At 38.9% G+C, this 230,458-nt stretch overlaps 5 protein-coding genes across 7 annotated transcripts; all 5 read right to left on the reverse strand.

Moving 5' to 3' along the window:
- Window positions 1–887: 887 nt before the first annotated feature.
- On the reverse strand, window positions 888–187,985 carry LOC108924242 (titin-like). The gene is made up of 256 exons (XM_029247485.1): window positions 187,778–187,985; window positions 185,212–185,315; window positions 184,816–185,019; window positions 183,383–183,670; window positions 182,682–182,770; window positions 182,381–182,601; window positions 181,924–182,185; window positions 177,573–177,821; window positions 177,368–177,481; window positions 176,403–176,660; window positions 176,029–176,094; window positions 175,668–175,926; window positions 175,492–175,567; window positions 175,193–175,390; window positions 174,958–175,100; window positions 174,410–174,597; window positions 173,398–173,628; window positions 173,044–173,288; window positions 172,626–172,846; window positions 170,918–171,082; window positions 170,608–170,776; window positions 166,735–168,437; window positions 166,357–166,638; window positions 165,446–165,712; window positions 164,984–165,256; window positions 164,619–164,882; window positions 164,270–164,530; window positions 162,861–163,121; window positions 160,832–161,095; window positions 160,487–160,747; window positions 160,123–160,383; window positions 159,778–160,038; window positions 159,547–159,688; window positions 158,994–159,162; window positions 158,671–158,902; window positions 158,093–158,377; window positions 157,828–157,953; window positions 157,384–157,572; window positions 156,450–156,500; window positions 140,701–140,979; window positions 139,904–140,467; window positions 139,375–139,656; window positions 138,987–139,265; window positions 138,624–138,908; window positions 138,244–138,522; window positions 137,852–138,139; window positions 137,224–137,502; window positions 136,820–137,101; window positions 136,443–136,721; window positions 136,049–136,327; window positions 135,634–135,912; window positions 135,267–135,554; window positions 134,872–135,150; window positions 134,499–134,780; window positions 134,118–134,396; window positions 133,742–134,020; window positions 133,380–133,658; window positions 132,978–133,265; window positions 132,596–132,874; window positions 132,071–132,352; window positions 131,563–131,841; window positions 131,182–131,463; window positions 130,795–131,073; window positions 130,420–130,707; window positions 130,025–130,303; window positions 129,644–129,922; window positions 129,276–129,554; window positions 128,899–129,186; window positions 128,514–128,801; window positions 128,009–128,299; window positions 127,459–127,746; window positions 127,162–127,278; window positions 126,729–127,014; window positions 126,430–126,613; window positions 126,125–126,208; window positions 125,597–125,864; window positions 125,438–125,473; window positions 124,641–124,850; window positions 124,470–124,547; window positions 124,348–124,374; window positions 124,178–124,234; window positions 124,024–124,068; window positions 123,648–123,707; window positions 123,217–123,285; window positions 122,831–122,899; window positions 122,579–122,659; window positions 122,226–122,309; window positions 121,774–121,917; window positions 121,487–121,588; window positions 120,473–120,589; window positions 119,645–119,873; window positions 119,237–119,280; window positions 117,969–118,272; window positions 117,850–117,854; window positions 117,424–117,753; window positions 114,802–114,966; window positions 114,287–114,508; window positions 113,717–114,043; window positions 113,260–113,586; window positions 112,800–113,126; window positions 112,340–112,666; window positions 111,880–112,206; window positions 111,420–111,746; window positions 110,960–111,286; window positions 110,500–110,826; window positions 110,043–110,369; window positions 109,583–109,909; window positions 109,123–109,449; window positions 108,663–108,989; window positions 108,206–108,532; window positions 107,746–108,072; window positions 107,286–107,612; window positions 106,755–106,958; window positions 102,834–102,896; window positions 101,415–101,489; window positions 100,154–100,219; window positions 99,371–99,415; window positions 97,427–99,073; window positions 96,983–97,027; window positions 96,227–96,625; window positions 95,773–96,042; window positions 95,400–95,675; window positions 95,178–95,317; window positions 94,909–95,035; window positions 94,554–94,820; window positions 94,009–94,275; window positions 93,521–93,784; window positions 93,296–93,435; window positions 93,026–93,152; window positions 92,648–92,914; window positions 92,221–92,487; window positions 91,729–91,995; window positions 91,469–91,608; window positions 91,105–91,231; window positions 89,978–90,120; window positions 89,142–89,265; window positions 88,512–88,778; window positions 88,336–88,433; window positions 88,076–88,244; window positions 87,448–87,714; window positions 86,754–87,020; window positions 85,989–86,267; window positions 85,485–85,893; window positions 85,158–85,282; window positions 84,796–85,062; window positions 84,441–84,710; window positions 83,806–84,105; window positions 83,388–83,690; window positions 83,102–83,289; window positions 82,769–82,883; window positions 82,400–82,684; window positions 82,153–82,304; window positions 81,686–81,833; window positions 80,682–80,859; window positions 80,453–80,574; window positions 80,086–80,373; window positions 79,692–79,988; window positions 79,393–79,579; window positions 79,169–79,284; window positions 78,756–79,055; window positions 78,172–78,471; window positions 77,984–78,089; window positions 77,691–77,887; window positions 76,524–76,829; window positions 76,123–76,401; window positions 75,691–75,990; window positions 75,281–75,583; window positions 75,056–75,170; window positions 74,787–74,908; window positions 74,162–74,464; window positions 73,766–74,065; window positions 73,367–73,663; window positions 72,992–73,276; window positions 72,582–72,875; window positions 72,183–72,482; window positions 71,765–72,073; window positions 71,483–71,673; window positions 70,960–71,389; window positions 70,476–70,784; window positions 70,211–70,392; window positions 69,690–69,819; window positions 69,307–69,606; window positions 68,872–69,189; window positions 68,470–68,766; window positions 68,073–68,372; window positions 67,647–67,961; window positions 67,411–67,559; window positions 67,185–67,335; window positions 66,805–67,086; window positions 66,414–66,716; window positions 65,605–65,907; window positions 65,224–65,505; window positions 64,809–65,108; window positions 64,416–64,718; window positions 63,999–64,307; window positions 63,598–63,879; window positions 63,197–63,496; window positions 62,766–63,059; window positions 59,702–62,662; window positions 59,292–59,612; window positions 58,912–59,196; window positions 58,437–58,736; window positions 58,047–58,349; window positions 57,667–57,942; window positions 57,049–57,348; window positions 54,801–55,103; window positions 54,381–54,680; window positions 53,971–54,258; window positions 53,549–53,851; window positions 53,148–53,450; window positions 52,757–53,062; window positions 52,355–52,642; window positions 51,969–52,259; window positions 51,501–51,788; window positions 49,293–49,883; window positions 49,085–49,189; window positions 48,729–48,926; window positions 48,342–48,638; window positions 47,663–48,250; window positions 47,262–47,564; window positions 29,992–47,100; window positions 29,576–29,872; window positions 28,865–29,452; window positions 28,451–28,753; window positions 28,070–28,366; window positions 27,702–27,989; window positions 27,255–27,554; window positions 26,874–27,176; window positions 26,479–26,784; window positions 24,607–26,373; window positions 24,199–24,492; window positions 23,832–24,113; window positions 23,437–23,736; window positions 21,282–23,348; window positions 20,879–21,181; window positions 20,487–20,792; window positions 20,084–20,374; window positions 19,685–19,984; window positions 16,858–17,163; window positions 16,257–16,559; window positions 15,866–16,147; window positions 15,175–15,768; window positions 14,794–15,081; window positions 14,408–14,707; window positions 14,023–14,325; window positions 13,601–13,903; window positions 12,873–13,457; window positions 12,466–12,771; window positions 12,066–12,365; window positions 11,397–11,972; window positions 10,939–11,244; window positions 10,233–10,826; window positions 3,714–9,631; window positions 3,462–3,615; window positions 2,377–2,667; window positions 888–2,265 (listed from the first exon to the last, which is right to left on the reverse strand). Exons 2-256 carry the CDS (start codon window positions 185,300–185,302, stop codon window positions 1,967–1,969), a joined length of 95,427 nt encoding a protein of 31,808 aa, XP_029103318.1. The 5' UTR covers window positions 185,303–185,315; window positions 187,778–187,985; the 3' UTR covers window positions 888–1,966.
- LOC108924253 (uncharacterized) lies at window positions 103,332–116,875 on the reverse strand. Its single transcript, XM_018735503.1, has 2 exons — window positions 116,145–116,875; window positions 103,332–103,591 (listed from the first exon to the last, which is right to left on the reverse strand). Exons 1-2 carry the CDS (start codon window positions 116,839–116,841, stop codon window positions 103,488–103,490), a joined length of 801 nt encoding a protein of 266 aa, XP_018591019.1. The 5' UTR covers window positions 116,842–116,875; the 3' UTR covers window positions 103,332–103,487.
- LOC108924255 (titin-like) lies at window positions 109,414–115,050 on the reverse strand. 3 transcript variants are annotated; one of them, XM_029247254.1, is made up of 11 exons: window positions 114,643–115,050; window positions 114,182–114,508; window positions 113,717–114,043; window positions 113,260–113,586; window positions 112,800–113,126; window positions 112,340–112,666; window positions 111,880–112,206; window positions 111,420–111,746; window positions 110,500–110,826; window positions 110,043–110,369; window positions 109,414–109,909 (listed from the first exon to the last, which is right to left on the reverse strand). In XM_029247254.1, the coding sequence occupies exons 1-11, from the start codon at window positions 114,932–114,934 to the stop codon at window positions 109,497–109,499; spliced, it is 3,648 nt and encodes a 1,215-aa protein (XP_029103087.1). In that variant the 5' UTR covers window positions 114,935–115,050; the 3' UTR covers window positions 109,414–109,496. The 3 variants fall into 3 exon arrangements, with proteins under 3 accessions (XP_029103087.1, XP_029103089.1, XP_029103088.1); XM_029247256.1 differs by lacking the exon at window positions 112,340–112,666; XM_029247255.1 differs by lacking the exon at window positions 111,420–111,746.
- Window positions 148,463–155,670, reverse strand: LOC114909274 (muscle M-line assembly protein unc-89-like). The gene is made up of 2 exons (XM_029247253.1): window positions 155,592–155,670; window positions 148,463–155,443 (listed from the first exon to the last, which is right to left on the reverse strand). Exon 2 carries the CDS (start codon window positions 155,439–155,441, stop codon window positions 148,560–148,562), a length of 6,882 nt encoding a protein of 2,293 aa, XP_029103086.1. The 5' UTR covers window positions 155,442–155,443; window positions 155,592–155,670; the 3' UTR covers window positions 148,463–148,559.
- Window positions 187,986–202,289: 14,304 nt separating the features above from the next.
- sestd1 (SEC14 and spectrin domains 1) lies at window positions 202,290–225,803 on the reverse strand. Its single transcript, XM_029247453.1, has 19 exons — window positions 225,562–225,803; window positions 223,020–223,115; window positions 222,532–222,617; window positions 220,764–220,872; window positions 219,835–219,925; window positions 217,521–217,634; window positions 213,302–213,415; window positions 212,976–213,070; window positions 212,541–212,596; window positions 210,633–210,844; window positions 208,541–208,663; window positions 207,706–207,900; window positions 207,500–207,614; window positions 207,084–207,243; window positions 206,885–206,966; window positions 206,458–206,580; window positions 206,121–206,312; window positions 205,486–205,607; window positions 202,290–203,326 (listed from the first exon to the last, which is right to left on the reverse strand). The coding sequence occupies exons 3-19, from the start codon at window positions 222,584–222,586 to the stop codon at window positions 203,158–203,160; spliced, it is 2,127 nt and encodes a 708-aa protein (XP_029103286.1). The 5' UTR covers window positions 222,587–222,617; window positions 223,020–223,115; window positions 225,562–225,803; the 3' UTR covers window positions 202,290–203,157.
- Between the last annotated feature and the right edge of the window lie 4,655 nt (window positions 225,804–230,458).

The following is a 230,458-nucleotide window of genomic DNA, read 5'->3' on the forward strand; positions in this document are numbered from 1 at the left end:
ATCGGTAATGGCCTTTGTTCGGACCCTCGACCTTGATCTGGATTTTGGCTCTTTCCTGTGCTCACGTTCCTGACTGCGGCTCTGACCCAGACCTTCGCGTAGCTCTGCGACCATCTTGCTGACCATCAGCTCCGACCTTAAGCACGGCATTGATCACGTCTCCACTTCCAAACACAAAAGGCGCCAACCCCTACTTCATCCTCCTCGGCAGCCCACCATCGCCGCACATCATCCTGCATCAGGCTTCTTCACAACCCACTGCAACTCATGGTTCACCTCAATAAACTCTGCACTTGTCTTCAAACATCACCTTACCTGGGTCTCCTGTGTGACAGCCAGCAACAGCATCCCTAAACTAGTACATTTACATTTATTAATTTATCTGATGCTTTTCTCCAAAGTGACTTACAATGTTAAGCTGCTTACAGTTATTTACCCATTTATTCAGTAGGGTAATTTTACTGTCAAATACTACCTTTATCATAAACTTAATACACTGTTTTTTGATAGACTAAATGTTCAACTGAACCATGCCAAAAGAGCTACTGATCATAAACAATACAGCAGCTAGAGTAAGAGTTCTGGTTAAAGAGTTTTTGAGAACAGACTGGGAGTTCAGTTCAGTTAACTATAGGATTTTACTTCCTCTAATGGCTTTTTGTATTATCTCTGTATTTGCCACTTTGAGTTTGGATTAATTTCAATGAATGCCTCACTGTGTTTGGAAAACCTGCTGTCCAATGTTTGCCCTGCTCATGTGACCACCTCAAACTCACAACATCAACATAATAACTGGTAGTTAATATGCAACATTTTTGGTGAGAGTACTGTGACAGTTTTGCAAAATGTTTACTAAAAATCTCAAATATCAGTATGAATACAACAAATTCAAGGTGCTGAAATCATGCTTTATTTAATTAATAGGTAATACATCTCAAGGAGGTTGCATATATAGGTTTTACTACACTGAAATTTTCAATAAATCCAAAGTGGAGGGCATAAAATGACTGCATTTGTTTTCTTTGAGCACAGCAGGTAACCTTGCTGTGGTGCACTTTCTTTGTGATTGCCCTGACTACTGACAAAGTGAATTTCTAAATCTAAAACACAGACACACACAAACACACACATACACATAAACAATGCACCCAAGCAATCCTCCAAGAGTTAGCTCTGCTTCTGCAAAGAAGTTCTTGAATTACTTTACATGAAAATGGCCAGGTGGTGTTATTGAAAGCTTATTCAAGAAGTCCTTTGCTAGAAACAGCGCTCATTAAAAAAGTGGCTCAAAAAGTGCAGGCCGCTCGCACTTTGAGCATGCCATTAAAATGGTGATATGACATATTCAGTCTGAGCACAAGACCTAGTTGTGCAATTTACATGAGGGTATAATGCAAACAGCACTCAGGGTCTTATGGTCATGTAACAATTCATACGAGAATGGTAATATGATACTGCACGTATAGTCATACGCTGCATAAATTTGTCTCCTGGATTTAGTAAAACTTCAGCAGGGAGCCTCTCTACCTGCTGAGGCAATCTTAAAACTTCAACTTTTTGTTGAGGCACATAGTTTAGTTTCAGATTTTCCAGGGTATTCGTTTCATGTGAAACTTTCTCCTGTGAAACGTTTCGTTCCATTTGTTGCAGTTAACATTGTCATAAATAACATTGAATACATTCTCCATAACCGGTATACTCGGCTATATACATTATGTACATGTCACAGAAAAATGGTTTAAAAATCCTAGTTAATAAGATCCAATGTGCACATTTTATAACAATTTTAGACTTCAGTCTAGTCTGGTACAAGTTATTGTCAAGTTTGGTTTAAAAAAAAAAGACAGAAAAATAATCCTATTTACAAGAACAGAAATTCATATCTTTAGCATTGAGTGACTGTATTTTTTCATTTAAAACATAAAAAGGCATTGAAGGAGTGAAAGGGGAAGTAGAAATTATTTTTTTACAGGGAGCGAATGCTGATATTTACTGTTGCAGTGTCAGATCCTAATTCATTGGAGAGTTTGAGGGTGTAAGCTCCAGCATCCTTTTCCTTCACATTAGTGATGATAAGAGTTGTGAGGTCTTCTGCGGTCTCAACATGGAACCTGCCACTGTCCTCTGCACTGGGCAGTGTCCTCCCTGAACGAGTCCACTCAATCTCAGGCACAGGATCTCCAGAGAAAGCACAAGATATAGTAAGGACCTTTCCTTTCTCAATACTGATGTCTTCAGGAAGAGCTTCAATTTTAGGTGGTGAACCTGTTGAGAAAATACAGCATGATTTGAACCCTATAGAGAAAAATAGCTCTTGTTTCTGTCATCACAACATATGTGGATTTTTTTTAATGCTGTGAAGGTTCTCAGTCTCACCTTGATGACTGTGTTTAATGGTTCTCAGAGAAGACCCCTCTATGTGCGAATGACTTGACATTTCCATTCTACTGCTGGAGCTCATAGCTACCATTGACTCAGATGTCATTGAGGACATGCTAGTTGCAGACATGCTTTCAATTTTAACCTCAGCCATGCTGGAGCTTCTGAAGGAGGCCTCCTGCATAGAGGTGGCCATATGGACTGCCTTGGTAGAGAAACCCTCGTGCACACTGGCAGCTGTAGCACTTTTCTCCAAAACTATCATTTTTGTGGGTTCTTCAACCAGAGCTGTGAGAATACAGCAAATAAAAAGGAACATAACAAAACCAGTACATGATGGAGAAATAGTCCATCTGTGATTGTTTTTTGAAAATATAGACACAAAATACACAGTAATACATTTTGATCTTGAGGATTTTTTGATTGTAAAATTAATCGCATTATTCTTTGGGTCTATATTTCCAAACACATACTTAAATCATGCAAAATTTATGAAAATGAAAAACGTATCATTAAATACTATTGACAATCTACATTTCAGTATGAAATCACTTAATGGACTGTGAAAGACAGAACTAACTCACATTAGAATTAATTACAGCATGTGTCTCTTTAGATATTGCTAATATTTAATTGAAAATTATTATTTGTTAGTTTGAAGGAATTGTAACGAACACAATGTTCCAAAAATAATGAAAAATAGATTAAATGGGGTTTAAGGAGTTCTACAATTAATATTTCATTAAAATTTAGTAGTATTTAAACTACAGTTTAAACTAACTATATGTAAATTAGAAAATAAGCAATATTATATGCAACTGACTAAATTTAGTTTTTGTTAATATGATTATAAATGTTCACAGATTATTACAATAGATATTTAACACTAAAAATATTGTGACTTCTCCTGTGAATTACATTAAATATTAAATTTTGTTAAGATTTTTTAAATATATATATATATATATATTCATGCAAATAATTGCCAAAACAAATGTCATGCTGAAAACATGCAAACATGAAATGATTCCAAAATCATAATGCATGATGCATGAAGAGAAAATGATGACATAACACCTTACCAAGAACATTTAATGATGCAGTGGCAGAACACTGTCCATACATATTCTTTGCTTTTACTGTGTATTTCCCACTGTCTGAAATTGAAGCTTCTTTAATCTCCAGGGTGTAAACATTTTTAGAACGGCTCAGTTTCAGCTTGGATGACAAGCAAACCTGAAAGGTCGTGAATTGTTAGCTATTTGTGATAAAAAGGATTCACTTTAAGAATATGAAGCATAATGAAAAATTAAGTCTGAAACTATTGTACTTACCAGAACATTATTCTTAAGCCACTCAATTTCAGGAGTGGGATCTCCTGTTATTTCACATGTGAAAATCACATTTTGTCCTTCATTGACATTCTGTGACTTTGGTTGTACTAGAAATGAAGGGGCATTTGCACGTTTCGAAGTGACAGTGGTGTCAAACTGACATTTTACAATGCCCTCTTCAGTTTTAGCTTCGCATGTTATGATTCCTTCCTCACGCTGACTGACATTTTTGATAGTCAAAGTGTGGTCATTCCCAGATACACCATATCTGTACTCCCCTGAATTAATCAGCTCTTCTCCATTCAGGATCCATCTTACAGTAGATGCTCCAGGGATGTTTGCTTTTAAAGTAAGAGACTGACCCTCTTGCATTGTCACCTCAGTGTGAGATGCTTTTACTTCCGTGTAAGACTGAACTTCTTCATAAAAAATCTCCTTTTTTACAATTTGTTCTTTGACCTCTGTTTTCTTATGAGATGCTGAAACAGCTTCTTTCTGAGCTTCTGTTTGAAGTGCTTTGGCATATTTTAGACTTGTTATTGCAGAGGAATCCACTTCCTTTTTCTGAAAAGATTTTTTAGTCTCCATGAAAGTTGTGATTTTTGTGTATATAGTGTGAAATACTTGACCAACAAATGAAAATGATGTTCTTGAGACCCCTCCTTCAGCAATGATTTCACATGCATATTCCCCTTGATCACTCTCATTAATGTCATGGACACTAAGACTGCAAGTGCCATCGGCAGAGTTATGGAAGTGATAGTGACTGCCTTGCGTCAGTTTCTTCCCATCTTTGTACCATACAACTTCATTTATACTGCTTTCAGCAACACAAGACATCTTCACTTTGTCCTCATATGCTTCTGCCTTAAGTTGCTGCATAATTTTTGGAGGAATTTTACCCTTTTGAGATATGAGTGTAGAAGGGGATCTAATCTTCTGTGGTGAGGTATCTGGTTCTGGAGATGTTATTCTCTTGGGAGATTTAAAGGGTTCAGGTGACTTGATTTGACATTCTATACCCTTAGTGGCTGTGGGTTCTGGAGACTTTAGCCTGGACTCAGGTGACTTAACCTTAGATAATTTTATAAGTTCAGGTGACTTAACATGAGGTTCTGGGGACCTGGCAGCTGCAGGTTCTGGAGATTTCACTCTAGGCTCTGGTGACTTTACCTTATGTGATGATGCTATCTTTTCTTTTTGTACTGCCCGGCGAATGCTTAGATTGAATTGTGCACTTTGTTTGCCTTCAGAGTTCTGGACCGTCACTGTGTAAGAGCCTTCATCAGATAACTCAACAGAAGAAATCTCAAAAGTAGACTTATATTGTGTTGTAGTAACATGGTAACGATGAGATGAAACAATTGTTCTCCCTTCATGCATCCAAGTGACAAAAGCTGCTGGTTCCCCATCAATGTCGCATGTAAACCTAGCAGTCTCGCCCTCTGACACAGTCAGAGATTGTGGTTTTGTAAGTATTCTGGCTGGCATTGTGGCTTTCCCCTTCATGTGAAAAGTTATTTCTTCTTCTTTCTTGGCTTCCATAATTTTTTCCTTCTTTTCTGAAGATGCATATGCATGAACTGCATGTGTTTCTGTGAGCTTTGACTTAGTTTCTTTCACTTCTATGTGTGTTTCAGATGTGGAAGCTGTCTTTAAGGAAGAGACATGGTAAAAATCGGTCTTGGTCATTTCTGGAAAAAAGGTTGCAGGTGGTTCTTCATCTTTTCGACGAGAAGAATATGTCGAATATTCTCCGGCTGAAACATCAAGAGTGGCGTAATCTGAAGCCTCTCCCTTTGAGTTTGTGCAAACAACACGGTAAGTACCACTGTCTTCAGCCTGGCAATCAAACACCTGGAGAGTCAAAACTCCACTCATGTTGGTAAAATGATATTTGCTGCTCTCTTGAATCTGTTGTCCATTGTGGAACCATTTAATTTCAGCTTCTGGTTTAGCCTGAACATTCAAAGTAAATTTGGTATTCTGACCAGAAGGAACCCGATGAGAACGCATTCTTACAGTTATGCGTGGGGAATGGTCAAGACTGAAAGGTTGCTGAATCACAACTTCATACTTTCTTTCTGATTTGAGAGCTGCTTTTCTTGCCTCATACCTGGACATGATGTCAAATCTTGCAGATCTTTCAAATCTGGAAGATGATCTTGATGATCTCTCGGTGGAAACTGGACTTGGGGAGCGAGGGCGTGTTCTTTCAGGAGTAGGGGATCTTCTCTCAGAAGCTTCATCCTCAGTCTCTAGTGCTAGATGTGCACGTGAAGGCCTAATAAGTTCAGACACAGGACGCATTAGTTCAATGTATGTAGGAGACAATGATCTCCGCCTCCTCAGAAAGTGTGAAACTGATGGAGTAGTATGAACTTGTTCAACTGCTTTCAAAGTCTCCTTTGTTACTGAAGAAACATGTGCTTCCCTCTCTTTGTAAGATGCATGTCTTTTTCCTGTGGCTTTCTGTTTAGTGTGCAGACGGTGCAATTCAGCCTCTTCTTCTTCCACTTCTTCATATGTTTTTTGCCTTGGTGATAAACGCCGAAGTGAAGACAACTCAAAGCGTACAGGACTGTGACTAGGTGGAGATGCAGAAAAGCCAAGCTCAAGTTCATCCTCAAGCCGAAGTCGTTCCTCTTCAGTCCTCTTCAATGATAAGTAATCCTCAACAGGAAGAAGAAGCTCTTCATCAGAGAGGTCACCAAGGGATCTTCTTCTCAGTCGATACAAAGACTCAGACTCAGGAGATGGTGTACGAAGCCTAGAAGGTCTTACAGTTTCCAGATCATCTCTTGAAATTGTTGGAATACGCCATCTAGGCTTGTACTGGTCTGTTACTCTTGGTAGTGGAACAACATAAAATTGCTCCCATCTTGAGAGACGAATACGTTTTTGTCGCTTCTGCACATATCTTTCCATTCGCTCAGGTATTTGATATTGGTCGCTCAGTTTTTTGTACCATTTCATTTCAGACAGAGGTACAAAGTGTTTAATTCTCTTGTCTTCAAGGGCAGATGGAGCATGGACACGACGATCTGGAACTTCATATGGCATACGAATTCTCTTTTCTTCTATCTGGATTTTCCTTTCTTCTTGCTCCTCTTCAATATCAAATTCACCTTGTACATGTTTGGTACTCACTGCTGGTTTATACAGATGTGCAGCTTCTTTCAATGCCTCTTGTGCAACAGGATTAAGTGGAGTTACTTCAGTGCTTGAGAGGTACTGAGCTAATTTCAGGGTCTTTCCAATTTGTCTCTGAACATATTTCTCTCTCTCCTCCTCATTTCTGTACTCTCTCTTTGCATATGTGACACGATCCACTTTTAGTGTAGCTTGGCAGCTTGCAGATCCAGCAGAGTTTGAAGCAGTGACTCTGTAGGTGCCAGAATCTTCAGGAAGTGTTTCTCGTATGTGCAGTACATAATATTCCAAGTCCTCCTGAATAACTTCAATTTTGGGGCCAAATGCCAATGTCAAATTATCTTTCTCCCATTTTAAGGCAGGTGTTGGACTTCCTGTCACTCTCAGTTCAAAGCGGACACTTTCACCCTCGGTGCACTCTACATTTGCCAAGAGACGTTTGAAAAGTGGCTTCATTGTGTCTGCAATAATCGGATGAGGTGTAACAGTCAACCGTGCTGTACAACTGTCATCACCAAATCTGTTTTGAGCAACAACTGTATATTCAGCATCATCCTCAGTCTGAACATTGTGAATCACAAGTTGATACAGACCCTTGTCACTTGTAATGGTATACTTCTTGTCATCATCTCCTGGAACAATCTTCTGTCCAGACTTCAACCATGTAACTTGGGGCTCTGGGTGCACTGTTATGGTTACACCAAAGCGTACATTTTCACCAGTGTAAGCAGTTCGGTTATATAAGGGTAAGGTGAACTCTGGTGGTCTTTGAATTAGTCTTGTTGTGTCTATTCTTCTTTTCACTTTTTTCACAGTGCGTTCCATGAAGTACTCACGATATGATCTTACACCTTCAACAAAGAGCTCTGCATAAGCACTGTCTTCTCCATGCTCATTAACAACTTTGCATCTGTAGGTACCATCATCGGCTGCAGCAATGTCTTTGACATAGATTACAGCAACTCCATTTGAGTAGCTGATTTCATACTTGTGACTTGCCTCTAGTTGTCTAGCTCCAAAATACCATGTTACTTCTGTAGTCGTGTCATAGTTCTCAATATGGCAGACAAATCTGACATGTCCTCCTTCTTCAGCAACACCATGCATGATTTGACCAGCTTTCACACCTTGTTCATACGGTGCTATCTTTACTCTGCCAACTGAGACGCCTCGCTGACTTCTAATAGCACCACCATAGGCAATTCGAGCTGCTGAAACAACAAAGTTATATTCTTTCTTCACTAAAGTATGATAGTATCTTCTGTGCCTCAGAGTCTTTATTACTTTGGTGCTAAGTTGTTCTGTCTTCATTTTCAGCCAGGGGTGTTCCAAGGCTTCAGCTGCAGTCATGCGGTGTTTGCGATCTTTAGTTAGAAGCCGGTCAACAAAGTCCATTGCATTAAGACTTGTATCCTTAAAGGCCTCAGCATCAAAACTGTACTCAACATTATAAATTTTCTCAATCATTTTCTCAGCATTTTCAGCTGTAAATGGATTGAGTCCACTTAGAAGAACATAGGTTAGAACACCTACTGACCACATGTCAGTAACAGTACTAACCATGTCATGTTGGTGAACTTCAGGTGCACAGTATTCAGGGGCAGTGAACTGAATTCTGATATTCTCTCCAGGTATTAGGAGTCTAGCTTGACCCATCTCAATTATTTTAATATTACTGCTTTTTCTTGTAGTGTATATAATGTTTTCTGGTTTAATGTCAAAATGAGCATATTTGTGACTGTGTAGGAACTGAAGAGCTTCACACACCTGTCTAATGTACCTCACAATTTCTTGTTCTGTGAGATCAAAGTTAGCTGTGCCAAGACGTTCAAATATGTCCACTCCTGAGATGAACTCATAGATCATTACTAATTCTTGGAGACTTTCAAAAGTCTCGTGGAGATATAAGATGTTCTTGTGGCGAGCCATGTTGAATGTTTCAATTTCTTTTTCCACTAACGCTTGGTCCAGACCTTTTGCTTTGACAAATTTAGCCATAAATGTTTTCTTGGAGCTTGTTTCAACACAACGATGAACAATGCCAAACTGTCCACGCCCAAGCTCTTCAGCAATCGAATACATAGCAGATAGTGTCTTCATACTTGAACTTGGGGCTTCCTCTTTAGTAATTTCTCTGGTTTCATCAACTTCTTCATCATAATTTCGAATTATTGACTTGTCTTCCTTTGTTACCACAGGTTCAGTTGGTTGAGATGGTTTGCTCTGACCAAACTTGTTTTCAGCAATAACACGGAATTGATACTGTGTTTTACCAATTACACTGACTGTGTAATGAGTGTCCTGGGTCTGGGCTACACGGATCCATCTATCTCCTGAAGTAGGACACTTCTCTAGAATATAGCTGATAATCTGACTTCCACCATCACTGGCAGGTGCAGACCAGGTCAGAGTGACAGAATCCCTGGAAAGGTCACTGATCATTATATTCTTTGGTGCATCAGGTACATCTGCAACATCAAGTTCAACTGTCTGCTGATCAGCACCAAATCTATTTTTGGCAGAAATAATGTAATACCCAGCATCTTTTCTTTGAACTCCATTGGGGAAAACAAGTGATGTGAATGATCTTGTAATAATGACTTGATGGTGTCCGCTGTTATCAATAATTTCTTGTCCTTTTTGCCATGTTATGACAGGATCAGGCTTGCCACTAAATGGAATCTTAATGGTTACAACATCTCCACGGAGAGCATGGACTGCTCCCATTCCTTGCAGATGCTTTGGCAAGTGAATCTTTGCAGGAACTACAAAAATAGAATTAAATTTGGAATTACTTGATTATCTTTTAAACATTAAAAAATACACACACACACACACACACATTTTCAGAACCGCTTGCCCCATACGGGGTCACGGGGAACCGGAGCCAACCCGGTAACACAGGGCGTAAGGCCGGAGGGGGAGGGGACACACCCAGGACGGGACGCCAGTCCGTCACAAGGCACCCCAAGCGGGACTCGAACCCCAGACCCACCGGAGAGCAGGACTGTGGTCCAACCCACTGCGCCACTGCGCCACCGCACCCCCCCCCCCCCATTAAAAAATAGTTTATGATTTTTTTTTATGAGGGCATTTACCTTAGCATTTAAATTTATCCAAGGCAATTTAAGATGTTATATTTGTATACAAAGCTACTTACAATTATTTATCCATTTATAGAGCTAGGTGTTTTACTGGAGAAATTTGGATTAAGTACCTTTCTCAAGAGCAGTTTATCTATAGTAGTATTCAAAACCAGATACTTCAACTGCAAGTTCATTTCTTTAACTACTACGCTACTTGTTACCCTGAAATAACTATATTAGGCTTTGTGTGTAATGCAACATGTTTGCGTAACCAACTTACCTTCAACCTCCAGGGTGACAGTAGTTGAAATAGATCCTTCCTGGTTTGTAGCTCTGATCTGATAGGTGGTGGCATCTTCTTCATCAGCAGCAGAAATAACCAGTTGGTGATAGCCACCTTTGAATTCCTGCACAATGATTTTCTTTCCATCAGGCAGAATTTCTTTTCCACTTTTGTACCACTTAACTACAGGGCTAGGATGCCCAGTGACCTTACATACAAATGTTGCATTACTCTTATATTTGACACTCATATCTCTCAGTTCTTCTTTAAATCCAGGAGCACGCACAGCTGTATCTGATCTTGGAACAACAGGTGCTGACACTTCACTCCATTCACTTTCACCTCCAATGTTTTCACACTTCACACGAAATTCATATTCAAAGCCTTCAATGAGACCTTTGACATTGTACATTGTTTCATGAATTTCCTCAGTTGTTACAGCAATCCATTTGTTTTGTTTCTTCTCACGTTTTTCAAGGTAGTAATTTTTAATCTTGGCACCTCCGTCACTTGTAGGTGGTTTCCACGTGACAACACAAGAGTCCTTTGTCACTCCAGTAACAACTGGCTGTTGAGGAATTCCAGGCTTTTCTGAAAGACATAAATAAACAGGCTATTGCTGAAATTCTGTTCTGTTGATAATTATTCATCTTTTTATCCAGAAGTTATATTAATTACTTCATATTAATAACTTGCTACATACCAAATGGACTCTTAATGATGACCACAGATGGAATCTCAAGAGGATCACTGATTCCAAACTGATTCTGTGCAGAAACACGGAAGTAATACCCAGCACTTTCAAGAAGGTTTGGAACTCGGCAAGATGTTCCAGAGATTGACGAAGATACGAGGTGATACTTCTCGCCTTCTTTGGCCTCACGCTTTTCCACAACATAGTTTGTAATCATTGCTCCACCATCATCTGCTGGTGGTTTCCAGCTAATTATCACAGAGTTCTTCAACAGTGCATCAACAACAACTGGTCCTTCTGGCATAGCTGGTTTGTCTGAAATCAAAGCAAGAATGTATGCAATTTCTTTTCTAGTACAAAATCATTATTTTGGAAAGCATTTTTTGTATATATATATATATGGGAAATTTAAACTTAATTTCAGACAACATTAATACATTCAATGCACAGTTTCTTTAAAGTGATACCTTGGATTTCAACACGAAGTACCGTGTCCACTGATCCAAAGATGTTGCTCATCTGGACCTTGTATTTTCCTGCATTGGTTTTGCGCTGCACATTTCTAACTACCAAGTGGGAATAATTTTCAGTGTTTTCAATGATGATATTATCAGAAGGCTTTAAAGGTTTCTTGCCATAGAACCACATGATCTGTGGCACAGGGCGTCCAATATATACAACATGTAAACGTAGGCTCGTACCACATCCTGCATAATATATTTCTTTCAGTGGGAATCCAGAATGAAATTGAGGGGCTGCCTGCAAGAAGAGCTTGCCACTGGTTTCTATTTCACCTGCATCATTTATAGCTCTGCAAGTGTAGAGACCCTCATCCTCCTGCTCATCTGTAACAACAGTGAGTGAATGATTCCGACCATCTGAACTCATCTTGTATTTTCGGCTCTGAATCAGTTCTTTTCCAAATCTATACCACTTGATTTCAGGAAGAGGTCTACCAATGATTTGACATTTCAGTGTGCCTGATTGTCCAAGTTTTGTGGTGACATCTTCCATTTCTTCTTTGAGACTTGGTGCTTCTCCAACTATGAAAAGTAAAGGAAAAATATCATCAGTCTAGGTAAGCTTTCTTATTTTATAGAATACAATCTTATTATTAAGACTACAAAATTACATACCACTCAGTTTAGTTTTAATGCCCATAGCTGTTCTGTGTGGTCTGCTTAAGCCGCTTTCATTTTCAGCAAGAACCCGGAATTCATATTCTGTTGCCTCCATGAGACCACCCATGGTGAATTGTCTATCCTTCGAGCGTTCTTTGTTACATTTCTTCCAGGCACTTTCACCAGACTGTCTGTACTCAATCCAGTACCCTAAGATCTCTTTTCCACCATCACACTCAGGACGTTGCCAGTGAATGGTGATGGAGTCTTTTGTGACAGAGATTATATCTATTTCACCGGGTTGACTTGGTTTGTCTTTAAAAAAGGAAAAAAGTACATATAAAATTACATAAAAACATACACATACAAATAAGTCTTAATATATTATATTCTTTCTTGGCAAGAATTAATTTACCAAATGGATCTTTGCATACGACTGACTCTGAGGAGGGTCCAGGCTCACTCTGACCAACGTCATTTTGGGCAATGATGCGGAACTGATATTCTGCATCAGGTATGAGTCCAGTAAGAGTGTACATAGTCGTAGTAATTTGAGTTTTGTTGTGTCGCACCCACTTTTCTGTGGACATCTCTCTTCTGTCAACATAATAGCCAGTAATGCGAGAACCACCATCATCTTTAGGTCTGGACCAAGATAGGGCAACAGTGCTCTTTGTGACATCCATAATTTCTGGTGGGTTGCTGGGAGGTTCTGGTGGACCTGGTAATTAAGAGAATAATCATTTTTTTTTTTTTTTTTCTGATAAACTGGATTCTTAATAATTATAAATCAGTATTGTTAAAACAGAAATATATACTTACATAACGGTGTCTTTGGTGTGACTGACTGTTCAGATTTCAGTGATCTACTGACACCAAACTGATTCTCAGCTGACACCTTGAAGTGGTACTCAACATTTTCTTTTAGTCCTTTCACAACCAGAGAAGTTTCTCCCACCCTTGAGTCCACAGTGTACCAAGCTGCTTTGGGAACCTCTCGTCTTTCAACAATGTAACCAAGAATATCAGAGCCACCATCATCTGAAGGAGCTCTCCAACTCACTCTGACAGAGCGAGCCTGGATGTCATCAAATTCCAGTGGACCTTCAGGTGCATCTGGCCATCCTATAACTTTGACTTTTATGTACACTGCCTTTTTGCCACACTTATTTTCTAACACAAGGTCATAAGTACCAGTGTCATCCCTGTGAGATTCCTTAATTACAAGTTCTGTGAGCTCATCGCTGGTAGCAATCATAGCTCTATGAGAAATGTCACGGCCATCTTTTGTCCACTTGCATATTGGGATTGGCTTTCCTTTAATAGGAACAGAGAGCCTAATGACTCCTCCCTGTCTGACCACAACTCCTTCCGAGTACTTGGGATCCAACTCATAATCAGGATATTCTGAAATAAAAGAATGAATAAGATAATCATAACAACATAAGTCATATCCTTATTCAGAATATTTTTATATACATGTATCTTATTTCTGATATACATGCACTTACAAACACAATGTATTGACTATACTGTATTTCGTGACTCACCAAGCATCTCTGTAACTTTAACAGCTCCTGGGACTTCTGCTGGTTCGCCAGGGCCTCCAGCATTGCATGCCATAACACGGAATCTGTATTCAGCTCCCTGGGGCATGTGCGTCAGAGTGTATTCACAAATCTTTACTGGAGTAGTGTTGCATTTGGTCCATTCAATCTGATCAATCTTCTGCATTTCAATCAAGTAGCCAATAATACTTGATCCACCCTCTTCTTCAGGAGGACTCCAAGCCAAAGAGACAGATGTCCGAGTGGTATCTATAACTCTTGGATTCAGTGGTACCCCAGGTGGAGCTGTTTAGATGCAAAAATGAAAGCAATTTACATTACATGAGATTACTTAAAATGTCTTTCAACATAATAAAAAAAGTCTATAATAAAAGAAATAAAATGCTTCTAAAAATGTTACATACCAATGGGATCCATTGCCACAGCAGGTTTAGAGGTAGGGCTGGGTTTTCCATGGCCTCTGGAGTTTATAGCAGTGACTCTGTGCTCATATTCAAGGCCTTCAATCAGACCCGTAGATCTGTATCTTGTCATTGTTACTGGATTCTTATTAATACGCACCCATCTGTCAGATCTGACCTCTTTGCGTTCAATGATATATCCAGACACCTGGGAACCACCATCTACCTCTGGTGGTAGCCATGTAATAGTCATTCCATCATGAGATACATCAAACACCTCAGGTCTACTAGGAGCTCCTGGTACAGCTGCAAAGAGGACAGAGAATGTGATATTGTACAGTATTTTCCAATAGTGAGTTCAAATATATTATTATGGGGTGAAACTTACTCTTGCCACTTCTGCACTCCACAATTTCTGACTGCAAGAATGATCCAATGCCAAAGCGATTTGTTGCAGCTACACGGAACACATATTCAGTTCCTTCTGTAAGTCTAGTGAACTTGAATGTTGGCCGGGTAACAGATTCAGATACAGGGAGCCATCCAGGACGGTGAGCATCACGCTGTTCAACCACATAGCCACTGATATTCGCACCTCCATCTTTCTCTGGTGGTGCCCAACTAACAGTGACAGATGTAGCATCAACTTCATCAATTCTCAAAGGTCCTACTGGCACTCCAGGTTTGTCTATGTAGAAAAATATATAAATTCATTTGTGCACATAAGCATTTTCATGAAAAAAAAAACTGCATTTATTTGGATTTGATGCTTACCAAGAATGATGACTTTGATGATCTCTGTGGCGATTCCTGTGACATTTTTTACCTCAAGTGTGTATTCACCTGTATCATCAATTGTGGTTTCACGAACTTCTAGTTTAGTATATTTTCCAGTAGTTTCAATCTTTACACGATCAACTTCCTTTATTTTAGCGCCACCAAAGAACCATGAACAAACTGGTGGTGGTCTCCCAGAGATGGGAATGTGGAGCTCAATTGGTTTGCCAGCTGGTACATTAACAGTCTTCTGTGGAATACCGGCTAGATCAATCTTTGGCATAACTGAAAAATAAAATACAATTTCATTTAGAAATTAATTTATAAATTAGAAAATATAAAAACAGTTCCTTAAAAGCATCAAGTTTTGGCCATTACCTCTCTGTTCTTGAATGGTTATAGGTGATACAATCTCTCTGGGCTCGCTGATTCCCCTGCTGTTACTAGCTTTGACTCTGAAGAGATATTGCTCAGATTCATTCAGAGAAACAATAGTGTGCTCAAACACCGTTGTCTTTAATGTAGCAACAGTCATCCATCTGTCTGTTCCAAATTTACAAGCTTCAATAATATATCCAGTAAGTTTGCTGCCACCATCATGAAGTGGTTTCTCCCATGCCAGTGTTACTGTAGACTTTGTTACATCTAAAACTTCCAATTTTTGAGGAATCATTGGAACATCACATACTAACACCGCATCACTTATTTCACAAGGCTCACCAACACCATATATGTTCTCAGGTAAAACTCTGAAAAAGTACAGAGTTCCCTCAGTCAGTCCGGTGATTCTATACAAGGTTTTATTACATTTGGATGTAACTGTTTTGTAAGATTTCATGGATGCTTCACGTTTCTCTATGATGTAATTATTTACAGGTGCTCCCCCGTCAATACTTGGGACATCCCATGTAATAACCACAGAGTCTCTTGTATAGTCTTTAACCTTAACACAACCTGGTGGTCCAGGAGTATCTGTAAACAATAATAAAAAAAAATATCAGGAGAACTGTAAATTTCACAACAGATTACACTAAAGTTCTAAAGCATAGACATTTTTATTGCTTCTTACCATAAATCTTAACAAGAATGGTTGCTGACTTCTTGCCAGAAGGATTCTCAGCTTCAATGGTGTATTTTCCAGCATCATATCGATGTACTTTCTCAATTGTTAGGGTTGTGTAGCTATCAGTAACATCAATAAACCCTCGACTCTGGAGATCTACACCTGGCTTTCTCCAGGTTACTACAGGTGTTGGTCTGCCAGATACAGCAACAAATAGTCGAAGAGATCCTCCCGCTCTTATGCAGACAGTCTTCTTCAAATCATCAGCAAGTTCAAGATCAGGTATTTCTAAACGAAAAAAAAGTAATTTGTTTTAAAAGGTTTATTTTGAAATACAAGTACTGATACTGACATTTGTGTCACACCATCATGCATTTTCTGGAAGAATATGGCTTACCAATTCTTTCCAGAGGCTCTGTTTCTATAGAAGGTTCACTGAATTCACCAATACCACTGGCATTAACAGCAGCAACCCTGAAGCTATACTTTTTGTTGCTTGCAAGACCACCAGCAGTGTATTCTGTGGTTTTCACAATCTTTTGTTGTGCCCTGTACCACTGCTCTGTACCTTCCTCCAGCATCTCAACAATATATCCAGTTACATCTGAACCACCATCATACATTGGCCTTGTCCATGACAGATTAATACTGTGTTTGGTGGTGTCAGTAACACGAGGAACTGATGGAGGAGCTGGAGTATCTGGAATCAGAAAAAAAAATTAAAATCTTGCTGTCATCTATAGGTATACACTGTAATAATAATAATAATAATAATAATGCATTATTATTCTTATATATATAATATAATAACGCTGAGATGTACGTTGCTTTGGACAAAAGCATCTGCTTATTATTATTATTATTATTATTATTATTATTATTATTATTATTATTATTTCATAGAGTACATATAATATCAGTGATACATAGACTACATGGATAAATTCCAACATTTAAAGAAACAAAATTAAGTATACTATTTAAGCATCTGGTCTTACATGTTGGCTCCCTGCATAGAGCATATTCTGATGCTTCGCTTGGCTGACTGTTTCCAGCTGCATTCATGGCTGTCACACGGAACTGATAATCACTGGCCTCCAGAAGTCCAGTAATTTTAAGTCTCGTATCATAAACTGTGTACTCTTTGTTAACTCTGGTCCACCTAACACTCTTCTTTTCACGTTTGTCAACCAGATAGTTTTTAATTTCACTGCCACCATCACTCTCAGGCTTCATCCATTCAATAATGACATGTTCCTTTCCTACAGCAACAATATTTGGTACACCAGGAGGCGATGGGATTGCTATAACAGAAAAGAGAAGAAATACATTAATAATCTATCTTTAGCAGAAATGAGCCAAATACCAGTATGTATATATACTTTCATATTTTCAATCGCTTAAATTATCCTTGAATAGATTTAAAATTATAGTTGCACTTGGAATATAATTTATACATTTGAACAGTACAAAACCAGCACAAGAATGCATTTTTGCATAAAATTCACAGTCTATAATTCTGGACAAAAAAGATTTCTTTTCTTAAGAGAATGATTTGAACTGACTACACTTAAGCTGAAATGAATTCGAAACGCTCATACAGCTGGCTAATTTTTACTTTGTCAATTCAGGTTAAGTATTGTGCTCAAGAGGGGGCGCGGTGGCGCAGTGGGTTGGACCGGGTCCTGCTCTCCAGTGGGTCTGGGGTTTGAGTCCCACTTGGGGTGCCTTGCGATGGACTGGCGTCCCGTCCTGGGTGTGTCCCCTCCCCCTCCGGCCTTACGCCCTGTGTTGCCGGGTAGGCTCCGGTTCCCCGCGACCCCGCATGGGACAAGCGGTTCAAAAAATGTGTGTGTGTGTGTGTGTGTGTGTGTGTGTGTGAATTATGAACCTCACCATGATGTATTAACATACAAACAGCCATTTACATCTATAGATAACTTCATAACTTAAGTGAAAAGGTTGATATTTGGTTAACGGGCTTCCTAAATTAATGTGAAAATTGTTGTTCCTAGGCCTTTAACCATATGAGTATTTCAGAAAGTGGCATTTTACAAAATAACCAGATAACTATAGTATACATGTTGATAAAAGATATAATTATCCAAAAGAAATAATCCTATTATTTAGTTAAATAATAATTAAATAATAATTACATCGTAACTTCGAAAAATCGTAAGTTGAACCATCGTAAGTAGAGAAGCATCTGTATTTACTGGAAAGGGGCTATTCTAAGCAAAGAGCTTGCAAATTTTCACAAACAACATACTACTGTGGAAAGGTCTGGAAAATCTCTAAATGGTAAGGTCTGTCAGTCCAGCTGCTGTTGTACCATCCTTAAATTTATTGACATCAGTGGCATTAATTCCCAAGTCTTGTACTGACCAGGTTTTCTATTTTACTGTCACTTTATCTTAGTCTTTTTATGCCATAGAATTTTCATTGGTTTAACTAGAGGCAAACTATGGTCTTGTTTTTACACTCTGTTGGACTATTCTTCTATCCTAAATTTGACAGGTAAATAAACCTAAAACATGCAATCATAACACCATCTTTTTGATACAAATTCCAGGGAAAACTGATAATAAAGTTTAATTGTATTGTGTCATATACTGTAAATGTATTTGGGGATTACATCAAAACACTCGGTGACTTCCTATTGTACAATATTCTGTGTTACACTTTCACTGAATCAATAAAGTGTTTCCCTTATTGGATGCAAGAGTTTTTCTTCCAAATGATTTGAGGCCATTACGTTTTTATTATTTTTGTGTGGCAATACAATCAAGTATAGAGGATGTGGTGGCACAGTGGGTTAAGTTGGTGCCTCTGAGCTCACTTGGTGTCTAGTTCCAGTCCTGTTGAGGGTTTGAGGAATTTGCATGTTTCGCCCTGTGTTCGCACCCCAAAGACACACACAGAAGAAAGCACTGGCAAGCCACTTGTGTGGCTGCTACTAACCCAGGGCCGACTCCCTGACTCTGTCATCATAATACATAATACTTATATTACAAATTGCATCAGAAATGTGTTTATGTTGTGCTGAGTATACACTGGTGTTCAAATAAGCCTACATTTCCAAATCTACAGAAAAGGTGAAATTACAATACTTAGAAAAAAAAGAATATTTTCAAATACAGTTCATTATAGACTTTAAGATCGTACTCCTTACTTGCAAGGCTCTGGAGGGCTTTGGTTATTTTTAATAACTGATTAATAAATTCAAACCAGAACATTATTTTCAAGAACAGGTTCTCTTGTAATATGTAGAAGAAATAAAAAGTCTTTATTTATAAGGCTCCATAACAGTGGAGTAGTCTTCAAGCCAATGACAGAGATATTCATTCAATTAGTACATTTAAACCAGGATTTATGGCCTGGTTTATGGCCACCACTAAGGAAAGCAATCATTAAACTTACATATGTTCCACAGCCTATCCTAGAGTCACTGGACAAAAAGGCTGAGGGGGGACACCCTGGACAGGATGCCAGTCCATTACAGGGTAACCGCATATACAGAAACTCATTCACCCATTCACACACTATGAGTATTTTAGCACAACTAATCTGCCTGAACTGCGTGTCTTTGAAAACCAGACCACCCAACAGAAATCCAGTCAGACACAGGGAGAATACGCAAATTCCACATGGACTGAGCCAAACTCATGCCCAAACAACTCAGGCACTGTGAGGCAGCAGCTGTACTCGCAGTATGACCATGCCACCGTAAAAGCATTTAAGCAGTAGGAAAAAAAAAATTGACACAGGTGTAATCTGTATCTTCATGACTGAAGTTAACGCTTTTGCTAATTGATCTTTACTTACTGTATGCATTTCTGGCAATAACAGGCTCAGATTCAAGTGGTACACCAGGTCCATATTTGTTTACACCTCTGACACGGAAGATGTACTCATTATTCTTGATCAACCTTGTAATAACGCAAGAAAGGGTCTTGCACTCAGCTTCCATGAGTACCCAGTTGAGTCTACTGGTTTCACGTCGCTCAACAATGTAGTGGGAGACGGAGTCGCCACCATCCTCTAGTGGCATTTTCCAAGAAAGAGTGCACTTCTCTTCTGTTACTCTGCTAACTGTAATCATACCCTCACAAGGCCCAGGTGTATCTGAAAAATGAAAAAGCAAATTATTTATAACTAATACCTTTAACTCACAATTTATCTCTAGATCAAAGAGTCCTACTGTTCTTGTTTTCACGTACTTACCAAGAACTTTTACAATGACTGCAGCTGTCTTGATTCCACTAGCATTTTGGACAGTTAGAATGTATTTTCCAGAATCATTTCTGTCACAGGACTTGATGATAGCCATAGCACGTGTACTGGTGTATTGCAGTGAGTACTTTTCACCATGCTCCAGTTCTTTTTCACCCTTAGCCCAGAAGACCTTTGGCTCAGGTTTGCCACCAACTGCAGCATCAAGAACAAGGTCAGACCCAGCTCTGATTGTGACCGTCTCGCCAACAAGTTTGTCATCAAGCTCTGCCCTCGGAGGAGCTATGGGATGAAAATGGGAAGCAATTTTCAGTAATCATATTATGTTTAAATACAACATCTGTAACATCAATTGTAATGTAACATCAGTTTCAAAAATCGTAAACGATCTTACTGTATTCATCCTTGCATGTGACTGGTCCTGTTGATTCTGAGGGCATACTGTGTACTCCAGCTCCATTCTTTGCAATGACACGAAACTCGTAGATATCTCCATCCCCTAGTGATGCTACAGTGAAGTAAGTTTCTGTGATGGTTGTATAGTTGCACTTTAGCCAACGACCTTCTCCTTCATCACTGAAAAGCTTGCGTTCAACTATGTATCCTACAATCTTGCTGCCACCATCATTTAATGGTTCTGTCCATTTGATTGATACAGTGGATTTGGTAACGTCCGTAACTTCTGGTTTACCAGGTGGATCTAAGGGCATAAGATTAAACATTTGAAACATGTTCAGCCATTAGAAATTTAATGACTTGCTATAAAAATTGCATTTTAAAACTCACCAACAGGATTCAAAGCTACTACTGGTCTTGAGGCTTCACTAGCTTTGCTCAAGCCAGCAATGTTCATTGCATAAACCCTGAACTGATATTCAAGGCCTTCAATGAGTGAGGACACTTTGAAGTGGCGCTCCAAGCATGGAATCTTATTCTCCCTGACCCAAAGGATGGTGTTGCGCTCTTTCTTCTCAATCCAGTATCCAGTCACTTTACTGCCGCCATCATGATATGGCTCCTCCCAGCAAATAGTCATAGCATTTGCAGTAACGGATATTATTTCTGGTCGAGACGGTGGACTTGGAGGAACTGTAATTACAGGAATGTCAGTAAGTAATATAATCTTATTACATTTCATTCTTTACAGAACCAAAAACAGAGTTCTTTCGAAAAACAAATTTAAACTCACCAAAAGGATGCTCAGCCACAATGGCCTGAGATTCAATTGGTTTGCTCACACCAAATCTGTTCTCAGCACAGACACGGAAAGTGTACTCCATGTATTTGGTAAGATGAGTGACTTTAATAGTTGTGCGTTTCACGCTGGAGTTCACAAGTTGCCATGTGGCTGAACCAGATTCACGTTTTTCCACAATGTAGTTGGTGACATCAGTACCACCATCATCTTCAGGTTCTGCCCATGTCAGCACACAAGACTCAGAAGAAACTGATGAAACTTCAACAGGCCCAGTGGGAGGACCAGGTCTTCCAACAACATTGACAGTGACAGTAAAGGTCTTAGCGCCTGCGACATTTTCAAGAATAAGGTAATATTTTCCACTATCACCTCTTATACAATCTTTCACTGACAGTGTGGTCCTTTCCTTGGTGGTCTTCACTGATATCCTATCAGTTTCTTTCAGTCTCATTTCTTCAAGTTTCCAAGTTACCTTAGGAGCTGGTCTCCCACTGATTGGAACATCAATGGTAAAAGTGCTTCCAGTTTTGCATGTAATGAGCTGATTAGTGATACCACTAAGATCAGCAGTTGGCTCAATGCGAGGCTCTTTGATGATTACAGAGGCAAAAGCTTCCCGCGGGTCACTGAAGCCAGCATCATTCTTAGCCTTGACACGAAATTCATACTCTGTATTCTCAACAAGGCCTTCGATAACCAAGTGCAAAGATTTTGTTTGACCTCCAAAAACCCAATGATCTGAGCCTTTAGCTCTTGTTTCAACAACATAGCCTGTGATATGACTTCCACCATCATGCTCAGGTTTTAACCAGGCTAAAGTGGCTGTGGAATTTGTTGTATCAATGATATCCAGTCTTTTTGGTGGAGCAGGTTCTTCAGTGGCAATGACAGGATCTGACATTTCATATGGTTCACCCTGGCCATACTGATTTTCTGCTATAACTCTAAATAAGTATGGAATGCCTGCTGCAAGATTGGTAACTCTCAGTATTTGACGAGAGCATTTGGTACTTACTTCCTGCCAACTAAGGCGGCTAGCCTCACGTTTCTCAACAATATAATGCTGAATACGGGCTCCTCCATCATTCGTTGGGGCATCCCACATCAGTGTCAGAGCTCCTCTTGTTACATCCTTGAATGTGATAGGTCCTGGTGGCCCTGGCGTATCTAGCACCTTTACAGTAAATGTAATAGATTTGCGGCCACTGTTGTTTTCAAGACTGAGTGTATATTTTCCAGCATCATATCTTGTGCAGTTCTCAATGGTCAGGGTACTATAGGTCTCTGTAGTATTGATATCAACCATCACCCCAAGCTCTCCATCTACCTTTGCCCATGTTGCAAGGGGAGCTGGTTTTCCTCTGAAGGCAATATGAAGACAAACAGTCCCTCCATTCTTCACAATATGTGTTTGTTTGAATTTTGCATCAATGTCAATTTCTGGGGAAGTAAGCCTGTCCACAGTTTTCACTGAATTAGGAATCTCAGATGTTTCTCCTTTTCCAGCTCCATTAACAGCACACACACGGAATTTATATTCTTCACCAGCTTCCAGATCAGTAACTGTGTAATTCGTGTTGATGCATGTTGATGAGTTAACTCTGTGCCATTCTTCTAAGCTGGCCTTGCACATCTCAATGATATAGCCTATGATCTCCATACCCCCATCAAATACAGGTTTTGTCCATTCCAAGCTGACAGAAGTTTTTGTTGAATCTGTGACCTTCACTACAGTTGGAGCACTGGGAGGACTTGTTGGCTCTCTGCATTTAAAAAGTCTTGATGTGCTGCTTGCTGGTCCTATTCCAGCACTATTTTCAGCCATTACACGGAATTCGTACTCATTGCTTTCAGTAAGGTTTGTTACCCTGTATCTAAGCTCAGTGATGGGCCTCTTAGATGAAACCTTCACCCATCTTAGGCTCTTCTTCTCACGTCTTTCCAGAATATAATGCTTAATTTCATTTCCCCCATCTGATCTTGGTCTTGTCCATGTAAGTGTAATGCTATCGCCAGTCACATGGGTTGCATCAGGGGTACCAGGAGCTTCCGGTACAGCTGTGTAAAAAAACAAACAGGTTATAATATATATTTACAAACAGATGATCCTGAAGAAATATAAGTAAAACATTTAAAAGGGACTTACTGAATTGCATTTGTGCAATAATGGCATCAGAATCCAGTGGTCTACCAACACCAAATTTGTTGACTGCAGAAACACGGAACTGGTACTCATTGCCTTGGATCAGTTTTGTGGCATTGAAAGAGCAGGCGTCACACTTGTCTGTCACGAGGGCCCAGGAAATTCTTGATGTTTCACGCTTTTCAATAACGTAATGAGTAATGGCAGCACAGCCATCATTGTCAGGAGGACTCCACCATATTGTTGCTTTCTCAGCTGAGATATTTGTGAATCGTATTGGTCCGTGAGGTGGCCCAGGTGTATCTAAAGGGGATGGAAAATAAATGTTCACAATAAATCAATAGTCTTTTTAGGTTTTTATTACAAAAAATAATAGTAAAGATAATCTAAATTTGAACCTTGGACTCTGACAAGAATATCCTCCTTCTTGGTTCCAGAGCTATTTTTAGCTTCAACAGTATATATTCCACGGTGATCACGGTCAGAATCTCTGATGAAGAGAGTGCTTGATCCAATGGTTGTTGTGATGTCAATCATCATCTTTTTGTCAATTTCTTTTCCATCCTTGTACCATGTTACTTGTGGTACAGGTCGCCCAGTGATATTGACATTAATTGTGATATTTTCTCCTGCTTTAACTGTAAGACATTTCTCTGCACTGAACTCGATGCTTGGAGAAACTAAAACAAAGGACAATAAAATAATTAAATTGCGATATAAAAAATATTGACCAACATTAAAACATGTTAATGTAAATGTACTTACTGCTTTCATCTTTGGTCATTATATACCCAGAGGACTGTGACGGTGGACTAACAGTGCCTACAGCATTTCTTGCAATTACTCTGAACTCATATCGATCTCCAGCTGCAAGACCTGTCACTGTGAACTGGCATTCACTAATATCAATAAAGTTGCATCTTAACCAACGGCCCCTTCCTTGGCGTCTCTCAACGCTGTAGGCAACAATTCTACTGCCTCCATCACGTTCCGGAGCACTCCATTTCAGCGTAACAGATTCTCTTGTCACATCAATGCAATTTGGTGTGCCTGGGGGATCTGCAGCAGGAAGAAAGTAGACAATTAGTAGCAATACTTCAGCAGCTGTATGCTGAACTCTAAGATGATGATAGATTTTGAAAGACAGGACTTAAAAGTCTGATGCAGACTTACCGACTGGAGATATTGCTAGAGTGTGCTTACTTGTTTCACTGGCAATACTCAAACCAGCATTATTCTGTGCATATACTCGGAACTGATATTCCAGACCTTCAATAAGACCAATGATTCTGTAATCTCTTCCAGAGATCACAGAAGAATTTACTTTTGTCCAGAGGAGGCTGTTCCTGTCCTTCTTCTCCACATGATAGCCAGTAATTGGTGAACCACCATCATATGCAGGTGCATCCCACTGAACTGTCATTCCATCACTTGTGACATTATAAACAACAGGCTTTCCTGGAGGTCCTGGTGGTTTGTACTGATGTTGTGCAATGACATCTTGCGAAGTCAGAGCTTCACTTACTCCGTATTTATTTTCTGCACGTACTCTGAATTGGTATTCTGTTCCTTTAACCAAGTTTGGTATTTTAAATGTTGTCCTAACTACACTTGAGCAAACCATTTTCCAAGCTGCATGAGAAGTTTCTCTTTTCTCCACACTGTAGCATGTTATTTCTCCTCCACCATCATCAATTGGTTGATCCCAGGATATAATAATGCTTTGTGCTTTGATTTCATCAAACCGTATGGGTCCAATAGGGGGAGATGGTGGACCGAGAGTGACAACTTGAATGTGGAATGATTCTTTACTAATTTTGTTATCAAGTGTCAGTGTGTATTTCCCCGCATTATCTTTTCTTACATTCCTAATTGTAAAAGCAGCTTTGTTCTCAGTCAACTTGAAGCGTACCTGCTCACTCTCTTTTAGTGGAATATCATCTTTAAACCACCGAATGGCTGGTTTTGGTTTACCCATGTATGGGAGTTCAATATTTACATTTTGTCCAATACGTACACTGACTTCACCTCCTGGATAGTCTGCAAGGTTTGCTTTCAGCGGGATAATTAAGTCTTGCACTGTGATAGGCCCAATTTGTGAAAAGTCACTTTGCCCCTTCTCATTCCTGGAAAAGACTCGGAAATCCATGACTGTAAATTCATTAAGATTTGTTACCTCATAGAGACACCGTTTAGAGGTGCCAGCTACTGTCCACTGTTTTTCATCCCTTGCTTTTTTCTCAATTACATAATCAGTTATGTGACTTCCACCATCATGATCAGGTTTTGTCCAATGTAGTATTACAGATGATTTGGTGGTATCTTTCATGACGAGATCTTTTACAGGACCAGGTGTTTCTGTGGCCCTTACAGGCTCTGCTGTCTCACATGGATCACCGACTCCATTTTCATTCTCAGCAGAAACACGGAAGAAGTAGCATATTTCATCAGAGAGGTCTTCAATTTTATATGTTGTGTTCGAGCACTCAGTAGTCACGCTGGAGTAAGCTCTTTTTGTTGCATCTCTCTTCTCAATGATATAATTTGTGATTTGAGATCCACCATCTATAAGAGGTGGCTCCCAGCTCAATGTGGCCTTGCCACGAGTAACATTTTTCACTACTAGTTTCTGGCAAGCTGATGGAGTGTCGAGTACTTTAACAGATACAGTAATTGACTTGGGTTCACCTACACCATTTTCAATCTCTAGAAGATATTTGCCTGAGTCATCTCGGGTGACCTTTGGAATCACAAGAGCAGTTGATGATTCAGTATTATGAATGTTGTACTTTGGATCACTGCTAATGTTCTTGTCTGCCTTTCTCCAAGTGACATTTGGTGCAGGTCTTCCCTTCAGTGGAATAATGATTTCAAGATCTCTTCCTGCCTTGATCGTATACTGAGTTGTCATTGTAACATCGAGATCAATGTCAGCTTCCTCTGTAGAATGAAAAAAATGGAAACTTTGTGAGCAACAATATTTCTTAACAATAACAATATTTTATAACAAAAGTTAAATGTTATATATTTTAAAGAAATACACACCAAGAATATCTTTAGCTTGTACAGGTTGGCCCATCTCTATTGGTTGTCCAGCTCCAACACAGTTAACAGCAGAGACACGGAAGAAATAGTAGATCCCAGGTTTAAGATGAGACACAACATACTCTGTGGTTCTCACTTCATCTCGGGAGCTAATAACAACCCAGTCTTGCTCATCAGACACTCTCTGCTCAACAATGTAGCTAGTAATCTCACTGCCTCCATCATACACAGGCTTCACCCATCCAAGCGTAATGGATGTCTTGGTTGAATCAACAACTTTAAGTTTAGTGGGTTCACTTGGAGGGTCTAGAATGAGATAAAATTAAGAAAATTCAGAATTTTTAATGGGATCCCTCATATATAAGTGACCATAACAGTAAAGTGAAAATACTTACCAACTGGGTCATTTGCTTTGTAGAAGTCAGACACATTTGAGTAAGGTCCTGCTCCAGCTTTATTGATAGCACAAACACGATACTGATACTCATTTCCCTCTGTCAGATTTTGAACTTTCTGTCTTGTATCACGAATGGGATCTTTGATGACTTTAAACCAGCTTAGGCTCTTCTTTTCACGTTTTTCTAAGTAATATCCATCAATATCACTGCCACCATCTTCACCTGGTCTCTCCCATATCACTGTCATTGTTGACCTGGTAATCATTGTTACTGAAGGCTTAGTGGGTTTTCCAGGGGTCACTGAAATGAAAAATACAAATGTTAATAAAATAACCAAATGTGTTTTCTTAGCTAACTGGATAACTGTACTTTACTTACCAAATGAATTCTTTGCAACAACAGGTTCAGACTCCAAAGGATCTCCAACTCCATACTTGTTTACACCCCTTACACGGAAAATGTACTCATTTCCTTTAATCAGCCTTTGTACAGATACAATGCATTCTTCCAGTTTTTCTGATATGATAGACCACATTACTCTGCTTGTTTCTCGTTTTTCCACAATGTAGTGGGTGACCACTGCACCTCCTTCATCTACTGGAGGATCCCACATTATGGTAATCTTGTCTGCAGTGATGGTCTTGAATTGTATAGATCCAACAGGAGGTCCTGGTTTGTCTGAAAACAACAATGTAGAAAACAATAAATGAATTTCACATTTCAACTCCATCATGCTTTTCTGTTATTTTTTAAATATATGGGGTAATGAGCATTCTGTCTAATGAATTTTTGAACATGTAAAACAATTACAAAAGAAATACAAACCTAATATCTGAACTCTGATTGCTGCAGATGTGGATCCCAAAGAATTCTTGATTTTCATTTCATATGTTCCACTGTTTAGCCGACTAACATCCTTGATGAAAATGCTAGAGTCATCTTTAGTGCTCACAATTGACAGCTGTGCATTAGATTTCAGTTCCTTCCCATCTTTATACCATTCAATAGTTGGTCGTGGCTTTGCAATAATTCCAAGCTTCAGATGAACATCAGTTCCTGCCTTATATTTGACAACATCCAAGTACTCTGGTGGTATGTCAATCTCAGGGGCACCTGGAATACATAAAAGGCAACATTGTTTATAGAAACAGAGAAGAATTTAATTCTTTATTCAGAGAAACAATTAAACTCACCATATGTATCAACACATGTGACTGGACCAGCAGTAAGAGATGGGTTGCTGACAGAGCCAACTGCATTCCTTGCAAAGACTCTGAATTCATAGGACTCATCCTGGTTCAAACCTGACACTGTGAATTTTGTGTCAGCAATATTGGTTAAGTTGGCCTTTGACCATCTCCCCTTTGGTGACTCTCTGCTCTCAATAATGTACCCAGTAATCTTGCTACCACCATCATATGGTGGCTTTTCCCAGACAAGGCTGATGGAATTCTTTGTAATGTCAGAAATACGTACATTCACTGGAGGTTCTGAAAGGAAAATATATTTTGTTACAAATAAATTTAAAATAAATTATTTTAAAAATGCATATATGAAAAAATTAAAATATTTACCACATGCATCAATAGCAAGTACTGCATCAGATGCTTTGCTGATTTCACCAATGCCAGCTGCATTTTCTGCTGCAACTTTGAATTCATAGATCAGACCAGGGCTGACGTTTGTTACTTTGAAATGTGTAGCTCGGATAACAGTTTTGTTAACCTTCTGCCATAAGATGCTATTTCTGTCTTTCATCTGTAAGTGATATCCAAACACATGGTTTCCTCCATCTGACACAGGTTCCTTCCAGTTTACGGTGATACTTTCCCTTGTTACTGATGTCACCCATGGTGTTGATGGAGGTCCAGGGATTGCTAAAATTAAAAAAAAAATAAAAATTAACAAGAATTTACACAGATGCAATATAAAAATATATACATACATACACCCAAAATTAATTTAAAACATTCAAGGAAATTACATACTATATGGCAGTTCCACTCTGACAGCTGGAGAATCCAGATGATCACTGATGCCAAAGCGATTCTCAGCCTTGATTCTAAACTGATACTCCTCCCCTGTTGTCAACTTCATGATCTTTATTGTTCCTCTTGCTACTGCAGATGATACTTCTGTCCAATTAGCAGTGGTTGTCTCACGTTTGAGTACAATAAAGTTAGTAACTGGGCTGCCACCATCATACATAGGAGGAAGCCACTTGAGACTCACACTGTCTTCAGTGATGTCGCTAATTTCAACTGGACCAAGAGGAGGACTTGGTCTATCCAGTACTACAATGTTAACAAAGGACTTTGTTGTTCCACTTGAATTAGAGGCAGTAATGTCATACCTGCCTGCATCATGAGCAATGCTTTCCCGAAGAGTGACAATGAGGCCTTCAGGAGTTACTTCAGAGTTGAATCTAATTGTAGATTTCACAACAACATTGTCCTTTGATAGTGAAACTTTTGGAAGTGGTTTACCAGTAACAGGAATTTCAAACTTTAAGTTCGACCCTGCTTTGACATATACAGTATTGTGTGGGAAGTCCTTCATGTTAATCTCTGGTGATTCTGTAGGAAGAATATAGTACATAGAAATGTCAACAAACAAATACCAAGAAGATGACACCGAAAAAAATCTGAAATAAAAACTAATAAAGTAAACCTAAAAACTGATTCACAAAAACAACTTACCAAGCTGTTCTTTTACAACTACTGGAAGAATCATTTCTTTGGGTTCACTGAGGCCAGCATGGTTTTCAGCACGGACTCTGAAGAAATATTCTACGTTTTCTCTCAGGCCATAGACTGCAAAGTGTGTAGCTTTGGTCACACCACATTTCACCCACTTATCCTGGCCTTTTTCAAGAGCTTCAATCAAGTAGCTGGTTATTCTGCTCCCTCCATCATGTTCTGGTTTACACCATGCTAGTGAGACACTATCCTTTGTGACATCAGTAACTCCAAGTTTAGGAGGAGGACTTGGTTTTTCTGAAATGAAACAATTTGATTATCTGTTACTCCAAGCTGCATGGAAAGTTATATAATTCAGTTTATGCATCCAAGCTGAATTAATAATTGCTCACAAATGCAAATACTTTTTGGCTTACCTGTAATCTTTGTTCCTTCTTTGGTTTCAGAGGGCACACCAAGTCCATATTCATTTTCACCAGTAACTCTGAAATAGTATACCCCTCCCTCTTGCAATTCCGTAACTTTATAAGTCAAGCGGTGACAGCTGTCAGTGATTTTTGTCCATCCCATTTTATTTGCCTCTCGTATATCAACATGGTAGTTTTTAACAGGAGCACCCCCTTCATTTTCTGGTGCATCCCATGTCACTGTCGCTGAGTTTTTAGTGACTTCCTTGATCTCAACATGTGAAGGTGGCCCAGGAGAGTCAAGTACCTTAACAACCAGTGTCAAAGTGGATGTCCCAGCAACATTCTGTAATGTCACAGTATACTTTCCAGAATCATTTCTTGTTGCTTTTTCTACCGTAATACATGTGCAGGTATCACTTGTGTCAATTGAAGCTCTTACTCTAAGATCAACATCAGCTTTATTCCACATCACATTGGGCACTGGCTTTCCCCTAAATGGCACAGTCAAGGTAAAGGAGCTACCATCCTTGACAATCAAAGTCTTGCGCATCTCGTTGCTAACCTCAAAAACTGGCTCTTCTTCTCTCTCCTTTGCAACTTGAGGGTCAGATGCAGGGCTTGGATCACTAAGTCCAATCTTGTTAATAGATTTTACAACGAACACATATTCTGCTCCAGATGTCAGTCCAACAACAGTATATTCTGTATTCCTTGTATTTTGAACAGCAACCGTCCAGTCTTCATCTTCAGTTTTCTTGTATTCCACACTGTATCCAGTGATTGGTGCTCCTCCATCAAACAATGGTTTACACCATCCAATTGTGATAGAGCTCTTGGTTGAATCAATTATTTTTGGCTTAGTAGGTGGGGATGGAAAGAACTGTGGGTCTTCAGCTTTAGTTAGAGATGAGGGTTGACTTGGAAGACTTAAACCAGCAGCATTTTCTGCATAAACACGGAACTCATATTCACATCCTTCCCGTAAATTGGAAGCTTTAACTCTTAGGTCATACACAGGTTTTTTGTTTACACGAACCCAACGCAGACCTGACTTCTCACACTTTTCAATTACATAACCAAGAATTTCACTACCTCCATCAGAAGCAGGTCTTTCCCAGCATATTGTCATTGCCTCACTTGTTACACTTGTAACTTCAACATTTGTGGGTGCAGGTGGGACTGTAAATGGATCCACAGCTTTAACAGGATCACTTTCAAGAGGTTCACCAACTCCAAATTTGTTCACACCCAAAACCCTAAATATGTACTCATTGCCCCTGAGAAGTTTGGTAACTTTGCATGTTGTAGCTTTCATATCGCCATATACTAATGTCCATGTAAGACGACTTGTTTCACGCTTCTCCACAATGTAGTGGGAAACTTCTGCACCACCATTTTCTTGAGGTGGGCCCCAGGACAAAGTGCATTTTTCGGCAGTTAGGCCAGTTACCTGAAGTGGTCCAGCTGAAGGTCCTGGCCGATCAAGCACTTTACAGTTTACTGCTACTGATCTTGTTCCAGCAACATTTTGTAAAGTTAAAACATATTGCCCAGAATCTCTTCTGATGCAATCCTTGACAATTATAGTAGTGCAGAAGTTTGAAGAGGAGATCTCAACTCTAGCTTTAGCTTCAATTTCTTTTCCATCTTTAGCCCATAAAACTACTGGATGTGGCCGGCCTGCAATATCTGCATTGATTTTGAGGACATCTCCAGCTTTCACAACTACTAACTGTCTGAACCTGTCATCCATCATGATGGTTGGTGGATCAACATCATCCTTCACAGTGACAGGGCCTGTGCTATCAGATGGCTCACTGAACAGCCCAGCAGCATTCTTTGCAATGACTCGGAAATCATATCGCTGATCCTCTGTAAGGCCTGTAACATCAAAATATGTTTCTTGGACATTAGTGAAATTGCATTTCAGCCATCTGCCATCTGGAAGCTCCTTGCATTCAATTATGTAACCTGTGACCTTAGCCCCACCATCATACTCAGGCCTTGTCCAAGACAATGAAACTGATGTTCTAGTGATGTTTGTGACTGTAGGTTGACCAGGAGGATCACATGGATCTCTTGCTGCCACAGGTTCAGATGCATTACTGCATTTCCCAATACCTGCAATGTTTTCTGCATAAACACGGTATTCATAGAACAAGCCCTCTTCAATGCCAGATACTTTAAACTGTGTATCTGTAATAAGACCTCGGTTAATCTTTGTCCAGAGAATGCTGCTTGGTTCTTTACATTCCAAGTGGTATCCAAGGATTGCACTTCCACCATCACTAGCTGGTCTATTCCATGTAACAAGCATGTGCGTCTTGGTTGCCTCAGCAACACGTACATTTACAGGTGGACCAGGCAACATGAATGGATACTGGGCAATAACTGGTGATGAATCTACAAAGTGGCTCCTTCCATAACGGTTCTCTGAGCAAACACGGAACTGATATTCAGAACCTTGGATCAAACGGGAAACTTTAATTGAAGTTCTGGCAACAGTGGCTGAAACAATTTGCCATGTTGTTGTAGTAGTGTCTCTTTTCTCTACCACATAGTTATTGATTTGGCAACCACCATCATAATCTGGTGGATCCCAGGATAATGATATACTGTCAGCACTAACTTCATCTACTCTGATTGCACCTGGTGGACCAGGTTTGTCAAGGACAACAATATTTATTTCAGCTGATTTAGTGCCAATTGTGTTGGTTAAAGTAATTTCATATTTTCCAGCATCTTCCCTTGTAGCATCTTTAATTACAATTTTGCTTGAGGTCTTAGATGATAGAACATTCACTCTAGTTGTTTGTTTCAAAGAATGACCATCTTTTTTCCATGATACCTCTGGTAGTGGTCTACCTCTAAATGGAACATCAATTTTGAGGTCATCTCCAGCCCTCACACTGTAAGTGTTGAATAACAAATCAATGACAGGCTCAATCTGAATATCTTTTGCAATCACAGATACTCCAAGTGGCTTGGGATCACTTTTTCCCTTGTCATTCACAGCAATGATTCTGAAAGAATATTCTTCACCTGATGTTAGACCATCAATGGTTGTCTCTAGTCCTTTAACTGTGGCACATACAGTCCATTTATCGCTGCCTTTAGTTTGCATCTCTATTATGTAGCTTGTGATTTTGCTGCCACCATCATGATCTGGTTTTTCCCAAGAAAGAGTAACACTTTTTCGAGTTACATCCACAAGCGTAACTTTGCCTGGTGCCAAAGGTGCCTCGCATACTTTGACTGGATCTTTTGTTTCTGTTGGCAAACCTACACCATGTTCATTGACAGCCAGAACACGGAAGTAGTAGATATGTCCTTCTTGTAACTCATCAACTTTAAATGAATTCCTGATGCAATTGTTTGTAACAGTGGTGTATGCCATTCTTGAAGATTCACGTTTCTCCACAATGTAATTGGTTATCTTTGCTCCACCATCAATTAGAGGAGGCTCCCAAGAAAGTGTTACTGAATCTCTCTTGACATCTTTGACTTCAAAATTAAGAGGTTCACTTGGTGAGTCTAGCACTCTAACATTGACAAATGCTGATTTTGTACCACTGTTATTTTCAAGGGTCAAAACATATTTTCCACTATCAAATCTGTTGACATTGTCAATAACAAGCATAGTGTATGAACTTGTTACTTCAATTTGCGCACGCTCAGCCATGGCACTGTCCACCTTTGCCCATTTAACCTCAGGTTCGGGTCTTCCTTTGATCGTGACAAACAAGCGAAGGGTTCCACTTGCTCGTACGGAGACAACTTTCCGGAGCTCTGCATCTAAATCAATCTCTGGTGCTTCAAGTTTTTCAGCTGCAACCACAGACCCAGGAACATCAACATGTTCTCCAACTCCTTCAACATTTAGAGCACAGATGCGGAAGTTGTACTCAGCATTTTCTTTTAATTGTTTTATTGTGTATTGAGTTGTTTCTACACCAGTAGGAGGTGTGCATGTAGTCCACTCATCTTCAGCAACTTCTTTCATCTCAACAATGTATCCCTTTATTGGTGCACCACCATCGTAAATAGGTTTGCTCCAAGCAAGAGAGACAGAGGTACTTGAGTAGTCAGTTACTTTAGGATTGTTTGGAGGTCCAGGTGGGTATATAGCATCGCAAGCTTTGTAGAGTTCTGACGGTTTGCTAGGCTCTCCCACACCAGCAGCATTTTCAGCAGAAACACGAAACTCATAGTAATGACCATCAGTAAGTCCAGTTACTCTAAATCGTAAGTCATTCAATCTCTTCTTATTGCATTTTGTCCATCGGATGCCTTCTTTGTCTCGCTTCTCTAGGATATAGCCCTCAATTTCAGACCCTCCATTATATTCAGGCCGTTCCCATGTAAGAACCATAGAATCTCTAGTTATAGCACTAGCTTCAGGTACTGATGGTGCACTTGGTGGTTTGAATGGATTGCATGCTAACACTGGCTCAGATTCAAGTGCTTCACCTACTCCATATTTGTTAACTGCCATAATTCTGAAGATATACTCATTTCCAGGTAATAGTTTGGTCACTTTGTAACTTACAGCTTGAATTTTAGGTTGAACTACAGTCCATGACAACCTACTAGTTTCTCTCTTCTCAATAATATAATGAGAAACACTAGCGCCTCCATCATGTGAAGGATGGTTCCAGGAAAGATAACATTTCTCTGCAGTGATACCAGTGACTTTAAGAGGGCCATCAGGTGGACCAGGTCTATCTAAAACTTTTACATTTACAGGTATAGTTTTTGTTCCACCAACATTGTTAAGGCTAAGAACATAGTGTCCACCATCAACTCTAATGCAATCCTTCACTGTCAGCACTGTTCGCTGTAGGGTCGTTTTAACTTCCATTCTTGGAGTTGCCTTATCAATTTCTTTTCCATCTTTTAGCCATATAATATCAGGCACTGGCTTTCCAAAAATGTCAGCATCAATTGTAAAAGTTTCTCCTGCATTAACCACAATAACATCCTTAAACTTTGAATCCATTGAAGCTGTGGGAGCTTCAATTTCATCTTTAGCAGTAATTGGTCCAGTACTTTCAGAGGGTTCACTGAAAATGCCTGCTGCATTCTTTGCAATGGCTCTGAACTCATACCGTTGCTCTTCTGTTAACCCTGTGATAGTAAATTCTGTGTCAATAATGTTAGTAAAGCTAGCTTTCATCCAGCGACCATCAGGTAGCTTCTTCCTTTCAACAATGTATCCTGTGATTTTACTACCACCATCATACTGAGGCTTTGTCCATTTAAGTGTGACATAGTTTCTTGTGATAACTATAGCTTCAGGGGTTCCAGGTGGATCACAGGGGTCACGGGCAACATAGCATTCAGAAACCTTACTTGGAACACTAATGCCAACAATGTTTTCAGCGTACACTCTGTATTCATATTCAATACCTTCTTCAAGGTCATTTGTCTTAAATCGATTGTCAGCAATGAGAATCTTGTTCAATTTAGTCCACAAAATGCTATTTTTTTCTTTCCGTTCAAGATGGTAACCAATAATATCAGTTCCACCATTGCTAATTGGTGGTTTCCATTCAATAAGCATGTGGTCCTTTGTTACTGATGAAACAAATGGGGTACCTGGTGGACCCGGTACTTTGTAAGGATACTGCACCATAACTGGTACTGAGTCCAGTGAAGAACTTTTTCCATATCTGTTTTCAGCAAAAACCCGGAACTGATATTCTGAACCTGTTTTCAGCTTTAAAATTTTGATAGTTGTCCTTGCAATAGTTGCAGAGACAGTCTGCCAGTTTGTGGTTGTTGTCTCTCGTTTTTCGACAATATAGTTGTTTATTTGACAACCTCCTGTATAAATTGGTGGTTCCCATGAGATTGTTACAAAGTCAGCACTTACTTCATCAATTTTCACAGGTCCAGCTGGTGGGCCAGGCTTATCAAGAACAATAATAACTATTTCCTCTGTTACTGTCCCAGTGCTGTTCACAGCAGTTACTGCATACTTTCCAGAATCATCTCTGTTTGCTTCTTTTATACAAAGGCCTGTTGCATTTGGTATGGTAGAAATATTAACCCTTGTAGTCTCCTTCAGTGGTTGCCCATCTTTATTCCAAGTGATCTTGGGCTTTGGACGTCCAATTACTGGGATTTCAATTTTGAGATCATTACCAGATAGAACACTGTATGTGTTGAATGTCAGTTTAAATTTTGGTTCAATGGTTATGTCTTTGGCAACAACGGGAGTAGCTAAAGGCCTTGGATCACTCTTTCCTTTATCATTATAAGCAACAACACGGAAAAGGTACTCCTGGCCAGAACTCAGCCCTGTAACAGTGCCTTCACATGTCTTTGATGTTGTTGCAACCACCCATTCTTCTGTTCCTTTTGGCTGCATTTCAATTAAGTAGCCAATAATTCTGCTACCACCATCATAGTCTGGCTTTTCCCATGCCAACGACGCACTTGATTTAGTCACATCAATCAAAGTGACCTTTCCTACAGACAAGGGAGCTTCAGATACTTTCACTGCATCCTGAGTTTCTACAGGTAGGCCAACTCCAAATTCATTTTCAGCCATAACTCTGAAGTAATAAATGCCTCCCTCAGTGAGATTCCCTACTCTGAAGCTTGTCTTGGTGCATTTGGTAGTAACATTTGAGTATGCAGGTCTGTTTGACTCACGTTTGTCAATCACATAATTTTTAATCTTTGCTCCTCCATCAATAAGTGGTGGCTCCCATACAAGAGTAACACAATCCCTAGTAATATCCTTCACTTCAAGATTCAGGGGTGCTCCTGGTGTATCCAATACCTTGACAGACACAAATGCAGACTTGGATCCACTGCTATTTTCTAAATTTAGGGTGTATTTTCCAGCATCATTTCTGTCACAGATATCAATTGAAAGCTGAGTGAAATCTGGACCTTTCTCAATCTGTGCTCTAGTCGGTATTTCCCCTTCATCTTTGGACCAGCTAATCTCTGGAACTGGTCTCCCTTTGAAAGGTATATTGATCCTCATGGACCCTCCAGCACGGACCACAATACCTTTTCGTAGTTCAGAATCAAGTTCAATTTCTGGAGCCTCCATTTTATCTTCGGGCTTTGCAGTGCCAGGTAGAGATGCTGGTTCACCAACTCCTACTTTGTTGATGGCACATATTTGAATCTTATATTCTTGATGTTCAACAAGTTTAGTAATTTCAAATATACTGACAGTCAGGCCAGTTGGTGGTGTGCACATTGTCCATTCCTCTTCATCCACTTTGCAGATCTCCACAATATATCCCTGAATATCACAACCACCATCATAAATTGGCTTGCTCCAAGCAATCAAAACTGAATTTTTGGTGGTATCAAGTAGATGCACATTAGTTGGAGGACCAGGCTTGAACACTGGATCACAGGCTTTATAATATAGAGTTGGTGGACTCTGTTGTCCAACTCCTGCTGCATTTTCTGCAGATAACCGAAACTCATATTCATGATCTTCTGTCAGACCTGTTACTCTGAAGCGTAGATCTGTGACTCTGCGTTTATTGCATTTTGTCCATCTGACTCCAGCTCTATCTCTTTTCTCTATAATGTAACCAACAATTTCACTCCCTCCATCAGACAGAGGTCTGATCCAGCAAACAGTCATTGAGTCTCTTGTAATGTTCGTTACTTCAAGTTCCTGTGGTGGACCAGGTGGAACAAATGGATTTTTCATTATCACAGGTGCTGATTCAAGTGGTTCACCAACACCATACTTGTTCACAGCCATTACACGGAAAATGTATTCATTTCCCTTTAAAAGTTTTGTTACTTTAAACATAGTAGCTCTACAGTCATTAGCAACTACAGTCCAAGCAAGACGGCTAGTTTCTCTCTTCTCAATGATATAGTGAGAAACAGCATTGCCTCCATCATGTCGAGGAGGAAGCCATGATAGCGTGCACTTCTCACAAGTTACTCCAGTTATAGTAAGTGGTCCTTCAGATGGTCCTGGTCTATCCAGGACCTTAACATTGAATGGCACAGTTTTAGTCCCAGCAACATTGATTAGCTGCAAGTTATATTGGCCACCATCAATTCTTATTGCATCCTTAATGATAATTATTGCTTTGAAGTCAGTATTCTTGATCTCACATCTTGCTGTGTTTTCCATTTCTTTATCACCTTTGAACCACAGAGCTGTTGGTACAGGCTTTCCTTGTACATCAGCGTGAAGTTTAAATGTGTCCCCTGCATTTACAACAACAACCTGGCTGAACTCAGGGTCAATTTCAAATCTTGGAGGCTCAACTTCATCCTTTGCAGTTATTGATCCTGTACTGTTAGATGGCTTGCTAACAGTCCCAGCTGCATTCTTTGCAATAACTCTGAAATCATATTTGGAGTCTTCGGTTAGACCAGTAACAGTGAACTGAGTTTCAATAATGTTTGCAAAACTGGCTTTCATCCACCGTCCATCTGGAAGGTCTCGTTTCTCGACAATGTAACCGGTAATCATACTGCCTCCATCGTATTCTGGTTTTGTCCACTGGAGTGTGACTGAGTGTCTATTAACGATGATAGCTTCTGGTTTACCAGGTGGATCACATGGATCACATGCCACATAGCCTTCAGAGACTTTGCTGCAGGCTCCAATTCCAACAATATTCTCAGCATACACTCTGAACTCATATTCAATACCCTCTTCTAAAGGAGTTGTTTTGAAACGGGTATCCTGAATAAGTGTTTTATTAATCTTTGTCCAAAGAATACTGTTTTTCTCTTTTCTCTCCAGATGATACCCAATAATACTACTGCCTCCATCTGAAATTGGCTTGTGCCACTCAACAACCATGTGATCCTTTGACAGTGAAGAGACAAATGGAGTGCCAGGTGGGCCTGGTTCCTTGTACGGGTACTGTGCAATAACAGGCTCAGAGTCAATAGCATAACTTCTGCCATATCGGTTTTCTGCAAATATTCTAAACTGATATTCTGCCCCTGTTTTCAAATTAGTTACTTTTAGTGTAGTTCTTGCTACTGTGGCAGAAATCACCATCCAATTAGTAGTGGTTGTGTCCCTCTTTTCCACAATGTAGTTTGAAATCTGGCAACCACCGGTGTACTTTGGTGGATCCCATGAAACAGTGATACTTTCTGCACTAATGTCTTCCAACCTTACTGGGCCACTTGGTGGCCCAGGTTTATCAAGTGTGATAATTTCAAAAGTTGCCTCCTTTTGCCCAAGAACACTGGACACAGAAACAGTATATAAACCACTATCATCTTTTGTTGCTTCTTTAATATTAAGAGTTGTGTGATGTTCACTGTCAACAACATTAACTCTTGTTGTCTGTTTAAGAGGTGAGCCATCTTTTGTCCAAATAATATTAGGTTTAGGACGCCCAGCAATGTAGATTTCTACTTTCAGATCATGTCCAACCTGTACACTGTAATTGCTGAATGCAGGCTTTACATCTGGAGGAATAACAAGGTCCTTTGCTTGAACTGGAGTAGCAAGCAGTCTTGGGTCACTCATTCCTTTGTCATTAACTGCCATAACTCGGAAGATATATTCTTCTCCCTGAGCTAAATTGCTGACAACAGTGTCAAGTGTTTTAACCTGAGCACAAACAGACCATTTCTCAGCATCTTTAGCTTGCATTTCGACTACATAGTAAAGAATTCTGCTGCCTCCATCATGTTCAGGTTTTTCCCAGGCAAGAGTAACACTTTTACGTGTCACATCAATGACAGTAATTTTTCCAGGAGGCTGGGGAACCTCTGACACTTTCAGAGGTTCAGCTGTTTCTGCAGGCAGCCCAATTCCATGTTCATTTTCTGCAAGAACTCTAAAGAAATAGTTGCAGCCCTCTTGAAGGGGTTCAACCTTCCATGACATTTTATGGCAGTTTGTGACAACAGCCGAATATGCCTTTCTTGTGCTCTCACGTTTCTCAACAATATAATTTTTAATTTTGGCTCCACCATCCAATGCAGGAGGTTCCCATGTAAGTGTTACAGAATTCTTTGTGATCTCTTTCACTCTAAAGTTTATGGGTTCACTTGGTGTGTCAAGTACTCGGACACTGATGAAAGCAGATTTTACTCCACTGGCATTTTCTGCAGTTACAGTATATTTCCCACTGTCAAATCTGTCAACATGTTCGATCACAAGAGATGTATAACTACTTGTGGTGTCAATCTGAGCTGTATCTTTGATTTCACCGTCAGCTTTTCCCCATTTAATTTCAGGGGCAGGTCGTCCTCGGAGTGGAATGAATAATCTTAGTGATCCTCCAGCTCTTACAGTGATCATCTTCCTGAGTTCAGGATCAAGGTCAAGGTCCGGTGATTCCATCTTTTCTTCTACAATGACTGTTCCTGAGACATCGGCATGCTCACCAACACCAGCCTTGTTGACAGCACAGACTCTGAATTTATATTCATGTTTTTCTTGTAATTTCTTCACTTCAAATCTTGTCTGTGCAATGCCTGTTGGTGGAGTACACATTGTCCATTCTTCAGATGTTGCCTCACACACCTCAACAATATATCCTTGAATCTCACAACCACCATCATAAATAGGTTTACCCCATGTAAGGAAAACAGAGGTCCGAGAAACATCGGTCACTTTAACATTATTTGGAGGGCCTGGTTTGAAAATTGGGTCTAAGGCCTTGTAGTAAATAGATGAAGCACTTGGTACTCCAATTCCTGCAGCATTTTCTGCTGAAACTCTAAATTCATAGCTGCGGCTTTCAAGAAGTCCAGTGACTCTAAAGCGCAATTCACTTACTGTACGCTTATTGCACCTGGTCCACCTCACGCCTTCTTTATCTCGTTTTTCAATAATATATCCAATAATTGGACTACCACCATCCTTAATAGGTCTTTCCCAAGTAACAACCATAGAATCTTTTGTGACATTTGAAACTTCAACTGCTGTAGGTGAATCAGGGGCTACAAATGGATTTCTTGCAATCACTGGCTCGGATTCAAGTGGTTCACCTATCCCATATTTATTCACAGGAATCACACGGAAAATGTACTCATTTCCCTCCAAAAGTTTTGTGATTTTTAAATTTAGAGTCTGTACTTTAGAATCAACAACAGTCCAAACTAATCTGCTTGTTTCTCTCCTTTCAACAATGTAGTGAGATACATCACTGCCACCATCTTGCTGGGGTGGTTTCCAAGCAATGGAGCATTTATCACTTGTCACTCCATAAACAGAAACTGGGCCTTCAGGTGGACCTGGTCTGTCTAAGACTTTAACATTAACATGGACTGATTTCTGTCCACCAACATTCTTCAGCAGTAGTGTGTACTGGCCTCCATCAATGCGAATAGCTTCTTTAACACTCAGAGTTGTAGTAAAGTCTGTGTTCTTGATTTCCAGACGAGCTGTATTTACTAGTTCTTCATCTCCTTTCATCCAGTGAATTGTAGGTATAGGTTTTCCAGAAATGTCAGCATCAATCTTGAAGTTTTCCCCTGCTTTTATAACAACTGTTTGAGTATATCGAGAATCTATGTTGATGTGAGGGGGATCTACTTCATCCTTTGCAGTTATAGCCCCAGTACTTGCAGATGGATTACTGAAAACACCTGCTGCATTTCTTGCTATGACACGGAATTCATATCTCTGCTCCTCAACCAAACCCGTTACCACAAATTCCGTTTCTATTATATTTGTGAAACTAGCCTTCATCCAGCGACCTCCAGGAAGCTCTTTCTTCTCAACAATGTACCCAGTAATTTTGCTTCCTCCGTCATACTCTGGCTTTGTCCATCTAAGTGTAACAGAATTTCGTGTGATGATAACAGCTTCAGGGGTGCCTGGAGAGTCACATGGATCTCTTGCAACACAGACTTCTGATAATTTGCTGGCTTTACCTATACCCACAATATTTTCAGCATAAACTCGATACTCATATTCAATACCTTCTTCAAGGCCAGTAACCTTAAACCTTGTGTCCTGAATAAGCGTTTTGTTTTGCTTAATCCAAAGAATACTGTTTCGTTCCTTACTTTCTAAGTGATATCCCAATATTTTGCTTCCTCCATCATCAGAAGGCTTGTTCCACACAACTAGCATACTGTCCTTAGAAGAAGTTTGTACAGAGGGTTCGCCAGGAGGGCCAGGAAGTTTAAATGGATATTGAGCAATCACTGACTCAGAGACAAGAACAGAACTCTTTCCATATCTGTTTTCAGCTGCAATCCTGAATTGATATTCGGTGCCAGTCTTCAGTCTTGCTGCTTTAATTGTCGTTCTGGCTACAGTCGCTGACACAATCTGCCAGTTTGTAGTTGATGTGTCTCTCTTTTCAACAATGTAGTTATTGATGGAACAGCCACCATCATATTCTGGAGGCTGCCATGATAAAATCATACTGTCAGCAGTCACTTCATCTATCTTAATTGGGCCAGTTGGTGGACCTGGTTTATCGAGAACAACAATGCCAATGTCTGCTGTATTTTCTCCAGCACTGTTTGAAATTTTGATAGTGTATTGCCCAACATCTTCTCTGCAGGCCTCTTTGATAACAAGATACAAATGCATGTCTGTTGTCTCAGCATTAACTCTAGTGGTTTCCTTCAGAGGGACACCATCTTTGTGCCATGATACAACAGCTTTTGGATGAGCAACATAGGGAATATCTACCTTCAAGTCATCTCCAGCCAAAACACTGAACGTAGAGAACAAGAGTTTGAATGCCGGAGCAACCACAAGATCTTTGGCAATGACAGGTACATTAAGTTGCCGAGGATCACTAGTTCCTTTTTCATTTACTGCTGATATACGGAACAAGTACTCTTCGCCTTGTGTTAAACCTACAACAACTGCTTCATTGCCTTTTACAGTCATGCACTGAGTCCATTTTTCACTGCCTTTGCTCTGCATTTCAACAATATACCCTGTAATTCTGCTGCCTCCATCATGATCTGGTCTCTCCCATGTCAGAGTAACACTGTTGCTTGTAACATCTTGAACAGTGACTTTGCCAGGGGGAAGTGGCTTTTCAGAAACTTTGATTGACTCACTAGTTTCAACTGGAAGCCCAACTCCATACTCATTTTCAGCCAAAACTCTAAAAAAGTACATGCTTCCTTCCTGCAGCTGGCTGATTTTCCAGCTTGTTTTATGGCAACTAGTAGTAACTGTTGAGTAAGCCTTTCTAGCTGACTCACGTTTTTCTACAATGTAATTTCTTATTCGAGAACCACCATCAATGAGAGGTGGGTCCCAGATGATTGATACCGACTCTTTGGTAACTTCTTTGACCTTCAGATTTTGTGGTGCTCCAGGAGTGTCCAATACCCTAACATTAACAAAGGCTGTCTTACTTCCCGAGCTATTTTCTACTGTTAACATGTATTTTCCACTATCAAACCTGCTTACATTATCTACTTGAAGTGATGTAAATGATGATGTGCTTTCAATAGTTGCTCTGTCAAGTGGTTCTCCATTTTCTCTGGACCATTTCACTTCAGGAACAGGCCTTCCCTTTATGGGTACGAATAGTCTTAATGTGCCACAAGCTCTGATGTTAACAACTTTACGAAGATCTGCATCAAGTTCAATGTCTGGTGCAATCTGTCTATCTTCTGATTTTGGTGATCCAGGAACACAGGCAGGTTCTCCAACTCCCTCACAGTTAAGAGCTGAAATATTTATTTTATATTCTTGATTTTCCTTCAAGTTAGTGATAGTAAATGATGTAGCTGTTAATCCTTCTTTAGGAGTAACGATTGTCCATTCATCCTCCTCTGGAAGGCAGGTCTCAACAATATAACCTGTAATATCAGAACCACCATCATATACTGGCTTGTTCCATGCGACAGTGATAGAAGATTTAGTTGTGTCTAATACCCTTGGATTTCCAGGTGGGCCAGGCTGGAAGATAGTATCACAGGCTTTGTAAAATGGGCTTGAGGGACTTTGTTTACTTAAGCCTGCAGCATTTTCAGCAATAATTCTGAATTCATATTCATGTCCTGGTGTAAGTCCAGATACCTTGTACCTCAAATCAGTAACTGTTCTTTTGTTGCATTTAACCCAACGAAGACCAGTTTTGTCTCTTCTTTCAATGATGTAGTTGGAAATATTGCTTCCACCATTATTCTCAGGATGTCCCCAACAAACAACCATTGAATCCTTAGTGATTGTTGTTACTTCAGGAGTTTGTGGAGGATCAGAAGGCACATATGGGTTAGTTGCAATAACTGGTTCAGACTCAAGGGGTTCACCAACACCATACTTATTAACTGCCATGACTCTAAAGATGTACTCATTTCCTTTGAGCAACTTAGTTACTTTGAATCGGCTAACCTGCAAGTCTGATGCTACATTAGTCCATGCAAGTCTGCTTGTTTCACGCTTTTCAATTATGTAATATTCAATCTTCGCACCACCGTCATGTGAAGGTGGCAACCAGGACAGAATACATTTCTCTGAAGTGACATCTGTAACAGCAAGTGGACCATCAGGTGGGCCTGGCCTATCAAGAACTTTCACATTGAAGACATACTTAGCAAAGCCACCAGGGTTACTGGCAGTTAGTGTGAAAGCACCTCCATCTGTTCTTGAAGAGTCTTTATTAATCAAAGCTGTACTGAAGTCTGTTGTTTTGATTTCTAATTTTGCAGTATCTTCAAGTTCTTTTCCTTCTTTTGTCCAAACCATTGTAGGTAATGGTCGGCCCAAAACATCAGCTTCAAGTTTAAAGACTTCCCCTGCTTTTAGCACTACAACATTACTGAACTTGGCATCAACATTAATTCTTGGCTCTTCAATGTCATCTCTGCATGTAATTGCTTCAGATGGTTTAGATGGTTTACTAATAGCACCAGCTGAATTTCGGGCAATAACACGGAATTCATATGAGGCATCTTCTTTGAGTCCAGTTACAGTGTAGGTTGTCTCAAGAATATTGCCAAAGTTTGCCTTAAGCCAGCGTCCATTTGGTAAGTCTTTCTTTTCCACTGTGTACCCAGTAATAGGGAACCCACCATCACCTTCAGGCTTTGTCCAGTGAAGTGTCACCTCATGCCTAGTAATATTAATAGCTACTGGCTGACCTGGTGGATCTACTGGATCAAGAGCGAATGCTGGCTCTGATGATTTGCTCGGTTTACCCACACCAGCCATATTTTCAGCTGAAACTCGGAATTCATAAGCAATTCCATCTGTAAGTCCTGCAGATTTGAAAATGTTTCCTACAACCAGGGCTTTGCTGATTTTTTGCCACAATATACTATTTTTCTCTTTCCTGTCAATGTGATATCCTAAAATATGGCTACCACCATCAGAGTTTGGCTCATTCCAAGTAATTGTCATGGAGTCCTTAGTGAAGGCTATGACTTGTGGAGTATCTGGTGGTCCTGGCACTGTGAATGGATATGCTGCAACTACTGGTTCAGATATAATTGATGGTCCAACTCCATATCTGTTTTGCGCTTTAACACGGAATTGATACTCAACTCCTGTGGTAAGACGAGCAGCTTTAAAAGTTGTACGGATTACCGTAGCAGCTAATTCAACCCATGATGTTCCTGTGGTTTCCCGCATTTCAACAATGTAATTGTTAATTGGCACCCCTCCATCATTTTCAGGGGAATCCCAGGACAATATGATGTAGTCACAAGAAATCTCATCAAACTTAATCGGTCCTTTAGGAGGGCCAGGAATATCATGTACTTGAACTGTAATAATCTCTGTCACTGTTCCAAGAATATTCTTTCCTGTCATTGAGTACTGTCCACCATCTTTCCTTTTGCATTCACTTATATTTAATATAGTTGAAGTGGGAGTATTTTCAATATTTATTCTTTGTGTTTGCTTAAGGTCTTGATCTTCTTTCTTCCAAGAGACAACTGGTTTTGGTCGACCCAGAACAGGGATTTCAACTTTCACATTATCACCTGCTCTGGCAATTACTACTTTTTGGTATACTCCCCGTAGGTCAAAATAAGGTGCAGTGGTTTGTTCCTTAATAACTACAGGTCTGCTTTCACGAGGGTCACTTCGTCCTGAGCTGTTAACAGCCATGACACGGAAAACATACTCTTCATTTTCTGTTAAATGCATTGCTGTATAATCAAGAGCTTTCACAACTGTCAGGTGTGACCATTGTTCAGCACCTTTCCTTTGAGCTTCTAGTACATATCCAGTAATTCTGCTACCTCCATCATGTTTTGGTTTTGTCCATGCAAGTGTTGCAGAATCCTTTCCAATGTCTGTAACATTAAGGCTTTCGGGAGCAGTGGGTGCTTGAGATGCTCTAACTGGTTCAGAGGTTTCTGCAGGCTCACCAATTCCATATTCATTTTCAGCTGTTACTCTGAAGTAATATTCTGAGCCCTCTGTGAGATTCGGAACTTTAAAGGAACATTTCTGACAATTTGTAATGATGGTTGAATATGCCTTTCGAGTGGAATCACGTTTCTCAACAATGTAATTAGTAATTTTTGAACCTCCATCAATAACAGGGATTTCCCACTGAAGAGTAATACTGTCTTTGGTTATTTCTCTTGGCTTCAGGTTAATAGGTGGTCCTGGAGAGTCCAAAATTCTAACATTTACGAATCCAGATTTTTTCCCAGCAACATTTTCTAATGTCAGGATGTATTTTCCAGCATCATTTCTTGTACATTCGGGGATAACTAAGAGAGTGTATGATTCTGTGGTATCAATGTGGGCACGACCCTTAAGAGGTATTTCCTCTTTCATCCAGGTGACATCAGGTGTTGGCCGACCTTTTATTGGCACAAAGATACGTATTGAACCACCAGCCCTGACAACAAGGGTTCTCCTTAGTTCTGCATCGAGTTCAAAGTCAGGAGTTTTTTCTCGATCCACAACTTCAACAAGTTGTTCAACTTGAGCTGGTTCTCCAGTACCTTCTGCATTTACTGCACTAACTCTAAAACTGTATTTTCCTCCAGGCTGAAGGTTTGCAATAACAAATTCAGTAATTCTCAGCAGAGTCCCTGTTGTGTCTTTAATCCAATCATCATCGCCTTCCTTTTTGTGCTCAACAATATATCCTGTAATTTCCAGTCCACCATCATAGTGAGGTTTTCCCCACTTGAATGTTGCAGTAGTTTTAGTTGTGTCAGTAATTCGTGGGTTAGATGGAGGTCCAGGCCGATCTGAAAGATGGAGCAAATCTCAGTGGATTCACAATAACACAAATAAATGAATAAATAAAGAAATTCATACAAAATCTATTCACATGTTATGTTTTATATATGACTCAATGTATACTTTAGGAATACATATGTATAAATATAATTTAGGTGCATTTACTCACATGATACATCCTTAGTCATCACATGCTGTGATGGTTCGCTGGGTTCTCCAAACCCAGCTTTGTTTTCCGCCGTGACTCTAAATTCATATTCAACTCCTTCATTAAGGCCTTGTACTTTATAACGGAGATCAGATATTGACTTTTTTGATGCTCTGACCCATCTCAGACCTCTTCTTTCTTTTCTTTCAACAGTATAGCCCTGAATATCACTCCCTCCATCATGAACTGGTCTCTTCCATGAAATTGTGACAGAGCACTTGCTCACATTGTCAATTTCTGGTTTTGAAGGAGGACCTGGTGGACCTGAAATTAAAAGTACATTTAAAGTAAAATTTCTAATGATTCCTTTTCATATGTGGAGAAATTAATAAAATGCCGGTCAGAAGTACTTTTAAACTTACCAAAGCTATCCACCATTTTCACAGGTAGTGACTGCGTTGCATCACCAATACCATACTGGTTTACAGCTGAGACACGGAAAATGTACTCATTGCCTTGGATTAATTTACTAGCAATAAAGCGGCAATCCATAATATTTTCTGCTAACATAGTCCAAAGAAGTCGACTGGTTTCCCTCTTCTCTAGAGTGTAGGATTTGATTGGAGAGCCTCCATCCTCATCTGGTGGTAACCATGTCAAGGTGACTTTCTCAGCAGACACATTACTGGCTGCAATGGGTCCTGGAGGTCCAGGAACATCCAGAACTTTTACTTTCACATGTTCTTCTTTAATTCCAAATGGGTTGCTAGCTGTAATTGTATATTCTCCAGTGTTCTTTCTGCTTGCATACTTGATTGATAAAGTAGATGATGTTGGTGTGCTTGTAATCTGGCAAATATCTGAAGGCTTAAAGTCTCTTCCTCCTTTAGACCACACAGCAGTTGGTGGAGGCTTTCCGATGATACTTGATGCTCTTATCACAATAGTTTCACCAGCTCTAACTGTAAGACCATCCTTCATTTCTGGGTCAATAGTTATAGCTGGTGGCTCTGAAAACAATATATACATAAATTTTCAGAGGATTTTCATATTTTATTACTGATTTTTAAATATTATTTTCAAAAATATAGAAATTCTTACCATATTCATCCTTGCATACAAGGGTATCTGTTTGCTCTGATGGAGGACTAATTGCCCCAGCTGCATTTCTTGCTCTTATTCTGAATTCACACTTGCTGCCTTCTTGCAAGTCTGTTACTGTAAATGCGCAAGACTGAATATTTACATGGTTAGCCTTCATCCAAACCTTCCCAGGTAGCTCCCGTTTCTCAACAATGTAACCTGTTAGTCTGTGACCACCATCATACTTTGGTGCAGTCCATATCAGTGTAACTGTACTTCGTGTAATGCTAATCACATCAGGTTTACCAGGAGGATCTACAATACAAAATGAGATGCATGTTACTAGATATGAATGAATCATTGTACAACTTTAAATACAAACTTTAAAATACTACTTCAACTAACCAATTGGATCCAGCGCAACCTGAGGCTCTGTGGGTCGGCTTGGTTTTCCAATTCCTGCCACATTAATAGCCATGACCCTGAATTCATACTCAAGGCCTTCAGTTAAACCAGTTACTCTGCACTCCTTCATTCTCAGAGGTGTCTTGCTTGCTCTCTTCCACAGTAGACTGTTTCTGTCCTTGAATTCAACATGGTAACCTGAAGAGCACAAAAGGGACCAATACTATATTTAATACCCCTTGTGGAAAAAAATTGATTTTTTTTTTTTTTTTTTGGTCAGGTGTCAAAAAACCTGAAAATTTGGAGAGAGAGAATATAATAAAATATAGATTGGCCAAAAATAAACATTTAGTTACCAGTTATAGGGGAGCCTCCAGTGTTTCTTGGATCAGACCATACCAGCATTGCTGACTCTTGATGTATGCATGTAATTTCTGGAGGAAGTGGCGCATCAGGTACATCTAGGGACAAACATAAATCAAGAAATTTCAAAAACTATATTCTTTAAGTGCAGGAAAATAAATTAATATATTTGAAAAATTAAAACAATCAAAAAAAAAATACCAAATGGATGTCTAGCCACAACAGGATCAGATTTGAGGCATTCACCAACTCCATATTTGTTTTCTGCATAGACTCTGAAGATATACTCCATTCCATCATGGAGTCTTGTAACTCTCATACTGGTCTTCTGTATTGCCGAGGCACAAGTAACCCATTTATTAGCAGTGGAATGCCTTTTTTCCAAAATGTAGTTGGATATTTCTGCCCCTCCATCATCCTTTGGAGGACCCCACTCCAGTGTGATTCCATCTGCTGTGATTTCATCAAACTTGATTGGCCCAGTGGGTATTCCTGGCTTTCCAACCACTTTGACATTTATTGTGGACTCTTTGGTTCCAGCACTGTTCTTCAGAATAATTGTGTACTTTTCAGCATCAGTTCTCTGGCAGTCACGAATTAGCAAGGTGGTGTTTACAGCAGTTGACTCAACAGAGACTCTGCCACTGTCAGTCAAGGTAAGATCTTCACCTTTCTTCCATGTAACAGTAGGGACAGGTTTGCCAGTAATGGGAATACTTAGTCGGACAGTACTTCCTTCTTTTGCAATATAGCACATATCTGGCAAGCCTCTCAAGTCACATTCAGGTTGAACTAAAATGAAACAGAGAAATTACATAGTTGTAGTTCTACACATCTGGATTGTTTGATAGTTATCCCCCGAAATATGTCCAGTCGCGTTATGAGGATCCAACTTTAGAAGGGGTTTTATTGGATACCCTTCAGCTTATTAGGCATTTCTTTGCATTTATCACACACACAAACACACTCACACATATTGACTGAAACCGCTTGGCCCAAGTAGGGTCACGGCATAACACAGGGTGTTAGGGTGGAGGGGAAGGGAGCACACCCAGAATGGAACGCTAGTCCATCACAAGGCACCCCAAACTGGGCTTGAACCCCAGACCCGCCAGAGAGCAGGACCTAGTCAAACCCACTGTGCCACAGCATGTCATCTTTGTGTTTATGAGGACCCTATTTAGATTTTGTGCACCTTCCGACCACTGAGCTTTGCAAGACATTTACTTTTATTCATTTAGCAAGTGCCAAACAATGAATATTATACAGTAATTTGCTGACACCTTTATCAAAGCTGACTTACAATGCTAGACATACTACATTCCCTAGAATCATTCAAAGATTTACACAGTACAGCAGTGTAACACACACATACAAACAAACATACAAATACATAAATGTGCATTATAGGTAATTTAAAGTTGCCAGTTGAAACACGTCTTTGGATTGTGGGAGGCAATGAGAGCATCTGGAAAAAAATGTGTAATGTGAGGTATTTAAAGACTATGAATGATCTGTACTAGCACAGCTGGGCAGCTATACAAGATAAAAAAGAAAATACATAACAAAAACTGCTTTGTTTTGTTGTGTTACAACAATTAATGTTAACTTTTGAAGTAACTGTTCATTTTAATGGGATTTGGTGGTATTTTAGCATGAATGTGTGTAACTTTTGGTACTCAGGAGCACATAAAAAATTTTATCACTGAAACTCATGGTAAATATAATAATTCACCTTACAAAGAGTTTTCAGGAATGCAGTACCTTTGTAAGGCAGGGCAAGATTACTAATAATTATGTACTGATGATGAAAATGGTTAACATAAACCTATTCTTAATTTATGAGGCAGATCCTGCGGACACTGGAACACAACATCAGTGATGTGACCTGGGGTCATTGGGTGTTTCGGATCGTTCAACATCAGACACCCTCACCCAGGTGACCCAGTCAGGGTTCATCAAGCCCCAACTTGCGTCCCAACACCAACAGGCCACAGATCTGCTCTCCTAATACAGAGGAACCTCGTAGCTCTCTCTGCAACTTAAAATTACCTCTTAAAGTAATACTATTAATTTATAAAAGGTCACTGCCAAAAATTATTTGTATAATTATTATTTTAGAGACATTCAGAAATATGAAAATATTTTAAAAATCAGAATTCAATGTTCAATATAAACATTAACAGTATAAAACTGAAATGTAGAATAGATGCTTTGATTAGTTCACTCACTCACTCACTAAAGTACACAGTGACAATGGATTCACCCCTTTCAACCATAAGGATAGAATATTCTGAAGGTAATATGTGGTCACCAAGAGTCAACATTACTAAACTTAACATCAACTCACTAAAGTATCCTATATTTGGTAAGGAAGTTCAAAAAATCTTCAGATTAACAAATACTCACCAATTTGGTCTTTAGCCATTATACTTAGCTCTATAGCTGGACCCTCCCCAGCTTCATTCACTGCTTTCACTCTGTATGAGTATTCCTTTCCATCTTCTAAATCCTTGGCATTATATTGCATATTCTTAGCTTTCATCAGCATTTTCCACTTATCCTCGCCTTCCATTACTTCCACTACATATGCAATAATGTGACTTCCGCCATCACTGATTGGTTTTTTCCAACCAAGGGTACATGAATCCTTTGTAATCAATAAAGCTTTGAAGTCCACCACTGGTCCCGGTTTTTCTGAAACAAGTTGAGTGAACATTATAATCCATTATTCTGCTAAATGCAAAACTGTCAAAATAAAACATGTGACTGCATTTCCTGTTTTAGCTTTGAGAACCATTAGTATAAGTGAAACAAGTAAGTTAACTTGTAGTGCATTCAGAAATACAGAATCATCTGACATTTTTTTTCACTTACCCGATGCTCTAACAGCACCTGGGGTCTCACATGGCTCCCCAATACCAAATTCATTCTCGGCCAAAACTCTGAAGCAGTATGCCTTGCCTGCTTCCAAATTAGTAATTCTGAAAGATGTTTTAGGACAGTCAGTTGAAACTGTGGACCATGCTTTTCTCTCTGCAGCACGCTTTTCAACAATGTAACTTTTTATTGGACTACCACCATCTATTTGAGGAGGGTCCCAAGTTATTGATGCATGGTTCTTGGAGGTCTCCTTGACAATAAGATTAAGTGGTGGTCCAGGGGTATCTAAATAAAATAGATGTGCAATATTTCTTTACAATACAGCTAAATTAACACTGGAATAATATTCATGTACTTAGTGACAATGAAGATAAACTTACCAAGAACTTTCACAACAATCGTGTAGGTCTTTGTTCCACTACTGTTCTCCAGTGTCAATGTATATTTGCCTGCATCATATCTATTCATATCCTCAATATACAACATTGTGTCCCACTCAGACGTTTTGATCAAGATTCCTTGTCTCTCCTTTAAGTTTGCATTTATCTTAGCCCATGTGACCTTTGGAGCAGGTCTGCCCCTCAGAGGAACATAAAGCCTCATAGTGGTTCCAGCACGCAGCACCAATGCCTTTCTAAGATCTGCATCAAGTTCTGCTTCAGGAGCAACTACAAATAAGAACAGTAACAGTATGCTTTAAATGAATATATCAACGGAACTACAAATAAATGTATAAACAGACATGAAATACTATTTCTAAAAAGCAATCACACTTAACATACTTAAAATGTCCTTAGCAAGGTGTTTTCCAGGAACTTCACTTGGCTCACTGTACCCAATCTTGTTCACAGCAGTGACACGGAACTGGTACTCTGTATTATCAATAAGTCCAGTGAGAAGGAATTTAGTCTGTTTGAGATTCTTGGGGATATTACATTTTATCCAATCCTCAGCATCTGCTCTCTTGCACTCAACTAGGTAACCCAAGATTTCGCAGCCACCATCATAGGCTGGCTTTGTCCAGGACAGACTAACTGAGCTGTGTGTTGTGTCAACTACTTTTGGGAAAGCTGGTGGGGCAGGAGGGTCTGTAAAAGAGGATATGGAAATTAGGCAATGTTTCAAGGGTTACTTGCATTTAAAAAGTGAGCGCAACTTGTGTTTAATACTTACACAGAGGATCAAGTGCATAAGCAGCACTAGATGGATCACTTGGCTTGCCCAAACCAGCTTTGTTGAAGGCAATAACTCTAAATTCATACTCAGCTCCCTCATTAAGACCTCCAGCTTTAATAGTTCTGTCTATCACTGGTTTTCTGTTGACTTTAACCCAGTTAACATCTTGGGTTTCACGTTTTTCAACCATGTATCCGAGGATGGTGGATTGTCCATCATCAGCAGGTGCCTTCCAGCTAACTGTCATATGATCTTTAGTAATATTGGTAATAACAGGAGGATCACAAGGCCCAGGAACATCTGCAATTAAAGTCAATTAAATGAATATGGAAACTTCAGAAAAAAATCCAATAATATATATATGAAAAGATATGAAAAGGGAGTAAATAATCCATTACCGTAAGGATTCTTAGCAAAAATGGGATCAGTCAGGATGGGATCTCCAATTCCGTACTTGTTTTCAGCGCTGACACGGAACTGATACTCATGGCCTTCAATTAGTCTCTCTACAGAGCAGTCAGTGAGCTGGCCACTTATATTAGCGGTCACCTGAGCCCAGTTTGCTCTACTTGTTTCACGTTTATCTACAATGTAGTTGGTGATTTCTGAACCTCCATCTGCAAGAGGTGGTTCCCACCTCATCTTGACACAATCTGCATACACACTGACAATCTTTATAGATGCTGGAGGCCCAGGTTTATCTAAAAAAATAAAGTGCATCTATTAGTTAGAGTTTTACATAAAATACTGTGTTACACAATGCAGCTTCAGGTAGTACTACCTGAACTTAAACATAGTACTGCTTGTTGTAAGAACTCACCCAGAACCTTCAGCTTAATGTTCCCAGATTTGGAGCCACTTGCATTTTCTGCCAGAATAGTGTATTCTCCCGTTTCCTTTCTTGTCACGGAGAACAATTCCAAGAGGAAAAGATGTCTCTTCTGTGAAAATTTCATCCCCTCAGCAAGTTTCAGTGGTTGACCATCCCTCTTCCATGTAACCTTTGGCATTGGTTTTCCAAACACTTCTGCCTCAAGACAAACATTTGCTCCAGCCTTAACTATTATGAGGTTCTTCATATGAAGTCCAATCTCTATTCTTGGTGGGACTAAAATAGCAAAAAATTCACATTATGATTATATACATCTCTTCAAAGAATACATAAAGAAAATACTTTTCAACAAAAAAAGGCCAAAAAAAAAATCATCTCATGAAAACAAGAGTTCTTACCATTTTCTGCAATCACAGTGACCGGGTCAGAAAGTTCAGATGGTAAACTGAGGTTTATTGCAGTCTTAGCAATGACTCTGAACTGATACTGGGCATGTTCTTCCAGTCCCGTTGCAATATATTCTTCTCTGGGTACGCTTTGGCTGCTTGTGTTGCAGCGTACCCATTTATCTCCAGGAAGCTTTAGAGCTTCAACATAATATCCTATAATCCGACTGCCACCATCATGCTTTGGTTGGCTCCACACCAGAGAAACAGAATTTTTGGTAACATCAATGACTTCTGGTTTCCCTGGTGGATCTAGAAAAAACAAAAGATAAGACATTAATTAAGCCTAAATTAAATGCAAATTAAATCTAAGTAAGAATTTCAAGTAAATCATTAAAATGTTACATTAATAATATGAGTTTAATAACATACCAACTGGTGTTCTTGCTGTGAAAAATTCTGTCTGTTTGCTTGGTTTTCCCTGTCCAGCACGGTTAAAAGCAGATACTCTGAAAGTATATTCTAGACCTTCAATGAGGCCAGAACATGAGTATTCTGTGTTACGCACAATTGATTCATTGGCCTTAACCCAAAGAATGCTGTTTCTCTCTTTGCGCTCAATACAGTATCCAGTGATTGGACTTCCACCATCAGTTACTGGTCTTTCCCAGGCTACCAACATGCTGTCCTTGAAGACTTTGGAGACATGACAATTCCTTGGTTCACCAGGCACATCTGAAAATTTAAACATTCAAAATTCACATATTAAAGCTTCTTTTATGATAAACTTAATGTCCATAAAATCAGTACAAAAACTTAACACGTTTCATTATTCTCATTCATCATGGAATCCACTCTGGCACATGCACAAAATGTCTTTTAGATCCCTCTTCCTTGTTATCAGTCCAAGGAGTAAGTACAATCATTTCTACAGAGGTGCTGGTCTTCAACCCAGGTTGCTAAGTGACCCTCCTGTATGTGGCTGTCTACTTTGCTGGAGTTTATTTCAGCTAAGACATGATTTAGCTTACTGATTCACTAAGTGAACCACACAATGAAAACCACATTAAAACATCTTGAAAGAGTGAGTCAATATACTTATACAGTTTAAAAAAATGAAAATTGAAGTGCTTTTGTTCTTAATGCAATGAACTGCTGAGGCAGTTAATACATATTCCCTGTAACAACTGCTTATTTGAAATAATGGGTACTGCATTCACTTAAATAGTGAAAATAAAGAAATATTCTTTGTTGAAATTGCTGATGTATTCCTCAAATAAAAACATTTGAGAAATATTTTACTGAGAAATACTTTTCACTTATAACTTATAAATAGCCCAGGAGGGATGGGCAACCAGGTTTTTTTCTCCCTCAAACTTCAGTTGGGAATTTTTGTTCCTTTCCCTGGTGGCCAATAGGCATACTTACAGCTCTATAAAAAGTACTTCATTATGGTAGCCGTTAGTCGACTGTCTTCCTTGTTTGTATCTGTTTTTCTTGCCTTATGCCTGTGTTAAAGCGATCTGTATCACTGCGTGAGAAGAGCGCTCTATAAAAATAAACTGAATTGAACTGAATTGAAATAGTAAATGTATTCATACAAAAGGTCATTGAACCACATGTGTTTTAAAGATAAGGTGGACAAAAAAACCAAGGTCCCCCAGGATCACCATTGTGGACCAAGATTCTTTTGGGATGATGGTAAATGACATTCAGCCTATGGAATGTTTCCTGGTGAAACCTGGACAAACATTGTATTTCGATTTACCTTGTACTGGAAGCAGCAATTGGGCAATGCTTTTTTTTCTGTCAGGAATTATACTTGAATGTAGTTTTTTTCTTTACATTAAAAAGTTTAATCAGGACTTGTTTTCAGAAAATTAAAAAGGACTGTGATTATTAATGATAAATATTATTATTGTAACAATTGTTACAATAATAATACATAGTTACATAAATTTATGCATAAAATTATCTCTTAAAAACAAACTTCGAAGAGCATCAATTAACATTTTTACTCCTACATTGTGCTTTTTCAAAAGGACTTTTAATTACAACTACTTAATTACAACGACCTTCCAGAATAATTGAATTCCATACTGGTATTATGCATACTTTATACTGTAATATAGTAAGGTACAATATCTTACTTTCTCCTTATTTGTGCTCATCTAAATAAAATACGCTTACACTGCAGATACCTCATCTCATCCACAGAAACATGCGTTTTAACTCAAAACTGAAAGTTACAACTTCATAAACTTTTTTCTTGATTATTGTCTTAAAGACTTTATGTTTGATTATATGACAGGTGTTGTGAAGAAAATACTGATTAAGTTAATTTATAAAATACAATACTATATGTGTTTTCTACTACTATTAGAAGTTGCACATTTTTTTGAATGTAAATACATCTAAAATGCTGAAAAATAACTTTTTTGATTTAAGTATTTAAATTTTTTGTAAACCAGACATTTAGCACCAGACCACGAAAAGTTTTTGATACTCAAGCCAGTTAAATGATGTTTTTCACTGTTGGGGGAAAAACTGCCACACTTTAATGTATGTATTTTCATTAAGACATGTTTTTCAGTCTGTATTTCAGGGTACCCCTTGCATTTTGTCTATGCAGTGGAATTTGATGTAATAACATATGACATGGGTGTATAACAAAACTCACCAAATGGGTATCTTGCAGTCATCTTCCCAGACACAGTTGGTTCTGAGATTCCAAAGCGGTTCTCAGCACGGACACGGAAGTAATACTCTTTTCCAGGTGTTAGTTTCCCCACTCTACAGTTAGTGCTGGTGCAGGAGGTAACAGCAGTGACCCAATCTCCATGGCTCACATCACATTTCTCAACCACATAGTTAGTTATGTTGCTTCCACCATCTTCACGTGGTGTGTGCCAACTGAGCGTGCAGCCATCAATGTCTGCCTCAGTAATTTCAAATGGTGGCTCTGGTGGGCCAGGGATGTCTGTAGAAGGCCATTGAATATTATTGTTATTAACACACACACACACACACATTTTCAGAACCGCTTGTCCCATACGGGGTCACGGGGAACCGGAGCCTACCCGGCAACACAGGGCGTAAGGCCAGAGGGGGAGGGGACACACCCAGGACGGGACGCCAGTCCGTCGCAAGGCACCCCAAGCAGGACTCGAACCCCAGACCCACGGGAGAGCAGGACTGCGGTCCAACCCACTGCGCCACCGCACCCCTCTCTTGTTATTAACACAATAGAACAATTAATTTCCATAGTTTCTATTATCCAGTACATTTTTTGACTCACCCATAACAATAACCCGCAATATTTGATCCACTTTTGCTGTACTGTTTTCAGCTGAAAGACTGTAATAACCACTGTCCTTTCTTGAGACATCTTTGATCATAAGAGCACAACAATTCAAAGATTTTTCCACAAAAATGCGATTAGATGTCACAACATCCTCGCTTCCTCGTTTCCATTTACAAGATGGAGCTGGCTTTCCAGACACAACAGCTTCCACTCTCAGTTTTGATCCAGCTTTTACTGTCACAACATCAGTCATAAGGATCTTTGGTGCCACTAAAAATAATTAAAAAAATATATTTTAGTAAAAGAATACCTATATCAAATATCTAATAATAATCTAATATTTAAGAATATAGACACTTGTAGTATACACTTACACAGCTGCTCTTTGATCTCAAACATTCCCTCAGCTTCTCTTGGCAGACTGGAACCTACTGGATTTCTTGCAGCCACTCTGAATTTATATTTCTTGCCTTCCTTTAGCCCAACAACAACAATGCTTAAATCTTTGACAACAGAGTATGGTGTCCATTTGTCCTCAGGTTGACCCTCCTCCTGGTAATCAACCACATATCCATTGATTTTAGCTCCACCATCTCTCAGAGGTTTTACCCACCCAAGCACTGCACTATTTTTTGTAATCTCTAGAATGTCCACCTTCTTTGGTGGATCCGGTTCAGCTGGAAAGTAAGGAAAAACCATAAGGTTTAAAATATGAAATATTTAAGAAATTAGAAATATTTTCTTTTGTGAGTGTTTGCACTTACTGATGGGATCAGTTGCCAGATATGATTTCGGAGAGTCTTTTGGAACACCAGTACCATACTTGTTGACTGCTGTGACTCTAAAATAGTATTCAGTAACAGGTGCAAGATTAGTGATTTTAAAACTTGTCTTCTTCAAATCGTTGATCACATTTGCCCAAGTCTTTCTGTCAACTTCACGTTTTTCAACTATATAGTTTAATATTGGACTACCCCCATCATTCTCAGGAGGAGACCACGAAAGCTGACAGGAGGTCTTAGTGATATTCGAAGCTTCAAGCCCTCCCACAGGTCCAGGAGTATCTATAAAAAAATAACACAATGTTTAGAAGAAAAAAAAAAAAAAACATCTATTTTTGTTTTGGAATTTCTGAAATTAACTAATCAAATCAACACAATGCTCTGCAACAGACAACATTTCTTTGTTAAAATAAAAAGAAATGTCCAATTACTTCTTTCCTGGACAATATTAACTTACCTAGTACTTTAACATGTACAAATACAGCCTTTTCCCCAGCAGGGCTGGAAAGTGTCAGAGAATACTTTCCAGAGTCTTCTCGTGTGCTTTCAGGGATGACGAGAAATGTCATAGTGTCAATTTGATCTACATGACCCTTTCTTACAACGTTATCAACACCAGTTCTTTTCCATGTTACTTTGGGTGAAGGTCTTCCTCTGATTGTAGCACAGAGTCTGATAGGGCAACCTGCTCTAACAGTGAGACCCTTTCTGAGACTGGCATCCAAATCAATCTCTGGTGCTTCTGTTAGTGACAGAAGATGGAAATAGAACAGCATGATCACATGTTAAAATGAAACAAAATCTATAATAGAAAAGCACAACAAATGAATGTCTCACCAAGTATTTCTTTAGGTGACACAGCATCCTTAAGATTTGCAGGACGACCCATCCCAACCTGATTTTGTGCAGAAACTCGGAATTCATATTCCTGCTTCTCATCCAAGTCAGTAATGGTAAATTCGGTCAGTACGAGCTGTGTGCTGATATTGCATTTCTTCCAGGTTTCTTCTTGTTTATCACCTTCTACCTTCAGTCTCATTTCCACCAAATATCCAATTATGGGAGCACCTCCATCGTACACTGGCTTTGTCCAGCCAAGTGTGACTGAGGTCTTGGTGCTGTCAACCACCTTCAAACTTCCAGGAGGACCAGGAGGTTCTGAAAGATTATTTAAGAATGATTATCCATTGTGCTGATGGGGCTTATAATTTCACTCTAAATGTCACTCATTCAAAATATAAACATACCTATTGGATCTTTTGCAACAATGGGTTTTGAAGGTTTGCTAGGTTCTCCCAATCCAACTTCATTTTCAGCTTTGACACGGAATTGATACTCATGATTAGGAATTAAGTTAGTAACTTTCATCCGCCTTTCTGGGATAGGACTCTTAGTAACTGCAACCCATCTGACAGCACGTTTCTCTTTCCTTTCAAGAATATACCCAGTAATGGATTTTCCTCCATCATGTTTAGGAGGTGCCCATACAACAGTCATTTCCTCCTTGCCAATTTTAGTGACCTCTGGTGGATCAGGTGGACCAGGTCTGTTGAACTGAGTTCTGGCAATGATAGGCTTACTTTCCATTGCAGGACCTGTTCCCATCTTGTTTTCTGCTCGTACTCTGAAGACGTATTCATTTCCCTCCACAAGACGAGTCACATTGGCATAACTATTGATGACAGATGAAGAGTAAGTAGACCACACCATTCTTCTTGTCTCACACTTTTCCAAAATGTAGCTCTGAACTTCACAACCACCATCATCTTCTGGGGGATCCCACACCACTCTACACCTGTCCACTGAAATTCCAGATACTTTCAGGTCTCTAACAGGACCTGGCACATCAAGCACATTCACTGTGGCATATGCGGTAAAGGTTCCTGCTGAGTTTGTTGCAGTTATTACATACTTTCCAGAGTCTTCTCGTTTGGACTTAGTCAAGAGGAACTTAGAGTAATCAGAACCAGTTTCAATGTGAAGTCTTGGGCTTTTGTTGAAATCCCCTGTATCTTTGTCTTTCACCCATTTAACCTCAGGCTGTGGTTTTCCTCTGAGGCCAGCTTCAATTCTGATTGATTCACCAGCTTTTACTACAAGCACACCAGCTAACTTGATATCAAGTACTGGTTTTTGTACTTCTTCCTTGACAAGAATTTCCCCTGTCTTCACCCAGTTACTTTCTCCTCCCTCATTCACTGTTTGTACTCTAAACTGATATATTTGGTTTTCAGCACATTTGTCAGCCATAAAGTATGTTTCTTTAATAGCACCCTTATGAAGCCTCTCCCACTCCTGAGCATCTTTTGCTTTCCTTTCTACATGATAGGCAAGATTTGGGCTGCCACCATCATAATCTGGTTTTCTCCATCTGAGAGAGACAAAATTCTTGCCAATATCAGTTACATGGAAATTCTCTGGTTCACCAGGTTTCGCAACTGGATCAATAGCAAGGATTGGTGTTTTAGTTTCAGTTGTGGGTCCAGGACCACATTTGTTCTCTGCACAAACACGGAAGAAATATTCATGATGTTCCATGAGTTTTGCTTTGACAACACGATTGGTACAATCAGAGGAAATCATTGACCAAGCCCTTTGGCTAGGTTCACGGCACTCAATGATATAATTTGTAATTTCAGTGCCTCCATTGTCTTCTGGATTTTCCCAAGATATCATACAAGAATCTTTTGTCACATAAGTCACCTTCAGACCCTGACAGTGTCCAGGCCTATCAAGTACATTCACTGTAATAGTGGCTTGCGCCTCACCACTGTCATTTGTTGCTTTAATGATATACTTTCCATGATCTGCTCTTGTTGCTTCTTTGATGAACATATGGACAAGCGGAAAATTGAGATTTATTGCTGTACGTTTGTCTTTTTCTATAACCTTTTGATCCTTGATCCAAGTAATCTCGGGATCAGGTCTTGCTTTAACATAAGCAACAAGATTAATATTATGCCCTACTCTGACAGTTAATCGGTCATGTGAAGTAATATCAATCTCTGGAGGGACAAGAATATCTTTAGCAACAACTGATTCTGGAAGCTCTCTTGGCTCACCATCTCCAATCATATTTGAAGCTCTAATTCGGAATCTGTATTCTGAGCCTTCAGTCAGTCCTGGTACTCTAAATGCACACTGTTTGATAAGATCATCCTTATTTATTCTTTCCCATTCAGTACTACCTGACTTTTGATATTCAACAATGTATCCTAAAATTGGGCTGCCTCCATCTCTTGTAGGCTTAGTCCACACTAAGTCTGCGTAGGACTTGCTCCAGTCCTTTAGCTTGGGGTTCACTGGGGGTCCAGGAACAGTGACTGGACGAGAAGGTTTAACTGGGTCTGACACTGGAGAAGGTCCACTGAAGCCAGCAATGTTTTCTGCAAAAACTCTAAATTCATAATTGTTTCCTTCAAAAAGCCCAAGAACTCTGTATCTGAGATCCTGTACTGGTGTCTTGTTCACACGAATCCATTTGCCAGCCTGGTGTCTCCGTTCAATAATGTATCCACTAATAGGACTTCCACCGTCAAACAATGGCATAGTCCAACCAACTGTTACAGCATTTTCTGTAACTTCAGAAACATTTGGTTTGCCTGGATGTCCAGGAGGCTCAAACATATGCTGAGCAACTGTTGGGGCACTTTCAAGTGGAGCACCAATACCAATCTTGTTCTCTGCGCGAATACGTATAATGTATTCGGAGCCCTTTTGCAGACGTGGAATCTTAACTTTTGTACTAGTGCTACCAGAACTCACTCCTCCCCATGTTTCTTTGCTAGATTCTCTTTTTTCAACAATGTAATTCATTACTGGACTTCCACCATCATCTTTAGGGGGGCGCCATTCAATGATCATGTACTCAGGAGCAACTTCAAGTATCTTGACTGGGCCAATGGGGGGTGCTGGGACATCAAGAACTGTTACATTCAAAGCAACCGTCTTGCTTCCAGCAGCATTTGAGACTGTAAGAAGGTAAACTCCACTGTCATTTCTGGTGCAATCATTGATGCTTAATACAGTTGAATAGTTGTCAGTGTCAATCTTCACTTTGCCTTCACTTTTTATCTCTGTACCATCAATGACCCATTTAGCAGTTGGTATGGGAATTCCTCTCATTATTGCAGGCAGCCTGATTGTGCTCCCAGCTTTCACAATGATACCTTCAATTAGCTTCACATCGACTTCAACAATCGGTGGCACTAAAAAAATACAAAACGTATGTTAGCTATGAAGTAATTCATATCATTTTAATTTCTCGGCATTACTTACTTGACTTTATTTTTAGCAACATTAAAAACTCACCAAGTTTCTCTTGGCAAAGAACTGGTACAGTGGTATCCGGACGACTCAGACCAACGGCATTCTCTGCCTTGACACGGAATCTGTATGTTTTTCCCTCCTGAAGTCCAGTCACGTGGCTTTCAGGAATGCTAACAGTCTTGAAGGTAATCCAGTCTTTTTCACCCTCTTCTTGGTATTCAACTAAGAAACCAGTAATATCGCTACCTCCTGTGCGATCTGGCCAGTTCCACTGAAGCCAAACTTCAGTTTTGTCAGCATCGACATGATGTAAATTTTTTGGTGGCCCAGGGGGGACTGAAAAAAATACAACAGAACAGAGCATAACTTACAGTTTTTAAATAAGAAATCAAAATTATTCAAATAAGATACCTTTGGATATATAAAGTTCCCAAGGTACCAAAATATTAATCTGAAAAGTGTTTAATACTCACACAAAGGATTCATAGCCTTAATAGGTTTTGTTGTTCCCACATATTCACTTCTGCCAAACTGGTTTTCGGCAGCAACACGGAACATATACTGAGTTCCCTCCATTAAATGCTTAACTGTAATGCTACGCTTTTTAGATGAAGAGCAGACAGGCACCCACTGTGCAGATGCAATATCTTTCTTTTCAACAACAAAGTTGGTAATTCGAGCTCCTCCATTATCTTCTGGGTCCTTCCATGACAGATAAGCTGAATCACTTCTAACATCAGAAATTTTCAGACTGTGGGGTGGACCAGGTTTATCTAAGAGTGTCAAAAAGGCACAATGCTTTTACAACCACATAATCATAAAGAGTGAGCTAACAATACAAACATTACAAATTTGCAAGTACATAAAACGGTACCTAAGACCAGCACTGTGCACGTGGCTGTCTTTGACCCAGCTGGATTTTCCACAGTTAGTGTGTAATCACCACTGTCAGAACGGACACAATAGCGCATTTCCAGTTTAGTTCCCACACCCGTGACCTTAATATCAGCTCTGGGAGGAACATCTGCGTCATTCTTCTTCCATGTAACCTTAGGGAAAGGCATTCCCTTTATTCCAGCACGAAGGACGATATGGGTTCCGGCCATGGCACGGACTTCACGAGTCATATTAGCATCAAGCAAGAGTTCTGGAGGTTCTGTTAAAAAATTTTTTTTTAAAAAAATTAAAAATTAAACTAATTTTGTCAAAAAACTTTGTGACAGAATGTTTTTCGTATATTTACTTTTTAGATATTACTTAAAAAAATGCAATTACCAAGTCTGTCCTGTGCTCTCACTGGCTCCGGGACATATGCGGGTTCAGATACACCAGCAGAATTCACTGCCATAACCCTGAATCTGTACAATTCACCATCTGCTAGGCTGATGACTTTGAACTTTGTCTCCTGACATGAGTCAGGTGTTTGATTGGCCTTTATCCATTCCTCCTGACCAGCTTTCTGATACTCAATAAGATAGCCAAGTATTTTTCCCCTTCCATCATAATGTGGCGGCTGCCAGGACAATGTCACTGAATTCTTTGTTTTGTCAACAGCTTCTAGTAGGACTGGAGGACCTGGTATCACTGTTGAACATAGAAGCAACAATTAACCTTTAAAAGTTTTAACATCCATAATTGGTGACATAATTGATTACATTTCAAAGAAACAAATCAAAGTATTCTATGACATACCAACAGGATCTCTGGCAAAAACAGGTTTGGATGGAGGACTAGGGTCACCAACACCAATTTCATTTTCTGCCATGACACGGAATTCGTATTCACATCCTTTCAGAAGGTCTGGTACCCAGTACTCAGTCTCAGGGTATATACGATCTTTTACTGCACGTGACCACCTATTTGACATGGTCTCCTTCTTTTCCACAATGTAGTTAGTAATGGGCTTGCCACCATCACGAGGTTGTTCCCAGGTCAAAAGAGCAGAATCTTTGTATACCTCCTTCACAACAGGTTGTTTAGGGGCTTCTGGCACTTCTGTTGATGGTAATAATTTCAAAGTTTTATGTTTTGCAGTGAACAATTGCGTGAAAAAGAAGCTATTTCAAAAATAACTTTTATACTTACTGTATATATCTTTAGCTTTCATTTCCTGAGAAAGCAGTGGGTCACTAATGCCATACATATTTTGAGCACAAATTCTAATGATGTACTCCCTTCCTTCAATTAGTTTGGGAACTTTGCATGTTGTCCTTGTACAAGTAGAGGTCACTGGCATCCAAAGATCCCTGTTACTGTCCCTCTTCTCAACAATGTAGTTAGAAATGGCAGAGCCACCATCATCAAGAGGAGGCTTCCAAGAAATTACCATATAATTTCTGAAAACTTCCTCAAAGACAACTGGACCCACTGGAGGCTGTGGCCGGTCTAAGGAAAATAACACAACACGTTATTTAGACAATAAGACTGCTTATATCATTCTTATATTATGCAATAAAATATGAATTAAAAATATAGAAATACCAAAAACATTCAGCCTTACCAACAACAATAACATTGCAAATGCCTTTACAAGAACCATTGCTGTTCTCCACAACCACAGAGTATCTTCCACTGTATTCACGTTTAGCATTGATTATGTTCAGGCATAATGTTGAACTTGTATTTCTGAATAAGATATGGTCATCTTCTTTTAGCTCTTCATCATCTTTACACCATACAACGGTTGGTGTTGGTTTCCCTGTATAGCGACCTTGGAGAGTGCAAGTCTCTCCAACACGAACAAGTACCTTGTCACGGAAATCCAAATCAATGGTTGGAGGTTCTGATAAATAACACACAACATGTTAAATAATTAACAGCCATTTCACACACTGTAGAGAAAAAAAATGTGTAATTCCAAAACAAACACACGGGACCTTACCAAGTTCAGCCTTGCAAGTAACTGGTTTAGTGCAGAAAGAGGGCTTGCCTTGACCAATTTCATTTACTGCACTAACTCGAAATTCATAGCTGTCACCCTCTTTAAGACCTTCATAGGTGTATTTCCTATCCATCAGCTTCTCATTTGAGAGGCGGGTAAAACTGTCCTTTCCCATAAGACGAGCCTCAAGAATGTACATGGTAATCTCAGAGCCTCCATCATACTTAGGTGGTCTCCAAGTTACGCTGATTGAGTCCTTCTTTACTGATGTGACTTTGAGATCTTCAGGTCGTTCAGGTACAGCTGGTTTAGAGGCATTACAACACAATGTACTGTCATTACTACTGGCTTCACGTCTATAAAATGTTTAAAAACATGCACATGCCAAATAAAACAGATGTATAAAATCATCAATAACTTGAGCTAGCAGGAGGTAGGAGTATGAAACAGGGTGGAACTATACATCAACAATTCTCCAGTTCCAATACTCCTGCCTTTATTTATGGAGACAATTAAGACTGTCACATAAGGCAGCAGGACTGAGACTAAAAGAAAGACAACACTGTGATTATTGGAAATGTAGGAAAACAGGTTCATATCCAGTCAAATATTTTTGTGGGTAAGTTTGTGTCATTTTTTATTTGAAGTTTAAAGAGACCTTTTTTCTTGTTTATGTCTTTTTTCTCTAATAAACTTAGTTTGAAAAACCTGCTGTCCAGTTTGTATTTCCCATAAAACCACTTCCACCTCACAAATAGCCAAATGTTGACAAAATGTTAACAACCAGTAAGAGCACATTTGTGACTTACAAATAGGATCCTTGATCAATACTTGTGCAGTCGTCTCAATAAATGGACCCATTCCAATGATATTTTCAGCAGCAATTCTGAAGAAATAGGCTTTTCCCTCATGTAGACCCTGCACAACAGCACTGTGTCTTGTAACAGTGTAAGATACAGCAGTCCAACCCCTTCGATCTGCTTCACGTTTCTCAATAATATAGTTAGTGATGGCTGAGCCACCATCATCTTCAGGTGAGTACCATGTTAATTTGCAGGAGTCATTGGTAAGATTTTCCCCAACAAATGGTGTACGAACTGGACCAGGGACATCTATAAAATAAAGCGAAAATCCATTTTAAAAGCACCATTTCTGTTTACCTGTAGTCCTAACCTAGTTCAAGAATTTAAAACCACCTACCTAGTACTTCCACAATAATGGCTTTTCTTCGTTCACCTCCTTCATTCTTAACAATCAGAGTATAAATCCCTTGATGTTTTCTTTTACAGTTCTTGATTACTAAAGCAGAACTAATGGCAGTCGTCTCAATTACAGCTTCCTCTGGTAATGCACTATCGTCTCTATTCCATGTGATCTGTGGTGGTGGTTTGCCTGACACATATGCTATGATGCGAATTACACCACCAGCATGAACAACAATCTTCTCTTTCACAGTAGCATCCAGGTCTATCTCTGGAGCAACTGTAAATTAAAATAATAATAAGAAGGAAATGAGTTCAGTGAAATTCTTGCACAACAGAAAAGAACAGCATTAAAATATGCCATCCTTTTTTGCTTACTTGTCCTATCTTTGACTTCAATGACTTCTGAGACAACACCAGGTTCACCAACACCTGCAGCATTTATTGCTCTTACTCTAAATCTGTAAAGGCCAAGTTCTTTCAATCCAGAAACTACAAATTTTGTTCCTCTTACTTCCTTGTCTTTAGCCTGAAAAGAAAATAAAAATGTTTTGTTTTCAACAGATAAAAAGGACTGTAATTGCACATTTCATTTTACACTTACCTTTTTCCATTCTTCTTTCCCCTCTTCTTTATACTCAATAATGTATCCAGTAATCTTTGATCCACCATCATTCAGTGGAGGAATCCACTCCACATCCACTGTTGACTTTGACCAGTCAGTGACCTTGGGGGTTGGAGGTCCAGGAGGAGCTAAAATAAAAACAATAAATGTTAAGCAACATTAAAGGCACTGATTATCTATTAAAAAAAAAAAAAAATTAAGGACTAAGTACTTACTGATAGGGTCTCTGGCACAGACAGGATCTGATGGTAAACTTGGTAGCCCGCATCCTGCTGCATTTATGGCAATCACTCTGAACTGGTACAGAGATCCTTCAATGAGACCAGTTGCAGTATATGAAACCCCAAGGGGCATGATTTTGATGGGGTCTCGATTCACTCTGGTCCAGCGCTTAGATGTTGTTTCTTTGCGTTCTAGCCAATATCCAGTGACCATAGACCCACCATCATATTCTGGTTCTTCCCAATTGACTGTCATGGAGTCAGAGGTTACATCTGTGATGGTTGGCTTATCACACTGACCAGGAACAGCTTCAGAGAATTAACAGAAAAGTAGAAAACAGCAATCAGTAATTCATTAGCAACAGAGTAAAATGTACTTCGTTTCAAAGCATATGAAAGAAAAACCTGTACAGTACTCACTGAAAAGATTTCTGGCTTTCTCATGTTCACTGTTAAGAGGGGGTCCAACTCCATATTTGTTTTGCGCCATGATACGAAATTCATATTCATGACCTTCTGTCAGTCTTTGTACTGTGTATACACATTCTTTTGGGTCACTTGAGACATGCACCCAGGTCTTCCGGTTGTCCTCACGTTTCTCAATTACATAATTAGTAATCTTCGAGCCACCATCATCTTTAGGAGGAAGCCAGGACAAAGTAACTCTCTCCGCAAAGATTTCCTCAAATTTAACAGGTCCAACAGGTGGTCCAGGACATCCTGTAAAATTTATTGTAAACATTCACTTTTTATTCACTACATTGTAGTATATTATCTGAGTGTTAAATAAATGCATTAATTACTAATAATAGTTTACCTAGAACACTGAGTCTTATTTCCTTGGATGCCTTGCCAAAGGTGTTGGAAGCTGTAATTTTATACAGGCCAGTATCGTCTCTCTTGGACTGCTTTATTAATAGAGTGCAGCGATCATCAGATACAAGCTTATTGACATGCTGATCATACTGAACTTCTGCCTTGTCATCAGGCTTATTAATTGGGGCCTTCTGCCAAGTAAGGGTGGGGAATGGACAACCTTTAATTTTAGCAACAATGCTGATATCAGTTCCCTCTTCACCTTCCATCAGCTCTTTGAGGTCAATGGTAGGGGCACCTAAACATAGAAATTAATGTTTTATCGACAATACAAACATACTGAAAAATGAAAAGCATTTCAAGCACACCTTTAATAGTGTCAAAATTTCTCCTAGTTACATACATGTCTGGTCTTTCACGACAATTGGTCCAGCAGTAGCAGAGGGTCTGCTTGCACCAGCCTCATTCACAGCCTTAACACGGAACTCATACTCTCCACCTTCTTTGAGGTCTTCAACCTGGAACGTGGTCTCTTCAACATCACGCTTATTGCACTGTTTCCAGGTCTCCTTTTCTGCTCCACTTGTGTCCCAGCTCAGACGCTCAATGATGTAGTGTTTCACTGGAGCACCACCATTATTCTTTGGGGGGGCCCATGTCAAAGTTACTGTGTTCTTGGTCACCAAGTTAATCTTGACTCTTGTAGGAGGATCAGGAGGATCTGACAATTGAGAGGAATTAACATAACTCAGAATTTTAGAAATATTTCAGTGACAAGTATTGGTACCCTGACATATTTGCAACTGAAAACTTAAAAGAAATTTTGTTAGAGACTTACAAATGGGATCTCTGGCCTTTACAGGTTCAGTGGTCTCAGCATGTGGCCCCATGCCAAAGCGATTCTCTGCCCGGACACGGAACAAATACTCCTCACCCTCAAGAAGGTCAGGGACCACAAAAGCCTGACTGGCACAAGCTGGGTTAACTTTTGTCCAAGCGTGGCTTCCAACAGCTTTCTTTTCAATAAAGTAACTCTTGATCCTCTCACCACCATCATTATCAGGTAGCTTCCATGTAAGTCTACATGTGTTTCGTGTAATGTCTGCGACTTTAAGCTCTTTTGGAGGTCCTGGTACATCTGAAAATACAGACAGAAGTTTAATGTAACAGAGAATAATAAAAACATAATTCCACTTCAGTTGAAACTGTCATTGCACTTACCAAGTACATTTACTCTGACATTAACAACTTTCTGTCCAGCTTTGTTTTTGGCTGTGATAGTGTATCTGCCTGAATGGTTTCGTTTGCAGTCATTGATTGTGATGGTTGAAGTTGTGTCAGTTGACTGAATCTAGGAAAAAATAATACATTTCATTTAAGTAAGTAAAAGAATTTGAAAAAATTTAAAGATACATAGGAATCAGCATTACAAAAAAGAAAAGACATTCATTCATGTAGCCAGTTCATGCATTTACCAAATAAGTGTATAGAAATTTCACGTTAAAAATTACTCTGAATTATTCCCTATACTTTTATGAATGTTTATGCCTCCTGGCTTATCCTATCTGTGTTTTTTGATCACAGTAAATTCTGTCTTCTTTTAAAAACAGCTCCATGAAGGTGTAATAATCAACATACTTACCTGTGAGGTTTAATCAGACTTTGAAAAACTTTAATGATCACAACACTGTTTTCTTAAATACATGTTAACAAAAATGTGATTCATGTTAAATAATCTTTACCTCTGAGTCCACAGGAAGTACATGAAGTCGATCTTTCGTTTCTGTTTTTGCCCCCCCTTCAAATTCCCAAGTAACCTTTGGAGTAGGGCGCCCCTCAATTACTGCAGGTATTCTAATAGTAGTACCAGCCCGACAGGACAATAACTCAAGAGAATTGACGTCAACAAAGATTTTAGGCTCCACTGTAAAGTAAAAAATTAAATATGATCAACACAAAGAGGACACAGCTGTTTCTGAATAATGCATCAAATGTTAAGGGTGTTACCTTGAAGCTCCTTGACAAGAACTTCTGCGGTTGACGGGCTTGGCTCAGACTCCCCAACAGCATTGACTGCAATAACTCTGAAGCGGTACCTCTTCAACTCAGGAAGATTCGGAACAGTGAACTCAGTGGTTGGATGCAGTGCATCTGGCTCATTCACTCTGGTCCACTCAGATGTGCCCTCACCTTGAAGCTCAATAATGTACCCCTTGATTGGGCTACCACCATCTTTTTCTGGTGGATTCCAGGAAAGAGTAACACTATTCTTTGTTTTCCCTGTAACTTCTGGGGTAGACGGCATACCAGGAGGATCTGTAATAGAGTAAATAAGTCAGAAAATTAATTTATATTAATGGATTTATATATATATTAATCTATTATATATAGATGAGTTTATTCAAAACATATCAAGTGATTTTATACATTTCTTAAAAACAGGGAATGTGAATAATGTTACCCTAAAAAATTACACAAAGATTGTACTTACAAAGAGGTTCAATGGCAAGTGCAGGATCAGAGGGATCACTTGGGGGACCAACGCCAGCAGCATTGCAAGCCATCACACGGAACTGGTACTCAGCACCCTCAATAAGACGAGGAACACTGAATTCCCAACCCTTCAAACCACGTTTTGTGACAGCAGCTCTGCTCACACGAGCCCAGTAAGATGCTCCTTTTTCTCTCTTTTCAATCCAGTAGCCTGTAATTGTGGATCCCCCATTGTCCAAGGGAGGTTCCCAAGTAACTAGCATGGCGTCCTTGTTGTGGTCGACAATAACTGGCTTTCCTGGTGGCCCAGGGAGTCCAAAAGGATCCTTAATGACGACTTCTTCTGATTCACAGCTATCACTAATACCATATCTATTCTGAGCTTTGATTCTGAACTTGTAAGTGCCATTGGTTTCCAGATTCCACACCTTCAAGAGAAAATATTTGCAAATATTATAACATTCAAAATGATTTAATGACAATGACACTTACACGATGATATAGTTCATTATCATACTAACCCCATATCTCCTGTCAATTACAGCATTATTAACTTCTTCCCACTCTGCCTTTTCACTGCGTGTGTCTTTCTTCTCAACAATGTAGTTTGTAAGCTCACTCCCTCCATCATCTTCTGGAGCATTCCAATTAAGATAGCAAGACTCAGCTTTGATATTAGATATCACAATATTTCGAGGTGGTAATGGACGGTCTGTGAAATTAATGGGGAAAAATAAAAATGTGTTAAATTTTTTAAAGGAAATTTTAAAACTTGGAAATTTACAAAAATACGAACCACCTACCAAGCACTTCAACCGTGATAGAATGACTAGCTGATCCAAGACGGTTTGAAGCAGTCAGTGTGTAACAGCCTTTGTCCTGCCTGATTGTTTCAGGGATGGTAAGCTTGGTATCTGATTTGGTTCTGTGTACCTCCGCCGTTTCAATTATAAGGGTTTTAGTTGATTTTGAAATAACAATTTCATTCTTCAACCACTCTATCTTTGGCATTGGAAGACCTGTCACCTCAGCAGGAATTTCAATGGCCTCTCCTTTCTTCACAATGATTTCATCCCCTTTGAAGTGCTTGAGTAAGGTCACAATTGGGGCCACTAAGTAAAAATAAATTTAAAATTTTGTTATATATGAATATCATCATGCTCCTTGGGCAAATGCATTGCTTTAAAATAAAATAGGAATATGGAGCAAAATAAAACAAACCTTCATCATCTTGAATTACTACAGTCAATGGAATGGAAGGATCGCTTTCCCCAATTTCATTGACCGCCTTCACGCGGAATTCATACATGTGAAGCTCTGAGAGATTCTCCACAGTCAATGTGTGATCCGTGCAAATATCTTTGTTGGCAACCACAAACGCAGCTTCATTTTGCCTCTTTTTTTCAACAAAGTATCCAAGAATTGGACTGCCTCCATCATTACGGGGTGGTCTCCAGGTAAGAGTAATAGAGGATTTGGTCCGTTCAATATAATGGAATCTCTCTGGGGAAGTTGGAGGACCTAAGATTCGCCAGTTAAACAGTTAGTATCACAAACTTAAAATTCCAGTCTTTCTCCAGGTATTTCAAACTGAAGTACTTCTAAAGGGTATAAAGTTACCTTTCGGATCCACTGCAAGGATTGGGCCCAATTCGACTGCAGGGCCACAGCCATACTTGTTCTTCGCCACAATACGGAAGGTGTATTCCTGGCCTTCAAGGATACCTACAATCTCACATTTAGATGGTATTGTCTCTATAGGTTGTCTCCATGTGTGCATCTTTGAATCTTTTCTTTCTACAATGAAGCCAGTGAGATCACTTCCACCATCATCTTCAGGGTCTGACCAGTTTAGCATCATCAGCTTTCTTGTGACAACAACAGGTTTCAAATCAAGCACAGGGCCAGGAACATCTGATGAAAATTAAGACATTTTTAATGGAAAAAGAAGAAATTAATTGAGAAAATATTTTAATACAGTATACTATGTAGAGCAATTGAATAAATATCCGAAAAATTTTCATTTTTACCAAAAACTTCCACTCTTGTCCAAGCCGATTTGGTTCCACTGCTGTTTGAGGCAATAATCTGGTACTTGCCCTCATCCTTTCTCGTTATATTTTTTACAGTAAGAACATGATCATTCCCCACACTTTCAGTAACAACACGCTCTTTGTTAGGTGCACTGTCATCTTTTGTCCATTTCACATATGGTGGAGGTCTACCAGTTACATGTGCAGGCACGGTCAGTGTCTCCCCAGCTCTTATGGTAACACCATTCTTTACTGAAAGATCAAGCTCAACAACTGGAAGCTCTGTGAAGATAAAACAATAATAAAATATTAGCTGCTTTGTAGAGTATAGTGTTTAATGTTATGTTGTAACAATTTTTTTTAATTGGTTACCTTGTGGATCCTTCACTGTAACAGGTTCAGTAATGCCAGGGGGTCCTTCACCTGCAGCATTGACAGCTATGACACGGACAGCATATTTTGCACCTTCTCGAACTCCATATACTGTGAACTCGCAGCTTTTCCATGGCCTCTCTGTGCAGCGGGACCAGTCATTTGTTCCTGCTAGGACTTTGTCAACATGGTACCCTAGGATGTCTCCACCTCCGTTGTACTTAGGAGGATCCCAGGCCACTCCAATAGAACAACTGCTGGTGTCAACAATTCTTGGGATTGGTGGTCCAGGAGGCACTTAAAAACAGCAGTTCAACATTATTATTATTATTATTATTATTATTATTGCAATGGTTAAAAAAATCTAAATAATTTTACACTTACAAAAGTGTTACTTACAGATAGGTTCTTGTGCTGTTTTAGGATCAGATGGAATGCTGAACTTTCCAGGTCCAGCTGCATTTTCAGCACATACTCTGAAGATGTATGTTAAACCTTCCAGCAGACCTTCAACATTTACTTCAAGGGCATTGATCAAGTTGCGGTTTACTCTGGCCCAGTGCGTACTGTTAATTTCACGCCTTTCAACCCAGTAGCCTACAATGGGACTGCCGTTATCTTTTGGCTCAGTCCAAGTAACAAGCATACTGTTAGCAGTGATGTCCTCAATTTCAGGCTTTTCTGGGGCTTCAGGTGGGTCTTAAACAGACAATTACAACAAAATTTAACAGATCATTTTTCAATCTTGCTTTAAAGTAGGGTTGTAATTTTATAGTAAAACATTATGTTTCTTACCAAATGGATTCTTTGCAACAACTGGTGTAGACACACATGGGGCTCCAGGACCAAACCTGTTCTCAGCAGTGATACGGAATAGATACTGCTTTCCTTCAATCAGTTTGGTTACATGATATGTACATCGTCTGAGAGTTGATGTCACAGTAATCCATCCAATTTCAGCCTTTGAATTATCTTTTATCTCCAAGATGTAGTTCAGGATTTCACTGCCACCATCATCTACTGGTGGGTCCCACTTGCAGATGACTGAGGTGTTTCTTATTTCTTCAAAAACCAAATTAACCGGAGGTCCAGGTACATCTAAAATTTTAAAATACCAACATAGATGTTAAGTACTGAAAATTTCTTCAGAGCATATTCATTGAATCTGCATTATGGAGGGGGGCGCGGGGGCACAGTGGCTTTGGCTGTGGCCTGCTCTGTAGTGGGTCTGGGGTTCGAGTCCTGCTTGGGATGCTTTGCGGCGGATCGGCGTCCCATCGTAGGTGTGCGCCCTATGTTGCCAGGTTAGGCTACAGTTCACCATGACCCCGCTCAGGACAAGTGGTTGTAGATGTTGTGTGTGTGTGTGTGTGTGTTATCGAGTAAAAAAAAATCATAGTAAGACACAGTAATAACTTACCAAGCACATTAACTTCGCAAGTTGCAGATGCAATGCCGTGATCATTCTCCACCCTAATCATGAAGACTCCATGATCACTTCTGATAGAATCACGTACAACAGCACGGGATTCACCCTTCCTACTTGTGTCGATTGAAAGACGTTCAGGGAGGGATGGGTAGGAAGGTTCCTCGGGCTCAGCAGGGGTGTCAGTGTCTTCTTTCTTCCTCTTGGCTTTCTCTGGCCGTTTCTTCATTGTCTCTGGCCGAATAGTTATTTTATCCTTAAGCCATGTTACAGTTGGATATGGAGATCCAGATATGTAGGCATCTAACCTGATTTCTTCACCTCTCTTGACAGTTAGACCAGACTGTAGATTTCCGCTCAGAAAAACTTTAGGTGGATCTGAAAACAATGGCATTATTCAGCAGTGTTTATAATTTATGAGACATTTAGTATGGCTACCTAATATTGCTTCAAAGGCTGGTAAAAGACATAAATATGTAGATACCTACCAACAGCATCTGCAGCCTTTATCAATGGTGTGCTGCGAGAAGGATCACTAACTCCAGCAGCATTCTCAGCACGAACGCGGAACTGATATTCTTTGCCTTCTTTCAGGCCCTTTACAGTGTAGGAAAGTACAGGTACAAGGAAGTCGTTGCATCTCTCAAACTTCTCTTCACCCTTAATTGCCTTCTCTAGAATGTAGCCCATGATTTTGCAACCACCATCATACATTGGAGGTTTCCATGTTAGTGTTAGAGAATTTGAAGTAGGATTGTGGGTTTCAACATCAACTGGTGGATCCGGTCGTTCTGAAAGGTTAAATGTAAAAAAAATATATAATATAAACAACTGATGAAATGGCTGCATTGAACTACATTAGAACTGCTTAGCACAGCTTAATGTATATTTCACTTACGCTTTTGATCTTCCGCAATCACAGGGTTTCGGATCTCCACATACTCTCCACCTCCAATTTTATTTACAGCCTTAACACGGAAATAGTACTCTCCATTAGGAATAAGGTCTTTGACTGGCCAGCTTAGTTTATTCTCTCCTGACATAACTGCAACATAGGTGCGCCTGCCAGCTTCTCTACGCTGCAGAACATAATGGAGAATAGGACTGCCACCATCGCTGTCTGGAGGTTCCCAAGAAACTTTGCATGAATTCTTTGTGACATCACTGGCAACAATATCCTTGCATGGTCCAGGAAGACCTAGTCCACACACAAAAATGAATATATTGCATCGACAAAGTATCTTTAAAAAAATGGCATTAATAATGCTTTTTAATAATGCTAAACTGATCTTTTCAAGGCAAAAACAGCTTTTTTTTTACTATATCTTACCAATAACTTTCAGATGAATTGTTCCAGTTGTTGATCCAAGCTTGTTTTCTAGTGTAATAGTGTATACACCAGCATCATTATGCAAACAGCTTGTAATTTCTAAGTTGGCAAAAGTGTATTCAGATGAGAAAGTAAGCCTTTCATCAGCCTTAAGTTCCTTTCCATCTTTGTGCCAAGACACTTTTGGCTGTGGTACTGCTCTGAATGGAATGGGTAGTTGCAGTTTCTCTCCTTCCACCACGACAATGTCTTGAGTCTGTACCTCTAGTGTAGGGTTGCCTTCATAAAACAAGAAAAACAAAAATAATATTTTAAATAGAAAAAAATAGTTCTGTTTGTTTATTTCTTTAATCAGTCAATTCTGGCAAAGCACTAATAAATTAAAAAACAAAGATACATACAGTCAGAATCCTTTGCAAAGACATTCTCGGATATATCAGAAGGTTCGCTGACTCCAACGGAATTGACTGCACGAACTCTAAAGATGTACTCTTTCTCTGGGATGGTGCCTTCTTCTGCCTTGTATTTAAGCTCTTTAACAGGACGAGAGTTGACTCTCATCCACTTCTCAGTTCCAGCTTCACAGAGTTCAATGTGATAACCAATTATAGGACTTCCCCCATTGTTCTCTGGTGGCTTCCAAGCTATAGAAATTTGATCTCTACTGGCATCAGTGATATGCAGTTCCAGGGGTGGTGATGGTGGACCTGTAAAAAAAAAAAAGGCCTCTAACATCAAATAAATACAGTGGGACCGCTGCCTATGAATTTTGATTTACACACACACATTTTCCAAACCACTTGTCCCATACAGGGTCGCAGGGAATCGGAGCCTAACCTAGCAACTCAGGGCGTAAGGGACACACCCAGGACGGGACACCAGTCCGTCACAAGGCACCCCAAGTGGGATTCGAACCCCAGACCCACTCCAACCTACTGCGCCACCGTGCCCCTTAAATGATTCATTATTCAAAAAATCTGGAAGTCAAATGTGACAAGCAGTGGGCCAGGGGCTTCCCATCAGTTCTACAATTATATTCTAATTCTATATGCAATTACCAGTGTAATGTGCTCTACCAAAAATAGTGGTATTGGACTAAGGAATCGCACTTTGAAAATCATGTATTTGTATTCATGTGTTTTCCTCTGCTGGAAAAATGCACTTTTGTTTACTCTGGGTTGTGTATTGCTTTACACAGAAGCCCCTGTTAAATGTCAGCAGAATGACACCTCTATGCTTTAAAGCAGAGAATGTTCACTCTTCCACTATGCAGCTTGAATTGGGAATGCAGATAAATTACTTACATTTTTAGTTAAGATTTTCAGAATTTGTAAGGGTTCTGCTAACAGATTTTTTTCATGACCCCTTTACATTCAGGAGGTATGAGTCAAAGATAAGAGTGAATAGTAAGTGATCTGCCAAGTCATGATTTGTACATGCCAAGTATTTTACGTTGCATTTTTTCCTGCACATAATGGTTTTTTCATCATTCCTGCAAACCTATTCCATTGCTCCCAGGAACACATATACATCAATTTATACATATAAAAATATTTCCATTGACATACTTGTTGGATCTTCAATTGTAATAATATCTGTAGGTTCACTTGGATGTCCAACACCAGCTTCATTTTCAGCCCGAACTTGGAACTGCACCTCAGTTCCTTCAATTACATCTGTGACTCTATACTGACAGTCAGGTCCTGATGTCTTTGCAGACTTCACCCATCGAGTTCCAAGCTTCTCTTTCTTCTCTATTACATATCTACAAGAGACAAGATTTTTATTATGACAAAAGATCACAAAGAACACAACAGACTGGACTGGAATTAGACATTTAAATCTCTCAACAACAACAAACCTTGTGATAGGTCTACCGCCATCATTCTTAGGAGCTTCCCATTTCAGATCAACATGTGTCTTTGTAATTTCCACCACATTCAAAGCATAAGGTGGTCCAGGAGTAGCTAAAAAAGAATTATGTGTTTTGGGTCACAATCATCTACTTTAAAAGAGCAGTGATATTACATTAAGAGAAACAGATCTTACTGAATGTGTCCTTGGCCAAGACAGAGTCCTCTAGTTCACAGAAATCACTCTGGCCAACAGCATTCTCAGCTGCCACACGGAATACATACAGAGAGCCTTCATTCAGAGGAGTAACAGTATATTTAGTTTCCTTCACTGTAGTGTCCACAGCCTGCCAACCCTTGCGCCTCACATCTCTTTTCTCTACAATGTAGTTAGTGATGGGGGAGCCACCATCTCTCTCTGGTGCTGTCCACTTAAGCTCAGCATTAGACTTAGTGACACTGACCACACTGAGCCAACGTGGGGGTGATGGAGGATCTGTTAAGTAAAGAAAAAAGTTAATAAACACCTTGTTTATAATAAAACTATTTTCCATACAAATCCAATTGCATTTTACAATATTTTTCTTAATAATTATATAAATTAAAATTACATACAGTATATTACTGCATAGCATGAAATTTCACAATTTTTTTAAAAAGCTAGTTCATTGCAGAAGGTAGTAAGGTCAGTGAACTTGGTTAAGAGTACAGCAGCTCCTTGAACTTTTATGATAAACATTTATACATTACACAAAGACTTAACAAAGCTGGATTGCTTACTGAGTCTCTCTTTGCAGAGGACTGGATCACTGGGGTCACTTGGTTCACTTTCTCCAGCACTGTTTACAGCTCTGACTCTGAAGGAATATTCCTGCTTCTCCATCAGACCCTTCAGGAAGTGCTCAAGCATGGGCACACCATCAGCCACACGCACCCAGTCTTCAGTTCCACTTTTCAGCAGCTCAATGCTATAAGACTCAATTTTAGCCCCACCATCATGCTCAGGCTTGGTCCATTGCAGGAACGCAGATGTTTTTGCCACATCCTTAACCTTAGGTTTGCCAGGTGGCCAAGGAGGGTCTGTAATGAACCAGATTTTGATTTCAGTTCTGTTTCTCAAGACTGTGCAAGTCATTCTAATGGCTACATACTACAAATACAATAAATATGTAATAATATTTTTACAATTTTACCAATTGGATCTTTAACCAAAACTGGGTCAGTTTCCTTGCTTGGTTTTCCAGGTCCAGCAAGATTCTCAGCTATGACACGGAATTTGTACTTCTTCTTAGTTGGCAATCCTTTCACTCTGGAAAAAAACATATTTAGAATAGTCTCATATCATGAGAACATAAAATCATTAAGATCTAATGTACTAATGTAACCAATCTTAGCAACAGATTTTAAAACTTGATACCTGAATGTAGTATCTGTAATTGGCAGCTTGTTGCATCTGATCCATCTATCATTGTCTGGATCATGTCTTTCAATCCAGTATCCACTAATGGGGCTACCACCATCTTCTTCAGGTTCATTCCATGTCAGTGTTAAAGAGTCCTTTGCAATATCAGAAGCTTGCAATTTAGTTGGTGCACCAGGAGGGTCTGAAAAACAAATGTGCTGTTACAAGAGAATGCACAATAAAAAAGAGATTGTACAAAATAAATAAATATGCAAATATATATATATATATATATAAAATATAAATTATATTACCAAAAGAGTACTTGGCAACAATGGGTACATGTTCTGCTGGGGGGCCAATTCCATACTGGTTCTCTGCAAACACTCTGAAGACATATTCCTTCAGAGCCACGAGATTGGTGGCCTTGAAAGTGGTTTGCTTCACTGTGGATGAAAGCTTATGCCAGACTTGGCTGTCTGTGGCTTTTCTTTCAACAATGTAGTTGGTAACTTTTGAGCCACCATCATCTCTGGGAAGGTTCCAGGCCAGGAAACAGGACTCATTGGTGATATCAGAGATATCAAAAGCAGCTGGAGGGCCTGGTTTGTCTGTTGAATTTTTTTCAAAAAACATGGTTATGTTTTTGAATCTTCAAACAGTTAGTACCAAAACTGTTATATAAGAAATGAAGAAAGAATGCTGTACCAAGAATATTAACGTCAACAGTTGCAGTAGCTCGGCCGCTGCTGTTAACAGCCTCAATGATGTAAGTGCCTGTGTCGTCTCTTTTCGTTTTCGCTATAGACACTGTGGAATGACCAGGCTTAGTCTCAATTGACACTCTATCATCGGCTTTTAAAACAAGGTCAGCCTTGGTCCAGGTGACTTTTGGTTCTGGTTTTCCGAGAACATCTGCAGGAAGCTCAATTTTGGTTCCAGCCTTGGCAGTCAAGCCTGCGAGCAGCTTTACATCTAGCATAATCTCTGGGGGTTCTGTGGATAAGTAGAAGTTTTTGTAAAACAAGAAAACATTACAAAAATATGAAACAGAAAGCTTAAGATACAATCATACCTTTAGGATCTACAGCCAGTATTTCATCTGTAGCCCTGCAAGGTTTGCTAGCACCAAGTCTGTTCAATGCTCTGACACGATATGCATACCACTGTCCCTCAGTGAGGCCAGTCACTTGTAATCTAAGTGGAAAGAAGAATTTTCAATTAATAATGATAGTTTTCATCCCAACATTCAATAAAAATTCTGATGCAACTCTAAATGAAAATACAAGAACACTTCCACATACTTTAGTTCTGGCACAGGATCTCCACAGGGCTCCCATTTGTCAGTGCCACGCTGGCACTTGTCAACAATGTAACCCTTGATTACAGAGCCACCATCATACTTTGGGGGCTCCCATGAGAGGAAGATTCCATTTGCAGATTTGTCTCTCCATTTCAGATTCTCTGGTGGGTCCGGCACAGCTGGAATTTATATAGTTTAAAACTTTAAATTTGTAAAAATATTTTTCTGTATTCTATTTTAATTTAAAGTAAAAAAATAACACATGCTCTATTTTTTTCAAATTTAATTCCAAACTAAATTTAATTTTTGTTCTGCCTTGGTTTAAAAGAAAAAAGAAAAAAGTGTTTTTCCTGCGTATTGTGTTTCCTTACTGTCCTGTGTTTTTTCAATAGATCTGTCCAAATTTACTGAAGGCAATTTTCCTTGTTGTCCTTTTGCTTTCTAAGTTATTTTCTAGTCCTGTATTTTAGAAAATTGACTGTATCTTATATACAGGTTCTGCTGTTATTCCCACAGTGGATCCTGCCAGTTCTCAGCCCTGGTCCTGATGGGGTGGAATGAGCTGCGTCTCTCCCTTGAAGTGCACAATTTTTTATTGATTTTAAGAAGGGTCGCAAAACTCATGTCTTTCAGCCCATTTTTCTCATAACTTTTTGACAGCTTCATAAATTAATCACCACATATTACTTTTATTTATGTATTTCCCATTCATTTCACTTCTATAGTCACCTACTTGAGCTATGTGTGCTAACAAATAGCTTTATGAAATGATAATCACGTGGTTGTGTCTAAAGCTCTTTGTCTGTGGAATCCACTTTAGTATATACTTTGGCCGTAACATTGACAAATACATTTTCCAAATATGTAAATGTAACAAAAATGGAAATATAAAGGTAAAAGTCAAATGTATTATGAGAATAAAACCAAAAATGGCTTAGGATCCAGAAGGTTCATGATGAAAATAAATGAAACTTAGCTGTTATTCATACTGCTTCAGTAACTTACTTGCTGGGGAGGACACATTGACTGGTTCCTCGATGTATGCTGGCTCTCCTGGGCCACACTTATTGCAGGCAATAACTCTAAACAGATACTCCTTGCCTTCAATGACATCTGTGATGGTATACTCTTGGTCCTGTATGCCACTGATAACCTTATAATAAAACATTGATAAAATAGGTCTTTTGCTTGAGTCATAAAATCTGTGGTAGTGATTTTTTTTATATACACACACACATCTTCAGAACCGCTTGTCCCATACGGGGTCGTGGGGAACCGGAGCCTACCTGGCAACACAGGGCGTAAGGCCAGAGGGGGAGGGGACACACCCAGGACAGGACGCCAGTCCGTCGCAAGGCACCCCAAGCGGGACTCGAACCCCAGACCCACCAGAGAGAAGGACTGCGGTCCAACCCACTGTACCAGCGCACCCCCACTTTTTTTTTTATATATTGTTTTAAAAATACTTTTACCTTAACCCATGTTTTGCGAGATGCTTCACGCTTTTCAATCTGGTAGCCAGTAAGTGGGCTTCCTCCATCATGTTCTGGCGCTTCCCACATAAGATGTACATGGTGCCTTGTCACCTCTGCAACCTTGAAGTCTCTGGGTGCACTTGGACATGCTAAAAAAAAAAAAAAACAACATAAAAGACTGCACCATATGGGACTGCATTCGAGATTATTTAGGGAAGTACTATAAAATTTAGAAAAAACATACCAATGATGTTGACATCAATCTCTCCTGAGACAGTGGATACATCATTCTCAAGGTGTATAGTGTAGATACCCTTGTCTGGGCGGACACTGGGAGTAATGACTAACTCGGTGAAGGTGTTTTTAGTAACCATGGAGACCCTATCTCCAGCAACCAAATCCTTGTCTGCAACACTCCAGTGTGCAGTAGGCAGGGGGTATCCGGTGATTGGTATGCGGATAGTGAGAGGGTGAGGAACGATCACCTCCAGCCCATCCCTGAATGCACTGAGGTCCATAGTAGGGGCAACTGCAGAACAGCAAGGATGATGTTATTCACTACATTTCTAGTAAATATTGTCTCTCTTGATTCAGGGTGTAAATTTTTACATACCATGTAGATCATCTGCTGTGAGAGGTCCAATCTGTTCGGCTGGGTCTGAAACACCAGCTGCATTTTCAGCTGATACTCTGTAGTGATATTTCTGCTCATGTTTTAGGCCGGTCACCTAATCAAAGAGAACAAAAAAAACCATCCATATTATACCTTTAAATATGTAGTCATCCTCCCTCACTCACTACCCCCACCATGCAAGGATAAAAAGGGTAAACCCTGGATGGGACATCAGTCCATTGCAATTAAATATTGAGTTTTATCCATAATAGCAGTAAAGTCATTTGAAAAAGACCATCTGATTTGTACAGAATAAAATAGTAGCACAGAAACCTTGTAGCACAAGTCCTGGCAAAGCCTGGCGTTACATCTGAGCCACTTGTCGGTTCCATCCTCACACTTTTCAATAATGTAGCCAGTGATTGGGCTACCTCCATTGCTCAAGGGTGTGTCCCATGTCAGCAGGACAGAGATCTTTGTCTGATCAGAGTAGTCAAAGTTCAGTGGTGGACTTGGTCTTTCTGTAAGTTTAAAAAAAAAATTGTAACGTCAAACAGTAAATATGCATTTTATTGTAATATAACACGCAACTGTCAGTTTTTTTTTTATTTTGACTAACCAATGGGATCCATGATCTTCACTGGATCAGTAGCAACACTTGGCTTGCCAATTCCAGCCTTATTTTCAGCTCTTACGCGGAAGATATACTCCTTGTCCTCTACAACATCATTGATTACAACTGTCCGGTCCTCTGGTTTGGTGACAAGAGCTGGTTCCCATCTAACAGAGGTTCTGTCACGGAGTTCAATAATGTAAGCTGTAATTTCTGATCCTCCATCATACTCAGGGGGTTCCCAGGATAGAGTGGCACCAAATTTGTTCACGTTTCCAACCATGACATTCTGTGGTGCCTCAGGAACATCTGAATCACAAAAGCAAAATAGATTAGTCAACTCATATTAATTTCTTTTTTTTTGGATCTTCATATATACCTTTCATTTGAACTTAATTTCAATAAAAACAAAATCAATGCTTACCAAACTTGTTCTTGGCCTGGACAGGTTTGTCTGTCTCCACATTAGGGCCACTTCCTACTCTGTTGCGAGCACAAACACGGAAGAAGTACATAGAGTCCCTGTGCAGCCCAGTTACACAATACTCTGTGCCTTCTGCATGGTCTGTAGCCATGGTCCAAGTCTTGCGCTTGACATCACGCCTCTCCACAACATAGGCTATGATTTTGCTACCACCATCAATCTCAGGCTCATCCCAGGCAAGGCTGACCTCACCATCAGCAGTGTCCACCACACTGAGATTTTTCACAGGTCCAGGAACATCTACGAAAGTTTTTTTTTTTTTTTAAATTTTATTTAAAAGACAGATTTTAATTTCCATAGTACTCTAATAACAATGTAATTGTAATTGTAATTGTTAATAATGCACGTAGGACCTATAATATAAGGAGCAATGATAATGTTCTGAACAGACATAAATCATTATTAATAATATCAGAAGTCATTTCCAAAGCTAATATTTAAGATAACCTTATCAATTTACACAATTTTGACTCCTAATAGCCTAATTCTAATAAAATGATTTTACAGTTTTGTTAGTTTGACCAAAAATAAATAAATATATGGTGACAGCAAGCCCTCCCTTCATTTGATCTTACCAATGACTTCCAGGTTAATAAAAGCTTCTGCTTTTCCATGTTTGTTCTGAATGACAATTTTGTATCGACCTTGGTCAGACTTCTTTGGATCCTTCAATCTGTACTCTGTCTGGTCAGCTGAAGTGTCAAAATTTTTCCTTGGTAGGCTAACATCATTAAAAAACCACTCAGCCTCAGCATGGGGATAGGCATCATAAGGAACTGTCATGACAAAAGGCTTTCCAGCATCAGTCACAAGGTTCTGATCTGTTGTCTTGAACTTTGGTACAGCTGTAGAAAGACAGAAATAAAATAATGAACACAAAAATGAATACATAAAAACATGGGAGAAATAACTGTACACACTTCAACATACCTGCTAATTCCAGCTTGGCTGTGGCATCCTTATCTTTGGCAATGATTCTATATTCACCCTGATCACGAGGCCTGATCTCACAAACCTGGAGTCTGTGAACCTTGCCCTCACTCATCATCTGGTATTTATCACCCTGGACAACGGTCATGTTGTTTCTTAACCATTTCACCTCAACTCTGTCCTTGTTGAGCTCAGCCTCGAACACAACATCTGAACCAGGAGGATCAAATATATCTCTGGGGGGTTTGATTATTTCAACTGGGATTTCTGTTAAAAAAAAAAAAAAGAGATTTAATATATAAATTAGAACAAATGCAAAAAATACGAAATTTGATAAATATCCTTAAATAATAATTGCTTGCCTTCAACAAAGAGCCTAGCCCTTGAACGTCTGTCATCAACACCACAGGCGTATTCACATTCATCATCCGGTCTACACTCCTTAATGTGCAATCTGCAGGTATTGCCCTCTTTCTCAAAGCGGTACCTTGAAATAAACAAAGAAATTATACACACACACACACACACACACACACACACACACACACACACACACACACACACACACACACACACAGAGTATGAAACCACAAGGGGGGTCACGGCGAACTGGAGCCTAACCCGGCAACATATAATAAAAAGTTTTTTGTATGCTAATATAAATTAACCTATACATCAGAAATACCTACCTGGGTCCTTCTCTGATCTCACGACCATTTTTGTACCATTTGACTTCTGATCTTTCCTTAGAGATCTGGCAGGAGAACTCAGCATCCTCAAACTCAGTGATGGTCTGGTCCATTAGCTGGGTTAAGAAGTCAGTTGGGGCCTCGCTGATGATGAGTTCAGCTGTAGATTTGTCAGAACCAGCAACAACCGAATACTCTGCCTCATCTGCCAGACTGCAGTCCTTAATAGTCAATGTGTGTTTGTTTTTGTCCACTTTGTACAAAATTCGTTTGTCAAAAGTAATCTCTTGTCCTCCTTTCATCCATTTTACTGTCACATTGGGTTTGTTAACTTTGCAAGAGAAGGTCACAGTCCTTTTCTCCAAGGTCTCACAGTCCTCAAGGGGCTCAATGATCCTAAGGTCTTCCTCTACAGATACATTTACAGATATAGATTAATTATAACACCAAAATTATGGAATTGTATATCTAATTAGATAATAAAAATGTAATAAAAGTATTTACCTTGTATACTGAGTGTAGCAGAGCTTTTGGCATGTTCTCCACGGTGATTTGTTAGAGTGACTGTGTAATTAGCTTCATCTGACATCTGAGCATCTTTGATTCTCAGAGAAAACACATTATCTTTCTGGGTCATAACAAATCTGCCAGTCTCAAACATTGTCTCATCATTTTTCAGCCACTTAGCTTTAGCACCCTCAGTATTCACCTCACAGTTGAAGACAATTTCTTGACCCTCCTTTGCTTGGGTGTCTTTGATAGGTGTAATAATCCTTAGCTTTTCTGCAGAGAGGACATACTTGTGAGCACTATAGTTCAACAGGCTCTGCACATTGTGTTACTAGAGATTTTGTACATCAACATAATTTTATTATATTTATGTAACTGTAAACTCACACACATTTTCAGAACCGGTTGTCCCATACAGGGTCACGGGGAACCGGAGCCTACCCGGTAACACAGGGCGTAAGGCCGGAGGGGGAGGGGACACACCCAGGACGGGACGCCAGTCTGTCGCAAGGCACCCCAAGCGGGACTCGAACCCCAGACCCACCGGAGAGCAGGACCCGGTCCAACCCACTGCGCCACCGCGCCACCGCACCCCCTTTGTAACTGTAAACTCTTAAAACTTAACTGCTACAAAATATATGTTGAGTAGTCAATAACATTATCCACTGATGGCTTGCAACCTCAGCAGTGTTACAAAATGACAAGTCATATAACTTACTGACTGCACCATGTAAAACAGTCTATTTTGAAAGCACCTACCAATCACAAAAAGATCTGCAGTAGCTCTTGAAGAGCCAATGAGGGCAACATAGGGACCCTCATCTTTTAGCAAACAATCCTTAACAATAAGTGCTCTTCTCTTGCCATCACAAACAATATCATATTTGTCTCCGATTTCGAGTTCCTTGTCGTCCTTAATCCATTTAACTTCGTAAGTGTCCTTGGAAACTGAGCAAACAAACTCTGCCTTTTCACCTTCGACCACTTCTTGGCTCTGAGGCCTGGTAATGAATTCGGCTGCCTTTTCTGAAAGAAAAAAAAACAGTTAAATAAACTGAGATGCTTCAGATGTTTTCTAATATTTTGTGCATGCATGAAACATAGTTAACCTAATGTATAGTGGTTAGAACTACTGTCTTTGAATCCAAAGGTTGCAGGTTCAATCCCCACCTCTGGCTGTAGTACCCCTGAGCAAGATACTTACCCTAAAATTGTTTGAGTAAAATTACCCAGCTATATAAATGGGTAAGTAATTGCAAGCTTGTAATAACTGTAACCTTAACATTATAACTCGCTTTGGAGAAAAGCGTCAGCTAAATGAACAAATGTATAATTATTTTTCGAGTTTGTGAAAATCCTCTAAACATATCTGAGCACTGCAGTACTCACGTATTACTTGTACATAAATACTATTGATTTGTGTAGCATTGTTTTGAGCAGCATTTCATCTTACCATTAATCCTCAGTGTCGCTGAGGTTTGTGAACTTGGTAATCGGCAATTGTACTCTCCAACGTCATCCATACGAAGGTCCCGGATAATAAGTATCCTCTTTCTGCCATCTTGAATCTGTTCAAATCTGCCCCCCTCAGGCAGCTCTTGGTCACCTTTGAACCATCTCACTTCTGCACTGGGCTTTGACACCTCACAGATCATCTTAATACTGTCAGTTTCGGTACCCTCAACATTGGACAGATTCTTTGTAAACACAGCCTCTTCCTCTGCAAAAACAAATATTTTTAATTTAGTCAAGTGATTAAAAATTTTAATTCAGTAATTAAACTGTGTTCTTGTCTCTGGTACTCCAACTCCAACAATGCATCAACATATTAATTTTTTTTGTCCTTTGATTCACACCATTAACAGATTTTCTTTTCACTTTTTTACTAATTATGCTGATGCAAGACAGATGTTGATGTTAGTGACCAGCAGGTTACGGGCCACAGAAATGTCTATATCCAGTCAAGATAACATGGAACTTGAAGATGAACTACTGCAGCTACTGCACTTCAGAACATAAATTTGACTGGTTGAATCAGTCAGGGGTCTCAAAGTATCGGTGAATAGTTAAATTAGACTCACCAATAACAGTAAGCATTCCAGAGGTTTTTGCAGTCCTGGCATCACATTCATATTCAGCTTCGTCTTCAAAGACTGATTTGTTGATAATAAGAATGCGCTGAACCCCCTTGGCAATAATGTCATATTTTTTGCCTTTTCTAATTTCACTGCCATCTTTGAACCATTGAACCTGTTAGTAAAGATTAAAACTATGGTCAGGACAGTGACTTGAATTATTCCACTCTATATGCTTGTTGCCACGTCATGTTTCTGTAGAGTACCTTTGCATTCTCACGAGAAACTTCACATTCAAATCTGGCCGAATCCTTCTCTTTGACTTCAACATCATGGAGTGGCTTGGTGAATTCAACACGCAGCGCTACCAACACAAACACACCTTATTAATATGGCCTAATATCAAACAGTCAGTCCACCTATCTACACATACATTACTTACGCTCAACGTTCAGGAAGGCAGACGTCTTGAAATCTTTGGCATCGCAGGTGTAAGTTTTAGAATCATCAAGAGTACAGCCTTGAATTATGAGCTTTCTCTTCCGTCCATCAGCAACAATATCATACTTCTTAGTTTTGCGGATTTCTTGTCCATCTCTGAACCATTTCACCTCAGCTTTTTCCCTAGACACTTCACATTCCAAGGTGGCAGTAGCCTCCTCCTCAACAGTTTGATCTTCCAGAGGCTTTGTGAATTCAACTGGTGGTTCTGTAGCAAAAAAATGCTCATTAAAATGACATTATATTTGACATTATATTTTTGTCATTTAGCTGAGACCTTTTTTTCCAAAAGCATCTTACCATCTTAGGTATACTGCACTAAACTACTCAAAATTATTTACCTAATTATAGAGATGGGTAATTTATTTTTATATTCAAGGTAAATACTTCGCTCAAGGGCACTACAAAAGTTCAAAGCACAGATTCTAACTCTTGATTAAAACCCAGTGAAGTAATGACTATAAGCAGTATACTACATGTTGCCTCCTTTAAATGAAACAAAAAGAAACAAATAAATGGCAAAATAAAATATTAATGAAGGTATTCAATGAATTAAGGAGACTGTACATACCATTAACAATGAGCCTGGCCTGAGTAAGGAAGTCCTTAGCTGTTAGTTTGACTTCTCCAGCCTCATTAAGCTTTACATCTCTAACGGTCAGGGTGTGAACTCTGCCTTCAGCACGTGTGACAATCTATATAAATTCAAAAGAAAGTTAAACGACAGGAAAATAATCCAAAAGGACATTTTGTCATAAAATCAGCACAATTTTCTTAAAAGTTATTTAAATGTATCAACCTTAACCTTGAACAACTTTTCTAATCTTGTTTATTATTTTGAATGTGTTATTGTACATTTTTTTATTTCTTGTCAAAAATTAAGTTGTATTATATAGCCACTTTATCCAAGGAATTGGCGAAAATAAGGAATGTTTAGCAAATTGTTTATCATGTTTTAACTTTGAGATAACTATAAAGTTGGCATATTTCCAATCTGAATATTTCCTTATAGTATCATATAATGCAGAATTTACATTTTATTATTTTACATAATATTATGAATACATACAACCCACCAAAATAAACATTTTCTATTTTTTATTACAATATTTACATCAAAGTAAAGAAATTTTAAGAATTTGAGGCTTGAAGAAATCCGTGCTATAGCTCTCTGTTAGGTTAATAGTTAAGCAGTAAGAAAAATTCAGGGCTAAGCACTTCCTTCTGTACTCCCAGCACCCAACACCAATAATAATGCAAATTCACAAATTACTGCAAGAAACATTATTATTACAGGGTACTATGTAGCATTCAAGAAAAAAAAAAACTGCTCAAACAATTGACAGACAGACAGACAGACAGATAGATAGATAGATAGATAGATAGATAGATAGATGCAAAACTTACTCTATCACTTGGTTCCAGCTTTGTATTTCCTAAGTACCAGTCTACAACGATTCCTTCATAAGACAGTTCACACTCAAATGTGGCAGTCTCCCCAGCAGTAACTGTAACATCTTTGAGTGGTCGCAGCAGACCAATGACCCGAGCTTTACAGAAAACAGAAGACATTATTAGTCTTCAACAAGTCCAGATCCAGAATAGCACGCCCAAAGTTTAAGCTGTAACTCCACAGCAAAAGTTTATCATTTTGCTACCCTTTGAGATGCATGGCTCTGCTCTGGATTTTAGCATAGACTGATGATAACAGCACATAGCAAAGGAGTGGGATGGAATTTGCTTATTAAGTTTCTTCAGCATGTATATGGTCAGCAGAAAACCTGGAATGGCAGCATGCCAAGTTCTAACTGCCAGCTATAGATAGGGCATGCCACTTCAAAAATAGACACAACACCTAATAAACCAGTAGCCATGTAAACCTCTACACTCTGTTACTGTCAATCATGTTTCTAGATTTTTTCCAAGAAAATGACAATGTTGGTGTCTGTTTCCCAACAAAGATAAATCGCAATCCTATGCAAGATCCAAATATCCATACAAAACAGATTTTGCAGTGTAGACCATTTTTAGGAAAGCATACTATGGTTTCATAGCCATCACTTTCCTAATAAACAGCCTGTTATTTTTGCCATTATGTTTCATAAATTAAGAAAATATTTTAGTATGATAGCTTCATGTGTTTAGTCTTTCCTGTGTATACACATCTATACATACCTGAAAAGCAATCAAATGATTGACCTACAAATATTTTACTTAGCTTGGTAGGGATGTAAAACACAGAAAACTGTACATTTAACTGAAAGCTGTCAGAATGTTTAGTTGATAATAATGCAGGACTATTAAAGTGAATGCTTGAAACGTATTTGAAACCAGTGTTTAGTGCATGACAATATTCACAGACACAATAAAACATTTCCAGAGCAATGATTCATGCACAGCTTTGTTAACTTCTTACTCTTATACAATAAATATGAATTACAAATACAGCATAAACTCTGAGCAGTTCAGTAGTGCTTTTTTTGGTGAAGTTTAACTACAATGAATATACAGTGTGACGGAGAACAGGTGTTTACCTTTAACTCTGAGCTGAGCACTGGATTTAGCATTGGCTGCCTGGAAATCTACACCACCAGCCTGGCTCATGAGCACGTTGTACAGGATAAGAATGTGCTTGGTGCCCTCTTCTTTAATCTCACAGTCCTTAAAAGGTCATGTAGAAATAAAGAGTTAAATTAAAGACAGATGAAGAAATCTGGAAATGTTAATTAAAATGTGTTATTTCAATACTGATTTTTTTTACTGTAGCATAACAATTACTTAATGTCACAGCCTACTTTTTACACAGCAAAAGAAAAAGGGAGCAAAACCTCAGCTTTATCTACATAAATCAAACATTCAGTTTTACACCACTAAAGATTTAAAAATAAATTTCATTACAGGAGACTGGTGAAGTGCATCTCCTTTAAGTTTCCAGTGACCATGGACATCCTCTTCAGAGATCTCTGTCTCAAAGCGAGCAGACTCTGTCTCTGTCACCTCCACACTATACAGAGGGCGGATGATTTTAATATCACGTTCTAGGGGAGAACAAAAATAACAAGGGCTGGAATTTAATAGACTGCAGCACATAGCAATAGTAATAGTAGTTTCTAAAATAAAATATATATTATATCTATATAATATATAACACAACGCACCCTCAATATTTAATTTAGCAGCAGTCTTATCAGAACCACAGTCACATGTATATTCCCCAATGTTGCCCTTCTCTGCCTTCTTCACAGTTAAAATGCGCTTCTTTCCATCTGATTTCATGAACACATTTTTGGAGGGAGTGATCTCCTTGCCATCCTTGAACCATTTCACTTCGGCAGAAGGCTTGCTCAGTTCACACATCAGGACAACTTCATCCTTTTCTACTGCAGTGTAGTCTTGCAATTTTCTGACGAAGTACGGTTCTCCCTCTGGGAAACAGATGTTTCATTATTAATGCGAGGCCTCTAACATCTTTATTGAGCTATCATAATTTGTCTTTAAAAGACCTGGAACTTAAATATTCCCCTTCACAAAAACCTGTTTATACTTACCATTCGCTCAGCACTAAAGTTCAAACCAACTTTCACAGGTTGCAGTTTTCATAAAAAATCAACATTGCTACATACATGCTGAAATGAATACCATTTTCTTACCAAGAACAGTAAGCATAGCCTCAGAACTTTTCCCCAGTGCTTCAGCTTTAATGAGAGATGTGTCGTCAATGGAAACTTCTTTAAAGGCCAAAGTATGAACCTTCCCATCCTCTGACATATGAACAACTTTGCTTGGGTGCAAGCGAACATCATTCTTGTACCAAGTGACTGGTACCTTGTCATGAGACAGTTCAACACTGAACTCTGCCGTTTCCCTTTCTTTTACTGTTACATCTTTGATAGGTTTGATGAACTCAAGTCGAATTCCTAAGAAGTTTGGAAGTTAGAAGTAAAGAAAAAAGCTTATTTATTTAATGATTCAAGTTTTAATAGGTCTAACAAGTTACTGATATTTTTTTTCATATTCAGAACTTTGAACCATTGAGATAAGAAAAATTTTACTTGACTGAAGTTTTCTGTATCATACCTTGAATTACAAGTTTCCCAGATGTTCTTTTGTCTTCTGCTTCAAACATGTATTTGGCCTCATCCTCATAGGCAGCAGATTTGACCACAAGAATATGACGACTGCCCTCTTGAAGTATTTCAAATTTCTCATCAGTTTTCAAATCCTGAGATCCTTTTAGCCACCGGAAGGTCTTAGCTTCCCTAGAAACTTCACATTCAAACCTTGCTTCATCCTTCTCATACACGTGTACATCACTCAAGGGAGTGATAAAGGTAAGTGGAAGCTCTGCAATGTATAGACAACATGTGAGTGTTTAGCTCTTTCTTTTACAAGGAAGGTTACAAAAGTGTTTAGGAAATGATTTGCTCTATTTCTGAAAAAGAAAGATAGCTATACCTTTCACTTTCAAATTAGCTGCACACTTGGCATTAGCAGCCTGGAATGCCACTTCTCCTGACTGAGGGATTTTACAGTTGTACAATGTCAAGATGTGCTTGGCACCATCCTGAATAATTTCAACATCCTGCAAACAATACCACAGCATATACTGTTAAAAGAAGCATACTGTAAATTGTATAAATGAGGAATACCTAGAGAGGCAAGAACATTTCAGAAACACAGTCAAATAAAAGGCATTTGTTGAAAACATTCAGGAAGTTATCATACAGGAGATGGCGTTAGAACTTCTCCTTTCAATTTCCACTGGCCATGTACATCATCTTCAGAGATTTCCACCTCAAAACGTGCAGTCTCTCCATCAAAGAGCTCCACACCATACAAGGGGCGGATGACCTTGATGTCACGAGCTGTAATACAAAAATCAATGTATTAAGATGAATGAAAACAAGTACAATAAAAAAAGCTGTTCGTCTTGAAAATATTAGTGTTTACCTTCAATGTTAATCTCTGCAACTGTCTTGTCTGTTCCACAATCACAAACATAAGTTCCCTTATCTTTGTTATCCACTCTCTTGATTGAAAGGATCCTCCGTTTGCCATCAGCCTTCATACTGACCATCTTAGAGGCTTTGACTTCTGCCTCATTATGGTACCATTTCACAGGAACATCTTTGCTTAGCTCACAGTCAAGGATAACCTCATCTTTCTCAACTGCAGTATAATCTTGTAATTTAACTGTAAAGTATGGGTCAGCCTCTGGAAAAATTGGTTAGAGGAGATAACCAACAAATAAAAATAGGAAGAAAAAACATTTTTGTAAAATACAGATGAAAAGAATATTTCTGAAAGAATTCTTAGCAGTGATGTTTCCATATATCTCAACATATCTCAATAATAGTTATATTTACTAGTTCTTAGTCACCAAAACTATCGTGACATCTACAGAGTCAAGAGAGAAGTAAAGTAGAAATAAGATTTACCTATAACTGTAAGGTTAGCCATCGTGGGAATTCCTTTGGCCTCTGCCTTAATCTGGCAGGTGTCATCTAGAGTCACTTCTTTGATTTCTAATATATGTTTTTTTCCATCAACATGGGTAAGTACAGTTCTGCTGGGATGCAATTTTGTTTCATTTTTGTACCATGTCACCGGTACATTTTCATGACTGAGCTCAAGCTCAAACCGAGCTGTTTTACCTTCCTTCACTATTTGGTCATTTAACGGTGTGGTGACCTTGAGCCGTATACCTACAATATAGTAATGGCGCACGTTGTGGATTTAGCTTTGTTAAAGTACAGCCTTACTTTAGTTGCTATAGAAAAGAATGAATCATTGCATGTTTGCTACATAAAGTGTGAATAATAATAACATTATTATACATATTATATATACACACATATATGAAAAACAAAGTATTATAACTGAAAAAAATTACATGAACAAATCAGTGAGTTTTAAAAGGAATTAACACTCTCTTATTTCTTAAACATTTAAGAACAGCAGACACTGTTCTTTACACAGTTACCTTCCACAGTGAGTTTGGCTGTTGATCTTTTGCCTTGGACTTCAATGGTGTATTGGTCCTCATCATCAAATTCACATTCGTTGATGACTAGTATGTGCTTCTTTCCATCATCAATAATGTCATATTTTCTACCTTTTGTGATTATGTCAGTCCCTTTCATCCACATCACTTTGGGGACATCCCTTGTGATAGTACACTCAAATTGCGCTTGTTTCTTTTCAGGTACAGACACATCCTTCAGAGGAACAGTGAAGTCCATTTCAATTTCTGGAAAACAAAGGTTACAGGATCATTACAAATGGATGGTTTTGTTGTTTACACTCCAGAAAAACCAGAAATATGCTATTGCCCATACCTTTGACTGTCAGCATTGCAGTTGTAATGGCATTGAGAGCTTGATAAGAGATTTCACCAGACTGCTCAACTTCCAAGTTTTTTAGAGTGAGAAATCTCTTTGGTCCCTCTGCTTTGATATCACAAGTCTAAAGTGGAGAACAAACTGACTAAGCAAAATAATCACATCTGACAATTCCAGTATTCATTAATGGGTAAAATCACAATTCCTAACTACTTTAGTAAGAAGTGGCAAATATACAGTATTTTAAAAGAAAATACAGTTCTTACAGGTGATCTTGTTAAAATCTGGCCTTTAAGTTTCCATTCTCCTGGAATGTCCTCCTCAGAAATTTCAGTTTCAAAGTTAGCAGTCTCTTTTTCATAGACTTCCACACTTGAGAGAGGCTTCAAGATCTGAGCTTCCCGCTCTGAAAATGTCAAAAAAGAGATAGTTTAGCTAGAGCTTCACTTGAGATTTCACAAGAAATTGCACGTACAAACCAGTCATACCTCCAAGAGTTAGCTTAGCTGAGTATCGTTGTCCTTCAACCTCCATGGAATATTCCCCAACATCATCAGGAGTTGCATTCTTAATGACTAGAGTGAGAATGTTTCCATCCTTTTTTACTTCAGTCTTATCAGTGGGCTCAATAGGAATCTCTTCATCTCCTTTGAACCATTTCCAATTTGGAGTGTCCTTAAAAAGCTCCCCTTTGAATGTAGCAGTGGCCTTGGGTTTTACATGCTGATCTCTCAGTGGCTTTACCAACCAGTCTCTGATAATTTCTGTGAAGAGGTTTTTGAGTAAATGGAGAGCAGAAGCACAGAATTTATAAAGAAAACCACAGGTAATTGTTAATGTCAGGGATCTGTCGGCACATACCAACGATTTTCACATTTCCTTGAGTCTTGATGTTTTCACACTCGCATGAGTAAACACCAGCATCATCATCTTCTGAGTTCTGAATTGTCACAGCATGCTGTAGTCCAATGACATTAATAGCCAGCTTGCCAGGTATTGGCTGAATAGGTATGCCATTTTTCTTCCAGACAACATCTCTTTCTTTGCTCAGCTCACAGGTCAAATACATTGGCTGTCCCTTAATGACAGAAATTTCCTCCTCCAAGTTCTTTGTAAATCTGACAGGCAGTTCTATGAGAAAAACAAGCAAATAGGTTTTGATTTCTCGACAGCACTTGCACACATTACACACACACACACACACACACACGGACACACACACACACGTATACTACTATATAAATCTACACATAGCCTATATAACAGACAGTTTTCATATTTGTTGTAAACAATTTAATCATTGGATGTAATTTACCTTCAACAATGAGTTTTGCAGTTGAAGTCTTTTCTTTGTTGCCAAGCTTGGCAACACAAGTATACTCCCCAGTGTCAGACAGCTGCACATCAATAATTGCTAGTTTACGATCCTTTCCATCTGAAGTAAATTTGTATTTCGGACTCTCCCTCAAGTTGCTTCCATCCTTCATCCATGAGGTGATAGCGGTGGAAGGAGAAATCTGACACTCAAAGACTGCTGAAGAGCCAATAGACTCAGCTTCTTGTAGCACAATGTCTTTCAACTCCTTTACAAATTTCAAAGGGACAGCTTTAAGCTGGAATCCAAATGGTGCATCCCCTGGTGGTTTTTCACCTCCAGTACCCGGTTTTAAGCCTTTTCTCTTATCACTGTCTGCAGGTGAAGGGGTTTGTTTTGCTGAAATTCAATGAAAACATAAGTAGTTTAAATGAAGAGTTCTTACCTTGCATGCTTTCAAAATATCTGCATTAACATGTTTGTTGTGTTTTGTAATTTAACTGCACTAAATAAAATTCAGAATGTGGAATATTCTTCTTGGGCCATCACAAAATTACATAAATTACGTTTATATTCACCTTCCATACTTTACCATAACTTATGTGAATAAAATATGTACTGGTAAGTGCAGACAAAAAAAATTACATTATCTCAACACATACTATTTATTTTTAATGTTGTATTTTAATAGAAATATTACATAATAAAGTAAATAAACAAAACAAACTCTTCAAACATTTAATCGATATCACTCACCTCTAATGCCCCTGCCTTTGCCTGGTTCCTCTTTGGGTTTTCCTTCTGTATTACAATGAAAAATGATTACCACCTTTGTATTATAAAAGCAATCTCAAGATATCCCCAAAATCAAGTAGGAACAACAGCAATTAAACCACAAATATAAAAAACAATGTAAAGCCAATCATGCAACAATTTAGATTAATGTAAGTAATAAATGAATGTATGACTGCAATGAATTGGTTATGGAAGTCTTGTTATAGATTGTAAGAATGAAATTGTCTTGAACAATGAAACAATCACAATGTTGTCACACACAACACTGGTGAAGACAGACAAACATTTGAATAAATCGAAAAATAAAATGGACACAAATGGACATTATTCAGGGTAAGAATGGTGGCTTTTTCTGCAAAGCAGATAAAGAAACTCAGCGATGATGACCTGTCATCACCCTCTCACCTCGTCTGTCACCCTTCATTCCTGGAGTCTCAAGTGCACCCTCCTCTGAAGCAGTTTCTTCCCAGTCTTCTGAAGACCCATAACTCTCACGAGGAGTGAGTTCCCATTCCAAAGAACTCTCCTCACCTTCCACTTCTCTCTCTGGTCCTTCTTTGTAAATTTCTTCCTCTTGTTGAGTAGGAATCTTCTTAAGCTGCACAGTTTCAGGTGACATTTCTTTCATAACGGGTACTTTTCCTTTCCCAATTTTCAGTGGAGCTCCTTCAACAGTTTTTTCTTCAGGAGGAGATGGTTTCTTTGGTACTTTTTTTAAGGTAATTGATTCAATGGAGTCTTTTGGAGAGATTTTTGGAGGTAACTTTTTTATGGCATCAAGGCTGGGCTTCCTTTCCACAGGACTCAATTCAGGTTCTTTCAGTTTTGATAAAGTGACCTTTGGAGAAGGAGTCTTTTTCAGTTGTACATCTTGTTTAGGTTTCTCAACATGTTTTAGTAATATTTCTTTTTCATCAGGTTCCTTTGGCAAAATCTCTTTTTTTAGTGGTACTGGTTTCCTATCTTCTTTTGGACTCAGCTTCTCTCTTAAAGGAATTTCTTTAGGAGTGACAGGCTTCATTTCTTGTTCATGGGGACTTTCTGTTTTTGTAAACTTTTGTGGCTCCTTATCCAGTGTTGCTGGCAATTCAGCTTTCTTTGGTGCAGTAATCATATCGACTGGTTTTTCATCCTTTGCAGCTTTTACTGGCTTCATGACTGAGGTATCTTCCTTTTCTTTTGACACTGAAGGGATTTTTTGTACAGGTAATTCAGGTTTAGGAACTTTTGAAAATGGTTTCAGCTCCACTTTTTCCCCTTCCTGTTCATGCGTGGGAACTCTTTTTACTCTTGTTAACTGTTTACTTGGTTCCTGGGGTTTTTTATCCTTGGGTGTTTTATCAGCTGCTTGTCTGACACTGGGCTCCTCTTCTTTTTCATCCAAGGAAATTTCCACCTTCTCACGAGGAACAGCAGGTTCTTTAACTGCTTCATCTTTTTGTGGTCTCTCAATTTTTTTGAAAGCCAAGGGTTCCCTTTCTACCTCTTTTTTAACTTCTTTCATCAACACTTCTTCTGGCTTAGCAGGTCTTTCAATTGGTTTTAGCACCACTTTTTCTTGTTCTTTCTCTTTTGTTGGTATTCTTAACACTTTTTTAAGTGTCAAACTAGTTTCTTTGGGTGATTCTTCTTTGGGTATTATGACAGCTTCTTTTAAACCTACCTCTTTTTCATCAGTAAAAACAGCCTCTGTGGGAAATTTCTTAGGTTTCATCAACTGTACCTGTTCAATTACTTCCTTTTCCCCACCTCTGAAAACTTCATGACTTTCTGTAAATGTAGCTTCTGTAATGGCTTCAGAATGGATCAACTCCTCTTTTTCATAACTTAACACTTCCTGAAGAGTGATTTCTGGCTCCCCTGGCATTTCATCAGTTGGGGCCTTAGGTATCTTTTTTAGTTTAACAGTTTCTTTCTCTTCGTCCTTTCCTTTTAGCCTCCTGCTCATTTTCTTCAAAACTGGCATTTCAAAAGTTTCCTCTTCTACAGGAATTTTGCTTTTTTGTTTAAGAATGGGTCGTGTTTCACGTTCTTTGTCTGATGCAATAAAAGCTGCACATTTAGACAAGATCACACAACGTAATTCACAAAACATACAAAACATACACTTTCACAAAACTCACAGCAGATTTTGACATATCCACAGGATCAAGAGTACCAATAACACAAATATTTACCAGTAACAGACATATAAAGTAACAAACTTCACCACAGAACACAGAAAATGAAGCTAGTAATTTAAGTTAACAAGTAAATACTGATTTTTCTCCTTTGACTTCATTTTTAGTAGCCAATATGAAAATCTATCATCAAACAACATCTCGATAAGGCCACAAGACTATTTTATACCTTTTTTGGCTGCTCCAGGTGCTGTAACAGGTTCCATGGCATCACCTGGAGAGAAAAAAAATTTCAGATGAATTATTTACATTAAACAAACAATATTTCACCAAGATTCCTACAGTTCTCTATCATACAGAAAACCTTGTACATCATACATAATTATTACACTGTAAATAATTCAAAATAATATAATAAACATCTGTCGAAGAAAACATTAAAATCAGTGTGTAAAATCAATTGCATATATCTATTTGCCAAGGATTTTTAAAACTCCACTTTCATTGAATGAAGCCCTAATGAAAAAAGCACCAGTTTAAATATAAGTTAACATTACTAACTGATATTCTTTGGAAAAATTCATAGATGTCTTATTTTGTAACACATTTCTACCTTGTGCAAACCTTTTCTGTCTGTATCTTAAAATTAGCAAAATAAATAAATCTATTAAAAAAATTATCTATATTATATTAAACTAACCATAATATATTAACACTCAAAAAACATTTTGGAGCATACATATAGAGATATATAGCTTTAAGCTATAGATAATGGGAGAAATGGCAATATTAGATGATTTATTTGCTATTGATGCTGTGCATGACGTATACCTATCTGGCTTTAAGAAAAACCATGCCAATCCATGAACACAATATGGCACAAACACAGGGGTGAAACACAGTACAAGTACAGGAAAACATACTGTGTAAATGCACAAAAGCATAGAAGACACAAAAAGAGAATTTAAGAAATGTTCTGCTTCAGCACAGTATTAATAGTGTAGTTCTGTACCTTCTGGGGGAACTATTTCTTTGACTGAAAGAGGGATGACATCAGGTGTAGTCTTCTTTTCTGGCTCTGATACATTCAAGAACATTATGTGACATTTAGACAGATTAAGAAAGATTTTTAACTGCAAAAGGTTTTCATAACTCCAGGTTATAGCAACATTAATGATATATCCACAAACAAAAAAGATTTATCAAACATACAAAAACAAACACAGGTGTATTACCAAGAATAAACAAAAAATAAATAAGACTTTGATTATTGGCCAGATTTAAATGAATAAATGTAAGACAGTAAGTATTTTATCACCATACATAAGTGAATGTATGTACTTAAACACAACCAGGATACATTGACACTGAGTAGAAATAATTGTGTCTGAATGAGTAATACCATATATATTTGTGGAACAAAAGGCATGTGTGAATTGTTATTTAAGAACCTATATTGTTTTTAAACTTTATATGAATATTCTTCAGTGGTAAAAATATAAGAAGGAGGAAACTGCATTCACTAAAAAAAACCCCAGAAAATATTCCCTGAGTAATACATTGTATTCTAAGTCTCATTTTAGATACCTTTAGCAGCTTTGATTTTCTCAGCTTCTTTCTTGGAATCCACCATAACTTCTGCAGGTTTCTGTACTCCAGTTTTAACTTTAATAAGAGTATTGTATTTGTTTAAATCACAGAATATTTTAGAAGTTTACAGAAAATACTGACTTGAAAATAAGCATGTAAACTTAAAGACGTAAGGCACCTCTAACGAGGCAGAAACATATATTTAAGACATTACTCTGTACTTGCAGTAATTCTATAATTCTGTTACTGTCAGAATTACAGATATTACTCCCTTTTAAGAAAAGACTGGTAGATGATCCATTGTGTAAATTTTAGGATTTTTGCAAGTGATTAATGTTGAACTGTATCACAACATATTAACAGGTTTAAAGAACTAATTATTGTAAATACAATATGACAAATACCTGCAGTTGCAGATAATCCTGGTAGGGTTGCTGGTTTAGCTTTTTCTAGAATCTTTTTCACTTCTTCTAAAACATTAAAAAGATGCTGATGTGATACGACCGTTTTGTATTTACTTTAATTTTCTCAGTTTGAACAATTCATATATTATACAAGCTGACATAGGACATTCACACTCCTCAAAAAAGGTCCTTAAATGTAAACACTTCTAAAATTAAAGCAATATAAGTCTGCATGAACAAGAGACTTAAAATACATAAACACACATTAAGACAAAGTACCTTCTGGTTGGGGCACTTTTTCTGGAGGTTGAGCAGGTGCAGGTTTTGGTCCCTCAGGTACAACTTTCTTCTCAGCTGTTGGCATTTCAAATAAAATCATGATTTAGAGTCATAAAATTATTTAGGATGGATGAAAGTTTAATTGCTGAAAGATGATTCATATAAACACAAAAGAGCTGAAAAACAATACATGTAAACTTGATCATACAACCTGCTGATGCAGTAGACACAAACTTGGAGAAAACACATAACATAAGAAGAGTATGGGAAATTTTTGTATTGTCTAATTTAATAGACATCAATATTGTTGGTGGAAAATCTCTAATTCTGCAATGATTTAGAGGATTTCAAGTTATATATACTTCAGACAAGAATATCAGAAAATATTTACTGCTAAGAACTATGGCAGATTCATACGCTACATAAAGTCATGACAATTGTTATAACAAACATACACGTTTAGTTTGAAGAGATTTGATGTATTAGTAAAGTCCATGCCATACAGTTTGGAACATACGTTATGTTTGAGTGCTATTTAATTACAATTTATTACTCCAGCATTAGTAAACAAATTGTAAAAGAGACTGAAAGATGGACTTTTTAGATTAAAAAAGATTTGTGATCTCATGAATCTAAGATGAATTTGTTGAATGGATGATGATATTCAAGAGCTTAGAAAATTAAAAAATACCTTTCACAGATGAGTTTTCGGTTAATTCACTAAGTCTTTTTTGCTTTGAAATTAATATTTTGCTTGGTATATTTTCATCTGTCTTTTCAAACATTTCTTCCATTTTCTGTACACTTCGTTCCTTCATTTCTGTTTTGGCCATACTTGGAATTTCTTCTTTTTTATCTTTATGTGCAGTAAAGTCCTCATAAGTTTTTTCAGCAGTTTGCACTTTTCTGGGCAGAGTTTCTGTTGTAATAGGAACCGCATGAAGGACTTCATCGTGGAAAATTACATCCTTTTGTATTTTCATCTCTGGCCTGTCTTTGCTCAAAAGCATTTCTCCTGAAACAGGTGAAAGGTCTTTACTAAATGTTGTCTCTTTATCTTTATCCAGCATTTTTTCTTGTATACAAATGTCTTCTACTGAGGGAATCTTCTCTGGAGGAGAGAGATCTTCACTCTTTTGAGTCACACTTTGTATGGCTTGTTCAGTCTTCTTAAGAACTTTAAGACAAAAAATGTATTTGAGGAAGAACACAGAACATGTCGTGGTGATGAATCAACAGAAGACATTCCCAAAGAATAAGAGAATAAACACAAGTATCACAAAGAACTTACACAAACAAATACAAAAATGTATTTGACATACAGCTGCAACACATGCTGCAGTACAATACATAAAAACCCAGGATTAAGAAGATTTTAGGAAATTTTCAGGAAATTATTTCTTCACCAACTTTCCGTACCTTCTGGAGGAAACACTTCTGCGAATGGAGTAGGGGTTACAGTCTTCTTTTCTGGTTTAGTCCCTTTTGAGAATACAATTTGACATTTAGAATTTGACAACATGAAAAAGATAAAGAAAGCAAACAAGACCCATCACAAGAATTTAAGAAGTATATTTTCAAACTATTAGCTGAACAAATGTTATTTCCCCTTTACATTTTAAATAACAAACAATAAAAGATTATAACACACTGGATGGTAAACACCTTCTTGTCCATAGCAGTCCTGATGTGAAAGATGTCAAATAGTTCCTTCTTATTCTAGTAAAATTACTAGTAAAAAAGCTGGTATTTTTTTCTAAATAAACCACATCTTTGTTTAACATAATTTAAATGTAAAAAGATTTTTTTAAAAAAACCTAAAAGACTAATCTTTTTAAATAGTTTACATTTTAACAACATTCTATGTAACAGAGCAGACTTTCTGAAATTACCATGAAATACTTTTGAAAAAAATGACTATTTGGAATTAAGAGGCTTTGGCTTTATGGTCCTTCTTTAATGCTTTTAACTTACAAAAGAAAGGCATGTTTAACTAGGTGAACACAAAGTCCTTGGTGCATACAATAATACTTGCAAAAAGAGGTACACCGAAAAAAGCATGAGATTTATATTTTAAAAGAACATCTTTGTGTTTCTTCTGGTACCTTTCTGTGGAGCAGTTTCTTTAACTGACACAGTAGCCCTCTCAAGAATAGTCTTCTTGGGTTCCCCAGGACCTTTTAGGAAGAATTTTTTACATTTAGTAATAAAGAACATGACATACAACACAAAGAAGGTTTAATGAACAGCAAGCATTCAATGACTTCGAGATGAGGAATGGTTGAAGATTCATATATTATGTAAGATGATATGTCCAGTACTTATAAATGAACCATGAAAACAAAATCACGCACAAAAAGCACTGTAAGGGTTAAAACAATGAGTACACAGATACAACACAGAATTTTTGAGAATACCTTCTAAAGTTTTTCGCTCTGAAAATATTTTTGACAGGGAAATTTCAGGTTCTAAACATATTTTTTTCACTGCAAATGTATCTTCTTCTTTCAGAGAAATTTCAGTTTTAAGCGGAAATATTTCCGATTCCCTAGGAGTAAAGTCGGAAGAAAAAAGATCCTTAAAAAAACCATCATCCTTGGGCTCCTTTACTTCAGAAGAATAGTCTTTTCCCTTAACTGCTGCATCTCTATTTTCAGAGAGTGGACAAACTCCCTGCAGATTTTCCGTAGTCCCTAGTTTTTCAGAACATGATATTTTCTGTTGAGTGAGTTTTTGTTTTGGTCCTTCTTCCATTTTGTTTTTTGTATTTACAGCCACAGTAGCATCAGATGGAATACTTTTGTTTTTCTTATGATACATTTCTTCTACTTCAGAAGGAAACTGAAATCCCAAGTGAGATTCAGATGTTTTTGAATAAACACCTTTTTCACAAGGATAACTTTCTTTTTCTTCAACATTAAAGGAACTATATAGTTTCCTGGCTGAAGATTCTTCAACTTTCATAGCTATTCCTTCTGTTTTAGAGATGTCGTTTTCATTCTGTTTTGGAGGTAAAGCCCTGTTCACAATTATCTCCATAACAGATATCTCATCTTCTTGGAAAGTTTTATCATGCTTTTGTGAAAATACTGTCCTCAAAGGAACATTTTTCAGAATCATCTCCTCTCTTGGGATGGAGAAAACATCTTTCCTAGATAGTCCTTTGTCCTCGCATGGTAGGTCCGTACTCACATACATTTCTGTTTCACCAGAAACTGCTTCAGTAGGAAAAGCCTCCCCCATGAGAGAAGGCATTTCCTGACTCTTTTTAAAGTCGGAAGATAAAGCTTCTTTAAGTTTCTTGGAAACTTTCACCTCTTAAAAATACAAGAGATATAACACTGAGATTTCAAAGTACACAATTAGAAATTATTATTTAAACAATATTATTAATGAACAACATGATGCAGAAATATATATTGTGTGGCATGTGTCTTAAAAAAGAAAATGAAAATAGTGGGGAATGGAGATCATAACATGCAGTACCTCCAAGTGGTGCAGCTTCTGACATGAAAAGTATTTCCTGATTATCTGTAATTTCCTTCTGATCAGAAAGTAAACTTTTCTTCACTGGTATTTCATAATCCCCTACAACAGGTTCTTGTATTTTACATTTAAATTTTGTTTCTGCAGCAGTTTCAGCTTCAGATGGAACTTCTTCTTTCTGAGAAGGAGTTTCAAATTCTAGATATGGAATTTCTTGCTTTACAGCTATTTCCACATTTTTTGGTAAAATTTCTGTAAAGCCACCTTCGGATCCTTTGCTCTGAAGAATATATTTAGACATCTTTTCTCGCGAAAGATAAGAACACTCTGCCTTGAGGAACTCTTTGCCTTCATATGCATGCTCAGGGCCCTCTTCTAAAAGAGACAGGGGATCTGCATGAGAAGCCTCTTCCCTCACAGATGTCACTTCCAACTTTTGAGTCTCAGAAGATAAAGCCTTTCTGTCCTTCTTGGGTAAATCAATCACTTCAAAATATGCAACAGATAAGATTAAAAGGTCAAAAGAATCTTGCCAGAAAATAAGATTAATTTTAGGCAGAACAGAATGCATTTTTAAAACAAATGAAATTAAGTTTTTTTTGTTCAAAAACTGGATACATTTGGATAAAAGCCTTTAGCACATATAACACACAACACACAACAGAAAATATGTAGTAACAAAAGATGATTAGTTTTGAAAGAATTTTTGCAATTCCAAAGAGAAATGTATAATACCTTTAAAAGATGTAACTTCTGGAGTTGGACTAAATGTCATTTGGACTTCCCTACTGTCTATAGCTTCTTGAATGGCTTCATCCATGTTACCTGTGTTTCCTACAGTACTGTCAACACCACACCAAAGAGCGTTGTCTTCTATACGAAATATGTCTTGAGATGGAATTTCAGATACCTCAAATGGAATTTTTTCAAAATCAATATTTTCATGCCCCTTTAGTAAAGTCTCACTGTTACAATGAATATCTCTATTAACGCCTATTTCAGCAGAACTCTCTGGTTTCCAGAAATCAGCCTCCTCCATGACAGAAGGGATACTCTCTCTCTTTTGAATATTAGAAGGTGAAGCTTCTTCAGTCTTCTCAGGAACTTCTGCAACTTCAAAGTATATCATATGTTTGAGATACAAAAAGGGGCCCATTTGAAAGTATTTTGGAAAAAATACAGAAGAAAAATAACTATGTAATAAATGCTTGGCTTAACAATTTAACCACAAAATTATAACATAATACCTTTGAGGAGGCAAACTTTGGCTTTTGAACTGACTATTTCTTGATTCATAGAATGCAGCAGTTTCTTTGTAGCTATTTTGTCAGTTTTTTCCAGGGGTGCTTTATGTGGATGGATTTCCTCACTCATGAAGGAAATATGCCCTACAGAGACAGAAAAGGGCTGTATATTTTTTAACAATATGTCTTCATCATTCAGGTCTGTCCTGTCAACTACATCGTTTTGGAAGGAAATGGCATCTCCAACAGAAGGTTCATCTTCAACAAATGAAATTTCATCCTTCTTTTGAGTCTCAGACACTAGAGCATGTTTTGCCTTGTTTGGAACATGTATTGCTTTAAAGAAAAAAAATCAAAAAATTACAGACAAAAAGATTTAAAAAAAAATAAAAGAATTTAGAAAAAAAACACAGTAAAACCAGAAACACTACATTATAATAGAGCCTAACACAAACCAGTTCAGAAAATTCTATTTTAATACCTTGTACATGTGCAACATCAACAGTCACTTTTGGACTGACTCGTTCCTCTATTTTAGAAGGCAACAACTTTTTTCCAACTAACTCCTTAGGTATTTTAAGGTATGCAGTACTTTGAATAATATTGTTACTCTCCAAAGTCCTCTCCCTCGAAGCAGCAAATTCCTCTCCACTTCTTTGCTTTTTGCCTTTAGAAGACAACTCTGTGCACTCATACACATCCTGTTGGAAAGAAATGGCCTCTCCAAAAGTCTCCTTTTTCACCAATGAGACCTCCTGCATTGTTTGAACGTCAAACAGTGAAGCTCGTTCAGCTTTCTTTGGAATGTCCACTGCTTAAAAAAAAACAATATTTCAAAGGACACAGTCACTAAGTAGCACTTCTGTAAAAAACAAATGAGCAAACAACAAAAACACCATACTATAAGAGAGGGTGAAATAGATCTGTTCAGATATATTGTACTACCATGCAGAGGTAAAACATCAGTGTTTTGAGGAACTCTTTCTTCCTCTTTAAAATGCAAAAGCCTATTTCTATGTATTTTATCAATTTCTTGACACGTTGCTGCAATTTGAAAAATCTCATCATTCTTCAAAGACCTCTCTTGAGAAAATGTAATCAAGCCAAACACGAATCAATTGAGAAAATTCTACCGTAATACCTTGAAAACGTGCAATGCCAGCTTTCAAACTGACTACTTCCTCATCCTCAGAAGGCAACATTTTTCGGACTACTTTATCAATTTCTTGGTAGGGTGCCAAGCTTTCAGGGATGTCTTCAATCTTCAAAGAACTCTCTCGTAAATCTGTGTAATCATCCCTACTTTTCACCTCTTTCTCTTTATAAGACAATTCTGTGCTGTCAAGAATATCTTTTGCAAGAGGAACTGTTGCTACGGGAGAAGCCTGCTCTTTATCAAAGGAGACCTCCCGCCTTTCTTCAGTCTCAGACACTGGAGTTTGCTTAAATTTCTTTGAAACTTTCATTGCTTAAAAATACAAAAAAATTCAGAGGCAACAAAGTCAACTGTAGTACTTAGAAAAATAAATCAGCAAACAACAGAATCGCTATGATGCAATCAAGCCAAACATTAATCAACTGAGAAAATTCTATATTAATACCTTGAAAAGGTGCAGTGCCAGCTTTCAAACTGACTACTTCCTCATCCTCAGAAGGCAACATTTTTCGGACTACTTTATCGGCCATTTCGGGGGTTGCCATGCTTTCAGGGATGTCTTCAATCTTCAAAGAACTCTCTCGTAAATCTGTGTAATCATCCCTACTTTTCACCTCTTTCTCTTTATAAGACAATTCTGTGCTGTCAAGAATATCTTTTGCAAGAGGAACTGTTGCTACGGGAGAAGCCTGCACTTTGTCAAAGGAGACTGCCTGCCTTTCTTGAATCTCAGACACTGGAGCTTGCTTAGGCTTCTTTGAAACTTTCATTGCTTAAAAATACAAAAAAATTCAGAGGCAACAAAGTCAACTGTAGTACTTAGAAAAATAAATCAGCAAACAACAGAATCGCTACGATGCAATCAAGCCAAACATTAATCAATTGAAAAAATTCTACTGTAATACCTTGAAAAGGTGTAATGCCAGCTTTCAAACTGACTACTTCCTCATCCTCAGAAGGCAACTTCTTTCGAACTACTTTATCGGCCATTTCGGGGGTTGCCATGCTTTCAGGGATGTCTTCAATCTTCAAAGAACTCTCTCGTAAATCTGTGTAATCATCCCTACTTTTCATCTCTTTCTCTTTATAAGACAATTCTGTGCTGTCAAGAATATCTTTTGCAAGAGGAACTGTTGCTACGGGAGAAGCCTGCTCTTTGTCAAAGGAGACTGCCTGCCTTTCTTGAATCTCAGACACTGGAGCTTGCTTAGGCTTCTTTGAAACTTTCATTGCTTAAAAATACAAAAAAATTCAGAGGCAACAAAGTCAACTGTAGTACTTAGAAAAATAAATCAGCAAACAGAATCGCTACGATGCAATCAAGCCAAACATTAATCAACTGAGAAAATTCTATATTAATACCTTGAAAAGGTGCAGTGCCAGCTTTCAAACTGACTACTTCCTCATCCTCAGAAGGCAACATTTTTCGGACTACTTTATCGGCCATGTCGGGGGTTGCCATGCTTTCAGGGATGTCTTCAATCTTCAAAGAACTCTCTCGTAAATCTGTGTAATCATCCCTACTTTTCACCTCTTTCTCTTTATAAGACAATTCTGTGCTGTCAAGAATATCTTTTGCAAGAGGAACTGTTGCTACGGGAGAAGCCTGCTCTTTATCAAAGGAGACCTCCCGCCTTTCTTCAGTCTCAGACACTGGAGTTTGCTTAAATTTCTTTGAAACTTTCATTGCTTAAAAATACAAAAAAATTCAGAGGCAACAAAGTCAACTGTAGTACTTAGAAAAATAAATCAGCAAACAACAGAATCGCTACGATGCAATCAAGCCAAACATTAATCAACTGAGAAAATTCTATATTAATACCTTGAAAAGGTGCAGTGCCAGCTTTCAAACTGACTACTTCCTCATCCTCAGAAGGCAACATTTTTCGGACTACTTTATCGGCCATTTCAGGGGTTGCCATGCTTTCAGGGATGTCTTCAATCTTCAAAGAACTCTCTCGTAAATCTGTGTAATCATCCCTACTTTTCACCTCTTTCTCTTTATAAGACAATTCTGTGCTCTCACAAACATCTGTTTTGAGTGGAACTGTTGCTACGGGAGAAGCCTGCTCTTTATCAAAGGAGACTGCCCGCCTTTCTTCAGTCTCAGACACTGGAGTTTGCTTAAATTTCTTTGAAACTTTCATTGCTTAAAAATACAAAAAAATTCAGAGGCAACAAAGTCAACTGTAGTACTTAGAAAAATAAATCAGCAAACAACAGAATCGCTACGATGCAATCAAGCCAAACATTAATCAACTGAGAAAATTCTATATTAATACCTTGAAAAGGTGCAGTGCCAGCTTTCAAACTGACTACTTCCTCATCCTCAGAAGGCAACATTTTTCGGACTACTTTATCGGCCATTTCGGGGGTTGCCATGCTTTCAGGGATGTCTTCAATCTTCAAAGAACTCTCTCGTAAATCTGTGTAATCATCCCTACTTTTCACCTCTTTCTCTTTATAAGACAATTCTGTGCTGTCAAGAATATCTTTTGCAAGAGGAACTGTTGCTACGGGAGAAGCCTGCACTTTGTCAAAGGAGACTGCCTGCCTTTCTTGAATCTCAGACACTGGAGCTTGCTTAGGCTTCTTTGAAACTTTCATTGCTTAAAAATACAAAAAAATTCAGAGGCAACAAAGTCAACTGTAGTACTTAGAAAAATAAATCAGCAAACAACAGAATCGCTACGATGCAATCAAGCCAAACATTAATCAATTGAAAAAATTCTACTGTAATACCTTGAAAAGGTGTAATGCCAGCTTTCAAACTGACTACTTCCTCATCCTCAGAAGGCAACTTCTTTCGAACTACTTTATCGGCCATTTCGGGGGTTGCCATGCTTTCAGGGATGTCTTCAATCTTCAAAGAACTCTCTCGTAAATCTGTGTAATCATCCCTACTTTTCATCTCTTTCTCTTTATAAGACAATTCTGTGCTGTCAAGAATATCTTTTGCAAGAGGAACTGTTGCTACGGGAGAAGCCTGCTCTTTGTCAAAGGAGACTGCCTGCCTTTCTTGAATCTCAGACACTGGAGCTTGCTTAGGCTTCTTTGAAACTTTCATTGCTTAAAAATACAAAAAAATTCAGAGGCAACAAAGTCAACTGTAGTACTTAGAAAAATAAATCAGCAAACAGAATCGCTACGATGCAATCAAGCCAAACATTAATCAACTGAGAAAATTCTATATTAATACCTTGAAAAGGTGCAGTGCCAGCTTTCAAACTGACTACTTCCTCATCCTCAGAAGGCAACATTTTTCGGACTACTTTATCGGCCATGTCGGGGGTTGCCATGCTTTCAGGGATGTCTTCAATCTTCAAAGAACTCTCTCGTAAATCTGTGTAATCATCCCTACTTTTCACCTCTTTCTCTTTATAAGACAATTCTGTGCTCTCACAAACATCTGTTTTGAGTGGAACTGTTGCTACGGGAGAAGCCTGCTCTTTATCAAAGGAGACCTCCCGCCTTTCTTCAGTCTCAGACACTGGAGTTTGCTTAAATTTCTTTGAAACTTTCATTGCTTAAAAATACAAAAAAATTCAGAGGCAACAAAGTCAACTGTAGTACTTAGAAAAATAAATCAGCAAACAACAGAATCGCTACGATGCAATCAAGCCAAACATTAATCAACTGAGAAAATTCTATATTAATACCTTGAAAAGGTGCAGTGCCAGCTTTCAAACTGACTACTTCCTCATCCTCAGAAGGCAACTTCTTTCGAACTACTTTATCAATTTTTTGGTAGGGTGCCATGCTTTCAGGGATGTCTTCAATCTTCAAAGAACTCTCTCGTAAATCTGTGTAATCATCCCTACTTTTCATCTCTTTCTCTTTATAAGACAATTCTGTGCTGTCAAGAATATCTTTTGCAAGAGGAACTGTTGCTACGGGAGAAGCCTGCTCTTTGTCAAAGGAGACTGCCTGCCTTTCTTGAATCTCAGACACTGGAGCTTGCTTAGGCTTCTTTGAAACTTTCGTTGCTTAAAAATACAAAAAAATTCAGAGGCAACAAAGTCAACTGTAGTACTTAGAAAAATAAATCAGCAAACAACAGAATCGCTACGATGCAATCAAGCCAAACATTAATCAACTGAGAAAATTCTATATTAATACCTTGAAAAGGTGCAGTGCCAGCTTTCAAACTGACTACTTCCTCATCCTCAGAAGGCAACATTTTTCGGACTACTTTATCGGCCATTTCGGGGGTTGCCATGCTTTCAGGGATGTCTTCAATCTTCAAAGAACTCTCTCGTAAATCTGTGTAATCATCCCTACTTTTCACCTCTTTCTCTTTATAAGACAATTCTGTGCTGTCAAGAATATCTTTTGCAAGAGGAACTGTTGCTACGGGAGAAGCCTGCACTTTGTCAAAGGAGACTGCCTGCCTTTCTTGAATCTCAGACACTGGAGCTTGCTTAGGCTTCTTTGAAACTTTCATTGCTTAAAAATACAAAAAAATTCAGAGGCAACAAAGTCAACTGTAGTACTTAGAAAAATAAATCAGCAAACAACAGAATCGCTACGATGCAATCAAGCCAAACATTAATCAATTGAAAAAATTCTATATTAATACCTTGAAAAGGTGTAATGCCAGCTTTCAAACTGACTACTTCCTCATCCTCAGAAGGCAACTTCTTTCGAACTACTTTATCGGCCATTTCGGGGGTTGCCATGCTTTCAGGGATGTCTTCAATCTTCAAAGAACTCTCTCGTAAATCTGTGTAATCATCCCTACTTTTCATCTCTTTCTCTTTATAAGACAATTCTGTGCTGTCAAGAATATCTTTTGCAAGAGGAACTGTTGCTACGGGAGAAGCCTGCTCTTTGTCAAAGGAGACTGCCTGCCTTTCTTGAATCTCAGACACTGGAGCTTGCTTAGGCTTCTTTGAAACTTTCATTGCTTAAAAATACAAAAAAATTCAGAGGCAACAAAGTCAACTGTAGTACTTAGAAAAATAAATCAGCAAACAACAGAATCGCTACGATGCAATCAAGCCAAACATTAATCAACTGAGAAAATTCTATATTAATACCTTGAAAAGGTGCAGTGCCAGCTTTCAAACTGACTACTTCCTCATCCTCAGAAGGCAACATTTTTCGGACTACTTTATCGGCCATGTCGGGGGTTGCCATGCTTTCAGGGATGTCTTCAATCTTCAAAGAACTCTCTCGTAAATCTGTGTAATCATCCCTACTTTTCACCTCTTTCTCTTTATAAGACAATTCTGTGCTCTCACAAACATCTGTTTTGAGTGGAACTGTTGCTACGGGAGAAGCCTGCTCTTTATCAAAGGAGACCTCCCGCCTTTCTTCAGTCTCAGACACTGGAGTTTGCTTAAATTTCTTTGAAACTTTCATTGCTTAAAAATACAAAAAAATTCAGAGGCAACAAAGTCAACTGTAGTACTTAGAAAAATAAATCAGCAAACAACAGAATCGCTACGATGCAATCAAGCCAAACATTAATCAATTGAAAAAATTCTACTGTAATACCTTGAAAAGGTGTAATGCCAGCTTTCAAACTGACTACTTCCTCATCCTCAGAAGGCAACTTCTTTCGAACTACTTTATCGGCCATTTCGGGGGTTGCCATGCTTTCAGGGATGTCTTCAATCTTCAAAGAACTCTCTCGTAAATCTGTGTAATCATCCCTACTTTTCATCTCTTTCTCTTTATAAGACAATTCTGTGCTGTCAAGAATATCTTTTGCAAGAGGAACTGTTGCTACGGGAGAAGCCTGCTCTTTGTCAAAGGAGACTGCCTGCCTTTCTTGAATCTCAGACACTGGAGCTTGCTTAGGCTTCTTTGAAACTTTCATTGCTTAAAAATACAAAAAAATTCAGAGGCAACAAAGTCAACTGTAGTACTTAGAAAAATAAATCAGCAAACAACAGAATCGCTACGATGCAATCAAGCCAAACATTAATCAATTGAAAAAATTCTACTGTAATACCTTGAAAAGGTGTAATGCCAGCTTTCAAACTGACTACTTCCTCATCCTCAGAAGGCAACTTCTTTCGAACTACTTTATCGGCCATTTCGGGGGTTGCCATGCTTTCAGGGATGTCTTCAATCTTCAAAGAACTCTCTCGTAAATCTGTGTAATCATCCCTACTTTTCATCTCTTTCTCTTTATAAGACAATTCTGTGCTGTCAAGAATATCTTTTGCAAGAGGAACTGTTGCTACGGGAGAAGCCTGCTCTTTGTCAAAGGAGACTGCCTGCCTTTCTTGAATCTCAGACACTGGAGCTTGCTTAGGCTTCTTTGAAACTTTCATTGCTTAAAAATACAAAAAAATTCAGAGGCAACAAAGTCAACTGTAGTACTTAGAAAAATAAATCAGCAAACAGAATCGCTACGATGCAATCAAGCCAAACATTAATCAACTGAGAAAATTCTATATTAATACCTTGAAAAGGTGCAGTGCCAGCTTTCAAACTGACTACTTCCTCATCCTCAGAAGGCAACATTTTTCGGACTACTTTATCGGCCATTTCGGGGGTTGCCATGCTTTCAGGGATGTCTTCAATCTTCAAAGAACTCTCTCGTAAATCTGTGTAATCATCCCTACTTTTCACCTCTTTCTCTTTATAAGACAATTCTGTGCTCTCACAAACATCTGTTTTGAGTGGAACTGTTGCTACGGGAGAAGCCTGCTCTTTATCAAAGGAGACCTCCCGCCTTTCTTCAGTCTCAGACACTGGAGTTTGCTTAAATTTCTTTGAAACTTTCATTGCTTAAAAATACAAAAAAATTCAGAGGCAACAAAGTCAACTGTAGTACTTAGAAAAATAAATCAGCAAACAACAGAGTGGCTACCATGCAATCAAGACTAACATACTGTAAATCAATTTAGAAAATTCTATTGTAATACCTTGCAGAGATGCAACGTCAGCCGTTGGACTAATTAATTCTTTCTTTTTAGAAAGCAAAAGTGTTTTTCTATCTACTTCACTGGATTTTTCGAATGATGCCATACTTCGAGCTTTATCACTCTTCAAATACCTCTCTCCTGAATCAGCAACAGAGGCTGTACTTTTCAGCTCTTTTTCCTCACAAGAGAATTTTGTGGTCTCATAGACCTCTTTTTTGACAGCAATTCCTACTTCAGGTGAAGGTTCGTCTTTGAGAAATAGGGCTTTGTGCATTTTTTGATATTCAAAAAATGGAGCTTGCTGGACCTTCTGTGAATCATCCATTGCTTAAATACAGAAAAGTTCAAACGGAAACAAGTTAAAAGGTAATATTTTGTGAAAAATAAATGAGCAAAGGCAAGAAACACAAGGCAGTAATAAAGGGTAAAATTAATCCTTTCAAAAAATTCAGTGGGAATACCTTGAGGTAACACATCGACTTTTCGACTAGCTAATTCTTCCTTATAACATAGCAACAAATTTTTTCCAACTATTTCATTTGTTTTTTGGAGGGGTGCTGTAGTTTGAGGAATGACATCACTCTTCCTGGACTTTTCCTTGGAAACAGTAATATCCTCACTGCTTTTTAGCTCTTGGTCTTTATAATTCAACTCTGTGCTCTCATACATCTCTTTTTGGAAAGAAATGGCATCTTCAAAAGAAGCCTCTTCTTTGACAAATGAGACCTCCTGCATCTTTCGAATCTCAGACATTGCAGCTTGTTTGTCCTTTGGAACGTCCAATGCTTAAAAATACAGAAATATTTCACAAGCAGCACAGTAAAAAGTTGTGTTCATGGAAAAAGGAAACCAGCAATCAATAGAAACACCACTTTGTAATGGAAGCCATGAATCAGTTCAGAATAATCTCTCCTAATACATTGTATAGGTGTAGCATCAGGCTTTGAACTGATTAGTTCCTTCTTCATAGAAGGCAGGACCTTTTTTCTAACTTTTCCATTGATGGTTTGAAGGAGTACCATACTTTGAGGAAAATCATCACTCTTAAAATACATTTCTTTTGAATCGGTAAAATGTTCTCTCTTTTCGAGCTCTTGGTCTTTATGAGGCAAGTCAGTGCTCTCATACACACCTTTACAAAGAGAAGTGGGTTCTATGGGAGAAGTCACCTCTTTCAGAAATGAGACTTCCTGTATCTTTTGAATATCCGGTGTTGGAGCTTCTGTTACATTGTTTGTAAGTTCCATTGCTTAAAAATACAAATAGTATTTCAGAGGCTAAAAGGTCAAATAGTTTAATTTAGGGGAAAAAAAAACACTGCACTTTAATGGCAGCTAACATTTTTCAGTTCAGAAAATACTATTGTAATACCTTGCAGAAGTGGAACACTGGGCTTGGGGCTGACTAGTTCCTCCTTCTTAGAAAGCAATGATGGTTTTCTAACTATTTTATCAGTTTTCTTAAGAGGTGCCATGGTTTGAGCAGCATCACTTTTCAAATACCTCTCCTTTGAAACTGAAAAATCATTTGTACTTTTGAGCTCTTTGTCTTTACAAAACAGCTCTGTGCTCTCATAAACATCTTCCTGAACAGAAATTGCAACTCCAGGAGTAGTATTCTCTTTGACAGATGAGCCCTCATGACTCTTTCGAAACTTAGGCTGTGGAATTTGTTTAGACTTCGGAAAATCCATTGCTTAAAAATATATACATAGGATATAAAGTCAAGAAGTAGGATTTAGGGGAAAGATTTGAGCGATAACCACTTTTTTGAAATTTGAAATAAGAAATGCCAGAACGAGACATAAACACAACTTTATAACAAATGATGTTAAGAAACAGACATTACACAGTGTAACATAAATATGACTCAACAGCACAGAAAATACAGACAGAAACACCACACATATCTAATACTCTTCAGAGGCAAAAGAGGTCTGGCACGTGAAAAACATTTATTATACCTTTCAAATGCGTAACTTCCAATCCTTGAAACTGTCTATCTTGCTTTTCTTCAGTTTTTTCTTGATCCTTGGGAATTATGCGAGTTTCTTGAAAGGTGCTTTCAATTTTCAATCTGTGTTCCTTATTTAAAGCAATCTGAACTTCATGTGGAGTAACTTTATATTCCTTTACAGTTAATTCCTTATCTTCAAGGGGAACTTCAATTTTCAGGTGAGGAATTCTTTCTTTTATAGTTGGATCCTCTTTTACTTGTACAATTTCTTGTTTAAGCTGAATCTTTCTAAAGATGTCTTCATCAGCAGAGACTATAGTTTCTTCGGGACTAAAATCCAATTGACTTTTAGAAACTCCATTTTTCTCCTTTACCGTTGTCCGAAAACTATGTACTGCTGTTTTAAGAGAAGCTCCCGCAACAGAGAACTTATCTTCTTCATATGACGTGTCATATTTTTGTAAGGATATTTCCCTCTTATCAGCACCCTTTAAGGAGAGTTCTTTATGGGTTACCTCATTTTCTTCACATGGCAAATCTGTACTTTTGTATACATCTTTCAGAAGAGAAATGGCACCCCTGGGAGAAGCCTCCATCATGACAAATGACACTTCCTTTGACTTTTGAGGCACAGTGGAAGTAACTTGTTTAGCCTTCTTCAGAACTGCCACCAAAACACAATACAAATTTAGAAAGCTGTACATTTTCAAGAAGCAAAAAATAAAGAATGTTCATGGAATTCCATGTACTATATGTGAAGAGAAAATATTCAGCAAACACGGTCCCCTGATACAACTGAAACAATTAAAAAGAGCTAAAGGAGTTGACAGGAGACACAACAGACAGGAGACAAACATTAATGCCAGAATTAAGAAGAATTCTGCTTCAGAAGTGTTCTGTTGCATTTACTTTTTTACTGAGAAAGACAAATTAAAATTATTAGTTTTGTTTTCTGGATCAGACACTTCTACCCCTACTGTGATATTTATAAAATGCAGATAGACAGAAGTAGGCAATATAAATGTGGAATGTGTGCAAAAACAAAAAAATGCTTAATGACTACAAATATGCACAATATGATCATATAAATGTATTATATGATGAATTTTTTAAATGTTATAAAAGCTTCTTTCATGAGAATTCATTTTGAAGAATAGATTAGTATTTAAAGAATACTGCACAACTAACTGAACTAGGACAGTTACAATACTATAACATATTACTATAAAACTGAAGGAGTGAATAAACTAGTTCTTTACTAACTTCAGAAAATTGAACTGTAATACCTTGCTGAGGTGTAACAGCCTCTGCACTGATTGTGTCACCTTTCTTTGAAGGCAGCACTTCCTTTGGTGCTTCTTCAGTTTTTTGGAGGAATACTTTGGGTTTAGGGATTTCCTCTCTCTTCAAAGCAATCTCATCTCTTGAAACATGTGAAACATCTTCAAAACTGAGTTTCTCTTTTTCCTTAGAGAATCCCTCCATACTCTCATAAACTTCTTCTTGAAGATGAAATTCTTCTGTTTGGGAGGTCACTTCTATGCCATAAGAGACCTCCTCCAATTTCTCAATCACAGCAGATGGAACTTGTTCAGGTTTCTTGGAAATTGCTACTACTTGAAGATATAAAAAGAACCACGTGTACCAGCGAAACAAACATTACATATAAAACACAAGTTTTTGTTTGTAGCACAAGACACTAGTGTAAGAACATGTACTAGCGTACATTATGTTTTTTAAAGAGATCAGCTGAAATCAAACATGCATGATACCTCAATAACTTAACAGGTTTTAAGTTAGGTTGCTGGATTAGGTTAGGTTGCTTTCTTACCCTGGCTTTAATAGGTATTTTTGAAATGAAAGACTATTAAAATAGCTCACATTTAGCTCAAAAAGGAAAAATGGCCTGCTTAAAATCTGCAGTTTTAGACACAAAACACACATAACTGGAAATATTAAAACAATGAACAAAAGACACAAGTAATGAAAACCGAAGATATCACTGAGGTGTATGTTCCAGGCTGGAAAAGCAGATATGGCCTCAGGCCTACCTCTCGTAAGAGTCACCTCCAGCTCCTTTTTAGGGACCACAGGAAGAACTTTCTCAGCAGGTGCTTCCTTCTCTTTAACAGCCACTTCAGAAATACAGATTTAAATCAGAAGAAGACTCCTTTAACTGAATATTTGACATAAGTTAGTTGTAAAGGTTCAGTGCATGGTTCCGAAAAAATTTAACTTATCATGAATTAAATGCTTAGTACCTTTCATATATACCTGTTCTCTAAACACTGTAAAATTACTTAAAATGACAATTATTACGCATTCACTACATATACAGAGGTGCTTGAAAGTTTGAACTGATCTATTTTATCTTTTATCTATTTTATTTGAAATTTTATCTATTTATGCATGAAAAAGATTTTTACACAATTCCTAAAACTATATAAAATGAACCCAGTTAAGCAAATGGGACAAAAACATTATACTTGTTCATTTATTTATTGAGGAAAACAATCTTATCTTTGTGTGGCAAAGCATGTGAACCCTTGCTTTCAATAACTGGTGTGACACCCTTGTGGAGCAATAACTGCATCTAAACACACACACACACACACATTTTCAGAACCGCTTGTCCCATACGGGGTCGCAGGGGAACCGGAGCCTACCCGGCAACACAGGGCGTAAGGCCAGAGGGGGAGGGGACACACCCAGGACGGGACGCCAGTCCGTCAAAAGCACCCCAAGCGGGACTCGAACCCTAGAGCCACCGGAAAGCAGGACTGCAGTCCAACAGACTGCGCCACCGCACCCCCCACTGCATCTAAACATTTCTGGTAAATGTTCATCAGTCCTACACATTTATTTGGAGGAATTCCAGCCCATTCTGCCTTACAGAACAGCTTTAACCTAGGGATTTTGGTTGACTTCCTCACATGAACCCCTCACTTCAGGTCCCACACACATACACACACTGAAGCTGCTTGTCCTGAGCGGGGTCACGGCCAAGACCTTTGCACCATTGCATCCCCCCCCCCCCCCCCCCCCCGAAAACATTTTTGTGGAATTAAGGTCACTTTGACTCGGCCATTCCAAAATTACCCTGAACACTGAAAATAGGGTTCTCTTTAGGACAGGTGTGAAATCTGATCACATTTAGGTCACATTTATGCAGAACTAGAGAAAATTCTAAATGGTTCACAAACTTTCAAGCACCACTGTATGGTGTTTCTGAAAAAATGCCATAGTAGTATTTTAAAAAACACATCATCATGAAGCTTTTGTTGTACACTTATCATTAATTGGATTTTAAGAAGTAAGTTTTTTTTCAGTAACCAATAACTATTTGAAATGATAAAATAATGATGATGCCATGCTACTTGTGAACACTGACATGACTTTTGGAATCACTTATGTGTATGTGCAGGATTAATATGCCCGTAACACCTGTCAATGCTGGTTAAGAAATATTTGTTAAATAAATCCTTGACTAAATATAGAATATATTACAATGAATGAAGGAGAGAAGATACAAGGCAAATCTTTATGAAAAACTGAAGAAAAAAGGCACACATGAAGAAATTTAGATACTGACAGTCTATAAAATAACTGTTTTTCCATAGGGGACCAGAATCCATACCTTCCAGTGGAATGATCCCCTTTGGTGGACAAGTCTCTAAGTCTGGTTTTCTAGCTGCCTCTTCTTTTGGTATCTCTGGTGTTTTTGCTTTAACAGGGACTTTTAAGAAGATTTGAAGGTTCAAAGAGAAAAACAGTCGCTAAAGAATTGGCATTATATAAGTGACACTCTGTCGAGTGCAAAGAGCCCTTTGGTTTTATTGCAGAAACAAATGACTGATGGACGAAAGAATATTAGAAAAGCACACATAGCAATAACTCACTTCAAAAGACAGAACAGTTTCAAAATACACATCCCACACACACAATCTGAACCGCTCGTCCCATACAGGGTCACGGGGAACCGGAGCCTAATATGGCAACACAGGGCGTAAGGCTGGAGGGGACACACCCAAGATGGGACACCAGTCCGCTGCAAGGCACCCCAAGCGGGACTTGAACCCCAGACCCACCAGAGAGCAGGACACGGTCCAACCCACTGTGCCACTGCGCCACCACACCCCCCGTTTCAAAATACATTAAACATTAAAAGCAGTAACCCATTGTGAATACTACACAACAGAATTATGACAAGTGAAACAACAAGATTCAATAGCAACAAACACTGTACAGGAATATAAAATGTTGATAAGTGCAAGACCAGTAGTAGAGCAAGAACTGGTAAATGCTGAAGCTTTCAAAATGACTCATTTCAAATACCTTTTTCTGGAGTGACCTCTTTCTTTTGAGGAGGTACATCCTTGGGCTCTTCCTCTTTTTTAGGAATACTTATTGGTGTTATTGCAGCTGCTTCTGGTTTCTTGGGAGCTTCTGGTACTTTAAAGAACATTTAAATAAGGGCACTGTGCTAAAAATGCAATAGTGAGCCTTTACAGACATCAACAGGCAGTGGAAAGACAAGCAAATTCACAGAGTGTAACAGAAGACATGAACAACACGAATGCATAATAGTCATTAGTATGGCGTTTTAGTTGGATGGAGACCTATAGCAGTTTTATTGTGAAGAGAAGTAAATTTTTAATAATGTGATAAGTATATACAAGATAGGTGAAAGCATTATGCTTCGTATGTATTTGTCAAAAGTTGCTGTCAAAGAGCAAAAAGAATTTAGCCTTTCTTACACTGTAAGAATCTCCCTTTTCACTGTGGCAATGGGCTACAGTGGCTCTGATCCACTAGGGGTTACCTTTTGTCAAGTTTTAACTGCAAACGCTGAATGTTTTAGATACAAAATATTTTTAATTTGACTATTTTGTTGCGTTTATAGAAAATAAGTCATTTGTGTGAGCATGCAGCGTGTAATTTTTAAAATGTGGAGTGTTCAGTAGGAATATGGCACTGTATATGTAGTATTATTTAGGGGTTTGGATGCTTAGGGGCCAAAAGTAAGACCAAACTTAAGAAAAGCATAAGAAGCATGAAATTAAAGTACAAGAAATCTTGTATACAGGCTAATTAACCAGACTGAAGACATGTACAGTATATAGTAAGTACTTCTAATGAGAAAATTGTTACATTAAGGAATTTCTTAAGGCATTTTCATGAGAAGGTGTTGTAACAGAAAAGGACAAAGATGAAAAGGAACATCTAAAAATATTGTTGTCGGCAAAGAATATATAAGTGGTTAATTTCTGCAGGAAAATGTTAGTATTAATAAACTGTAAAAATTATCAAAGACTGAGTTTCTTTGTTTTCAGAAGGTATATTTTCTACCTTTCTCTGGAGCAGCCTCCTTTGAAACAATAGTTGTTGGCTCTGGTTTGGGTTTTAGCTGCTCTGGTTTCCCAGGTTCTGGTCTCTTAACCTCATCAGGAACTTTAAAGAACATTAGTTTTGTTGTTTAGTACTTACAAAGGATACAAAAAATCACAAAAACATATAAATAAAATGTAGGATTCTTTACTGGAAGCCATATTGGCTTAGTAAAACAGATATCAATGACCGGACACATTGACACAAAAAATATTCAACGGGAACTACATGCAAAAGACAAAAAATACCTCTAGAGGGAGGTTCCTCGGCTTTCTTTGCAGGTGGAGGCTTTGGTTCAGGTTCAACTTTAGCTGCAGCTACAGCTGCAGCTTCAGATTCACGTGTTACATGAAGTTTTGGCTCAGGAGCTACAAAGGCTGGTTCAGGTATATCTTCAGACAATAAATTAATATTTATTAGCTCAAAGTAAGATAGCAGTCTTTTGTCCAGTAGTTGAAATTATATCAGCCACAACACTTATTTGCTTCAAATCAACAAGCATTGTTGAGTGATAAGGAAATAAAGTAGTCTAACTGCAACATAGTAAAAGAATCGAGAGGACATTCTTAAGAAGTGAAAAAATTTCTAATTAACAGGTGAAAATAAAGGTCACAGAAAAATATATATTCACACAAAGAAGAAGATAAAGACAAATATTTGTAGGGGTTAAAGCAGAAGTGGTGCTAAAATAGTTATATACCTTTTTTAGATGTAATCTGATCTTTGTCTATCTTGGAAGGAATAGGAGCAGCCTCAGGAACAGGCTTCTTGACCTCTTCATATTCTTTTACATAAGCAAATATATACATAAATATACTGTTTAATCATCAAGAATTCTAGTTTTAGGAATGTCCATGAAACAACAGATATAAGCATCCCTAGAGAAAATGTTAATGCCAGTATCACTGTTTAATGTTTAATTAGGTTAATGTTTAATCGGGTGAACACAAATTTTAGAATGTGAAAAAACCAAATAAAATCCACAGAAGACAGCCAAAACTTCAATGAATAAAAAGGATGATTATAAGATGGAAATAAATTATTACAATATACCTTTAGGCATTGGATGGTATCTTTGCTCAGGAATAACTACTGCTGGGATGTCTTCTTGAACAGGAATCCTGGCCTCAGGTACTTCAAAATATAAACATAAGGAAATACTTTAAACTACAAGCATTCTACACAAGCACTACTTTCTGTGACAAAACAAAAAATTGTTACGAAAAATTGTAAGGGTCTAAATAAGCCACTTCATACTGGAAATGCTGGAAAGTGGAGAAGAGAAAGACATATACACAGAAATACCTTGAGTGGGTGTTGGGGCCTCTGTCACAGTTGGAGCACCAAGGTCAGGTTTTATGTAGGGCTCAGGAACTTTAACAACATGTACTTAGTTTAGAGCAAAAAAAAACTACAACAAAGTAGGCTTATTTAAGTATCTACACATAAGCATGCATATGTATTTTTGAAGCATAGTGGCATACAATGCATATCTAAAATAAAAAGCAGAAAAACTGTAAAAAATCATACATTTTAACTAAATACAATTAAAGAATATTTTTAGCAAAGCATTCAGTCAACACAAACAATAAAACTCCAGATTACAAAGGGATTACAACAAAACAAAAGCACTGAAAATTGGAAGCAGTTTGTGCCAATTACTGCTAAAAGCCATTTGTTTGGATAAGTACCTTTTACTGGCTCTTTGTCTCTCATTCCAATTTCAGCCCTTGGAACTGTTTCATCAACAGGCATCTTAGCTGTAAATTAGACAAAAATAAAGTGGTGTTCAAATAAAAAAAAATTGCACAACTGATTTGAGAAACAAACACACAAACTAGACTGTTGGCCTGCATTACAAAATCTGTAATGGACAGAAAGGGAAAATGGGCAATGTAAATCATAGAACAATACACAACACCAACAAACAAAAAGACATATTTTGACAACGTACTGCAGATACTGCAGAAGAACATAATATCAAAAGACAAATGAAGTTCATCAAGTCAAGAAAATAAATGCATGAAACTTGGATGATGCCTTTGGCCAAAGACGGACAATGAGTTTATAAATGAATGAAGTCAGACAAGTTAACTGCGATGGCAACACACTTTGATTATACCTTGTATGGTAGATATTTCCTGTATTACTCTTTCTTCTTGTATTGTCCAGCTTTCAAACTCTAGCACAGAGGCATAATTTAGAATAAATACAAAAACAGTTGTAACGCATCAAAAATAAAATCCAATTTAAGTTGGTTAAATGGTCATAAGCAAAATAAAAATGAAAAATTTAAGCAAAAAGGTTTAATATTAATGATCTCATAAATATCATTATAAAAACTGTTTAAAAACTGTGGTAATCATTAATACGACCAGTTTATGCATTTTAGTAGAAATCATGAAATCACGGATTTAAAATAAAAAAGAATGATAAATTAGTATTGGTTTTGGCCAATAGTTATTAAAAATGTTAAGAAAACTATATTTAAAAGATACCTCTCATTTCAATCTTCTCTTCATAGTAAACAGTGGAAGTATCAACTTTAAAGAAAAGACATCCTCATTAGACAAATTGCTCTGCCCTGTCCACCCTACACTGGCCAGTATTATGACCATTTAGTTAACAGCTAGTTGAATGTCATATTCCTACCTTTTGAGGTGACTTCTGATGACACCTCAGGAACATCGACCGATGAATCAGGAATATCTAAGAGAATTTAAAAATATACCAATTGCATATAGTATCTTAAAGTTCTGTTTAATATAAGGTTACTCTGTTATTATTTTAAGAGGTTTTCTACCTAAAATCACAATACTCACCAAAACCAGCCCTTTCTACATCAACTTCTGTGAAAGAAGCAGGCAAAAATATTATGTCACAAGTGAAGTGCTAACAGTAAAATGACCTCATTGAATGCTGACTAACTTTTAAAGGTACCGACCTTTGCTGTAAAGGTAAAGTTCAGCAGTGCTTTTAGCTTCACCCGTTGGTTCCAATCTCACAATAACAGAATACATGCCTAAAAATTATCAGTGAAGAAGGCTGAGTCTCCATTGTTTGTTTATCAGAACACTAAAAGTAAAATCTGCCATCTTTACTTGATTAAACACACCTTCATCCTCCGCTGTAACGTTGTGAATGATCATAAAGTGACGGCGACCTTCACTTCGAAAGCTGTACTTTGGACTTTCTTTGAGTTCCCATGTGGCTTTGTACCATGTAACAATAGCATTGTCAAAGGAGACTTCACATTCAAAGGTGGCTGACTGACGTTCATTCACCACAATATTCTGGATACTCTTGGTGAAATGGATTTTTGCAGCTAAAACAGATAACCGGGGGTTGATTAGGCTAAATTTGATAGTAATACCATGTGAGATTGCTAATTTTATAAAACCAGAGTATGTTATAATTTTGCCTAAATTAGAAATGATTTTGGCTTTAAGTGACGTCATAAAAAGTTAAAAGGTGTAAAAATTTTATGAAAACAAAACAAGAAAGAAATTCCATAACAGAAAGTTCATGACAGTTGCAAAAAACAAAAAAGCACAATGAAGATTACAAAAAAAGATTTCAAGAGTTTAACAAAAAAACAGAAAGACAAAAATACTATGCAATACATGAAACATGTAAGAAATAAAAGAGGTTAGTGAGCAATGTTTTTAAAATTAAGTAAGGCAATAACTTCCACAAATGTACAACATTGTGCCATACAAACCTTGAAATCAATCATGTGAACTGTATTCACGGCAGGTATAATGTTTTCAGATTTAAGAGCTTTCATAGACAGCTTCTGGATGTTATCAATAACAATCTGTCTCTTCTGAAACTTTAAACATAATCTCTAAAACATTATTATCGGGCAGGAAATACACTGAATGAGTAATTAACAAATCTGTTCTTCCTTACCAGAAACAGGTTTTATGTCTTCCTCCACTTCACGCTCTTTGGAAAAGAGGAAAAAAATGAAAGAAGAATTTGAATAGTTCTATTAGAATTGCTTAAACATCAGCATGCAATTCTACTGCTTGTCCAATAATGGACAAACTACAGAAAAAAGAAACTTACCTCTAACTGTTAATTTGGCACCAGAGATGTGTGGACCACATACAACACGATAATTTCCTTGGTCTTCTGATTGACAGTTTTTGATTTTCAGTATGTGACGGTCACCTACAACTCTGATTTCATACTTTTCATTAGTATCAAGCTTCTGAGTCCCTTTGTACCAAGAAAGGCTGATCTCAGGGTAATTAATCTTGATCTCACACTCAAACACTGCTTCATTATCTTTGGATGTAGTTTGATCTGTTATGTCCTTCACCAGAGTGATGGGCTGCAGAAACATATTCAGATGTTCATATTCTTGCAGGATAACAGAAACAATATTCACACTTCCATGGACATACTAGAAAAGCACCTCAGTTATACTTCACTACTAGATTAAATGATGTTTTACCAACTCTATTCTGTTTAGAGGCTAGATGAATATTATTTTTACATTTACCAAGACCAACAGACAAAAGAGCATGACATCTGACTCTCAAAGCAGATAACTCCTGTCTTACATCCATATATACATTTATGCTTTCTTACCTCAGCTTGTTCCATTCTTCGCTGCAAGTCAGACATCAGTTTGGCCAAATCTTCATCTGATTCTCTTTCTCTACGTTCTACTTCCTGGATTTAAAAAAAAAAACATAAAGATTCAAAGATTTTCAAAAACTTAATGCTTAGACTTCTCGACTTAGTATTCTTTAATAAATTTTTCAGAAACTCTCAAATTCAAAAATAATCTAATTGGAGAGATACAGTACTAACGCAATAATTCTGTAACATGATTCAAAGGATTCTACAGGAAAAGCAAGACAATAGCAAAAGCTACTGCACCAAACCCTTACCACACGTCCAGTTTCATGTTCCTTCTCCTTCTTTATAAATTCAATAGCCTGAAGGAGGCCACGGAAGTCTGTAATTCCATACATACGAGCATATTTTTCATACTCTTTTGGATCCACGTTCCTCAGTAAAGCAACAATGTCAATTTCTTGGGCTTCTTTCGGACTCTTCTGTTTGGAAGGTGTCCTAATAAAAAGGCAGAAAAAGCAAGTCCATCAAATGTGTTCATTTTTTGGAAAATGTTTTATTAAGAAGCAGCATCTCAGCAAAATAACTTGTTTATACAATATATTATACTTACTTCTTCAGTTTAGCTCGTAAATCCCCCTCAAGAAGAGTCGCTCCTTTCTTTTCCTCTACCTTTAAGTCAGTACTGCATTCAATTTCTCCATGTTTGTTCAGTGCAACACATCTATACTGGCCAGAGTCTGTTCTGGTCACCTCTCGGATCTCTAGCTTACAATCCTGTCCCTTCTGTTCAACAGTGATGCGACCACCATGAGTGATCTGCCTCCACTTGCCCTTCATCCATTTGACACTGGGAATGGGGTCACCCCCAACTTTAGCAAAGAATGTCGCTGTGCCCTCTGGAAATTAAACATTAGAAAATGTAAGGACAATATACAAACATAAAGCAATTTGCATTGTGTAGTTAACATAGTGCGACACAAGAGGTAACACTTTCTAATCTGTACTTGATGTAATGTACATTCTTGAATTCCTTGGGAACCTACTTTCAGTTACTTTAACACTCTTAGGTTCATCAACGAAGAACAGGTTTTCCAATTTCTTGACAGGTTTTGCAAGTGCTGGCATGGCTTCAGCAGCTGCTGGTGCGACACCTGCTTTTTCTGAATAAAAAATTCACAGATTCATGAAGACCATTACTTTTTATACGAAGGACATTCAATTATTAACACTGAAAATAATACCTGAAGGCAAAAGGTTTCACTTTTAATATTTTTATAAATAGTCTCAATACAAAAACTGTACCCATGAACAAATAGTGGTACAATGTGCATACAGAATACCTTTGATGGTCACCCTGGACTTGGAGAATTCACTTCCGGCATCATTTGTGACCTTGCACAGATAGTCACCACCATCTGATTTAGAAGTAGCGCTGATTTCCAAAGTCGCAGTGCCTTCGACAAAGGTAATTCTCATATTAGCTGATGATGTTATCTCTTTCCTGTCCTTCATCCACTGGATCGTCAGAGGTGGAGATCCCCGAACCTGACAGCTCAGATGCAGACTCTCACCCTCATTAACTGATACTGCTTTGAGTGGGCGATCAAACATTGGGGGCATCTTTTGCTCTGGATTGGGAAAAAGCAGTGTGAGTCAAACACAGTCACAAATTAGTTTGTGTAGAGCTCTGTTTCAAAAACTGTGAAAAATTTCTGAATTCAATAAAGAAATACATTGCATATAAAAGTAATCAATAAAATAACTGCATTTCAAAAACAGAAAATTAATGTAGTGAATAAGAAATAAAGCCCAAGAGTAAACAAATCAGTGGAATATCTACAATTCACAATTAAAGTGGACCAAACAAGCTGAGGAAAGTCAAAATTATACCTGTGATAGAAAGAGAGACCTGATAAGAGGCACTACCGGCTTCATTACTTGCTTGGCAGGTGTAAGTGCCACTATCCGAGAGCTGAGCCTTCTTTATACTCAGTACAGCTACATTGCTTCTGAAGGAGATCTCCACATTGTCAGAACTGTAGATTTCACAGTTGTCTCTAAACCAGCTAATGCTCATAGGTTGAGATCCAGCAACACGCCCTTCTAGCTTCACCACCTTCCCCTCAACATCCACCATCACTTCCGAAGGCTTTTTTGTAAAGGATGGGGGGATTTTGCGCTCTGAAACAAAAGAAGATTTATTACATCTACAAATATGGCAAATCATTTCAAAACCACAAATTAATCAATGAATATAAAGGCAAAAGTAAAAATATACACGGAAAATACACAGATTAGGAAAGCATTTGTAAATGAAAAGATCTTGGAGAATTAGATAAGAGAATTGGGCACAGACTGAAATACCTATTACAATATGATGTAAATCACAAAATACCTTTTACTGAAACCTGAGTGGTGCAAGAGTCCTTTCCGATATCGTTACTCGCATGGCAAGAGTACTGGCCGGAATCTGCTTTATCTGCTTTCAAAATAGTGAGATGTGGAGAGTTTTCCAGACAGGAGATTTTATAGTTTCCTGCTGCACGAATATCTTTATGATCCTTTGACCAAGTTACTTTTATTGGTAAAGATCCAGTCATGTGACATTCAAGATCTACACTGTCTCCAACCAAAACTTCCACGGGCTGCAGCTTTTTATCAAAGACCGGGGGATATCTTGGTTCTAAAAGTGAATTGAAAGAGCAGGGAAATGTAATTACCGTCAGTTCAGTAGACAGAAGAGCAAGAAAGATGCATCTCGCATCTAAACAAAAACAAACCTTGTAGTGTGAGTTTGGCTCTACAAGATGCTGTTCCAACACTGTTGGTAGCGACACACGTATATTCCCCTGAGTGTCTCATTTCACCTCTGGATATGGTTAAAACAGCGGAATTATCATCAAAAGACATTGAGTATTCATCACCGTGTTGTAAAGATTCACCATCTTTAAGCCAAGAAACTTCCATAGGAGAAGACCCTGCAACACGGCATTCAAATCTAACTGGCTGTCCTTCAGTCTGCTGAAGGCTCATTATTTTCTTGGGGAAAGAAGGTGGTGTTTTAGCCTCTGAAACAGAATTAAATAAGCATTAGTAAAAATACACAGTAGCACTGTATGTGTCATTTTAGAAGAAATTTTTGACTGTAGCGCATCACCTTGCACTGTTAAGCGACAACTTGAAGATGCAGATCCTATGCGGTTTTCAGCTTTACAAGTATATTCACCAATATCACTTTTGCAAACTTTAGATAATTTCAGGCAGGCAATCCCTCTGCTGAACTCCATTTTGCAGGCAGCAGAAGACCGCACTTTCCCATCTGCCTTAAACCATGAAACTTTAATTTCAGGTGTTCCTCCTATTTGGCATTTCAGACAAACTGCATCTCCAACAGTCACATCCATTGGTTCCAAATTTTCAATAAAGTATGGTGGTTCTGAAGTAAAGATGTAAAATTGTTATAGATTTGAAAATTATACAACAGACACCTGTTTAAATTACAGTCCAATTTCTATGGCAACAAACCTAAAATGGACACTTGAGTGTGACATGAATCACTTCCAGCTCCATTGGAAACTTCACAGGAGTATTTCCCACTATCATCTTTGTCACAGTTGAGACACTCAAGTATGCAGGAGCTCTCAGTGGTTGTGATGTTATATTTGTAAGAGGAATAGAGCTCATGACCATCTTTAAACCATTTCACTTGTATTTCTGGGCTTCCAGCATATGTGCATTCAAGAAACAGCAATTTTCCTATTTCAACAGCCAGGTCCTTCAGCTTCTTTACAAAATGTGCAGGTTCTAAGTGAAACAATGAAGAAAACATAAATCGCGCGCTAAAAATCCTGAAGAAACATAACAAGAAGGTGATATTAAGAAAACAACTAAAATATGTCGACCAACCTTTTACAAATAGACTGACAGGGCAATTTTCCTTCCCAGCATCATTAATTACTTGACATGTATACTCTCCTGCATGGGACTTATCAATCTTGAACAGCTTAAGAGTAGCAATATTTCCTTGAAGGGCAATTTCACATCCTTGCCCAGATATAATCTCTTTGCTACCCCTGAACCATTTCAGTTTAAGTGGAGCACTTCCTTTGACAATGGCTGAAAAGGTAACATCTGTGCCTGGCAGTGCTTCCAAAGGTTGTGGTCGTTCAACAAAAGAAGGTGGTTCTAATCATAAAAATGTATTAAGAAAGAAGGTTTAGTATTTTCTCAAAGAATGTACGGATGCATTATACTCTAGATATGAAACTAAAGCTATACCATCTTATTAAGAAATTACCCACCTTTTACATACAAAGTAGCACTTGTCTCACTGGCCCCAGCAGTGTTTACAGCTTTACATGTGTAAACCCCAGAATCAGAGAGTTTAAGAATGGGCATATTCAAGGTGCAAGTGTTGTCACAAAAGGCAACTTCATGGTTTGGTCCACTTGTTATCTCTTCTCCATCATGGTACCAAGAAATAATGAAAGGCGGTGAACCTGAGACTTTACAGTCCATCTGGCCAGGCTTACCCACGATCAGATGAGAGTCCTTCAACTTCCGTATGAACGTTGGGGGTATGATTTTATCTGTTTAAAGAGATGGTTACTGTTTTTAAGCTCAAAAAAAAAACAAAAAACCAGAATAGAATGACACCATAAAATATGCGAACTAACCTAAGACAGTCAGAGAGATTTTGCAGAGGTCACACCCAACTTCATTTTTAATTTCAAATGTGTACTCTCCAGAGTCAAGACTCTCTACTGAAAGGACCTTTAGAGTAGACACCATTTTTGAGAAGGTAATTTTGTACTTTTTGCCAGAGGACAGTTCTACCCCATCTTTAAACCATTTTGGTTTAAGCTCTGGTGTCCCAGCTACTGTAACTTCTAATGCAGCTGTGTCTCCTGCTGTGACACTGAAGGACTCAGGTCTATCCACAATTGATGCAGGTTCTGAAAACAGGGAAAATCATTTTCATAAACATGAAAGAACAAAAGAAGGCTTACTCATTGCTTAAACATCTATAGCATTAAAATATGTTCTTCAATGCGTGTACTAACCTAGCACAGTTAACTTAGCAACAGACTCCACAACTCCGGAATCATTTTTAACTTGACATGTGTATTTGCCGGCACAGGTTTCATCAGCCTTAAAAATTCTTAGGGTGGTTTGGTTATCTTCAAAGGTAATTTTTCTGTTGTCACCATCTCTCAGAACATGGTCTTTGTCTTGCACCCAAGACACCGTCATTGGTTGGGAGCCTTTGACAGTGGCAATAAATGTTGCCTCTTCACCAGAAATGACTGACAGATTGGACAATTTCTTCACAAACACAGGTGGCTCTGAAAACCAGGGAATGGTTTTTAAATAAACCATTAAGGTGAAAAGAAGTCAGTGTAAACTAAATACAAACAACAACGATTTAAGTGCATTTCACTGACCTCTAAGTTTAACTGTGCTACTGCAGGTGTCACTTCCTACATTGTTCAATGCTCTGCACTGATATTCACCAACATCAGAGGCATCCAAACTGAGAATATGCAGAGTAACTGAGCAACCCTCAAGAACAAACTTGTACTTTCTACTCTCCTTGACGGGCTTTTTATCTTTGTACCAGGTGATCTCAAAAGGTGGAGTTCCTTTTAGCTCACAGTCAAGACTTGCATCTCTTCCTCGTGTGCCTTCCACAGATGTGGGTACTTTGATGAAAGATGGTGGATCTAAAAAGCAACATTTTTCATAAGACATGACCATATAACTCAGTCATGAAGAAAATAATGACAAACAAACATGGCCAAATTTTCTGAAAAATAAGGTCTAAATGTTAAATGTTGCAATCACATAATTTCACAAAAAGCCAATATGAAACTAAGCCTACAGCTACAGCAGTTCTGAAAAATGAGATTAAAACCTGATCCTGATCGATGTAAAAAATGTTCTAGATCTAACCTTTCACGATGAGTGTTGTGCTACAGCTAATGCTTCCAGCATCATTTTGAGCTTCACATGTATAGATGCCATCATCTTCAAATCTTGAGATGGGAATTTCGAGAACTGCCACTGAGTCTACAAATGACATCTTGTAGTTTCCACCTTCAGCAATTACATTTTCATTCTTGTACCACAATATTCGAATTAAGGGAGTGCCAATCACTTTGCATTCAAGACGCAGTGCCTCATATTGTTTGACAAACTTAGTGGGTGGCAGTTTCAGTACAAATTCTGGAGGTTCTGCAAAAAAAAAAAAAAAAAACAAACATTATTAATGTACAGGAAACACTAAGTCAAAGAAATAAGACCGCAGAATCACATTTTGACAATTGTCGCCAAAACAAAAGAAGACATGCTTCTCATTGCTTTCTGACAAAAGACATGGTTATCTTTAGAGAAAGATGTGGCAACTGAGCGTAAAGAGATAGGAATGAAAGAGTCATAACTAAGTAATGACAGAGCAAAAAAAGAGAAGATTCCAACCTTTCACCAGTAATTCAGCAGTACACCTTGCTGTACCAGCATCGTTGCTAACTTGACAAGTATAAATCCCACTTTGCGGCACTCCGACAGTATAAAGGTCTAAAAAGCATGAAGACCCCTCCAATCCAGTAAAACATGAGGGTCCAGTAATCAGTTCTGTCTCTTCTTTGAACCATTTCACTGTAAATGGAGGTGTTCCTTTCAAAGTACTCTTAAATCGCACCGTAGAATTAGGAAGAACGGCTTGAGGTTCCAGTTTTAAAGCAAAACCTGGTGGCTCTAAAAATGTTTCAGGAAAAGAAAAACATTACACAAAGATAGTTAACTGGCAACTTTAAAACAGATGTGTCAGATTTTATATATTTAAGTTTATCATTCTGACCTTTTACTATCAGCGAACCCCTGCATTCACAAGTTCCTGCTTTGTTTGTCAATTTGCAAACATATTCACCGCCATCAGCTTTCTCTAAGTGCTCTATATCCAAGGACACATAGTTGTCTTCTTGAAGAAGTTTATACTTTGTTCCAGCAGAAATTATATTACCATCTTTCTGCCATTCGACAGAAATTGGAAGAGAACCAGAGAATGTGCACTGGATTTTCACAAAAGATCCCAAAACTTCATGCATTTCCCTCAGTGGTTTGAGGAAGGAAGGAGCAATGATTTGTTCTGTTTTCAAGAAAACACAAAGAATATTTTCAGTTGAATGTGTTGTTTCTTAAGAACTCAGTAACATTGTGATTTTCTTCTGGATTTACTGTATATTAAGAAATGTGCACCAACCTAGTACAACTAAAGTGACTTTGCAATGGCACACTCCAAAGGCATTAGCAACTTCAAACATATAGTCTCCACCATCACCAGTCTGCGCAGACTGAATTTTAAAACTACTGATATTATTTTCAAAACTGAGTTTGTAGTGTCTGCTGGATGTCAGCTCTTTTCCATCTTTTAGCCATCTGACTTTGAGCTCTGGAGTGCCAGACACTTTGCATTCGAAACTGACAGGATCGCCAGCTGTCACATTTATCATCTCGGGTTTTTCTGTAATCTGGGGTGGTTCTAAAACAAATACAAGATAAGCATTAATGATTTCAACTGAGTACTTGGTAAGCACACATATATTCTAAAAACTTTGCACCAACCTTGCACCACAAGGGTCGCAAAGCTCTTCACAAGCCCTGCCTCGTTCGTGACCTGACAAGTGTATCTCCCACTATGGCTAGCCTCACAAGCCATAATTCTTAGAGAGGCAGTATTGTCCTCAAACTTCTGTTCAATATTAGCATCTTCCACAAGCCAGTCTTCATCTTTTTGCCACTGCACAGTCAGTGGAGGTGAACCCGCCACAACACACTGAAATTCAGCCGTTTTTCCCAAGAAAACAGCAACATTCTGGATCTTCTTCACGAATGATGGCGGTTCTGATATTGGGGTATTACAAAGTAAAGTTACTTATATTTTATTTTAACCAATAACCACAAAGGATCCATTATTTTTAATACATTGTAAGAAACTAACCTTTCGTGCGCAGCGCAGCTGCGCAAGAGCATTTTCCCACCTCATTTGCGACAGTACACTGATAGTCACCAACATCTAATGCCTCGCATTTCAGTATTGCAAAGCTGACAAAACCATTGCTCTGTAAAACTATGTGCCTTTTGTCAGGTGTGATTTCTTTAGCATCTTTTTGCCAAGACACCTCAAACGGAGGCGTGCCTGTAACTTGGCATTTGAAAGAGGCATCGGAGCCGTTTACGACTTCGAGAGGTGTTAATTCCTGTACAAAAGCAGGGGGCTCTGAAATGAAAAAACATAATTAAATGAATTACTACAATCAACACAGTGCACACATTAAGATATACACCAGAACATAATGTTGCATGAACTATAGACACCAACCTTTCACTTTCAGCTCCATACTGCAGCTTTCACTACCTGCTTCATTGCGTGCCTCACAGTAATATACTCCACTGTCTTTAGTTTCAGTACACAATATCTCCAAGCTCACCAAGGAGTTCTCATATGACATTTTAAACTTGTCACTGGGACTGATCTCATTTCCATCTTTAAACCAGTAGATGTCTATTTCAGGTGTGCCAACCACCTGGCATTCAAATCTCACAGTTTGTCCAATTTTTGTTACCGTTATTCTCTCGGGTTTCTTGGTGAATTTTGGAGGCTCTAAAATAGAAGCCATACATGTTAAAATTTATTTACAAGGCATATTTAAGAAATATGAATTTGTAGAAAAGGAATCTGTGCAATTAATAACCTTTCACAAAGAGCGCTGCTTGGCAAAATTCAGAGCCAACATCGTTGCAGATTTCACACGAGTACTCTCCAGAATCGGATGTCTTCGTAAAGAACAACTCCAGTAAACTGGAGGTATTATCCTTCTGAATGGCACATTGGGAGCTGGATAAAATCTCCTTACTGTCTTTGAACCACTTAATGGTCAGTGGTGGAGTACCACTAAACAGTACACTGAATTGCACTCTTGATCCAGGCAAGACATCAGCAGAGTTAGGCTTTTCTAAAATAATAGGGGGCTCTACAGGTGAATAAAGAAAAAAATTGAGCATCACAAATTTTCTTGTTTTGTAATTCATAATAAATCACTAATTGTGATCAATATCTCAAAAAAGAAAAAAGTCAAAATCTGCAAACCTTTAACAAACAACGTGCCAGAGCACTGGTCACTGCCAGCTTCATTTTTGGCAATGCATGTGTAACTGCCAGAGTCTGAGCTATCGAGTCGGCTGATCTCCAGAAATGCTGTGTTTTCAAAGAAAGTGCATTTGTGCTTGTCATCAGCTGTTATCTCCTTATTATCTTTGTACCAGCATACATTTATAGGGAGAGAACCAGAGATCAGGCACTCCAGATGGGCAAATGACCCTTTAATGCTGTCTACTGATTTCAGTTTCCTTGTGAAAGATGGCTTGATTATTTGATCTGTATAATATAAAGGAAATTGAGTTAGAATTCATATAAAGCGAAACTTTAAAAAACCGACACTCACCAACATACTAACCTAAAACTGTGACTGTAGCTTCACAAGTGCTGCTACCAACATCATTGGAAATCTCAAAAATGTATTCTCCACCATCTCTCTTGTCAGCAGAAAGAATCTTTAACATTGAATTCTTATCTGTGTGATGAACCTTGTACTTTTGACCAGTTGTCAACTCCTTCCCATCTTTAAGCCACCTGGCTTTAAGAACTTTAGTTCCTGAAAATCTGCACTCCAGTGTGGCTGGATCCCCAGCTGTAACACTAATAGACTTTGCTTTTTCAGTAATGTGAGCTGGTTCTAAAGAAACAAAATAATAAAATAGAAAAAAATATATGAAAACATTAATCGGGGAAATAAAGATTCTGATTTTCTTTAGATATCAATGCTCAATACCAACAAATGATTAACTGGTTAATTAATATTTACAACTAACCTTTAACAATCAACGAGGCAGAACATTTTTGACTTCCAGCTTCATTCTTTGCCTGGCAAATGTACTTCCCTTCATGTTTTAGTTGAATATTTGTGATATGCAGCTGCACTGTTTGATCCTCATAAAAAAACTTTATGTTTTCATCTTCTTTAAGCTCACGATCATCTTTTAGCCACAAAATAGCAATTGGCAAAGATCCCTTCAAAGAGCACTGCATTGTTATTTCACTGCCTACAACAGAATTTATGTTCTCGATTTTTTGCACAAAACTTGGGGGTTCTAGTGAAAAAATCAAAAAAGGACAGCAGCTGACAATGTGTATAAAACCCAACGTTAAAACAATTTCCACGAATATGCATTACCAAAAATGAATCAACTTTAATCACCAACTAACCTTTCAATGCCACCTGACAGTCGCAAGAAGACTCTCCTACTTCATTTGTAACTATGCACTGATAATTTCCAACATCTCCGACTTCACATTTCAGAATCTGGAGGGCAACTGCATCTTCAAATATGTTTATCTTGTGTTTCTTATCATTTCTTATTATCTTATTGTCTCTATACCAGGTAACTTCAAAAGGAGATGAACCTGAGATATTTCCTTCCAACACAACATCAGAACCTTTCACAACTTCTTTGGATTCAAAGGCTTTCAAAAATGTTGGTGGTTCTAAAATAAAAACATAAAAATTCATGCCATCTGCCAAAACAATTTCTATAAGTTATACTGTATGTACCAAAATTAATTTTAAAAGATTTCATACAGACCTTTGACTGTAACTACACAGTTACATCGGTCACAACCGGCTTCACTAGATGCCTCACAAATGTAGTGGCCACTGTCATCAACAGCGCTCTTGACAATCTGTAGAGTAGCTACCGAGTTGCTGAAGGTCATTTGGTATTTATCATCAGAAGTGATTTCAGTCTCATTCTTGAACCACTTAATTTTGATTGTGGGACTGCCAGTTACTTTGCATTCCAAGATAATCGTACTTCCACTTTTTACAAGTTTGGAAGACTCAAGCTTCATTACGAACTTTGGCGGTTCTGGAAGGACAGGAGATTAATTTAATAGCAAAACATTATGAAGAACTTAAAAGAAAGAAAGCAAAATAAGCTGACAGCAAAAAAAAAAAAAAAAAAAAAAAAAAAGGTAAAAATGAAAGCACCTTTCACAAACAAGATAGCGGTGCAAGTCACTTTCCCAGCATCATTGGCCACTTGGCAAGTGTAATTATCTGAATCAGTGGGTTTCACCGAGTGCAGTTCCATGAAAGTTGAAGATGCATCTTTCTTGACAAAACATGTTCCTCCGGTGGACATTTCCTCATCCCCTTTGAACCATTTGATAGTAAATGGTGGTGTTCCGGTAAAAGCACTTTTTAGGATCACGGTAGATCCCGGGATTACATCCTGGGAATCAGGTTTAATGATGAAAGCCGGAGGTTCTAGATTTTGTATAGAGGAAAACATATATTTATGAATAAAACTGAAAAACAGCTAAGAGAAATACAGGATTTAAAATAGCAAATCACGCTGTAACCTTTACAGTAATAGTATGTTATCTGTGGTATATTAAATCTACACACCACGTTCAGTTACCATGCATTTCATTTATCTCAGCCTTAATACAGAGCAAGTCATCTACTGCACAAGATTAATAAATGCAAAAGTGTTTACAGAAATGGTTAAAAAAAAAGTAGTTATTCAGAAAGTAAATTGTTTAAAACATTATCTGAATTCAGATTTAAAATTTAGAAGTTTTTTTTTAAAAATCAAATTCAACATTGTTCAAACCTTTCACAGACATGGTTCCACTGGTTTCTTTGTATCCTGCGGTATTTGTTGCCCGACAGGTATACAGTCCTGCATCAGACTTCTCTAACTGAAAGATTCCCAAAGCTGCTGTATTCTCTTTGAAATCCATCTGGTATTTCGCGCTGGCTTTTATTTCTTTCTCATCCTTGTACCACGAAATCGTTATGGGCTGAGACCCAGAAACTTTGCACTCCATACTGACATTCATGCCAATATTTCCATCAATTTTTTTAAGATTTTTTGTGAATGATGGCGGAATGATTCGATCTGTTCAACAGGAACAAAATATAGTCCCTTGACAATAGTACAAATCAGTAAGCAGGTAATAGATTTTTTTTTAAAAAAAATCTAAAGATAAATAAAAAACAAACCTAACACAGTAACAGAACACGAGCACTGATCTTTGCCAACACGATTTGCCACTTCTACTGTGTATTCACAGCTGTCTCCTTTTTCTGCTGCAAGAATTTTCAAAACTGCTACATTGTCCTTAAACATCATTTTATACTTCCGGCTTGCAGTCATCTCCTTGCCATCTCGGAACCATTTCACTTTGAGTTCTGGGCTTCCTGACACCGTGCACTCTAAAGTCACCGGCTCGCCTGCAGTCACGCTAACAGATGGTGTTTTATCCACAATTTGAGCAGGTTCTAAAATGAAATTACACCATTTAAGTTGTTTAATAATGACAGAACATGTAACAATCGGTTAAATTTTGTGAAAATGCCAAACTTGAAAGATGTTAACTAACCTTCAACTGACAAAGTAGCTTCACATTGCTGTTTCCCAGCCTCGTTTTCAGCTTGGCAAGTATATTTGCCACTGTGTGTTACGTTCACCGTTTTTATAGCAAGAACAGCAACATTATTCTCAAATGTCATTGTTACATTGGCATCATCTTCAGCACTCAGAATTTCAGAATCCTTTAGCCATTTGACAGTGATTGGGGCTGAACCTTTTAGACTTCCTTGTAGTCTAACAGAATTTCCCAAAATGGCAGAAGTGTTTTCAATTTTCTTGAAGAATGAAGGTGGCTCTGGATTTAAAAAACACGCTATTAATATATGTAATACAAAGAATACCTTATAAGAGTTACAGATGGATGCTTACTAACCTTTTAATCTGCCTGTTGACTTGCAGGAGATTTTACCAACATCATTTGATACAACGCACTGGTAATCCCCGATATCTGCACTTTCAAATGAATTAACCTCCAAAGTTGCTATGTTGTCCTGACATACAATTTTATACTTTTTATCAGAGGAAATTGGTTTCTTGTTCTTATACCAGCTCACTTCAAATGGAGCTGTGCCACTTACTTCACATTCAAATAAAGCAGTGGTCCCCTTTACTACTTCTACTGTCTGTAATTCCTTTTTGAAAGAAGGAGGTTCTGCAAAAAATAAACATAAGACATCCAGAACATTTGCAAACTCTTTAAGAGGAGAAAGAATAATCTCAGTGATGACAAAGAGCATGTGAAGATCTGTACTCTTACACACCTTTTACAGTTACAGAACTACTGCAGCTTTCACAACCAGCTTCATTTAACACTTCACACGTATAATGTCCACTGTCAGCCACAGTAAGATGAGACATTTCTAGGGTGGCTTGACCATCTTTGAATGTGATTTTGTGCTTCTCTCCAGTGGTCAGCTCTTTGTCATTCATAAACCAGGTGACATGGAGCTCAGGTGAGCCCTTAACAGTGCACTGCATTCGTGCCGTAGCACCCTGTTTCCACAGGATCTTGGGTTCCAATCTCTTAAGGAAGGTTGGGGGTTCTAAGGAATATATTTCAATTTCAAAGAAAAAAAACAAGTCAAAAAAGATAAACAAAGTCCAAATACAAAAAAAGATTCAGTCAAGAGAATACAAAGACAGAATTCAAGATGTTTCTTGAAGCATATGAAGCGCAGAGAATTATAGTTTTCCACTTTTCACAGTTTAAAGATTATTAATCTCCACAGCTGCAGGTCAGCTTCTTCACAAACACTGCACACATCTGGAAATTTACCTCCACACTCTTACCTTGGACAGTTATTGTCGAAGAGCAGCTACTGCTTCCTGCATCATTTGCAGCTGTACAGGTGTATGTCCCTGTGTCTTTAAGCTTTGCATGTGGAATCTCAAGAGCTGCAATCTTGTCCTCAAATGTAAGTTTAAGATCCATAGAGTTATGCAATTTCCTGCCATCCCTGGTCCAAGTGATACCCACTCCTGTGTCTTCATCTACCTGGCACTCGAGGCGTAGCGGGTTGCCCACAGCTACTGTCATTGGTGTCAAGGTTTTTACAAAACTGGGCTTGTCAATTACACTCAGTTCTGTGCAACACATGTCCGTTCCAACAATATTTGATGCTTTGCAAATGTAAGTGCCCTGATCAGCAACTTGAAGTTTGACAATTTCAAGTGTATATCTGTTCTTGTCCACAGATGCACGGTAGTTTTCTCCCGAAGAAATGGAAACATTGTCCTTTTGCCACACAACACTCAGTGGTGTAGAGCCAGTAACTACGCACTGAATGCTGGCTTGTTTTCCCACATATAATGTCATTGGTTCAGGCTTGGTAGTAAAAACTGGTGGGAAAACTTCTACAAAAATGTAAGACACAGAAAACACATACATGCTAAACAAGCATAGCAAATGCAAAATATTTAAGATGCATTACAAATAAACTTTTCAACTGTGAAGTAGGTAACTTTTGCAAGTTTATGAATTTTCAAATCATTTATGAAGTATGGATATTTACATTAGTATTCTGCGATCCATAATAAGCGAAACAGTGTTTAGATACTTTGAATTTCATGAAGACAAGTCAACTTACCAGACACATTCAGGAAAGCTGAACAACTGTCACTCCCATGTTGATTTGTAGCTTTACATGTATATTCTCCAGTGTCAGCTTTGGTTAGGTTTAAAAGTTCCATCGAGGTGGTCAGGTGATGACTGAAGATCTTGCACTTCTCACTCTCTCTCACCTCGATGCCAGCCTTATACCACTTGAATTTCACGTTGGGTGCTTCCTCTATCTCACACTCAAACTTGGCACGATTGCCAACACTGACTTCCAAAGGTTGGATTTTGTGCTTAAAAACAGGTGCCACTGTATTGTGTACGAAGGTTGACAAGAGAGAAAAAGAAAAATAATTAACCCCGCTGGAAATAATTCTCAGAGAAATGGTTAAGTGGGGACGTGATCAGCTGGAACGATGATGATAGGGATGCAAATACTAGTAATCCAGGGAGTGACTGAAAAGAAATGGTGGAAACGGTTAGAAGGAAGAAAACCATATCAAGTCAGAGTTGTAAAGTAACAATTAGGGGAAAAAACATGCAAAAAACCAAGGTGGTGCTCATTACACAAGATGGAAGATGAAATGTAATTGATGAAAATGACCAAGAGAAATTAAAAATAGTGGAAAAAGTGAATTTTTGAAAATTAAATCCATATTTAATTTTTACATGGACATGGGGATGAAACTCAACTAAAATTTATTGTTCATTAGTGATGATTTCAAATACAGATTAATTAAGACTAACAATGCACATATCCAAAATAGCTAATGTAATGTTAACACAAAAAATAAGATTTTGCTAATAAAAAGATTCAGATTATTCGAATCCTAAGGTTACATATTTAAAGTAAAAGATAAACACTTGTTAGTAATAATGTAAAGTGTTACTGAACTGTATGAACCATTTAAGAAAAAATTTGTTAATTTCCAAATTGTCAGCTATAGAATATCCCCAATATCCAACCTCTTAAAACAACTGTGAGCTTTGACGATGTTGAAGTCTTGCCAGCTTCGTTCACTGCCTCACAGACATATTCTCCTTCGTGCTTCTCCTTGATAACCTTGTTGATTACGAGTGTGTAAGTATCATGGTCCTTGGAACACTTGAACTCTTTGCCAGACTTAGCCAATTTTCCATTAAAAAACCAATTGACTTGTTTAACACATCTAATTGTTACAGAGAAAGTAACTGTACTATGCTCATCCACAGCTTTGTCTTCCAGAAATGTTTCTATAACTGGATAATCTTTGGCAAATTGTTCAACACCTTCTTTTTGCACGTCAACTCTAGACAAGTGTATCGGAATTTGTGCCGGAGATATGTCAGAATATGAATGTGCTCCCCCACCATCTATCTGCTGGCCTTTTACTGTCACAGTTTTCTGTTCTTGCCTATTCATCTGCACTGATTCTTTATATTCTTCTGCAGTGGTCTTTATTACCTTAATACTCTCTGTAACTGTGGATACGTTTTCCCGTGATTCTTGTATTGTAGTTTTGTCCCAGACTTTAACACTTTGAAAGGCAGCTTGAGATTCAGTCTTCAGTGCGGCCAACTGAACTTTGGGTGACGTAAACTCTGTAACATTTTCTGCACATGTAACAGCTTTCACCACAGTGGGTAGAACTTCTTCGGAAGATGTTCCGCTTACCTGTAGCCTTTCTGGCCTATCTATTTGCTTTATTCCAGGCTTTTCTGAACTCATAACATGCTGTTCCTGATAGATAAGAGAACAAAAAGCTGCCTGAAGCTCACTCTTTAAATCAGCAGTCTGAGGGTAATCGCCATCAAAAGCGATAGTTACTTCCAAAGGTGCACCGCTTGTTATGACAAGGTACGTAAAGGTTGTATATTTAGGTTCTTTGCATATCTTAACTTCCTTTACTTCCACAGTATCCAGACTTTGAACAACTTCAGCTAGTAGCAGTGGCTGTTCTTGTGCTACAGCAGACTGCAGTGCATTCTTTAGCTGCTGTTTGATGTCCAGGCTGAATGATTTTGGTGTCTGAATAATAAAAGTAAGTTCCTTTGGTAGTGTCTGACTTTCTTGTGACTCATGCACCTTTAAGGCTTGTTTTGGCTGCATTATCATACAGACTGTATTTGTATCTGATTTTTGTAATTCTTGAGATTTTTCACCAATTATTATTTGCTTCTCTTCCATCAATATAGATTTTCTTACAGACTGTCCTTCCTGAATTTGAGTGGCAAAATCTTGTTCTGCTGCGTCCAGAACAATGCTGCTTTCGGTTGAGATTGCCTTCTCCTCAATGTAAACTAGCTCCGTTGGGATTTTTGACTCAAATTTAGCTTGACAATTACATTTCTCTACAACGCTTAGAATATCAGTGTGTCCCTCTTCAAGAGTTTTATTATCTTCTGTTGTCATTAAGTGCATAATGTTCCAGCGATCCTCCTTCTGAACTAATGCACGTTGCTGTTTCACATCAGTGGTGAAAGGACTTTCCTTAGGTAACTGCATTGGTTCTGAAATAACCTGGAGGATATTTTGAGGTTTTCGTTCTTTTTTATGCTCTGGGTAAACCCCTATCACTGAGCTATCAATATCTTCTGAAAAATCAGCTGTCAATTCCCTTTTTTCTTCAGCTGTTACTGCTTGTTTGCGCACTTTTTCCAGCTTCTCAACTGCTATTTGCTGCTCAGGTTTTTCAGCTTTAAGTATATCCTCTTTAGGTAATATACACTCTACTTCAATGGACTGAAGATGAAATGTGGCAGGTTTCTCTTTTATTGCCTGAACAGAAAAAGTTCTTTCCTCTGAAGAAAACTTAGACGACTCTTCATATGAGATAGATTTCTGTTCATCCATAGTTACTGTGTACAAAAGAGTTGGGCTTTTTGTAATATCTATTTTTTCAGCCATCGGTTTTTTACAAATAAATGTGCTCTCAGATGGTAGTGTTTTCTGGTCTTGTATAACTTGTAAATACATGGCCTGTTTCCCTTCCTCTTGAGATGGTAGAGACACAGCACTTTCTAAATCAGGTAACTGTTTTATTTGCTCAGCTTGAAGTTCATGAATTTCTTCACCAGTCAAACTTGACTTCACAATGGTATCCTTACCTTTTATAGCCTTCTCTTCATGTGGTCTATGTACATCAAAGGTTTCCTCTTTAGATAAAAAATATTTACTCTCTGTGATGGATGCTAAAACTGGATTAGGTTGTTCCTTTATGGCAGAAGATTTAGTGGAATATTCTGAAGCAGACAATACTGCAGCATGAGCTTCAGAGAACTGCCGTTTCTCTGCAGATATAGCAGAATACAGTATCTTAACACCTTCTTTAACACTGTAGCTTTTTTCCATCTCTGGTTTTGGAATAATCTGTAAGTCCTGATCCACAATAGGCAACCTGGTTTCCACAAGATGACTGCTAACAAGCTGTCGTGCCTCTGGAGATGAATGAATCTGCTCTGCTTTCTGGTCACTTAAAATCTTTGTTCTTACACTGGTTAAGGGGGTAATTTCCTCTGCAATAGCAGACATAACCTTTGAAGGTTTCTCCTCAGTTACTTCCAGATTTTCGCACTGAGGGCTTTGGATACGATCAATGTGTTGCTCTATGAAACCCTGGCTCTCCTGAACTGTAGAGGTGAAAGCAGCTACATGAAGCTGCTGCACCGGAGCTAGCATAGAAGGAAGAGGCTCAGCAGGTGCCATAGTGATTCCTTCTTCCACTTTTTGTGACTGCAGCACTGCAGCTTGCTGGGTGATGGGCTCTCGGCGAAGAGTAGCACCAGATATATCAACCTCTTGTAAGATATTTAAGTCTTTACTGGTTACTGCCTGCTGATCCTCTGTATCGATGCTGTACACCATCTTCTGTCCGGACTGCAGACTAGCACTGGCTTCTCCCAGTAAGCTCACCACATGGTGATGGGACTGAGTAACGTCTTCTGTGATGGAGACCTTATAGCTTTTCTGTTTTTTAATAATCATCTCCTCCTGCTGGTGAGATATTGGCTTGTGGAAAACAAACAGTTCAGCACTGCAGGATGACTCACCAGATGGATTTGATGCTCTGCACGTATAGATGCCACTGTCTTCAAGCTGGAGTTCTTTAATGTTTAGGTATCCAGAACCATCTGGATAAGTTAGAACTGTACAATGTTTACTGGGCTGAATTTGTGAACGTCCTCGAAACCATTTAACTTCTGGATCTGGATCCCCAGTAAGTTTGTACTGAAAGTGAGCCTGACCTCCTACAGTACATTGAATTGGTTCAATAGGCAGAATAAAACAAGGAGGTTGTCCAGATATTTTAAAAGTTTTTTCTGCATGGTGCTGCATTTTAGCCATTTCTTTCACATACAAAAAAGCTTTACAAGTTGCCTGACCAAACCTGTTGCTGGCAGTACAAGAGTATTCTCCTTCATACTCAGTCTTTACCTGTGAAATAATTAAAGAGTAATCATCCTTTTCTTGAAAAAAAGTATAAACTGAAGAAGAGGCAATAACCCTTCCATTGTGAAACCACTGAACCTTAGGCTTAGGAAAACCAGAAACTGTGACAGTAAACTTAACTGTCTCTCCAGCGTTAACATTTGCGGATGAAAGTTGAGTAAAAAAGTAAGGTTTTCCCTTTTTCTTTTCTATTGTGCTAGAATAGCATTTTGGCTCTGGCTTGAGTTCAGGTGTTCTACTTTTTTCTGCCAAGTTCAGGGCAGTGCTGTAGGACTCTTGTTCTTCTTCAGTTGTCAAAGTCAAGCTAGAAAATTCTGTGTAAAAAAAGTAAAGTTTTACTGAAAACAGTAAAAAGATAATACTGGACAGCTTTTAATATCCTCTATACAAGTTCAAGAGCTTAAGAATTTTTATGCCCATGCTTGACTTAATTTTTATGGGTTTATGCGTTTTAGTTAGCCAAATGAGGCATAATATAATATTAATTAAACAATAGTAATAGAGACTACAGCAAGTACATTAGTCTAACATAAATGCAAAGCAATACTTCCTTTGCTTTCTCCTGCTAAACAGAGAGTTTTCCAAAATCTCTGTATCACTTAGTGGTACTACAAAATCTATACAGAGACAATTTCTAAAATAATTAGGTTCCCCAAAACTCTTTGTAATAAACACAACAACACTTAACTTTTACAATGATGATAACACTTTAGCATCAATAAAATAGCAAAACATTGACTATACATGAAATAAAATTTCTAATTAAACTAACTATTTAAACTAAGGATGTAAAGAAGGTGAAGAAAAAGGGAGATTTCTCATGTTGGTGGTACTGACATTGGGACACATTTTGTATTTCTCCGCATAACAGAAAATTTTGGTATGTGAAGAAATAGCATATAATTCTGTTAACCATGTGGGGAGTTCTCTCTGAAGTGCTCATTCCACTATAAAAATAAAAATTCATGAAACAAATTGCACTAACTGAAGATGAGCATATTATTTATGTAACTGAATAAACATGAAACCAAGTCATAAGCTTGTGAATGCTTTTTTTGTGCAAAAGCTGCCTCATGATTTTAAAGAAAACAATGTTTTAATGCTTGGGCTAAGGGTTACATGGGTCTTCTATAAAAAGCAATAAGTAAAATGCAGTTTTCCGTGTAAAAGCAAAACGTGTTAGCGCATACATTCATATACTACAAGTAATTTAAAGTAACGACTTCACCTGAAATACATATCTGGGCAGTGAAAGGAAACCCATGCAAAACTGAGGAGAACACATAAACTTCACACAAAGAGCCAGTTTCAGTTGTGTAGAAATGTACAGCCCAGGAGCTGTGAAGTAAACTACCAGCTGTGCCACCGTGCCTGCGCTGTTACACATATGTTTCATAAATATCTTATAACAGATCAGACATAGAAATTTTAGTTATTTGATGATAAAATGGTATTTGTACTCCCTATTTCCAATTTCTTTCCGAAATGTGTTGTCACTCTTATTATTAATCAATTTCAGGAAAATGGTGTCCAGGACATAGAATTCCCTTATTTCATTCCAGCTCTACAGCATTGTTGTGCATGTAGTTAACCTATATAGCCCTGATTAGTATAAATAAAACACAAAGACATATATTCAACCATTTATTAATTTATGGAACCATACTGGCAACATTACAAAGACGAAAATATTAGCTGTGAAACCGCTATACAAATAATTCCTTTTCAAAGTGTGTGTTTTAAAGTACTTAGTACTAGTACTTAGTGCACTGACACTAAAAGTATTTGCATTTATTGACATACTGGCAAACTTTTTGCATCACTCCAAAAATCTAAAAATAGCAAGAGTAAGCTGTGGAATAACAAAACTGTCACTTCACTTTCTTTTCAAACATATTTACATCACTTTTAAATTGAGTCATTTAAAGCATTTTTATAAAATTCTAAATACATACAGCACAATTGAAAGGAAAAACCCTAGTTTTTCTATATAAGGAATAGGTGAAATCTTAAATATATTTTGAGTTAAAGTTAGTTTCCACTATTTCACTCCAAAATATCACTTGAAAGTTGGTTCACGAAATTAAAAATTGGATTGTACAGAAACCAGCAATGATGGTGATGATTACTGTCATAGTATCACCCAGATAATTTGAAAAAACTGATTTTTAGTGGTGTTTTAGTGTAAACGTGAATCCATATGGATCATTTGAACAAAGCCTAAATGCACCTAACAAAGCAAATACAATAACTATAGATTATACCCAAGATTTCACCTCTTAAGAGATCGTAATGTGCCAGAACAACCAACAATATCAAAAATGCCAGTATATTAAGAGCCTTAAAAACAATACATTCACATTCATAGCTCCACTTTCATCTGATTAAATTTTGAGAGTTTCTCTTTTTTCTGCTTGAGGCCTTGCCCTTTAATCATCTAAGAATTTGTACTGTCATTTAATGTCTTAAGCAAAAGCAAAGTCATTCTTTTTAGCAGTAGATCTAATGTTGTTTAATACTTTTTACAGTCAAATGCTGTTTGAGTAAAACTACTTAGATTGATTCAACACACAGAGCACTCTCCAGTTTACAAGCCCACAGTTTTTGAAGACTCTGTGACATGCAAGTGCAATTAAATTTCAGTTTGATTTATGGTATCAACCATACAGTTATCAGAAATGCCTGAAAAGCAAAAACATATTTTATGAAACAGCTCAGTGAATGCAGGTTGGAAACCTTCCAAGAAACTTACACGGAAAGGTTCCATGAGAGCTTGAATTAAACTCCAGCAATAAATATTTTGTCATTGTCCTGTCATTATTCTAATTCTTTCACAATTAATATGATCATATTATAATTTAGAATATCTGAGTAAAATCTGTGTAACTTTGGGCTCGAACTGCATTTTTTTCACTTAAATAATACACACAGCTGGGGACAGCTGGTAGTGTTGTGGTTACTGCTGCTCCTTTTGGACCCAAAGGTCGCAGATTTGAATCTCACCTCCAGCTATAATACTCCTGAGGAACATACTTACCCTAAAATGTTCCAGTGAAAGTACCCAGCTGTATAACTGGGTAAATAATTGTAAGTAGCTTAACACTGCAAGATGCTTTGGAGAAAAGCATCAGCTAAATGAGTAAATGTAATAATTTAGACCCAGTTTTACACGTATTCATACTTCATTTTTCATTTTCATGATTCAGGGAAAGATTACATTTAAAAAAAATAACTTGAACACATTGGACAGTGGATCATTCATTTTTCAAATTTAAATTAAACCACTGGTATGATTTCAGTTTTTGTTTATGCCAAATATAAAGCAAAATTTTTAAAAACAACCTACTACATTAGTTATCCAGGTAAATTTGATGGATTTTTTAAAAAAGGTAATCAATGTTTTCTGTGGAAAATAGCTAACATCCATCATTACAGTTTTGAAGGGAATAATTGTATAAAAATCAAAATACTTTCAGCAGAGAAGCTGTTTCAGTAAATCCTGCTTTGTTTCGGATAACACACTTGAACTCTCCAGCATCATCTTGATTAACGTTTGTGATAATCAAATTAAAGTGCCCTGGTGCCTTTTCTTGGATTATGTACCTGCTTGTTCTAATCAACATACCATCTTTATACCACTCTGCATTTGGGTGTGGTTTTCCAGTAACTAAACACTGCAGCACCACTGGTGTCCCTAAAGCTGCAGTAACATTTTCTAAGGGAATGACACACTTGGGGGGAAATTCAGTAATCTGAAACTGAAAACTGCATGTTTCTGATGACTTAGCTTTGAATTCTATTTGATCATCTTTGGCTGGTTCTGCGAAAACATCTAAATCGATACTCACATACTTCTCCCCTTTCTCACTCACCCCAGGATTAGTCATTGCAATAAGTCTAACAGCTTTTTGTGACTCATCTGTTTCTTGCTCAAACTCAAACTCTAATTCTATTTCTGATGTTTGTTCCCCTTCAGCTGAAGAATTTCCTACAACTAAATCAAATTTCTGGGGCTGCACTTTGGCACTTCCTAGAGACACTGCTGTCAGCTCTCTCCCTCTTGCCTTTTCTGAAAACATTTGAGATCCTAAGACAAGCAGTGTAGCTCTACATATTGTTTCCCCTACAACATTTATAGCTCTGCAAGCATATATGCCACTATCACCAGTGTTGACTTTCAAAATCCTGAGAAAATGGTTGTCACCCTCTGATGAATGAACATATTTATTATCATTATGAGGAACTTTTTTATCTCCTTTAAACCATGTCACTATGGGTGATGGAATTCCCATTAAAGAACATTCAAACATTATATTGCAATTTTCTAGGGTCTCCACATCACAAATTGGATTTATAAAACGTGGGGGCATTTCAGTAACCTCAAAAGCAATTTTCAAGTCATCGTTTTCTTCTGTAATGAAATCCACTGTGTTTTCCTCATATATACTGGGTAGAACATCAAGGGAAATTATCATGCTTTTATTGTCAGCTGTGTATTCAGGAATAGTTACTATTTTCACCTGTTTTTCAAATTCTTTTACATCATTTTCATCCAGCTCCACCTCTAGTAAAATTTCTTGGGGTGAAGGTGACCGTGATAGGTCATCGTCCTCAACATCAAATTGTATGACGTGTTGATGTGTAACAGCAGGAGGAGCTGGCATGAACCTGGCTTCCTGAGATAAAACCATCAAAAGAGCAACGCTTTTTGCTTGTCCAACATAATTACTGGCTTCACAGATATACTCTCCTTGATCGGCCTTGCTTATATTCTGAATTTCTAAAGTGATATTGTCCCCATCCCGTTCTATTTTAATCCTGCTATCTGCTACTAGTTGTGTTTTATTTCTGAACCATTTCACATCTGGAGAGGGCAATCCAAAAACCTCAGCACAAAATCGTAGTGTTTCCATTTCAAACAGTCTTTTTTTAGTCAACGGCTTAAGGAATGCTGGAGGAATTCCTTGGACTTTTTCCTGAAGAACCCTCATGTCCAGTGAACTGGGTCCCTCTGTGAAGAAACTCCCCTCATCAAGACTAAGCACGTGAGGTCTTGTTTCAGTGCATTGATCTCCTGGGGATCTCAGAAGTTTAACTGGTGAAAAAAATGGGTCGCTTGAATCACTAGTGCTTTTTGTTTCAAGAGGAGAAATAGGATATTCTGGAGGTGTCATAAAGCCTCCTAGAGTCTCAGAAGGAGTGTGGAAAGATTCAGGTGATTTTGGAAACTGTGCATTATCTGTTGAAGAAGTTGGTGTGTAGTATCGTTCAACTTCTGCCATTTCATCACTGAATGTGCTGCCCAATTCTATAGACATTTCAGACTCTGGTGACAATGGCCTTCCATATTCCAGTGGTGGATTATAATAGTCATAAACTGCACTGAAGGTAACCTCTTCCACTTCTAAAGACCCTGCAGTAGCACCCTGTGGGTTTATCGTCTTTGCTGATGTGTTTCCTGAGTGAGACACTGGCTTCAGTTGTTGGCCTTCTGATGCAAGATAATCTGTTAATGAAAATGATTTACTGATATTTCCTTTTGGCTCTGCACTGGCTGAGTATTCCTCTGAGTGAAAAAGTTCATTTTTTATGTTAAAGTCTGCACTCTTGTACAAGTGGCTTCTTTGATCTTTGGTGCATTCCTTAACGTCACCAAGAACTTGTTTCATATCATCTTTTTCACCTCCTTTCAATTTTTTACCATCAGGAAAGAAAACAAGGTGCTGGCCTAGTGAAGCAGTCTCCACATCCTGTTCTTTTGTCCATAAAGATGATGATGTTAATGTGAAACTTTGTTTTGGTTTTACCACAGCTAACTCAGAGTTAAAAGTTAAATCAGTTATTTCGGAACACTGCTCAGAGCTCTGGTCTTGGGATTTCTCAAGAGAAGAAATACTGCTGACTTGTTTTACAAATGTACCATCAACACTTTTCCCAGTTCCTTTCTCTCCTGTACATTTTTTAAAGTCATCATCCTCTCTTTCCAGCATACTTTTGCAGAAGACTGGTATTGCTGCTTCTGGTTTTACAAGGTCATGTGACTGCGAAACTTCTTTTATATTTGACAATGAAACAAAATGATATTTGTCAGTAGCTCTCTCCAGGTTATTTGTATCTTCTATTTGATGTGCAATATTTTCAGAAGATGCTTTCATCTCAGACTGAATTAACTCTTTTTCGACAGGATTGATTACTATCTTTGGCATCTCCTTCTTAGAAAAAAACGGTTCAGAAAATTCACACTTTGTAGCATTCTCAGGCAAGCCAGAAGGCTCAAATGCCTGCTTAATTTTTGAGATGTTGACAATTGCCCCTGAAGACTGCAATCCACAGCCTGTTATGGCAGCTCCTCTGTTGGAAGTAGCTTCTTTTGAATGTATCATTTTTCCCTCCCCTTGAAACTCATCGGTATTGTTCCCCTTCTGAAGAGGTGCCATATTTTCAAGTAAAGCAAAAGGACTTTGAACTGACTCAAGACTTGGGCATTCAAACTGATTAACCACATCCATAATTTTTGTGGCGTCTTTTTCTGTATCTATCCCTTCAGTAGCTCTGACATAAACACTACATTGTGAACTTACTTCTGAGGTGTTCATTGCGGGAGTAATTTCTTTGGAATTTTCAAATAAAACATTAGCTATGCTTTCAGCTTGCCCTAGTTTGTTTGTAGCAACCAGCTTATATGTGCCTACATCTAAACTTGAGAAGTTATCAACATACAGTCTGTATATTTTGCCATTATCTTCAAACCTGTACTTGGTGTTAGCAGTGGTCAAAGCTGAATCATCATGAAACCACATTATTGTAGGGACTGGCTCCCCTATCACAATGCACTCAAGCATGGCTGTTTGGCCCTCAGAGCAAATCAGGTTTTCCAGTTCCTTAACTACCCGAGGAGCTTCTGCAGAAAGCTCAAATGAAAATGTAAATTTGTGTTTGGTTGTTTGCAAAACATTGTCCTCATCTGAGATATCTGGAACTTTTTCAATGGGTTCAAATGATTCTTTCATATCCTCACTTAACTCTAAAATTGGTGTTGGTGCTGTGATCCTAATTTCCACAGGAGAAGAATGAAGAGATGAGTCTGCATGTGATCTTTGCAGAACAAGCTGGGGAACCTGTAAAGTTGATTTCACTTCTGATTTTGGATTTATGTACAACTCAAGTTCCCTTTCAATCATTCCCTCAAAATGTTCGTCATCCATCTCTTCCACTGTTGTAACTTGGACTTCCTTTGCAACTTCTGGGTGTTTCTTGACTTCTGGACTTTCAATTATTATGAGAGTGGCAGAGCTTTTTGTCATTCCACACTTATTAGTTATAGCACATGAATATGTGCCCTGATGATCAGTAGTGGGATAACAGATTATTAGTTTTGATTCTGTCTTTTTGGTGCATATATCATAATCTGGATTTTGTAGAATTGGTTGCTTATCTTTAAACCAAGTAACAGTAGGCTCAGGGTCTCCCTTGAAATGACAGACAAATTCACTCATCTCCCCTTTCTTCACTTCCAAAGAAATTAGTTGCTTCATGATAACTGGAGGATAGTTTGTATATGCTTCATCTACTTTTTTATTAAATATTTTGGCAGCTGTTCCCTGATCATCTACAATGCACTTGCCCTCAGTCAAATCAGATTCAAACAGAGAAGTATTTTTCAGAGCCACTACATCTTGATACTGGTGCCCACATTGTTGGGCAACAAACTGATCTTCACTTGATAAATATTCACTCTTCCATTTATTAATGTCTTCAAGAGGTGTCAAAATGGTAGGCACAACATCCTTGTCTTTCACCTGTAATGTTTCATAGGGTAATTTAAGTGATTTTTCCTGGATCTGAGTAGCTTCATTAACACTACCTTTAACACCAAAAGTTAAATTCTCTGTCTCCTTTGTTGGGTACTGAGATTGATCTACTGCAGTCCAATCCGAATCCAGTTCTGCAGCTTCTTCCTGTTCAATCAAAATGTCGTGTCGCCACTTAATCATTCGCTGGGTCATAGCTTCTTTTTCACTGGCAAAATATATGTTTTCATTCAATGTAATTTCATTATCGTCACTGAACTTTATTTCACGATCAGTCTGAAAGCTATCTACTTTATGATCATGGGAGGAAAGTCCACACTTGGTTTCTGCTTGAACAGATGTAAAGGCAGCTGATTTTTCAACTGGACACTCCTGATTTTGTGCCAAAGTTTCTCCTTGTTCTCTCAACTCATTTTTTCTCTCAGATGCTTCTGCTGAGTATGTATCTACCCAATCAGTCTCCACATCAACAGCTTCTTCTTGTTCAATCAGAACATCTTGCTGCCATTTTATTATCCGTTGAGCCAGAGCTTCTTTTTCACTAACAAACTGTGCACTTTCAATTTCCCTGCCCGAAAGGTTTTCACGGCTCAAATGTTGCTCATAAATACCCTTCTCGAAGGGCATTTGCTTTGCTGCCCTTGTTGCCTTTAATTTAGAGGATTTTCTACCTGATGTTTCATATTTTTCTGGACTTGTTTCTCTGTCTGTCACTTTCTTTAAACTGGGACCCTCAGACTTCAGGAATGATGAATTATCCTTAGTCCAATGAGGGTCCAGCTGAACAGCTTCATGTTCCAGTTGTAAATCTTCCTGCCATTTCCTAATACGTAATGTTAGGAATTTATCTTCATTCTCTGATACATCAATTTCAAGATTCTTTTCATAAATGGTATCCTTCAACATAGCTTTACAGTCAGACTCTGGTTTTGTACTTTTCATATTATCCTCCTGTTTGACAACTTCACCCAGAAGTCCTTCTTTAAATAAGTTGACTTGTTTGGTTCTTTGAGATTGCTCAACTGAATAGTCTTCATATTGTTGAATTATTTCTTTAGTATTATCTTCAGAACCTGAAATAGGCAGGTGACATCTCTCAAGCATGTTTGACAAATTCCCTGCTTCAAACCATTGTGGCTGTGGGTTTTCCAACTTAATGTGTGTGTCTTTAAGAGAAATTACTTGATCATCAGACAGTAGACACTCATTTTGTGTTTGTGTATTCCTTTCTTCAGATACTTCCTCCACCTTCCTCAGAGCAGAGTCTTCCACATCTTCATCACCCATCTCTCGGACATGCTCATTCAGAAGCTTCCCTTTCATCATTTGAATGGCTCTGGATCTTGACTGTGGCTCAAACGTATGCCTTACATGTGTGGTTTCTGATTCCACATTCCGCATATCAAGGCCCGTAATTCTCTCCAATCTGTTCTGAAAGTCTGCTGAAGTTTTTATAAAGCTGTGTTCACCATGATCAAATGGCCTGACAACATGTTGAACTTCAGGCAATGAGATTGGTTTGATCCTAATGCGCTCAAAACAGTCTGCGTAGCTTGACTCACTAGCCACTGACTCTACATCAAACTCTGATGATGACATTGTTGAAACTGAAAGTCGTTTTTTTCTTTTCACAGCTTTCTGTAGAATATTTAACTTTGTTTTTATCTCCCCATGGAGACTTTCTGTGTCACTGAACCTGTCACTCCATCTGTCACTGTATCTGTCACTAAATCTGTCACGACCAGTGTATCTGTCACAGTAAATATCACTAAATCGGTCATTAAATCTATCAGATTTTTCAAACATGGAAGGAGGGGAACGTGCTCTCTCAGAAGCTGTTTCAAGTGATACTTTGTCTGGTATTCTAGATGTAGATGAAGTTCTAAAGTATACAGTACGCATTAGTGTATGTTTCGATCGAGACAGCCCTTTTAATCCCTTATACTTTTTATCAAATGGAGAGCCAACACACCTCAGATCAACCCTAACCTTTCTTTCAGTTCTTTGCCCAGCCAAAGAATCCGTGCTTTGAGGAATCTTTGTTGACTGTCTTACATAGTTTAAATAATTTGCATATTGTTCTTCCTTTAAAGCTACCAGAAGGGAAGCTGTTGACTCTGCAGATCCTTCTGTGTTAATAGCCATTACTCTGTAGCTACCTGAATCTTTGTCTTTAACGCATTCAATCACTAAACTAGAAGTATGTACATCCATAGTGCTTTCACTAAGTATTTTACGGCGACACTCTTTTGGAATTGGCCTATTGTTATGAAACCATAAAATTTTGGGAGATGGGATAGCTATAATTTTACACTTGAATATAGCAGGACATCCTTCCACCACAGACTGGAATTTAAGTTTTTTGGTGAAAGAAGGCTTAATGTTCTCACAAGACAGATTAATAGGTGTGTGAATAAAGAAACAACTAGAAGAATCAAGACCATGTTCTAAGCAGTCTTCTGTGCCTAAAAAAGTGTCTTGTGGTTCTCTTCTGGTCTTCACGTTTCCCATTTCCCCTCCATGAAAAATCATTTCTGAAAAATGAAAGGAAAAGACCTGAATAAAATGCACACAAGGGAGAAAAAGAAATTTAAGAAATATATTTAAAATTACAAAATATTAATAAAAATATTAAAGTCATGCAATAAGTCACAAAGCCATGAAAGAAACAGTTTCACTCACCATATTTGTTCGAATAAACGCAAGACTTGATTCTTTTTTAAAGATTCTGACACGAAAATGCTTGATGTTTTGTTCCTTCTTCAAACTGTGGACATTTCTTCAAAGCGCAAGATATCTTAGAAAGCGTAGATGTTCCCAAAGTAAACTGATCGGTTTTGATCGCGAAATCTTTCTATAGGATTTAGAGTATGCTAAAATATTCCTTACCTGACTTGCAGAAAGATGAATAAACGCCCTTTCTAATCCTTTGAATGCCGGTAAATTTTTCAAACATTTTAGAGAAGCATTGCTTGTTAATAACACAAATGTACAGAAATGAAAAATAATTCGTATGAGAAGGCGTTTATTCGAACTAATACAGTTTACCATGTTATTTTAAAAGCAGACACTATTAATCACATACCACTATCTGCAAGCCAGTCTAAGAAATATTTGCAGGAGGAAGAAGTTTCAGATGCAAGAAAAATAAAAAGCAAATCCAACTGGTGAAGGGTCAATATCTTTTAAAGAATATTTCCTGTGGTTTGGAAACTTTAAAAGATACATGTCCTGAACTGTTTTAAAGGTAACAACATTCATGCTTTAAGATAAAGAGATGCAAATTGTACATTTTCAAAACATTTGAAGGCAAACAACTATTTAGTGAAATGGGAGACAGATAAATACTTCTTAAATAATAACCAAGATACATAATGAAATCATTTTAAATAAGAAAGTTTCCCCAGCAACCATTTTCAATTGTCTGCATGCTCTGTTCCACCTTTAGTATATCGAAACACTTATTCTGATACTAAAGACATGAAAAACTATTTGAAATATTTTTTACTGAATTAAACAACTGCAGTAAATTAATCCTACCTTTGATTTCCTCCTCAATTTTGGCTTCCATCTCTTCTTCTACTTTGATCACTGTAAACAAAAAACTAATTAAAATTTTCTAAAAACTTCATTCTTGTTTCCCTTTATTCCTTTTAGAAGAATATTCACAACAACCAAAACAGAACATCCTTCCATTCAAAAAACACACTTTTTTTCCAGTTTCCATGTGCAAGTCTACTGTTTGTGACCAATGTTTCGGTGAGTATGCTATAGTCTCAACAATGAACTACTCACATTATAAAACAAATAAAAAATGGATGCTCATTACAGAACATGACAATTCCCTTGTTTGGGAAGTGTTTTTGGGACTAGCAAATATAAAAATCTTGCAACACGACATATTTTCTATATCTACAGTTATCGTCATCACATCTTGTGCAATAAAATGCAAAAATGTTCTCATCTAGCTTATTTTATAGAAAATAACTGGTGAATGACAACTGGTACACTTCTAAGAGCAGCAAAAGTCATTTCACAATGAACAATTGTGATGAAGGTATGTGTGAATGGTATATTTATTTGTTGAACAAATCTGAGCAACTATCTAGAAATTTCGAAAAAAATATTTTTAGCAATATGAAATTAGTTAAAGAGTGAGAAGAATGTGTTTGCATGTTTTGTTTGTCTTATGAACTGGAATGAGCTATCGGGAACAAGTTTTCCATTTACACAAGCATGGAATCTCAAATTTCCATAAGGCACAGTGCAATTTATGATGGGCAGAATTTTTACAGTCATTATGCTTGTGAAAAAACTTGTTAAAGCATGGTACTTAAGATGCATCATCATCAACTTCTTTTTGTGCTAGAAAGAACTATTTTACTGTTCAATAATCTGCTTTCTGCATAATTACAATATCACCACCGCTTCATGCATCATATATCTATTTTTCACAAATCAGCTGAGAACTCACCATCAACAGTCAAAAAGGCAGCACAAGACACCATTCCAGCTGGATTTCTGGCCACACAAGTGTACTCTCCCGCATCATCAGAATAAACTCTAGCAATCTCCAATTGGCAGTTATCATCAAACTGGGACATTCTGAAGATGTTGGACTGCTTGATTTCCTTGTCTTTAGAGTACCAGAAAATGTTCAAGTCTAACAAGAGAAAACGGACAATCTCATTCAAATTACAAGCAATGCAGTGTATAAAGTACTTCCATTACAAAATGGTAATTTTCCTAAGCCGCATCCCTTAACAGGGGGATCTAATGAGAATTTTTAGTTTAGGGTAGTTACAGAATATGAACTATTCTCTAAGCTATATCTTCTTAGAATCTGAATATGAAACAACATAACAGCAGGTCTTCGCAGATATCAGCATTCCTCTGAACTGAACTGAAGTCAAAATACCTTCTCCAGAGACACGGCACTGGAAGCGAGCCGACTCTCCTTCTTTAACAGAGGTGTTGTAAATAGGAGAAAGGACCACAGGAGGAGACAGTGGAGTTCCAGTATCAGGAGAAATCACCTCAGGAACTAAAACAGATTTAAAAATACAACTAATTTCATTTACAAATTAGAATACTGCTTTCCACACGCACAAAATAGAGGACTGAAAATACATATTCAATTAATTCAGATCCTTACTATCATTGTAACTACAACTGATCCATACCTTCAACATTTAAAGCAGCACTGCTGGTGGCCTCTCCAGATTCATTTTTAGCCTCACAGCTGTAGACTGCTGCATCCTCAGGGAAGGCTTCAACGAGAAGTAGTGTGTACTCATTCCCATCTTGTAAGAACTTGCACTTGAACCCAGAAGACAGGATCTGGGAGTTTTTGTACCAGAACACCTGTGGCTGAGGAACGCCTGTCACGACTACGGAGAACCGGGCAGGTTTGCCAGCCTCAACAGACTGGGGCTTCATGTGCTGAATAATCTGTGGTGGCTCAGGTACTGAAGTAACAGAAACATTACAAAATACAAAATATCTATTACTTCTTAATGTCCTTAGAGAATTTTTAGTTTTTAATTAAAAAAATGATATAGCATAAATATGTAACATGACTGGCCAAATGTGTGGTAAACACTGAAATATATACTCTTCAATTTGAACTTTTTTTGCTAATTCTCATATGCATTTATACACTTGTTTGCATGCTATTCATAAAGAACTAGCAATACATATACAGTATATTTTTTGATCAAAAGGAAGATAAAAAACGGAATGGAAATTAAATGCCGCTCACTGTTGACATGGAGTGTAACCATGCTTCTGTTCCTGCCAGCAATAAATGTGTACTCTCCAGCATCACTGCGATATGTTTCAGAGATGGTTAAACGATGAATTTTTCTGATGGCTACATAGTTGAACCGCTCTTCAACTGAAAAATTAATCTCAATGCCATTTCTCAGCCAACGGCCTTCAATTTCATCTTCATTGACTTCAAACTCAAATGTTGCCCTCTGCTTTTCAACAACCTAAGAAACATAAAAATGAAAATATAATTCTATACACTAGAGAAACAGATTTTCTTCTTTTCCACTTCAGCCACAGGGAATTGATATTTACAGTAATCTCTTTCTCCACAAGATCTGTGATCCGGACATCACGGCCCTCCACAGTGAGCTGAGCCTTAGAAGTACTAGAACCAGCTACCACACAGTACTCTCCAGCATCAGACAAACGGACAGTCTGGATCAACAGCCTGTGCAGGTATTTTTCAGTAGAAACCTTGTATCTGAAAATACCACACAAAAAAGAAAAATAAACCACATCTTACAACATAACTGGAATTAACCTTGAAGGATCTAAGGAGCCCTCATTCTGTAGTTAACTTTATTCCCATCATAACACAATAGAAAAGAAAAACAATTAGCTTGTCTTGTCCTGAAATTGCTGGTTATTAAAATGTGCAAAAGTTATTTTGAAATTATGATGATTACTGTAAGGTATGTTGGAAGAAATGAAACTGATACGTTAACAAGAGTAAAAAAGTTAAAAAATAAAGAGATATTCAAAACACTTTAACTAAACTAAGGAGTTTTTTTAAAGAAATTAAGAGTAAAAACAGTGGCCAAAAAAGAAAAAAACCATTCAACAGAGCTTCAGTAGAACAACATACCGGTCAGATAATTCCAACTCCTGTCCATCTTTCATCCATGTCACTTGGATATTTGGCTCAGAAACTTCGCATTCAAAAACAGCCTTCTTCTTCTCTATTACTTTGATATCTTTGATGTGCTTTGTAATTTGAATAACACGCGCTGAAAGTCAAATAATAATATGTAAAACTGAGAAAACACAATATCCACAAATCAAAAGCGTCATAATGAATCACATAAACTATATTTACCGTCAACATATAGGTTGGCTGAAGTTGCTGCAGATCCAGCAACAAACTGGTATTCTCCAACATCTCCAAAGTGTACATTCCGTATGGTCAGTGAGTGAGTAAGTTGTTTAGAACGAATTTGGCATCTCTCTGTGGAACGGATCTCTACACCATTCTTCAACCATTTATAAGTTATTCCTTCATAGTTTACATTCACCTCAAAGGTGATTGTGTCCCTCTCCTGAGCATTGAGGTCTTTGAGCATGGACGTGATCAAAATGGCTGAAAGGGGTGGAAAAACACGTTTAGTGAGCATTAGATAACTTGAAGGCTTTAAATTAAGGAAGAGTAGAGACAATGACTTACGATTGACTGTTAGAGTGGCAGAAACTTTGTCATTTCCACAGATGAAAGTGTATTCTGCTGAATCTTCTCTGCTGGTGTTCATTATCTTGAGCTGGTGAAGTTTTCCCTGTACTACAATTCTGAATTTCTCACTCATCTCAATTTCCACTCCATTTTTCAGCCAAGTGGATGGGACATTGAAGTGTGACACTTCACATTCAAAGCTAGCCACCTGGGTTTCGGGGACCTCAATATTCTTCATGGTTTTTGTGATCCGTAAGGCTGTAATCAGCCATGAAAAAAATCAGTATAGTTATGTATACAGCTTACATATATATTCTACATTAAGTAACAACAGCTTAACTGAACAAATTAAGATTCTTACATTCAACATATAAAGTGGCACTGCACTGCAAGTGCCCAATGATGGCCGTGTATTCTCCAGCATTGTGTTTGTTCACATTCTGAATTATCAGCTTGTGAGCCTTTCTCTCAGACAGAATCTTACAGTTTTCACTGGGCTTCAGCTCAACACTGTTAAACATCCATGTCACTGGAATGTTGTCATGAGACAGACTTAGCTCAAAGGAGGCTGTACTATCCTCGAGAGAGGTCACATCCTTTGGCTTCTTCACAATCTTAATTGCTAGGAAAAAAACGACAGTGCCAGTTAAAAATATGTATTTTTTTTGTTCTCTATTTACAACTTCAATTAAAATCTTTAACTTACTCTCAACATTAAGCCTTGCATTTGCAGAGAGCCTTCCAAGTTTGAATCCATAGACAGACTCATCTTGTGTTGTGCAGTTCTTGATCTTCAGGCTGTGGACCATGCCATCTACTCTGATCTCATATTTGTCACTGGGGCGGATCTCTACACCATTCTTAATCCACTGTGACCCCTTAACATTCTCATGGGTGAGTTCAAGACTGAAAACTGTCTCCTGGGTCTCAGTTACAGTCTGGTTCTTCAGTGTCTTCTTTACTTTCACAGCTGTGCAGTTTAGTGGTGGGATATGATTAGCACAAAATAATTCAATCATACTTTATGAAACTATGCATTATTCTGTCAAAATAATGACGTAGTTTTAATTAAATTATTATACACTTTTCTCCCATTGGGGGGCGCGCTGGCGCAGTGGCGCAGTGGGTTGGACCGGGTCCTGCTCTCCGGTGGGTCTGGGGTTTGAATCCCGCTTGGGGTGCCTTGCAACGGTCTGGTGTCCCGTCCTGGGTGTGTCCCCTCCCCCTCCAGCCTTACGCCCTGCGTTGCCAGGTTAGGTCCCGGTTCCCCGCAACCCCGTATGGGACAAGCGGTTCAGACAGCGTCTGTGTGTGCGTGTGTTATCTCCGATTATCTGGTCCTAATTTTTTCACTAAGAACAGACCAAATATCGAAAAATAAAAGAACTTTTTGAATTTCAGTGCAAGTTCATCCCAAGATTACCCAAAATTATCCCTAACATTGCAAGACAAAAGTAGTGTAACATTACATTAAAACGAGTTACAGTACAATGCAGTTTTTCTTTTTTGTGGTTTGTTCCTGGAAAATTACATTTTTTTTCAAGTTTTTATTCAATGAAGTCTGCATGCCTGTCCACAAAGGTTTTTCAAAACACACATGCAAGCAAAGCTTTTTTGAAGTAGACGGGTGTGCAAAGGTTTTTTAACCGCAGGTGTCCACAAAGCTCTTTTTTTGTATTGCATGAGCAGTACCAGAAACAAACATGAACCTCAACCAGTCTATGTCTGAGAGTGTTTTTCCAAGTGTATATTTTCTTTTTACTTCATTATATTTTGTGTTTAAAGATTAGCTATTTTACAGTTGTGTTTCTAAGATTTACTGGGTGTACAGAAATAGTCTGTATTATATAAAATGTTCATTAAAATAATTACATTTATTCATCTAACAGATGCTTTTCTCCAAAGTGACTTCCAAAGTCCACACCTTATTCACCCAAGATATGAGTCACTCATCTATACACCAATGAAACACACTTTCTTTGTCACTCATACACACATACACAACAGGTGACTTTAGAGTCACTAATCCACCTGCACAGCATGCCTTTGCACTGAGGGAAGGAACCAGAGTACAGACACAGGGAAGAACATGCAAACTCCACAGAGACTGACTGGGTATCCAACCTACATCCTCTTGCACCACCCAGGCACTGTCAGACAGCAACGCTACTTGCTGTGCCACAGTGCTATGATAAATTATCACGCACGCACGCACGCACGCACGCACGCACGGACACTGAAGCCGCTTGTCCTGAGCGGGGTTGCAGCGAGCCGGAGCCTAATCCGGCAACACAGGCCGCAAGGCTGGAGAGGGAGGGGACACGCCCAGGACGAGACGCCAGTCCGTCGCAAGGCACCCCAAGCAGGACTTGAACCCCAGACCCACCGGAGAGCAGACCCCGGCCAAACCCGTTGAGCCACCACACCCCCCCGTGATGAATTATTTCAAAATGTAAACCTGCCATGGCAATGTGTGTAGACTAGCTTGAGGAAGATGAATGCTTTATGTTATATTTAAACAAATTAACATTTGATTTGCATGACAATTCTAATGAATTCTGGAATGTTTGGACACTTCTGGAAATAATCAGAATGTGCTATGTGGTCATACCTGTTAGATATTGTAACATTTTGACTCTGAGCCCTTGTTCTTTGTACGTAAACATACTGTCCCTCCCTGTATGTTACTGTTACCCTGTGGTGTTCATAAAGCCAATTAAAAAATGTCACATTACCTTCAACTTTCAGGTTGCCTGTAGTTGTAGAATTTGCAACCTGGTAAGTGTATTCCCCAATGTCCTGAGGTCTTGTAATGATGATCACAAGCTTTCTAACAGCTCCAAATTCCTCACTCCTGATGTTGTCACTGAATTCTACAGGATGGCCATCCTTCAGCCATTTGCCCTCAGCAGTGGGGTTGGCAACCTCACACTCCAACTCAGCAGTCTGGGACTCCGCTACAGTCACATCTTGGAGAGGTCTTTTAACAGCACCACCTGGAACAACAGGGTTTCTCAGTTTAATCACTGCACTAAATTGTATCATATTTAAAAGACATTTTAATGTCATTTTTGTAAAGTCTGAAATTATCAACTCTATTGTCACAGCTATACAAATCAGAAATGTATAAACACATTTACGAGCTACACAGAGTTCAATCAGGCATATGAAATAACGCCCAGGTTTTTAAGATTATGCAACAATTTATTTCAGATTGCAAACTCTTCAAAGAAATGCAGTCAGGATTTTAAGGAAAACCCCCAACTGTACGATTATTTACCAGTCCAAAGTGAAGTATTTTCATTTAGTAAATATAAATACAATCATCCTTCATAGAACAAGTTTCTGCCCTGGGATTTTACCCATTATACAGGCATTTTTACCAATACATCAATGCGTTGGAGACATTAATAGTAAACCTGAACTCAAATTACTTTACATTGATTCATTTGGCAGGTGTTCTTCTCCAAAGTAACATAGAGCTCGAAGTGTACAAAAGTACAAACAACATTGGATATATTCATATTAGATGTATTAGAAGTGGCGGGTCTGGAGTTCGAGCCCTGCTTGGGGTGCCCTGCGACGGACTGGCGTCCTGTCCTGAGTGTGTCCCCTCCCCCTCCAGCCTTACGCCCTGTGCTGCCGGGTTAGGCTCCGGCTCTCCGCGACCCCACATGGGACAAGCGGTTTCAGATGGTGTGTGTGTGTGTGTGTGTGTGTGTGTGTGTGTGTGTAGGTCTGGAGTTCAAGCCCTGCTTGGGGTGCCTTGCGGCGGACTGGCATCCCGTCCGGGGTGTGCCCCCTCCCCCTCCAGCCTTACGCCCTGTGCTGCCGGGTTAGGCTCTGGTTTGCCGCGACCACACTTGGGACGGGAGAGGGGAGCGGAGACACCCAGGAGGGGATGCCAGTGTGTCACAAAACACCCCAAGCGGGACTTGAATCCCAGACTTGCCAGAAAGCAGGACCTGGTCAAACCCACTGCGGAACCCCCCTCCCCCGCGTGTAAAATATAGACTACATCAATTATATATAGTAAATTATCCACTGGTAGCTAATCATTGTACGCACATTTGTCAGACCATAAATCTGAATACATTCGTCATTCGTCTGAAAGTTTAAAAAAATTACAATAAAAGCATCTTACCTGTTACACTTAGCCTTGCACTTGTTGTCTTTTCACCAGCTGCAAAGGTATACAGCCCTTCTTCATCCTTCATTGTGTTTATGACAGTCAAGGTATAGCGCTTGCCCTTGGCCTCCATCTTGTACTTGGCTCCTGCTTTAAGAGTCTGATTTTTGAAGGTCCACACAGCATCAATACCAGAGTGAGACAAGTCTACTTCAAAAGTGACGTTTTGGGTTTCGGTGCACATCTGGTCCTCCATTTGCTTCAAAATCTCAATTTCTAAACAAACAAATAAATGTGATTATGTTCACCATCAATGACAATAACATATATTCTCATTTATCTGGTCAATAGCATAAATACTTACTCTCAATTGTTAAATTGCAGCTGGTCTCAGCTTTGCCAACAACCAGCTTATAGCATCCTTCATCTGAGGCAAACGTTCTGCTAAAGACCAATCGCTGTTTCGACCCTTTAGCAACAAACTGAACCCTCTCGCTTGGCACAATCAGCTTGTCATTATGATACCATTTTACTGAGCTGATATCTGCTGCAGAGATTTTAGCCTCAAGCACAGCTTTAGTGCCTTCAACTGAGGTCACATCTTTAAGCGGTGTCAAGATACCAATAGCTGTAAGAAAAGGCATTAAAATTGAAAACAACATGCTATGCAACTAAATTTGAAATAAATCAGAATAATTCAAAAATGAATAAAATAAACCAATAGCTTACACTGAACAGTAAGCTTTGCAGAAGAAGTTATGTCCTGAGCAGGAACAAAAAAAGAGTACATCCCAGCATCACTCCTTTGGGCATCTTCAATAAGAAGTTTGTGAACAAGCTTGTCAATGACAATGTGAATGCGATCAGTGGCCAAGATGGCTTGGCCACTTCTCATCCAGATGCCTTCAACATTTTCCTGGGAGAACTTTACTTCCAGTTGTACGATGTCACCTTCACAGACGGAAAGGTCCGATAGGCCTTGCATCAACGTAACAGGTCGCACTAAAAAGGAGAAAGAAATTTTCATAATGCATTTAACTTGCATTTTCTTCCTTTTTGCCATTCTGTAGAACACCAGATAAGTAAAACTGACAAATACCAAAAATTCATTGTTTAACTTCCATTACATTATTTTCTACCACTGTTATCACTCAAATTCCACTGAATAAAAAGAACTGCATAAATTCTTACATTTCATCGTCAAGGAGGCAGCTGTCTTCAAGTCACCAACAACAAAACTGTATTTTCCCTGGTCCTCCTTTTTCACGTCTCTTACACAAAGAGAATGGCGTCCTCGACGAGATGACATAACATATTTGCTACTGGGAGTGATCTCCTTTCCCTCAAAATACCAGGTACCCTCAGCATCTTCACGAGATACTTCACACTCAAACTCTCCAGAGTAGGTCTCAGGAACCTCTATATTCTCCAGCGCTGTCAGAATGTCCAGGGGAGCACCTGGAAAGCAATGACACCATATGGTGTATTACACTGCGTACAGACCCTTTTTCAGACAATCAGAAAATTTACATCAGTGGCCCTTGTTCACAGTTATTCAAACTTTTTTCTGTGTACATGCATCAAATTCCGAGTGAAATATATCCACTCGTACAAATTTATTGATATACCTGCTCAAATCAGTAACTAATTCAGGAAGAGGAACACACAAACACCTCTGCATAAAAACTGAGGATGCTAGGAACTGACGTTATCTTGGTTTGTTCATGAGAGAAACAAGATTGTAAAAACTTGCTAAGTTTCCAGCCAGTTACATTGCAGCCAAAGTCTTCATAGTAACCCTCAATAAAACTATACCTATGATATCCTTCATGATGTAATCATCATGTTTACACATTTACATTCCTTAACGAACCAACGAATGACTGTAAGAAATTGTTACTTTGAAAATTTGCACCACTCAAGGAAACATTAACTACTCTTGGAACAAATCATAATTTTTCCCATAAGAAATAATGATAATTAGTTGTTCACAATCTGGGCATTTGTCTCACAGGCAGATTTTCAAGAAAGCAATTAGTTTGGATGCTGCGGTATAGGTGTATATAAACTGAAAACACTGAAAAATATATCAGATGTCTTACCCTCAACAGTGAGTTTCGCAGTAGTTCTAATATGGTCATCTTCAACAACACAACAAGTGTATTCTGCAATGTCCTTCATTTCAATCATCAGTACAGAGAGGAAATGCACCTTCCTGTCAGAGTGCATTCTATATTTATCACCAGAGAAAATCTCCATGTTGTTCTTCAGCCACTTTACTTTTACGAAGGGCTCACTGGTTTCACATTCAAATGTTACCATGGTGTCCTTCTCTTTGGCAATGATATCTTCAAGTTCTTGAGTAAAGACAACAGCTTGCTTGGCTAAAATAAACACAGAAGAAAAATACTCTCTGCATTATTATTACAAGCAGTGACCATTTATTTTAAGGGAAAATGGACAAAATTTAAATACTTCACCTTGAACCAGAAGAAATGCATGACTTGAAGCTTCCCCAGCAATGTTGATGGCTTTGACCATAATGCTAGCAGAGTCTTCAGCTGAGACATCTCTTATTACTAATTCACACACATTGTCTTCGGGCCAGTACCAGTAAATACGGTCAGACTTCTCTAGGAGAACACCATTCTTGAACCACTGACATTCTGGATCAGGTTTACCAACCACTCTGACACGGAAGCGGACTTCATCAGTCTGGGAAACGGTCTGGCTCTGGATGCGTTCCATGATCTTTGGAGCTTCCATGCTAGGAGATAACTCAACTCTCTCTGGTTTAATCTTTGGAATAGTCACTTTCCCTCTTTCCTCTTCCTTTTTCTTTTCTTCTTCAGGGACATCTTTGGTCCAATGAAGAAGTTCCTCTTTTGTTTTCTTCAGCAGTTCTTCATAGGAATCATCTCGTTTACGAGACTTGAACTCAACAGCAGTGATTGCTTCATAATAGCCCTCCTCTGTGCGACGCTTAAATTTACTTCTCAGCTCCTCCGTCTCTTCTGTGGATTTTTCATGAACAACTCTCTCTGCTTTCCTTAGCTTAATTATCTCTTTAGGCTGAGTAGTGTCAACAGGCTTGTCAACCTTTTGAACTTCAAAGGACACTCTGCCACGATCTGGAGAAGTCCCAGATTCAGGAGCTTTCAATTCAGGGGCACGGCGAAGTATGGATCTAAAATCCTCTCTCTGTTGGATTTCTAGCTTCACACAATGCTCACTCACACCTTCAGGGTTTTCTGCCACAACTTTGATCTCTCCAGAATCATAAGATTTGCTGTCAGTAATCTCAAGGTAGTAAATACCATCATATCGGAGCCTAAACCGCTTGCTTTTACGGATTAGTTGTCCATTAAGGTACCAGTTAACCTTAGGTGTGGGGTAACCAGTCACCCTGCAACGGAACCTTGCTGTCTCACCCTCCAATACCTGTGCAGGTTCAGGAACCAGTACAATCTCTGGTTTGGTCTTCTCAGAAATCTCCTCAGCTGTGACTCCAGCAAGAGCACCTTCATGGGCCAAACGTTCCATCTCTTCAATCCTCTGCATTCCCTTCCGACCCTCCGGTAGTTGAGTCTCCTCCACAAGGCCTTTTTCATCCTTCACAATTAAGGTAGCAGAAGTTTGGTCAACTCCATACTTATTTGTTGCTCTACAAGTAACAACACCACTATCTCTGGCATATGCCACTTCATAGTCGAGACTGCAGTAACCAAACTCATTTATCATGCGGAGCCTATTGGCAGCCTCCAGGGGTTTGCCATCATGAAGCCATTCCACCACCATTGTAGGATCACCAATAGGTGTAAGCCTGCACTCAAAGTGTACAGGGCCAAATCGCTTCAGCCGGACTGATGTGAGTTTCTTCTTGAAGTGTGGCTTCTGCTGTTTTTCCTTGTCATACAGATCACCTTCCTCCCACTGCTCTTGACCATAGCGGAGGTGCAGGGGTTCTAGCTCTGGTGCAGCAATCTCCTTGGCTTTGTATGTTCCTTTCGGAATGATAAGCTTTCTCTCTGGTTCTGGTTCAGCAAACTCTACCTCCACATTGACCCTGCACCGGGTAGTGTCTCGCCCAGCCTTGTTGATTGCTGTGGCTGTGTACCAGGCACTATCAGAGCCAGTTGTTGATGCAATCTTGAAATTAGCTGCTCCTTTGGTGCCTTCAATCCTGTAAATAAGATTCATAATAATTAACATCATCTTTATGTAGCTACTTGTGTGACGAATGCTGGTGCATATGGTGAAGGAAACAAACTAACTGTACTTCAGAATCACACATCTCCAGCTATATCGTTTTCTCCTAAGGTAATGTACAATTTGTATTTTCTATGAGATGTACGTCGCTTTGGAGAAAAGAGTCTGCTAAATGAATAAATGTAAATTTCAGTCAAGTAGTGTTTGTTAACTTGGGGTATACAGTAGTCTAAACTTGAACAAAGAAGTGAAATAAGCAAACGTATACAAGGAATATGACATAGACCAATCTATGCCAAATCACTGGAGCTTGAGACAACCTGTCCCAGACTGGGGAGTCACACTAAAAGTTAGTAATAAGCACCTATATTTATGCATTTACTTGTACTTAACAAACTTTTCTGGAGAGGATGTACTTATGATAATATAGTTTGGCTTTGATATATTTATTTATATACATACTTAAGTAAATTTGTAGACTCAGATATACTTTAATCCTATTACATTTTATCACTCTAACTGTAACCACATTTGAATTTTTTACATGGTTTTTTCCTCCATAAAACAAATCATTATTTTTACTGCAAAATATTAGTAACATAATTGTCATTTAACACCTTATGTGAATGTCAGTAGCCATTGACAGCTATCAGTCACAGTCACTTTTGCTGTGAACCATTACCAATCTCATATTACTAGACCATCATACATTATGTGTAACCAACGTGACTTATGAGCAGTGGATGTCAAAAAATTAAATTTTCTCTGTGCAATGAGATTATGGCTTAGTGCTTAGAATAACTAAGGTTAGTGTTTTGTCCCAGTTTGACTGACATCATAGAAGGTAAATTCTATGAATGAATTAGGAGTACAAAAAATATTCCTGTTACTTAAAATAACAGTATTTCTATTGTTAGACCTGAATGAAACAAAGTGGACTTCACCAAACTAGTCCATTTTGAGTTTTAAAAGCACCACTGAGCAATTTTTCCCTCCATTTAAGAAGATTTAAATCCATCCATACATCCATCCAATTTCAATAACCACTTGTTCCGAGCAGTCACAGTGATCCAGAGCTTGTCCCAGAAGTAGTGGGCACAAGACTGAGAGGGTACACCCTGAATGGAACACCACTCCGTTGCAGGGTAGCCACACATGCACACACTCACTAAGGGCAATTCAGAGTGACCGCGCGCACGCGCACACGCGCGCACACACCGTCTGAACCACTTGTCCCATACAGGGTCACGGGGAGCCGGAGCCTAACCCGGCAACACAGGGCGTAGGGTTGGAGGAGGAGGGGACACACCCAGGATGGGACACCAGTCCATCGCAAGGCACCCCAAGCGGGACTCGAACCCCAGACCCACCAGAAAGCAGGACTTGGTCCAACCCACTGCACCACCGCACCCCCCTTAGAGTGACCAATTCACCTGGATTGTATGTCCTTAGTCTGTGGAGGGTCAACAAGGCACTCAGCAGAAATCCATTCAAACACTTTAATAACATGCAAACCTCACCCAGACTGCAATAACATAAAGTGACCCACTGAAGACATATAAGATATCAACAGCATTAAAATTACTACTTAGCCACAACAACTTAAAAAGCATCATTAAGCAGTGAAATTATCATCCATTCAACACCAAAAGTGATTAGACATTGCAAGGATCAATTTAAACAAACGTATTTTTAAACCACGGGGTGCAGTGGCACAGTGGGTTGGACCACGGTCCTGCTTTCCGGTGGGTCTAGGGTTCGAGTCCCGCTTGGAGTGCCTTGTGACGGACTGGTGTCCTGTCCTGGGTGTGTTCCCTCCCCCTCTGGCCTTACGCTCTGTGTTACCGGGTAGGCTCCTGTTCCCCGTGACCCCGTATGGGAAAAGCGGTTCTGAAAATGTGTGTGTGTGTGTGTGTGTGTGTGTGTGTGTGTGTGTTTTTAAACTTGTGCCTAAAAATACCTGGACTTTGTGGTACTCTTACTTGTCTAACTGTATTCCTCTATACAGTGTCTTATTAGGAGACAATTCAAGTGTTTCTGAAAACTAATTTGGGATTTGTACTGAAATTTGTCATTCTCATATGGATTTGGAGTTTCAGTTAAAATACTGACCTTAATATTTGAGTAAAAAGTCCAGTACTTACCTAATATGAGGGTGCTTTTGTGGGGAAATGATGTCACTGTTTTTCAACCAGACAATGTCAGGAAGAGGATTTCCAATAGCTTTGACAGCCAGCTCAACCAAAGTCCCTTCCTTAACACTAATGTTTTTCAGCTTCTCAATGAACTGGGGTCTGACCAAGTTTTCCTTAGCTGTGAATATACAGTTAAGGCATTTTAAAAACACAGAAACATAATATAGAACAGAAGTGATTTTTTCACCTAAGTACTGTTAACAAATAATTTGTCCAGTCTTTGCACAATAGAAATAATACATCTTTAGTAATATCTCACCATCCACAGTAAGAGTCATTGAGACAGAGGCCTTTCCAGCTCTGTTTTGAGCAACCACAGTCCACTCTCCAGAGTCATGAGGCAGGGCAGGGACGACAATCAGTGACTGAGTTCCATCTTCCTTCACCACTATTTTGTGGGTATAGTCATTCACTATTTGCTGGCCTGAAAAATACAGTCAGATATATATTTGGCTTGATAAGAAATGCAGGAGAAAATTATTACTTTGTTGTTTGGTGGTGCTACAAGAAAAAGTGGTGTCTTTCTGTGCCTGAGCTGTGCACTTGAAGACATTTTGATTTGGTTCAGTCTGTGTAGAGTTTTTATGTTCTCCCCATGTTCACACAGGTTTCTACCACATACTCTTGTTTCCCCCCACCCTATTGCCCTAAGAGTGTGAATAAGTGTGTGCCCTTTGAAGAACTGTACTCGCATTCAGGGTACACGCCACCTCCTGCCATTTACTTCTGAGATATACACTCTGGACCAATATGACTGAACAGGATATGCAGTTGACCAAACAAGCAGACAAGTGTAGTTACTGACAGAACTTTAGTCCCTAAGTGTGATATTAACAGGGCAATGACTGTATTTCAAAAATACTTTCACTTATATCTTTAGCTTAATATGCAGCTTGAACATATTTGTATACACTGTCCCTTCTTGTCACAAATGGTCAGGTTATGAATTTTCAAATATACAAAGATTTCCCTGTTAAATTATTTTAACATATTTGATTTGTGGGCTTAAAGTGGTCTGTGGTTATCAGTCCATTGAATAGCTGTAAAACAAGCAGTAAAATGCAACCACAGAGAAAAGAGTGTGGGACCAACTTAATAAAACTCACTTCCACAGTGTTTACAGTTCATACATAGTGTTGATGAATGTCTGTGATCAACAGAAAAATGACAAACACTGCACATGTTTATGGGTTAATCAGTCAATAGTTTACATTTATGTTACTTCATTTAGCAGACACTTTTCTCCAAAGCAATGTCCAGGGAACACTATGTAGTGTTTATCAGTCTATACCTTATTCATCCAAGATGACTTACACTGCTAGATACACTACATACAATGAGTCACTCATTCACACACCAGCGAAACATACTTTCTGTCTGTCACTCACATATACAGATTATGGGTGATTTAGATTCACCAATCCACCTAAACAGCATGTCTTTTAACTATTCCGTTAGAGGACAGCTGGGAGCATGGTGGTTAGAGTTGCTGCTTTTGGATCTAAAAGTTGCAGGATTGATCTGACCTCCAGCTGCAATACCCTTGAGCAAGGTACTTACCCTAAAAATTGCTCCAGAAAAATTACCCAGCTGTATAAATGAGTAAATAATTATAACCTTAACACTATAAGTCACTTTGGAGAAAAGCATCAGCTAAATGAATAAACAGTGTTTACTTGGCACTGAATAGTAATTTGCAGAGACTATGCATTTTATTTTCAGGCAATTAAATTAGTTTTAATTTCAAGTTAACAAAAATGTTAAAATACAGTCTTTAATTTATTACAGCAATACCTGAAATTCTTACATTAAAAGTGATTTTGGAGATGCAAACAAAACAAATTAAAAACAGTTCAAATTTTATTTTAAGAAGAGCCACTACAGTTTAATGGAATTCTTATTTATCTGTCCATTTGTCTGAAAATATACTAAGAATGAAGAAAGAGAACTGTACTGTAATCACTCACCATTGTGGAACCAGAAAGTTTCAGGCATGGGCCTACCAACAACTTTCAAGTCAAATCTGGCAGTTTGCCCTTCTGAACACTTGAAAGAGGAGGGCTTTACAACAAATACAGGCTTGTACAATCTTTCCAGTTGGCTCTCATCGGTCTCATCCAGTCTGCGAGCAGGAGAGCGACCAGGAGAACGTCCAGGAGAGCGACTCAATGAGCGAGGAGAAGTAGAACTATGAAAACATTGATATAACATTGATCATCATAAAATTTATCAGTATATAGAAAAACACATACTTGAAAACAATTCATACCTATTATACACAAAGTCAAAGAATATCATAGCATGTATGAAATCAGACTGGATATGAACAGTATTAAAAACTGTTTCCATAAATAGACTTCCAGAAAGAATCAAAATTCAGCTAACCTGATTCTCCTGATAGCCTCTGGTTGGGGGAAGTACGGCTGAGCTCCAACTACAGTAGTGGGTTCCACATACAGTTTTCCAGAGCTGACTGCATTTGCCTTCATGTTGGTAGCAAAAGCAGTGTAGACACCTTCATCCTCTGGCAGCAGGACAGGAATTCGGAGACTGGCTCTCCCATCCTGTAGAACCTCCATCTGATAACGTCCCCCGTGTATGATGCGCTTGCCATCTTTGTACCAAGCAATCTTTGAGGATCCAAAATAAAAAGAAAAATTTAACATCCTCACAGATAATTACTTTGCTGATTAATTGGGAAACATTTTCTCCCGTTACAGAGGAAATACTGTCTCTTACCTTAGGCAAAGGATTTCCTGACACTTTGCAGTGGAAAGTAACTCCCATTCCCTCCAAAATCCTGTAATTCTTTACAGGGGTGTCAAAGACTGGCTCGACAGCTTCGTGTTCAGCTACACTCATGACCATCTCCTCCCCATCTTCGGTTACTAACACCTGGTAAGTAATCTTCAGAATGCGGAGCTCAATCTCACGGATTATCCTCTCCTCAAAAGCAGAGATTTGGAATTCCTGTAAGCAAGGAATGCAATGTTTTTGATACCATTTAAAGTGCACTCGGTCTACAGACATTTAAGTTACAAATTTTCTATACTAAACATTTTTTAATATGTTTTCAGTTATTTATTTTTTATTGTATTTTCTTCATATTTTTTGGTGAAGCGAAGACAAGCTGACAGTTCCACACATAGCTGTTGACTGGTAATAAAATGCACTTAGAAAAGGAACAGGAACATGGGGACTGAGTGAGCTCAGATGACATCAACAGCATTTACACCTTGGGTCTTGTGTTCCAGATTTTTGGTAATCAGTAATATATGACAAACATTTCATAAGAAAATTAAATGAATCAGTCAACGCTCAGCACTAAATATTTGTGGAGAAAATGTATTTCTAGTTTCAGTCATTCAGATAATAAGCAAACAAAGCAGTCAGATGCTGACAAATGTTAAATTGATCATGAGTGAATAGGAGGTTGTGGAAACCACACATTTTTTGAAAAAATTTAAAGTAGACAATTTTACTGTTAGTGAAAGTTAACAGACCATAAGAAAATAAAAGTTCTGTGCTGGACAGAGTGTTCCCTACACCACATTGTAAGTTTCCAGGATAGGCTGGGGAACACAACAGCTCTAATTCTTGTAACAAGCTACTTCATTTTGAATAACTGCTCTGTAATTAGCAATGCATGCAAACATGATAAACAAGAGGTGTAATATGTTGAAGATTTTTAAGATTAAAGCAAATGTTTTTAGGTGAATGTAATTTCTTAAATTTCAGATGATTTCAGCACCTGTTCAGTTACAAATGTCTTCAGCATCTGTGTCTGCTGCGTCATCCTCTTCTGCATAAGAATCTGTTCCCTCTCATATTCGGTCATGACCACTGGAGGGACGTCTGCTACTCTAGGTTCTTGCACCATGATGATTCCTTCAGTCATTATAGTCATTTCATGCATCTTCATGTAGGCTTCATATTCCTCTGTGCAATAAAAAATTTAAGTAATTAAAAAAAGTGTATTTTCCTATTTTTACAGTGAACTCAAATACACCATTTGTAGTGGTGTACAAATGGACCCATTTTCCTGGATGTGGCTGCAGTGAACTCCTTTTCAGTGTGCAGACAAGGGCCTTCGGAAAAGATGCTTTGTGTGCGGCACTGTTCAGATAATTTCATTTGCAGCCCCATAGGTGATCAGTTGACAAAAAGTATCACTGTATGTAATAAAAAGGAGAGAACCCCACCGAAGACAACGCGGAAAGCTGATGGCTAGTGAGACCCGACAAGGAGTCGAGTTCAAGAAAATGCAATTTACATGGTTTAACTTTTGATAGCACTGACCTTCCTCAAGTAAACTGGCTGATGCAGAGACCTCTCCCAGCTGATTCCTGGCACAGATAGAATATTCTCCTGCATCATCAGCAAAGGTCATGGAAATCTCCAGTTTGCACTCGCCCGTTTCCTTATTGTAGGTTACTCTATACCTGTAAAAGGAGGAAGAAGCATTAAAAACTGAATATTGTACAACAGAAAACTTGTTCTAATATTTAAAGTACTTAGAGTTGATTACAAGTACCTGTATCCAGTCGTAAGGGGAACTCCAGCTTTCTTCCAGTAAATGTGAGGCTTGGGACTACCACCTATCTGACATTCAAAGATGACGCTGCCACCTTCCACAAGCTTCTGCACTGTGGGTTTCCTCACGAAGAAAGGTGCCACAGCTTCTGCACTAGCAGGCACTTCTAATATTTCTTCTTTGACTTCAGTACTAATGCTGAAGTTAAATTGAGTTTTGTTCAAGTGTTACTATTGGACAAACCGTTTAAACACCTAACTAAGTTTTAGAAGTTTAACAATAAAATAGATACCACTCACCGTTTCTCCTCTAAAGTTTCCATGTGTGCAGAGACAGCAGTGATTATTTCCTCTCTGCTCTCAATCTCCTCTGACACTGCAAATAGAAAGTATAAATGATCTTATTGACTATGTTGACAACAAGTAAGTGAGTTATAATAAAATTTCACCTTTTTAACTTGTTCCACACTTCTTACCCTTCACAAGCAAGTAACAGGAAGTGCTGACAGTTCCAGCTTCGCTGGTAGCTGTGCAAGTAAAGCGACCACTGTCCTCTGCAAAGGCCTCCCGGATAACCAAACGAGCATATCCATTTTCATAAGTGATCTGGAAGTCTATCGAACTCTCAATTCTATAGTCCTCACGAAACCACATGATGCTTGGAGCTGGGTGACCGGATATCTGGCACTCCAGAGTCACCGATTCTCCCTCAGTGACAGTCACATTCTTCAAACCCTGAGAAAGGCAAAGCATAATTTTGCAATTATTAGAACAACGGAAGTAGTGAAAGATATGCCCCCAGAACAAAAGAGGTTTACAGTAAAATATTGTACTCACGACTACAAGAGTGGGAGGAACCACAGCTTCTTGTGCAGGTGAGGGGACTGCTGCAGCTTCAACCACCTGTAACAATCATATGTTTGTGTCAAAACTAAACCACGTCACTATGTCACTTCCTGTGTTAAAGGATGGACCAAAGAAAACGTGCTTAAAAAGGGTAACAGAAGATGAATAGGTAAGAACTTCCTGAAAATGAAGGACAGGTTATAGAAGATTCTGAGGGGACAGCAGGACTCAAGGTGTAATTTAGGTCCATGATGAAAGTAGAAGAGCTTGGTGGGAACTGTGAAGAAGGAACTGTTACAAAGGACAGTGAGGAACACACAAAATGTTAGGGTGTTTCATGACAGGCAGCAACCTGAACAACAAACCTCTTTCTCCAACTGGACATGTGTTTGCTCCATCCCTCCTGTAAAAGAAAGCCCTATCTCTTTCTGCATGGATGTGGTGAAAGATGCCTGATATCTCTCACTGGTATCTCTAAATGGTGGCAGGACTTGTTCTGACATCACTCTGGTCTCCACAATCTTATGAGAAGGAGGCTTCACAGGCCTGATGATCTTTTGAGAAGCAGTAGTAGAGGATAACTCTTTCTGAAGTGTAGCAATAGCAGAACCTGCTATTGAGACCTGACCAAGAAGAATATTATTAAAATTGTAGTCAAAACAAAACATTTTCATAGAATTACACTGTTGTTTTTTTGTTTAGCACACAATGAGAAGTTAGCTGTGCTTCAAAAAACTACACTGAATGGAGCTGGAAAGTGATTCAAATGTTAGTTTCAGTTTGTAATGAATAAAAAGTGAAACTCTGGAAAGGGAATGATGCAATTCTCATGGATGGTCAGAGTACACAAGCACAGCAGTGCAGGCTTTTGGGCATGTTATTAAAACTAAATTAATCTACCAGAATTATTAGAAGCTCAGTGAATATCTACTTCAGAAAAAAAGGTTACATGTCAGGCAAGAAGGGATCAGCTGAAACTTTTTTGTCATCTGCCAGAAGAGTTAGCTGCTTACTTATTGAAATATGAATCTATCAACCTTCCTTGATTTATAAAGATACATAGCTTACTCAGAGTTCCAAATACTAAATAATTAGGACTCTTACATCAAAGACATTTCAAGAATTTTTAGGCATGCTTAAGAAATACCGAACAAGTGACAATTGTATTTTGATTTTTGTCGTCACTGTTAACAATAAACACACAGAAAGGAAATTAACACTTTATTCTGGCTGACATTTTCTACAGCATTAATATTTTTGAAACAGAAGTACATTAAACTCTGTTTAAGTAAAGGTGTTTCACTTCTTGCCTGACATTACCCATGCTTACCTCATAACTATGATCATGTTTAGGAACAGTAACTTTAGAAACTGTGAAATGAGGACTTGGGGATGGTGCAAGCGCAGGGTCCACATGGATGGGAGTTTCCTTACTTCTCTTGATCTATAGCAACCAACAAATTACAGCCTGAATGATGACAGACATTCAAATAATTGTTTTAATCAAGAATGGTTTGGTTGAAAATGCATCTAACCTGAGAAACACTGACACTGTCTTCAGCAAGGACAATAGGAGGGGGTGTTTGAACAGCCTCAGTTTTCATTGTTACAGTTGTGACTTGCTGTTTGGAGGTCTGTTTGGTCAGGGCCTGCTGTTTTAAGTCACGCTCTACGATCTCCTCTTCAGTTCGAACCCCCTCGGCCTGTGCAGGCTTTCGAATGCGCGCTAGGTCAACAGCAGCAAGCACTGTGGCCACCGCCTCTGCCTTTTTCCCTCCCTCAGCCTATAAATAACAAGCAGTGTTTGTATTTTAGCGTAGCACATAGATCATATAGTATCCATGGCACTTCTTAAAGAACCTGCAAAAATATATACATTATACAATGCACAATTTTTTATGAAAAAATATTGAAATACATAATTTCATCCTGCTGTTAGGGGATTTTTAAAAATACAGCCATACACTGATTCAAACTATGTGATCTAATATGGTAATACAAGTCAACCCACGGTGGCACACAAGAGAACTTCAGCAGAAGACTGCGGTGTGATGTAAATGTGCTACCCTGACTGCATGTTCCTGAACAGTCTACAGCAACATAGCAGTACAGACTTCAGTATTTCTTTTTTCCCCACTTTAACAGTGCTCTCTCTCAGGTATCTTTATCATAGCTAGTTTTTAGCTAGTTAGCTAGCTCTGCAGTAGCCCCCCAACAGTTGCCAAGGCTAAAAAGTTTTCTCATTCCTTAATGTCAATGTGCTCCCATTGTCAAAGATACAAGAAAAATGCAGTTAGGCCAGAAACATGACTATGGAAATGAGTAAAATACATATTTTATGCAGAATGCTTAAACTAAAACCAAGAAGAGGTAACAAGTACAAAATTATATGAAAGCTACCAGATTTTATGTGCTGGGTTTACACCAACTGATCCAAATGTTTCTGAATGTAAACATCACAGGACTTGACATTAAGGGAAAATTTCCACTGAACACACTTAATAGTTTTCATAGTTTCACAGCTCTACATGAGGCCTGGAATATTTCAGTGATGTTTCAAAAAATAATAAAGGCAGAAAAATAAGAAATATAAAGTCGTACCAAAATAGGACACTTTCTATAATTTATAAACACTGGGTCCTTAACTTACAAACAGAACTGAGAATGGAGTCTGTAACTTGATAAGTTTGTAAATGTAAAGTCACTTTACTGTACCTTTATTTATGACTAGTTATGTTTCATAAAAATGTCAAATAAGTCTGCAATTTAAAATATTTTATAAAAACAGATTTCATAATTACTTTTATTAAAACCACATTAAAATAAAAACTCATTTAAAATTACTGAAAATTGAAAGAACAATAATTCCGATCACTTTCAATCCTGATGGTTGATCAGTTCATCTCATAAGCATGTGTCGTCTTCAGCTCTGGACCTTGTCAACTTTATTATGTACAGAATAAAAGCATTTTTGTTAACTTTAAACTGCATTAAAATTAAAATTTAACAATATTCTGTCTCCACAAACCACTATTTAGTGCCAGCTATGGATTTATCCCTTGAAAATATGCATTTGTCAACTCATTGATGATTGATATCAGTGACAAACACCTGACACAGGCAATAAATACCATGAAACTAGTGCCACATTCCTATTCCATTCGACAGCATTGTTCTACAAACTAATCGCTGGATCCAGAAACGCAGGTCAAACTTACTCCACAAGTGGAATGTCAGAAGAGGAAAATGCTATTACAAACAAATAAACTGGGAATTGTCCACACCTTCTAAGATTTTTAACTTGTATGTTTGTAACATGAGGAACCAATGTATAAATAATAATCCATATAATTTATATTTGTTCTATGCTATATGGTACAAAATGGGCAGCACAGTGGAAATGCTGCTTTAAAGAACCTGGAATGTTTTGTTTTAAGTCCAAATCCAGCTCAGTCTGCAGAGTTGGCATGTCCTTCCTGTGTCTGTATGCCTCTCCTCCAGATTCTCCAGTTTCCTCACACAGACAAGCCCATCTGGTGAACTGGTGACTCTAAATTGAATGTATTGAGTGACAGCATATCACTGCAATGTTCCATCTAATGCATACCCTGCCTGTAGCAATACGTTCCCTGGAACAGGCTCCAGATCATCCAAGCCCACATTTGATATATGGTCACTGAGGATGCACATATAAATATATACAAAATTTTAATGCTTGTATTAAATGCATAACAAGTTTTACAGGAGAATATTAGGCTCTGGCTCCCCGTGACCCAAAATGGGACAAGCGGTTCAGAAAATGTGTGTGTGTGTGTGTATTTTTATTGATAATAGCTTTATTTATAATAGCTTCATCTGAGGTATTTACAGATCCTCAGCTGTGAAAAAACTGAGGGCCATCTGTATTATGTAGCTTTTACTGATTGTAACTACATGGTAAATGTGACTTTGGAGTTAAGAACAGATAGAGTTGCAAACAGACTTCCAGTCCCTCTTGCATTCATAAGTTAAAGAGCCAGTGTATTATTTCCACACCATAAAATGTCATATAAAGCCTACTATTTCAACAGGTCCAGTCTTGTAAGAATGAAGCTGAATTGAATGCACTATGTATGAAATACAATGTCAGAATTCCAAAATCTGCTGTGGTGTGACATGGAGTGACAGCAAGACACGGTGTGTTAAGAACAATACTTTTACTTCTACATTTTAGAAATTACTCCCATGTTGTTTTGATGATCAATAGTAGGTTTTTTAACAGCTATGCCTATGACTGCAATCTGCCTTACACTATACAGGCAAAAAAGACAGAAGCTGGGACTCACAGAGGACACAGTTCAAATGATATCTTTCATTCCAGACAACAGTGACAGCAACGGATTTGGCATTCCATACTCCTGAAAAGGACTGTTCAACTATCTTATGTCTACAAGGATAATAATCACACTCAGTTGTTTCAAGTTTGAATACCTGTGTTTGACTGGGATGGAGTTCTCCTCATGGTATCCCAAAATAAATCAGCCACTAAACCAACTTCAAACACCAGTCTCTGTTAGTCTGCACTTTACCACACTGGCCAATCAAGGTAGAAAGCACAGGAGCTCTTATTGTAAACAATACTGAGTTCTGTGATTTTACAACATCACCTTAAGCACTTCATGTTAGATGTTCCACCAATTTGCAACTAATGGTACCTTAAAAGATTAACTGTAGTCAGTTCTTAAACTACAGTAAATAGTTATTTACAGTATGAGTGGCAGTAATTGAGTCCAAAAGAAAAAGCCGTCTGCAGCGTGACAGAGGTTCAACCTGCAACCATGGTGTGAATTGTGACAAACAATATTTATTCCACAAAATGACAGATTCTATTAGACAGGATTTACTGGAGAATTTTAGAGGGAAAATATTTTAAAAGAACTGGTCCAGAGGGTATTTTTTTTTTTAGAGAGGCAGTGCCATATTTGATTTCAGCTACCATGGTACTGAAACTTAAATATAGCACCTGCCCTCTCTAAAAAAAAAAAGTTAATATCAAGACAGCAAATTTCAATAGAAAATACACTAGGAGTTTTAGATCTATGCCGATGGTGAAGGAAATCTGTCCATATGTGCTTTTAATGTTAGTTGCGTCTCCAGTGATTTCCTAAATATGCAGGGTCACAAAACCTGATATATACAGCCTACAGCCTTCAGCTAGAAACACAGATTAAAACATGGTAATTAAGAATAGTGATTTACTGAAACACAATATGGTGATGGGACAAAGGAATACATGAGTATAATCAAAGTAATGAATACTTTACCATTGTTGAAAAAAAATACGGGAGTATGAGATGAAATGATTAGATGAAATCGTGGATGGTGATTTAATGGTAACTGGCTATGACTGGATGGAAACCAAATGTGATGTGTGAACTACCTGCTCCTTTTCAGGATGTAACTGCACAGTATCAATACTTGTTTCTGTGCTGCTCCATTCTGTGGAATCAGAGCAAGGCTCTCGGCCCCTGGCCTGGTCCACTGCAGCTACCACTGTAGCTACAGCAATCATTTTTCCATCCTCATGTTGACCCTATTAAATTAGTCAGATTAGGATGAAGCATTAACAAACATCAAATAACTTCTGACTTAACTTGAAGGTGGCATTTTCTACCCATTATTGATTTTCACCAAAACATAACATGTAAAAGCAATTTTAAAAGCTACATGTTACGATAATATTTTTCACATAAACCAAGTAGCAGACTGTGCCCAAACCCAGAAAAAGTCCTCTAAATAAGGAAACCTGATATGACTGAGTCACTGCCAGGCTTGCACCCAAGCTGATATGCCACCAGGTGGCACTACTGCCATAGAACATATTGCTCCACAAGAGAATCTCCTTACCTCTTTGATTGCAACTCCAGTCACTTGCTGCTGTGCCCCATAGGAGGCCTCCCATCGCTGCTCCATTTGAACACGAGTAGCAGAGGTCTGGACACGTTCAGCAGCAGCAATCATGCGGGTATAACTTGATTCAGCAACATAATCTCCCTGCTTCCAGGGAGGGAGGACATCAGTACTTGGAGTGGGCTGTTTTCGGGTCATTACTGGAGATTTAACAGGTCTGATAGGGGACACTGACAGTCTTGCAGAGGGAGACACAGACCTACAAAAATGAAAAAAGTGCTTTTACCAAAAAAAGAATGCTTAATTTGGGTGGACTATATGCACCTTCTGACAATAAACAGAATATGCACATGTAGAATGAACAGAAACAGCATGATGTACAAGAGAGGTTTTCAGATAAAAATGTGCTGATTTGACAAATAACACATGGCCTTTTGATTTGTCCTGGTCTCACCTCACAGGCGTTGGAGTAGGTGCCTTGACATGCCTGACAGGAGAAGGTGATTGTTGACGTGTGCCTGCTACTTTTGACACTAGTGTGGAAGTTGGAGACTTCGACGTTGGCTTTGGGGGAACACGTGGGGGGGTTTTGTGTCGCAGGTGTTCAGCAACAGCACCTTCTTCCACACGTATCGCCATCGTAGCTGCAGCAGCCTCATAACGAGCTTCTATTTTCTGTAAAACAAAATGCAATATATCAACGGGTTTGTATTTGTTTCTTAGTGTGATCACAGTCTAGACCAAGATCCCATTACCTTCTCAACTCGAGTTTGTCGAATCTGAGGTATCTGAGCAGTGGACACAATAGTTTTGGTTTTCTTTGCAGGAACAGCTTCTTCTTCACCTAGAAGCCAAGAACATCGTTTAAAAAAAAACATGGTTTAACATCTAGTACATGTAATAATTAAATAATTCAAAAAAAGAATAAAAAAACTATCATTCACTGTATCTTATTTGCCTTATCCCTTTGTACAGCGCTCTGTCACTGTGAGAAGAGTGCACTATAGAAAAAAAATGGATTGAACAGTATTTTCATGACAGAATAACTTTAACAGTTGGAAGCAGGGGCGCAACTCCTGAAATAGTGGGGGGGGGACAAATAAGTATTAACAATACTACTACACACATCAGTTATGCTTACTTGGATGAGGAGGGCGTGGATGTGTAAACACCCTTGTGATGCCTGCGGAGGGTGGTCATTTTAAAATTCGCCCCACTCCAATACAGGACACTAGCAGTACTAGTGCAGTGGTAAGGCCTGGAACTGGTAATCAAGTGCTAGAGATATCGTCTTTGCAGCCAAAGCAAATGTTGCCAGTTTGAGTCCCACCTCCTACTGTAATTCCTTTCTGAGCAAGGCAATTACCCAAAAAAAGGCTCCATGTACCTTTAATAAGTAATAATTCAGTATGGAAAAATGCCTGAAGTAAGCGAGAGACAGTGAGACAAAGCTCACCCTGGACGAGCAGTTCAGCAGTAGAAGTAGCGCGGCCGCTGCTGTTGGTGGCGCTGACAGAGTACGTTCCAGAATCCTCGGGAAAAGCCTCAGCGATCAGCAGACTGTAACGGTCGCCCTCGTGAAGGATCTGGAAGTCGGCGGAGCTCTGAATCTCAGCGCCCTCCCTGTAGAACTTCACCACAGGTGTAGGGATTCCCGTAACGCGAACATCCAGTCTCACTCTGCTTCCTTGTCTCACGGTCATACTCTGTAGTCTCTGAATGAAGTTGGGAGGCGCAGTTTCCGCTGCGAAAGACACATTGAGACACGTCTGCGTGTCAGGCTAGCGCCTCAAGGCTGAAAACAGTCACAGTGTGCGCGCTGAGTAAATCGCTTAACGTCTTGGACATTTAATGTATGGATACATCATATTAATCTAAGGGAAATGGCCAAAAGATGGCTATCCCTATACACTGCAGACTTCCCCTGTACCAAAATTTCTTTCTGACGTGTTAGCATAGCGTCTGGAGTCTGTCTCGCGCGGCTTATTTTTTGACCGCGAATCAGTCAGACTTGGGCTGTTAGCGGAGCGCGGGCCTTGTGAAACACTTCTTGTTTATTAAAATTGACCGACTGTACTAGTTTTATGTGCAGCATTTTAATCGCTATATTTTAAATGGTGCTTTATTAACTTTTAAGTGTACCGGGCTACGCATCGATTTATCGTTTTGTTTTGTTTTTTTTTTTGGTAACCTAGTTAAAAGGTAGTACAGTAACTACCTTAAATAACACAAATAAGCTTAGTAACTTTAAATAACGCAAATAAACTTTTGTTCTAACCAGAACATTTTCTTTCACCCTTTTACCTCCTATAATTTCACATTTCTGTCTATTATGATGTCATTATCAGTTCTCAGTAATTCAGTTGGCCTATTTTTACAAAACCCTCTTCTCAAGCCAAGGTGACTAAACAAGGTAATACATGTGGTATTACCAAAATACATAGTTACAGTTTTTGTGTAATTTCAATTCTGTGGACAGGTGTGTTACTTCAATAGCCTCTATAGTCTTACTTTTTATTTACATATTGTAGGCCTACCCCATGTGCATTACTGAAATAACACTTAACAATTAAACCAGTAATTTAAAGTAGTAATAGACCATTTAAAATAGAAGAAGGAGAAGTAAAAAAGCCTATAAACCATTACTTCACTATGCTCACAACTTGTCTGGACAGAACAAAAGAGATATATAGGAAGCTACAGTATTCCCTACAGGCATCCACGTTCATTTGAAAGCACACTAAAATAATAACACACTATCGTCATTTATTAGCTTGACTGATATAGTTTAGTATGTGAATGTATGCATTCTGTCAAGTTCTTATAGAGGTCTTCTGCAGCGCTCAGTTGACATCAAAGTGACTACAAATGGCATTACTTTAGGCTCACCTGTAACAAGCAGTTCGGCAGTGCTAGTGGCTTGTCCGGCACCATTGGTGGCTCGTACGGAAAATCGTCCACTGTGTGCAGCTGTCACGGCAGGGATCATCAGTACAGCGCGGCCTTCGCTGAACGAGATCTGTATGCCGGGCAGAGCAGCAGCGGAAAGAACCTGGCCATCACGAAACCAGCTCACCTCAGGAACTGGAACACCTGTTAAAAAGGCCACCGGTTATTTTAACAATACTTCTAATGGTGACAATTTGTAATAACTGATACATTTCTTCCTCCATCAGAACGGGCCCATATGGATCAAACTACTTTCTTGATATTGTTTTGTCCCATAATTGTTTAATTTACATTTTTCAGTTTTACAGGATTATATATGAATAGACACTTCCTTACCACTAATTTGAGCCTCAAACGTTGCGGCACTACCCTCAAGTGCCACAACGCTTTGCAGCGGTTGTATGAATGTTGGCGCCTGTGTAGTCATGGTTGTTGGCACCCTGTGGAAAGTGACAAAAACACAGGATTGTTTTATCATCCTGTTTTTCTGAAAGCATTCATCTCTTGCCATGCTTTCTGAATTTAGGTCATATTCCATTTATTTAACAGTTAAGACAAGACTTAAGACAACAGGAGAATAAAAAGATAGAATTATTTGTGTTGTCCCCAAACACCTGGCCTAACCAACATGTGTATGTCGGAGGAAACACTCAGATGTAGCAATGATTGATAGGTCACACACAGCAGTAATAACTGCTGTCTGGAAATCATGGGTTTATTGTGACCCAGATCGTATCAGAACAGAAGTAATCATATTGCTGTCCAACCAGTCTGTACTCAGACAGTATATTTTCATCAAATCAATACAATGGTGTTAATTTCAAAAGAGACCTAATGACCAAAGCTAATAATAATAATAATAATACATTAAAATAACACAGCTGTCAGATATTTAAAAATATTCCAGAACAAAATACCTGTTAAAATGAACACACCAACAATTATAAAATTAAAGCTGTAATTAAAAATAATATTGTTTATCACACAAGGAATGTGTCACACCGCCGGGAACAAGCAAAGCACCTGCAGTTAATTGAACCACTGGGATATAAGGGGTTCTGAGTCCACACCATGATGCGGAATCTTGCAAACACCTTTGTGGTTTTGCAGTATCAGCGTCTTTGCCTTGCTTGTTCCTGTGGTTTCTGACTCTCGTCCGTTCTCCCTGATTACTGACCTTCGGATTGCCTGTATTGTGACGTCCGTGCCTTGCAAGACCTTCGCCTGTCCCTAACTTCATTTACATCTAGGCCTACGAACCTCGCTGAAAGATTAAAACCACCAGGTCCACTACCTACCTGTCTCTAGCCTGCTTGTGTCAAACATGACAGAATGTTTAAATACAAAATATCCTGCATATTCTTTCATGTGAACAAATAATGAAATATTGAAATGTATTTCCATATTATTTATTCTATATTGTTTGTTGAGCTGTTGAACAAGTAATGCAGACTGAGTACAGGGTTTGAGACACCAATGGATTGCTATCATCTGATGTCATCTGATACTTATGAGTTGACAAAGTTGTCCTGTATTCAGTATTAATTAATATTTTACATAAGTGTAGTACTATTTTAAAAAGTGCTGCTGTAACAATATTAATTTCAGACATTTAAATTTTATATTGCAAAAATTTTATGAGATACATGTAATCTACCCATAAATCAAATAAATACAGTATTTTAATATAGCATTTCATTAAAACAAATGTTTACCAACTAAAACTGTACAACACAATTTCCAGTTCAGCAGAATTTTAAGAATGCATTGCTTCACCTCAAAAGACCAATGCCTTTGTTTACTATAGTTATCAGATACACACACATTGTCTGAAACCGCTTGTCCCAAGCATGGTCACGGTGAACCGGAGCCTAACCTGGCAATACAGGGCGTAGGGCTGGAGGGGTAGGGGACACACCCAGGACGGGACACCAGTCTGTCCAAAGGCACCCCGAGCGGAGCTTGAACCCCAGACCCACCAGAGGGCGGGACCCGGCCAAACCCGCAGCGCCACCACCGTGCCCCCCAGTTATCAGATATATTGTGGTAATTAATGTTTGCATAATTATCCCATAATTTAGCCAGATGTTTTTTACAGCAAAAGCCCTGCAGTTCAGCAGTGGCTAATATCAAGAAGCAGCTGATTTCAGAAATAGCAACAAATCTAATAATGTTACATATACATATACATATATTTCACAATGTGGTATTACACTTGAAACATATTTACATACATATTTCAGAAGTAGCAAGAAAATTTAATTGAATTTTTTTTTTAAAAAAATGAACATTTCTGGGAAACACAATATATTTCCACAGGCAAAAACATCTGAAAGTCACCCATCAGTCATATCATCCCATCGATCTATTAAAGATACAGGAAATACATGAAAACTGCTTTTCAGATTAATGTGAAAAATAAAAATCAAAGAAGATTATTATTGAGCTGTATCACTGTGCTATGCAAGAGGATTGGAAGCTATGTGACAGAAATGGCTAACTAAAAATAATCTGCCTGAAGTTTGATTGACAATCACCATGTGGCACATAGCTGGAGGTGCAACTGATAGCCCCACCAATGATTCCCTTAAAAAGACATCACGGCTCAGCTGGGGACACCAGGCCAATGTTATCAGAAGCTATTATTGGGTACTTTGAAAACACTATTATATACATTCACTTTAAACAACTATAAGCATCAATGATTGCTGTTTTCAGTCATTTCATGAAAACTTTCATTGAATAAAACAATACTTTCCAGTAAATTTCTGTCAATTCCTCAGTTAAGCACTCATTTCTGTCTCCTTTACACATATAAATAATATTTCACTAAAATTTATGTATTCTCCCAAGTACATAAATGAAAAACATTTTCTTCCATGAGTGAGAAAAAGCAACTTACCAGTATCTACAAGGGTGCCAGCAAAGTGTGGGACAAAGCCCAGAAGCGATATACCTTCAGTCAACTCTCTATCCAGAATTTTTATTAGAAAATCCAGTGTGAGAACAGCTGAGCCTCAAAAGGAGTTAAAAACAAAACTACACAGTGTTGTAGCCGTGTAGTTTTGCTTTTCCTTTGCAATCCCTACACCCGAGGCAAGGCTGGGAATGCTCCAACTGCTCAGAAGTGTTAGCAGCGTTGTTTTACCATATATACCCCTGGAACAAGTAGCATCATCACTGTATCACCTGTCCCTATTGGTCATTGACTCAGTTGCATGATGGGATTAAGAGGCCATTTTACGCAACATCACACCTGTCGCTTGTTTCTCATTCTGTTGTACATACAGTGTCCTAGCACAAAGAACACTTTTACTTACCTACAGCGGAAATTAGCGAATTTAAAATTTAAATCTTACTGTAGTCTCAGTGGCTTTTCCTTCAACATCACCATCATGATATACGTCATTATATAATACAGTAAAACATTCCACGTTGTAAAGTCTGTCAAACAGCTTTTTGATTTATTTTCTTTCTTAATAATCTGCATAACTCTGCATGAACAGTTAAATTGCTATGGTATCAGTTCCTGTTTTATCTGGTTTAATAAAGGTATCTAGGTGTTGACTCAACACAAAATGTCCTGGAACTTGTAATCTCCTAACATGAAGGGTCTTTTCTACAAAAGAACTTTCAGTTAAAAAGGCAGTGCAGTTAGGAAATTAGGAAATATGCATACAAAATGCAACTGGAAATAGTTTTTTTTTTTCATTGTTTGGCTTGGACATTGAGTGTGAACATTTACATTTACATTTACATTTATTCATTTAGCAGACGCTTTTGTCCAAAGCGACGTACATCTTAGCAAAAGTACAATTTATGTATTACATTGAGAGAAGGAGACATAGCTGCAGACATGAAAGTCTCAAGCAAACCTAGTTTGTTACCTACCACTTGCTGCACTGAGGTTCATCGTTCGAGTAGGTGCATAAAACACAGGATAGACAAATCCCAATACCCTCCCACCATTTTTTTTTAAATATCATAAGATACACAAATAAGCAAGTACAATGCCAGAGTAGTTGCTGAATAATGGTTGTATCTGGGGATGCGTAAACAGTTACACCGTAAATGAGCTGGAGAGATTTTGGGTGAAGTGGACGAACGGAATCTGAAACAAATTTCTGATGAATGAAGTTATGAGCTGTTTAATTCCAACCTACTACATAATCAGTTTTATCAATGCTGCTGTAAAAAAGTATTTACCAGTTTTATTTCTTTTTGCACCTTATTCAGATTAAATTTGATCAGGTTGTTTGGAAGTTCAAATAGCATACAAATGGAGCCTGAGACAAAACACATGATAGGATATTTCTTTTGTGTGGAGGACAGTGAAGTATGTCATCACAAGAAATAATTGCCCCTTCATGGTAAAAAACTGGTTGCAACACCTTTAGCTGAAATGACTGCAATTAAATGCTTCCTGTAGCTGTGTGTCACATCGCTGTGGAGGGTTTTTGGCCCACTCCTTGAAGAACTTCTTCAGGTCAATAAGCAAGTTTTTAAGCATGAACAGTTCTTGTACAGGTGTTACCACAACTTCTCAGTTGGATTCTGGACTTCTAGGTTTGGCTAGATACTTCCATAACTTTAATTGTTTTTTAACCATTCTGGTGTTAAATTGCTACATGAACCAGTTGTGCTTCAGCTTTCACTCATGGCCTAACACTCTTCTCAAAAATTTTCTGATACCAAGAGGAGTTCATGTGACAACAAGGTACCCAAGCAAAACATCCCCATTCAGTCATTAATCAGTTTCCGCCTTGCTCATAGAGAAATTTTGGCAGGACAGCCTCCTACATAGATTCACAGCTGTTCCAAACATCCTCCATTTGAAGACTATGGCTCTGAATGTGATTCAGTTAATGTTTAGAGCCTTATAAAGGGCAGTTTAATCATATTCAGTGGCCTTTCTTCTTCAGAAATTTGGTTTCAATGTGACATGATATGCCTCTGTGAATCTGTAATGGGCCAAATTGAAATATGCTGGTATGGGTTTAAGTAGTTGAAAATTATGCTGGGCAAGACTGGCCTAAATTAACATCATGTTACATGTCCTGGTGAATCAGTGATGCCAGCTGCAAATGTACATCAGTGGAAGATGAAGTGGTCCATGTGTAGGTTTGTGATGTCTGTCATTTCCACATAAAGACAGGGAAGGAATTGTTCCTGCTTAACAGTGTATTATGGTGGAGTCAGTGACTGAATTTTTTCAAAAACTGATGAAATTCTATGTAGTGCACTTCTGTGAAATTTTACCTTTCATTAAAGAAGCATGTTCTTTTGTGTTTATTTTTCTTTTTTGTTTTCTTTTTAAAATTCTCTTTACTTTCAGTGTTCTATTCAGTATAGCTCTTGGTTCTTCAGTCCTTTCTGTCTGTCCTTAGTTAATCGAGTGGCATCAATAGTGCCAGCATAGGGTTAAATTTACATTTTTTTTCTTCATTTAAGTTTTTATTAACCCTTAGAGTACTAATTCTCATCAATATGAACTGCATAAGTTGTAGTCAAATTTATGTAGTCCATTTACATATCTGCTAATTTAAAATCTGTAGATGATTCAGGTTCACCAAATCACATGAATCATATGGCACATAGTAGGTTCTCAAATATTAACTGAAAGGACAGGATGGATGGAAGAACCATCATGATGATTCCAACCCATGGTTTCCCAGGCAGGGGAAGAACAAAAGAGCTTTGCTAGTATCTTCTGTGGTGAATGTTATGTTTATGGTGGGCAGTTGCAGATACAGAGAAACATACAAACACCAAGTTCTCTGAGCTGGACCCAAACCTTACACTTATCAAGCAGCTGAGGGGACCATGAGGCACCAGCTTAGCCTGCTCCGCTACTGTATCCCAAAAAGAACACTAGGTAAATAGAAATTAAGCTACCATGTACACAAATATAGTCAATAAAGACAATCGTGTGGTGATGTTTGGAAGTGTGAGACATTAATTATATAGCTGAGCCAATGCAGGTGAATAGCTACTGCCAGACCCTAACAGAGCTCAGCTGGGATTTTTCACATTGTGAGCTTGCCTCATTTTTTGGGATGAGGGATAAAAAAATTTTTAATGTTTGTTTATCTAAAAAAATAGTAGGAAGGTGATCAGGTGTTGTCGATATTATCAGTTTATGCAGCTATTCGTGTGATGAACATTGGTGCATATGGTGGAAACAACCTAACTGTACTTAAGAATCACACGTCTGCAACTATGTCTCTCTTTCTCATAAATTAATGTACACATTGTATTTTCTATGAGATGTATGTTGCTTTGGAGAAAACCATCTGCTAAATTAATAAATGTAAATGTAATGTAAAATATGTAATCTAAAAATGGTTTCATTACTCAGAATGCATAAAATAATTTTATTTAGCTTTACCCATTCTAGATGGGCTAGTTAGTATAATACACAAAAATGAACCCTTGGCTGAGGTGAGGCTTGGGCCAAATGGTCCTGTTGACCCCCCCTTCTTGTAGGGCCTGTGTGTTGCTTTTGGAATCGCAGCTCCATGTGCCCAGCTCAAGTGTCACCTATTCCGATTTTGAAACAGCTCATAGCCACCTTTCATACTTCTTCCTTGAAAAGGGAACTGGGGGAGTTTCTTATTTATACCCAGTGAGAGGGAGAGGGAAAGAGCAGCTCATATGGGGATTGAAAATCTTGAAACACGTTATGAGTTTCACGGAGAAAGTACTATGGGTGATTTCCCACAGGGTGGTACTGGCGCTTTACCATCATGCCAAAAACTCCTGTTGTGCTTGCAGGGCAATTACCAAAGCAGCTGTCACTAGAGTCCTCTGAACTGTCATTAATGTGGGTTGGGTGGGGGGAGGGATCATGTATCATGCTGCTACAATAAAACTGGAGACAGCAGTGCTTGCTCCCATTAATAGTTTTTCTGACAAGCTTTTTAATTTCTCTATACTACATATTCTTCTATTATGAATTTTGGAACTGATCAAAATCAGTGTTTAAGGGTAAAATAAGGATGAAAATGTTATATTTGATAGGCCTTCTGATGTTTCAGTTTGGGAAACATTTTAATTTTGATTTTAAAAAAATCCACAAATTACAAGTAAGCTTGAGCACACAACTGAATTCCTTATTCTTTAAACTTTATAAACAGGAAAAATCCTGGACACTTGTGTTCACTCATACTATGGTAGACAAAACCTGACAAGCAGCAGCAACTGTTCTTGCTTAAATGTCAGCATGTTTATTCATGCATATTCATAAGAGCTGTTTGGGCATCACCACGTCAGCTGAAGTGGGACTGCTCTGAAACAAAAATATTGCTTTGTCACACTACGGAACTAAATTGCAGTATACAGTTGTGTCCATTTAATGTTTGTGGATCTGGCCAAAATTTAAGGAAAACATTAACCCAAAACCTTTATTCTAATTATAATATATAGTTAGAATTTATTCAGTGATTTCGGAATAGAAAACTGCTAATAAAAATCACTGTGGCAAGTGCAAACTTTGAGCACCCTTCTAATTTATTCATGATTACTCTTTAAACATTAATTTCATCACATTTCAGTACAATAATTTCATTATGGAACAAATATGCTGACCTTTTTAAAATATGATACTGTAATTACTGTTCTGTCTACTTTCAATTACCAGCTGCCTGTGGATTTGAAGAAAGATCATTCCCTTTAAAAAAGTAGATGCCAGAAAAAGGATTCTGCATTCATGTTTTGTTCAGCCAGGTTTGAATCATGCAACTCAATCAATCAAGTTATAAGAGGAAATTAATTACGAGGGGTCACCAACAGCACGGATGATGTATCCTTCCACACAAAACCTATTTTGATAAGCAGTAAACATTTTTAAATAAAGGATTTTGGTCAGAAGGTTTGACAAAGACCAGAAAAGATACATTCAAAGAAAGAAGTAACTGAAGAAAGGAACATCTAGCCAACTGTTAAGCGAAAAAGTGAAGCTATCATGTTTTGGGGTTATGTGGAAGCCAGTGGACCAGCGAATACTGTGCGGACAAAAAAATTGATTCCAATAAACATCATCTACCTTTACAAGCAAATGTCCCAGAGTAAGTGCATGATCTGAAGCTGAGAACTGATTAGATATTTCAGAGACAATGATCCAAAATACAGTAGCTCAAAATCACCTTGGAAGTATTTACGGGAGCAACATTTTAAATTTTAGAAATAAACTTCACAGTTTCTACATGACTTCATTTAGCTGACACTTTTCTCCAAAGTAACTTATAGTGTTAAGCTATACAATTAAGTATCCATTTACAGAGCTGGGGAATTTTTACTGAAGCTATTTCAGGAAAAGTATGTTGCTCAAGGGTATTGCAGCTTAAGGTAAGGCTCAAACCTACAACCTTTAGGTCCAAAGGCAATAGCTTGAACCAGTACACTACCAGCTGCCCCTAGCTTCTTTCAGATATGAACTAGATTACAAATCTGCAGAGAAATCGTAAACATAGTCTGTAAACTAGTAGTTGCATTTCTGAATTACAATTTTACAGGGAAGACTGGAAAAAATCATAAGCAAAAATCAACAAGGTTTGGCCTGTGCCTGCTCTCCGGTGAGTATGGGGCTTGAGTCCCGCTTGGGGTGCATTGCGACAGACTGGCATTCCGTCCTGGGTGTGTCCCCTCCCCTTCCTGCCTTGCACCCTGTGTTGCCAGGTTAGGCTCTGGTTTGCTGCAACCCTACTCGGGATAAGCAGTTTCAGTGTGTGTGATTTTTTTGTTAATTTTGAATTTTTACAAATTGCTGAATAGTTTTTTTTTTTTTCTTTTTTGCCATTCCAAAATTTAACAACTGTTATATCAGCAACGTTTATTTCTTTATATTTCTGTTACTTTAGGCATAATGAACAAGATAAGTATGTGATATGTGGCACTAACCCACTTGTGAAAAGAATATATCTGACTTGTGGAAGCCAAAGGCTCAACTGATCCTATACAAAAGCCATTTGTCAAAGGCCTCAAGGGGAGACGTAGCAGAAGAACAGTAAAATGGACTGTAAGTCTGAATGCTTGTCTGACACTTCTTTGATAGTGCTACATGCTCATACCTGAGAAATATTGGAACCTTTTAGCCTTGTTTAAATTACGTGAATGTATTTGTGATTAACCATTTTACTTTCTGACTCTATATTGCTGTGACCCAGTGCTCTTCTATTGTTCTGTTGTTAATAAAAAAAAAGTAAAATTTGCTGTAGGAAAAGCCATGAATCCCTAATACATGTTTTGAAAAGTTTTTTGCAATGAAAAAAGAACGTCTGACAGATATTTAGTTGCCACTGCTTTTTTTTTTCTTTTCTGTTTTATATTGTGCAGCAGGTTTGGCTGGGGCCTGCTCTCTGGTGGGTCTGGGGGTCGAGTCTCGCTTGGGGTGCCTTGTGACGGACTGGCGTCCCGTCCTGGGTGTGGCCCCTCCCCCTCTAGCCTTGCGCCCTGTGTTGCCGGGTAGGGCTCCGGCTCACCGTGACCCCACTTGGGACAAGCGGCTTCAGCCAATGTGTGTGTGTGTGTGTGTGTGCGTGTGTGTATTTTATATTGTTATTCTATTGAGTAAAACATAGAGAATAAAAAATAATGGGACATGAAAATACAATTTGTCACTGGTCTGTTGCTCCAGAGTAAATCACAGAAAATAAATTTCCTTATGTTCTCCCACTCTGTACTTCTGTTTTATATACAGTATGCTGCTTGTTTTAACAAATCTAAAGTGGGTCTGTTTTTTTCAAGTATAATATAAGAATAATATAAGAAAAGAAGGGATGAGGCTTTTATATAGAACAAGTAGCTGGTTGAATGACAGGATTTTAGGTGTTTAGTCTGATTTGGTAATTTACTCTGATTTAGTAATATGACTGTGATGGATATCAAACTATGATGGTCTCTGACAGTCCGCGGTGCCAAAAGATACTCTTCCTTGCATACCGCACATTGATCAGGACTAGTTTTGCTCAATCCTGACCTATGTGGCAGACAAAAACTTGAATGCGATCAAGGAAAGCACTTTTCTGTTCCCATTTGACATTGACAAGTTGCTGGCAGGTGTCCCTGGTGTGGCATTTCTCCACTGGGAGGAAGCTCAACCACGTCACATTCTCTTTTTGACAAGACACTCTGAAGCAAAGATAATATTTTAAAATGTTATCTCTCTGCACAAACATGACTTCACATTGTGCCACTGTGAAAAATCTGCTGTCATTTCACATTGCAGTACCTAATTGGAAATATAAATGTTCAATATATATGTGATATCTGAAAATACTTTGTAAAGCAAATAACTGAAATTCAGCCATGTCTCCAAACTGAAACCTTTTGTTATAACATGGGGGCCACATAGGCTTCTACTCATTTCAATCCTGTCACAATATGTCTGTAGGACTCTGGAGGGAGGCAGAGAAGAGACATTTTAAATTTAAAAGTATTAGGATTTTTTTCAGATAAAAATTGAAATTTCAAGATTTGTACAGAAATTTAAAAAAATATATATTTTATTGGTATATGGAAAACTTTTGGAGACTCCATAATATCGATATGCTTTCATGATTGCATTACAACAATATTTTACAGGATAGAATATTATATTCATAAGTTACCTTTTCCCACTAGAAACACTTTTCAAAATAACTTCATATTTATGGAATATTTTCAGTACTGATATGTTCCATATTTGTGTGTCACCCTGTTTCACCTGAGCTCCAAACTGCAGGAATAGTCTTACTCTTTGTTGCTTCTGTGGGAAAGATATGCACAAAGCCTCCTTCCCACACTGGAGTGACACATGACAGATGGCCAGATAGCACTGTGGAAGCTCACAGCCTGGAGACTAAATTTAAATGGGAACACCCAAACTAAAAATAAATCCGAGGTGGACAATGAAGCTGGAGACACTGCCCCAAAGGAGTACCAGGGGCTCTAATTTGGAAATGTGTGTGCTGGGTCAGAATGGACAAACTAAAACTACAGCAGTCAGGACACTGGTCTCCTTGACAACTGTTACATTTATTTATTTAGCAGATGCTTTTCTCCAGAGCAACTTCCAATGAACTCTATGTATTGTTACCAGTCCACGCACCTATTCACCGTGGTGACTTACACTGCTAGATACACTACTTACAATGGATCACTCATCCATACATCAGTAGAACACACACACTCTCTCTGTCACTCACACACTATGGGGGAACCTGAACAGCATGTCTTTGGAGTGTGGGAGGAAACCCACAGAGACACAGGGAGAACATGCAAACTCCACACAGACTGAGTGGGAATCAAACCCATGTCCTCTCGCACCACCCAGGCGCTGTGAGAGAGCAGGGCTATTTGCTGTGCCACCCATTTATTCACCAGATGCTTTTCTACAAGGCGACTTCCAATGAACTCTATGTAGTGTTACTAGCCCACACACCTTATTCACCCAGGTGACTTACACTGCTAGATACACTACTTACACTGGGTCACACATCCATACATCTGTTCCCACTTACTCTTTAGACATCCTTCACTCAGCAGCCTGGGCCCTTGCATCCCTCTCTTGTTTCTTATATTTTTAAATTTCTGTTTTATGAGATTTATTCATTTATAATTTCTTCATTCCACTTGCAAAATGTATTTATGATGAACATAAAAAAATCAACACAGACAATTTGTATTTTGAGTCAGGAACTAAAAGCATTTTCTAACAAAAAGAACTTTTTGAACGTGAGCTTCTTGTCTTATTTAGTAGACTGCCAATATCACAGTTACTTCATCACAGAGGTAGCTAAAGGCTGTAGAGAATACATCAAGAGAAAAGGAATAGAAAAACACAGAGAAGCAAGGCAGGAACCCCACAGTGCTGATAATATTAGCCCCTAGAGAGACAAGCAGCTTGTGGTCAGAATCAAAGATGCACACAACCCTGCCTCTGACAGAATATGCCAGCTGGGACTGTGGCAAACACACTATGACGTGCAAGAATATCAGTCTTCTGGGAGGTATTGAACTACAGCACTGATAACTAGTGTCAATCAGCCTTGAAAACAAACAAATATTCTACAGCTACACAAAGAATCAAATAATTGTATTTTACAGTACTTCCAAGTGTTAACACTGAGTCACATTCACTACCAAAGAGTATCAAAATTATACCATAAGTAACGACCCTAAGTAATAATATAAATAACAAAAGGCGTAATGAATTTCTGTAGCAGAACTGTAGAACTTGGTAAGAAATTTTACCCTTTGGATTCTACAATGTATTTAAGAGAAACTGAATACTAAGAAAGGCGGCAGGGTGGCCTGACAGCACCCAAGATGTTCAGGCATAGGTCTGAATCCTTCTATGTGGAGTTTACAGGTTCTCCCCGTGTCTGTGCGGGTTTCCTCCCGGTGCTCCCGTTTCCTCACGCAGTACAAAGACATGCATTTCAGGTGGACTGGTGATGTTACATTGTCCATAACAAGTGCGATGGACTGAACTGGGAAGGTGTACTCCCTTACCTTCATTAAGCACAAGAGTTGGCATGGGGCTGGCACTGAGTACCTGTGCATCCAGCTGAGCCTCACCCCATGCCATTGTTCTGCTTCCTGCAAATTCATAACACACAGAAAGGTCAACCTCATTGCTGGCTGGCAAAATTAGGTAATTGTCTTATTAGGGTAGATGTATTGCCTGCAGAGTAAAAAGACTTTCCCACAGTCTCAAGAAAAACCAATAATGAGCAAGCTTGAAGTCCTTCTATAGCTAGGATAGAAAAATCCAAAGTTGAGAGTTCATTCGGAAATCATAGAAAAAATTATCTTTGTTTGACGGATATATGTAAATGACTGCCTTTGGTCTACAGTTTCAATGAAATATCCAGCCTCACTGTGTGGAAAAAAAAACATACAGAAATGTTATTCAACATCTACAAGTGAAGGAATCAACATCTTTAAGATGCCTCTGGGGTTTCATTACATTTTTAGATAATCCTTGAAATAGTTCCATCCTTTTTACAGGTATCTGGACAGAAATAGAGATTCCATATGAACGTATTTCTACTAATTTAGCCTTTCAGATTGCGTCTGACACGAAACAACTGATTAGGTATGAAATAAATCTCACCTTCATTATGAAAGGGCAGTAGGCAACTTAGTGGTTAGAGCCTTGTAATTAAAAGACCCAAACTACAATCTCACCTCCTACTGCAGTACCCGTGATCAATGCCCTCGTCCTTAACAGTTACAGTCAAAGTTGCAAAGCTGTACAAACAGGCAAATCAATGTAAGAAGCTTTGTAAATGCACTGAACATTGTGAGCTGTTTTGGAGAAAAATTAATAAATAATGTTCACCGCAACTCATGTTCTTCAGTTGCCCAAACTCTACACTGAACACACTCTACAGATGTATAATGAACCACAGCATCTATTGCACCAGCCCCACTGGAGCCTGTTGAGTCTGACATTCTTATCATTTCATATTTTCAAAGTGTTACACTTTTCAAAAACTTCCGTGTCAGTCAACTGAAATCTAAAGCTCTAAGATGTATGTTATTGCTCTCTTTCACACCATAATGTATTTCAGCAGCCTTGAGAAAAAAAAACAAAAGTCCCACTTTCATTCTGGAGATCGGCCCTGTCAAGGAGCTCTCCAGGGTTTAACAGCCTTTTTGTTAATACTCGGCAGCAGTTCCTTCTACCTTCTACTAAATGCAGCTCTAAGATTAGAATTTAGCCACATTACACAGGTCCACTTGTTTACTAGCAGTGTCAGCATCTTTGAAAGGACAGGATGGCATGAGGCACATAACAAAAAAGCCCTTTCAGATGTAAGTGAAGTTGAATAATGATCAGTTTCTTCTCAAAATAGCACACAGCAGCCACCTAACTCCCAGAGAACGTAATATTTCAAGGAAAGAAAACGTCTACCATTGTAAAACTTGTTGCAGGTCTGCAATTCTATTTAACATCCCTGGGTGACTCAAAATAAGTTGGCATTTACATCATTGCCCCATTTGACAGTTATGTTAGTATGATAACTTCTGTCCAAGGGGAAATGTCCAGCATGAATTGAGTTGTTACATTTTTACATTCTCCAAGATAGACCTTGTTGGAACAATAACCATTGTGAATTTAAATCTCACATTACCATTTTCATAAAACACACTCTTAAAAACCAGTGTTTGGCAACTTATCACGAAGTGGCAAGCTTGCCACACAGAGTTCTTGACCATATGCTTCCTCTCCATGTTGTTGTCACAGCTTCACCAACAGGTTCTTCCTTTCAAAGATTGCAGGTCTAATTAAGGTATCATCTTCATTCTGACTATTCGAGACAATCAGGGGCTACTCAGACACAAATGAACGTGGTAAAACTTCAAACAATACAATAAGGAGGTTTCAGTTAAAATAATTCTTTGCTGATATTTAAGCAAACATATTGAGAATGCAAAGAATGAACCTTTAATAGGTTAAATAAGTTTTTGTTTGTTTTTCTCATCAGCTGAAAACAAATTACCTATGGTGCTGTTTTTCCAGAACCCCAAAATGGTACATAGAAAAATGATTGAAATGAATTAATTCAAATAATTTAAATAATTTTTAGTGCTTAGTTCCAAAACACATATATGTTTACTTTTAACATTTATTTATTGAGCAGTCTTCTCCAAAGTAAAAATCTGGGGAAAAAGCACAGTAATTCAAGGAATTACTCTAAACCCATTCCATAGTCTCTATATATTCTGCTCTCACCGAATCCATTATAGGTTCAAAAAAATTAGTTTTTCTGTTACTTTAGGCATAATGAACAAGATAAGTATGTGATTTGTGGCACTAACCCAGTCATGAAGAGAATATATCTGACTTGTGGAAGCCAAAGGCTCAACTGATCCTATACAAAAGCCATTTGTCAAAGGCCTCAAGGGGAGACGAGTTATAATCACAGCAGTATCATGCAGTGGTCAGTCTTGGAGCTTATTGTCTCTCCCACCTGCTTAGATGCCCCATTTCTTGCAGTTTGGCCTAGAAGAAAAAGAGAATAAAGCAGGGATTTGTATTATTTCAATCCAGTAAAATATAGAATAAGATTAGTTACTCCAATGAGGGTAATCTGATGTTTAAGATTTATTATGTCTTAAATAAAATGCCCTCCAAAGAGCCTTCTACATGTCAGACACTAAGAGTGTCTTCAGCACAGATGAATGGCCCCTACTTAAGTCAGTGAATGTTGTTTGGAATGCAGAACAGGTCAATCTGAATGTTTTCCCCTTTTTTTGTCCTAGACATAAATTAATAATTGTTGCAAGCTGACATGGTAGGCTCCTAACAGCTACATAAATTTCCATCACTCCATCTGCCAGGAGCATCTTCATATTCCCCATGCAACTCTCAATTCTGTAGGCAGCTACTAACGTCTGCTGGCATCAGACAAACTGTGCATCAATAATCATGTCTCTTTGTAATCCTTTATTATGAAAACTGCTTTTGTTTACCAAGCTGCTTGTCACATTTTGGAAAAAGGGAAAGGCAAACAATTGGAAACATACCAAGCAGGAACACCATCTTAAATGCAGTATGAATATCTATTCTACAAAAAATAGAAATTTTAAACTGCTGCAAATAATTAATAGTAGTTAAGAATCTAAAACCAGTTGCTTCAGCCACCAAAAAAGTGCCACTTGCTCTTGTTTGAATATTTAATTCATGGCAGTATTTCAGGAATATTTAGGGAGCAACGGGAATATTATTCAGCATATTATAGCTGTGATCCTCAATTGGATGCTACTGTCACAGCTCATTTGTGATTCTGATGAAACCTTTTAAAAGTTACGTGAAACCTGTCAAAGCCACGGCTTTTAGTGAAGTCTTGCTTCGGTCTCCCGAGTGTCTTGTACTGAGTCGTGTTATTACTGTGAGCCTGGTTTCCTGAATCCACCTAATCTCCCCACAAGAATTAATAAAGAATGCTTATTATTAGTAGTAGTACTATTAGTATGCCTTTGACTCCAACCCTGCCTAGTCTACGGTACTGTTAGCTCCTGTCTGAACCGCTAGCTGAATACTGACCTTGATTTTGGATTAGTGCTTTGGATTTGTTGAAAAAAACCTACTCCTGAATCCAACCGCACTGTTACAAGAACATTAATAAAATGGAAGGAGGTAGAAAAAGGCCTAAGGTCTGCGGTATTCCCTTGAGAAGTAAAATGCTTAAGTTGTGTGCAGCATCTGGCATGTTGTGTAATACAACAACATGGGGACATGTCTGTCCAAAGCATCCTGACAGCATACAGAAGCACCTAATCTGCTGCTGTAGTAACTTCTACATATGACATTGCACATTTTATCAACTTTTTTAAAATTAGTCTATTATTTTTAGCAACTGGAATTTAAAAAAAAAATATTTTAAGCCTGTAGCATTTGTCAAGGAAGCCGTAAGAGGAGAAACTGCCACAGCTCAAGCACAGTGGAACAGACCACCATTCCCCAATTGCGTAACTGTATAATAAACATCTTTCAACACACTGAGAAATATTATACAGCCCTATAAATTTCAAATTGAGCAATCAGATCAGATGAAACAGAATATGATGGCATATGAAATCATTGTCATCTAATATTTCAAAGTGCCACAAGCTTTGTATTCTTTGCACGACTTTCCAAGACACTGTCCATGGTCAAAGAACCCCGTTGCGCCCCTGTAGATTTGTCACCAGTTTCTTCCGTCTCATCTCATCCGTCTGCCAGACGGAGTTGTATTGAGCACCATCTGGCCACTAGATGTCACTGTGATGCGATGTTCCCAACATTTCAAATACTGAATCCATTTCCCAGTTAATGGTTTTGTTTATTTCGATCCATCAAAAGTTCCACTTATGGCATTAGTACCATGAACTAAAACTATTCTAACAGCTCATCAAATCAAATAATGGCAGTTTTTGCTCTGTAACACAATACAAATGAGATCTGTAGAAAAAGAGATGAGGTATGTGTTGCTATTCCTTGGCCACACTTTGCAAAAAATTGCCAGTAAGAGCAAAATTACAAATCTCTTCTGACTGCAAAATCTTACCTAGACACTTTGCGGAGAAGTGGAAAATGAACTAAAAAGTGTTTTTTCCTCCAAGCAGCTTCACACGTGGATGCTGAGGTATTATATTGAGCGTGGAAATGGCATCACCTAGCGGTCAAGACAATTACTGGCTTCATCTTTTGAAGAGACCTTAGGTGAATGTGAAAATGGCGATTTCCAAACAAATTTAGAAAAATAAACAATTTCATGACAAAACATTTCACGGTGACTTACTATCCATTCATATGCATGTGTAGTTAAAAAAAAAAAAAAAAAACTATATATGTCACACAAGATTAAAGAAATGAGAATTAACTTTTTCAGACGTCTGCTTATTTATTCTTAGACAAGATGTTTGTAAAACTCACAATTAGCCTTGCAACCCAAAAACAAGAGCTGCTGTATTTGTAAAACCATAGCAATTTACAAATAAAAACAAATTGAAATAAATATAGAATTTAATTTTTAATAGCATGCTTCAAGATGCAAGGAGAGTACACTTTCAAATGACAATTATGAATAGACTGAACATAAGTCCCATTTAATATTTTAATTTAAAAGCTTATACAGTTCTAATCTACATTTTCTAACAAAGCTTTGATTTTATAATGTACACGGATGTACACAGATAACAGCAATCTGCACATCTTTAAAAGCAGGTTAACATTGCTAATATTGGTGAAAAATACAGTCCATATTTACTTAAAAACCATACATTAGGCAGTTTATGCGAGTATCAAAAGCAGTAATTAGGAGACTAGGAGAGTTCTGCGTTCCGGCACACTAAAAAAAAAAAAAAAAAAAAAACTTGCAGCAACCACCAAGGATATTAAAAAGTAATGAAACAAAAATATAAAATACATTGCTTACTGTCTACAAAGAGGGAATTCGCCTAAGGCCTAGAAGTCTAAAGCACCGGGGAGTAACAAAGACGAGAGGGCGCTTTCTATACATTCTACAGGTTTAGTAGCACCATGTAAGCTCGGTGACCCGTCAGCGGAGGACAAGTAACAGGCCAGGTAAAGCTTTGTGGGGGCGAGTTCAGTGCAATCCGCTCCTGTCCTGCTCTCCGAGTAACCTTTAAAGGAGTACAGGTGCCACCGTCTTCAAATGCACGTAACAAGGTAACATGGCTTGGTGGGGTGTACTAGAGCCGAGATGGGAGGAATGCGGTGACACCCACAGAATGACGGGCTCTTTCTCACGAGTCCTCACGCCCATGACTTGCAGCAGTGCGGTGCCATTAGCTGTCCCGGAGGGTTGGTTCGAGCTCTTCTTCAAGCCGTTGCTCGGCCGCTTCCACCTCCACCTCTTCCTGCTGCAGCCTCCTCACCTCAACCAGCTTTATTCTGTCTCGGATGTGTTCAGCAGAGGAAGCCATGTCGCTGGGGCTGCCGAAATACTGCTCGCTCCTGGGGGAGCAGGAAGGACGGGAAAGCGGGAGCACTCGGTCAAGAAAGCAACATTCAATGTTCAGTGAGGAAAAAGGGAAAGGAAAAATGAGCAAAACAGGTCCAATACGAACAATCAGCGTTATGACAGCTGGGTGTTACAGCCCAGTCAAGGGTTGGGCTGCAACACAGTTATGGAAACTGACCGCCACCAATTCTTTCAGGAAGCAAAAGGGTCTGCTTTATTGACCACTGGCAACTCATAAGCCATCTCCCCAGGGGTTAGGCACAGCAGCACAACAAACAGAAGTGAACCGTAACCCTTTGTGATGTTATCTTCCCTATTAAAATAACACACACAAATCACAAGTCTAACGACCCCTAACTACGGAAAAACAGGAGAAAAATGGGTACAAAATAAAACGGCACTCACCCCCTTCTGGCACTTGCTCGTTTTTATATATATACATACATACATACACACACAAACACTTACATTTATTCATTTAGCTGACACTTTTCTCCAGAGCAACTTACAATGTTAAGGTTACAATTATTTACCCATTTATACAGCTGGGTAATTTTTACTGGAGCAATTCAGAGTAAGTACCTTGCTCAAGGATACTACAGCCAGAGGTGAGGTGCAAACCTGCAACCTTTGGGTCCAAAGGCAGTTGTTCTAACCACTACACTACCAGCTATCCACAGAGTGACATACCCACAAACAATAATTACGGTCCTCTGAATCAAATCTGTAAAACTGGGTTTAATGCTTAACCAATGAATGGTCTAAAACTAGCAATGAGTCAAGGATGACCAACTGCACAGAAACTGGGGAATACTTTCTACCACTGAGCCCACGCACAGAATTCCACACGTTTGTTTCAACAAAATTTTATCAACTGCCCAAGAAAACTATCTACAGAGCAAGGTAAACTGAAACGTGTGAATGAGTGTGAAATCATACGACTTCATGACAACCTACAAATCCAAGAGGTGCTTCCAGTGCTGCTTCCTCTCAAGAATTCCATATTTTGATTTTTCAACATTGAATACAGCGATGGGAAAAAAGTAAGTAAAAATGTGCTAGGTTTGCCAGAGGTAACCTGAGTTGAGAACATGACTCCTGCAACAATGGTTTTTGGACAGGAGTCAGAAGTGGAACTATGAGCATAGTCACAAACCAAAACCACCACCTCTGAACACAAGAACCTCATATAAACTATAAAAATTAGTGGTTTGGGGCTACTTTGCCACTTCACAGCCTGGGAAAATCACTATTATTATAGTCAATTATGTATTCCACACTACAGTATTCCAGATTATGAATTTACCAGTAAGTACTTTCCAGTACATAAACTGGGACCGTCAGTCAAAAAATTCAGGGTGTATGGAAAATGGGTCTTCCAAGAGGAAAATAATCCAAAACACTTAAGCAAATGCAGAATTGAACGGGGATTTTAAGTGGTCACATCAAAGTCCTGACTGAAATCCATTTGAATGGCGACGCTGGGCTCCCAGCTGTGAAATCAAGAAAGCCGTCAAACTTTGGGCTGTTGAAGCAGCTCTGTGTGAAAGAGGAGGCCCCAAATGAAGAGACAAAGAAAGACTTACATGCAGCTACTGTTGCCAAAGAGGACAACACGTATGATGGAGTCTTTTTTCCATCCGTGTAACTTGAAAAGTACAAGCGCAGAGTACAAAAATCCATCGTTATTTGTTAAATCTGACTGCCTTACATTTAAGCGAGGATCAGACATCCAAATTCAATTCATTTTTGCAAAGTGCTCTTCTCACACAGGGAGAGAGCGCTGAACAAAAGATGAGATGTAATACAAATAAAATGTAGGCTACACATTAAACATTAATATTAAATTACTGTAATAGCTATATTAATTATTAAAGCTGTAAGAAAGCTAACTGGCCACAGACAAAAAGGAACAAACTTTCCAGAGAACATACACACTTTTTCCATATTGGATGCCTAACCATTTTTATTCAGCACCGTTTTCTGATTCACAAATGATCATGTTGCCAACCTGCCATTTCAACATCATCTGATAAATAACTAATAATATTTGCTACAGAATAGTGAATGAGTTTGCAGGCACATATGTGAAAGGTTTCATCGAGGGAATCTCTATTAGTACGGCGGAGGGATCATCTCACATCTCACTTACCCATCAGGGAAGATCACAGGTACAGTGAGCCTGTCGAGCAGAGACTTGCCCACTGCCTCAACCTCTTCATACACCTCCAAATCCACACTGGTCTCTGACTGTTCTGAGCAACCTGTCAGAATCTATCATGAAGGACAGATGACAAAGATGAAGAAAACAAATGGAATAAAACTGTCTCCAACTCCATCACAAAGCTTGACTATGCAATTGCTGACAAAACTGGACAAATCATTTATAATAATCTGCTCTCCTCTCAAGACACCGCAATCTCTTCATGTGCACTTAAACTCAGCTCCATTAAACTAGTTCTCCCTCAGTCAAGAGGTCTGAGGATCAGCAGCAAATGAAAAGGTGAAGTTATGGACTTGCATGAAAAAAACCATAAAAACAATTTTCAAATTCATATACGATAGTGAAACCAAACCAATGATATCAAATGAGCTGCTAAACAAAATGTTTGTACAAGCCTAAACTTTTCTGAGAGACCCTTACAATAACAGCAGCAGCACGTCAGCATAAACAGAGAAACTGACACGTCATATCCGCAAGCCATGCAATACTAAGACAGTGTGGAAGACATACCCTCTACCCTTCTGCCTGCCTGCCAGGAACATGAACCCTGCTCATGTGCCTACCTTCTCCGCAGCGGTGTGGAAGGCACTAGCCATCTCCAGCCGCTGTAGCCTCTCCTCGGAAGTGACCGAGAACTGCTTCCATACGCGGTTGAGGCGAGGCAAGGTGTCCCCTGAGGAGCGGGTGGTACAACGCAGCGACTGGCACAGGACCACTGTGGCCTGCAAGAGCTGTCGGCCATAGTCATAGGTGCTCTGGAGTAGAGAGGTGAAGGGGTTGGAAGGAGGGGGGGGGGGGGGGGGGGGGGGGGGGAATATCATGAAGGGAATCAGACTGGCCAACATGTAGGTATGTAGCACTCTTGAAACTAGGCTTGTCAGAATATGCAAGACCCTATACCTGTGCAACATCCACAAATTTTTTGTGTTTCTCCAGCAGAATTTTGGTTTCTTGTGCATCATCTCCTAATCTTACATGAGTCTTCAGAAGAGCATCTAGAAGCTCCCCCAACCATTCAACTGCCTACAAGGAAAAGGGAGAGAAACTCAGAACTGAGAGCAGAAGGTGCCTTCCATCCAGTAACTGTGCCACTCCAGCAGCAATGACCCACTAGCGAAGGGCAAGTCACAAGTTCTGGTGGGAATGTCTTCTGTCGCTCAATTGTACAAAGAGGGAGAGGAGCACGCCATCTTTAAATGCACATTAATAGTTGAGACTTTTTGGCAAGGCTAAACTGGATATGACACCCATTATACCAAGAAATGTAAATACAGAGCACTACAGATGGTCATTTAAACCGACAAAGCTGGAGCAGCAGCCGATGCACCTGCGTGGCATCCTCTTCACACTTAAAAAGCTGAACCATCTGGAGCATCTTCAGTCTCCTCACGTCCACCATGTCCTCACATCTGTGGAAAAGAGTCAAGAGTTGGTTCACAAATCTTTAAAGTCACAAAAAAAAAAAAAAAAAAAATGTTTTCTGACTAAGGTACAGAAATATTAAAGGTCAAACTGCAACAACGAACCTCTGTTTTCGCAGTTGCATGTCTTCCATAACACTTTGTATATGATCTATGTTTTCTTTGTTTTTGATCACGATATCTTTGCCGTATGACCAGGACGTCTGATTGGAGATCTGGTCAAGAAGAATTTGTCCCTTTTCCCTGAGGCCTTGCAGAGCTCCCTCTAGAGTTCAAACAGAAGTACAACCACATTAGCATGCCACATTTATCGTTACCACGGTACAATTAACCTGTCTGATATTCATGAATAATAAGAATCCACACATACTGCTATACAGAATATTGTATATAGTATTATGCATCAGTTCTGACCTGGGAGGAGGGGTGTGAGTAATTTTAAAAGCAATTAATTAACAGACAAATTAGCTATTGCTAGCTTTAGCTGCAGTACAAGACCAAACATGAGAGCATCTACCCACCAACACTCTTCAGTTTCTCCTCCAGGTGCTTCAGAGTCTGTTGAACAGCTGCTCCGTCCGTGGGGGTTACATCCGCACAGAGCATGCCCAACAACCCATCCAGTTGCTGGGACAGCTGAAGGGACACACAGCAGTAGGACCATTAACGGGACAGTCCACACAAGCGGCTTGTAACAGCAACATGTGACAGGAGATACTCGGCGTACATCCTGGGCCGTCCCGTGGAATTCGTGGGCCGACTGCAGCAGGTTCTGCCGGAACTCCAGCTGGCTGGCCTGTCTGTAGCACACGTCACTCAGCTGCTGCTGCAGGCTCTTAAGCTCCGCCAGGTCTTCCTCATCCCCTGCACTAAGCAGCGCAGCCATCTGCTGGTTCAGCTCCACATACACAGCAAACCACTCCTGTAACATATACACATGCGCGGTCACTTAACGCCATCCGCCGTTCCAGTAACACAAACATACAAGTTCACCGAAGCCTGCAGACATTCAGTGTCACCAGCTGCCATCAACACGAAGACACATTTCACTTGTTTAGACTGTTCACAGGATGATGACAGTGACAGTCTAGTCATAACAGGATGTATATTTCAGTACTACATAAAAGCAATGTTACTGAGATCAGTACTAGTTGCTACTGAAGACACCATACTATGTACTCATCGCAGTTTCTAAAGGCTGCTACACATACATGTTCACCTCAAACAAGGACATAAATGAACAGCTATAAGAATATGAAGAACATGTGTGACCCAGTTAAACCTCCATTCCCTGTAACAGTGTGCTGTTGAACATTTGTGCAATTAAGTGAGGGGAAGTGCTTCCTGCTTTTCATATTTTACTTCTTCCGCTCAACCATTAAACTGAACCAGTTAAAAGAGTCCCTTGGCCAAGACTTTTTTCAGTCAGTGGCTGAGCAGGAACCAAAGAAATGAGCCAGGCTCAGAAACAATGTGGGTTTTATTAGAGTTTTAAGTGGGGGGAGGAGAGAGGCTGGAGGGGTAGGTCTGTGGAGAGGGGGCGGGGCAGGGCAGCCTCCTACACTGTGCTGGCTCTCGATCTCCTCATGTTTCTGCTGCAGGGCCTGGGAGGCTCTGGTGGAGTCCCCGATCCCCCACTGTGTGCGGAGCTGCTCTGTGCCAGGGCCCTCAAGCCAGTTCACAACCTGCACACACGGACAAGTTTGTTAGTGGACGCTACAGCGGTGGGCCAGTCCAAGAACTTTTTTTTTTTTTTTTTTTAAATAAAACCGACTCGCAGCAACAACACTGGACTACAGAAGCAGCAACACAGCGACATCATGAACACATCTACACACATAAAGCAGGAACAAAAAAACTGCAATATCAAGTACCATTTCCAAGAAGTCCACTGTCCCAAAAGGTGTCAAAGGTTCATATGAGCTATCACATGGACTAAATGTTCCTTTTTCCAAGCATAAGAAAATTCATCATTTGGGTCATCAGTATAACTGATTTCATAAAGGGAACTTCAGATACAGACCAAAACAACAAAATACACACACATTTTCAGAACCGCTTGTCCCATACAGGGTCACGGGGGAACCGGAGCCTACCCGGCAACACAGGGCGCAAGGCCAGAGGGGGAGGGGACACACCCAGGATGGGACGCCAGTCCATCGCAAGGCACCCCAAGCAGGACTCAAACCCCAGACCCACCGGAGAGCAGGACTGTGGTCCAACCCACTGCGCCACCGCGCCACCGCACAACAAAATATTACTACTGAATTATTAAAGCTAACTAACCTTGTAAGTTTACAATGCATCACTGAACAGCGTGATTTTCCATTTAGTTTAAGAATACTGAAATCCTCAGACCTGCTGTTGCAACATGTAAGGTTATACACACACACACACACACACACACACACACACACACACACACACACACACACACACACACACTGTATATTCCATGTAAGAACATCTGTCATTATGGCACAACAACAATTTTGAAAAACTAATAAAAAGAAACGTTATCTGGCATTTTAAATGTAAAATGTATTAAAATATATGAAAAAAATACAGATCGCTGTCTTAAGTATCCACAAGATCTTAACACAAAAAGATTTCCAGATAACAAATGAATCGAGATATAATATGCATATATAGTGCTAACAATTTGTGTTATGTAGTTAATTTATTTGTCCTTGAAATGGTTATTAGAACAAACATATTACCTGGCAAGTCCAGACTGATATGAAACAAAAAATAAAATTAAAAACAGGGGATTGTCCTTATATAAACGATAACACTTGTTATTTGCTCAACTGCCCTACTGTGTTATTCCTTTCTATTCCTAAACAAACAGAAAAGATATCTCATGTTCAGAAACATGTCTTTATGTCAGCACTGCACAAATAAAACTTTTGTTTCCGGACAGAACGAAAGGAAAATAATAGCATGCGTACAGACTGTAACTAGTAAAAACAAAATCAACCAAGAAGCTGGTCACACAAATGGAGTCACTGAGACCCCAGAACATTCACTGCAGAACTGTTGTGATCTAAGCTGGTGAGAGGAGTGAAGGAGATGGCCTTAGTAGTCCCAGGGTCTCAGGTGCTGTGTGAACCCTTTACCCAGACACCACCGACTGACTGCTTGTCGACCACAAAAGCAGCTCCACAGCACAATCTGCTCAGCAATGACAGGATTTTACTGATGGACACTGTACCGCCAGGACAGCCAATCAAAAACACTCCTGCACAACAACGACAAAAAAACCCCAATTCTTCAAGGTTGTGTATTGTTAGCTTCTTTTTCTGGGACGGCCGACAGATCGGTGACAGGGTGGGTCATGTCACAGCTCTTCTCTGTGAAAACAGTCCAGGAAAAGAGGGGGAAAAAAAAATAATCCCATACTCCCACAGTCATACAGAAAAGGCACTTCTCGTTCTAGTTGTCGCTGCAGAGCAACTCCACAGACAGGCCAGGAAAAACGTGGAAGAAATACCAGCTTTTTTTTTTTTAAAAAAAACTTTGAAAGGATTTTGGAAAGACAGCTTTTGAACTGGATATTTTTGAAGTAACACTGCAACAGTATCAGCAGCTGCCACAAAAAGAGAAATCAGTTGTGGAATCCCCCTCAACAGTGCTTGCCCTTCACAGCCATACCTGCATGACCTTGGTCTGAATCTCCTCCAGCTGAGTGCGCTTGCTCCGCTGGCGACACACCTCCTGGTACTTGGTGTACTGCTCTCTCAGTGAGTCCAGCAGCTTCATCACCTGCGGCTGCGCCAGCAGCTCGTCGTCCATGGGCGACCAGGCTGTGCTGCCCTCGGAGCCATTGAAGCGCCGCTGCTGCAACTCCGACAGCAGTTCGTGGCCTGGAAGGGGAAAGATGAAGGGACCAGAGGTGCTTCACTCATTTACATTTATTCATTTAGCAGACGCTTTTGTCCAAAGTGACGTACATCTCAGCAAAAGTACAATTTATGCATTACATTGAGAGAAGCAGACATAGCTGCAGACATGAAAGGCTCAAGCAAACCTAGTTTGTTCCCTACCACTTGCTCCACCGAGGTTCATTGTTCAAGTAGGTGCATAAGACAGACAAATCCCGATACCCACACCAATTTTTTTTATTAAATATTGTAAGATACACAAATGAGCAGTACAATACCAGAGTAATGGCTGAATAAAGGTTGTATCTGGGGATGCTTCTGGAGTTACGATGCGTGAACAGTTACATCATAGATGATCTGAAGAGATCTTGGGCAAAGTGGATCTGGAAAAGGTGGGTTTTCAGACCCTTCTTGAAAACAGACAGAGTTTCCGCAGTTCTGAGTGACAGGGGAAGGTCATTCCACCACAACGGACCCAGAACCGAGAACCTCCGAGCTTTGTCTTTCGTGCGCGGGACCACCAAGCGAGCAGAAGTAGATGAGCGAGGCGCCTGGTCTTTGCACATTTGGGGTTGTGGCAGAACGTCTAAACACAGGCTGTGGGGACATTATGAAGCAAAGCACCTAAGTGTATGCACTTGGGGATGCCGGTCACGGCAGATACAGCTTTGGCCATAAAGCTGGACAAAAAAGTTGATGAAAGCATGTGCTACAGAACAGTGAAGCAGATAACATGTCAATAAATGCAGTAGTTAGTATTTAGTGGACACCATTATCCAAAGTGACTTGCGCTGCCAGATACACTGCACTACACTGCCTAATATCCAACTATACACCTATGTAACGTAACCGTAACAAACACGCCAAGAGCAATTCCGAGTGACTATATCACCTGAAAAACATCTTCTTCGTCCCGCAGTACAGAAGACATGTACACTCCAAACATACTACGTGCTCACTTGTATTATCCCAATTCAGAAACAAGCTTATTTTTTCCCCACTCATTATTTTTTCCTTTAATTTTGTCCCCTTGCCACTGTATTTTCAGCCATAAAGTTGCAAAAACACTTTTACAGCCTCATTATGCAAGGCATTTGTTCAAGGCATGTGGAATTTGTGGGTGACAAAGTTTTCTTCTGTGGGAAGAACTGCAGCGAAGACTTAGTCACGGACAAGAACTGCTTTAGGGCACTAGCTATACCTTTTCTCGCCAGCCTGTGTTACGTATGTTACTCACACTGTGGACAAACCTTGAGAACAGTGAAAGAAGCACGCTTCAAAAGTAGAACTGATGGCACAATCTACCGGATCCCCTGCTGTGCACTACTACAGCCTGCTTCAACTGTGATCAAAACGGAGCAAAACGTGTGTGTGCAAACTGTGTAACAGTACAAATCAATGAGTTCTGGAAAGAACTCAAAGGTTTTGAGATGTGTTGAAATGTACTAGGGTGGCGCGGTGGGTTGGACCAGGTCCTGCTCTCCAGTGGGTCTGGGGTTCGAGTCCCGCTTGGGGTGCCTTGCGACGGACTGGTGTCCCGTCCTGGGTGTGTTCCCTCCCCCTCCGGCCTTACGCCGTGTTGCCGGGTAGGCTCCGGTTCCCCGCGACCCCGTCTGGGACAAGCGGTTCCGAAAATGTGCGTGTGAAATGTACTACTAACAGCAGCAATTAAACTTACCAGTCTGTAGCACTGTTTCAGGGTCAAAAGATGGCAGAAAGTTACCATCCAGAGGTCTGATTAAAAAAAAGAAAGCTTGTATAAGAACATCTGTTACAGTGCCACCATAAACTGAGAAATGCCAACAAAATATTAAATAATGTTTAAGTGTAAAATGTATGAAAAGAATACAGCCAGCTTTATCAGTGCTGAACAGACTGCTATCTTAAGTCTTGATGTTTCCATTTAATCTGAAGGGAACTGTTGAAATTTAGTTACTCATTTCTGATGTGAGTGAGTGAGTGCAGGCATGGCTTTATTTTCTTGCCAAAAAGAAAAGCACAGTGACACAAACACATCGCAAACAATATTTTGGAGACAGTCTCAGCTTGAAAGTTCCCTGGCAGACACTGACACAAACTGACGCAGGCTGTTGAGGCCGTAGACAAGAAGCACCTGTCTTTGTCTGGTTGGCTTCCCGCCTCCGACTCATTGATGACCGCCAGCTCATCCAGCAGCGATGTGGACTCCTTGGTGAACTTCTCAAAGACCTGAGCAGATTAGACACATCAGGACACATTTTATTAAATGTGTAACTTGAATAAATACTTTTGCTAAAATAACTACTGGCACCCCTGTGCGAAGCCTCCTTCGACTGCACCGCTTTGACACACATGGCAGCCAGGCCCTTGGGGAAGAGTGACAAGACACAGCAAAGTGTTGGCTGGGAACATTTCAGTGGAGGAACACCTCAGTGTGTGATGCCCACTCTTAAAGCTTACCAGCCTTTTGTTGAGCCAGTCCATATGGTCATAGACCAAGCTTCCTCCAAACTCATCTGTCAGCTGACAAGGTTCGATGTACCGTGTAAGCTTATTGGCAGACACAAGGATGACCTACAACATGGAAGAGGTATGAGGGAAAGGAGTTAAAAACCCAGTTGTGGCTTCAACACTCATGTGAACGGCCACTATTACAGCAGAATAAAAAGATGAGAGGGAGAAAAAGGAGGGAAAATAATAAAAAACTTGTAATTAACAGTTTAGTCCAAAAACACGAAATGGGAGCACAATCGAAGACAGAACAATTGCACACCTTGCTAACTGCTGCTAACTCAGCATAATCTTCAGAGACTCAGCCTCAGGTACAGTGATTTCTCAGAATGGTCTCCAAAAAAAAAAAAAAAAAAAAAAGTCAAGAGGATCAGGTGCATTCCAAAAATATTCTGACATTTTATTATACGGGCTCCACCTTGCTCAGAGGGGTCTTGGCTGAGGTTGTTCAGGCTGGTCAGAGGCATGTGCTCACTTTGCTGACTATCCATAAATGTTTAGTTTAGGATCTGACAGCAGCCAGTGCTGACATGGTGCCCTGTCTCATTCTCTATGGTTCGAGTCATTATTTTCCTACTGCGAAGCTCCAACGATCCGGTACTCCCTGAAGAGAGGCGGCAATGTGAATCAACAGCTGCCACTGCAGATGTGCACAGCTGAGTCAATATCAGGGAGAGGAGGGTCTGGCTGACATACAAAGCCAAATTTCTGGGACATCCACGGGAGGGGAACCATAGGGATACTGTAATCAAAATACCCAGGGATTGAAATATATTTAACATCTTTCATGGATTCTAAAAATGCCACACAACTGTAATATGAAGCATGTTTGGTGTGAGTGCCTATTGCAAAGCAGAATAAGGCAAATGTGAGCATTTTAAAGCAAAGCTCAATTGTAATGAAGAGTATCACAGCTGCTGAGAGGCTGGAGTAAGACACTCATTCAACCTTTGTTAATGAAGAGAATCAGACCCTTGTCATGTACTGCAGAAAGTTACAACACATAGGTGGGCAGGTTTTAGAGTCTGTGCTACATGGAGGAAAATATTTTGGTCTGAAAACTTAATTTGGAAAATGGCACAGTTGTACACTGACTCATCACAGCGACACACCCCTATGATTGCAAAAAGCGACCCATCTGTAAACAGTTCCCCATATGATCCATCGCAACGGACTACGAACAGATTAAGGGGTTCTGTGAAACTCCAAGCAGTAACTTGTAATCTGCACATATGTTACAGGTCCCAGGAGCAAAACACATACCACTCAATCAGGGACACACTAAGTGTAAACATGACACATTTTGTGGTTACAGAAAACTTTGAGGAGAAACAATATGATTGTATGGTATTAACTGAACAATTCTGTCTGTAAAAATGCAAGCTCCCTTTATTGAGCATGGATGCAGGAAGGGGGGTTCCCTAGCCAACATTATTCACGTCCCCATTTCAAATCTGCCAGCATGCACTCGGATCCCAACATCTGCGCGTCCAAGCACAAGCCACTGATCCCATAAAACTAAGCAGAGAAAACAACCTCAACTGAAGCAATTTTTGCCCTCATATCTATAGGTTTTCCATCCTGGTGGATTAACCCCTGCTTGGCTAATCTAGACTATCTGGTTACATTTATTCACGGTTAACAACCCAAGCAGAGAGGAGGCCGGAGGGGATGGCTGGCCTACATCCGAACAGAGACAGTGGAAGCACCAAAAAACAAACCCCACTTGCGATGGCTGAGCGATAAGCGTGAGGATACACCTCCAGCCACAACGTGCACACTGGGCTCTCTGTGTGTCAGACAGTGGGATGTCTGTCTGAGCCTCACAACACACATAAGTCATGTCGGCCCAAGGGCCACTGCTACAGCTGCCGTGCAATACGTCAACGTGAGAGCATTAATGAGCCTATTCCCTAAGCACTACCACACTCGTGTATCTCAAACATTGCTCAATTGTACAATGGGGGCAAACCAACTCTTAATACCAAGATACAGTTAAATTAGGATACGAATCAAAATAATACTTCAACTACATATTTTGCCAAACAAACTGACAGTCTCCTTTAAAAATTCCCTTTATCTAGCTTACTGTGCTCCTGCAGGAGACCCAAATTGGAAACAGCATCAGCAATCAATAGCTTCCCCTTCAGTAAAGAAAAAAGTGAAGCAACGCCCTTGTGAAGTTCAATCTGCAGAGCAATGGGAGGAAGTCATGGCAGGTATCTGGGGAGAGGAGAGGAAAAGGAGGAGGGCATATGTGTATTTCACATCAATATAAATCTAGAAAGAAGGCAATAATTTGCTTGTGGTCCAACAGGCTGTTTCCATTTTTATCGCTCATGAACCTTCATGGAAAAAATTAGACAAGTGTCCAAAAATGCATTTGCGCATCCAGTACCTTATTGATACAGTTCACATTTACCATGTTAAGATAGACACAGTTAACATGACTTTACTTAAGCTGCTTGGAAAAATTTACAAATATACAAGCAGAGAAACCCACACACCAAGGGGGAAAAAAAAAAAAAAAAAAAAAACAACCACTACAAAGCTGAGTCATAAATGTTTGGTATTTTCCACTAAACAATTTCTTTGGACTATATATTTTCCGGTGGCAGCATTACTGTGAGTCGAGTTCTATAAATAATTACATGCACAATGCTTCCAGCATGTCTGTGCATTTCGACCTTCACAAAACTGCATAAATCTCTCAATGGCACTGTGAAACAAAAAATTATAATTATATGAAGGAATAAGTTCATTATAAGGAATAATAAATAATATTGTAACCTTCTCCTTCTGTGATGCAAGCTTAATTTTTTCTTTTTAAGTAAGATATGATACCTATCTGAAATGGATGGAGCAGAAATTTGGAACCAGTTTTATTAGCTGATGTCAGAAGGTCCCGTTTTACACATGAGCAAGAAACTTAACTGTTCAGGTTAAATATTTACTGCCATTACAGGGTAACGTGACAATCGTATCATGAACTCACGGGATGAACACTGGTTCACATGGCGGAAATAAACTGCACTTAAGTATCATGCGTCTGCATCTAAGTGTCTGTTCCTGCTAATGTAATGCACACATTGTATTTTCAATGAGATGTACCCTACTTTGGAGAAAAGTGTCTGCTAAACAAATAAATGTAATTAAATGTAATCATGGCCTTTATAAGGCAGGATAGCGATTATGCGACATGAACAGCATGATGACAATATACAAATTTCTTTTCAAATACACAGTCAAAGAATGTGAATTTCACCCTTAACAACAACAACAACTGTACATAAGGCCTTAGCTCCGAGTGCCTCTCTCCACTTTAAAGAGCAAACAGAAAGAGCCCATGGGACACCATCCCACCCCTCAGCACTATCCATCAACAACGGCAGCGCTCGGCTCCGAGTGTGACTCACGGGCCATTGTTTATTCAGAGAGCCACGGCGCTTCTCTCCACAACAGGAGCTGAACAGACACTGTGAATCGGGGTCAGTCTGAGACCCAGTGAAACATTAAAAACAAAGGTACGATACACCAACCCCCGCCCCCAAGTCAGAATCCTTCCAGAGCGCTGGTGTCCAGCATGTGACGTCCACGGTGTTGCGTTAGGATATTGTGATGCAAGCGCTGTCGGGCAGCTGTCCAAATGCACTTTCCACTTGGCCCGTAAAAGAGGGAGCATTTCTGAGTATCATTAATTATAACCAATACCTCTAATAGCATGCACAGGAAATACCTTTGGGATGTCTGCAATTCTAGGCCATCTAAGAGTCCTAACAATTTATCACTGTCTTGCACTACACACACAAAGACATCTACACACAAATATAGATTATACATTTTTTCCTCCACACACAGAAAGCCTTTATCACTGCAAACTGCACATCTAAATTAAAGATAGTACCACAACAAAAAAAGCATCAGATCAGGCTGAATACAAAATTTTGCCTTTCTTTTCAGTAATAATTTTAATAAAAATGAAAAAAGTAAATTTATTTTTAAGAAATATGACCCTAGGAATAGTTCATTGTTGATAATTTCTGTACTAGAGAACACTGAAAGAAAGACTGCTAAATACCCAACACAATTCACCACTAGGTTCTGACAATGCTAATAGGAAATACATAAATACTGTATATCACACAATAAAAGAAAGGAAAACACATACCTCAAACCCAAGTCTGTCCTTTTCCTTCCAGAAGCAGAAGTGGGTGACTTTCTTGTCCCAGAATTCATCGGGCTTCACCACACACACCAAGGACACCTCGGCTGGTATTACATTCTAGAAAAATACCATTCCATAAATTCAACACAGTTCTAATTGTTGTAAGTAAAGAAGCTACACAAAGATAGATATTGAAAACTACTCTCAGCCTTAAGACAGTGAAGTGCTAGTGTGAACCAACTATACTAAGTGTCAAGCTGGAACTAAGTAACAGCTGAAATTGTACTGTTGACATTTAAGTTTCTCCCATTTCCAACAGCTGTGAGTGTTGCATCTTAAATATGTAACCAAACATTCAGACATGAGCTGGAATCGGACTTCTGCAAGCAGACCCATCGGTTTGCGACGGTCCCCATCCATTAGCACAGAATCTGCTGAGTGGCCAATACAGCGACTGTCTTCTATCAACAAGCATTACTGGCTAACTACTTTCAGCAGATTGTACTGCAGGGAATGAGCATGCAAGCACGGCACTTCTGCTCAGGTTAAAATGTAATACCATTTCAAAGAAAGGTACAACTTGGAAGCATCTTCACAATTTGGCGATGCTAAATTGCCCATACTGTGTGTTTGTGTGTGTGTGTGTGAGAGAGAGATGACTGAACCAGTATTCTGTCCACAGTGTACTCTGTCCCCAACCTTATGGTTCCAGGCTAGACTCTGAACAATTGCAACATTGCATAGCACAAAGGAACAGAACTACTTCATTGAAATGCTGAAATGCAGGAGATGCTGCACTGCAGCCCAACACTGCGGAAGTGCACAGCATGCAAATTGCACGCACACACGCGCGCACACACTCTCTCGCGCTACAGGGGAAGTGGACTAGTGTAGTAGTTAAAGCCTCACTGCATGATTTAAAGGTTTCTGATTCAAATACCACTGCTTCTGCAGTACCCTCAAAGTACTTACTCCAAATTGATACAATAAGAATACACTGCTGTAATAAATGGGTCCAAACTGTAAGCAGATAGTGGTACCAGCCAATCTTTGTAAGTTGCTTTGGAGAAGGTTATAAGCTAAACAATTTTCACTGAAGCTTTATTAGAAGTTCTTCATTAACACAAAATCTGGCTTTTGTTTACCTGAACAATTACAAAGTAGGCACCAATCTTAAAGTTACTGAGGGGCAATGGTCTTATGTATCAATCCCTCGTTTCCATCATTTGCATTCTTATTTGCACAATTGTGCCACAGGAAAATTGTATTCACATCATTTTCTAAGCAAAGTCTTTTCAGCGTGTGCATTGGTAATAACCCTCTTCATACTGCTAGAGAGTTACTTCACCTTTCTGAAAAACAAAAAATCCCAGTGCACTTGATACCACTTTAAACCCGAAGGCCAACTAAGGAGAAACATATTCAGCACTGCATGGAACAGTACTATCTCCAGCTAGACAGAAAAATTTCCCATGACCTTTGCATTTATTTCTGGTTCGGAAAGCAGAAAAATACCCTCCGGCACGTTAGCAAAGGACTCTGAACCTTTCCTGTAAAAACACGGAGCACCAGGTCACAGTTACAGACATGTTACAGGTATGCTACCATGACTTCCTCTCAGAGCAAAGGCTTTGCCACTGAGTAATTACAAATGTATTATTGTTTTTGTATGCAAATACGTTAAGGAAAATGTCCAAATTATAGGCTGGTCATCAAACCACCATCAAATCAGCTTAATTACTGCTCTAATTTTAGAACATTATACCATTACAGTAACACAATTACACAATGTAGCTGTCATGGCCAATTTCGCGAAGATATACAGAACCTGAAAGACTCTCAAAATGGAAGAATAATTCTAGAGATGCCATCAACATTTATCTCTGACAATGGTAGAAAGCATAAGTGGGTCAAGGAAATGGGACATTTTTTCCTGTGGTGAATGCTTCTCTTAATAGAAGATGAATGGCCTCCACCAAGTGAGACATCTAGATAAACAGTCCAAAAACCACAGGTGTGCTGCTCCCATCTCCAAACCATAGGCTCGTCTGACAACTCCGGAAATGCACATGACATTGTATTTCCTCATGTAAATAAGCATACTCCTGTGTGTCCAATTACCATTGTGAATATTCATAAACGCAACGATTAATCAGAGCACTGGCAGTACAAGATGCAAACGACGCAGGTATGGATATAAGCTGCCGCAGGGGGGTACTCCGCAGGTTGTGCAGTTAAATGATTCCTTTCAATTAAAACAGGACCAAACGTGGAAAGCAGAAAGACAATACACATTGATGCAATCCTTTGTTCTTACCTGCAACATCAATACGACTGTCTTCACTATGTTCCACTGTGACTTCCTGCCGTCCACAATGACAGTGAAGCCTCTTGCTTTGCACTTCTCACTAAAGGCAGCGAAAGAAGAAAAAAAAATTTTAACAAGGAACAACCACAGGGTTGCAAACAAAGAGAAAAGGTCCAGCCCAAAGGCAACTGTTTCCTTTGCCAGTCTAAATATGTGATGACAAGACCCTATTCATCTACTCACATTCACATGATTTCTTAATCCGAGGAAGAGAATATATTGTGTGTATCCTCTGACAGAGGAGGAGGGACATTTTCAGCAGAGAATGTTCTTAACAATTATACATTTAGAATTACAGCTCTGGTGATGTCCAAAATTAAGTTGTCCAGATTGTGAATGATCGCGAGGTAACTGCCCCAGAAACAGAAAGACAATCCAAAACGGCAGCATTCATAACAGCCAGGGAACGACAGAGTTCAAAGAGCAGGATGTGTCGCCATTTTGGAGAGGCTTATGAATGCCTGGACACCTGGGGGTGTGAAGCCATGCTAGACTCATTAAGCAGCTGCAGGCCCAACAAATGAAGCCAATTTATAGGATGTCAGATGGTGGGGTGGTGACCTCTGAAGTCAAAGCAAGCCCACCACCCTCCCAGACAAGTAGAGGTGCCTGTACAGGACTCTTAGAAGCACAAGTAAACAATTCGATGGAGGAGGAACATTTTAAATGACATCAGACAAAAGCCCCTTATATTCATATAGTTTTGGAAACTCTTTAATTCCACAAGAAGGAACTAATAAATGTTCATTCCATTTCTACAACCTTCAAAATTATTTTTATTACAAATGTAACACCCAGAGCACTGTTAACATATGAGTGTGCAGGATGCGATTTGGAAAATAAGAATGTGCAACGTCACCCAAAATCCCAGAAATCACCTGGGTATGCTGAGCAGGTAGTCGAGGGTGGTGCTGAGCTCCTCCATGCTGGTCTGCTCTGAGCATAATGGGATGGTCAGGATGAGCCCGCTGCGCCGGTCCTTGCCTCCTGAAACGGTGTCAAATAACATGGGGGGGTTGAGACACAAATGTACGTTGCGTGAAAACTGAAAAGAAGACACTTTTCAAATGTTGCCCGAGAAATAAATAATCACTTCAAAACTTTTTAGATGAATCCATCAGAAAACGTGTGACATACCGTACTTGCAGAACAGAACTTCCCCAGTAATATTTTTTTGGATTTAACTGTTCATGTGCAAATTCATTCTAACATCTTATAAACCTAATATCATTTCAGTACATTTTGGAAAAGTTGAACAGTCCTTTAACACAAAGAATTAAACATCTCCATCAAAAGGTTCCAGCCGCATTCTTAACAGTTCACAACAGGAAAAGTAATCTGTGAAACTACAAAGAGAAACGGTGTGGTTCAAGTGAAAGTAATTCATTAGGCCATTTAAGTCTTACATCTCCGCAAAAAACCCATCTTAGTCACGACAAACCAAACATTTAACAAAAGTCTCTTCGGTCTCTCAAAAGCACTCAGGAAGATGTGTGCATTGAGATCCTCTGAAAAGACCACTTTCTGGGATGGCTGCTTACAGATTATTCTGTTACTTCACACCTTTTCACCACAGCAGGACACATACTTCACTCACCACTCTGAGAAAGGCTAATAAACTGAGAAGGGGAAAATATAATGTACATAAATCTGGTTCTGTAATTTTAGTTACACACAATCGTGCCCATTTACGTGAGGGAGGTGTAAGGTGTTAACTATTGCACTACTGGGAATCCCAATTTTGGTTGTAAATAAATCCTATTTAATTTTGCTTGCATAAGCTGAATAAAGAGTCACAATTTGAGTAAACTTTAGCCTGTATCCATTTATGACTGATATCACAGCTAGGTCCGTAATATATAAAACAAACTACATTCCACAAATATATAACCTGATATAAGCCTGTGTGAGAAGTACAGGCATAGAAAAAAGCAACGCAGAAGGTCACTTTTACAAGCAACAAATGCTTGGCCTCCTGAAAATTTAATAAGCATCAATTACATGGTGACAGGTTTCACTTGACATGTGCTCCAGGCAAAGACATAACCAGGAAAAAGTCAAAGCTGAACCAGAATGAAGGGTGACGCAGAGCCGAGATAACTTCAACAACCTTCAAGAGGGACACAGATGCATTCATCACCCAGAACAGAAGCCGATACCTGACAGACATCATGTAAAACAGGTGTATCTCCTGTGTTACTGCCACTGTTTATTTACTAGACTGCATGGATTTCGCCAGCTTGCTCAGTTGCCTTAATTTCAGGTTGTCCACTCAACTGCGTCCTTTGTAAGCAAAGCAAGATATTCTGCTTTGACAGCAGGCAGCAGTACATTGCACATCTCAGACATTCCATCTGTTATGAATAGAGGCTTTTCCAGTGCAGGGTGGCAGTGGTCCAGAGCCTATCCCACAAGAAAAGGACACAAGGCAGGGTACGCCTTGCACAAGACTCCAGTCCACCATAGAGCAACATATCACAGAACAAATCTAAATCAGACTGAAAGTGAAGGAAAACAGGTAAATCTTTACTAAACAGCCCCCAAAATAGACATAAGCAACTGAGCGATTAAATATCCTCTGTGAAACAAAAAAAATGCGGTTCACCGATATACATTAAGTTAAGCAACAACAAATACATTTTTTACCAGAGAGAAAAGCCAGCTTCTTCTTCAGGATAGGCAATATGGTTGTAGCCTCCATAGTGCTCAATCAATTTTTTCAAAAGACAAAGCTGGAAAAAAATAATATAAATAATATTATGAGATAGTATCATCTATCAAAATTCTAACTAAGATCAAATGTTTAAAAAAAATCTCAGTGTAGTTCGGTGTTTAAGGGTGATAAGAAAAATAACAGATTTGAGAATAAATGCAAAAAGAGACCTTCTGTAATTTTAATTTCATGCAGACAACTGCACTTATAGAAGCAGTTGGGAGATTTTAACATAGCCCAGATATTATAACATAATAATTAACCTGCACCATAATTAAATTGTGAAATGTAAAATACTTTTATTTACATTCTATAGCTGCACAGTTGGATGCCCTGAAAATCTACTAGAGACAAAAAACTTCCTGTCTAAAGAGCTAAGAGAATATGATTGTATGCCTGAAATGACAAAGTTTTTACAAACCTCCTGAGTCTGATTTGTCTCCAAACTGGAAACAAGTGTGTGGCAGCTGAAGAACCTTCACCTTCTCCTTCAGGCGTTTCCCATCTGTCCCATGCTCTAATAGAGAACAACAAAACATCAACAGATACAAAGATGGTCCAACCATTTTCATGAGGCAACTGAATCACTTACTAATCAAAAAATAACAGCACAAGTCTCCCTTAAGCACAGCTGCAGGAACATCTTTCCATTTCGATGCCATTTAATTATTATTATTGACCTTAATCTAGTGACACCTCTGCCCAAGGTGACCTGCAATGTTAATCAACTTGGCAATGATTTACCAGTATACGGCAGGTTATTCTTACTGTATCAAGTTAAGGTAAGTACCTTGATCCAGGGGACTACCGCAGGAGGACGATTTGAACCAGGCACTTTGAGTCTGGGAGGCAACGGCCCTAACCATTACGCCACCTGCTGTGCTGTATTAAAATCCAATCCAAGCCTATACACTCAAGACGTGTAGGGTTTCTCCTACAAGGACCCCGGAGTCACCCAGTACAATTCCAGCACGGCGCAACAACGGTGTGTAAATCCAGAGTAAGGGAAAGGGGGTCGGCGCCCATACAAGTGAGCAACGTTCTCCGAAGTGCAATGACCCCAGCGCGAATGGATCCGCAAAGGACTTTGTAGAGCGAATGGCTCAGACGGATGATGCCATTCGCCCTACAAACTCACAACTCCAGCTTTAATAACACGTAAGCCATTGCAGAGCAGCGCAACACAACATGTCCTGCGGAAAGCATGTGCAGAGCAGAGATTTAGAGAAACTGGCTCAAGCAGAGCTCTTGCGGCAGCAGCCAAAGTAGGCAGAACATAAAACCATTAGTAGATTGAGATGCGGCCGGCCCGGACGTGCCTCCGCGTCCATCGGCAAATTGCAGCGTGCCCCGGAGTTAATTCCTTCCCTACATTAAAACACAAAAAGGCAGTGTTTTCAGAACAGAGTGCAACACCAGCGCACTGTCACCCTGTTCCATAACCCTGTGACAAACACAATATTTCACGTTATTTCAAAGAGAACTTGAGACTCAAGTTGAGTGGAATGAAGCCCTCCAGTTTTCTCATGTACTTCAATGTAGGGGTACAGCACCCCTGGGAACACTAAATCTCAGATGTGGAGAGAAAAAAAAAAAATTCATATCTATTTTGATAAGGGGCAAACATCGAAAAGAATATTAAAAGAACTTGCGTTTAAATACAAAATTATGAAATGAAACATCTCACCGTAATGGATAAATCGATAGAATAGATGCAACATTTATATTGACTGACAAACTTAGGCCACGCCGGTGTCCATAATATACATCGTTATAAATAATATTATGTCAAAATTTGATTTTTTTTTTTATGTTAAAGTTGAAGAAATACCACACCATTAAATTAATCTTTTGAAGCGGTCTGACCAACAACAGCTGCCTTGTTGTTTTCTCCAGCAGAATCAACAACCAAAAAACACTATTGTATTTCATACTTTGTTTCATCATGAGTTTAATATTTTTTTTTTCATTTTCGCTGAACGGTGCCCTTTCTCCTTCAATAAAGAGATCATTAATAACCTATGTATGATTAATAACGTAACTTTGGATGTTGCAACGTGACATGTGATGTGTGTCAAATACGTCTACTAGTACTGCTCTGCGAAGCGCGCACACGTAGCAGGTTAGCCATGTAGAATAGCCTGTTTCATATGTTTTTGTTTTTTTTTTTTTTTTTTAAAATTAGAACAGCAATAACTGTCACTGCAGCCTATTCGAGGCTGTTTTTGTCACGAACACAGGTGAGTATCGACGAGTCTGGGCAAAGAAGCAGAGCGCGCGCTGCGCCATGTAGCCGGCAGGCTAGCTAGCTAGGCGGGCGCGTGGAGAGAAAGGCTGCGCGAGCGCGTGAACGGCACAGTGAATGGAAGAAGAGGCGCGTGGTGAGAGGACAGCCGCACCGCACGATCAGTGTCCGTGTCACCACGACGTGTGACGGTGTGTGCGTGTGCTACTGCCCGAACGTCCGCTTACGGTCCCCGGCCCATAACGCGCCAAGGAGGTGTTTGGACGGCCCCTGCCTACGGCCGCGGAACAAAAGCCCGAGCAGAGAGCCTGCTCCTGGCCTGTGCCTCACCGCAGCTGCCACCATGTCGCCGCTTCCAGCAGCAGCACAGCCGCGCGACTCCGGGACACGCGCGCGGGACTCGGTGACCACACCTTCAGCCACGTCTCTAAGAATGCGGCATACCGTACGCATAGACTGCCGCCGGGCGATAGCCATCGTAGTACGGGGGTTTTTTCGCCCCGAATGCCAGCGGCCCCGTCACGCAAAAGCCCCCGTACACAACACACACCCACTCACACAATTTGTGACAACAATGACCCAATTTTCCACGCAGCGCCTCTACAGCGGCCCAAGGTGCAGACGCACGCGCCGCGGACAGCTCGCAGCTCGCGGCTCGCGGCCCCCCCCGGTCAGTAACGTGAGTGCCGCGCGCCCCGGCCACACCACACACACGCACCTCCCGCAGACGCGATGGCTCCGTTCGGCGCGGGCGTCTCCACCGCTGTCTGACGGCTGCAACCTTTGTGAGCGGCGGCGGCGATGGCAGCAGACGGCGCGCAGCTCTCCTCTGGAATGGCTACGGGTCACTGGGTTGCGGCGCCTTCCTCCGCAGCTCCAGAACACGCATGTTCGCGCGTCCAAGCAGGATTTTCCACACAATCGCCGAGCCTTCAGCGCCACAGATGTTTTGCCTTTCAGTGGGTTGGACCCGTGCGGACGAGGCCCCGCCCCGCAAGGATCGCCCCGCCCCTCAAGGAACGCCCCGCCCCGTCAAACTGAGCTTCACTGCACTGCATTGCTTTTTTGAAATACGCCTTTTCTGCACAAAATATTAAAATGCGTTTTAAAACAGAGCATTTGTTGAACTTCAAAGGTGTACAGCGCTGAAATGACCATTAAATTAATGTCTTTTGTTACACAACATCAAACTCTGGTAATATCTAGTAACTGAATACAGTTTCTCAGTAGAGCGGCTCCTCAACTCAGCAAAATAGGACGAGACGTCTGTCTGTAACTTGATTTGTTTGCAATCCCAAAGAAAGTTGCTTTTACTACATCGCAGTCAGAAAAAGCTGAATAATGCATAGACCAGCCCACTTTTTAGTTAGGTTCAGTGTTAAAAAATACAGTGTCTTTGATGGGCTGTATAAAGCATGCGGGGACACCCAGGACAGGGCGTCACTACATCGCAGAGTGTAATGTTTATTACTTCTTATATACACTGCTTCTTATACTGAAGTTTTTTCAGTACTTCTTGCTGAAAATAAAAATGCACCATATCTACAACCTGACCAATTCTTGCTTCTGGACACTTTCAACTGCCTTCATTCTGTACACAATCAATGAAAGCCTTGTGTTCCTTCTAGACTAGGTCAGGAAAAGTGTTCTACAGTTTTACAGAAAAACTGGCAATCTAGAGTTTAGTATTCATTTTTGGGTTTTGCCTTGGAAATGAGATAATTAGAACTAGCAAGCTTAGTATGCCCTTTTCATTATGACACAGAAAAAAACACACACACGTTGGCCTTTTTAAATTTGGTTCATTGGGTTTTTGGACTTTGGTTAACTGTTGTTTCAATAGAAAAGCCAATGACTTAAGGGCAACACAATAGCATGAAAGATGTGCTCAGGCTGAGTTACACCTGCCAAGAATGCAAGGTGACAACACAGCTGTGCAGATGGTTTCACAGCAGTTGGTCATTGTCTTGCAGTCTGATGATTTCAAGTTTAAATCTTACTCTTGATATACTACCACTGGATAAAGTACATATCTAAATTAATACATCAGGTAAATCACTGAAAACCTGGTTATTTAATGTAAATTAACTTGGATAAAAATTTTGAGGAAAATAAAGTTTAATAACGTCCCATCCTGGGTGTGCCCCCTCCTCCTTCAGCCTTGTGCTCTGTGTTGAAATTTCATTGGTATTCAAGGTGTTCTTTTTTTTTTTTTTTTTTTATCTGTAGCACAAATATTGCACATTTCCTTGAAATGGGATGGGGCGGTAAGCCCATGACATGTGGGACCAAGGACGCAGGGACAGCAGGTCTCTACAGAAAAAAAGGCTTTTACAGTACTTATGAACTTAGCCAAAACAAACAAGGGGGAAGGCGCTTTAAAAGTATAACGTGAAGGTGAACTAACCCTTGCCAAGAACATCAACAGAAACATGCACTGTTTATCAGAACTTCAGTCAGCCAGTGTTCAACTACAGGTGGTCCTCAACTTACAATGGAGTTCCATTCCTACTACCGCCATCGTGAGCTGCAAACCCCATTATATTGCATTATATAAACCATAAGGTCAAGTAAATTATTAAAATGCACAGATGTGATGCTGTATAATAATTGTATCTATGTAAACATAATAATAAATAAATTAATAATATAAAGTACAGGACAGTATTACACTTTATTGGTGCACTTATTCTCACTTTCATTTCTAAATCTGTTGTCTTTCACTTTTTCTATCCTGCACCACTAGAATACTGACCTGCTGGCCATTTTAAATAAAAGGTGACATGAATGGGGACACAGAGAAAAAATTCTGTAAATAAAACAATGTCTTTGTAAAACAAACGCAATTATAGATATAGTGAGTCGGTAAGAGTGTGTGAGTGACAGAGAGAGAGTGTGTTCCACTGATGTATGGATGAGTGACCCAGTGTAAGTAGTGTATCTAGCAGTGTAAGTCACCCTGGTGAACAAGGTGTGTGGGCTCATAACACTACATAGTGTTCACTGGGAGCTGCTTTGGAGAAAAGTGTCTACTAAATAAATAAATATAAATGTAAATGTAAGAAATATGATCCCCTGCGGCACCCAATGGCATCACATGGCATGCGAAGCATCTCCATTAGACGTCACAAATAGTAGAATAAGGTTAATGGGATAACCATCGTAAGTCCAGATTGTCAGACAAGGTGTACTGTATGTCGTAAGTCAAGCTCTACCTGTCCGGTGAGTTCTCCCACACACACACCATGCGAGTCCTCAAGTGATAGCAGCTGGTTGTCATTCAGCCAGTTTAGCAGCGCTGGCTAGTGCAGAGCTGTATGTCAGGGCCCTTCCCACCCACTTCAGCAGAATCATCACCCATACTGTTTACTTCTTCAGAGCTCAGAACATTTAATGCTATTAATTATGTAAATTGTCAGGTAATATAATTAATAATGTTAGTTATTAATCAGGGACAGTGACTCGCACCTTGTGCCCGTCACCATAGTAAAGCAAAGAAGCACTTTCAGCAACAGGCGGGTCCAGTTGTGATGTTCTGAAGAGCTTCCACAGGTCATTTGTACCAGCAGCCATCAGACTCTGTAGTGAGTCCTCATTCTCCCAGAGCACCAGATCCACAGAGGCTGGGGTCCACCATAGGAGACAGGATCCAAGGTGCAGGCTGTGCAAAGACGCCCCTGAAACAGTCCAGCACATAGTAGCAGGCTGTAAGATGCAAGCTGGGACAGCGTACACTGAGAGGCATAACCAAGTGGCTGGGAGAGTGTACAGGAACATCTGTGCAGAATACAGACTGGAAGTCTCCAAGTCCAAATGGGAGACATCACCAAAGGTGGTTGAAAATAGCTGAGCTAAAGTCCTGTGGGACTTCAAGTTCCAGCCTGACAAGCAGTTGCTGGCCAAGCAACCAGAGATAGTTGTGGTCGACAAGGAGGAGAAGAGGGCCATTGTGGTAGATGTAGCGATCCCAAGTGACAGCAACATCAGAAAGAAGGAGTATGAGAAGATCCAGAAGTACCAAGGGCTGAAGGAAGAATTGGAACGGATGCGGAAGGTGAAGTCCGGAGTGGTCCCAGTGGTAATAGGAGCACTGGGGGCTGTAACCCCCAAACTGGGAGAGGGGCTCCAGCAGATTCCAGGAACAACATCTGAAGCCTCTGTCCAGAAGAATGCAGTCCTAGGAACAGCTAAGACACTGCGCAGAACCCTCAGACTCCAAGGCCTGTGGTAGAGGACCTGAGCTTGAGGAAGACGCACACACACCATCCCATGTGGGGGGCGAGAGGGATTTTTTTTACAACATCAACGGATACAGTTGTGAGTTATATGCACTATCGTTTCTAACAAGGGGGTGCGGTGGTGCAGTGGGTTGGACCGGGTCCTGCTCTCTGGTGGGTCTGGGGTTCGAGTCCCGCTTGGGGTGCCTTGCGGAGGACTGGCGTCCTGTCCTGGGTGTGTCCCCCTCCCCCTCTGGCCTTACGCCCTGTGTTGCCGGGTAGGCTCCGGTTCCCTGCGACCCCGTATGGGGCAAGCGGTTCAGAAAATGTGTGTGTGTGTGTGTGTGTGTGTGTGTGTGTGTTTCTAACAAAAATCTGACCTCTCAATTAAATAAGTAAATTATGCAAAGTAGTGAATTTATCAGAGCAGGCAAATATTCTTTTCTATTGATCATGTTTATTAATGATATGGGAATGACACGAATAAAGTGTAATTAGATTATGTACAGTTTTTCTACCTGTACATTTCTTATATTCAGCAATTAAGTTTAAGGGAGGTTAATTCAAAACCAAAAAGTACATCTCTTGGACACATTTTATTGAAGAGGTTGGACTAAACGCTTTAAATGTCTTTCTGTCGGATAGCGGACACGTGCCGATGTGAGACGTGTTCTTCAAATTGTTACAGTAAGGAAGGCGTTTCTGGCCCACGGGAACTTGTACCCATAGGCAGTGGGCCCTCTTTAAAAGGGTACAGGAAAGAAGCTAAAGAGGACATATGACTTGTCAGGATAAATTACACAGTTAGATGTCATTCCCATTGGCACTTACAGAAAATTAAGAACTATGCACAGTGCTATTGATAGGCTAACTCTACACTGATTTATTTTAATTATGCTGAAAATGTGAATATTAATATCCTTTTCATGTTTATCACACACTTTTTTTAAATTAAACTGAATAATTATTCAGTGAACAATTTTGGCCAAAGTGAATTACAACATTCATTGAGCAACGTTATTATGATTTACCCAGCTGGGTATTCAGAGTAAGCACTTTGCTTAAGGGTTCTACCTTTAAATGACATGGCAATTAGTCTTAGAATTAAAACAGTGTGTGAGCATTTTGAGTGGCGTATGGACAGAAAGGAACATGCGTTATGTTTGTTTTAATTCTGGTGATATATGTAGGGCTCACTAGTGAACATGTCAGCACTATGAAGCTTTCTTGGCGCCCACCTGTGTTTCACACGTGTGTGTTTCCACTCTTCGGGCTACAGGTGCGAACCTCCACTTCCCACCACTAGATGTCGCCGTTTCTCCGGTTTGTAAATTACACCTCAGAAAATCATCGCTGTCATGATTCTTCATCATTTGAGGCCTTGATGCTCTAGACTTT

Source organism: Scleropages formosus, chromosome 21, assembly GCF_900964775.1.
Source record: "Scleropages formosus chromosome 21, fSclFor1.1, whole genome shotgun sequence".
NCBI classification, from domain to species: Eukaryota; Metazoa; Chordata; class Actinopteri; order Osteoglossiformes; family Osteoglossidae; genus Scleropages; species Scleropages formosus.

What these genes read in the sequence shown, in the direction of transcription:
- LOC108924242 (XM_029247485.1), bottom strand. Translation starts at nt 185,302, where the DNA reads ATGACTACACAGGCGCCAACATTCATACAACCGCTGCAAAGCGTTGTG. An exon ending in CGTTACAGCGGAGGATGAAG is followed by an intron (nt 124,548 to 124,640) that starts GTGTGTTTAATC and finishes GATAATTTTTAG; the next exon opens with GCATGTATTCTGTTATTGTG. An exon ending in AATGGCTAAAGACCAAATTG is followed by an intron (nt 49,884 to 51,500) that starts GTGAGTATTTGT and finishes GTTTCATTTTAG; the next exon opens with TTCAACCTGAATGTGACTTG.
- LOC108924253 (XM_018735503.1), bottom strand. Translation starts at nt 116,841, where the DNA reads ATGTACAGCTTTCTAAATTTGTATTGTGTTTTGGTGGCAGTTCTGAAG. An exon ending in GGAAGTTACGCATTTGAAAG is followed by an intron (nt 103,592 to 116,144) that starts GTATAATAAATG and finishes TCTTCCTAAAAG; the next exon opens with GTCCTGGGGAACCCAAGAAG.
- LOC114909274 (XM_029247253.1), bottom strand. Translation starts at nt 155,441, where the DNA reads ATGATTTTTCATGGAGGGGAAATGGGAAACGTGAAGACCAGAAGAGAA.
- LOC108924255 (XM_029247254.1), bottom strand. Translation starts at nt 114,934, where the DNA reads ATGTCTGAGATTCGAAAGATGCAGGAGGTCTCATTTGTCAAAGAAGAG. An exon ending in AGTCGATGTGTTACCTCAAG is followed by an intron (nt 114,509 to 114,642) that starts GTATTCCCACTG and finishes TCTGTATTTAAG; the next exon opens with CAATGGATGATTCACAGAAG. An exon ending in TGGCATTACACCTTTTCAAG is followed by an intron (nt 112,667 to 112,799) that starts GTATTACAGTAG and finishes TGTATTTTTAAG; the next exon opens with CAATGAAAGTTTCAAAGAAA.
- sestd1 (XM_029247453.1), bottom strand. Translation starts at nt 222,586, where the DNA reads ATGGAGGCTACAACCATATTGCCTATCCTGAAGAAGAAGCTGGCTTTT. An exon ending in AGCCAACCAGACAAAGACAG is followed by an intron (nt 212,597 to 212,975) that starts GTGCTTCTTGTC and finishes TTTTTTAATCAG; the next exon opens with ACCTCTGGATGGTAACTTTC. An exon ending in GTGAAGAGGATGCCACGCAG is followed by an intron (nt 206,581 to 206,884) that starts GTGCATCGGCTG and finishes TTTTCCTTGTAG; the next exon opens with GCAGTTGAATGGTTGGGGGA.